Source organism: Liolophura sinensis, chromosome 1 (assembly GCF_032854445.1).
Source record: "Liolophura sinensis isolate JHLJ2023 chromosome 1, CUHK_Ljap_v2, whole genome shotgun sequence".
In the NCBI taxonomy this organism is placed as follows: domain Eukaryota; kingdom Metazoa; phylum Mollusca; class Polyplacophora; order Chitonida; family Chitonidae; genus Liolophura; species Liolophura sinensis.
Genome location: NC_088295.1, coordinates 44930839 through 45208450, shown reverse-complemented (window position 1 = coordinate 45208450; position 277612 = coordinate 44930839). Strand labels below are relative to the sequence as shown.

Below are 277612 nucleotides of genomic sequence, written 5' to 3'. Positions count from 1 at the left end.
AGTTTTTCTTGAACCATTTATGTGAAATCAGTGTTTCTTATACCTCTGTATGTGGACACAGTGTTTCTTAAACCTCTGTATGTGTGGAATTTGTTTCTTGCCTCTCCCTGTCTGTGGAATCAGTGTTCGATGAACCTCTGTATGTGGAAAAAAAAATGCAAGGTTGCTATATGCTGCTACCTGTTTTATTGTTACCCTGGAAGAAAGCATTTAAAATGTACACATCTGTTATTATATATTAAGCACCGAATCAATGAAATGTAATATATCTAATACTTAGGGTAAACATTTGAAACCACTGTACTATTACATCACAAAATATGTACTATTACATCGCAAGCGAAGGGATGTTAATCAAATATCCTTATATTTTCAATGTCTCTATTACGCTTACAAGAACTCCTGAAAGGGATAAAACAAGCCCTTTGGGGGTTTCTGTTTCCGCCAGCGATCAGCATATCAACTAACTTATCTGTGGCAGTATTATTTTTTGTTTATCTATACATCTGATGCAAAAATGACGTCTCTTACTGCATATCTGGTGAAATAAAAAAAATGAAAAAATAAACAACGTAGTTGTGCTAATACATATATCACTGTACTAATCACAGCGTTTACAAGATATTGCTTTAAGGCCAGCTCTTCCTCTGGGCCTAGAACGCTGCCGTGAACACAAAAACTAAAACCGCAGTACAATACATTCCTGCCGTCAAACGTCCATCATTCGTTTGCACTTCCGACAGGCACTTCGTGTCATTTAGGTTCAGCTATTTATGTGAAGAGAAGGGAGTGACGTGTTTTTACAATAATAACTCAAAAAGAATTTCATTTCTTTCATTGTAATAGGCAACCAGTAAATAAGTACATGGTGCACTGTTTGTTTGTGTATATTATTCCGCCACGGACTATTTGCAGAGTATGAGGAACTTCATGTAAATATTTTCTCTGTAGGACGCTATTACCTCATAATTATTCGTATTATTAAACTAAACAGTTCCTTTTTTACGGAGAACCTGAGCAAAATTGTTGAGGCTGATATTTTGTGAAAAGTAATTATTTGGCCTTTTCTAAAATAATAGCAAAATTTCGATTGGATTTGCACTGATCCGTTTTTTGTTGTTGTTTTTTTTTTTCAAAATGTCTCCTGTATAGTCTCTAAAATGAATAACTATATATACAAATTGTACATCAACTAACAAATACAAGTGTAACTAAACTTACATTGGGGACAACTTTTGGTTTCTTAGTAATCCCATAATACTGTCAGACAGCCGGGGTTCACTGTACAAGAAATTGATTAACACAACTTCTGATTGACACAACATTACATTCTGTTTTCAACATAAAAATGGTCAAAACGCCTCTTTTAACCCCATCGCACCGTGCGATTAACTAACCATAATATACTGTAAATGGTTATTGGTGTATTCCAAAACCCTCGAATATTACACAATATAACACGGAATAAGCAAATAAAAAGATTATTTACAAATAATATGCCAATAAATGACGCTGCCACACGTGGACGTGATCTTACGTGGATTGGGGAGCGCTCACACTCCCACTGGCTGTCACCTTGTCTGTACCATAAGAACATTGGATGTTAAACACTGGATCCGTATCTTGAATAATGCCAGCTATTTCTTGAAGGACGATTTGAAGGTAATAGTCCTCCTTGTTGGCATCCTGAAAACATAATTCATGCAGCATGTCATTGTAAAGATGACTGCGAACCCGACTGCAAACTCACTTGTGTATGGCAATTTCATATTGTGACATTTTAACCATACGTACGTCTTGACTTAGGCGATAAACAGCTATAAGATAAACAAATACATAATATTTTCCCCCAGTTGTATGGATTTACAGATCTTTTCTCTCAATACACCTCCAAAAGTCATTATTTTGTACACTCAATTCATTCGAAAATCATAAATGCCTTAATTATAGCACTGTGTTATTAATTTATTTATTTATTTGATTTGTGATTTACGCCGTCCTCAAGAATATTTCACTTATACGACGGTTGGCCAGCAGTATGATGGGAGGAAAGACGGCAGAGCCGGGGGAAAACCCACGATCATCCGCAGGTTGCTGACAGACTTTCCACGTACTGCTGGAGAGGGAGCCCGTGAGCTGGACTTGAACTCACAGCGACCGCATTAGTGAGAGGCTTCTGGTTCATCACGCTACACTTGCGCGCTAATCAACTGAACCACGGAGGTCCCACTTATAGCACTGTTTCCCCACATGAGTAACGCTGATTAGGTCTGCCTGAGGGGCACCCATTGATATTACATATTGCATGGTATCTGAGATTAGAGATGGTTCATTTTAAACATTGCCAAACAGCCATAAAGAAATTGTTCCGTCAGTGGGGAACCCATCCCGCCAGCAATAATTCAGGTCCGAGTTATGTAGTTCATCGTCACTATGCCTTTGCAGTGAAGTTTTGTGGGCAAACCAGTAACGTGATAGGCTTACAAGTACATTGCCAGGGAACAATAGTCAGTTGAGCTTGGGCGCGAGTCGTTATTGCAGGAGAAAGCTACGCCTTTAAGCAAGTGTACCAGGTAAGAGAAAACAAGGAAGTAATACATTTTCAGTGCTGGAAAAGTCGTGTCAGGTTTAGTTGTATCTTGTAAAACATGCAAAATCAAATATGTTGCACTCGAGGCGTTTCCCTCTGACTGAAGTGTCTAAACGTTTTATTCAGTTACCGATAATTTTAATTTAAATTTTGGAAATCGTATTGATTTGATTTATGCCATAAATATAACATGCCCCCTTTGTAGCAAATTAAATATAAGATGGCTTGGGACTAGCTTGGTAACATTAACTAGTCGACAACGCTCGTGAGGCCGCTTGTACATGTAGTCGTGTTGATGACCTCTTCCAGTATCCTATACATACATATGCTATACATCCTTGAGCATATAATTAAAGACGTACATCACCTAGAGTAAAACCAGAGACGCGACAACATTGTGATAGCTAGCAAATGGTCATACCTAACCGGTGAAATACCCCATCCTGTAAGCTTACCTCCCTCAGGGTACCATTCTGACTGTTCATGTAATGCATATATAGTAGCAATTTACACGCCCCCTAGCACCATGGCTTAAGCAGAATTAGTGGGGGAAATGCAGGGATGTTAAACGCAATTTATTAGACGTCACTGGTCTAGATTACTCAAAATGCTGTGTTGACATCACATTTAACATACAATCACATTAAAAGAATGCAAAGGGACCAGACCCCGGGGATGCTTCGTCCACCAGCAGAATCCTGGTTTATACAGAATTTCAATGAATAAGTCAAATAAATAAATAGCATATCAAAAGCGAACATTACACTTAGACTTACCTTGAGTACGTCACATTTTGATTTAGCGTCAGTCAGGGTGTAAACTCCGTTCACTGACTCTTCCTTCGTCACTGCGCATGTCTTGAGGTTGTTAGGAGAGAACATCTTGACGACGTTAGGCGCACTGCCTCCCTTGTAAGTCACAGTAATGGGATCTGCAGGCTTCGTCCCACAATCCACTTCGACTGAAATTTGAGAAGAAATGGTTGATAAAATTTCGAATACCGGTGCTATAATGAGGAATTTTCCGTCGTCAGATACCTTCGGATCATCAGAGCATCAGGATACTGTGACTGGATAGGGAGCCATGTGTTACGTGTGGTCGTTCACCATCAGGACGCTCTGACTAGACGGGGAGTTATGTCTGAGGCCTTGTTGCTCCAGTATCAGGATACTGTGGCTAGGCGGGGAATCATGTATGAGTTCTTGTCGGTCCACCCTCAGGACGATGTGACTGGGTGGGAAATCATGTGTGGTGTCTTGTCGGCCCAGCATTAGGATACTGTGACTGGGTGGGAAATCATGTCTGGTGTTTGGTCGGCCCAGCATCAGGATGCTGTGACTGGGTGGGAAATCATGTTTGATGTCTGGTTGGCCCAGCATCAGGATGCTGTGACTGGGTGGAAATCGTTGTTTGATGTCTGGCTGGCCCAGTACCAGGATACTGTGACTGGGTGAAATCATGTCTGGTGTCTGGTCGGCCCAGAATCAGGATGCTTTGGCTGGGTGGGGAGTTATGCCTGGTGTATTAAAGCGACACAGACATTGGAACCAGCTTGATACAAGGAGACACAATGAACTCAACATAAATAAAGTTAAATAATAAGCGCAAACACATAAACACTGGACCCAACACGGATAAATCATACTCGTCCATGTTTCTTATATAATCGGCAGTTGTCTGAAAACGTGTGAAATTCCTAGTTGTTTACGCTATCTCTAAGATTTTCAACAATCTGTATCTGTTTCCAAGAAAGATAACTCTGTAAGCTGCTTAACTTAGACTTACTGTAAGAGATTGCAACCTTGTGTCTTTATCTTGTACCAAAGGAGATAAACCTATACTTAACTTAGAATTGCTGTTATGCATTGTAAATCTCGTAGCAGTAGTAGTAGTAGTGTGTCCTTTGTCTGTGATCAGTACCAAGGGAGATAAATCAGTTCTTAACTTTGACTTACGGTAGGATATTGTAAACCTCGATATGAGTCCTGTGAAGGCAAAAAACACACTTGTTCTCTCTACTATAAATTTGGCAAACTACCTGTGCTTTATTGTGTGATGCATTGGGAAAAACTGTTGGCGCAATGGAAGAAATTAAAATTTTAAACGACTAAAGAGTAGATGTTACTACATCCTGAATACTATAGTCGGGACCTCCGTGGCTCAGTTGATTAGCGCGCTAGCGCAGCGTAATGACCCAGGAGTCTCTCACCAATGCGGTCGCTGTGAGCTCATGTCCAGCTCATGCTGGCTTCCTCTCCGGCCATACGTGGGAAGGTCTGTCAGCAAACTGCGGATGGCCGTGGGTCTCCCCCGGGCTTGTCCGGTTTCCACTCACCATAATGCTGGCCGCCATCGTATAAGTGAAATATTCTTGAGTAAGGCGTAAAATACCAATCAAATAAATAAATAAGTGAATACTATAGATTATCCTCAAGCTTCTAAACCTCACTGGCGTCAATCAGAACTCGACCGGATGACACGACGGAAAATGGTTTGTATTTCTGTTCATTAATTTGAATACCCTTAGATAAGGACTGGGCTGGAGACCGTTATTCGCTTGTCACGCCAAGCGTAATTTTACCGGATATTCACATAAAATCGCATAAATATAAAACCAGGATGACAATGTTGTGATCATCGTTAGTACACATCAAGTCACATATATGATATGAAGTTTTTCCACTGATCAAATACCAATGAATTTCACCTAACCCTGAGGCATTAAACGTTAACTTAGAATATAGTTTCTTCAAACCTAGAAGGACACCCATATTTTGTGCACCTCTTTCAGTACCGTTTGCCTTAAACTGTTGGTGCCTTAAAGCCTTCAATAAAAAGATCATTTTTTTCTGTTAAAATGGTTTAATATTCACGACACTGTTCAAAGATTCAAAACCACTTACTGTCGTCCTTGGTCGCAGCAATTGCCCCAAACGCAATCTGAAAATCAACGGAAAAAAGAGTTAGACAGGAAAACGCGACCATTATGGTCCTCCACTAATCCCACAGAGTTACCGTTAACCAGTATATGAGTCTGGAATACCTAAACAGAAAACTACTTTGACATTTAGTGGTCTAACCCATAAATGAAGCAATAATGACAAAACAAGTGTATCGTTACTGTGATGACCATGATATTGATTATGATGACTAGAAACATATTTTAAAATTGGCAGTCTTTAAAATTGAGGTTCAGCAGAAAGGGATGAGGTCATGTATGCAACTTTCCGTTGACCTGGCGTTGTAGACAAGCATAGCGTGAACACGACGTGACTCTCTGATTACAGAAGCGAGTCTTGCCCACTAGACACACGAGGCGTGGGTTCAACCCATGCCTTGATTGGACAGATTCCCCAACTCTCTTGGTGACAATAAGCAGTCGATAAGACTCGTGTAGCGATTTACTCGGTCTAACTTTCGTTGAAGGTTACTAATATTCCAACTATTTTGGCAAAGATAGGTGATTTACCGCGGACCCTCCGGTGTGCGCAAACGCATAAAACAAGACACCACTTTAAAAGGGAAAAAATTTTGGTTTGGCGTTAAACATCAATGAAATAAGTCAAATGAATAAAAAAGCATGACAGAAGACGGTGTGTATTCTACAGCTTTCGACCGTTTTGTGTACAAAAGTGTCCCCATTTCACAGGGCCATACTCAAATCGCTTTATCTCAATTACCGATTCAGCTGTATTTGTTGATGGTCTTTCTCGCCTAAAGTCACTTTTAGTATCAATTCATTTGTGATAGGACATGTTTGAATTCCTTCAGAATATTCTACTCTACAAAGACACCAAACATAACGCTCCACAAGTAGCGACTCTTTACAGTTCTTTTGAAAGCATTGGATCACATTCAGCCTTAAATCACACGTAACGAGTGGAAGATAATTCGCTCATGAACGGTCTAGTGAAGCAATTTATCTATTTAATGTTTTTGGACTGGTGTTTTAAGCGCCGTACCGGTACTCAAAAATATTTCTCCATAACGACGGCGGCCAGCATTATGTTTGGAGGAAACCGAGCAGAGCCCTGGGGAAACCGATGATCATGTATGGGTTGCTGGCAGACTTTTCCACGTACTGCCGGAGAGGAAAGTAGCATACAGTCTGGACTAGAACTTACAGCCACCCGATTGGTGAAATTCTCCCAAGCCATTATTCTGCACTAGCACGCCAACCACTCGTTCACGGAACCCGAGGTACTGGTCAGCCTTTCTTATATGATTACTTTCCACAATAACCTAACTGACAGCAAAGGGCTCAAAAGAATATGGTTTATGTGTTTGTTTGTTTGTTACGATCTTAAAGTGATATTAAATTATTGTCGAGTACCGTACAGCGTTAAACCACAGTCGAAAAAAATGAATGGACTAGAAGGCACTCCGAGTAGCGTGTTTGTTTAAAAATTTAAGAGAACTCTTCAGTAATTGTGCCAAATTATAATAAACTTAATTTCAGGCCTAGATTCAAATCTAGATTAGCACTTTTTCAGTCAAATAAGCTATGAATTGTAGTCGTTGAACAAAGACGACATTTTCTTCAGACGCTCAAAATTCACAAGCAATCCGAAAAGCGGCCATTTTGTCCTATAGAACGTTTTGAACAAATTTTGCCCTTCAGAAGAAATAAACATTTTCACCTGAAACCCAAACTGAGTTCAAGAGTGTCAAGAAAAGAAACATGTCATACTGACATATATGAATTAATCAATTTCACGCCACTATGATTTCCATAGAATTTTTGATAATGACAACTCATGTGTTGATATGTAAGTTCCACCATTCTTACATGTGTACATGAAAAGACGAATTCCTGAAAAAGTAGATTATCACTTACGGTAGCTGGGCGGGCCAAAAGCAGACAAAGTAGCACTACCTTCATGTTTGATGCTATGGACAAGTGGGACAACAGATCTGAACAGCTGGCTAAAAGGAAAGTAAAAAAGGCATCATACTGACAGAAAATTTGCATGTCATATATCCTTCAAAGATAATAGGTAGATTTTAAAAAAAACGGACTTATCACTACATGTATTTTATATCAACGATGTTCAAGTGACATGAAACACATCAGAATACCTTTCTGAATTTCTCAAAAATATGGACTTACCTTTAGAGCATTTACCCGCAAAAGATGTGAGCCATTGGCAGTGTTTTCGAAACATATTCAAAACTTGAAAAGGTTGATATAAGACTTACCTTCTATATACAGGCAGGTGTTCAAAAGTGGATTAAGAGTTAATCCCGATTAAATGTTTAATCTCTAGTAAACTAATAGTCTAATAAATGATTTATTGTCTGTGACAATCAGGATTCAGTTTCACGAAAGTTTTTAATACCATACTATTATCTAGTGTTTGACTTTTTTTTCGAGAAACACTCCATGTTGGACCGACTTAAGCAATAGATTAAACTTAGGATGTATTGTGAAACCGGGCCATGCACTACATGTATAAGTCGCACTGTCTGTTGGTTGGTCGATCTGTCGGTCTATCGGGGTTTTTTTTCTAAATTTTTGACAGGCTATCTTTTAAAATTATTTTAACTTTTCTAACCAACTAATTCGAAAGGAGATGCCTGAATGCTGGATGTCGCAGCGATTACGAATTTGCGCTTGATATAAATATTCCAATGAGGCTTAACAAGACTATTGAGCCTGAAACAACTTTTTCATACTGGCATATAACTGATGTCGATAACATATGGTTAAGAAGGACTTACCTTATAACGGACCTGCTTCGCTGGAGGACTTCGGGACTGGTGCACGGGCTTAAGAGCTTTAAACAGATTTTTATAGAATACGTCACTGTTTCACAACAATTAAAAGTAATCATGGGTTTGTGTCTATGGTAAACTGCAGAATTTACACAGAGGGCGATGACATCCACCCATGCAGTTACTGTATGAACTGTATTTGAACAGTCATGTAATAGACTATTAAGTACCCAGGCCTTCTGCTGATCCCATTGACCCGTCTACTGCAAAACTGCATTCGTGTTTAATTAACAGTATATATATTTACATGCAGGGATTCGCTAAATGTTGATTTCAAAGTCTTCAGAACATCTTTTTTTAATTCTCGTTTTTTTCACATGAGTTAACAAGAAAAGCGTTTATATGGGAAGAGTTGTCCATGCTTTGGAAACACTAGATGAAACGTTTCTGTTATGCATGAATATGAGCTCACAAGAATATATATGCTTTTTTAACTTCTAGCAACGCATGGAATAGCGTTGTCAGAAAATACCCATTATTCTTAACTGATAACAAACATTTCACCTGTGAAACATCTGCGATCAGGTGCATCATCCGAGCATACAGCAGAAACCTCATTTTGACTCATTATGAATTATTAGAACACTTAAAATATCAGCCTTATTTTGATTTATTTATTTATGTCATTGGTGTTTTACATCGTACTCAAGAATGTTTAGCTTATACCACACAGGCCAGCATGGTGGGAGGAAACCAGGCAGAGGAGACCCACGACAATCCTTAGGTTGCTGTCAGACCTTTCCACGTACTGCCCGAGACAGTCTTATTTTGAAAAGTGTTCACAAAGGCAGTTTCAAATGAGGATTGATGTTAAACTTTGCTATATGTGCATACTTGGATAGAACAAGATGATAAACACAAATTTTCTCCTCGCTGGCAATCTGAAGACTAATATTGACCATTGATTCATTTTCTTTAATCCTGTCTGCTTACTGATGATGAAAAAATTATTCCAATATACTGCTCAACCAAATTTTAAAATTTGCCAGAAAGGTAGACAATTGTTACTGAAATGAGTCAGTAAAGTAAGCAATCTGCCAAGTGAATGTTCAGTTACAAACATGTTTAGTTCATTAAAGATTGAATCATGTTAACATTTGTTTGTAGGCATTGTTTGTAGGCAGGTTTGTAGACAATATTTAAATATATTCAAGATATCGTCCATTTAAAAAGAAAGATTTTATGTTTTTAACATAAAAATAAGCATCGTCATGAGGGATTATGGGTATACTTGACTAGACTCATGGCGACAATAACGGGTTATATGGGTATCTGACTAACCTAATGGCGGAGAGAACTGTTTATGGGTACCTGATTAACCTCATAAGTGAGACGACGAGGTATGGGCAACTGACTAACCTGTTGGCGGAGATGGCGGGTTATGGATATACTTGACAAATCTCATGACGGATATGACGGGTTATGGGTTATGACCGAGACGACGGGTTATACGGGTATACATGACACGGATGGCGGGTTATATAGGTATACCTGACTATCCTCACGATGGAGATGACGGGTTATGGGTACATGACTAACCTCATGACGGAGATGACAGGTTATCGGTGCCTGACTAACCTCATGACGGAGACGACAAGGTGTGTTACCTCACGATGAAGCTCGAACAGTGTCAACATATGTCAGTGGCTTGAGGTCTTTTGTAAGCAACAACAGCCCAATGCTTATGATGAATGAACAAATAAATTTCTATGCATATGCATAACAGAAAGAGAGTATAATTTCTTCTCTATTTTCTTTTTGATGCAGTTTGTGAACATAGAGCTATAACTCTTACAACCGAAAACCGAAACGAAAAAACAACAACGGATGAGTTTTCGTGGTTTGTAAGCTTCAAAAATACTTTCTTGTGTTGAAAGAAGCTGACTTGTTCATGTTAACTAAAAAAAACAAAACACAGACGACTTAAATCTATTACCAAATATTGTCTTTGTGAAACGGCCTGGATAAAGATGCTAGTCGAGTAACCTAGTCACGGTTAACAGCTTCAGTTAACCGTTATTTTATTATATTTATTAGCCTGGGTTGAGATTGTGATCTAACAAGCTAATCCTAATCAAATAACTTTAGAGCATGCGGTGTAGAGAGTTTAACTTTTATGTCCTTAGCGCATCTCAACTTTAGCTCACAAACGATCTGTTCTGGTGCATACGAGTCACCGGTGTCAGAAAACACCTGTGAATGGGCGACAACTCACAGGCAAAAGTCCCTCCCGTGACTCAAACTATTTAAGTTTAATCGTATGTTCATTATATATGCACTCGACTGATGATCTTAAAATCGTCTTTATTTCAACAAAAAAAGCATCCTTTACACCTATGTGACAATTGTCATTTTCTTTACTGTTGGAAAGACTATATTATTCTGTTTACTGTCATTCTTTCAATGTATTGAAAATGACAGCACACATGTACCATATTTCCTCTTGTTGTTTTAACATGGTCTAATCTGTTCAAAAAAAAATCGTCAGTCTGTGAAGCTGAAAATCGAAAGGACAGCATTTGTTGAAAAGAAATTATTTTTAATACTTCAATGTCACGCTGTACTTGATGTGTCTACATATGTCAATGTGTTTAAATATATCTATTCACTAACTTGTGGACACAAATTCGACAATTTCAGTAATCTTCTTTTTTAGCACATTCTGTATGATACCTTCTGTCCAGGCCGTTATGTAAACAAATGCGTGATCTGATAACAACAAAAGTATAGAGTCCTTTTTGTTCATTTTGTTTTGTTTGGGTTTTTCCTATAAAATTACAGGGGAGTGCCAATCGTTGAGAACATTTAAAAAAGATAAGAACGTTTCCTAACAATTCATGCATGCACGTCCGGTTAAACATTGACTTTGTGTGTTGCTGTCATTGGTGTCTCCGTTTATACTGCAGAAATGAGCAAAACTTCAAAGGGAATACCCTGACAGTGGCAGTATTCAGGCAGATTGCATCGCAAAATATGCATTTCTTGAGAAAGATTTTGTATTTGCATTGCTTTCAGCTAACAAATTTGCTCATGTGAGATCGCGCCTATTTGAGGATTGTGAGTGAAATCTGTGCCCTTGTGAACGCAGGGAAACGCCCGGTTTTCTCCTTTTCAGTTACCATTATATACGTGTGCGATGAAGGGAAAGAATTATCGGTGCGTCAATGGAGATAGAGTCAAGAAAATTTGAAAAGATCTATAGTTATTTAAATAATGCTGTCTTGATCCGTATTTATATGTTCCTGACATTTGGGCGATGATGTTGCCGGTATCGCCCAGGTGTTTGGATATTTACATCAGGTAATATTTAATCTCAATATTGCAAATAATCATGGTGGATACATCATGTTTACTGCTTACACAACCCTACAGTGACCTTTGAACTGCTTTCACGGGGATACGTGAGTTCACATTGAATCGCAAGCACCACTCCCTTAAAATCCATAGAGATCATAATCTTTATCTCAGTAAAGAAAAGGATCATTGTTTTCTTGTTGATCAGTGTTATTATTTGCAGTATCTTTGGTTAGAATTTTTTCTTCGCCATTCATGTTTGCCCTTCTGTTTGAATTACATAGATATGGACAAATACATCCAAGACACCGCCAATAAAACAAGGTGTCGAGTTCACATGTACTTTGGGGCCTCCATGGCTCAGTTGGTTAGCCCGATAGCGCAGCGTAATGACCCAGGAGCCTCTCAACAATGATGTCGCTGTGAGTTCAAGTCTAACTCATGCTGGCTTCCTCTCTGACCGTAAGTGGGAAGGCCTGCCAGCAACCCTGCAGATGGTTGTGGGTTTTCCCCGGGCTCTGCCGGGTTTCCTCCCACCATAATGCTGGCCGCCGTCGTATAAGTGAAATATTCTTGAGCACGGCGTAAAACACCAATCAAATAAATAAATAAATAAATCACATGTACTTTGCCGAAAGATATTTGTTACTCACTGATATATATTTAGCAGCAGCCTAAATATGGCAGACAAAAATTCAGCCGAAACCACTGAAAAAATTAACTGCAAGTTACGTTCTTGTTCGCTTTTCATTAAAAACAAAGCGAAACTGAATTTAAATGTGCAGTGCGAGCAGTTCAGTGGGAACTCAGTTTGTTTCATGCTGAAGGATAGGAAGGGTGTCTGAATAAAGCCAAACCGTTGGGTATAATACCTCTAGAATTGTGCTAATTCATACAACTGGACAAAATACATGCCTCCAAATTATATTTGATAAATCTATCCTGCTGTAAATATCATTTAACTGTGATTACTACTCAGCAACTAACGTCAAATGAGGATGAATCCTGTGTTCCAACCCTTGGAAAAGAAGCAGCCACAGCACAAAAGATGTCGCTCTTTTACATTGCTAACTGGTTGTTGGTTGCTTCTAATACAATATGTTATGTTGCTCTTATATTTTTACAGTAAACGTTTCTTCCCAAAGTGACAACCTGTGAAGTCCTGTTGTTATGACGACTGAGTTGTCCAGTAAAATGCATGCACTACGAGTAACTCCTTGATGGGATGAAGATCGCACACACAGTCTGTCGCCACATTTGAGCTGAAAGTTTGTTTACACAGTTTAGATATGCGCGTAATAACTAGAAGTGAACGCGTCCGTCTGTGTACATTAGATAATCTGGATCTGCTATAGAAAACCACCTGCAGCTCGACACTAAGCTCAGGGCGCAGAACTCGTCTTTTTTGCATTTGTACAGAGATTGACCTTGAAGGACACCATTCAACATGTTGTCAATTGAATGAAAATGGTATTGCTCTTCATCAAACACGATAGTGCATATTGGCTATAAGACATTCGCTTATTTATGCATTAGTACAGGAGCAGCCCATCCGGAATAAGTTATTTTGTTAAACGCGGTATCATTGGCCAAGGCCTGCCGTCCTCAATGATACCAGCTCTTCAGACGACTGGGTAATGCTCGTTGACCGCATTCTAACTTGGGTGTCGACTAATTTTCTTACCCTGATACTGTTCGCATGCAGCTATAGTTTTTTTATGCCTGACCGAGGGATATATTCGGGCGGAGTACATATAACCACTTTAGACTTCGAATCCTGTCTTATCATTCGCGGCCTGGGGCGAGCTATTTAGTGTCATTTCCTAAATCCCATATTCGTTGTCTGTCCTGATCGTGTGAACCTTGATTACTGAATTGTATTCTTTTTCCAAATAAAAACTAACAAAAGTTTAGCTATACGTTTTTCACATGATTCCGGTCATATACTGTTAAGACGCTGTCTGATTATATTGTATTGTATTGCATTGTATTGTATTGCATTGTATTGTATTATTATTTTTATTTGATTTGATTGGGGTTTTCGCCGTACTCAAGAATATTTCACCTATACGACGGCCGCCAGCAATATGATAAGGGGAAACCGTGCTATCTTATTACTGCGGTCAGGGTCAAAAAGTATCATCGAATGCTTTGCATTAGTCAAAATTATGTAAAGTGTAGTGACCTCGCGGAGGGCTCTGTTTCAACAAAACCGCGTGGGTTCTAACATATGTTAGAGCTTAAAAATATACATTACGGGGCTGGAACCCACATTATTAAAAGTTTACATTTTACATTTATAAAGTGAAACGTATCCTGAAGGGGCTGACGACAACAATGACTTAAAAGTGATAACATTTTCTTCAGATTTTGTAAAGTGTTAAATTTCTGACACTTAAGATGTAATATTACAAACGTCGTATAAGCGAAAACACCTACTGAGTATCGCGTTTAACCCTCCAGTCCAACTGCATTATACATATCATTCTATTCTTCAGAGCGCCCTGTCGTTCTGCTGTCGTTCCGCTAGCGTTTTTATGTAGTCTCACTGTTGGACAGCCTCCATGCAAGTTTGAAAGGCTTATGCAGTCTATATACATATGTGTAAATCTCACTGTAATAATATAAGTGAAATATTCTTGAGTATGGCGTAAAATACCAATCAAATAAATAACTAAGTATAACAAGAGACACAATTGGGCACTGACTTAGCCAAGACGTTACATGTCTCTTTTTCTACAATTTATAACGCTGGTAGCATCATAACTTCTCCAAGCTTTTAGAATGAAATTTTATGCTATAAACAGTAAAGGTAGGAGTGTGGTATTTACCGAGGAGCAATAATTTGAGACATTCTTGGTAAATACAGAAAAATGGATTTGATTGTAATAATTTCTGGTATAGCCTCATTTAATTGATGTTAAACGCAATACTCTATGTTTTCTCACAGTCACTTTCACAGAGAGTGATAACTGCATTCACCTCCTGAAATAACAATAGTTTTGACGTATAGCCTCTTCTGAATTGTACTTTTGGCTAGACTTACTGGTAGAAATGGTAGAACACGATCACAGGTTGCGAATACTTATTCTCTAGATTATTTACAACTCGTGTAAAATATTTTTCACGATGCCTTAACTTTTATACTCAATCGCTTAACACGAATGCTTGGGTTTTGTCAGGTCAAAGACCTTGTCAAGTAACTGGCAAATTCCCAGACGTATAGTCACAAACAATCCTATGGCAAATGAATTCGAACATGCATGAAACGTTCATTCTAACAGAAAGCTATCGCCATAGATGGGAAAACGCGATTTATTTACTCTCGCAATCGACAAGCGATATTGAGTCATCCAGCGTTTTTAATCACTCAACGATATTCAAGAAAAGAAGGAGGCAAAAACAGATTTATTTCATTGAGAGTATCCATATGTATTCTTTAATATCTCGATTACATTTGTTAGAGTAAAAACTTACAATTTGTTTGTACTGTTTTCAGAAACATATGAAAACCGACTTTTTATCAACATCTTAGGGACATGAAACTAGAGAATTTTCTATTTCCGTCGTTCGGCCAAAGTTTGGCTTTTTTCCATTTCTACTTCTCTTACATAAGAATAGTCTCTGGAAATCATCATGAGCAAATAATTCACACAACATAAGTTCGGTTTTGGCTTATTTTACTTTTTCATCGTGTACAAACGTAGCTAAATCGTTGGAGATGTCTAATCTGGGATTCTGATTGTCCCACTGACGTTCACTTGACCTCCAGAATGAGGAACGTAGGTCGTGAGATCGCCAGTGCACGTGTACGAACATCTGAACGTAAACCGTGGGTCCGTGGCCATGTAGATTAAATCAAATTCCTGCAGAATGATTTTTATTTCATAAATCGATTGGGTCAGATCCTGCAGAAAAAAAAAAGAAAGAAAAACAGGTGCTTTATTAGATTTCCAGTCCTCATGGTCTTTAAACGATAACTGTTATTGAACTGTAAAATATCTGTTGACATGCTGGCTCCCTCTCTGTTCCTATGTGGGAAGGTCTGCCGGCAACATGTGGATGGTCGTGGGTTTCTCTCGGGCACTTCCCAGTTTCTTCCTACCATAATGCTGGCCACCGTCGTATGAGTGAAATATTCTGGGGGACGACAGAAAACACTAATCAAATAAATAAATAAATCAAGTAAGTAATATAGCTATTAAAGGAAAAGACAATCTCATTAAGCAGACTGCTAAAAGTTATGTGAAAGAGTTTTTGTTACTTATAATAATTGAATCTTGCACTCTAAAGTCAGTTTTATGAACCATTCTGTTGGAAATAGAAAAGACTTCTTATGACGTCAGATGGTTATATGGTTCTGAAAGCACACAACGGAATTCCAACATATCAATACATCTCGTTCAAAATTCTAAAAAAAAAATAATTCATGAAAGTATCATTGCTTATAGTTGTCCATCTGTTGGACGATAACTTCATTTCTTAGCTTTCTTACACTTTAACGTACTGTTACTAAATAACATATGGATGTTCATGACTCGCTTCGGTTATTGGAGCGTACATATATTAGCAAAATTGCACAACGTAAAAACAAGTTTGCCTTAGTACACAGGTACTGCTCTACCACTGAATAAACCCTCAACGTAGACTGGTAGGAGATTTTCTGTTTCATACTTTCCTGGTGATAGAAAACTTCTGATCCGCAAACATTCATATTGTAGATGCCATATAAGTAGGTCATTAGAGTTGTTCTTAAGCACACGCCCTTGGTAAAGTTTGCATATTGTATATATAGAGTAAGGGTTTTCTCTCCGTTGACAGGTGCGGATCGTCTTACATAAGGCGGGGAAAATAGGTGGCGAGAGAGAAGTGTTCAGGGAGGGAGTCGATCAAGAAATTATTTCCGTTGGTTGGCTCTGATGTCAGATCACCATTTTCTTTATATTCACATTCTGTGGAAGTTTTTGTCAAACAGTATCCAGGTAAAGATTTACTTGTGGGTAATGAGAGTTGTATTCCAACAACTCTTATAAAGTTCTGTTTAGACTGGAAAAGATTTCTGATGGCGTCAGAGCCTATATGCATGCTTCATATAGACTGCCACAGAACTCAAATATTTATAAAATAATGTAATAATAAAATATTTCTTAAAAAAGAAAAACAAGACTAATGAAACTCATTTTTCTGTCTCATCGACGTTATTTTTTTCAGCTTTCTATCACTTTATTAAAGTATCGTTACAAAACACCTATATAAGATGGCATAACGAAGGATTACACGCCAGAAGGCGAACCAAGTGAAGAAGGCACGTTGAATTCTTTTATTGTGAATATGTATTCATGTGACACACGCATGGAACTGAGAGGAGTAAAACCAAACTGTTAGGTATTGTGAGCTCTCACATTCAACACACTCTCTCACACACAGCTGATCCCGAAACCATGTTGACTGAACACCATGACATTGTTCCATTCAGTTGTGTACCTGACAAAATGGTGGTCAACCCATGCCGATATATTTATATTTTGTACCTACATGAATCAGAAGCTGTGGATGATTGTGGGTTTCCTTCAGGTTCTGTCCGGTTTCCTCCCACCATACTGCTGGCTGCCGTCGTATAAGTCAAATATTCTTGAGTATGAAGTAAAACACCAATCAAATAAATAAATAAATACATGGATCAGCTATATGCAGATAAGTCACTATTCCAGGTGAAAGTTTGACAACTTTTTTGTTAGCCATACCTAAAGAGTAGAATCAGCGCGCTTATGTGGCCGATAAATAACGGTACTAGTATATGCCCACTGAAAATTCCCTCACGGCACTCCTTGGGATTTTCTCTTATAAACATATCTAGCGTCATGATCTCAACATAGTATATAGTCCTTCAAACGTTTACCTGCATGGCCCAGAGTTGGGATTAAACTTTGGAATCTTGTTCTGTCAAAGCACTATACTTACTGGTTGAGCTATGTTACAGTTTGTGCGGAGATCAGAAATGGTTAACACGCCATTGCTACAGGACTGCGCTACACATGTGGGTAAGTTTCTGAGACCAGACATCTTGACAACGCGATTGTTAGCAGGGTCCTTGTTTATGTAAACTACCCGAATGGGACCACCCATAGTCGTTCCACAGTCCACAACAACTGAAACAAATAAAGTTGAAATATTCGGTGAGGCATTAAGAGATACCTCCGCATTGCGTTCCATGTCATGCAGTTTATTTGGTTAGCTTTTTAGACAGGAATGTGGAGGAAACCGATTGAAACTGGAAGAAATGTAAAACTGATGAGCATGATATGCAACAAAGAGCCAGCTGTATAGATGGATGTGATTGATTGGGGTTTAAACTTAACTTACCAATATTTTGGCCATCCATGATCGATATAGATTCGAACATACGACCTTTAGTTCCATAGCCCTGTCTTACAGATCTCATAGCGTAATTACCGTACATACCGAGATTTAATTTCTACAGAATTAGTAACCTTTGCATGGTTAATTCTTCCAAAATGTTATACGAGCGCTTTGGTGAAACTACAGAAGCAACTTTTCATTTTTTTTTTCAACTTTGATTTTTTCATTTCCTTTTTTCTTTTTATTTTAAGGACGACTGACACGCACTTATCAGATCAAATCACGGCATACTTACAGTCGCTTTCAGAGGCTGTGATCACTGCATGCGCCTCCTAAACACACACAGTAAACAATAGAAGAATAAAAACCGCAAGCTGGGCGATCTTTTTGGTCACGTAGAAGCATGGCTTTTATATTATTTATTTTTTTATTTGATTGGTGTTTTACGCCGTACTCAAGAATATTTCACTTATACGACGGTGGCCAGCTTAATGGTGGGTGGAAACCGGGCACAGCCCGGGGGAAACCCACGACCATCCGCAGGTTGCTGACGGACCTTCCCACGTACGTGGCTTTAATAAGGTTTGGATTTTGGAAAAACTTTAACATTACCATTGCCATTACAACAATCAGCATAAGGTATATGTAATCAAACTATCATGAACATGGCGCATGGTTTAATGTTGTCAATAACACATATCTGAACACCGTCATAAACCGTAATACGTTTTCAAAAGGGTGCGAAAGAAGACACAAGGCAAAAGGTGACCTTGTGATTTTAGAAACTGTAGGTATGCATTGTGTCCCCATAAGAGGATAGCTTAGATTGTTAAACGCCAACTCTCTGCGATTGTCTCACACTTGACCATGAGGACGGGTGTTCGAATCCAGCTCTCGGTTTTTGGTAGCGGCTTTAAGTCAGGAGTTTTAACAGGTACCATTTGTGAGTATTCATGTGACTGAGTAGAGCGTCGTGTCCTGTATCCTCGTCATGATGTTATGCCATTCAGTATAATAAAAAGTATTCGTTTATTGGGAAGCGTGTTGATCCAATGTATCGGCGACATTGTGGTAACGGCAATTGCTAAGCCTACCATACATTAACAGCAATAAACATAATTAGCAAAGAGAAACTGATCCCAGAAAAGCCTGTATGTTGTCACAATATACGATGATGAACAACAAAATTGTCCATAACATGGAAAAGAAATTGGAATTGTATAAAAATTAAATAAATAAATACAATTAAATACATTAAATATTTCATAAAAAAAACAATAAAACTATCACTCACCCGGCGCAGGAGGGACACGATCAGACAGTAGATTACTGCGATCTTCATCATGCTTGACCTGTAAACTGAATTATATGAGGTGTTTTAAACAAAAACCACCAATAAACTACCTAATAGAGATTAGAGTCAAGTAGTTGTACCACATTAGTTGTAGGATACTTTCTATTTAAAGGTAAAATGTTATTATATTTTCAAAAAATCAGTTCAATAAATTGACTAAGTTTATTTTTTCATAAATCGTCCTTTGATAACTGTGGATTTAATGCCATGCACGCATAACGCTCTTGATATATTCCACTATATATAATCATTTGATCGGGCCTATAGAATTATGAATGTATGATTGGGGTTATACGTCATACTTAACAATTTTTCAATCACATGACGACAAGGAGTTATTAGGTATGTGTACATCTAGAGTGTCTTCCCGTGATAGAGTGAGTCAATGCCCCCAATGAAGTGTTGCCGTCAATGAAGTATCATGCCGGAGACACCAGACATGACACTCCACTCAGTTACATAATACCGAAACCGGGCCAACCAGCCCTGTTCCTTGCTCTACCCTCTCCCCATTTTAAAAGTCTTTGGTAGACCCGACCTGGGTTTGATCCCAGCTAGGTCTCCCGCCTTTGAGGCGGACGCTCTATCATTAGGCCACCGAAGCGGCCCCTTTGACACCCTGTTTTCATTTTATAACACCTTAATTTGTCACTCAAACAAGTGCGGTCAGTTCTACAGGTTCTGGAGACTGATGTGTTGGGGTTAAACCTTTAGCAAAGTTGCTGGCTAACTTTCCCGTGTGCGACAGGTATGCACATCATACTAGTGGCCTTTATTAAGCGTTAACGTTAGATTACGCCAACGTTAGATTACGCCAACGACCACATGAACCTCTTCCACCTCTCTTTCAAGGCCTCAGAGGCAGTGAGAGCGAGGAAAATCTACAAATTCCCTGCCAGAGGCCGGTGTTGAACCTGCACCCCGTGTGTCCTAACGATTGAAAGGCAAACACCTATTTTAACCAGTAGAGCAGCATATTTCAAAATAAGATTCATAAAAGGAAAACAGACAAAATATAATTAACTTACAGATGTCTCTTCAGGCTGACTATTCTCTCAGCATGACAATCTCACAACAGTGAGGCGTTGTCTCCTCTACCCCTTACAGTGAATCATGGCATGAGTTTTTCTCTCGCTGTAAAGCCTATCCTTTCATATGCTGGCAGACAGTGTCCAGTTTCAACCAGGGAGTTTTATAAAGCTTGTAATCCTCACGTTTTCATTCTTTTCGACTGAAATACTTTACGGTCACGCCACACAAAAAGTATAACCCATGCATGCACGTGAACCCCTAGATCTGAGATCTGTTTCATTCTCCTTAGCTTATCTTTCATACATACAGATCTGTGCTCATTTAATAACCCGTAAATCAGCCTTTTCCAATGTGCTGTCTTCAATATATAAAAGCTCTACGCTACAAAAACACGTTTCTTTTAATCTTAAAGTAATTCTAACTTCATACCACCTTGTTATTCCTGAAAAATAAAGATCAAACTTCGCTAACATCCGTTTCCAGTTCAAGTCAGCTTCTCTGGTCATCACCCGAAAAAAGATGAACTCGTGGAACGTTTGGAACGTTTGCATTGACACCAAAGAAGTGTACAACATGTTTATGGAGAGGGGGAGGGGGTCCTTTAATTTGTGTTTTAATAACTAATAGAATAAACTATAATCAACGTAGTGTAAAAAGGCGATGATTTTATTGTCTTGCATAATGATTTAATTTTTTACTGATTGATTAATCTGACTGGAGTTTTAAGCCACACTCAAGAATATTTCACTTATACTATAGCGGCCAGTATTATGGTCGGAGGAAACCGGGCAGAGCTTGGGGGAAACTCACGACCCGCACAATGAGGTAATATCAATTCAGAATTAATTAATTAATTCACGGAACTAGTGAATCCCATCTAACGACGTCAATTTCTCTAGCCAATCAGATTACTTTATTCTACTCGCCATGTATTGCTATTGTTTCATCCTACAAAACAAAACAATAGGCAGATTTTAGTGCATTAAAAACTGTTTTTATCAAGAAGATCGTATGTATGCAGGTATACGTATACTGTTTATATAATTACCTATTTATTCCATTGGTGTTGTGGCCGTAGTTTGTTTAACATGATAATATTTGGCACAGCTAGTGAAATATTGTCTCATGTGATTTATGCGTATTTACTTTCACTATTTTAATACAAGACCTTACTCATGTAGATGGTATTAATTACTTAATCACGTCGGCTAAAATGAAAACCGACGAGTATTCCATCTCAGTAAAAAATGTATATGTGTTATCATTCCAACATTTGGAAAGCGTGGAAAAATATACAATACTTTTATCTCAGTGGGGAAACCAGACACCCTTGTAATTACCTGTTACATTTTTCTGATGGTAAAACCAGCGGGAGCCAAATTTAATTTATTTCTACAAATTAGTCCAACATGGTGCCATTCACCGGTTTTCAACCCACATTTTCTTCTTTCCGGATGTACACTGTACAATGCATGGTGTATTATTCCAATAGACAATGCTTGATATAAGAAGTAAGATTTTAATCCTTTTGCAGTCAATAAAATATCAAAAGAGACATGCTAGACTAAGCAAAAGGACGGGGCTGGACAAGTAATCTTTCAAATTGTATTATAGTTTGTGCCTTTTTCGGGTATAGAAAGCCAGTTGTTCTGTGGAGAAGGGCATATATAGGTAATTGACTAGCTTATATACCGTGTGGTTATCAGCATGGCATAGAAATCTCTTCAAACATGGACTTAGAATTTTGGTACTGGCTCTTGCAGGAATGCCACTGGATAAATAAGAGAAAAACATAGTTATTTCGGACAGAATGTCATCTGAAAACAACAAAGGCTCAAAATGGGAGATCAGTTCTCATCAGCAAGTTAAATCTCTATGTACAAGCAAAGAAAGTTAAACTGCGTATTTCCATTTGTAGTCGGTCATACACGGTGCAGGCTACAGTTTTGCCTGCAAGTGAGTGATGGGAAAAAATCACAGACTGAACGTATCACGTTCCCAAAGTTACAAAAATTGGACTTCTGTCATTCTTATCATCATTCAAAATGTAACTTTGATGCAATAACTCTATGCAACAGCTCAGATTTGGCCTCTCGCTATGTGTTATGGTCTTCAAAAGACATTGTACTCCATATTCCGTAAAATATGCTGAAAATCAATGACTTATGACAAAAGATTAAACCTTTTTCGACTATGACACTTTATAAAAAAAAAAAATATAAAGGACATAGGGCGACCCACTAAAAATAGCACAGCCTCTGCAACAACAACGGAAATGTTTTTGTCGGCCATGTACATGCAGTTCCAACGATAAGCCTCAAAAGCCGCATTTCTGTCATCTCCACATATATGAGTTTGAAGACTAGCACTATACTGTCATACCTCACACATACCGATTCACACATACGATTTCGCTTTCTCGCTGTAAAGCCTAACCTTTCATATGCTGGAAGACAGTGTCCAGTTTCTATTAACTATTAACTATTGCGAACAAATGTGGTCCACCTGTGTGGTCAAACCTCAGTAATTCCCATCGCATTAGTGAACAATTCTTGAGTATTCTTAAGTAACAATAAAATAAGTAAATATGTAAATCAGTTTTATAAAATTTTAGACTTTATTCTAACCTATTTCTAACCTAACAAAACTGGAGGGGAGTGGTTAGTGGGGGCACCTGCTTCATTTCCCAGATGTGGTTCATGCATAGACTATAAGGTCGTTTTTCAATAAATGTATTCCCGATACTTTGTTTTTGTGTTCCTTTTGTGTGTGTGTGTCAGTTGCCTCCAACTTTCCTCCGTTTCCAACGTATAATTAATACAACAACCACTTTGTGTAAGATTGTGCTGATGTGTAAGATTAAAACATTTATTACTATTTGATGCATACGCTGGTATTTCAGCGCGGGTCGTGGTCGAGATTTTTACATAAAAAGACTATACAGCATAAAGAGTAGCATCGGCGACGACAATGTGATATTTGGCAAAGGGTCAATCACGTAACCTGTAAAACACGGCCTCTTGTCATTTCGGTCAATCCAGGTTTTATTTTTAAATGTTCATGTAAATGCTTAAATAGTGGCTAATAAAACGGCCAAAAGCACCACTGATTAAGCAAAATTAGGTAAAAATATGCAACGATGTTACTTAATTGGAGTATATTAGACGTCACACATCCAGAATTAACTAAGACGCTTGTCGTTCATTCTCTCGGATACACCAGGTGTCGACGTTGTCGACGACGCTTCGGTGAGTGGCTGACATGTGATTCTTTTCTTCAACCAATGCAATATGCGGGCGTATCTGTATATCCTTTTATGAGTAACCTGTGGTTAGGTGCGACCGCAGAAAATGGCAAGGGGGAAGTTCCGAGTTAAAGTGGCATAAGCTAGTTGATGACCTCGCATTAAGCTAGATTTTAATTTTGTAAACTTGTTTGGAAAGCCCATGGCACTCGTTATGTATTTGTTTCATCCATTCGGAGGTAATTTTAAAATCATGGCCCTAATTAAAAACAATATACAACTTCGGCAAACTCTTAGGCTGAAATCATCGACTTCATTTACGATTTCACGACATTTCTGCAACCCTTAAAGGCTGATATCATGTTTTATTGCATTCCGTTACCCGGAGAATATGTGTCACTGTTGTGACATGCCGGTAACCTATATGCTGCATGCTGTTATAGGTGGGGTCCAACTTCTCGTAGTTCCACGCCTCAAAAACTAATCTCGCGCTACGTCATTGTCGCTGTCGTGTAACAAGAGAGTTATTTGGAATTCAGTGTTATTCTGGCTAAAACTTTCAAGGCAACTCAGTAAAGGCATGGCCTAACGTTTATTGCACAGACTGCGAAGACCGGTACATCACGCTCGCATAGCATCTATGTAGACGTGCCCAGATAGGGTTAACCCAAACTTACTTGGTTAGTGTTTTACTTTTGTAATGGAGGCTTGGTTTAAACCGGAAACCTTAATATGGGGGAAAACTCGTTCAAAATAAGCAGTGATGCTTGTTAAGTAATCAAATCTAGGCGTGGAAAGTTTCTTATCGTATAGCAGGCGATAACCAATATGGATGGTCCACGTCAGTAATCGCTAAGTCAAATCACAAACCACCAGGGAACGAAGAAAGTATGTAAGGTATGGAATTAGGACGGAATCATGCAAAAGAGAAGCAGTCAACAGCTTTCAGCGATGTTGGAAAGGCATCATTTCCTGACATAAAAAGGTGCAAATAATGGGAAACAAATGTGAAGTGGCTTTGAGAACGCGACATCATTGGAGATCGACAAGTCAGTTCAGCAGGTTAAACCACTCTGCTCAGCGTACAAACATAAAGTAAAAACGTTCTCGTGGAAACTATAGACAGAGAGAAAGCAATACAAAATGGCCGAAGCCGCCAAATAACAGAAAGTATCTGACTTAACAATCATACTGGGTCCTTCCATAACTGGAATCTGACACTGAATCCCAAGTAAGACTTTCCATATAGCAAAACGCTGTGCTTGCTTTTGGGGCTTTGGAGATCTTCGTTGAGGAACACTTTTCTTCTAATAATGTGCATATCTGTACGTTACACGTCAAAAAGCTCCAGTTTCCTCCACCCATAATTATGACTGTTATCGTAATGAAAAATTCCCGAGTTTGACGTTAACCAATAATTATATTTTCAAATAAATGAATAAAAACGAAAATAGATCATTGCACAACTTTATTGATTCAGGGAATTCAGTAATACCATTAATTTTGTTACCCATGAAAATTATATATACTGTCTTTGTGCTCTTCTCAAACACAAAATCCTGAGACTTTTTCATCTATACCGTATATTATATAATTTGCCTTTTTTGTCTGCATTAGTCCAGAAACATCTTCAATATATTGTTATGATTATGTGTGAACAACAGTCAAGCTGGTGAGATTCCAAACAGCAATCCCTTTATATTCACGTCGTGAGTATTCCATAAACATTCACAAGGCCAATGGAACTAGGGAAATGAGTCGTGAGCAACCGAAGTCTCCTTAACCTGTAACTTTGATTGTTCCATCAAGACTCACGAGGCCTGAGGAACCAGGGACATGTGTCGTGAGAGTGCCGGTACAAGCGTACGAACATCGGAACACAAAACGAGGGTCAGTGACAAGGTAGAGCCCGTCATATTCCTGGAGAATAATTTCTATTTCGTATATGGGATGTGTTGGATCCTGCGCATGAGAGAAGAAAAAACAATCATTAGACGATGAACACAGGCGAATAAGAGTAAAAAAGATCTAGTGTCAGCAGATGAACAGAAGGGAACAAGTGTACCTGTAGAAGACGAACAGAAGGGGAAAAGGTTGCCAGTAGAAGATGGACAGAAGGGAACAAGTGTACCTGTAGAAGAAGAAGAGAAGGGAACAAGTATACCAGTAGAAGATGAACAACAGGGAACAAGTATACCAGTAGAAGATGGACAGAAGGGAACAAGTGTGTCAGTAGAAGATGGACAGAAGGGAACAAGTGTGTCAGTAGAAGATGAACAACAGGGAACAAGTGTACCGGAAGAAGATGAACAGAAGGGAATAAGTGGGCCAGGCGAAGACAGTTGAGTACAAATGTATCGGTAGAAGCTGAACAAAAGGGAATAAGTATGTCAGTAGTGAACAGAAGGGAACAAGTGCACCAGTAGAAGATGAACAAAAGGGAACAAGTGTGTCAGTAGTGAACAGAAAGGAACAGGTTTGCGAATAGAAGACAGATGAGAACAAGTGTGTCAGTAGAAGATGAACGGAAGGGAACAAGTGTACCAGAAGAAGATGAACAGAAGGGAACAAGTGTGTCAGTAGTGAATAGAAAGGAACAGGTTTGTGATGAAAGCAAGTGAAAGCAAGTGTGTGAGTAGAAAATGAATAGAAATGGAACGAGTGTATCAGTAGATAAACAGATGGGAACAAGTGTATCAGTAGAAGATAAGCAGAAGGGAACAAGTGTGTCAGCAGAAGATAAACAGAAGGGAGCAAGTGTGTCAGAAAAGATGAACAGAAAAGAACAAGTGTACCAGTAGAAGACGAACAGAAAAGAACAAGTGTGAGTAAGAGAGAAAGAGATGAGAACATGTGTGTCAGAAGAAAACCAAAACATCAGGTGTCAGGAATGTCTGTCAGTTCAAAAGGATGAGATCAAGTCAAAGATTCATTAAAAGATGAAAAGAAGAAGAGGCGAAAATGCATCAGTAGCAGAGTAGTAGTAGAGGAGAACAAGGGCATCCACAGAAAAGTAAAGGGCAAATACATCAGTATTAGAAAAGAACGACACCAACAGAACAAGGGAAGGCCAAGAACATCAGCATTAGAAGAGAACAAGGGCATCGAAAGAAAAGTAAAGGGCAAATACATCAATATTAGAAAAGAACGACACCAACAGAACAAGGGAAGGCCAAGAACATCAGCATTAGAAGAAAACAAGGGCATCGACAGAAAAGTAAAGGGCAAATACATCAGTATTAGAAAAGAACGACACCAACAGAACAAGGGAAGGCCAAGAACATCAGCATTAGAAGAGAACAAGGGCATCGACAGAAAAGTAAAGGGCAAATACATCAATATTAGAAAAGAACGACACCAACAGAACAAGGGAAGACCAAGAACATCAGCATTAGAAGAGAACAAGGGCATCGACAGAAAAGTAAAGGGCAAATACATCAGTATTAGAAAAGAACGACAAAAACAGAACAAGGGAAGGCCAAGAGCATCAGCATTAGAAGAGAACAAGGGCATCAGCAGAAAAGTAAAGGGCAAATACATCAATATTAGAAAAGAACGACACCAACAGAACAAGGGAAGGCCAAGAACATCAGCATTAGAAGAGAACAAGGGCATCGACAGAAAAGTAAAGGGCAAATACATCACTATTAGAAAAGAACGATACCAACAGAACAAGGGAAGGCCAAGAGCATCAGCATTAGAAGAGAACAAGGGCATCGAAAGAAGACGGGAAGGACAAATACATCGGTATTAGAAAAGAACGATACCAACAGAACAAGGGAAGGCCAAGAACATCAGCATTAGAAGAGAACAAGGGCATCCACAGAAAAGTAAAGGGCAAATACATCAGTATTAGAAAAGAACGACACCAACAGAACAAGGGAAGGCCAAGAGCATCACCATTAGAAGAGAACAAGGGCATCGAAAGAAGACGGGAAGGACAAATACATCAGTAGTAGAAAAGAACGACACCAACAGAACAAGGGAAGGCCAAGAACATCAGCATTAGAAGAGAACAAGGGCATCGACAGAAAAGTAAAGGGCAAATACATCAGTAGTAGAAAAGAACGACACCAACAGAACAAGGGAAGGCCAAGAACATCAGCATTAGAAGAGAACAAGGGCATCGACAGAAAAGTAAAGGGCAAATACATCAGTAGTAGAAAAGAACGACACCAACAGAACAAGGGAAGGCCAAGAACATCAGCATTAGAAGAGAACAAGGGCATCGAAAGAAGACGGGGAGGACAAATACATCAGTAGCAGAAGATAACAAGGACACCGACAGAACAAAAACAGGGCAAGTACATCAGCATTAGAAGAGAACAAGAACATCGACAGAACAAGGAAAGGACAGGTACATCAGTAGAAAAAGGAAGGGCAAGTACGTCGGTAGTAGAAGAGAACAAGGACACCGTCAGAACAAGGAAAGGACAGGTACATCAGTAGAAAAAGGAAGGGCAAGTACATCTGTAGTAGAAGAGAACAAGGACACCGTCAGAACATGGGGAGGGCGAGAACATCAGTAGTGGAAGGGAAGGGCAAGTACATTGGTAGAAGAAGAGAACAAGGACACCGTCAGAACAAGGGAAGGGCAAGTACATCAGTACAAGAAGGGAAGGGCAAGTATATCGGTAGAAGAAGGGGAGGGCATCGGTAGTAGAAGAGAACCACAACATCCATAGAACAAGGGAAGGGCAAGAACATCGGTAGAAGAAGAGAACAAGGGCATCGCTCTTCCCTTGTTCTGTCAAGTACATCAGTTGTAGAAGGTAACAATGACACCCACAGAAAAAGGGAAGGGCAAGTACGTCAGTAGTAGAAGAGAACAAGAACATCAACAAAAGTAGGGAAAGGCAATTACATCAGTAGTAGAAGAGAACAAGAGCATCTACAGAACAATGGAAGGGTAAGTACATCAGTAGTAGAAGAGAACCAGGGCATTGAAAGAATAATTGAAAGGCAAGTGCATCAGTAGTAGAAGAGAACCAGGGCATTGACAGAACAATGGAAGGTAAGTATATCAGTAGTAGAAGAGAACCAGGGCATTGACAGACTAATTGAAAGGCAGGTGCATCAGTAGTAGAAGAGAACCAGGGCATTGACAGAACAATGGAAGGTAAGTATATCAGTAGTAGAAGAGAACCAGGGCATTGACAGACTAATTGAAAGGCAAGTGCATCAGTAGTAGAAGAGAACCAGGGCATTGACAGAACAATGGAAGGCAAGTACATCAGTAGTAGAAGAGAACCAGGGCATAGAAAGAATAATTGAAAGGCAAGTGCATCAATAGTAGAAGAGAACCAGGCCATTGACAGAACAATGGAAGGTAAGTATATCAGTAGTAGAAGAGAACCAGGGCATTGACAGAATAATTGAAAGGCAAGTGCATCAGTAGTAGAAGAGAACCAGGGCATTGAAAGAATAATTGAAAGGCAAGTGCATCAGTAGTAGAAGAGAACCAGGGCATTGACAGAATAATTGAAAGTCAAGTGCATCAGTAGTAGAAGAGAACCAGGGCATTGAAAGAATAATTGAAAGGCAAGTACATGAGTAGTAGAAAAGAACAAAGACATCAACAGAAGAAGAGGGCAAGTCCATCAGTAGCAGAAAAGAACAACGACATCCACAGAAGAAGAGGACAAGTGCATCAGTAGTAGAAAAGAACAACGAAATCAACAGAAGAAGAAGACATGTGCAACAGTAGTAGCAGATTAACAGTAGCAGAAGTCTGTTAGCAGTAGAAGAGAAGAGGGACATCAACAAAAGATCGGAAGGGCAAGTGCATCAACAGAATAAAGTACATCATCAGTAAAAGAAAAAGAAGATTAGCGCAAGAGGACAACACGTGCGCACAAGCAAAAGAGGTGGAAGCGGACGAAGAATAAGTGCACTGATCAGTAGAAGAAGAAGTAAAGGATAAGGGTATCAGTAGACGAAGAAAACAAGGGATTATTTAAAAAAAAAACCAGCGCATCTGTAGAGAAAGATTGCGCAAGTATACAAAGAAGAAGAGAAATGCAGGGAATCGGTTAAAGGTCAAGAGCATCATCAGAAGAAGAGGAGGACAAGTGCATTAGTTCTTTTCTGCATCTTAGTGTTAGTGGCAGCAGGTAATACTAACTCCCTAATGACAATAAACGGACACATGACCTTCTACATTCCCTTAAATTATTCGTCGATAGGAAAAGCGTCCAAATTATTGGTTACACGAGTCCTTCTTATTCCCAGCGTAACCCCCATCCTCGCATGGAACCATGGACTTACGAGTTGGGCAATAGTACAGTTGGTACGGACGTCAAGTATTGTGAATATCCCATTACTACAAGACTGTGCAACACACGTGGCTAAATTGTTGAGACCAGACATCTTGACAACATGGTTGTTGGCAGGGTCCTTGTTTATGTAAACTATGCGAATGGGTCCACCCATAGTCGTTCCGCAGTCCACAACAACTGAAAGAAATAAAGTTGAAATATAGGTTGAAACACTGATTATGGCACATCTGCGGTTGAGTTTATTTCTGAAGCAAAAGCAAGAACTAAAAAGGAAGACAGAGAGAAAGAAAGAAAAATAAGTAGAGGTATTTGTAGATTTTCCGCGCTCTCATTCTTTTAGGGCGGCTTTTTGTGATAATAAGCGAAAGGCGACGCTAGTGTGGCGGAATGCGGCAATCATATAAGTGAAAACATGTTTGAGCAACAATCAAATAAATCAAATCAGCTGCTATTTGTACCATAAAGCCAGGGGGTGGGATTAGAACAAGGCATGGTCTTGGTTACTTCGTATGGAGAGTGAATTCATATACCCACATATATTTATTTGATCAGCGCTTAACACCATACTGGAGGACACCGCAGTAACCTGGGTAAAACCATCGACCTGCGCTAGGTGTTTGGCGCGACCGGCAAGTAGTGTAAATATAGGTATTCCTTTACAAACACACAAACGTGCCCCCAATCCAATCATACTAGTTTAGTAAGGACAACAGATGACATACTTACAGTCACTCTCAGAGGCACTGATGAGTGCAAACGCCTCCTGAAACAGTACAGTATAGACATATTTCACCGAAGTGTTCGATCGTTTCAGTAGTGAAATGATGGCCTTCTGGAGAACTGTGGTATCTTAAAAAGACGAATGTTAGCACTAGTGGTTGCTTTAGGTACAATCATGTCTATTATTAGTACCTCGATTGCCGGTACTCCAACATATGACACTACGTGATTTGGAAGTATTCAAAGCACTTTTTAGTCATTTTTGATTCACGCAAATGGTTGACATAAATATTGAGTGGGTTAGTGAGTGCTTGGGGTTTAACGTTGTACTTAACAATTGACGACGAAGGAATCCTCAGAGTGCATGTAATGTACCTCCTTGATGCAGAACGGATTTCCACCGCTCTTTCATCTAGTGCTGCTTCACTGAGACGCCTTACCGAAGGCAAGTAAGGCGCCACGCCCCACTATACTGATAAGGGTCAATCAGTCGTTGCACTATCCCTTTCATGCTGAGGGCCAAGCCAGGAAGTTACAATTTCTTCTTTTAAAGTCTTAGGTGTGACTCGACCCATGTTTGACCCAGGATGTACCGCTCCCGAAGCGGACGCTACCAACTGTGCTATTAGGGCCGGTGAAATACATATTTAAACATGGAATTATGTATCGGCCTTTTGTTTGAGTTGAAATAGTTTTTTTCTGTGTGAAGGTTATAAGTGGACGCACAAAGATGAATGCATGACTGCTATGTCAAAAAGTCGATGAAAAGCATTAAGCCATTCGGCAATTACTGCAATTTCGCTGTGGATCACTCACCTGGCGTACGAGGGCCGCTATCAGACAGGTAACTAGTGCAGACTTCATCCTTTTGGTATACACCGTCACCTATAAACGATAAAGTGCTGTGTATGCTGATGAACACAGACTAACCATACCTATAGGTTACCTGTACCTAGTACAGATCATTGAAACACGTGTACTTCTTTTGCTCGTATTTCTTTATTTAAAGTGTACAAAATATACCTTATGTTTGTATGAATACCTGTAAAATTTACATTTCCTGAAAGAACATTCACAGCATGCTTGGATGGTCATTTACAGTGGTTTTCTAGCGATATTTGCTCATACCTTGTTCACCAGCCATTATTTATCAGCAGAATGTAAATAGCGAAAAACTTACGTTGTCGGAGGCAGAATCTTCTTCAAGGATGGCAAACTCTCTCTGAATGAATAAGGCGCTGTAAATTCCCCAGAGCTTTTTATATCCATTTTATCTTGCTATGGATCAGTGCTGCTTTTGGCTAAATTTGATCTCAGCTTACTACAATGTGTCCTTTGGTATCATGTATTTAACTGTCAAAAATTCAATTATACTGCATTGTAAACCCCTGGGCTCATTTTCTTCGGTTCATTTATTACATCGTCAACTGCTTCCTGAAATTATCAAAAGGTATACCACTCGAGCATAACATTTGGATATCTCGTGCAATCACGTGACGATTCTTTTTTCCTTGGTCCACTCAGGTCTCTTGTCCCTTGCTGTACATTAAATTCTATAATGTATTCATTTTTTCATTTGATTTTGAGGTCACGTCTAGCAAAACTTCTTCACTGTATTTTTTAAGTATGCGACGGTTATCCGCTTTCTTTGCGTTGAAAGCCAGATAAACCTTTGATAAACCACCACACCCAAGTACTTGACAACCTCAAACCCTACCCCAAGGCCGCCATAAGCCAACTATTATGTCCCGAGCTGTTCAACTTTCGCAGTAATCGAATTTAAACTCAGAATTCAGGTGAAAGTTGTTGAGGACAAGCGCAGTGCCCGTTGACAGTAATTCATATCAGTCACATGCCTCTATTTTACACAGTATTCATGCCACAGCTACATGTAAGGAAAGTGCATGTATGCGCTTAAAAGCAGATTTGGGACATCATCATTGCCTAATTTTATTACCGAATATACGCAATATTCTCGACATCGCACTTTCTTTGGGTCATCATCAATACACCGGCCATATGTGAATTAAGACTATTGGGTGAACAATTATGGAGAAAATAATACCTGTGCGCGCGAGCCCACCCACCCACCCACCCACACACACACACACACACACACACACACACACACACACACACACACATACATGTACACATACAGTCCTTCTCTTGGATGTTTCTCTTGCTTAGTATTGCTTATTGAACTGAGCACACACTTCATCCGCATGTATGTTGAGACAGATTTGCTGGATGTTTGGGCTGCACGAACTCTATGCCTCGAAACAGACATTTATATACCAGCCGTCAACCAAAATGGACGTTCCGGGCTAATAATCGCAAGGCCAATACTGACAATACTGACACATGAATGCCTATACAGCCCCTTATCCCGAGACTCAGAATTTATACAGCCATTACACAGATCACCAGAGAACCCGAACGTATCCATATGAAAGCCTTCGCCAGCTGAACAATGGGAGCTTATTTACACAACGTTACTGGTCGTGGAAAATTTCCTTTTTCAGAAATGAAGGATGAACTTTTAGCTGTGACAAGCACCTCTTAACGTCACTCTGTCTACCGGTCGGTTACTCAGTCAGTCAGTCAAACATTTCGTATCATATCTTTTAACATGGGCCATTTACTTTAAGAAAAGCGTCAGGGAAAGGCGAAATGGAATTTCTGCAGCCTGTTGTCGTACCGGTAAAAAGTCCCTAAATCATTAAGCCTGAAATTCGGGAAGCCTGGACAAGACTGGTTAACAAAATCTGGTGGGAGCATGATGCGTGTTTTACTGAAGGTGCCAACAAATCGCAAATGACGCGGACTTTTTACGCCGTTCCGCCTATTACTAATAATATAATAAAAGACTTACAGCATAAGACGTAAACCCAGAACAGGGGCGACACTTGGTAAATGCTCACAATTAAACGGTGAAATACGGTCTGTTGTCTAAATTACCTAAATTAGGGTTTTAGTCTGTCATTAGAAGGTCATTCTGTAAGACATCAGAAGGGATATGCCACGCTCTAATTGTTTACTGACCACGGATAGATCAGTATGTGGCCAAGCCTCTCGTGCAGTGCCAATTGAGGAAAGTACCCAAAGGGCTCTGAACGTTCATTTGTTTGCCTGGGGTTTAAAATGCTTTCGGTCACACGAGGGAAAGTTTTGCTGAAAAGGCAGGTGGTTTACTCCGGGCACTAAGGTTTTCCTTCACCCATAAACTGACCGCCGTTGTATAAGGGAAGAATTGTTAAGTATGGCTTTAAACAATAATTGACAAACAAGTATAATATATTTCGATCATTTAACGATAGTGTCTCCTTGATACCACACGTGACACACTATTCCCTGCCTCAGCATCACTGGCATCGGAAGATTGTTTCCATCACCCCTTAACTCACATAAGGGAGATAGTAAAGTTTTCGATTTTAGCATTGGTACTCGGGATCGAACCTCTAGTCTCCATCTTCCCAGGCAAACGACTTTCGTAGACCAGTTAGTTGCAAAATTCCGGACACTTAATTAAGCAAAAATACCTTTTATAATGTTCTAGACAATGTTGTGACCATATCCAAAGGAAATGACATAGAGTATCTTCATTTTGAGCCCTGGACCAACCACTGGGCATTTATTCACGGTACACTCACGTTCTACAATTCCCGTGGTCTTGGCGTACGAGGTGTGGCGTTATATTTATTTTAACTGTATGTGTAGGGCTGACTGCTCTTTACATAGGTTGAACTACATGGGTTCTAGATTTACCCCCCTTGTTTCTGTGGCTCACTCCACTTTGAGGTAAGCAGGAAAACGATAATTACTATAGCAATGATAAGTAAGACAGCGAAGACAGCGAAGACAGCCACGGTGACGATGAAATCGAGATTCTTTACACTCTTCACACAATCCGAATCCGGCTGATTCGTCTTACCTGTGAAAACAGACATATTACAACTGAACAGGTATTAAAAAAACGTTTGCCATAAATTATTCAAAGCAATAACAATATAACGTACCAATGCTTTATTTAGAATGGTCTTACACGAGACTGTTGCAGACCAATTAACATTTTACCTTGACCTTCAATTTTACCTGCAAAAATGGGTCAAATGTGGGGAAGTTCGCTCGAGACTTCGCAAAGGTCGGTGCTCTACTCCGGTCTCTCCGGTTTCCTCCATCATAAATCTGGTGATCTGTCAGAGAAGGAAATATTACACCAGACATATAAAAGGTTCGGATCACCGTTTCAACGAAGATTGGTTAATTGACCGATTGATAGATCTGTTCATCGTGCTGAAGAATTTCCTCTGGAAAGGTCACGGCAGGGTCATCTAGGAAGCTGAAAGCTGAACAGGCTAGTTTACAGTGACAGTCTTGCCCTGTCACACTTTCACAGTCAGCGGTTCTTTCGCTTCGCTGCAAGCGATCTCTTGACTGTCTTAACTAGCCCATCCAGTAAAATCTCTTAAAGCATACCTTCAGTCGAATGTTTCTAGATCGATGATGTGTGATCATGTGATCAAGTCAACCTTGCTCACTTTAAGTACATACTGATTGGCCATAAACAAGTTCCTTTGCTCTAGTACCTTGGCAAAACGTTACACAATTATTGAACTGAACTTGAAATACCTACAAACATCAACAATCTCCTACAATATTGCTGCCGAGACCTACATCAAAGCTTTACTATCATATGCCTCCATTCAAAGATTCTTCCATATTGCCAAACATACCTGCCATTAATTACGACTTATAGTCGCAGTGTTGAAAATCTATGGCGGTATGCTTTATAAGTATGTATCTATATAGCTGGGGTTGTATGAACATAGCACAACTTTAATATTACCGCTGTGTTTATATGATCTGTTGCAATAAAGGCGTAACTTAGATACTTTTAACTTCATAGCATTATAATTTTATAACACAAACACAGACTGTTAATGTTTTTAACCTAAGGTGTTGTGAATTACACGTTTTGAATTTGACGCATCGGTTAGCCCTATTACACAAGTATATCTTTCCGACTGCATTGAAAACTACTGACTATTTTTACTTCCAGAAAAATACTTTCCGTTACAATTATATTGTGATTTTAAGAGAGTGTGGTGCCAATTTTATCAGTGAAACTCTACAGATGTTTAACATTTAAATGCGTGATAAACATCTCTTTGCAACAAATAATAAACGTGCTTAATTAATGTGTTTAATTGTAAAAGACTTAATCATGTTTTTTGAACAACTGATAACAAAAGCGCTTTATAATGTTGATTAAATACACTGAAAACTTTAAATCACTCCTTAAGAAATAAACTCATCCAATTTACTACATAAATGACTGTAATTATAAATATTGCATTTATTTCTAAAATAATGTATTTATAAGAAAAAAACCCATGTATTTAAACAATAAACACACCTTAATCATTTTAAACGTTAGCAGTTATTACAGCGTGGTTGTTGGAAATTGTACTTAAGATTTGTTTCACCAGTTTATGGTCGAATTATGATTTGGATACTTCGCTTATTCTCATGGTATACTCAACACACACGCAATGAGCCTAGCTTTAATTTGGTTGGATAAGTCGGATGAAGTTTTAAAATTCAGTTGCATAATGAGATAATATTTTCTTGTGTACGGCGTGAAACACCAATCAAATAAATAATTAAAATAAATAAACAATGAGGTAATGGATACGAAGTCAACAACAGTTCACCCTTTAAATTAAAAACCATAGCACTGCAAGCCCTAACAAGCTAGCATGGCTATTAATGGAGGCCGACTCGATTTGTCCTCTTCCAAGTCTTCTGAAACCAAACTACAGGAGTCGGTAGATTTGCCGAAAGATTTCTTAGAATTCCAGACGCTGCAAATCGAGTCAGCCTCTGTTCCGGGAGGAAGACGCACCCACAAACCTACCGTTAAAACCTGACGTAAGCACATCGTTGGGTAAGATTTCGATTTTGGTCGCCATAGTGATGGTTTTGTTCTCTGAAGGCCTGTCCCCAGCAGCTCGCCTCTTTCTCCCGCTTGCTGGCGGTGGACAGTTTGGCTGTAAAGTGTGGAATAAAAACCAGGGATAGGCTAAGATCCAGCTAAGGCGCAGTTTAAACAAAATGTTTCTCTGTAAAGTGTGGAATAAAAAACCGGTGATAGGCTAAGATCCAGCTAAGACGCAGTTTACCAAAAATGTTTCTCTGTAAAGTGTGGAATAAAAACCAGTGATAGGCTAAGATCCAGCTAAGGCGCGGTTTAAACAAATGTTTCTCTGTAAAGTGTGGAATAAAAAACGGTGGTAGGTTTAAACAAAATGTTTCTCTGTAAAGTGTGGAATAAAAACCAGTGATAGGCTAAGATCCAGCTAAGGCGCAGTTTAAACAAAATGTTTCTCTGTAAAGTGTGGAATAAAAACCAGTGATAGGCTAAGATCCAGCTAAGGCGCGGTTTAAACAAAATGTTTCTCTGTAAAGTGTGGAATAAAAACCAGCGATAGGTTAAGATCCAGCTAAGGCGCAGTTTAAACAAAATGTTTCTCTGTAAAGTGTGGAATAAAAACCGGTGATAGGCTAAGATCCAGCTAAGACGCGGTTTAAACAAAATGTTTCTCTGTACAGTGTGGAATAAAAACCGGTGATAGGCTAAGATCCAGCTAAGACGCGGTTTAAACAAAATGTTTCTCTGTAAAGAGTGGAATAAAAACCGGTGATAGGATAAGATCCAGCTAAGACGCGGTTTAAACAAAATGTTTCTCTGTACAGTGTGGAATAAAAACCAGTGATAGGCTAAGATCCAGCTAAGACGCGGTTTAAACAAAATGTTTCTCTGCACAGTGTGGAATAAAAACCGGTGATAGGCTAAGATCCAGCTAAGACGCGGTTTAAACAAAATGTTTCTCTGCACAGTGTGGAATAAAAACCGGTGATAGGCTAAGATCCAGCTAAGACGCAGTTTAAACAAAATGTTTCTCTGTAAAGTGTGGAATAAAAACCAGTGATAGGCTAAGATCCAGCTAAGACGCGGTTTAAGCAAAATGTTTCTTTGTAAAGTGTGGAATAAAAACCGGTGATAGGCTAAGATCCAACTAAGACGCGGTTTAAACAAAATGTTTCTCTGTAAAGTGTGGAATAAAAACCAGCGATAGGCTAAGATGCAGCTAAGGCACAGTTTTCACATGTAGACGCCAGAAAATATTTATAATTGCATACATGCGTGCTGTTTGAACCTCGTTGGTTTTATCAAAAATGTTATGTATTTAAGTGCTCATCTCAAGGTTTGTCGTAATTTATTTTTCGTAATACTCAAATAGTGTAACATGCATTTCAAAAGCGTGCCACGTATTTAAGGTGTCTTGCGATATAACGGCTCACTGTGTATAGTGTTCTCCGTCATTGTGTTCCTCAAGTTTTTAGATTTACGATCGTTTTGAAAGTTCTTGTCTTACAATTGTTGAGCGCACGCGTCTTTTTGTCTCTTTACATGTGTAGAAATGAACATTTTAAACGGTCGAGGCCCGGATGTTCATCCGTGAAAAGATTACCATCACCGACGAGCACTTTATGTCAAAAGATTGCACCGTGCATGTGATATAGCTCCTACCTATCAATTCCGGTTTGGGTCATTTATAAAAGGATCTAAACATTAATTGGTTGAACATGATCATGCAACCGTAACCTTTCTGTCAAGATTCTAGCTATGTTACAGCTTTTCAAAATTTGTACTTGTGACAAAAAATTTCAAACAACTGAATTTCTGTTCATTAAACAGACTGCTCGATTACAATTTCAGAAATTTAAATGAGATGAAAGCATTACGTGGAAAGATTGTAGAACCTTTGACCTCGAAGGCCATTCTTGAAATTTAATTTTCCTTTTTGATTTACGAAAACTGATCAACTTTACAATATAATTAAAGACGTACAGTATAGAGTAAAACGAGAGCAGTGACGACAGTGTGATAGCTGAAAATACGACTTCTTGTCATCTCAACTTGGAGTTTTATTCTAACTGTTCATGCAAATGCTTTAATATGATCATTAATTTAAACTTTTTGATTCTAATTAAGATATCAAATTAAGACATGTTAGAATATTTCTGTACGTTGAGCCCATCACCAATGCTCACCCCATTGCAGTTTCTGGAACAAATTCTTATAACACACTCAAATATGAGGTTTCTGGCTTTCGATTCCTCCAAAGCGAACAGTTTAATGGGGAAAATCGCCTGTTTACCCCCAGAGACAAACCCCGGAAGTCGAAACAACCTCGCTTTGTCTGGAACCACGCAGCTGTAGGGAAAAAGCAGTATTTGGTAATTCGCGTGTTTACATGTTTACAGCTGTTTCATATATACAAGTTTTTCTAATTATTGCATATGCGTTTATTAATTTATTACAAAAAGGTGAATGTTATTCTTTCCACTATGTACTATTTGTTGTCATTGTGTGTGTTTTATGATAAATTATTGACTCACCGTGATCCTATTTACATGTACGGATCTTGACATGGAGAATAAAACTTAAGTCGAACCTTATAGAGCATTCAACCACATTACAGCCTGCATCGAGTCCTTTTTGTTTCGACAAAACTTTCATCAAATGCGGTTATTTTATATGCGGTCTATGTGGTCCCAAACTGTATACTCAGCAGTTTTGTTTTCTAATAAGTCAAACTTTCTGTATAGTTTTTTTGGCAAGAGCTCTAGAGCACTATACGGCTGAAGATTCATTCTTAACAAAGTATTTACTGAAATGCCAATTATTTACTTGTCCCTTAGAAAATGTATTTATTTTTATTTATTTGATTGGTGATTTAAGCCGTTCTCAATAATATTTCACTAGTACGACGGATGCCAGCATTATGACGGGAGGAAACCGGGCAGAGCTCGGGGGAACTCTTGACCATCCGCAGGTTGGACTGGAAAATGATAGCTTCATTACATTACAATGATCTGTTTGTACTGACATAATTTTCATAGCCTCAAAATGTGGTAAGCAAAAGTATGTTTAAGTGGAGGGGCATTTGGCGTGCTTTCCCCCCAAGTCTCCTACCCGATCCCTTTCGCCCCTTTCGTTCGCATATGCCAGGAACTGTGTAACAGAGCTATGGGTTTTACAAAGCTTAGGTGCGCCCTCTATTGATTCAATTAACACGCAGATGTCTTTTGGTGTAACAGTGCTAAATGAGTGAGTGAGTGAGTGCTTGGGATTTAACGTCGTACTTAACAATTTTTCAGTCATATGACGACGAAGGAATCCTTATAGTGCATGTAATGTGCCTACTTGTTGCAAGACGGATTTCCAACGCTCTTTTATCTGGCCACAGACCCCCATTAGTTTTCCACAAGCGACAATGTTAACGATTAGCGCTGTAGCTCAGTCCCAAACATTCCGTGGCCAATAAGCTTTGGTGCATACCTGGCCCAGCCTGTGAGAAAGAAGCCATAAAAATCTTGACATAGGTTGACTGTCAAAATTTGGACCTTTCCATGCCAGCAGCTGGAAGGGGTGCCTAGCAACGCCAAAGGGACGTCACTCGCAGCCTCATCACCGCCTGTCTCCTTGTGTCCTCTCACCCAGAATTTCAAACTTTCAGCATTAAAACTTATACCTGCCCAAAGCTTAGACAATTTCCATCATTTTGATACCAAGCATGCACCTGTACACCAAAAACGGCAGGATTGCAGCAAAAAAGACTTTACACCCTAACATACATAGAACTACAATCGTCCCTACCGAAAAACGGAAGTTGTAATGAGGGTCTGTGTCCATCTAGTGCTGCTTCACTGAGACGCCTTACCGAAATCAAGTAAGCCGCCCCGCCCGAGCCATTATACCGATACAGGTCAACCAATCGTTGCATTATCCCCTTCATGCTGAAAACAGTGCTAAATAAACCATGTATTCAATGAACTTCATTTTAGTAATAGCAATGCACTTACTAGTTTTCGATGAATGACAAGCTGGCTGATCCGCTCCTCACAATACAAGACCGAACCTGCACACCTTGTTCATCTGCAAATACAAATGTCACATCTTGCGTTACCAGCGATATATGTTCACCGAATGACTCCTTGTCGTCATAACACTGAAAAACTGTTAGGTAAGACATAAAACCCCAAGCATACATACGATTTCGGGGATGCAGCAAAGCAGTATCTTTTTTCCATTATATATAAAAGATAAAATATATCATTTTGCAATGTTTGCTGCATACTTTACAGAACCAACCTATGTATCGTACAGTTACATTTATTTATTTATTTATTTGATGCGTGTTACGCCATACTCAAGAATATTTCATTTATATGACGGCGACCGGCATTATGGTGGTAGGAAACCGGGCAGAGCCCGGGGAAAACCCATGACTATCCGCAGGTTGCCGTCAGACCTTCCCACTTAAGCCAGAATGAGCTGGACTTGAACTCACAACGACCGCATTGGTGAGAGGCTCCTGGGTCATTACGCTGCGCTAGCGCGCTAACCGACTGAGTCACAGAGGCCCCCTCGTACAGTTACATATGCTGGGTGAGAGAGGCACGCAGTTCAAAAGGTAATTTATAAGGTCATGCATAGGTTCACTCCGGGCATACTTGTTTCGTCCAGCCTTGTATAACTGACTACCGTCGTAAAGGTTCAATTTTTATTCGTACTACTATATATATATATATATATATATATATATATATATATATATATATATATATATATATATATATATATATATGGCAAATTTAAGATAAGGCTGCTTGAGAGTACGTTGACCAAATAAAATGAAAAGAACATGAAATTCGATCCCTAACTGATCACGGTAAAGATATTTTGTAAACTTCCAATTCGTTACGCCCATGTACTGTATGTAAAAAAATCTGCCTGGAAAATAAAAATGAGGTGTAGACGAAAACTCGTCCACCAATCTGAATTTAATAAATAATAAATAAATAAACGTAAACAGACATATGAAAGGAAAATAAAATAGCCATGTTACCTTCATCTGTGTCATTCATACTGACTTGCAGTAAGACCTCCTGACCGAACTTTGCTCCTGTTATGGTAGATTTAGTAGTAGAATTCAAGATTTTCAAATAATACGCCTTATCCGGTTTCCCAGATGAACTCAAATAGACAATGGCAGGGACGCCACTGGTAGAAAGAAAAAGATAATATGATTATATAAAACACTTTGTGTGGTCACTGTGAGTTCAAGTCCAGCTCGTTCTGGCTTCCTCTCCGGCCATACGTGGAAAAGTCTGTCAGCAACCTGTGGATGGTCGTGGGTTTACCCCACCATAATGCTGGCCGCCGTCGTACAATTGAAATATTCTTGAATACGGCGTAAACACCAACCAAATAAATAAATAAAACCCTTTGCAATATTGAAACAATGTCACCTCGTTCAAGACCAACACTGATTTGATTTTGGTTCTCATTAACTTATTCTGTAATGTTATGTATACATTTGGTTTCTAGTCTGTAACTGATTTGTGTATATATGTTGGTTTCATTGTAGAGGAGAATCTCCGTTGCCATTAGCCTTCGTAGTACAAACAGTTATTTAAAATTAAATTAGACATTGCTATAAATTACTCAACACCATGGCTCATATTTATACTCCTTATGGCTCAGCGAAGAGAGCTATATAGGCCTAGAGCATTACTACGAGCATCTCTGACCATGGCAAAATCACAATTTCGGACCACAACCTCTCTGTTATGAACTTACAATGTGCCTGCATTGGATATTTGGGTCGACAGAGTTAGGTTTTCTAAAGGGTATGAACACCGGAACAAAAATGTTGGGTCGTCATTCTGATAAACTCCGTCAAATTCTTGAAGCGTCAACTGAAGCCAGAATTCCCTTACATTTGTGTCCTTGAACAAATACAATAACACATATAGTTAATATCATTTAAATACGCATTTGCTGGTACCATTTATTTTCTGTAGCCAGCTAGATCTACCTGTCTCAAGAATAAAAGGTTGATCAATTTTTTCCCTTGTCCGTTGGGACAGTGGCCCTAACATTTTACATCGCCTTATTGTTTAACCAAATATAGCTAGTCCTGGTGAAGAGCTAGTTAACAAATACATCACATATTCAGAATCGAAGGGCACATAACAGAATGGAAACCTTTCCCGACTGAGGTAATTCGGTCCAAAGATTTGGTAATTTACATATAGTATTGAATGAATAAATGAATATGACTTAAAGCTACATATAATATTGATGTATATGCATCAGCCAGAGAACAATGGTTATTGCGGCTTGGGACAACGAGATTGAGTTCGAAAATGTAGCCAATTCGTTGTCCCAGTGGTTAATATGGCGCCAGAACAATAGACCTTTCCTTTCTATAGTGAGATCACAGGTTCAAACTCAGCCTCCGCGACTTTACATTTCATCGCAGAAAAAAAAAAATTATTTTTTTCTGTAATATAGCCAATAGTCTTACCGGTTGGGTGAGGGTGCACTTGGTGCCAACTGACTTGAGGGTAATAATACCATAAATATTTGGCACGGCCTTACATGTGTCTCTGTTGAAAGGGCTGGACATTTTAACCACATTGTTATTGATGGGGTCACTGTTTGTATAAGTCACTGTGACGTGACCAGTCCGATCTGTCCCACAATCTACATCAACTGCAAAGCATAAAAAAGAAACGACTTTTCATTGGTTTAATGTTATTGTATGTTAAATGTGATTACAAAACGGCATTTTGAGTAATTCAAGACCAGTGACCTCTAATAAATTGCAATAAACATCAATGCATTTTTTACCTAATTCTACTTAAGCCATTGTACTAGTGATCGTGCTGATGTTACTATTTATGCATCTACATGAACAGTCGGAATATAACTCCGACTGAGGTATATCGACAAGCGACGGGAGGGGCGTATTTCGCGTCACCATTTGTCAGCTTTCACACTTTCGTCGCTGCTCTGGATTTTACTCTCTATGCCGTATGTCTTTAATTATATTCACTAAGAACTCGAAAATGTAAGTAGAACAGAATCCTATGCAATTCTCTTTAGTTTCCAATCCCGAATTGCAATTATAATAAAAAACGTCTAATTAAACAAAATTTAAGATATAATCTTCGTATTACCAACATGAGTACACGTGTGAAGGGTAGGGAAAGTCCAGATGGCACTATCAACATACAGTGTAAGGAAAAAGATCAAAGGTCAGAGCATCCGAATATCATTCAGTACTTCGGATCGATTGACCCACAGTGTCCACAAGATCGTTGCTCCGTTCTCGGAGATCGGATAAGAACGGCATGTATATGCTTTTGCTGAGGAATGCCGTTCTGGTGAGTTCAAACGTTCCGATTTTTGAGCTCTCCCTGTATAAAAAAGGTCAGCAGCTTATTATACTTACAGTCACTCTGGTGGGCCAATATTGCGGCATGTACTCTCTGAAACACAAATTGTTCCTTGGTTTACTTATTTCATCAACTGCTACCGAATCTCACCTTTTCCAGATTATGTAAAAAGATAAAGGAAAATGGCTATTGCGTTCTAACCCTTTAGTCATCGGGAGAAACATGATGGATATATATACTTGTGTTTTAACGTCGTATTTAACAATTTTTCAGTTTTTTTTAATTTTTTTATTTTTTGACGTCATTCGGTGGGTGTTGTTCTTGTCACAAGACGACTGCTTCCCGTCACTGAAGCATCATGCCGAAGACACCAGAGATGACACCCTACCCAGTAAAAATATTACTACCAGTCCTGTTTCCTTGTTCTATCTATCCTCTCAGTGATGAGCGCCAAGCGATGCACCAACAAGTATATATTTTTAAAGTCTTTGTCATGACCCTACCAGGGTTTGGGGAAACATGATGATAAAATCATCTTGTAACATGAATAATTGGGAATATAAGTCTATATCCTGATGCCAATGTGGTAACTATAATCTACCGTATAAATATTAGGTACGGTGCAAAAAACATCGGCCAGCATTATGGTGGGAGGAAACCGGAGAGAGCCCAGTCCATGACAATCCGCAGGATTGTGTATACTTATGTTATGCTCTAAACGTAATAAATGAAAAAGATACAGCTGCATGCATGTAGCAAGTGAAATACATCTCGTTAATATACAATGTTACATATGTTTCTTTTAACATTAAATTATCGCATTCTGTCTCTCTAAGGCAAAGATTTGTTTATTACTAGTATCTTTTTATTTTACAGAAAATAACATCACAATGATTCTATGTGGATAATAACTTCTGATTTATTTTTACAGACGATGTTAGAATGTACATCGAAACGCCGGTGAAAAATAAATCGTTATCCATGTACAAACTTTTGTAATGTTACTCTGTCAGCTGCTATGTCTCTTAAAGAAGAAAACAACACTTACCGAGAGGATAAGGCTCACTAGGAGGTGGGATAACAGGGCAGTTCTCATGGCGAATTTTTACCTGGGGTAAATGGCAATCGGTACCTGTTAAGAATATGCCCTCTGTAAGCAATATCCTATATTTTCTCATGACGTACAATTATATATACATCGACGCCTGTTCATATCTGTCTGTTCAATCTGATGTTCAGTAATATGTATGGACTGATTATTGCATATGACGATCAAACAAGCACAAATTCTCAGTAGCTGTAACATCTCGCATATACAGTCGAAGCCGTCTCAGGCTTTCGCGAAGCGAATGTTAAACGATCAGAAGTCCAAACTATGACAGACCTGTCGACCGATATACCCAGCGATAGTTATAAATACAGCTAAAAAACGCAAATAATTATAAAAAAATCCAAAAAGGCATAGTGAAACACTTCAGAATTTACTGGAGCTTAAAACGGATTAAATCCAATACCCTGGGGAAAAAAGAAAGATGGTGTCCACTTAATGTTGTTTACTATAATAATATTCACTACAGTCTTCAAACAGTTAACACAGACTTCATGCAAACATTTTTCGTATTCTGAAAACGGTAGAAGTCTCTATAACTTACTTACCTCTTGTGTGTTTCTCCTTTAAGGTGTAAGGCAGTGTGTCAGAACAGATGGATGCGAAGTGCCCTTTTATAACAATACCGATACACATGCAATTCAGCATGCATGTTTCCCCCTACACCTTGTTTTTGTTTTCCTCGAAACCGCCCCGACCTTTTAGGCTTATTGAGGGGACACGTCAGCCATTACTGGTACTACAGTCAGTTCTTTGTTATAGATAATGCAAAATACCGATGTTGTCAGGTTTCAACCTTTGCTGGCTAATACTTTGTTATCGTGCTGAAAACGTACAATCAAAGATTGGCAGGAAGGTAAGTGATGTTTCTTTTCCCGACAATTCTGGTTCGTAAGAGAAAATGGATATATTATGTACTTCAGTCTGACATCACTAGCTATATATAGCAACAACACTATCGCTGTAACTGGCTAGGTTGTACTTTCCACGATGACCAGATTCTAACATGTTGTTGTTTTCAAAGCAAAACATGATGTTACGCGGATTTGAATGCGAGCTATATGTTCCGTCAAATGAAAGCCACTCGTTTCAGTTAAAAAAAAAAAACAGTCACGTCAGTTTTAATTCCCATAGAAGTCTTGGGAGAGGGGGTTGGGTTTTTTTATATTTTTATTATTATAATTATTATTATTATTACTATTTATTTTCTGTTTTATGTTATTTAGTTTCTTCTGGAACATACAGCTAAGTTAAGCTGCAAACGCTGTTTGCTTTTTTCTTCCACGTGTTATTCACCAAATATTAACTCTTCAGAAACAAAACATTACAGGCCTATATTATATCATTATTTATCTATGTCTAATGAATAACTACGTCTCTGTTTCTCGTCTTGTACGCATGAAAGGTCCTCGTATAGATTAATTTAGGGACGTAGGAAAAAGGAACTACTTTCTCGACGTAAAAATGCTCTCCTTAAACAAATCAATTTATGTCTGTAGGAACTCTGTATGTCATTTCAGCTGGTTATCAAGCTTTGATCTCTTGAGCAATTGTTTGTTAATCTGTTATTTATACACGGTCAGAATTTACAATAAAAAAAAATGTTGCAAAAGCGTAAAAATGTTTTCTAGTTGGCATATATTTATATACAATATTGTATACATACACAACAAAAACATGACAAAAACTGTAGAGAAGCCTATACAGCGTACAAATCAGGGGACCCTTTGTTATCCCAGTCCTGATAGATAATACTCACCAAATGTAAAAGTATACTGAGCATGCGTAGTATTAAGAACCAAATTATTTATTGTTTATTTATTTGATTGGTGTTTTAAGCCGCACTCAAGAATATTTCACTTATACGACCGCGGCCAGTATTATGGTGGGAGGAAACCGGGCAGAGCCCAGCGCAAACCCACGACCATTGGCAAGTTGCTGACAGAGGAAGCCAGCATGAACTAGACTTGAACACAGCGACCGCATTGACGAGAGGCTCCTGGATCATTACGCTGCAGCTAGCGCGCTAACCAAATGAGCCACGGGTGCCCCAAGAACCAAATTAAGACTGAGACTATTAGTGGAACGGAATACTCGTCAAATTTCCACTCATATGTTTTTATCAACATGCATATTCATCATTACTTCACTAATTTATTTGATTCTTACATAATGTCATACTCAAGAATTTTTCATTTATTGCGATTAAATGAAATGTTTAAAAATTAAAAACGATTTTACTGACTATTGTGGTCAGTTTTATGAGTGGAGTTTTCGAGATCTCGGCATAAACCCGCGACTATTGAGAATCGTTTCTGACTGGGTTGTACGAGAGATAGGCAAGTCCAGATTGTGCCTTGTGTAAGCTGAATTTTAGGTACTGGTGTGGTACATTTATTCAAACGTGACCAAGGCTGCAAGATTTAACCCAAGGAACCCTTTCCCCACTATCAGCCAATCAGTGTCGATTTTGTATCTGTTTAAGACAAGTGGTCCTTAACGGCCACACGAGCGTTTTTATCACCGATGCCTTATAAGCAGTGAGAGTAGTGGGACTTACAACTTATCTGTCCAAGGCTGGGTTTGAACCCGTACCTTGTGTGATTGAAAATGCAAGCGCCTCTAACCACTAGACAACTGCTACTCATGGGTACTTCACTACAGTACAACTATATGATAATGTAAGTGAAGATGATATATATTCTTCATGAGGGACGGCCAGATATTACATTAGTAGAAAAAGTTATTAAAGTAATATCTTACCTTGTAAAAACGAATATTGTTATCGTGAGGGCAAAAGGTATTATCTTCAAAGAAAGAAACTGTAAAAGTTTTGAGAGAGCTATAAATTATCCTCAGGGAAAAGAACTGACAAAAAGAATTGTCCAATATTTAAAAGAAGATATCTCTTTATCGGGTTCATGAAACTGGCTCCAAGCTGTGGGTATTTCTTTTTAAAAAATCTGAAATGACACAGAAAAAAAACATCTACCCTTTAGAACTTACTACTATATACAGCTGCATGCGAGTGAAATCGCAGACAAGTGACACTGTAAGTTAAAATGTCACCACGCCCTGGCCATATAAAAGGTCAGCCTCTCCCCCAACCATTCACTCACTGTAAATGACTTCACGTCGTGACGACCGATACAGTACAGAGTTAGGTATTATTTCATGCACGATGCCTCATTTTGAAAACAATATATTTGAAGTTATCTGACAAGGACCTTAAAGAAGCCTCAAGGTATATACCATTAGTGTTGAGACAGGGATGATAAATTGTTGACATTCTCTACGTGTGTATTATATGACTCCCAGCAAGATCACAGAGGATAGCACTTCTCTTTTAGGCCTCACCACTCCCTGGCTTTTAGATTTCTTGACCAACAAAATGGGTTTCTCATCAGTTGCAAAATGTTCTTGCAGAATGCACGTAGCCTAGATGTACATGTGCATGCAGACGTACAACCGTATATGTGTAAGTTGTTACCTCCCGCTTAAGCTGATTTAAGATTTAATCTAATACACCAGACCAAATCTGTAAATGAACTGTGCGAATTGATGTGACTAGCATCAATATTTTGTGGCGGTGAAAATTAAAGCGTAATAATATTATTCGTAACACAATCAACATTTTCATTGTGTATCTTAATTCTTCGTTGACAAAATCCTTCATTTGGTCGGTTATATTTATTACGACTACATATCATAGTATTTCACAGACTATCTGGTTTAGCCTTGCCGTCTGAAAGTTTTATTCTCATGCGTAAAGTCTATACACATTTATATCATTTATACAATCTATTGTCGTTAATGTATTTTCTAGATGGTGTTGAGTTACTGAGTTTAAGATTTTTTAAAAAAATTTCCTTTATAAATGTCATTCTATCCTAGAATAATTTTATCTCGAAGCGGATCTGTAGACGTGCATATTACATAAACTACAATGACAGGTAACTAATAATAAACAGGATCGAGAAAAATTAAATCAGCATTTCTCACGTGGTACTGCGCTAACATTTTGCTAGTCAATACTGATACAGAAGTGCAGTTTAGAGTCTACAGACACAAGGATAGACTGATTACCTTAAACCCATACTATACACAAAGCATCCTTCACAGCGTATAAAGAGTATACCCATAATTGCTGCATAATTAATCACATGTATCATGCCGTTTCAAACCCATATAGAGGTAGGTACACCCCGAACTCAGTACTGTAATGTACATTTTGGACAGTTTGGTTCCAGCACGCCAGTATCTCCTTGAAATATTTTTTTTTTTTTTACCATGCGAACATATATATACACGATGCTGCCTCACTCAAATCACACACCGAAACGCACCAAACAGTTTAACCAACAACCCCTCTTATGTGGAAAGTCCAGTTAGGGGAAGTACCATTCCATGATCGGGATTGAATCCCAAACTCGTCTTCTCGTTCTGTGATGGTTGCTCCAGGATTATTTTCATTCTTATGCACATGGCTCGATTCTACAAAACTATTTAAGTTGATTGTGTAACCACCGTGGTAAAACGTGTTAAATGCTATCACTGTTATTTGTGAACGTCTTTAGTCGTTTATATCGACTATTTTCTTCTCTTTCTTTCTTCTATCTTAACTTTTACCAGCTTTTACTTTCTATTTGCTTTAATAGGCTAGATGTTTAACGTTTCACCGGTGGATGAAACCAGAATGCCCAGTGTAAACCACCGACCTTTGGCACGTTATTGACAACCTTCCACACAGGTGATGTACACATACCAAACTAGTAGCAGAGTGATATTCAACGAACGTTAAGACTGCCATCAACAGTGCGCGGATTCTCTAATTTGTGTTTAACGTTGTATTCCATAAAATGTTTATGGATGGTGGTAGCTTGCATTTTTGTCAGAGTAGTTATAATCAACATCGCCTACACGTTTATGAGATCAGTGACGAAATCTCCACGAAAAGCACAGAAACCAGACATGTGGCATCAAGTTTGGAACTTTCAAGATGACTATCTTCATAAATACTTCTGTGTAAGGAGCCACCGATGTGGCCTTTAATTCAAAACAAATTCCTTCTCTTCCGTAAGGGTCTTCTCACGTAAATGGGTCAACCCACAGAGGGATTATTAAAAGGTGAGCAGACTTTGACACCTTTACCTGGTTATGCTATCAAAAGTAAGCATAAAATCAGTACCGGGTTTGCGAGACACGCTTAACCACCTTACATGAAGGTTTGATCCCAAAATAGTGGATACAAACATTAGCCTGTATTTCCACCTGCGACAAACAGCTTAACAAGTCGATCTGTTGGCCTCTCGGTCCAATTTCTCACAGCCTGTCTTAGCATCGATTTTCGACTAAACGAACACACCACTATTTGATTTAATACAGAACCTATTAAATCTAAGCTACTACAACTGTAGTACCTACTTAATCTTTAGAACATGATAAATTTTAGTACCTACTACCTTCTAAATCTTCAGTACCTACTAAATCTACAGCACCTATTAGAAATCTGTAGTACCTACTAAATCTGTAATACCTACTAGAAATCTATAGTACCTGTAACATTCAGCTTTAGTTAACCTTGGCCACTGCAGGCAGGACTGTCACCGTTTCATTTGTATTTGAGTGGTTTGTGTTAGTGAAACTGAAGCGTACATACAGTACTGTAATGTAGTCAGCAGTATTTTAAGTTTGTGTATCCCACGTCATGGAGAAATACCTTTCCTTATGTTCAGGAGCTGTCAGTTTCTTCATCAAAGCCATTCATGCGAGAAACTATTTATTGTATTGGTGTTTTACACTGTACTCTATAATAATTCACTTACACAACGGTCTAAGATTTTTTTTTTTCAAGAATATTTCAATCATACAACGACAGATGTGATCTGTATTGAGAAAACATCACACTTCACAAGGGAGCGTAAATCTCACTTTAACCACACGAAAAGAAATTTTAGTATTGTGAATGATGAAATCATTGCAGATGTATGCTTTGTCAATCACTCAAATTATGCCCGATTCTAAGAGTTCTATCAACCTAAAAAGTGTTTTGAGGCTTGTTCAGGAGGTAAGATGAAGCCCTACTGGAAAAAAATAAGCAAAACTAATGTTTTAATTATCTTTAGTTATCTCTAAAAATTCACTTTTTGGGCAAATAAATAAGTTAAATGCCAAATTTAGAAGCAGATTCTCATAATCACAAGATGCTCAGTACATGTAATTGAAAATTAAGCTACAAATAATATTCAAACATTACTTGTGCCAAAACGCACGTATACTAAAGGGACTATACCAGAGATATCTGGCGACAAAAAATCGATCAGCCAAATCCAAGTGAATTTTCTGTATTTCTGTAACATTAGCTCAAATTACTGCATTTCTGTTAACATCAGATTCGTACTTACAATATTTATGGTGTTACAATGATTCTGAAGTTTGAAAAACTTTAGTTTCAATTTTGAATATTAACGAGACTGATATTTTGTGAATGGTAATTATTTGGGCTAATCGAAAATAATTGCCACAGAACTAAGAAAAAACTCATAGAAAGTCAGCTTTATATTTGCAATGACAGCATTTTTGTTTATTCATACACCTTGTTTACAGTAGAATATATACTGTGTGGGTCTCAACTGGCTGTACCAGCCACTCATTTAGGTTAGGGTGAGGGAAAAAAAAAACGAAAAAAGAAATTAAAGATTAAGTTTCCCAATGAGGTCGAATCCAGACCTCAAAAAGCACAATATAAATATGGGTGTAAAGCCACAAACAAGAATATCCTCTTTTGTCTCTGTTACCATTTGTTTAATCATTTTAATTAGCTTTTGAGCCCACCCGGCTAATTGCCTTACATAATACTACCAAAAGAAAGATCCCATCTACAAGAGTACTTAGATGAGAGGCTGGCATGTGGGGAGAGTGGACTGATAGGGTAGGCCGTGGCAATGTCACATGTTCTGTGGCTGGTTCCAACTGTTCCACACCTGTAAAATACAAATGTGATCACTGTTTAAAGGTACTAACGAAAAATCTTACAGCACTTAATATCTGCATTCAAAATTATACTATATCACCAAAACATTTAGAACTTCTTAACACAGTCACACAGCACTATAAACTCGCATCCACACTCCACACTTTCATATAAAAATGAAATCACGCAAAATTCTGACAACAAAACACGCTTGAATACATCTCTTCAGGAAAAAAATAGAAAACTTATTACATCTGTGATTTATTTATTTAATTCATTGGTGTTTAACGCGGGATGTAACATTCAAGGACTCATGCGGGAATTCATTCTAATAGCTACCGAGCTACCAACGAAATTACAGAAATACAAGGGAGGTAACTTTACACCAACTTCAAGGCCTTACCAGTTTGTCAGCCGCTTCTGAAGCTGGAACCTTCATTTGAGGGTTTGGGTTCCACATGGCGGGCAGGTTGTCCCCACTCAGGTTCTGCGAGCTGTACATGGGAGGGGGAGGGAACTGATGACTCAGGTTATTTGTTAACATTGTATGGGACATCATCAGACCTGGGTTCTGCTACAACAGAAAATGCAAGGTTTATTTGACTGGTGGCTTATTCTGTACTCTAGATTTTGTGCATAGGCTATTAAAGTTAGTTTCTCACAAATCTCCATTCACATGTCTGCGTTACATTCTAAATGGAATACATGCAATTTAGGGAGGGGGGGGGAGGGAGGGATTTCTTTTTAAAACCTCTTTATTACACAACCCACTTCAGGAGATTCCCTTTTTCAAAAAATTAATGATTACCTGTAGGGCTTGTTCCATGGGCCGCTCCATACCACCACCACCACCACCCTCCATAAAACCACCCCTAACAGCAGGGTGGTGGTTCAGAGATCTGTCCTCGGGAGGGGGGCGACTGCTCTGACCCACAGACATCACCCCAGAGGTCATCCCTGAGGAGGTGAGCACTGTGGAGGAGATCATTGCCACTGATGTGCTCACAACTGAGCTAGACAACCACTCATTCTCCATATCTGAAAAACCCACCATTCATTGCATTTACATATTTGGCTGATGTTAAGTTAAAATTTGACTTCACATAAATACCAACGATTAGGTGTATGGTATTGCTTGTAGAGGCCATAAACCTAATTGTCAATCTCCACAGACTTGACAAAGATCTAAACAGAAAGCTCCAGTTATGGTACAGCCTCATTATAATATGTTTTAAATATCAACAACTGAGCTATTGGGCTGGGCTATCAATGTGCAGTTTTTGAATACAAATATATCAACTTGGTCACAGGCCAATGTGTAAATGAAGTACCAGAAACTGGTCATACTCTAAGATGGTTTGAATTTCATCACCCCACTTGGAAAAATTACACTTCACCTTATTTCGGAATACTGTGAAATTCACTCAACAATTCAATAAAACATCACTTTTTCATAATATGAGCATTCCCCCCCCCCCCCACCCACAATAATTCACATGTTTATAATAGGAGAATTTTTCTCAGAATCACAGGTCAAAATCTAAAGGGTCAAAACAAGATTACTTACAACAAGGGAACATCTGGAAATTATTCCAAGATGTACATTTATACAAAGACTAACCTGAAGGAAAGCCACCCCAAATGCCCGGGTAATCAGACATGTTACTGGCTATTCCCGGGCCAGGCACCTTTCTCTGGGCTCGTTCTGTCCCTATTGGTCTCTGCATCCTCCGTTCATGATCTAGCACAGCCTTCAGTTGGTCAGTGTTGGGTGAGGGAGGCATTAGAGGGCTACGGTTCCCTGGGTTGTCACCGTCACCTGACAAAACAAAGGAGAAACCATTTTGAAAAATTAATTACAAAGAATTTTACCATACTGCATAAATTTGAAATACAAACTAAACAAAGCTTCTAAAGATGAAAATAAATCTTAGAATTTTTTTTTAGAAATTATCTGGAATAGCTTGTGTTGCCTGATTATGTTGACCAATCATGGCCTTTATATGAAGAACAAGACCTCAGAATCTCAAGATACACCCATGGGGAGACATATTCAATAGACTTCTGGTATATGAGATCCCAATTTCAAAGTGGTTCTGTGGATATAGTATTAATGCAGCAAAATTTACAGGTAGGTAGGCAGGCAGACAGACAGACACTTAATGCCAAACCATAACACTACGTTTCATTAATGGTGGGTGTATAGAAATCTCAGCATTTCCACCTTACCATTGAAAGACCTAATGTCAAGTTATTAATTTTCAAATACAGTTACATGCACATTATCTTATCAAGTCAAAACTTACCCCTTGGCATGCCTGCTAGTGGCATGGCAGACGGAGGTGTGGGTGGTGGGTGAAGTGGAGAGTAGGAACGGGGCATCATCTGTCCTCCTGACAGTGGGCCTGGCCCTGTGGCGCCCCCGGGGCTGGTGAGGCGCTGTAGCAGGTTCATGTTGACAGAGGAGCTTCCGTGGGCCATGTCCGGCACAGGACCAGGCATATTGTTAGGGGGAATAAAACTGCTGGGTGGCACCATACCTCCTGCAAACAACGAGTGGTTGAGGAGGCCTGCAGCCTTTAGGTTCTGATGGTGATACAGCTGCTGGATGTTAGACGAGGCCGGACTGTTAGGGAACGGCTGACCAGGGGGGAATCCCGGCATGCCCCTCCCTTCAGGCATTGGGCTACCCGATGGGGGCATGCTTCGCGCGGTGAAGTCTGGGGCATTAGGATTCAGTGAACTCCCTATCTTTGGTAGGGTCATTGGCTGGTTGGGCGTACTGTATTCATCCTTCTGACTAGATATGGAGCCTGCTGACATGCTGGTCTGAGAGTGCTCCCCAGGTGTGGCAGGCCGGCCTCTGGGTGAGGTCCCACTAGGGGTGGAGGTGTTGGAGCGGGGCGACATTCCTGGCGAGGGTACACAGCCACGATAACCCGGAGCTCTGGAGAGGTCCATGTCGTTGGTGAACTGCGTGCTCAGACTGATCCCTCCTTTGTAGCCAGGTGCTCTGTTCAGGTCTAAATCGGAATGAAACTGCTGGGGAGATATACTTCTGCCTGGTTTGAAGCCAGGAGCTTTTGCCTGAAGAGCCAGATCACTGTCTACATCATGAATAGAGGAGGGTGGTAGGCCAGACCCTGGGCCGGGACTAGGGATGTTGGAGGTCACCACGCTGGCAAAATTCATCCGATTCTCCAGCGGCTCATCACCTTTCTTTCCCAGCACCTCGGCCACAGCACTCATGAACAGATTGTGGAATGGGGAATATTGGCCGTGGTTTGAGCTGGCCGGAGGATTGGATGCCACTGACGACAGCAGATTGTTGACAGCCATCATATCTGGTGTATTGGAGTTCATCCCACCCACTTGTTGGTTAGGTTTCTGTATAAGTCCTGAACCAGAGTGAGGTCTTGGATGAGCTTTACCTTGCCCTGAAAGGTGCTTAACCTTGCCCATGTTAACTGCCTTATTCTCTATGCGTTGTTGCGGGCCACCTCCCGTTGAGCTCATCAATGGTTTGCTGGTCAGTGGGGCCATCGTGTATGTCACTGTCACATTGGTCACAGCTGATGTCACAGAGATGCTGTTGTTCTTCTTGTCCACATGAACCACAGGTCTGGAGACCACAGTGAAAGCTCGCTCACTCCCCTGATTTGACTGCGATGAAGCACTAGCCTGTTTTGGGAAGCCCTTTTTGGGCGACACGGGCTGAGTTGGGACACCTCCCCACACTGCACTTCCCGGGCCCATTATACCATGAGAACTGCCTCCCCCAGAGCTGTTATTCAAACTGTTCCCACTCCCCGATGATGCATTTGACCAACTTGATGCCTTTCCAGCAGACGGTGACCTTTGACTGGATATTCCACCAGAGCCTCCATTGCCGTGTACAGCCGGCACGCGAGCATCACTTGGGCTTCCATTGGCCAGTATACTGGGTGTATTGTTATCCAGTTTGAGTTTGCGTTTAGGTAAGATCTCCACAAGCTCCTTGTCAGGGTCGCTCACCAAGGCTGTTATTAGCGCATGGGCTTGTCTGGTCGAGTCAGCAGAACCTCTGAAAACAACAACCACAATTAAAGCTGTTATCCAACAGCGTTGCCATGTCCATGCCACAAGTTTTTTACTACTTCTGGTAACCTAGTGTTTGTAAAGTTCATGATAATGGGAAAAAAACGGGAAAAAAAGAAAAGAATGCACTGGATTTGAACCCCAGACTGCCAGGCATCATTTACAACTGACCAAGTACTGAAGACTAGCATAGAGATTAGGCGGCTTTGATCCTTTGGTGATAGCTGAAGACAAAAGACAGAAAGAACACAATGTTGCAGAGTTGGTGCCCGCTCCCGAAGTAAACTGCAGTCAATGGTTTCATGCAGTCTAGCACCAAGTTCCCGTGTTATTTACATAGGGCAGTTTTGCGGATTTGTAAATGTGACGCCAAGGGGCACCATAGTGTGTTTGTTTAATGATTTTAAGCAATTTTAAAAATGGACCTATTTTTGAGCCAAGTTCATTGGTTAGTTTTCGCCTTATTAAAGTATTTTACAACATGGGTAAGGCGATCCACCTAAAAATTGTAAACGAAAAGATTTTTTTAGCTTATCAATAAAATTCAAAACTGCTGCTAAATCACGTGACAGGTAAAACAGCACAACGAACAAAACAAGAACAACGTCAAAAGTTGCTTCATATGTTCATTAAGACTGCGAAATTTGGGTTCTCTAACTTTGGTTTATGGTTTATTAATATTCAGAGCAAACAGGCCGGGAGCCCACTTACAGGTTTGATAACAGGGATACATACAGAGTAACAGAACCTTTACCAGTTTTTGAGACATGCAATTTTATGAGTTGAATAATAATAATAATACTACTAACGATTTCAAGAGGTGTCTCCAAGGATATTAGCTTGAATCTCTAATTACACATGTACTTATTTAATTTTGATATTCTTTTTCCAGATTTAATTACACTGTTTAATACCACACTCACAAATTTTTCACTTTTGCAATGATACACAAACGCCTGGTGTGATGTGCTTAACAGTTTTGCACTTAACAGTAAATCTACTTCCACACGGCGTTTTTTTCTGTTACTATAACAAAGCCTATGACATCAAGCTGCATGCAATAGTTTCAAATAACTGGTTGTCAATTCTCAAATTATACTGACAAAAACTTAATGTTAAGTCTATGAAGTTTTATTTCTTCTTGTCTTTTTGCACTTTTGAACACAACTTTGTAAATACAAGTAAACAAAACGATAAACTTACTTGATGGTAATCACTCTATCTGTTGTTCCTTTCTGCTTCTCCACTTCAATATGAGCCCCCGATACTTCTCGTATTGCATTGATATTACTGCCACCTCGACCAATCACGCGACTTATAGCATTCACTGGCACATTCACTTTCTTCGATCTGTAATTAAAGACAATTAAGGTCATTGTAGCATCAGTAGAGATGAAACTTGTACACACGTGTGTGCTCTGATATCTGGATCATCATAGATTTAAATCAAAAATATGCCCAGCAAAAGTTGCACTTGCATTACAACTGTAAAAGTTTGATTACTTCAGCATTTTTGAAGGCTGAATCTTAGATAACTGAGAGGGCAATGACCCTATCCTTATAAATATTATTATTCATCGTTTGTAAATACACATTATGGATTGGTATACAGTTACAACAAATAATGATTTTGGACCTCTTCAGTCCAAACGTTTTCAATAAATCCTATATACTGACATGGTATTTAACACTGGTAGCATCATCTTACTTTCTGATAACCTCTTTCCAACCCTCTTCCTTCCTGGGCCCTCTCTTAGGACTGACAATGGATGTTGTCCCCTTGGATGAGGAGATGGTTATGGTGCCGCTGCCAGACCCCGGGCTTTTCTCTTGGGAATTGTTCGCCGCATTCTCACCACCTCTTCTGAAAACAACAATCAGTCTTCTGTCATTTGCTTTCCCACCAGCAGCAACACAAGATGCTTCAAAATTCTGTTATCAGGTATACCAAAATTATACATGTTATGAAACAAGTGCAAATTTACAATGGCTAATTGATGCAGCTTAAAGGCAAAGAGCACACTAGAATGAAGTACATGTCAGATGAAAGACCATTAAATACTGTCTGGGAAAATAGTTTGATTTATTTTTTGAGAATATTTTTTGACCTAGTAAGTGCATTCAAACCTTTGGATTCTACTGTGGCCTTTTTTTTTTTTTTGATTGGTGTTTTACGCCGTCCTCAAGAATATTTCACTTATACGACGGCGGCCAGCATTATGGTGGGCGGAAACCGGGCACAGCCCGGGGGAAACCCACGACCACCCGCAGGTTGCTGCCAGACCTCCCCACATACGGCCGGAGAGGAAGCCAGCATGAGCTGGACTTGAACTCACAGCGACCGCATTGGTGAGAGACTCCTGGGTCATTACGCTGCGCTAGCGCGCTAACCAACTGAGCCACGGAGGCCCCGTGGCCTTTTCTGACCTCACTGAGACAAGTGATGTCACGTCAGCTTTTTGCCACTTGACTCTCACAGTGCTATATTTCATCGTTAGAAATGCATCTACATTTAGAGCTATAAACACATTCAAAAAATGAACCTATTTCAAGCCAAAAATATTGCTGTCACGTCACTGATACTCACTGAGTCCCACAGAAATAGAATAGAAGTCGGTTAGAAAATTTCTAAAAAAATAAATCAAACTATTTTTCTCGACAGTGTTTAATGGTCTTTCATCTAATAAATACCTTATTTTAGTGCTTTCTTTGCTTTCAAAATAAAACACACGAAAAAGCTAGAATTATAGTCATAAAATAGACTTCTCTCCTTAATAATAAATTTGTTGACACATTATATTAGGGTGCTAAAGAGAACCTTTCATTTGTTCACTACAGTTATCTCAGTCAGAATTTAAAAGATTGCTCAAGATCCTGGCTTACCCAGTGTTGGGCTTTCCTTTGCCCATGCTTGTCTTCGTAATTTTGGCCACCTCTTTGTCGCTTATCTTCATGCGGGCAGGCAATGTTCCAAAGTCATCCAAGTCCCCTATACCTGCATCAAATAAAATATGAAATGCTTTTCAATACAAAAGATAAAACAAGTTGGCTCCACTGAACTGTGACAGATCTAAGACTTGAATCTCCAAGGCTGACTTGACCCACTAACTATACTTTAAAATGTGTTACATCGTAAATTTTTGACACGGGAATTTGAAATACTGTTTCTATTATTTTGACATGAAACTGAATTTTCACTTTTAAAGACTTAACTACTTGAAATCTGGCCATACACAAGTACAGTAAATCCCTTCCAAGTACACGACAAGTTAGTGTAAAATCAGGAAAAACTTAAAACAGCAACTACATGATTTCATACCAATTAATCACCACCTTCTGTAGCATAATGATTAGCTGATGACAACTGCCATCAAATCATGACTGAATTACCATATTCCTTAAAATTAACTGTCTACCTTAATGCTGGCTGCAGTTGTCTAAGTGAAATATTCTTGAGTAAGGCATAAAACATCACTCAAGTAAATAAAAAAAATCAAATTAACTGTACTGACCTGTTGATGTAGCCAGTGAATGTGTGACGTCTCCTTGTTTTTTCTTGCTGTCAGAAGCCGTGCCCATGTTGGTACTGCCCACGGAGGAACTCGCCCCACCCCCCTCAGGAATGCTGGTAGGTACTGCCGCTGCTGAGCTAGCAGGGGGTTGGTTCTGGCTGTGGTCCGGGGGGTGATCCTTCTCCTTGCTCTTGGCCTTTTTCTTGGTCACCCTAGGAACTGAGGTGTTAGCAGAGGCCCTGGTAGTTGTTACAGTCGTCGTGGTTGTGGATGCAGTCGTGTACACTTCCACTTTGGACTTCACTTTTGACATGCTGATCTTTGCCTCCGTGGTTGTGCGGTGAGTTGTTCCTAAAACAACATATAAACATTACTAAGGATGATAACAAAAACAAGTGCAAATTCCCTATAGGTGCAACCTCTACATATATGATTTCATATCAGCTAACCCTCAAGGTCTGAAGTTAAGTGAATGTTATGTGTTTAAATATACCAGGCCAACGCCAGAAGATGTGACAAATTTTACCAATACATCAACAGTCAGAAACACCCCACATACAGATCTGCTTTGTTGCAGCTTAAAAAACTGAAATATACACATCTCAAAAGTTCTTTATAGTCACTAAGCTATCATATTCACAAACTCTTTCAGACAAAGCTTTATCATTTGCATAGGGCTGCTAAATTCTATGGCTACTTTTCAGCAAATATGGTTCTTGCTGAGATATTCGCGGATTTCCACTACAACTGTGAGTGTAATTTAAGAAAGCACGATTCATGTATACAGCCATATCCTCATGTCCAACAACCTCATGAATATTTTTTTTTTTCAACAAAATCAGTCAGTAATACTTTACTATAGCTTGAAATAGCTTACCAATAGTGGTGGTGAGAGTGGCTGTGAGAGGGGCTGGAGGGGGGTGAATCACTGCCGCCACCTTAGTCTCCACCACCTCCTCTTCTTGCTCAGGCTCCGTTATTTCCGGCTCAGGGGAGGAGTTTTTACTAAACACACAAAATAATCAAATGTACACACTGTCTGTTTTAATATTCTTTTTTTCTCTCGAATAAAAACTATATGAAAAAAAAAATATTATGCCCTAAGGACAATGGAAGTCAACTTTATAAAACGCATAATTGAAATGCCATACACAGTAATCTCCCTTTAAACTCCACTTTACCCATTGCAAACGTTTTTCTGGCTCCTGATAAGGTTACCTGTTTGAGTCCTTCTCTTTTTCCCGTTCCTGTTTTTCCTTGCGCTTCTTCTTGCGTTTCTCTCTCCTGCGTTCAGCCGCTGCTTTCTTCTTCTCTTCAGTTTTCTTCTCCATGTCTAGTTGCTCCAGCAATATGGTTGCGTTTTTGTTGGCTTCTGCAGCCTGATGATCTTTAGCACTTTGAGTGATGTCCATGCACTGTTGACACTTTTTCTGCAACTCCTGCAAATTTCATATTCAGTGATATCGCTGGATGAAGTTTGATTGCATTTGGTCATTTGGTAACAAGCCAAATATAAAGACCTACATGTACGAAACCTGAGAAAATAGGTCAAAAGGTCAGTCATGTTGGCAATAATGCAATACAGTGTATGATGTTTCACGGAATTTGGCTAAGTAAATGTACTTTTCAAGCTGAAGCTTTACAAGCCATATTTTAACTTAGACTTGAGAAAGTTGGCCAAAGGTCATTTGAGCCAACCAAAGTTTAATGCCTTCTGAAAGAGCCACCATGTGTATGAAGTATCACCTTATATGGCTATATACTTTTGAAGATATAATAGAATTTTACCAAAATATGAAATCTGACAACAATAAAGTAGATCGAAGGAGGAAAAAAATACTCCAAAAGCGTTCATTTTCAATAGGCTTTCTACTAGACCTGAGATGATGTCCACCAAATTTTGACAACATATGAACAGGTTCTTAAGATATTTTGGTAGAGATGAAGTACACATGAACAGACATCAATACAATTCAGTCAAAGTTGACCAATGGCTAATAGAAGTCAAACAGTCAGAAATCTGTCAGATAATGTTACATGTACATGCCCGTAACGGCTTACTTATCAGCCATTACAACATTGACACAAGCCATGTACGCACCAACATTGTACTGCCAGTTATCTCACCTTGTCTGCCACAGTCTGTATGTAGCGTGAGCACTCCTGATCAGACGGGAACTGGTTGACGTGTTTCACCATCCACTTGACCACTTTGACATGACCTTTCCTGAAGGCAGCCATCAGACAGGAGACCTTCCTGTTGTCCTGACTATCAATGTCTGCTCCTGCCTGGACCAGTAGCTGGACCACGTCTAGGTGACCGCCTGGAGAGAAGACAATTAGGTGCTTCATGAACATCTATTTGAAGTCAAACTGGTTTTGCAATTAGATCAAGATTGGTATTAAGACTTACGCCTTGCTAAAGTTTCAATAGACTTTTGAACAGCCAGCATCAACACAGCAACGGCAGATTGATAGTTAGCAACGTTCACATGTAACCGGTGAATTCAGCCTCTTGACAGTTGACCTCAGTTAGGGTTTTATTTTAGCTGATCATGTAAATGCTCAAATAGTAGCAACTTATACATCCCCTAGCACACATTCTTTCAACGTTTGACATGTTTTATGCTCCAGGTTTTGACCAAAATCATCAGCACTTTTGTGCTGGTCAGGTGAAAGTATTGTGAACCTCAAACGTACCAAGTTAATAATAAAGATTGGTGTTCAAAATCTGAAATTTCCTAGTTTGAATTACTTTGAAAAATGAATATGATTTGCTAAAAGTTTTTTTTAATCTATACTTCCAATTAGCTGGATACATGAATATCTTTTATAACATTGCTGAAACAGATTTCATAGCTCTTGCTTTAAAGCCCTACATTGTCCATCACTCCATCCCAATACCTCCAGGCAACAACTATTTGAGGTGTGAGAATCGCTCTGTGCATTTTAGTGCCGGATTATGTGCACCAAAAACAGGTTGTGGAAATATATATTGGATCATCACATCGCATCCTGCAGCGGACTCTCACAAAAGGCGTTAGCGCACTTTCCTATCACGTTTTACAGCTTACTTCTCATGATCACTGTAACTGGACCAGATTGTTTTAATACAAAGGATGATTCGAGGATATAATAGATGGAAAAAACTCTTACCATTACATGCAAGCCAAAGTGGGGAATTCCCTTTCTTGTTCTTCACATCAACTGCAGCACTCCTGCAAAACCATGGGTAAAAAATGTAAGAAGTGTAACTGCACAAATGTGTTAGTTGTTAACAACGGTTACTTTCTGATATGTACATGTAAGAATGTGTGTAACTCTGTTTCTACTCACCAATGAAATATGTTATGGCTGTGGATGACGGGCAGTGGCCAAAGCAAATTTTTGGTCAAAACTTGCAGTCCTGGCCACACAAGAGAGCACATTAGCTGTAGTTTGACATTATACATAATTTTCCTTTCTAAAACTTTATTTGGAACACTGTCTTGGATACATTGTTTTCTACTACTCTGACTGATACAATTCAGATTCCAGCCTTATTTTAGGTCAAATACAGCCTATGCAGTCCTCATATAGAACTGCAGTGCTGTGCTTCACAGATCCACCTTGTAGTAATACTCGACTCACCTTCCCAATAGCAGCTCCACAAATCGGTAATGACCCTTGTCCGCAGCTATAGTAAGGGCTGTATCCCTGGAGGATGGCACTGGAGGGGCATTCACATCTGCTCCCTTATCCAGCAACACCCGCCCCACTTCTACATACCCACCAGAGGCTGCCTCCATCAGAGGTGTAAGACCAGTCTGCAAACACATACAATTGTACACCACAAGAACTACACTATATCCTATGGCCATATCCTGGTATCCAACACAATGTGTTGTTCAAAACTATAAGTATTTACCACTGAAATTTTTTCTTGGATGTTTTTTTTTTTTTTTCAAGTAAACCTGTCAAACTTCTTCATAAATACACTGTGAAACACAACCTTGGAAAGCATGGACTGTGCCAGGAACAATTCATGCAATTAAAAGGACCAATGTAACAATTCTGAGGTTGGATGAACAGCAAACTCGTAACATTAAGTTTTAAATAAAATTTAAAAAGTTAAAGTTAGCCGTTACACCTGATACATGTATTTAAAAAATGGCTGCTGAATAATAAGAATAAATTAATTAATTAAATAAATTAATTAAGAATATAACCCCACATCTTCACGCTTTTCGGTTCCTGTACTAGATCAGTTACTTCAAGATTTAATCAATCTCAGTCATCCAATAAGTGTATTGACACAACTGAGGCTTAACTGTGAGAGGAAACAACTAGAGAATAAAGTTATTGTTACCAGTCTTCTTACCTTAGCTCTATGCTCAATGTTTGCCTTCCTGTCCACAAGTAAACTGACAACTTCATGACGCCCTTGAAAGCAGGCCAGGGTCAGAGCTGTATTTCTATTGGTTTCAATCTAAAAGAACAAATAACAAAAATAACTGCAAGCCTTTGAATATTGTGCATACAATACTTCCCCCAATGATCACCGTGCTAAACAAAATAGTTACCAAGATGAATTAGTTACCACAAACAGAAATACATGCATACATGTCTTTTCAGCAAATATAAAAGCACACACCAGCATCTTATTCTGACCTCAGCATGAATTTCCTACATTATTAGGAGCTCTGTTGAAGGCATTCTTTAACAAAAGTATCAAAGGATTTAACTCTCATGATTCCTACCTGAGCATTTATATCACTGCCCATGTCAAGCAGCAGTTTGACAGCTGCTGTATGTCCATTCATGGCTGCTAACATCAGAGGGGAAATCCCCAGTTTACTCCCAGTCCTGTAACATGCAAATTACATAGAAATAACCATATCCTTTCCTTCTTACTTGTATAAATTCGCAAAAGATAAACTGATGACAAAAAAAAACAAAAAACAACAGAATTTAAACAATTCTAATAAAGAGAATGACTGTGGTTAATGGTAAATATTTGTGAATGAATCAAAATGGATTTAATAACCAAGAAACATTTATTAAGGGTTATTCTTATGACATAATACAATTCTTTTCCCAGATCCATTGTCCAGATTTCAACAGTCAACATATCCCATACCAATATAATTTCTTGCGTTAGCAGTTTTGTATTTATCAGAAGGAAACATCTTTGTGTACAGTTCTTAAATTTACCTGGAATTGATTTCTGCCCCATGTGACAGTAACAGTTTGATAATGTTGACATAGCCACCAGAAGCTGCCAGACTCAAGGGTGTGTAATCAGAAACATTACGATGTTCCTTGTTAGCACCACGTGCTAGAAGTAATTCCACAACCTGTGACAAAAAATAACATTTCATGTTTGCACACATGAAGTTCTCCACACCACTTTAATACCTGTCAAAATTTTCAAAAAGCAAATATGCAGCTGCTAAGTATTGCCCTTTCTTCTGTATTTAACTGCCTATACTAATAGTATTTTTTTCGACACAAAATTATTAAACCATTAAACCAGTTGTAACCCAGATCCTAATGAAAATCCTGCGTGTATAGCCATAACCACATTAAATTCTACTTTGCAAGTACAATATTTCTTGGTCTAGTCACAAAATGCACCATGCTATTTTAATCGGAAAGAGCAGAAATCCTGCAACCTGAAATGACTGTATCTGAACTGAAAAGTTCATGGACGAACTTGGAAGACACCTAACTTTCTCTTCATACGATTCAATCTGATTTGACCAAGGCTGACATCTTGGGCTGATACCATAGAGAAATGGAACAGACTTAGTCAAATTTTCACCTTATGTACAACAAAACTAAGCACTCTAAAGCGGTATAAAATTTGGTTTTGTGGAATCAGTCTGTGCTGAGAGTGACCTACCTCATATCGTCCCCCTGAACATGCCAGAGACAAGGGCGTGTCTTTAGTACGCTCAGACTGTGCCTCTATCTCTGCCCTCTGATCTAACAGGATCTCCACAACCTCTACATGACCAGCAGTGGCTGACAGTATCAGTGGGGTGAAACCTGGGGCAAGGGGAAACAAAATTACAAATCTGACATGACATCAACCTAACTGCATCGTACAAGAGTATTAGTTTACTAATCATGAATGACAAAGAGGACCTTGGTTTTACGAGCATATTTCACTTGTTTTTAAACTGTTTCGTATAACAGCACTGTATTTCTTTCTCTGAGGTAACATATCAGAAGAAATGGGAATTTTTAAGTCCTTATGACCTTACTTGGTCCAAGGCTACAGCCGAACTGATGAGGCCAAAATTAAAATATTGTTTGTTTGATGTTACAACTCATTTGTAACAAAAGACGGTAGGAAATCTAGACTCACTATGGAAAGACAAGGACACTGGTCATCAGTTCAGTAAAGTATAACAAAATCACCAAACATGGCAACACTATTTCACTGGCATCCAAATGGATACTGTTGAAAACACTTCACAGGTATCGGATATGGTATACTCATCAAAGCCCTATAAGGCTGGCTTTGCTCAACAGCTAGAGAGGAAATTTTACATTTTGAAAGAGTGCCCGTCAACTGTAAACAGAGTGACATTTCAAACGATCGTCGAAAAAAAAAACAAGTAATTAAATGAAATAACATGAAAAAAAATTTGGCATCTGTAAAAACACAAAAAAAGAATTCTTGTTGGGGCCTTTTTGAAGGGTCAGTCGAGTAACATCCAACATATAATCTTTTAATTTTGGCCTGATTCTGTTCAGTTACCTCCAATCAGAATGAAATTATACCTGAATAAATAACGTATAAATATAAAAAAATTTCAAGACGAACCATACCCTTTTTATCACGGTGTTCAATATCTGCCTCCCGTGATAACAGCAAGGACACCAGCTCAGCATGACCTCCCGCACATCCCAAGGTCAAGGCTGTATCGTGATTACTTTCAGTCTGGGCATCCAAGTCGAGAGAAGAGTACAGCGGGGCTTGCGGAGAAGCCGGTGAAGGATTGGGGGTCATAGGGGTGGAATGAGGTGGAGTATTCATCTCTCCCACAGCAATATTGCCGTTAACAATCTGTCCGGCCACCTGTGTGGCCGGGGGCCTGGTCACCCCGGGCTGTTTATTGACGGCCTTCTTCTGAAGGTTGTTGTTGGGTAAAGGCGGCGCCTTGCCCTGCTGGGCCTGGTGCTGATGGAGATGAAGCTGTACCTGCTTCTTGGTTATCAGGCTCTCTGTCAGCTCCAATTGTTGCTGTTTAAGATCCAGCTCTTGTTGTTGACTGAGCAGATACTGTTGCATCTGGTGTGGGGTCAGCGGTCCAGGGATGGGCAGGTTCTGCTGCTCCTGTTGCATCTCATGCTGTAGCTGTTTGGACAGGGCTTTTAAAATCAGGGCCTGGTTCTGCTGATGTTGCTGCTGCTGAGCTGGAGTCATGGGCTGTTGCTGTGGAATCACATACTGCTGGATTTGTTGTAAAAGTCCGGTCACAGCTGAAATGCAGAATGTGACACACCATTTTGACACATAAAGGTTTAATGAAGATTCCACAAACAATGAAAGTGAAATATATATTTCTGATATCATAATATAATAATGACAATGAATCCTTTCAAAATGAGAAGTGTTTTTAAAGAAACTATTTTTATCTTAGTATTGACATTTTGCCCTTTCAAAGTAATTTTATTTCTACATTACAAATCAGCTACAGTTACTCTAACGTAACAAAAGATAACTGTGTGGTTTTGGAACTTGGAAATGGTGCTTTCTAGAATTTGCCAGCTTTCCAGTGATACCTGGGACATCTATGACGTATGGAAGGTGGTATTGGTACTTACAATTATGTTTCAGTTGTGGTAAAAAGTGTTACTTTGGCATTTGTCAAGAGTTTGTCAATGTGGTACTTACAAATATTTGCCAGTTGTGAAATAAAGTGGGACATCTGTCAAGTGTGGTACTTGCAACTATGTGTATGTGTCGGTTGTGGAATAAAGTGATAATGGGGAATTTGTCAAGCAGGACAAGTGGTACGGCTACATGTATGCATTAGTTGTGGTATAAACTGGTAGTGCATAATTTGTCAAGCGTGGAAAAGTCGTACAGCTATGCATCAGTTCAGTTATGGTATATAAAGTGGTACTGGGTAATTTGTCAAGCCTGGAGAGCGGTACTTACAACTATTTGCCAGCTGTGGCAAGGACAAAGGTTCCTGGGACTGGCCAACATTGCCTGGTGGCTGAACGGACACAACACTGCCATTCCCAAGCAGCTTGTCTGCCTCAGGTGTGGGTGAACCCGGGCCTTGGTTTGTGTTGAGGACTTTAAATTCGTCCTGTCCCGCAAGATTTTGGTCCAGGTTACTTTGGTTGGTATTGGCGAGTTGCGAATCGAGAGCGCTGGACGGAGGAGTTGGGGGTAATATGGCATCACCGCCGCCTCCACTTAACAGATCCACCAGCTGTTCCTCCAGTTCTCCCGGGTTGATCACCTTGTTCAGGAGGATTTCATTCTCCCTAAGGTCCTCGCAGGTGGGCAGACTGTTCAGCTCGTCGTTCTCTTCCACCTGGCCCACTTCCTCCAGCTGCTTCTGTAGAACCTTGTGCAGAGGTTTGGGGTCGTACTGGTTATAGGGCTGATGCCCCTCCTGCTGCACGGCTAGCATCTGGTACTGATGCAACTCTGCACGGTGCTGGGCGGTGCGGTGTACCTGCTCCTTGGCTTTTTCCTGCAGCTCCCGCTCCACCTTCTGTAGCTCCTCCAGGATCTGCTGTCTCTGCAGGATCTGCTCCTCCGGCGTCCCGTTCGTGTTCAGTAACGGGCCCTGCATCATGTTGCTTATAATAGCATCCAGCTTCTCTGTGGCCTTCAAATTGGCATCAATCTGGGGTAAGATGTCGTCCACCATGTCATTCTCAGGGCCCAGCTTTTCCCCTGTCAGCTTGCCGCCTCCTATATCTGTCCCTTCTGCTAAATTACAGTTTCTGTTTGCTCGCGGGATGTCCTCCAGTGAGCTTGAACGACTAGATGTTGCCCTCTTTCCCAGTGTTTTTTGTAAACTTTTGGTTGATTGTTCCACTGACTTTTCTAAATTTGGGAGCTTATTTTTCACCTGACTGGCTATGACTGCAAAAAAAAAAAAAAAAAATCAATTATTTTCTCATAAATAACACCTTCTTTATTTTTGCATTACAGCATTTGAATTAAATAAGTAGATGGCAAATAATGCAAAACACAAACAGCTGAACCAACACTATGATGTAAATTATCATTTTTTCAATAGTTTTTTTTTTTTTTTTTAACATAAGTTCCATAATGAATCTGACAAGACCTAGCATAGCAATAAGCAAGAAAAATACACAATTGTCCAATCAACAATGACATCTCCAAGTTATCTTTAGTCTATGGGAAAGTCAGATAAGCAAATTCCACCATTTTATATGTATAACAGCATGGCAAAAAGTGCCCCCAAACTGAAGGCCTGTGGCACACCTAACAAGAATACTTCTTGTGGACGTAGTTAAATCTTTGCTGTTGCCTGGTCATTTGGAGGAAGGTCTTTATTTGCTTGATTTATGACCAATAAACATATGATGGAATATGTTATTAAAGTATTCCTTACCAGACTGGAAAGAGGGTTTGGCACTATTTAAGCAATGATCAGGGTCAGGATCACTAGGAGGAACAATGTTGTTGAGTCCGTGCACTGGTACACGTGGCTGCAACAGTCAAACATTAACACATTGATGTATAGTATTCCCAGCCATTATACAAACACAGGGCAACATTGCAGTTATATTAAAGTATTGAATATCCATAATATAATATAGAAATTATTTCTAACAACAAACTTCAACTTTTTGTTATAATGTTACTTTTACAGTATAGTAGAATTACACTAAAATTAAAAAAATGAGTCACATTGTAATAAATCTCCCTTTTACAAGAAAAACGGTCTTTAAACAAACATTTTTATTACACAAAATTTCTGAACATATCAGATGTTCTTTTTCATTATGCAAATATATTTAGGATTTTAATTTCAAAAATTATTACCGAGACTTAGCTCACAATAAAGGTGCTGATGTAAACAGATTTATCCTAGGTAATAATTTAAAGACTGGACATTTGTTCCATGTATTATCATCAGAATGGTATTTAGACTTGGGTTTGATATAATTTTGAACACAAATTTGAATAACAGATCCCTGAAACAAAACGCCATTTTTTTATACCACTTGTACTGGCTTATCGACAGCTGTTAATCTGTTTTGACTGACCTCATTAAAGTGGACATCGGCTGGGGTGACCTGACACAGGTCCGGGGAGGGGGCCATGAACATCCCACTGGGCCACTCCAGTAACAAGTTCACAACCTGAGTGTGACCACCCTTGGCTGCCTCAATGATCATTGTTGAGCCATCCTTTAAGCAAAAACATATGTTACAAGTTATCGGTTAGCATGATGCAAATCTCTTTCTTCATTGTATGCTTCAAAATTACAATTCTAACTGCTCAGTCACAGCAGTGAGACAATCACTTTACAAAACAAATGAGGAAACAGAAGAAATGCTCTAAATGACGTTTATTTTTATGTGACAAATAGCAAGGCTAAATCTTCATGAACAAAAACGTCACAGCATTTCTGAGAGTTTCAAGTAAAAAGGTTTCTCTATGCCTAATTGCATTATACGAGAATATTTTAAATTAAAAAAAAAAACAAAAAAAATATATGACCACAGATTAGTTTTGCATAAAACAAAACAAGAGGAACTTTGAATATTGGTCTTAACATGTTGACAACATTCACAGTTTCTTATTTCATGACAATATTTCAAGGTAATTTCATTATCTGACTAAATCGTGATCAAATTAACAAGCCAATTATATCTCAGGAAGAGGTATACTTTACAATGATTCAGGTTCAAAATGAACACATCTTGTGCGCTCAACGACAAATCCACAGTAGCTATACATTTAGACAGACTAGAAGTGCACCTTGAGCTTATGTGTTGGATCTGCCCCATGTCCTAGTAACAACTCTACCACACTGAGGTGTCCTCCAGCACAAGCCAGGGATAAAACAGTGTGGTCATTGTTAAAGGTCTGCCGATTGACATCCGCACCTACAACAAACAATCAAGCCTTCCTTCACAAGAAACACCTTTAATGCTTTCATTGAAAATGGTGACATTTTGGCCTAATATCAGTTATGATATCTTAATATGTGTAAACTTTATCCGACTTAAAAAGTCAATAGATTATCCACGAGTGATATATATCTATTTATTTATTTATATGACTGGTGTTTTAGGCCGTACTCCAGAATATTTCACTTATACAACAACAGCCATCATTATGGTGGGAGGAAACAGATCACAGCCTGGGGGAAACCCACAATCATCCGCAGGTTGCTGACAGCCCTTTCCACATATGGCCGGGGAGGAAGCCAGCCATTTTTCAACATACTGTAAAGTACTTATTATACGCTGGAAGTTATTTTTTTATTACTTTCGCACCTGCTGTGAGCAGTACTCAAACAGGTGTCACTTGTTTTCAAATCATTAATGAGCACTTTTAAACACCTTTTGAGCGACCTGTCACCCTTCGAGCAGTTCAACGCAAAACATATGAATTCATCATTATCAGCATCAGTCACTCATTCTTTATCAACCAACATGGGAAGTTTTGCATTGTTTTCAGTTTTAATCATCCTCTGAAGCAAGTCAGAAACCGCCAAAATTGCCTTAGCTGCCATACCTTTGGTAATGAGAAATTGCACTGTAGAATAGTGACCAGATCTGGCAGCTTTCATTAACGGTGTTCTTCCCCCATCCGACTCGTGCTCCTAAAAACAAAACAGTTCAACTTGTGCGAAAGAAAGAAAACACTAAGACATACATCATGGGCTTACAGTTACAAGCTGTATCCAATTTTTTACCTCATTTTGAACTACATGTGGATCCTAGTTCTTCCCACATGTTACATATCTAAATGCAAAGAGGGAACCACTGCACCTTACCTCACTAGATATCTTCAACATGAAGAAACATTTATAAACTGCAGCTAAGTCTATCTATGCAATTGATGTGTAATTATGTACTTGTGTCAATAATCACTTTGTGGAATTGGCCCTGAAAACTTGCCAGGATATAATTTTGCTGATGCTTGTTCTTATTAAGATTGATGACTGACCAGTTCTGCTCCTGACCCGAGCAAGACCTCCGCCACGTCAGTGTGTCCATTCTCAGAGGCATAGGTAAGGGCTGTATCACGGGTGGCTGTCTGAGCATGAACATTGGCCCCTGGCAACAAATAGGTGCATCTTTACACATAGCATATTGTTAACGGTTTGACCTGTATTAACTTGCATAGGGTTTACACCCACAGAGACAAAAACAAGGCAGAGTTTAAGTGAAATTTGAGAATATTACAACATTTTGTTTTCTAATTGGAACAGGGTATGTCCAAACACGGCAGACCACCATCCAGGGATCAAACAGTTACCCAAGTTCCGGGTTTGCTTGTATATCATGCTTAATTATAATATTTGAAAAAAAAATTAGTCTCTTGATTGTTGTTTGTTTAGGTAATGGCAGTCGAGTTTTGTGGGTGGAGGAAAAAAAAAGCGTAAACCACCAATATTTAGCAAGTTACTGGTAAGCAATCTAACAAGTCAGGTATAGATATGTACATCATATTATTGAAAGAAAGCGAAAGCAAACAACCATGTAAGTGTCGTCGATGACCACTTATTGCTACCTTGGTCAATTACCAGTCCATGGCCAGGTTTGAACCCACACCTGGCGCATCCTAATGATTTAAAGGTGAACACTTTAACCGCTCCACCACAGTGGACACCCCAAATGCCTTTGACCAACAACATGTGTAGACTGCTTCACAAGACAGCTCACCTGCTTTAAGAAGGTACTTGACCAGATCTAAATGGCCCTCCTGGGCAGCCTCCATCAGAGGTGTGCTACAGCCCAGTTCAATATCAGCACCCGCCTTGATCAGGAAGTCGCCCACTTCAGGAATCCCCCACAACAGGCCAGCGTTAGGGCCGTCTCTGTGGTCTCCTCAGTCTGAGCATTGATCTCAGCACCTACACAGATAAAACACAGGTTAATGTTAGCACCTACACTGGTAAAACAGAAGTCAACGTTAGCACCTACATGGGTAAAACAAATATTATTTTCAGCACAAGCATAGGTTTACAGTCAACAGCTACGAATACTTAAGCAAGATAGTCATGACACATATCCTAATGCACTGATTTACATGTTTACTGGATTAGTGTTCTCGACGTACTGAAGAATATTTCACTTGTCGCTGGTCACTAACCATTAAAGATGGAGTCAACAAACCTATCTCCCCTCCAGTCACCACTAATAAATATCTTGATCTCAAAGCTGTACCTCTCCCAGCAAGATCTGGAGCTGGGACTGCTTGCACAAAACAATCTTAAACAAAGTTAATTGTAAGCACCATGGCAACATATGTTTTTAACTTCTGTAACCATGGCAGTTACTATCAACTTTGCACAAGAGGCCATTAAATGTCACAAGTCAAAAACCTCTGCCAAATAAAACACCGAGATTCCCAAGGCTTTGAAAATTACCGTGTGCCAACAACAAAGCGACCATCTCCTCATGTCCCTCACGGGCTGCCTCCATTAGGGGAGTGTATCCCTCGTCGTTCACCTCCTCCAGATTGGCACCCCGCTGTATCAACAGGTTGGCCAGGTCTACATGACCTCCACACGCAGCCAGTGTCAAGGGTGACTCAAAACTGTCAGCAGGCATGTTCACCTGTAAACAGGGCATAATGATGAACAGGCGGTTCAGGTCAGGCTCCTGTCTGCTTCCTGAATGTCACCGTACACAATGTATCCATACAGAGTATTGGCATTCAACCGTAAACATTCACTCATTCATCCCTTATAGAATACATATATAATAGTCTAGTGAGTACTTGGGTATTTATATATTTATTAGATTTGTGTTTTATACCATATACTCAAGAATATTTCATTTATATGACAGTGGCAAGCATTATGGTAGGAAGAACACAACCATCAGCAGGTTGTTGGACGACATAAGTACTAAAGGAGAGATTTCATTACAGTTTAATGGGCCTTAACAATAATAATGACAAAATGTTTTAACAGCAGAGTTCATGCCTTCAGGGTTTAACAAATAGTATCACTCTGTCAGTGTAGGCTACAGTATATCCTATCAAACTGTGGGCCCAAGTTAATATATTCAGGAATTACACTAATTTAACATTTTGTTTCACCAATGAGTACACATAATTAAGTGGACTGGTTTAGTTTTTTCTGAGTTAGCCCACCTGAGCACCACTATCGAGTAACAGCCTGGCCACATCTACATGGCCGTCCATGGAGGCCTCCATCAGAGCTGTGTGCATCTCGTCTGTCTTATGTTCCTGGTCGGCACCAGCCTCCAACAAAAACTTCACCATGTCCAAGTGACCTGTCATTACAAACATCACACAAGTAAACAGTGAGACAACTGGTAACCTCTATTTTCCTCAAGGTAAAATAATTCTACCTTTCTCATTTGTGGGCAAGCAAGTGCATGCCCAGATAGCACTTGACAGCACACCAGTCTAATAACGCCACCCAGAGGAGATACACTGAGAACTGAATACCCTTAGAAAATGTGCAAAAGACACAATATAGACAGAAGAAGATGTTGACAAAGAAGAGTAGGCATGTTTTCAAAGATAATTTTTGAAAGGATACATTTTCACACATCTATTAACCTTGGCTACAAAAATATGAAGAAGGTAGTCATATACAATGTACCAATCATATAATGTTAAGGAGTCAGAATGAAAACACAATAGAACATACCTTTGTAGCAGGCTAGCGTGAGAGCACTTTCTTTAAACTCGTTTGAGTGGGTGTTAATGCCGGCCCCAGCATTGAGCAGAATCCTAGCCACACCTACATGGCCAGCACTTGCGGCTTCCATCAGAGGGGTATGGCCATTCTCGTTATGTTCCTCTACGTTGGCCCCGGACTCTATCAACACAATCACCACGTTCTCATACCCACCGGCAGCCGCATAGTGAAGGGGAGTGTTACCTGGATGGCAGAAACAAGTTCAATGTCTGACACAAACATTTCACAGCTAGCAATCATTTACTGAAACTTCAATCTTATCTATTCACTTATTTCACTGAATCAAATCACATAAAAACATTATGTGTAAACATATAAACACCGTGCAATACAGAAGAAGCACAATACCATGACTGTGGTATTTTCCCCAAAATAGTTATTTATTTATATGATTGGTGTTTTACCCCGTACTCAAGAATAACGTAATTCCTTTTCGAAAATGAAAGAGCAACTTCCAGTGCAATTTACAAACATTTATAATTAGGTTTTGGAGATTAGTTGGATTGGCCAATTTCAGGGCTTCACAAAAAGTATATCTTCTTAATTTACACAGAATAAAGCCTTAAGAATATGCTCAAACAAACACCTTGCAAACGTGAGAAAAGATTGAAAAATTACAGTACTTCATTTGTAGGACAGCCCTCAGCATTATGGTACCAAAATATTTATAAAAGTGTAAGACCATTCTCTTGCAAAGTCTTCAGGGAATCATCAGTCAAATAAGCTTTTCATACAAACTTTACCAACAGCTTTTCTGTAGTTTATGAAGCTGCTAGGAGAATCTAGCCCAAACAACTTACCCGCTGATGACTGGGCATTGACGTCAGCTTCGTGGTTCATCAGTAACCGTACGATTTCCACGTAGCCCCCACTGGCAGCCTCCATCAGCGGAGTGCAGTCCCCTTTGATTCCGCGATCTTCCACGTTCGCTTTCATAGCCAAGAGAACCTGTGAATATATGTACGTTACAATCTATCATTGTTTTTGACACACCTCATCTTCCTATCAGCAAGGTTGATACAGCTTTGTAGGCTTCAAACACACCCTTGCTTTACTGTGCATATGAAAATGTTGAATAATCTTCTCTTTCGATAGCCAATGGCATTTTCAGCCTGCATACTTCCACCAGGGCAATTTCTTGTATTTCTTGTGTATTTCTTTGTTTTGAAGCGAATGCATACATGTACATTCAGACCCAATTCATTCCAGAACACCAGCAATAAGCAGTGCTTAGTATGGTTTTATCGTAACAAACAGGCACTGGCAGCAGAAAGTCAGAGAGCTGTCAAGCAATACTGGCCTACAATGACCCAGATAACCTTGAACAAGTTGATGTGTAGGGAGTTATTCTTTGTGCTGGAACATTTCTAAATCTACTGTGAATTAAATGTATTCCATATACAATGCACAGTTTTCACTACAACATCTTTCCAATGCAATATTGTTTTGAACTCCTATCAGTGTCAATAACTAAGGTGCCTGTTGAAGTTTGTACAGTGGAACCTGATGGGACTGTGAATCATGCATATTTATGAAGGAAAATTCAGCGCTGTGGAGGGTTAACATGGCTCAGTAAATAAAAGCAGATGATGCTGGACACTGCATGCTTGATTAAATGAAGATGGCAAAGCCTACGATACATCTTCAGTGATCGACATACTAATATTCTATTGGGAGTTGAAAAGGAAGGATAACAGAGCACTACATATAAATTTTCTTCAATTTTTCCTATCAATGTCTCACTCACAAAGTATTGGAGTATACTGATGATTATCAGTACATATTAATAGCCTAGCTCTATTCTTTATTGATTCACATGTCTACAATCATATTTTCAAGAAATATCAACTTGAACTGGAAATCATTTCATTTTTCAACAGTATATGTAAATGACATCAGGTAGCTTTCCCCTCTGTGTGGTTGTGAAGTGGGGTAACTGTTAAGTGAGCAATGCAGTTTTGAGTTACGGAAACAGCCCCAAACATGTAGAAAACATTTTACCTCATCACACATGTACTAAAACTTCCCTAGGAGGAATCAACACCAATTGAGTTGCCTCAGTAATTAACTAATCTCTTCTGAAACACATAAAACTGATAGGGTCTATTGCAATCACACCTCTTCATGAAATAATATCACACTTTCCAACCATCATGCTGTATGAGCGAGACTGAGCTTAAGGTCATGACCTTTATCAGTCTCTGATAATTGTAAATGCAGGCAGATGTATGGTCAAGTTCAGGGATTATCTTATGAGTGACCACATAGATCCTGCGGCTGAGACAACCAGATCGAGATGGCAGTAGACTTTGAAAATGTCCTTATTTGTGAATATGTGTGATTTCCATGGATCGTTTTCGGTAAGCGTAAGAACAGGTTAGATAATTTGCTGACCACAATTGATGCCAATCAAGTTTTAATATTCTTGTGAACAGCAGTAAATGTTCTTTTCTGTAAATCTGACAGTTTTGGAGTTGTTTCTTTCCATGAAACTTGCAACTGCATCGCGCAACTGAGCGATACCAGACTACACAATAATCCTCTGTGCTGTTTTACCTGAGCTAATTCGTAATATCCAGCTGAACATGCTAATGAGAGTAGACTTTCGCCATCCTCTGTGGTCTCGTTGACACTTCCTCCCTCATCCAGCATCCTCCGGACAGTACCCACATCCCCATCAATGCAGGCCTCGGCCAGGGAGCGACAGCTGGAAACACAATGCACGGTCAAGTAAATGAGTACTCATAGCTATTAAATGCATACATACTTACCAAAGAAAAACAAAAACTTATTTTTACAGTGTATGTCAAATTTACTGGTCAAAGGCAAATGAGTTCTTCTTAAAGACAAACATGGTTGTAGAATGTCACCTACTATTCCAAAAATAACATTTTCTCTGCTGCTTGTTGGAAATACGGTCTTTGTACACAGAACCACTTTTTCAAACACCCCCACATTTATCTGAGAGGTGTATGACACAGCACACCCACGTCTCAGTTCAGGTCATTTCTCTTATTTTATACACACAGCACTTCACACTTTGGTAACAGCTCAACAGGTCTGACTTTATTATGCAAATCGTGGTTCAGGTTACGCACACTGAATTCGATTCATATAAACAAAAAAGGTGTTGGTGGCCATCCATAATTACCGGTTAACATATCATTGTCAGCCATTAAACTGCTGACCCTAAGGATACTGTCACCGTCCGTTAATTATCCACTTGGATTCACCAACTGCCGGTCGCCACTACATTTTAACCAGAAGACCGGAGTACAACTCCTTCCAAACACGTACCTATCAGCATTGGCAGCCAGTTGACCTTGTTCAGCTCTCATACGTGTCAAAGCCGCAGCAGCTTCATCAAGAGCACAACTGACCGACGATGTCAATTTCCGCAAAACCTCAGGATCTGTTAATGCCTTGCCGTCAGCAGTGGAAAGCTTCCCTATACCTGTTAAACGATACAAATATTTTGTTCTGGTCATGCATCCAGGATTTGAGCATCAGAGACTAATGACTGACATTGGCAAACTGAGAAACATCAACTAAATATAAACTATAGCTCTATAATCTGTGATCAAGAATAATGTCACTTAATCAGCCCACAGGTTGTGCTAACCAGACTGCAATGACATGTAAATACATGTAATGCCCAGAGCAGAAGTAGTTATCCACCAAGATAACCTATCCTCAAAACAAAAATATATCGTTAGCTCCAGCATGTGATCAAGTCTGAAAACTCACCATCATCTAAAACAGCTTGTTGTTCTCACGTTAAATCTTCAGTTACAATGATGTTGAGTTTGTTGGGACAGGTGCAACACTCAGCATCATTCCATCAATTTCACAACCTTAACCCCTCACACCGACCAGACTATCCTTCCCTATTTGATATCAAATTTAGTATGATTTACAGCTGCAAATTTACAATATTTTATCATCACAATTATCAAAATTCAAATTATCAGTTGTATTTATTTGATTTGTGATTAACACCATACTCAAGAATATTTCACTTATACTACAGCAGCCAGCATTATGGTGGGAGGAAACCGGACAGCGCCTGGGGGAAACCCATGACCATCCGCAGGTAATTATCAGTTGTAAGATCCTCAGGTTCACACATTAGGATATATATCACACATAAGGATATGGTCACTGAAAGATGCTCTAGTCTTAATCTAACAACAGCTTTTATTCACAGCTTTCCAAATCTCCCAAGTAGACAATGTACAGGTAGTTGAAAATGGCTTGTCTATGGTAAATCCATTAGCATATCCATCATGTCCAGTGTAGTGGCTCCGTAGTTACATATCATGTGTTTGTTTACTGTGATGGAAAGTACAAGACACCATACATAGTTTGTGGCATGTGAGCGAGGGGACACGTCAAAGTGACATGATGACTAGAACTCATTTACTCTGGCTCTCATGATGAACTCTCAATAAGCGCGAAAACATGACCAGGATTTATTTGCTGAGAGAAAAAATAATTACATCACATGGATCAGCATTTAGTTATTTATTTGATTGGTGTTTTACTCCGTTCTCAAAAATATTTCACTTATGCGATGGTGACCAGGATTGTGGCGGGTGGCAAAATGTGGTTCAGCATTTTTCAGGCGCTGTAACCCTTGGCCATCACACACAATTCAGCAAATTTGTACAATATGAGCATGAAAAGGTCAAATCAAGAAGCTTATCAATTAGTCTATCATGGTAAAGTTACATAATGCCAAATAATGTATGGCAGAATCTGTTGTGTCAGAAAGCCAGATGGTCACCATAGTAACCTGTTTATAAATCCACAGAGATATTATCACAGATGGTCAAAACTTCCCCTGAAGGCCATCATGTTATTGCATTCCCAGAGTCAAATTTTTAAAATCTCTGCGGATGTGGAAGTGAAAACAGAGAGAGAGAGGGTCAACCTGTGACATTAATTTATAACCTCAAATATACACTGCTCCCTCATTGTAACAACCTTCATTACAACACCTGCTTTAATACAAACACGTTCATAAATTTTTCACACAACTGTTGTTCCACACACCTGTGTGAAAGCCTCATGAATTGGTTCATTTTTTGCGCTCAAAAGCTTGTATATCACATAATTAATTCATTACATGAAAAGCATGATTCTCAGGTTATTTCGTTTACTGTTAGCATCCAGCAGTACACTATTTATGTTTCTATGTTATGTTCTATGTCCATACAACACTCTTCACTTCAGGTTTAGCGTCTCAGTGTCTTTGAAACACCCTATTCTGACAAAACTAACATGGGAGAGACAAGGAAAAAAATAGGAGAAACTTGAAAATGAGACTCTCTCATTTCAAATCTGGCAAAATCTATGCTTCACTTTCATAACACGGGAGTCAGATTTGTACCCCAACAACAGCATTGTAATGAGAGAGAGGTGGACATATAATGATTAGTGCACCATGAATGAAATCTTATACCAGAAGCAACTTTTCTCAGTCCATCATCAAGGCTTCACAAAATGTAGGATTTCATTAATAGCAAACACCAAATAATGCCCTAGAAACAACTGACTTAAATAATCTTCAAAAAAATCCTTTCAACCTTTAGAACATATTCACGAGTTACAGCAAAAGCATGTTTATAAAGAGGCTAAAAGTCTATTAAGAAAAATTAGTAATCTGTCCGAGTTTTAAAATGACAGACAGGATGCCTTACAAGTAACCTGTAACACCAGAGGAAAAGTACAGCATACTGGCCCATCAAGTTGCAGAAAATAATGGACTGGAACCAGGTTTGAACTTTCGACTTCATAACACAAGTCTGCAGTGGATGTAATGCAAGGTTTTATTTACTACAGAGGCAACTTAAGCGCTTCAGTATGCGAGTCAGAACTATCTGAATACGAAATGACTGATCAGTTACTAACCAGCAGCTTCTAGCAATGCCTCCAGCCTTGCATGTGTCTCAGGGTCCACAGTCCTCAAATCCGCCCCCTCCATGCTCTCAGCTGGAAGAAGGAATTTGGAGGCCTGGATCATTTGTTCCCCATCCTCTATCTCCTCAGGGTCAAGGATAAATGATTCCACCTGAAAGGTTAAAATACATTTAAATAAAATAATTCAGTTTAAAACATCATGATTTACATTCATATTTAAGTGCATGCAGCTTATTAAAGGACTATAAACAAAGAAGAAATATAAGTTCATATAGGATATGAGAACAGAAACAGATATCAAAACACTAGCTGCCTTTAACTTCTGCAGTAACATCAATATTGTAATAAGGTATTCCCCAACAATGCTGATTGGTTAAAATGAACCTGGAGCTGATGCCACAGCTTTGTATATTCATAAACTAAACTTTTTCATACATATTTTTGGCCACAAATAAACATCTATATCTTGATCACTAACTTACACATGAATTGATAGTTATCCATAATTTACGATGCAAAACTAAAAATACACACTGAGGCAAAATGTTCGCTCATGAATGAGCGCTCAAAGAAGGCCACTTAGTCAACCAATGTCTGTAGAGATTTCCACTGATCTTCAAACTAGACTGCAAAGGTTCAATGTGAACGCATGTTATTCTTGCTTTTGTTACCTTTTTGCATGCACAAAACTACATGCACTTTCATACAGTGGCAATCAACTACATTTGACTGAAACCATCTCATGATCCATTTCAAGGAGATTTGCAACATTAATGAAGAATGACAATTTTTGACCGACCATAAAAATCTGTAAGTCAGGATCGTTGGGGTGATACCTTTAAGACTACAAAGTCAAAGTTTTTTTTGACATTCTGAAGCCAAAATGAAGCAAATGGCGATAAAATGGATCTACCAAAACACACATGCTTTCAAATTATACTACATGATTCATCATAAACATTAAAACCAAAACCAACAAAACTAATTCAAAACCCACAACGACCAATCCATGAACAATACTTTTATATCAACACTCAAACAAATGTCTACGAAGCTCATGTTTTAACTTCAGAAACAAGTTCTTATCGTGTTATTATACATTCTAATTTACTTTCATTGACTGAGTCAGGAGTAGTAGGTAAAGTCATATTTTGCAACAATTTTTCCTATTCAAGTTAACAGTTCTTCTAAAGTCATGAAAATCAATGGATAAAGGTGGTCACCATAGTATCACAGAAGCAGGTCAATTGATACGGGTGAAAGTTACCAAAGCATACATAGCAGTATGCCATATTCATGTACACATTGTTCATTGGTTTAGCTTGGCCAATCAGTACCACTGAGTCCATAAAATCAATAGGCAAAATTACCACTGCAAATCCAATGATAGGTATGAAGTCAAATCAACACAATCACCCAACATACAGTTATTTTGCTTTCACATACCTGAATCATTCTTAAATGCTAAAAGTTAGCATTTGAAAAGTAATGTATCAATTATTACCAACAAGTAGTCAATAGAAGATTTAGGCCTATTGTTACTGTTTTTTTAAATCTATGTTTGTAAACTGACCTTTGATAATGAAAATGTCTACTTGCATTTGAAGGTGTGAGCACTGAGATCAAGGAGTCAGTGGACAAACTTAAGGCATGTACAGTTGAGCGACAATCAAGACAAGAATGGAGGTACTACCGGATATAGAATTAAATGAAACTGGGCTGTCAATGTTGGATGGGTACACTGACACCTTTTTAAATATCATCGGATGATACCGAAAACAAACAACACAACGGGTCTCACTCTAAATTTCCCGTCAAACGTCGGTGGTCACATGGTTCGCAGGCATGCTGACTAAGGTGTGAAAAGCAGAGAGAGCATGCGTAACATTTCAGGGTGCCATGTAAAATTCTGATCATTAGGGTACATATGGCCATAGCATACCTCAGACACATCTTCGTCATCACTTCCCGACATTTCTGGCATGAAGTTCGAGACTGGGGAGTCTTGGGACTTCTCATCAAGAGTGGACGTCTGAGCTCGATTTCCTTCACAAACATGCAAGGTTTTCAAGTCCGTATTGTTCCCTCCGTCGTTAGTTTTTCCAACATTCTGCATTATTAACATTTAACGTGGAATAAATACGTACGGTCCGTACTTCTAAACATATGGTTACCTATTTATTCTCTCCCATACACGATTTTCAGATCAAATCAGTTGCCACCTTGACCGCCATCACAAAAGTACCATATTTCTGTTCCCCGGATGACGTAAAGTGCGCAAGGCCATCATCATTTGGCGATGTGTAAATTTAGGAATAGTTGTACTATCGGAAAACATTTTCAACTGTAACAACACTCATTTTCCCGCAAAAGTCTATCCCTCCAGGACAAGACAATCAAACCATATTGAGTTTTAAGTGCAAATCGTAGCCTTTGAATGTATTTAAATGCTATATTGTTGATACGTTTTGCCTTCGTTTCGATGTGTTTTCCGGATATAGATCCAGATTCAGTGTTTGAAACACCCAGCAATTTTTGCAGTGACCTGCTGAATTGCCCATTGATACAGTAGTGTGAAAGAAAACAAAGAGATATCTGGTCACAAATCAAATAAATTAATCGAATTCGAAAGAAAATAATGCATTGTCATTGTCGTTAAACTAAAGTTACTTGTTATACTTAATTTATTCTAAGATCAAACCAACAGTCTACACTTCATTTTAACTTAATAACTTTCTACATGGAACGTTCGTTGAGACCTGGAATGCACGCAGGCATGTTAACTTGCTCGCCCACAAAATCTTAAATAAATAAGTGCAAAATGAATAATTTGTGTAGATGCCTGGATATCTTTAAAGTTCAATCTGTTTTAATTGTGAAATAATTTCAGACTGTAACAGACAATGCATGATTGACAACTTGTAGCCTATATTAAAGTGTTGGCGAGCTGTATTGACATATTTTTAAAACCTATTTTAATCTCTTTATTTATAGTTAATACTACACGTATGTGTACCTTCTGCTGTCAAAAAGAGAAGAAAAAAAGAACATGAATGAACAGGATGCACTTATTAACCCTATTGTAATAACCCAGTACAACTCGTCTCAACTCTATAGGCTGCGTCTAACACATGTGCTATACTGTAGGTGAACGGCCCATAAAATCACGGCAATGTGACCTCATGCGAGCAAAATCATGAAGTTCAGCAAAATTATCATCTGGTTTAAGCCGCTCGTAGCGTTGAAACAAGAATCACATTAGCCTGATAACCTTAAAAAACAAAAAAACAGAGAAAAATGAAAGTTTAGAATGTTCATAGACCTAACGTAACAACTCGATAATAAGCTGTTAAATATACCGGTATAGACGGCGAGGCTGAGTGCAGTGTTACAGGTATATATATATATATATATATATATATATATATATATATATATATATATATATATATATATATATATATTGCCACGCAATTCATTTATATATATTTTACATATTTATATATTTATCCAAATAATGCCATAAAGGAAAAGGCATTGAATAAATGAATAAATAAATGAAAGAGCATGTCTTGTACAAATATTGTGCATTGGTGATAAACTCTACAGCTCTCTGCATTTGGATTATCACATCATTTATTTTGTACCTGTTCGGCAGTCAAAATAAATAGGCCTACGATACACAGCGCAAGCTGTGGCATTAGTGGGAAAGCAGATACACACGTGGCCATACTGATCCATACGTGGGCAAAAGAATCAATGCAAAGGTGAAAGAAACCAGTGTGTACACACTTTGATGAACGCTACACTTTTCTTACCAGGGTAATTCGTATTCCCATGTGGTCTAGTGGTTAGGATTCCTGGCTTTCACCCAGGCGGCCCGGGTTCGATTCCCGGCATGGGAACACTTTTTTTGCCTCGGTACGTCTCAATTCCAGTGAAACCCAATGCAGCGGGACATATGTAGAATCACAACAGCTTAAATTTGATGTCAACTGAGGACAATGGATAATTATCGGTGAATTTCTATGGCTGAATTAAGTTAATCTTACCCTTTAAACCTTCTTTTCTTCAGTGAGTAAAGTTTCGCTGGTACGTGTCTATCCCCATATTGTGTTTATGTAAACTATATATACTGGTTCTGAAAACAGTAGGCCTATTGAAACTGATCAAGCCTGGACGCTTAATTGGCGGTGAGATCAATGATCATGGGCTGGAATTTGTATTCAGTTATTTATACTCATAATTAGATAATTTACATACTGCTGAGCAAAAAGAAATATAAATTCGATCATAATTTTCCGTGTTAGGCATATGCTTCGTGCTTAATGGCATGATTATAGTTCCCTAAATTACGACCAGACCTTTTTCTGGGAATTTGAATTCTACTTATTTGTCATTTGTGTTTTAATGTGATTATTTCAATTTGAATGCTCCTGCGCAAGTACATGGAAAGGTGATCCCTAACTGATGTCTGACCGATAGAATTTCACATGTAAGTTTATATATAGAGTCTTTTGCACGTTTCTGCATTTAAACAACCCGAATTCATCGCCAGACTGTGCATTGTTGGTGCTTACTAAGTCCACAGTCGAACCACAGTGGTTTGAACGTTCGGCCTATGGTTGAAGAAAAAGTTTACTGATGAGTTTATAGCAGTAAGTGAACACTGGCCATAGATATAGTAGTTGTTCATCCATTTTTGCTTAATTTATCGTTTAATTTTTAAACCGTTAAAGCAAGGTTACTCAAGAACATCAGGAACTTTACCAGCCTCACGGCCGGTTTTATCTGGTCTACGTGGTCAAAGGGAGGCAACTACGACATACTTGTATATTCCGTTTGCAAATCGTCCGTTACGTCCCTTCGTCCAGGGAAAAATACTGTCAACAATGTGGTTCCGGAGATTATCGAAGTGCTCCGATGCTGGAAGGTCGAGGTTGTTTACGAAGTGACGAAAGGGCTGGTGTGGAGGTAAATAGTGACACGCAAAGAACTGTTACCATCTGAGTGTCATAGGCCTTTGGCTGGTGAATTTTGGTCGACGAGTTCTGCCATCATGTCGGCGGCTGGATCTCCCATAAAATCGGGAAAAAGTCGATCAATTCCAACGCGGAGAATCCTTATCAATGACCCGAGCCAACTTCCACATGACTACAGCAGTACTCCAGGTGGCACCATATTTTCTACAACTCCAGGAGGTAGGACGGGTTTAAAAACATATGCAAACCGAAGTTTAAATATGTGTAGAGCGTTTGAGATGTTGCATTGTTGTGTGTGTTTATGTGTGACATGAATCCCTGGCATGTTTGCTGTAATACAACAGTTGGGATCCTTTTCGTCGCTGATGCTAGCAACAACATGGCGTCACGAGGTTTGGCGATGATGTTGTTTTGGTCACAACGTGCTCTATACTAGTGAAGTTTGTATGTCGAAAAATCAAGCTGGCTGGGAACAGATTGTTGTCGGAAGTTCATTTGCTTATCAGAATACTTGTTGATAAAGGCGTTGATATATAAAATGATACGCATGTGCTTTCTTCCATTTTTAATTTGTTTTTTTTTTGCAGCCCATTGAATCATGATCTACGATACAGTAGATGTATTATGGTAATTATCACCACATTAATGTAGGGCCTATGGCACATGGCCATGTGCATTTAAACAGAAACACAGGTGTTATAGTGTGACTTAATAAATGGATAAGTTGAGTATTAATTTCAAATTATAACCTACATGTAATTAATGTTTTTACATGTCATCTCATGAGAAACATACTGTGTAGTAATATAATGGGCATATGCTTTAGCAAATCCTTTCATATAAAATTGACCAGGAAGTTAAGTTACCTACCTATTAGAGATATATGACTAATAGGACTGTGTATGTAGGTATATGATTAGTAGGACTGTGTATGCAGGTATATGACTAGTAGGACTGTGTATGCATTTTTTAAATATCTGGCAATGCTCTTTCAGAAGTTCCATGTATTTTTCTTAATTGACAATTAAGCACCATGATTGTTGAATGAACAGATATAATCAGTGTGAGTGTTCAGGTTTCCTTGACTGAAGAATAAAATGATGAATGTCCATTTATTCAGGAAGTAAAAGAATAAATGGTAGAAGACCATTGCTGTTGTGAGTTCAAATCCAGCATCTGCTCAGCTGGTGAAGTAATATATGGCTTTTTTGTGGAAAAGTTTTTCACATTCTTGGTCAGGCACTAGGATTTTTCACAGGAAAACTGCTCAGATTTACTGCTATTTTCTGTGGTAAAGCTATTCCACCCTGACCCATACCCTAAATTTTACCAAATTGTACATACCATAAAGTAAAACATCCTGTGTAAAGTATGGAAAATAATACTATACATAGTTGAGTTCAGTGAACAGCCATAAGATCCATGTAAGTGTATATCACATTTTTCTTATAAACGCTCAGTTACATGCAGATGACAATCTAGGAATTCTTTTGATCATCTTAATGTCAACAATTTCATTTTTATTTGTATTTTTTCTGTACTTTTTTATTCATAGGTAAGAACTTACATTTTTATTGCTCATAACTTACATACCCAATCCTAGTTGAAGCTCACCTGTCTTCCACCGATATGATGTGCATATGATTATAGTTGTATGTCACATGTAATAAAGCCTGTCATTAACTTACCAGTGGTCGGTGGTTTACTTTAGGAACTCCAATTTCCTTCACCCATAAGACTGACCACTATCGCGTACGTGAAAAATTAAACAAAAACCAAATAAGTAAATAAATGGCACCTAGCTTACGTAGAGAAAACCAGGGTATCCGAAGTAAACCACCAACTTCTGGCATGTTACTGGTGAACTGTCTGAGGTGCTTTGTATGCTGTTGGTGGAAGACAAGTGGAATCCTGCACACTTCTATGGGATAAATACATTTAATTTTTTTTTTCCTTCTTTGTTGTTATAAGAATTCTACATACTTTCATGTTACATTGTGTCAGAATTTTAAAGGAGATTTAAGCAGGCTTTTATGAGGACATATTTTAATGAAATAACGATGATTCCACCTTAAGTATTTTTTAATCAGTCTTATTTCTTTCCCTAAACAGATTCCTACTTTTTTATCAGTGGATATGCTTTCTGAAATTAAGGAAGAAAAATTCTCGGGTCAATTGTTCAGTCATAAAAGGAAAAAATATGAAAATTTAATAAGTATTTTCACATGCAAAATTGACCATCCCATTTTAGGGACATAACCAGAGTGGGTTACTAAAAATGCCTGCATGAACATACACCTATATTGTTTTTCTTTAGCCTGACCTATGCTGCTGGACTTGTTTTGAGGTTAGTGTGTTCATGCTGGAGGTATTTGTTTAGAGCTGACTGTCAACTCCCACATGTCCTCTCACCCACCCACAACTCTCTGTGTCCCACTTCTCTTAGCTTTGTTGTGGCCGAGTTACATTAAATTATTGTCTTTTTGTTTTTGCGATTAGTGTGTAGATTTTTTAGACCCCAGCTCGATCATGCAGTCAAAAATAATGCAGATTGGCAGGAGTAGGGAATTGGCATTATTTGCTTGTTTCTAGATTGTAAATTTTTGGACTGTGTTTTTTTTTTTTAATTTATTTTTGTTTTGTTTAGTTTGTTTATTAGGCTGGCAATGAGTATGATTTCCTACACAGTGTGCTGACCTGATTTCTCTCTCAGTGTGTTGACATTCTTCCCCTCTCAGTGTGCTATTATGGTTTCCCTCTCAGTGTGTTAACATATCTTTCCCTCTCAGTGTGCTAATCTAGACCAACCAAAGACCTGATCGGCTGCACTAATTAAGAGAATTATATAAAGGAACTGCTCTGCACCTTTATATATGTAGGTTATTAACCGTATTAGCCTAATTATCATGGTACAATTTATGTATTCAACCTTTAAAGGTCACAAAGCTCTCCTATAATGGGCTCTATCTGCACACTTGACCTTTGTGACCTCTGACATGTAAAATATGTCATGTCAGTGAACTGTTAAAGACCAGTGGCTGAAGTCAGATGCTATTTGTTCGCTTTACACCAGTCTCATGTTTTCAGGTGTGGTAAACAGTCAGCTATCAGTTTTGCCCTAGTTGTACAGATATATTGACCCAGTTTTGGCTAATAGGGTATGTGCGTACCTAAAGTAACAGCTGATGGCATTAGTGTTAAATGACTTTGTTTACAAACTTTGTGTGGCTTAATAGCTTAGGTCAAACTGTGGTGAATGTAGAACAGATTGTGTTACTTTTGTTAAAGTACATGTAATAGGTGAACTAGTTTGTAGTGAAAGTGATGTAAGGAGACCAAGTGTTGTTCTGAAGTGAACAAATAAACAACATTGCTTTGGTGTAAAATATATAGTGTTTGTATGCAAAGTGAACTGAAAGTATATATATATATATATATATATATATAAGGGGGGGAGAGAGAGAGTAAAGGGGTATTTTGGTGAGTAATTAAACATAATTTATAGCAATGTGACTAAAAAAACGTGTAAGGTGTAGAAAGATTCCTTCCGGAGAGGGTGCAGTACAAGTTTCAGTAGTAGATGAACTGTAGAATTTCAATCCAGGGTTACTAGTACATGTATATATTTTTGTGGCACATACTCGTGGCTACAGTAGTTATGAAGAAACTATGGCCAATTCAGCAAAGCCGTTTCAAGTTTGAAAGTTTACAGAAGCTACAGTTTATAATATTAACACATGTACTATGTTGTTGTATATTATATTAAGACAAATCTGTCCGTGCCACAATTTGCTACTGTTGTGACACGCCCGTGCGGATGTGACACCCATTATGCCGTTGACACACCAAATATGGTTTTATTTAATTGCATCAACTGTAATTGATTCGCATTAAATCTAAATAGATTTTCCACTGACACACCGCCTTCCAGTGCTCATTAGTGCAGACTGATCTGGACACCCTGGGTTCAGTTCAGTACACTTCTGAAAATGCACTCAGATGGGAATTCCTGCTTAATGACGTCACAATGTAGCTCACAGAATATGTGTCTTGCATACATTTGTAGTGATAATTGAATTGAATTGAATTCAGTGGAATGGAATCATATTCCCAGTGACACATCGCATAAAAGAGCCAGGCAGTATAATCTTGAATTTCTCAAACCGTGTAAGGATGTTTATTGAAATTTATTTTGTTATTTATTTGATAGGTGTTCTTCGCGTACTCAAGAATATTTCACTTATACAACGGCGGACAGCATTGTGGCAGGAGGAAACCGGGGAAACCCACTGGATTGAAATTAGTCCACATCAAAGTGACTTGGCAACTGAGTCTTGTGTGTCATAAAAATACTCATTATGAGTTGATACACATGGATTCACATGGATATATATTCTGTTAGCTGTTATCATGTGTGATCAGTATTTCAAACAAACATGTATACAGCATCTTTGGGGGCATACTCTAATTTTATAAGGTTAAAGTTTTACTTATTTGCTCTGTATTTTCTATATTGGTTTTAAGTTCATTGAAAGCCTAGTATGTACAGTACCTTATTCTTCTAATTTTTGGACCACCTCGTCTGATCTCTTTAGCCAAAATACATGTAATTGTAGCAGGAATATTTAGTTTCTTTTTTCTCACATAGGGCGACCATCTGATGAACAACATATTCATATCTTTACTGTTCCAAAAAGCTGGGATAGACAAGTAATATTCTGCTTTCAGCACTAATATCTGTCCCAATAATTAGAAGAATTAGGATATAGGAATTAATGAGATAAATAAACAGCTGTAATCAGCGTATAATTCTTTCATGATTTGCAATTTTTTTGTATTGGATATGTTCTGCATTACACACGTGTGTATATTAGATTATAATTACATGTCTGTTAATTAAGTTGGTTTGAAAATTGATTGCTTCATTCATATTCGTGAATTTCATTAATGCCTGAACATAACATACCTTTGTGGCTTGGTTTGTCAAACCCAGTCACTCAGGTATGATAGCGTGACACTGTGTTATTTACATGTGAATGTATATTTGTGTCAGCCAGTTTTAACATGTAACAGTGTCTGCTTGGATGAACATGTTATACCCTAAATGACCTAAAATTTCGTCCTCAAAAGGTCATTTTTAGGCGGCAAATAAATGTAACAGAATGTTATTTTTGGTGCTGAAACTTCCAATTTTTCAGTAGAATACCATCCCATATTCCAAGCAAACAACAAAACACCTTTCTAAAATCAATAGGTCTCTCAGAATCAGGAAAAAATGGATAAAATTTATGGTATATTTAATATCAGCACAATATATCGACCTGCCGGCGTTTCCAGCAGATGGAAAATAAATTATGTAAGAAATTGTGATGATCTATGCCATTCAGATGCATCGTGGAGAAAGAAAAGAAAACATTTATTAATGTGAAGTTTTTTATCTGCAAAGGCTGTAAGCCTGCAGATTTATTTTGAATTGTTTTGTCTTTTGTAAACCAGACACAGCCAATTTTCTTTAAAGTGGTTTCAGCTAACCTAAATTAAAGCGGAAAAGTATGAAATTTTGTGGTCATTACTTATCCTCTTTTAAAACAAGTGTTTTTTTTTTCAGTCTTGGAAGAAGGTATAATGCTGTGTGTGTAAACAAATTTATGTTTGTTTACTTCAAGATATTAATCTTTATAACATTAACAAACAGGACATACTTTTTCTGCCCTTGTAAGCAATTTGAACAGGATGTATGTGTACCGGTAATAGGTGTGAATTGGTGTGTTGTTAAAACGTGTGTGTACTGTGTTAACCTGAAAGAGATTGTAGACACGTGTAAGCCGTTCATGCTCGCTCAAAAGCCTACTTACCTGTATTCGTCTCCATTTTAAATATTCAATCAGGGACAGGTGGATAAACATCAAATTATACAATTACCTATCCATGTTTTCATGTTTTTAAAGTTTTCTAGTTAAAAGGGCAGTATGGAAATCCACAAAATTAGCATTAGTAAAGATGTACATTCTTTAGCACTGTAGTATGAAATGTCATGAAAATCATTTCTCCAGGTGTCCTTTTCAAGTATTCAAGTATTTTCCAGTGGTCATTGACTGTGAAACCATTTTTAACTTTGTTTTTGGCGATTGTTGACTTACAGTACTACTTGTTGGCTTTAGAATCACTAGAACTGACTCTGAGGGAATTGTAATTTCATGTACAAGTATACTTAGAATGATTTTCACAATGGAAATATTTATGATGGAGCTTTCCTACTATCAGAAACATTGTCCCCAGGCACAAAGAGTGAGTGAAGGCTTGGGGTTTAACGTCGTACTTAACAATTTTTCAGTCATGACAACGAAGGAATCCTTAGAATGCATGTAATGTATCTCCTTGTCGGATTTCCACTGCTCTTTTATCTAGTGCTGCTTCACTGAGATGCCTTACCAAAGGTAAGTAAGCTGCCCGCTCAAGCCATTGTACTGATACGGGTTAACCAGTCATTGCACCATCCCCTACATGCTTGTCGCCAAGCGAGGAAGCTGCAACTTCCTCTTTTAAAGTCTTAGGAGTGACTCAACCCAGGATTGACCCTGGATTTACCACTCCCGAACTGTGCTAGCGGGGCCGGTAACAGGAACAAAGATGATCTATGGTAGGACCATTCTCTTGCTCTGTGCAGCTGTAAGTTACATCATCCCCATGCAAAGCTGATCTATGGTAGAACCTTTTTCCTGCGCTGTACTGCTGTCAGTTACATTATCTGTCCCCAGGCAAAAGGTCGATCTATGGTAGAGCCTTCCTCCTGCGTTGTACTACTATCAGTTACATTATCTGTCCTCGGGCACAAGGCTGTTGTATGGTCCTGGGCTATACTGTTAAAACTGATCTATGGTAGAGCCTTTTTCCTGCGTTGTATGACTAACAGTTACATTATCTGTCCATATGCCCAATGCTGATCTATGAAAGAGCCGGTCTCCTGTGCAGTACTATTATCAGCTATATTGTCTGTCCACATGGACATAGCTGATCTATGAAAGAGCCTTTCTCCAGTGCTGAACTACTATCAGTTACATTAGAACCTTTCTCTGTGCTGTTCTACTATTAGTTACATTATCTGTCCTCATGCACAATGCTGATCGATGGTAGAGCCTTTATCCTGCGTACTGCTATCAGTTACATGTACATCATCTGTCCATGTGCACAAAGCTGATCCATGAAAGTGCCATTCTCCAGTGCTGAACTTCTATCAGTTATATTATCTGTCATCAGGCACAAAACTGATCTATGGTAGAGCCCTCTTCCTGTGTCATACAACTATCAGTTAAAGTAACTGTCCACATACACAAAGCTGATCTGTGATAGAGCCTTTCTCATCCACTGTTCCACTATGCGGTACGTTAGAAGCTTTCTCCTGTGCTGCTCTACTATCAGCTACATTAAATGTGTCCTCAGGCACAAGGCTGTGCTATGGTAGAGCCTTCCACCTGTGCAGTACTACTATCAGTTACATTATCTGTCCTCGGGCACAAGGCTGATCTATGACAGAGCCTTCCTTCTGTGCTGTACTACTTTCAGTTACATTATCTGGCCACAGACCCCCATTAGTTTTCCATAAGCGACAATGTTAATGTTTAGCGCTGTAGCTCAGTTCCAAACATTCCGAGGCCAATAAGCTTTGGTGCATACCTGGCCCAGCCTGTGAGAAAGAAGCTGTAAAAATCTTGACATAGGTTGACCGTCAAAATCTGGACCTATCCATGCCGGCAGCTGACAGGGGTGCCTAGCAACGCCAAGGGGACGTCACTCGCAGCCTCATCACCACCTGTCTCCTTGTGTCCTCTCGCCCAGAATTTCAAACTTTCACCATTAAAACTCATACCTGCCCAAAGCTTAGACAATTTCCATCATTTTGATACCAAGCATGCACCTGTACACCAAAAACGGCAGGCTGGCAGCAAAAAAAGACTTTACACCCTAAAATACACAGAACTACAATCGTCCCTACTGAAAAACGGAAGTTGTAATGGGGGTCTGTGTCCTATCACACCAGCCAACTTTTTTCAAAATCAATAATTTTTGCACCACATAATGCTTACTACCTCTAAACCTCACACATAAAGTTACAGCTTGATACATGCAAAAACTTTTGAGTAGGAGGAATTTAACTTGGGGTACCCCTATCTTGGAAATGTGTCTGTTTGTCCGTCCTCAAGCACGAAGTTCAAAGCTCTGTAGTGCACATACCGTTCAAAATATCTCAACCAGGTCAAATGTTTTGGAAAGCTGGTATGTATATCTGCAAGAAAAATGAAAAAATTCCAATGACAAAGTATTTTACATTTACCATTGACAAACATATAGAAAATTATGGATTTTCAAGTAGATTTTCTTGTTTACAGCAGTGTTAAGAAAATACTTAAAAGCCAAAAGTGTCAAAATATATATCAAAAGACAGGTAATTTATCTGACAATTCACTTACAAAATATAGGACATACCTTTTAGCAACTTTGTGCAAAATTTGACTTAAAGTGATACAGGTGGGTAGCAAAGCGGAGTTTCAGAATTCCAGAAAAGTACATTTTGATCACCATCAAAGTAAACATATGCATCCAAATTGATATAGAAATGCTCATAGGCACAATTTCCATGGATAGGGCTAAAGAAAAGACTGTTGTAACTTCCTCGCTTGGCATTCAGCATGAAGGGGGATAGTGCAACGACTGGTTGACCCGTATCAGTATAATGGCTCGGGCGGGGCTGCTTACTTGCCTTCGGTAAGTCGTCTCAGTGAAGCAGCACTAAATAAAAGAGCGGTGGAAATCCGTCCTGCAACAAGAAGCCACATTACACGTACATGCACCCTAATGATTCCTTCGTCGTCATATGACTGAAAAATTGTTGAGTACGACGTTAAACCCCAAGCACTCACTCACTCACTCTACAAGAGATAAGTAGAGGGGAGAAATATGAATTTGCCACTTACAAAAATAAAGCCACACAGTACATGCACATTGGTCATTCAGACAGTCAGCAAGGCAACCCTCCCAAGACATGTTGAAGGGACCCAAGAAGAGAAGAAAAGCTATACTTTTTAACCTGTAACAACACAGAAATCCTCAAATAATCAGTGAGAAATTACATCCGTAATCAGGTTCTACACTGGGTGTTCCTGGGTGGGCATGAGGAATGGACATTCAAACTGTCCGTACATATATGAGAAACCTGTGACGTTTCCCCGGTTGGGGGGGGGGGGTTCTGGAGGGGTATGTGTCATGGTCTAGTACCGGACCAATGACGGGGATTCTAGGTCGGCCAAGGGAGTGGAATACTGCATCCGAATGGTTAGGCCTTTGAGGAAGCTGAACGGCTAGCAGACCCCACTCACCTAGGTAGATCCCAGTTCAGTATATGCATAAACCAGGCAAAGTTCACTGACGCCATGTTTGGGAGACAAGATCTAAAGAGGGAAACCAAGACGAAAGCTCAGTAGGTATTAAACTAGGATGTGAAAGCCATATGTAGCTGTCTAATTTCTAACTTGTGTGTGAGGACATTGGAAACATAAAAAAAATCCCAGTTGCCCAGGGAGGTGGATGCCACACTGGGCCAGATACTAAAACAAAAACTCCTTGAGATGTCGCAGGAACAGCGTACTATGTTCTGGTGGAGAAACAGACACCTGGTGGGGCAGAGACTCATTTTCACAAGGGCAATATTCCAACAGATCACACTTACATGTATGCTAGAAACTTGAAATTGATCATTTTTGTTCCAACGCCACACATACTGTGTGAGTGCACATGTAACTTGTCAGAGGAATGAATATACACATGCAATGAAAACTACATGCCTACAGTGGTTTATTTTTAAGTTTAAAGAGGAAAATTTACCTTGTCCACTTCAAGTCTATGCCCAAAACAGCAGACAGTGTTGCAGCAGAGATGCCTGTTTTTAATGTTTTGTGACCTGCAGGATGATTTGAAGCACATTTACCTAGTGTGTGGTGGCACACATGGGAGGAACCTGACTTGGTTTGTAAATTAAATGCACACTGGCCCTCTCTACTACTCTAGCCAAGTAAATTAATCTGCTGATGTGTTTTTATCCACCTGTGTGAGGCTGGGCCCTTATATGTGATGCAAGGCCTTATTGACCATCCTTAATCACACCACCCTATCTATCAGCCACATACTCCAATTTCACTCGCAGCACTCAAATTTTGCATTATTTATCAAATGTCAGCCCCAAAAGAGACATTTTAAAAACCAGGAACAATGAAACGTTGTCTGTGTTTGTTCCAGTCTGTTTATACTCCTGTACTACCCTTGACCACAGAGCGTTTTAGCCGATTTTTAGACAAAATGGATATGTGGGGAAAATATAGAATTAAAAAGCTTTAAAACTGCTCAATCAAGTTCCATGTCAATGCAAACCACATCGCAGATGTACCCACCAAATATTATCAGGCTGCTGCGAGATCTGAGCACACAGTGACGTATTACATGTTTTGGCACAAGTGGACAGATCAGGCCACAGACCCCCATTAGTTTTCCATAAGCGACAATGTAAACGTTCAGCGCTGTAGCTCCGTCCCAAACATTCCGAGGCCAATAAGCTTTGGTGCATACCTGGCCCAGCCTGTGAGAAAGAAGCTGTAAAAATCTTGACATAGGTTGACCGTCAAAATCTGGACCTATCCATGCCGGCAGCTGGCAGGGGTGCCTAGCAACGCCAAGGGGACGTCACTCACGGCCTCATCACCACCTGTCTCCTTGTGTCCTCTCGCCCAGAATTTCAAACTTTCACCATTAAAACTCATACCTGCCCAAAGCTTAGACAATTTCCATCATTTTGATACCAAGCATGCACCTGTACACCAAAAACGGCAGGCTGGCAGCAAAAAAAGACTTTACACCCTAAAATACACAGAACTACAATCGTCCCTACTGAAAAACGGAAGTTGTAATGGGGGTCTGTGTCCTATCTATCCTCAGGCACAAGGCTGATCTATGATAGAGCCTTCCACCTGTGCAATACTACTATCAGTTACATTATCTGTCCTCAGGCACAAGGCTGATCTATGACAGAGCCTTCCTTCTGTGCAGTGCTACTTTCAGTTACATTATCTATCCTCAGGCACAAGGCTGATCTATAATAGAGCCTCCTCCTGTGCAGTGCTGCTATCAGTTACATTATCTGTCCTCAGGCACAATGCTGATCTATGACAGAGCCTTCGACCTGTGCTGTACTACTTTCAGTTACATTATCTATCCTCAGCCACAAGGCTGATCTATGATAGAGCCGCCTCCTGTGCAGTGCTACTATCAGTTACATTATCTGTCCTCAGGCACAAGGCTAGAGCCTTCCACTTGTGCAGTACTACTATCAGTCACATTATCTGTCCTCAGGCACAAGGCTGATCTATGATAGAGCCTTCCACTTGTGCAGTACTACTATCAGCTACATTATCTGTCCTCAGACACAAGGCTGATCTATGATAGAGCCTTCCACTTGTGCAGTACTACTATCAACTACATTATCTGTCCTCAGGCACAAGGCTGATCTATGATAGAGCCTTCCTCCTGCGGTGTAGAAACTCACCACTGACCAGAAGCCCGCCGGCCAACATGGCTGTGATTCCCGGAGTGACCAGCCCTGGTGAAATGAGCACACCCAAGGAGAACGGGAGTGAGCAGCCCAAAGGCGGAGATAACAAGACACCAGGTAACTGCCATGTTGTGAACAGAGATGAGAGCTTGCGAGATTCATTTGGAGTTCAGGATTTTGGTTTGTCTCTTATGAATGTCCTGGCAAATTATGTACGCTTTTCTAAATTTTGCATATTATTTGGCCATTTCCTGACATTTAGCAGTCTCTGCTTTCACCTCTTGATCGTCTAGTTACCATTTGTCTCTTCAAGGTCATAATATACATGCCAAGATCATTTCTGATCACATATAAATCTTCCTTGTAAACCTAGATATTATTTTGTCAGGTGCATGTGGAACTACATGGAGATTTACCTTTTTTTTTTTTGCAACTGAGTTGTTTTTGATGATCATAAATTAAGAAGATCACATGACAAGGCAGTGAAATTTTGTAATTCTTCAGCCTATGCACATATTTGCATGGTGGTTATGCAAGCATATTCTGAAGGCTTTACTCTGTGTTGAATAATAAAATTATACTTTTTTTGAAACTGGCCAAACCAACCAATGTAGTTTTTACTCCAAAATCAAATTAAGAGTGTACATGAACTGCACTGAAATTTCCTCTTTCTTATGCGAACAGTTTGATGAAGATTAATGGCACTATGGGAAAGCTTTCAGTCTTATGCAATCTATTATTCATTCCTGCTTTTTGCCAGAACAACTTCCGGCCAGAAGTCCTCATGTATTACTAGAGAACAGTTGCCAAGCGGGCTTGGACCTGAGTCACCATGGCAACAGAAAAGGTACTCTATTGCTTCATAAATTCACTCGGATAAAAAAAAAAATAAAATACTTTTTTTATTTTGTAGCAGCAGCAGCAGCAGCAGCGGCGGCTAAAGCACCAGTTGCAGGGGATGACCCCCAGTTTGAAATGGATATTTGAACCACTACCCATGGTGCCTTTCACGTAGTTTCCGTGTCCCATTTGATGAAGGGAATCTGAACTGACAGTGCAGTCGCTACAGGAGTTGACACGTCAGTTACAGTCAAGTCATATCAACCTGCATGTAATTGATGAGTCCAGGATTTTTTTCACTGAATGTGACAATAGCAATTCCAGGAAACTTGACAATTGTTGCCAAGGAAACGGCATTGATGAACATGTGTGCAAGTCAGGACCTTCTTTCCTGCCTACATGATTAACAAACAAAAAAAACAACAAAAACCTTGAAGTCAAAATAAAAAAGTAAATAAATTAAAAACCAGGACAGAAAAGACTGATGAAATTCACATGTACCACTTTTTATTTGACAGTGACATTTTTGGGTGTTGGCTTAATATGTGTTTTGTCAAGTGACGGATCAAACCAACTTTGCAGCAATTTTGTTCATGACGGTGAATAGCGACATAAATAACTGTTTGATACGAAAAGCTCTATAATTCCGAGAACTGAAGTGGTGGGAAGATTTTGAATATCAGGAAACATACCTGGCTGCAGAAAAGAAACTTTTTAACATGCAAATTCATACAGACATTGGAGAAATTTGTTCTGTGATGAAATCATGGAAAGCTATTGTGAACATTGCAATGTTTGGAAACCTAGAAGTTGTGAGGTGGTTATGGAGGATAGCTATCATGATGACAACCATTTAATGATCTTCTTCAACTCTAAATGACATTTGCTGTTTGCCAATCAACCCAGCCTTTAGCTGCTATATGGATGTTTTATGGGGGATTTTTTTTCCTGCCAATTTGGACTTATGTGTTACCCAGTTTGGCGTTGTTTTAAATGCATTGTACAATTACGTCTTCAACCACAACCACCACAGGTATTATCTGCTATGATGGTACCAAAAGTAGTTCCATTTAATAATACTGACGACGAACTGTTACCGAAAATTTAAGCCCGTTCACAGGTTGGAACTTACCCCTGCTAGAGACCAGGGGCCTGATAAAATGTGGTAGTTTCCCGCCAGGCTCTTCTCAGTTTCCTCCTCCTGTAAGTGAAATATTCTTATTTTGGCATAAAACACTAAATCTACTGAATACTCTTTTATTTGTGTACGACAGTTCTGACATCATTTCCACAAAGCCGGTTTTGACCTACAACTCAAAATTTAAAAATGCGATTTTTTAAGAAACTTATATTTTGTTTTTTGACTATGAGTGAAAATAATGAACACATAGCAACAGTTAAATCTAGACAGATTGAACACAGTGTGAACTGGACCATAAATTTATTTATTATGTTTTGCTGAAGTTACTGTATGCAACAGGCTGAAAGCTGCCTCAGTGGTTTGCTGCAATTTTAATGTTTCATTTAAATGTCTTTTCTTTTATTTTCTTTTGAATATTACTCTTGCCCTCCATGATATTGAAATATCAGTAGGATAAAAATAATGATACATGCACATGACCAGATTGGTTGATACTTTTTCTAGATGCGGTCAAGAACGCTTGAAATCTGTGGTTTTTTTGGGTAAAATTTAATGGAAATCTGAGGCATAGAATTGGCTGCAACAAGAGATAGAAGTGTATGACAGGATGTGTAAAATACAAATGTTTGATACTGTGTCTTTATGTACATTGTGCCTTTGTCATATCTCCACAAAATACCACTGGGCTTAGAATCAACTGCCATCATGAAAGTGAAATATTCTTAAAGATGGCTTTAAAAATCACTTAGTCAACTTAAAGGCCTTATTGGCTTATTTACACCAAATTTCAAAGTGTTTACACGTACCAAAATGTTATCAGAAGCCCCCACTTGACTATTTTGGTTATTTTAACTGTTAAAGTTACTTCAAGGAAGCGTCTTTTTGTCTATGTACCAGTAATTGCTGAATGAGCAGACAGTGTTAGACTTTTTTTGTTTTTGTTTTGTTTTTTATTATCTCAATGAACTTAACTCTTTATTTGAAAGGTTATGTTTATCTGATGGAGTACATGTAATTGAAGAAAAAAGAACAGTCAGAGTGTTTTTTGAGCCAAATAAAAAGCCATGTTTCTTTCGTAGTTCTGATATAGAGCCTATCAAAACAGATGGATTATGCCTGCAAAATATCTTTGGGATGTTACTGAACATTTCTTACGTCCCTAGCAGGCTGTAACTTTCCCCAAGTCTGGCTCTGGCAATACTCACATTGTCATGAACAGTCCAGATACTCACGTCTAATCCATACTGATGGGCTAATTATTATGTGTTTTTGAATGACAGACTATTACTTAACTTTCCAGTGGAAAAAAAAAAACAATAATCAAAATCTCACTCAGATGTAACAGAGGTTTTGTAATGTGGTAGATTTGAGCAAATAATGTCTTTCAGTAGAAAAATTTTTATGCATTGTGAGGATGCAAGAAAATTGTTCTAAAATTAGCCATAATAAGTTTATTTTGATGTCTCTCTGTAAATCTGTGGGTTATTTCCCCTGCAGTCATGTGAATATATTTGAGAAATATTTCTGATTTTTACTTCGAGCTTTTTTTGTATTTTAATGAATTTCTTTTTAGGGAGATGGATTTTTTCAGTTGTCATTGACTGTAAACCTTTGAGAAGAAGTTTTGGAATTCGGGCTTGGTGTGCTTTGAAATCAAAATTTTAAGTAAAATGTATATTTCTTGAAAGTGCTGTAATTTTTAGGGTTTTATTTTTATTGTTAGTAGTGCTATTGGTATTTGGGTACCTATGTGTCAACATGAAGGTTGATCTGGAAAATGTGCTAACAGATTTTTAAGAAATGCAAGAAAAAAATTTACTGAAAAAAATTGATTTACAAATGTAATTTTTATTTTGTAAGTAAGAAATGTTATTTGTGAATGAATTATTTGTGGGTACCAAAAAATCTTGTTAGAGCTGGATTTCTTTAATAGTCGAAAATTCTCATGTTATAATGCTCATGATACATGTAATTGTAGAGGCTATGATTCTGACATTGTCCAAAACATTATTGATTGCTTCCCTTTGTATCGGCCATAATTCCTGCTTAAAATGACTGGAAGAAAAATTTTGGAAAAAAACTTTTAGAAAACTTTTTTTATTATACTCATGTACACATTAAACATGTCATTTGAACATCATGGAAGGCAAGATTTTAAACAGAATTTCAGGTCAGGTTGTGTATTTTCAACGTTCCAAATATGTCACGTAAATGGCATATGTCCCAGAGTATTCCATGGCATGCCAAATTTTTCAAATGTGCTAAATAAAGACTGATACATGTACATAGAAAATGTACCAACCAACAAACACTGATCAAATTATGCAGTGTACAATTTGAGTTATCATTTTGTATACCAGTAATTGAGTTATGACTGTGTACAACTTGGTTACCAATGTACAATGGAGTAATTTTTATGTGTAACTGACATACCCGAGTGAGTTGTCTCTATGTACAATAAGAGTTGTGTATAGTGAAGTCATCCCTGTTTATAACTGAGTTATCCCAGTGTACCACAAAGTTGTATTGTAATCCCTGTGTACAGCTGAGGTGTACTAGCGAGATCCCATTTTGTGGGGCAGTGTCTTCCCTGTGTACAACGGAGGTGTACCAGTAAGTTTCCATTGTGTATGACACTGTCATCCCTGTGTACAGCTGGGGTGTACTAGTGAGTTTCCATTGTGTTTCCATCCCTGTGTACAACTGAGTTATCACTGTGATTGATCAATTATAACAGATATGATTGTGTAACTGAAATTATGGTCAGATCCCGGTCAAAAGCAGACTCTGGTGTTGCTTGAAGAAAAAAAAAAAGACACGTCCAGCAGAGACAATAAATAACAAGACTTGCTCACTCTCCTTGGAGATACATCTTCTGTTTTATTCAGCCCTGTGTATTGTTTTTCCTTACAAGCGACACCTTGGTTACTGCAGAATGGCAGGCCTACATACTGATATTTAGTATTGGACTAAGTTGTCTCCATACATATGTATTTTTAAGGTCAACACCCTCATTCTTCTATGGCTGCAGGTGTAAGGCAGATACTTGGCAAACGGAGATGGTTTCAGAGATAAAAGTTGTCAGAATTTATGCAGAATTCAGGAACATTTCCTTTGAAAATGTTTTCTAAATTTTTTGTGTAATTTGGTCATTTCAGGATTTTTAACTCTGGACACCCTGGTTTTCTCTGCCCATAAACTTAATAACCATCATTATAGAAGGAAACGTTCAGCACCAATCAGATTAATCAACACCGAGCTCAAGATGGTTGGACATCTGTGAAAGTAGCTGGTAATGAACACGTAATGAATGGGCTGGACATTGTAACTGCATTGTAAAACGGGCCTCAGGCCCTGGCGTCACAAAATCTTAGACTTAAGTCAAAATTTTAGTCATTAAACTTGCTGTTGTGCTCCCCATCATATTAATAACTTGCCCAGAATTTATATTGTCCAGACAACATCTTGACTTTGGTACCTAAGAAATAACAATGTTTTAGTAATCTGAACTTTTGACTTAAGTCTAGCATCACTTCGTGATCCTGGGGCCAGGGATCATAAAGGCAAAAGTGGTTTGGTTCACGGCTTACATGTATAATTCCAATAGTGTGATGTCAGGCTGGTGAAGTGTTCCAATTATGCTGAGAATGAGCATCGGATCTTAAGGGCGATATGTTGGCAAGACAACCCCGCTGAAAATAAACCCCGGAAAGTGCCTAAGCATCATAAATTATAAGCAAGTTTTCCCAGCTTTCTGTGATTTGCTCATACAACTGCATTTGAAAACTGTATGTCTTATGCTTGCCATGCATATAGAATATATATATGTCTGCATTAGAAAAAGTAGTCATGAGAATGGGTAAAAAGCTGCATAATGAACCCAACGTAGAGGGTATCTTATTAGGTGACTTAAATACGAGTACTTCGGGCCTGACGACTATCACACATGCACACAGTTTAGTCTGAAACCACAATGATCTGGGTATGTGCCATAATTGCAACTACACAAAAAATGTGAGATCCACATCCCAGAAAAGCCAACAAGTATCATTCGAGATTCTACACAGTTTTATTCTGTTTAACAAATTCAGGCATGCCATGTAAAGTTAAATGCCGTTATTTATCAATTTCTTTCATTAGGTTAACAGTGGCAAGACACAGGTAGTACAAACATAAATACAAAACAATGTCTCTTTGCATCCACAAATTCATATAAAATGGAACACATCATCCATTGCATTTTCAAACATTGCTATCTGGACTGTTTATTACTTAATAACTGCTGTGCTTTATTGGAAAAATGCATGAACTAAGTAATAAAACAGGACAAGCAAAAATATTTGGCCAATGCACATGCATGTACGTTTGAACCTTGATACAGGGAATCCCAGATTCATGGAAGGAGTTATTTCCCCTGCTCACCTTGTCGCCACTACAGTATTTGGAAGAACAAACAAACTTTCTCAACATCGCTTTCACTGGTTCCCTGCCCCTGATGACAAGGTGCTAATCGCTTCAAGGGGCAGGCACAGTATAAATTCACTGCACCACCGCATCTGGTGTGGTGACATCATCATCACTAGGTCATTGCTTCCCACGCGTAACCATCAGTGTTTTATTTGTGCATATCTTTGTAACGTCACAGTGGCGTTGTACACTGTCACGTCTAATTCTAGCATTAACGCATTGTGACAAATCTTTCAAACACCATACTTTGTTGATAGGCTTCCCCCACTGCAAACGTGCTACTATATATAAGTGACCAATCATAGGGCAGATAGCCATGTAATGTACCTGACGTCACATTCAAGGTAGGCAGAATACACCATGGAACCAGACTAACCATTGCTATGACATCCAAAATGGACTCGTTTCTACAATGGAACTACAGCTGATAATTAGAAGCATTTTACAAAACAGCATGCCACATGCCACAGCATGATTGTGACCACAAAAAATGGTGAATTCCTGTTAAATGAAGAACTGACCACTCCAAAATGCAATAATGCTCTTAACGTCAAATCTGTACCACTCTCCTCATTGAAAACAATAAGTACATGTAAACCCTTTCTGTGTATAACAGTTTTTTTTGTAATGGTTGCACCAGAGCAGAAGTCAACACCCTACAAAATGTTGTCATATGAGCAGAAAAATATATTCTTCCTACTATACTACCATACTGTAAATGTGTAAAACAACACAGATCTGTCCTAGGCAGAAGCTACATTAATGTAACATCAATTAACATTCAAAAAATTTCCTTTCACTGTAGTTAAATAATAAAAAAAAAACATCAATGGGACATTTTGTCAACAAAATCGAAACAAGCTTACGACAAGCTTGTTGGTGTAACTTAACTGTCAGCTATCACAAGTGTATGTTCACTACAGCATCAGCATTCTATCAATTCAATCAATGGCATTTAAAGAATCTATACCGTTTATGGTCTTGACAGTACATATGTATACTTGTTTTTTAACAATGTAAACCTGTACAAGTGATGATATACATGTATGTGTCACAATGACTCTGTATTTGTCAAGTCCTTCATCCACAGAAAAGCTCACACAAAACTGTGTCCAGATTGCCAATGAAGACTCCTCATAAATTTCTGTCTTTTGGTTTTTTGAACTTCATTCCTACGTAATCAAATATGTCCTCCTCACTGGATACAGGTAAAGGTTCACCAGGAATACCTGTACAACAACAAAGTCCAAGAGAGATTCAGTTCAGAGATTCATACTGTATTCACATTTACAATTAGAGAGAAGATTTAATATTTCAACATTTATTATGCACTCATTCAGAGTATATACAATATCTTCACGGCACATTTATGTATACACATTAAAGATTGCATAATTACCCTTCATCAATGGCCATCATGGATGTAATTTCCATGGCAACCAGTACTGTAGGTATTACGTTGCCATGGTAGTTATGTGTACGTAGTGCTATGTGTAGTTTTTTAAATTGGGCCCAGGTTTATGAGTGGAAGAACAATGTTAAGGCCACAAGGAAACCAGCCCACTTTGGCAAGGACATCTACTTAATAAACTACTTAAATGAACCGCTACAGCGAAAGTTTAATTTCAGAATTTCAGTCCTATGGCAAAGTCTAAAGGCCAAATAAGTTTGAAACCATTCCGATTTAGCATGCAAGCATGATTGCAGGACTTGGATGATTCTTGTATTAACAAGTTGGGTCAATGATGAAAAGCACTAAATGTAATATGTTTTCACTAAAGAATATTTCACCATTTTCAGCTAAGGTGCCTTGTGTATCAGACCAGCCTGACATCTTCCTAATGAGAAAACTGTTGTTGATGTTGTTGTGTTATTCCCACCATTTTCAGTTAAGCAAATTAGAAAACTTGTCTTGCTGTTCAAAATCAAAATATTCAAGGAAGAAAGGTTCCATTCAAACATTTACAGACCAATAGGATACCAGTACTAGCTTCACTCACCCGTGCTGCCCATGGGTCTAATACTGTACTCATTGAGGGTGAATCCCTGCTCTAGGGCAATGCCTCTCATGTGCTTGTTAAACTGGTCACTGCCCGTGAAGTACAGCAGGGCACAGTAATACTGGTCGTGAGGGATCAGTCTGAGAGACACAAGACAATAACATAGAACGTTTATAACAAGGCACAGCAATACTGGTTGCGGTGAATCAGTCAGAGAAAGACAAGTCAATAACACAGAACGTCACCACAATACTAGTAGTGGCGAATCAGTCTGAAAAACATAGGTCAATACACCGTATTTATAACAAGGCACAGTGATAATGTGCTGGGGAACACTCGTCATGGGGAATTTGTCTGAGAAAGACAGGTCAATGCACAGCATTTATAACAAGGCACAGTAATACTGTGCTGGGGAACACTTGGCGTGGGGAACCTGCCTGAGAAAGACAGGTCAATGCACAGCATTTATAACAAGACCCAGTAATACTGTGCTGGGGAACACTCATCATGGGGAATTTGTCTGAGAAAGACAGGTTAATGCACAGTATTTATAACAAGACCCAGTAATACTGTGCTGGGGAACACTCATCATGGGGAATTTGTCTGAGAAAGACAGGTTAATGCACAGTATTTATAACAAGGCACTGTGATACTGTGCTGGGGAACACTCGTCATGGGGAATTTGTCTGAGAAAGACAGGTCAATGCACAGCATTTATAACAAGGCACTGTGATACTGTGCTGGGGAACACTTGGCGTGCGGAACCTGACTGAGAAAGACAGGTCAATACACAGTATTTATAACAAGGCACAGTAATACTGTGCTGGGGAACATTCGTCATGGGGAATCTGTCTGAGGAAGGTAGGTCAATGCACAGCATTTATAACAAGACACAGTAATACTGTGCTGGGGAACACCCGGCATGGGAAACCCGTCTGAGGAAGGTAGGTCAATGCACAGCATTTATAACAAGACACAGTAATACTGTGCTGGGGAACATTCGTCATGGGGAATTTGTCTGAGAAAGACAGGTCAATGCACAGCATTTATAACAAGGCACTGTGATACTGTGCTGGGGAACACTTGGCGTGCGGAACCTGTCTGAGAAAGACAGGTCAATACACAGTATTTATAACAAGGCACAGTAATACTGTGCTGGGGAACATTCGTCATGGGGAATCTGTCTGAGGAAGGTAGGTCAATGCACAGCATTTATAACAAGACACAGTAATACTGTGCTGGGGAACACCCGGCATGGGAAACCCGTCTGAGGAAGGTAGGTCAATGCACAGCATTTATAACAAGACACAGTAATACTGTGCTGGGGAACATTCGTCATGGGGAATCTGTCTGAGAAAGACAGGTCAATGCACAGTATTTATAACAAGGCACAGTAATACTGTGCTGGGGAACACTCGGCGTGGGAAACCCGTCTGAGGAAGGTAGGTCAATGCACAGCATTTATAACAAGACACAGTAATACTGTGCTGGGGAACACCCGGCATGGGAAACCCGTCTGAGGAAGGTAGGTCAATGCACAGCATTTATAACAAGGCACTATGATACTGTGCTGGGGAACACTCATCATGGGGAATTTGTCTGAGAAAGACAGGTAAATGCACAGCATTTATAACAAGGCACAGTAAAACTGTGCTGGGGAACACTCGGCATGGGGAATCTGTCTGAGAAAGACAGGTCAATACACAGTATTTATAACAAGGCACAGTAATACTGTGCTGGGGAACACTCGGCATGGGGAATCTGTCTGAGAAAGACAGGTCAATGCACAGTATTTATAACAAGGCACAGTAATACTGTGCTGGGGAACACTCGGCATGGGGAATCTGTCTGAGAAAGACAGGTCAATACACAGTATTTATAACAAGACACAGTAATACTGTGCTGGGGAACACTCGGCATGGGGAATCTGTCTGAGAAAGACAGGTCAATGCATAACATTTATAACAAGGCACAGTAATACTGTGCTGGGGAACACTCGGCATGGGAAACCCGTCTGAGGAAGGTAGGTCAATGCACAGCATTTATAACAAGACACAGTAATACTGTGCTGGGGAACACCCGGCGTGGGAAACCCGTCTGAGGAAGGTAGGTCAATGCACAGCATTTATAACAAGACACAGTAATATTGTGCTGGGGAACACCCGGCGTGGGAAACCCGTCTGAGGAAGGTAGGTCAATGCACAGCATTTATAACAAGACACAGTAATACTGTGCTGGGGAACACTTGGCGTGGGGAACCTGCCTGAGAAAGACAGGTTAATGCACAGTATTTATAACAAGGCACTGTGATACTGTGCTGGGGAACACTCATCATGGGGAATTTGTCTGAGAAAGACAGGTAAATGCACAGCATTTATAACCAGGCACAGTAATACTGTGCTGGGGAACACTTGGTGTGGGGAACCTGCCTGAGAAAGACAGGTTAATGCACAGTATTTATAACAAGGCACTGTGATACTGTGCTGGGGAACACTCATCATGGGGAATTTGTCTGAGAAAGACAGGTAAATGCATAGCATTTATAACAAGGCACAGTAATACTGCACTGGGGAACACTCATCATGGGGAATTTGTCTGAGAAAGACAGGTAAATGCACAGCATTTATAACAAGGCACAGTAATACTGTGCTGGGGAACACTCAGCATGAGGAATCTGTCTGAGAAAGACAGGTAAATACACAGCATTTATAACAAGGCACAGTAATACTGTGCTGGGGAACACTCGCCATGGGGAATCTGTCTGAGAAAGACAGGTCAATGCACAGCATTTACAACAAGGCACAATGATACTATGGTGGGGAATTTGTATGAGGAAGGTAGGTCAATACACAGTATTTATAACAAGGCACAGTAATACTGTGCTGGGGAACACTTGGTGTGGGGAACCTGCCTGAGAAAGACAGGTTAATGCACAGTATTTATAACAAGGCACTGTGATACTGTGCTGGGGAACACTCATCATGGGGAATTTGTCTGAGAAAGACAGGTAAATGCATAGCATTTATAACAAGGCACAGTAATACTGTGCTGGGGAACACTCGCCGTGGGGAATCTGTCTGAGAAAGACAGGTCAATGCACAGCATTTACAACAAGGCACAGTGATACTATGGTGGGGAATTTGTATGAGGAAGGTAGGTCAATACACAGTGAATCACTCGCCGTGGGGAATCTGTCTGAGAAAGACAGGTCAATGCACAGCATTTACAACAAGGCACAGTGATACTATGGTGGGGAATTTGTATGAGGAAGGTAGGTCAATACACAGTATTTATAACAAGGCACAGTAATACTGTGCTGGGGAACACTTGGTGTGGGGAACCTGCCTGAGAAAGACAGGTCAATACACAGCATTTATAACAAGGCACAGTAATACTGTGCTGGGGAACACTCGGCATGGGGAATCTGTCTGAGAAAGACAGGTCAATGCATAGCATTTATAACAAGGCACTGTGATACTGTTCTGGGGAACACTTGGAGTGGGGAACCTGACTGAGAAAGACAGGTAAATATACATCATTTATAACAAGGCACAGTAATACTGTGCTGGGGAACACTCGGCGTGGGCAATTTGTCTGAGAAAGACAGGTCAATGCACAGTATTTACAACAAGGCACAGTGATACTATGGTGGGGAATTTGTATGAGGAAGGTAGGTCAATACACAGTATTTATAACAAGGCACAGTGATACTGTGCTGGGGAACAATCGGCATGGGGAACCTGTCTGAGAAAGACAGGTCAATGCACAGTATTTATAACAAGGCACAGTAATACTGTGCTGGGGAACACTCAGCTTGGGGAATCTGTCTGAGAAAGACAGGTCAATGCACAGCATTTATAACAAGGTACTGTGATACTGTGCTGGAGAACACTCGCTGTGGGGAACCTGTCTGAGAAAGACAGGTAAATGCACAGTATTTATAACAAGGCACAGTAATACTGTGCTAGGGAACACTCGTCTTGGGAAATCTGTCTGAGAAAGACAGGTTAATGCACAGTATTTATAACAAGGCACAGTGATACTGTGCTGGGGAACAATCGGCATGGGGAACCTGTCTGAGAAAGACAGGTCAATGCACAGTATTTATAACAAGGCACAGTAATACTGTTCTGGGGAACATTCGTCATGGGGAACCTGTCTGAGAAAGACAGGTCAATGCACAGTATTTATAACAAGGCACAGTAATACTGTTCTGGGGAACATTCGTCATGGGGAATCTGTCTGAGAAAGACAGGTTAATGCACAGTATTTATAACAAGGCACAGTGATACTGTGCTGGGGAACAATCGGCATGGGGAACCTGTCTGAGAAAGACAGGTTAATGCACAGTATTTATAACAAGGCACAGTAATACTGTGCTGGGGAACATTCATCATGGGGAACCTGTCTGAGAAAGACAGGTTAATGCACAGTATTTATAACAAGGCACTGTGATACTGTGCTGGGGAACATTCGTCATGGGGAATCTGTCTGAGAGAGACAGGTTAATGCACAGTATTTATAACAAGGTACTGTGATACTGTGCTGGAGAACACTCGCTGTGGGGAACCTGTCTGAGAAAGACAGGTCAATGCACAGTATTTATAACAAGGCACAGTAATACTGTGCTGGGGAACATTCGTCATGGGGAATCTGTCTGAGAAAGACAGGTTAATGCACAGTATTTATAACAAGGCACAGTGATACTGTGCTGGGGAACATTCGTCATGGGGAACCTGTCTGAGAAAGACAGGTCAATGCACAGTATTTATAACAAGGCACAGTAATACTGTGCTGGGGAACATTCGTCATGGGGAATCTGTCTGAGAAAGACAGGTTAATGTACAGTATTTATAACAAGGTACTGTGATACTGTGCTGGAGAACACTCGCTGTGGGGAACCTGTCTGAGAAAGACAGGTCAATGCACAGTATTTATAACAAGGCACAGTAATACTGTGCTGGGGAACATTCATCATGGGGAATCTGTCTGAGAAAGACAGGTTAATGCACAGTATTTATAACAAGGCACAGTGATACTGTGCTGGGGAACATTCGTCATGGGGAACCTGTCTGAGAAAGACAGGTCAATGCACAGTATTTATAACAAGGCACAGTAATACTGTGCTGGGGAATATTCGTCATGGGGAATTTGTATGAGGAAGGTAGGTCAATACACAGTATTTATAACAAGGCACAGTGATACTGTGCTGGGGAACATTCGTCATGGGGAATTTGTATGAGGAAGGTAGGTCAATACACAGTATTTATAACAAGGCACAGTGATACTGTGCTGGGGAACACTCGTCATGGGGAATTTGTATGAGGAAGGTAAGTCAATACACAGTATTTATAACAAGGCACAGTGATACTGTGCTGGGGAACATTCGTCATGGGGAATTTGTATGAGGAAGGTAGGTCAATACACAGTATTTATAACAAGGCACAGTGATACTGTGCTGGGGAACATTCGTCATGGGGAATTTGTATGAGGAAGGTAGGTCAATACACAGTATTTATAACAAGGCACAGTGATACTGTGCTGGGGAACATTCGTCATGGGGAATTTGTATGAGGAAGGTAGGTCAATACACAGTATTTATAACAAGGCACAGTGATCCTGTGCTGGGGAACATTCGTCATGGGGAATCTGTCTGAGGAAAGTAGGACAAATACTACACAGTATTTGCAAGCATTATTAAGTGGCCTCTGTTTAATTTGCATATCTTAAAGTTTAACACATTTATTTATTTGTTTCGTATTTCAGACTATACTCAAGAATATTTCACTGATACAAACAGAAACTGGGGGAAATTCATGACCATCTGCAATTCACTGGCAGAATTTTGTTATATTTTTAGTTACATAAGGTGCTTCTTTTATCCTTTATATAAATTATGTTATTTGTTTATCTATTGAATTCAAGTTAAACACTATACTGAAAAACACTCCACTTATACGATGGCAGCCATTTTTATCAGTGGGTGGGTTTATTACTGGTTAGGGTGGACGAAAACTTATCATAACTTTAACATGTTGGACTAATAAGTTGTGCAGATAACAGAAGGGGAGACAACTCTTGCACAATTGACAAAGCTTACACTGATTTGACAGACAATAATACATATCAATGCAACTGTATTACCTGATGTCGATTCTTCTGTAGCTTGGTTCATCATCACCATCACCTTTGGGAAGTCTACATACACCCTGTTTGGAAAAAACATAAAGATACGTAACGGTCCCAAACAGAGTCTTGAAAAGATGTGAAATGCACACAAAGAGCAATAATGTTTTACAAAATTAGGATTAAAAAGCAACCAAAGAATATTTCAATATTCACAAAGATGTGAAAAGACCATTTCCATGGTCACTCGTGAGTTAAAACAGTTGAGATGATGGAAAAAGATCTACATAATCGTGTGCTTTAAAAATCAGACACTTCATGAAACTAAAAAACATGCTCCCACCTGCATCTTTTTTATCGATAACACACTGTATGGGAAGAAGACTGACCAATTATTTGCATATCTTTCATTGGTAATAAAACATGAAATACATTTTAAGCAAACAATACGAGTGGTAATATGATAGTCTCACATTACATACACAACGTACATATCCCCACTGTATATACCTTGTGGACAGGTGAAATTCATACGCAAAATATTATCATTTGTCTTTATCTTTCTACAACATCTCAAACTCATCACCTGAAGCCTCTTAGTTTATGTAGTTTAAGTTTAAACATTTTACTGGAATAAGTGTTACTTACCATAAATTTGGTGTCACCTAGAGAAAGTTGATCGGTTACAAACTTAATGCCTTCCAGTTCCTTCACAACATTGTGTAACAAAACTGGCTAAAACAGAAACACATGAACAATATGAAATATGCCAAATGAAAAGATGTGAAATGCACACAAAGAGCAATCAAAGAAAGTGATAATGAAGAGCTTGAATGGATGAATGTTTGTTTTTTAGCAATTCAATGTTGAGATATCTTAGTAGATTGTCATGCTGGCTTCCTCTCCGGCCGTACGTGAGAACTTCTGCCAGCAACCTGCGGATGGTCATGGTTTCCCATGGGCTCTGCCCAGTTTCCACCACAATGCTGGCCGCTGTCGCATAAGTGAAATATTCATGAGTACGGTGTAAAACACCAACCAAATAAATAAATAAATCTTAGTGGAGTGATACAACAGTATCACATGTGCATCTCTCTGTTAATAGCTTTGACATATTAAAATTATTCTACTGTCTTATTCTACTTCACACAATGTATATAATACACATAGACAATGACATCTTTTTTTATCAGTATATTTGTACTAAAATGTTTCCAAATCACTTTACTAACAATTTTGCTTTTTTTATTATCAGCATCCAACTCATTCAGTGAATGTTTTGTTTCAGTCAACCTTTGATAATATGTTCTGCAGTAAAATTCAAGTTTTCTTTAGCATGGTCATTTTTCAACCAGTCAAATATTTGTCTCACCATTTTTTTCTTCTCTGATGTAAAGCTGGGATGAGTTAACAAGATGTCAATATCACCGCTGGATTCAGCACCTGGGAGTAATTAAACACACCTTTTCAATTAATTCAATAATTTTTAATTTAATTTAAATATGCATGAAATAAAACATATCCTAGTAATTTAGTACTTTGTTGGGCTAAACAGGAATGAAATATCACTGTGAAGCTGAGCACTTACAACAAAAGATATGACATCAAGCAGATGAAGCTGCCATTTTTCATATTTCAACAAAGCAGTCACAATATAAAAGGCACTCCGAGAGTGCAAATCTCTGCACAGTAATGTTCTCATTATTGACTAGAATTTATTTTCATAGACTTCCTTCAAAAATGGTTTCATGGGAATTAATTTTCACTTATTTAATCAAAGCAATGCGGAAAAAAATCTTTTTTGTGTTTAATTTTCCTAGTTATAATAGGGCCGAAATGACTCAAGCACGTCAAACAGGTATTATCGTTTGTGGCTCTAATCCTCTTTTGTTTCCTGCAGTTCGCTAATCATCGTAGTCTGGATCAGAGATTAACACAATGGGGGATGGATTATCACCATGTAAGATTACTTTCGCACCTACCCTGAGCAGTATTTAAACAGGTGTCACTTGTTTTCACACCTTTGATGATTAATTTTCATCAACATGACTAGTTTTGGATTGTTTTTGGTTTTAACCATCCCCTATAGTCGGTCAGAAACCATTACCACTGCCGTACCTGTCAAACGGCCATTGGGTTGTTGTTCACAGTTTACAGTTTTTTAGAAGCTCACTCGTTGGTCCACAGGAGAAACAGAGCCAATGGGATAACATGACATCAAAGTGACATCCACTGGAAGCCAGTACATGTTTGTATTTACTTTTCTTTCACTTTACACGCTTTATCAGCATACTAACACATATCAACACATGCCAGCACATGTTTGTATTCACTTTCCTGTCACTTTACACCGTTTAACGGCATACGAACATATACCAACACGTTTGTATTTACTTTTCTTTCACTTTACATGCTTTATCGGCACACCAAAGATTGATAAAACTCAAGAGAAATGAACTCCCGCTTTCTTTTATACCCACCAAGCCCTATCACCAGAGTTGGCATACATATATTCTAAGTATCCCTCCCTGCTGTTAAAATTTAGCTTCCTGCCGGGCTTTCTTATCCCAGCACCTTCCAGCCCAGCGAAGATATCATTTCTTTTAATACTTCAACCTGTAATGTAATGTATTTAATACTGGAATTTTTTACGCAAAATACACAAAAATTAGTTCCATGTGAAAATTAAGTACTTCATAGCATTCCCACACTACAGACACTAGTACAATACTCTGCTCCATTCTATATCTCAATGAATATCGTCTTAAAAATTCCTAGACAAAAACTGAATGGACTGATCCTTAGCCCAAGGCCAACCTGTCCACAAAATTTCATCAAAATCCTTGCATAACTTTTTTACCTTAAAGTTCCTGACAGACAGACAAACGGGCATACAGACAGAGCAAATGGGCATACATACAGACAGACAAACGGGCATACAGACAGCCAAATAAACACCCACCAATCGATTGGCCATGATACTGATACAAATGAACTCATTCTCTCACCTCTCCTGAAGCTGCCACACACACGACCTTCATATTCATCATCTAGCTTCTTTATCGCATCTGTGACTATTTTCTGAAAATCAAACGAGTATACATTTATCATGTTCAAAAGTAATGACACTAGTCAATGTTTTCAAATGCAAACTACCATAGTACAGCAATACATGTCCGTATAGCTCTGAATTCATACATTCTTTAATTCTGTGATGCAAATGCTCCAGCTAAGCAATAGTTAAGAAGTTACAAGTTACGGCTTAATGATTAAGATACGTGTCTTCCAGCATCTTGCATGCCTGGACACACAGAGTGTTGGTTCAATCCTAGCCTGATTCCCCTAGCTCATCAGGTTATGCTTTTATTACTAACCATAACACAAATAATTCTGTAAAAAATATCAATCGAACAATGATTTACCTGAAGTTGTTCCATCTCTGCTCTTGGAATTCGTTTTTCAAAATCTTCAAAATGTCTGAAAATAAAAAATAAAAAACAGTGAAGGTAAATCAATACAGGCCAAAGACACGTACATGTACGTACTGTGATTTTTGTGACAAACGATTACCTTCTTTTCCTTTTCCAACCAATGACTTAGAAATGGTTTTCCTGAACAAAGACAAAACCATATTCTAAAGAGGGCCAACTAAACTTCAGCAGTGTTTTCCGCCTCTGCTTCCTCTACTGTCTTGTTAATTAAAGGTCTGATGAGCAAAGCTCATAACTAGAAGGATGATGGTTGCATGATTTCTTAAATGCATTATTTATTTGATTATTTGATTTTATTTGATTATTTATTTTATTTGATGCATTACATTTTAACTTTCCACATGTGACACAAAGATATTCACCTCCACATCAAGCTGTAAATCTGTACTTTTACCCGTGGTTTTATTGGGGAATTTTTTTTTGAAAGGTACATTTCATAATGACTTTTTTACGATCTTAGAAAGTTAAGTGTCCTTGAAATTACTACACTTACTTTAAACCAATTTGTTGGTGATGGTTGAGTTTATCCATGTGCTTCCTCAAATCTGAAACGACACAATCAGATAAAAATACGCAGGACACAGTCGGTTACGACAGGAGTTTATTATTTCTCTGATGTTTCATAAGTGGAGAAAATCAAAACACTATCCCCAAGTTAAGGACCAAGAATTCTCCTTGACAAAAAAGTTACAGCAAAGCCATCCACTGCTGGATTTGAACCCACAGCTTCACAGGTGAGAGACCAGTGATCTTAAGTATCTGAACTTAGCACCACTCAGCCAGATGGCACCACAAACATATAACATATAAGTACAAGGTACTTTCATGATTACACAAAAAGCCCTTTAGCTATTATCCACATTTTGATATCAATTAAGGCAATATACATGCGTATCTTGTCTCATTTAAAAAAAAACAAAAAAAAAACACTAATTATGTGAACCTCTTTTTGAAAAATCATTTTTTCAGGTTCTAATTGAATAAAATCACTGATAAAACATTAATTTGTGTTGGGTTTGTTTGACAAAGTTGTTTTAGGTGCATGCCATTGCCATGGCAACATAATGTTGACAACACTTGTTACCCTTGTTGTTACATGTACTTGTTCATACATATCCACAGGCCACGGCTTTGCAAAACATGTACCATCTAGTAGATAAAGAAGAAGAAACCTAACCTTCAATGGACATGATTCCTTCTTGGACAAATTTAGCAGCAGCAGCCGGTCTGAGAAAAAAAAAATGAATATATATATTTAGAACTTTGTCATGAATACAAAATGGCCACTATTATACATGTGCATACAGGGTTCATCCAACTAGTATTGGTCATCATGGTGAGATTGATTTGACTGATATTTGAGGACGTTCTCAAGAATCTTTTACTTATACCATGACAGTCAGTATAGGGCAGTATGGGCGGAGGAAACTGAAGCACCCGGGGTAACCCGCCAGCGTATGGCAAGTAACTGATGAACCATTACGTCACGTACAGATTGGCATGCGATCTTGACGAAAGACAGGTGGCCTTTAAGAAACCCAAGATAGCGCAATTCTCCATTCCAAGTGTTGTCAGCTTATTGTTGCCAAAGGACCAGGGGCTGATTTCACAAAGCCAATTCTGACTGAAGTCAAAATGCTTAATATTTGGTACTAGAGGTTGAAATTTTGGCAGGTATATCTTAAGATAAATTTCAGGAGGTGCTCAAAATTTTAATCTTTATAACCCAAAAATAAACTACAAAATCATATCTTGAATTGTGACTTAAGTCAGCAATGCTGTTTCTTATTTATGTCAAAATGGACCCCCCCCCCACACACCCCCTTCACAATGCTCAGTGTTCAGTCCTGAAAAATGAAATTGACACATTTATCTTATGATCACATTTATGAGATGGTCAAAATCTTAATTTGTAAAACCTCAAAATAAGTTCTAAAATCGTATTTCAAATTTTGACCAGTCAGAAATGGCTTTGTGGAATCAACTCCCTGTCAGACGCTGGGATTGAAGCCACACCTTGTGTACAAATTACTCAATGAGCTACATCCTCATACACAAAAATTCAATGAAAATAACAGAATTTTCAAACACAAATGACATTAAGTGAGAGAATTTGACTTTGCTTGTTTGCTTTAACAAAATATGTTTGTGTCAGAAAAAGGAAAACATACCCAACGCCTGTGACTTTAGTCAGCTCACCAATAGCCATACTCTTGTCATCTTTATGAATCTGCAAAAGAATGGTTACATTTATCAACACTTACAATAAACAAATACACATACCAAATTCATTTTTTAATTTAACAAATGTCATCTCCTGTAATCAACTTAACAGATTATTTTTGGTATATCTGACTTGAGAATTTTTCACTTATGACAGTTTCATGGGTGGAGGGAACCACAGACTGCCCAGAGGTCAGATAAAACCATCAACATTTAGCAAAGTCTAGAATTTCTCCACTTGACATAAAGATATGCACACAATATTCTTGGTATATAAGTAGTCTTCCATGTATGGCCACACAACCATGGACAACAATTTTCTGTCACCAAGGCCCCAAAAGCAGTGAGAGTGGAGAAATCTACAAATTTTCTTTACTTTTAAAGGGTAGGTTTGAACCCACACCTCGGGTGTCCTAGCGACTGAAAGGCAAGCGCCCCTAACCACATAGACAACAGCCTGTTCCCATGTACTAATATGGCTTACCATCTATCAGGCCAGATGAACTTCCAGATGGCAGGACACAGCCAAAATCATGTGAGTTAAAAATGAATGTGCAATCTCTTTCCTTAAGGGCTTTAATACACCGTAAGTGCCCAGCTCTCTACCACTGTCAGTAAGATCAGAGGAACGTAACACAAAGGTTGTCTCCCTTAGTTTATCATATGTAGTAATATATGGCATGAATTTAATTAAATTTACATGAACAGATTTAATACTTATAATCATAAACATAATAACCTTTTCAAGTTTCTCCAGCTTTCCAGTTCTGATGAACTCATCAATTTTCTTTCCAATTTTGTCACCAATGCCATCCTGTTTAAAAACAAAACGAAAATGACATGTACATGTATATATAATCTTAACTATATTCAGAATATACCAATATCTGGTAACTAAACAATAAAATTTGATAAAATTAAATTGAAAAAAACTCTCATAATGCCTCAAGCCTTTAGCTAATTAACGAAAGAGTAACTTTCAGAGGAAATTTAAGAGGAAACACCCTTTTAATTTGAATTTGGAGACAACACTAAAATTTGGCTGGGTTGGTCAACTTAATGAATTCACCTAAATCATTTTATCACAGATTAATGGTCTCAGAATATGCTTGAATAAACATTTAAGTCATACAAACATGCAAAGAGGTTGAAGAATTACAGCACATGTATACTACATGGCTTTATTACCATCTTCTCTCTCATTAATTCTTGACATGTACTTGTAATTCAATAGTGTGCCAGTGATTCAGACCATGGCTAACATTTATTTATTTATTTGATTGGTGTTTTACGCCATATTCAAGAATATTTCACTCATACAACGGCAGCCAGCATTATGGTAAGAGAAAACCAGGCAAAGCCCAGAGGAAATCCACGACAATCTGCAGGATGCTGGAAGACCTTCCCACATGCCCATGGCTATCAAGTGTGTCAGTGAATCTAGCCATGGCCAACAATTGTGTCAGTGATTCAGACCATGGTTAACAAGTGTTCCAGTTTTTCAGACCATGGTTAACAAGTGTTCCAGTTTTTCAGGCCATGGTTAACAAGTGTTCCAGTTTTTCAGACCATGGTTAACCAGTGTTCCAGTTTTTCAGGCCATGGTTAACAAGTGTTCCAGTTTTTCAGTCTATGGTTAACACGTGTTCCAGTCTTTCAGACCATGGTTAACACGTGTTCCAGTTTTTCAGGCCATGGTTAACAAGTGTTCCAGTTTTTCAGACCATAGTTAACAAGTGTTCCAGTTTTTCAGACCATGGTTAACCAGTGTTCCAGTTTTTCAGGCCATGGTTAACAAGTGTTCCAGTTTTTCAGTCTATGGTTAACACGTGTTCCAGTTATTCAGGCCATAGTTAACAAGTGTTCCAGTTATTCAGGCCATAATTAACACATGTTCCAGTTATTCATGTCATAGCACGTTCCAGTTAATCAGGTCATAGTTAACACATGTTCCAGATATTCAGGCCACAGTTAACACATGTTCCAGTTATTCAGGCCATAATTAACACATGTTCCAGCTATTCAGACCTAGTTAACAACTCTCCCAGTGCTTCGTGCCTAGCCTACCTCACTACCTTTACACCCTAAAGCTTCCAACCATGCAGCCATAATGAAAGGGTTCATTGAACTTCACTCTTTGGTTTTTCAGGACTGTCCCCCAACCTTCATGCATATGACAACTAGTGCATAGTGTGAGGTAAAAGGTTTTTGGGGGAAAATGACAATGCTTTAGTACTGTAATTCTTCAACCTGTTTGCCTGTTTCCATGGTTTTTATTCAAGCATACTCTGAACTCTTTGTCCTGTGTAGACTGATATAATTATACTTTTGTGAAGCCCTGAAAATGGCCAATCTAACTTTTGTAGTTTTTGTGCATAAATTGCACTAAAAATTGTTCTTTCATATGCAAAAAGACTGAGGAATTAGGGTAATACTGTACGTAGGCCCACAATATACCTTTTGCCCCAGTCCTATCTTCCAACCCTACGGTGTATATATGTCAGTGCTTTAACACTGTTTTTGTAATAATCATACATGTCTCTCCCTGGCCATGCCCTTAACCCTCAAGAAAAAAATGAAAAGTAACATAATGATTTTAAGCAATATCTGGTAGAAATAAATTAGTAATATCAACTCTAATTTCAACTCGAAAGCAAATAATTATCTGAATAATCTGCATTTCAAATCATTTTGCTTTTCATACTTTAAGCTGTTTTCCACACTCTGTCTGATCCATAACAGATATTTATATACAACATAGTGTTGTATACAATGTAAACATCATTGTCAACTACATTTACTTCCTAACCTGTTTGATAATATCCATATGTGTTGTTTGCAATACACACCTTTCAGTACACCACTGGAGACATTACATGCATTTTAGACCATATAAACTGCAGGTCAAGACAGAGATACAAGACAACTATGGGACTTGCCACTTTATCTTGAGTGGCAATATTAACCTTGGGATATGGATGTTTAATTAACTAACCATCTCCTGCATTATCACATATTATAACTGTCTCCTGCAAATTAAATCATTTTTCAATCAAAGCAGAACAGGCACTAACACATTGATATAGAGACTCCAAACAACTTATATAGAGACTTTGTTCTGAGCTTCAACTGTCCTTGGATTACACAAAACAAACATTTTTTACCATCAGAAATAGATTCCTTACAAGTTAATGAATTCACACCGACCTTGAAATAAGATTAAGGTCGATGAAAAACAATATGGTGCCTCCACAAGACTATCTGCATATGCGGTACAAGTTTGATGAAAATTTCTTACAACGTTGAAGATATATGTTTAAAAGCCTCAGGCAAATATAGCTTCAATAATTCCAATGACCTTGAAAGAAAAATATGACAATATTGCCGTGACTAAATAAGGCTCTTCCCAATGCCTTTGTGTAGAAGTAGTATAAGTTTGGTAAAACTGGCAACAAGCTTTCAAGACTTCAACTGGACAGGCAGATGTACAGTGTGGACAGATGGATGGAAGGACGGACGAATACCGACCACTATAATGACCCTATGTCAATTTTGGCAGAAAGATGAAAAAGTGAAAAGTTTTTTGCAGTGTAGTATATGGGTTAACAACAAAGCTCTTTACCCTTCTTAACATCAACTGACAAAGATTTTAAATATAAACTGTTCACATAAATATGTTATAAATGTGTTAAGTCAGTGAAAAAACATGCTTTCAGTGTGTTCACTGAACCATACTGATGCTGGCAAAGTGGCTTTGTAATTATAAACAATCCAGTAGGGTGGAAAAACTGTCATACAAGGCAACGCCTCATAAATGAAATACACGGATCCATTCAATGACCTCTCGCATCTATAAAAGGACAAAACTCAAAGGTCACCTTACACATCTTAGCTTAGGTTGAGATGACCTCAGCAAACAAGTAAACCACACCCACTACATGATTCTGTCTAAGAAGCAAACACACACACACAAAAAAATTAATACAAAGTTTTTATATCTAATAAGAGCTCAAAAGAAAATAAACCGGCACATGTTCTGTTTATTTATGGTAATGTATTTCAGTCATCATTTACTCACAAAAAAAAATCAATAACCAATTTTGGCATCCAGAGTGCAAAAAAGGACTTTACTGTTAAGTACAGTTCCACTTGAGTGACCTTTACTTGTGTACTACTGCATTAGTCCATATCCAAAATAACACACACAAAAAAGTAAAATAAAACTGCGAGCCTTTCAAATACGACTGGCCTTTTGAATCAGGCATTACAACCCACATAAATAAAATGCTGGAAAAAAGTTCAGTACAACTCCACCTTTGGACTTAAGCTTGGGAGAATTAGAAATACATGTGCATGAATGGCTGGTGTTCCATATTATTTATTTATTTATTTGATTGGTGTTTTACGCCGTACTCAAGAATATTTCACTTATACGACGGCGGCCAGCATTATGGTGGGTGGAAACCGGGCACAGCCCATGGGAAACCCACGACCATCTGCAGGTTGCTGCCAGACCTTCCCACTGTGTTCCATATTACATATAAGTTCCATTCTGCTACAATAGCCCATCCAATCTCATTTCTAATTTTTTTTTCTATTTTCTCAATTTCTCCTATGTTAATTTCTTCAGAATAGGGCATTTTGAAGACAAAGAGACATTCCTCTGGGTTAACTTATGCCTTCGTTCTTTTATATCACAAGAACATAAACTTAGTTACCGATAGCTTGCCAAATGAGGCATGACAGTTGTCATAAACTGTCATGCTGTTAAAAGCTTACACAAGGATGCAAAATGATTTATTTATTTATTTGTTTGATTGGTGCTCAAGAATATTTCACTTATCCGACCGCGGCCAGCATTATGGTGGGTGGGAACCGGGAACAGCCCGCGGGAAACCCCCGACCATCCGCAGGTTGCTGTCAGACCTTCCCACGTACGGCCGGAGAGGAAGCCAGCATGAGCTGGATTTGAACTCACAGCGACCGCATTGGTGAGAGATACAAAATTAATGACACTTTATACATGAACTAGACAGACAACTCCAAGGTGTAAATTTACTGCTAAAGATGTTAACATAAGTAGCTGCTTCAATAAACATTGTCCATGAAACAAATCTGAGTAAACAGTAACTATTTCTTCTCATAATTTGTTAAGGGCATGTGGTGGGGCACACCTGTAAGGGTTTCAAACAAGAACCCTTGGTAGCATAGCAGTCCATACTATATCCCAGGTAGCATGTGCTTCTACTGCTAGACCAAGCTGTACATTCTAGCCTGCACACATTCATTCTCTCCAGAGACCAGTCATGTCAGTCCTCATGATAAAGTGAACACAGCAAGGGGTCCCTCTAAAGCATTGAAAACTAGACTTAAGCTGTGATACATGTAGCTATCCCAATTCACCATGCACATATTGCCCATTTTGGCAACGTAACAATCTTTGGGTTTGAACCAACAACCCTCGGAAGACAGTGCTCGTGCCCTAATGATAAAGACATTGAACCAACCAAGAAAATCCTCCCCCCCCCCCACCACCACCCCAACAGCAATCAAGGTTAGACTTATGCTATAGACTTATGCTATGATAGTATCACCCAGTCACAACTCCTCCTCAATATAATGCCAATTTTGATAGACCATGTTTCGGTTTGAACACACAACCCTTAGGACTGTAGCCTGCAATTTCACCTCATAACCAAAGGAAAATTGTCTGTTCATTCTACTCTGTTCAGATATGCAACAGATTTACAGAGTAATTCTTGAATGTCAAGAATGCATAAATACTAATAAGAGACGTACCAGTTTCTTGGCCTCCTCTCCACTCTTGATCCTTGTGGGATGTTTAGCCAGCAGTCCTGCAGCTTTCCGGTACACATTGTACTTATGCATTTGCCTGTTCACATTTTTTTCATAGTTTGCTAATTCTGAAACAAAAACAAAATATATATATGTAAAACTTCTGAGAGTACAATTACCAAGAAATATAATTGCTAAGATAATCAACCTGAAGCGCACCATATTTCTTCTGTGTTTCAAGAAGTAACCCACACGTCCTGGTGATTACTTATGGCTATCTACTTATACACTTGGTATCTTCCGAGTTCTCCGACGATTTTAACTCCAGCCAAGTCATGAGTTTCAGCAGTTCTTCCAATAACCACATTTGCAAACTTCACCTTTGTAAATTTCTTATTATGCTTTATTGTACATTGTACTTAGCCCATTATGAGAAAAGATGACACCTGTACCTATATGTATCTAACCCAAGAACTTTGCCTATAACTGCCATACTACCACACTGACAGCTTAGAATGTTCTTGTCAGTGTGGCATACCATTAAAATTTTAGAGAAGAGTTTGGTTCTTACCAAGGTGTTTCAACAGTTGACATAAATATGGGCCGGCCTAAAGGCTGGGAATAATGGACTGGAATATTGTAAAGACTGGACTAGAGAGGGTCAGCTGAATATATGCGGCCTTAACATGAAAAAATATTAAGTGGATCCATAAATAAGCCCGATTCTATGAGAACACAGAAGTTGTCAGGACTAGGGTTATATTTACGTCTAAATTTCCACGTGCATTCTGACGTCATTTTTTTCCCCCGCAGTCACATGCTTTTACTGATTTTTCATTGGTTAAAACTGAATGGCGAAATGTTCAATTTGCATACTTAAAACAAACAGCATAAATACAACGTGTATAATTCTAGTTTCTGTCACGTGTCTCTGTCATCTATATGACAGATATAGACTTCGCAATATAGACTTTTTTTGAAAGGATTTACATAACTTGCTGTAAAATGCTCTGGATTTGAACTCCCACCTGACAGCATATCAGGTCCGTCGCCAACTGCTTATACCACTACACCACTCGATGTACTAGAACCTGGTTTTTAGACGTCTTTAAGACAGATGAAAATGGTGTGCGTGCGTCACATGCTTTTGTCATGTGGACTAATCTGAAAAGGGTCTTTTCCATATTTGGCCATCCTTGTGTAATGAATAATTGTGAACAAATATGAAAAATCTGACCAATTACTGCCTAGGAGGTTTTAGGTGGGCTCTTGCACGATTATATCTGTATCAGTTCATCATTAATGAGACTTCACAGATGTTCAATGTGAGAAGCAGATTTTTCAGTGAATTAACGTCACAACTTCCATAGCTTACAAGATACACATGTCCGCATTTCATATACACATGTCGTTGTTGCACAGAGATTTTGATCAACACAAAGACAAATGAACCCACCCATGAGGAAATCACAAAAATCTGCATTAGGATTTTCACTTGTCGGCGCCTTGCGTTTACTCATGATTAACTCTCACAGCTGGTGCATCTATCGCCTAAAGTTGAAGTTAATTTCTGATGAAATCTTTCTTCCTCTGCTCCAGTGCCGGTGCTCGCGTGTTGCGCCTATGTTGTTGTTGTCTACAACCGATGCTTTGAGGTTAAGGGTCACGTTTTGGGGTCAAGGTCATTGGTTGAAGGTTTGTCACAGTAAAACTCTTGATTCCTTAAGAAATTTTCCTCGTACTTGTATTGCATGACAAAAGTAGTGTGCACACAACCTATCCAAGTGTGTGGATGTTACACATCCTGTACACAAGACCACGATAGCGGGCTGCAGACAGAGTTAGGCTTGACCCGGAAGTTGAGGTCAGCACGTGACGTGTGTTGAGAAGAGTAGTGAGGTATAAAAGTGGGAGGTGACATCGTGGCATTTCAACTCTGTCGATCGTACCGACCGAGTGTTGATAACGACGAGGCCAAACCACCGTGCTAACTAGAAAACATCCCACAGTCGCCGGAATTTGTTTTGTTGCAGCCATGTGCGGTAAGTAAAAATAAACGACAGTAAAATTGGCAAACCAGTGAATTCACCAACGTGTCAGGCCAACAGGCTGAGCAACTGGGATCCAAGTCCTAAAGTAAACTGTTTAGGCAGTGCCGACTAAGTAACGAGATGTCTGGTCGTGTGTAACTTGATGGCCAGGCGACCATGCTGAGACTTGTGCCCAGAGTATCTAAGTGTTTTATAGAACACAGGTGAAATGAATGCGAAGAAAAGTCAGAATACCATGGTCGTTCTTAGAAATATCGTGAACTATAAATTAAATGTCAGACGCTATTTTTGTGTACAAATCTACTGGAATCTTGATGAAATGAAGCGTAATTTTTACCATAAAGTGTGCATAAATACCAGCAGATATCTTTGAATATACGAATTTTTTTAGAACATAAAGGTAAAAGTTGGCAAGGAAAGGGCAAGAAAATAAGATTTGATGAATAGATGATGATAATCAAATAATTTAGGTATTAATTGCCATACAAAATATTCAGTTAAGTCTCTAGATCTAATGTTGACAGTGGTGTTAAGGGATGGTATATAAATAAATGCAAAAAAATAAATCCAGTATTATATATTTTTGTGTGACAGACATATTTACAGCATCTATATATGAGTGATGTAAAGTTATGATAGAAAGGCTGACATTGTGTGATCTTCATCTTAAATTCATTTTGACTGTTAGTAGTGATTTAAAGCTATTTTTTTTTTGTTCAGCGAAAGACGTTTTAAGTGTTTACAACATCTATATTGGCCTACTCTAGTCTGAAGTATCAATATGGCCTGCGGATGTCACAGGTGAAGTCAGTGAATTTAAAACTGCATGGGTCGCCTGGGGAGCTGGTTGACAAGGGTCCAAGACAAACCTTTCAGGGATGTTTACTCTATGTCTAGGTCAGACAGCGCAAGCCATGTTCTGTCTGGGAAGGAGTCAGCATTGAAATACATATTACATGTATAACCTCTTTGAATCTGCAAGTGCACCTTCAAGTAACCAAGTTTAGTGATAATACACTGTTATTCTTCAGCCTTATTAAAGTCAGCAGTATAACATTTGAATGCTATGTACGCATTTGTAGTTTTGTGATTTGATTTAGTGATGGGATGAAACTATAATCCTTGTTTGCAGAACATCACAGTTTCACAGTTTTATATATATATATATACATATATATATATATATATATATATATATATATATATATATGTATATATATGTACCATGCCAATCTCACATTAAACAAACTAATGATTAGTTATATTGATTATAAGCCAACTATTAAGTGCTGTTCCTGACATGCCTGGTGATAAGGTACATAGAGCCGTCTATGGGATTAACACCTTGGGATTCAAGTCAATATGATGCTCTGGGTAGAGGATACTTCAGTGGTTTAAGCAGATCTTGTACTTCATTAGTTCACTTTCATTGTTGGAAATTTATGTGACAGTAGAACAAGGGAATAGGTGGACATAAGTTGCAATTTTTCCACTTGGCCAGATAAGACCCTAGTCTGTTTTCTTTAGCAGATGATGCAAGTTCAGTCAATTTTTATTGTTTTTTAAGGTGATATATATGAATGATTAGGATGAGTGTTTACATTAATTATCTGGCTTAAGAACCATCGTTAAAATACAAAGTCTAAGGAGCATATCTTGTGGTGTCTCCCAGGTTCTACATGCACATAGAAACCTGATCTAGCTCTGTACATGTGTTTAACATGATATTCTGCCAGGTTCTTCCCAGTTTCCTTCCACCATTATGCTGGGCACTGCTGTATAGGCGGAGTATACCTCAGCACAGCATAAAACACCAATTAAATAAATAAATTAGAGCGAAACTCAGTTTAATCCACCATTTACATGAAGTATGTCACATTTCTAATGGTTAAAAAACAAATTTAAAAAATCCATGATTATGCATTATCCATGTAATGAGAATTACTTTATATATACAGACCCATGCCCTCCACATTACTATTAAAAGCTGAGCCTCGTTACCCAGCCATCAATCCAAGGGGGGGGGGGGGGGTCAGTGCTGCTTCACTGAACAAGCATGCCCTGTTTAAGTATGTTGAATGAATGAATAAATAAATAAATATATAAATACCAACAAACAAATATTTTAGCAAATTTAACACAACTATGAACGTATTTAGTATAGTGACCTATTTCTCTTACAGTTCATGTATCTATAGGGGAAATTTTTGTATCCTACAGTATCGTAAAAGTTAAACCACTGCTTGTGGAATTAAATGTATTACATGTACATTGTGTGAATATATGTCTGTTCTAAAGTTAATATATACATGTACAGTAGTGGAGCTTTGGAAGGATCATTTTGGTTTTCAAGTAGAAGTCTTAAATTGAGAAATAAAGTATATTTAAAACTTAATCCAAAAAGATTGAATTAGATGCACTCTGTACTTTATATCATGCACACCTAGAATGAATAAACTTTCTTTAAAAAGAGTAACCTACAGTTACTAATTTGCTACCGGTGTGTGTATAGTATCAGAAGTCCATTATATACATGTATATTTTAAAGTTAAAGTTTTAAAGTACATATGACAATATCATTGAGTTTCAGCAGAGTTTGTTAATCAAATATGGTAATGTCATTTGGTATGCAGGATGTTTACTAAGAAAATTAATATAATTGTTATGGAACACGATACTTTTATAGGCTTGTCCAATTGATGATGTCAGATATCTTTAAAAGCAGTGGGAGTATTGGAAATAGAAAATGTTCAACTCAAATATTTGCACCTGATAGAAATTTTACAAATGTTTTCCTGCGTCAGATCATTCCGGTAGTCCGGTAAAGGGTTTGGGTTAAAGTGGAGGAGTTTGATAGTGTGTGAATTAAGGAGTAGTTTCAGATCAGCCTGTTATAATGTACCCACTCAGTCTATTTGAACTCACCCACGGTTTAGCCTTCAGGCAAAATCTAAATTAAGTTATGTAATTGCCCTAAAAATCCTCCCCTGATAAAATCATTTTTAGTGGAAAATGAAGGTCAGAAATTTTGTTTAGTGCGCTGAAGATTGTGTTTTTTCAGTTGAATATCCCCCTTTCAAGTGAGCCTTAAAGCATCTTTCTAAAGCCAATGGAACTGTCAAAATGAGACAAAATGAATAAATTTGATGGGCAATATTTTAGGTTAAATACAATATATATTTACATATATATATATAGGCTTGCCTTTCACTCTGTGGTCCAGTTGTACGTCTGCACTGAGGAAAACTAAAAAGACACATTTTTGTACCTGCTGCCACCACACCACTTAATGTTCTAAAATTATAAATTTCTTCATTGTTTCAATGTATTGTACTACAGAAAAGATACCATGTCAAACCAAATTGCTGTTTGTGATACATGTAAGTGACTAAGTACATCCTCAGTCAGTGGATTTAAGAGTTATACACATGTACTGTAGGATTCTTCCTTGTTTCTGATGAAGAAAAAGTTGAATAAGTTTGAATTCAAGATATTAAATTAGCCTGGGGAAAGCTCAGGGCTACATCAATGTATACTGGAGAATGAAATAAATGTTATTTAATGCAGAACATAGAAAATAACAATTAAGGAGTGAACTATTACAGATATGCACATTGGAGTATACTGTACTTGCCCTAAAAGTTTGCACCAGGAAATGCATTTTTATGGTATTTAGCAAAGAGCAAATCTTGAAACTCACATTTTCCCTATAGGATATGATACTATTTTCCAACCCAACCTTAAAATATCTGTCTAAGATGAGAAAACTGGGTGATTTAAGTTCAAAATTTTAGATCTAAACTCATGTTTATATACATAGAGAAAACTGAAACAACATTTATAAATGCTAAATGTTTCTAAATTGTATCAATGCACTTGTAGAGATGATCTTTGCATCAAGTTAATGCATCAGTAAGCTTAGTATTTCAGTACTGGTACACAAAAGCATATGCACGTCAAGTAAATAGACAATTAAGTTACTTTTCAATATATAATGTACATATTGACAAATGGAACTTTTTAAAAGGTAAGATATATTCAACTTCTCACAGTTTCTCTTTCTCCAGTATGGCCTGTTGACACTGATGCCAAAATGATAACTACATGACGTCACCTTGTATGTAATACAAATAGCACACAACACACCAGGAGCAAATATAAATGGAAAAAATACAGGTTTTGGATTGTCTGATTTAACATTGTCTTTAGAAAAAAATTTTGGCTAAATACATCCTTCTTTTTGTTTTGTGGTGGTGGGGACAAGGAGTCTTATAATAAAATAATTTTGTATATTTATGTCACTAGTAGTTCAAAAGGATTGATATACCTGTATATCTGGGAAGTTTTGGCTAGGCACTGGTAATTAATGAGTACATTTTCAGAGTAATGGTATGTGTCCTAAAAATGTGTCTTATTTGAAATAGCACACAAAACACCAGGAAGACAGAATTGTTTTTCTATTTCTCTTCAGTGACAGTTATGTGGTCTTGGTGTCATTGAGGCATGTAGTCACCAGGGTGAATCAAATGGCGCTAGAGAATAAAACCAGTGGCTGTCTGGTTTAGTGTGAATGGGCCTAATTATGGTGCTTATTAATTCGTGTATCAACATGGTAATCATGTGTTGCTATTTATTTGATTAGTTGTTCAGCTATCTGTTACTATTTGTTTGATAGAACTTTTGAAGGGTAATATATATTTAATTAGTTTTTAAGCAGTAACCAGTGTAGGCGTGTTAATTTCTCTTGTACAATAATGGCAACTACTCATTTGGCCCGGGAGCCTCTCACCAATGCAGTCTCTGCGAGTTCAAGTCCAGCTTACGCTGGCTTCCTCTCTGGCCATACGTGGGAAAGTCTGCCAGCAACCTGCGGTGGCTGTGGGTTTTTCCCGGGCTCTGCCCGGTTTCTTCCCACCATAATGCTGGCCGCCGTCGTAGAAGTGAAATATTCTTGAGTACAGTGTAAAACACCAATCAAATAAATAAATAAATAAATAATGGCAACCAAGTTTATTTATCAAGTAAATTGGGTATACCCTGCATGAAGAAAATGACTGAACCAGTCATGTGCCTCAATAAAAAAATTTCTGTTTTAATGATATGTTATTTCATAAAATGATGCTTCACAATTGATCCATTTCTAGCATACAGCATTATAATGTAGCTACATAAGTACATAATTAGTACACATGAACCTGAAGAATGCAATGTAATATATTCTTTTTTTTTTTTTTATCTTCATCTTCATCCATTTCATTAATGTTTCTGTGTTTTGGTTTTGCAGGTATATTTGTCTACCTGAATTATTTGGTACCGGCCACACGGCAGGAAATTCTGGAAATCCTGCTCAATGGTCTGAAAAGACTAGAGTACAGAGGATATGATTCTGCCGGTAAGTCTGAAACTTCGGAAGTGTTCTTTGTTCTCTGTGTGCAATTCTGTGGACTGTTAGGAATGATACATTGACTCTATAAAATATTTGTGTACTCAACATAAATTTCTTAAAATTCAGCATGTGCAATTGACAGTTTGTGAAATTCAAAAGAGTAGAAGATTAGTTGCTTTTTAAGAGGTGAACATTATATGGCATGAGAAGTGGACTTCTCGTGCATGTATATTGTTGGTTGAAGAATTCTGGTTATACACACCTTATGCACATGCATGTATGTATGTATGCAGCTACTTTGAATCATAAAGCATGTCTCACATGACAAGGAAGGAAATAATAAATGGAAAATATGAGTTTGGCTTGTCTTATTTACATGTAGCTCTGTCTTTAGAAAAAGCTCTCTCACATACCTTTGCTTTAATACCCTAATTCTCCTCATTTTTGGCACCGATATTATATTTCTCTCCCAGAGCTAAAAAGAGCAGACCACGTATCCCCAAAATTGAAGAAATAGGGTACTTAAGAGAAAAGTTCATTAAACTTACACTCTCAGTTTGAGAAGGAAGAAAATAATAAATGGAAAATACAGGTTTTGGATTGTCTGATTTAACTCTGTCTTTAGAAAAAAAATTTGGCTAAATACATACTACTCTTTGTTTTGTGGTGGTGGGGACAAGGAGTCTTATAATAAAATAATTTTGTATATTTATGTCACTAGTAGTTTAAAAGGATTGATATACCTCTATATTTGGGAAGTTTTGGCTGGGCACTGGTAATTAATGAGTACATTTTCAGATTAATGGTATGTGTCCTAAAAATGTTTCTTATTTGAGAAATATCGGTGGTGTTTGCCAGTAAGTGACAAATATTGTAAATCATCTCTCATTGTCAATGTAAGATGTTTGTCTAGTACGAATGCTAAGTGATAAGATTTTATTTATGATGCATTCACTAGCTGTCCCATATACAAGTTTACAAGTTGCTATGGAGCCAGAGGGCCATTTAAGGATGAGATTTTACAGGAAGTTGAGTGACTTTTGAAACATTTGTCTGTACAGTCTAAGAAATACCACACAGAGTTTTCAGTAGTTTATTTTTACTTTATCCTGCCTGTGGATGGTCGTGGGTTTCCCTCGGGCTCTGCCCGGTTTCCACCCACCATAATACTGGCTGCCGTCGTATAAGTGAAATATTCTTGAGTACGGCGTAAAACACCAATCAAATAAATAAATAAATACATTATCCTGCTGTGGGATTTAGCATTTCTATTGATTTCATACAAATTGTCTGATTCCTTGTGACCTTAATCCTGATTGTAGTACTTCCTAAATGCATAAATACAGGTGAAATACAGGTACGTTCAGTACATGTTAATAGGTGTAAATGTAGCTGGTCTAGATCAATGTTATTGCTTTATTGTTCATTGGTTATTGTTTATATTGCTGCATGTAAGTTGATTATGTTGTGAAATCATTCTATGACTGCCATAAAAGTTTATGAAGCAAGGTGCCGTCGGACTATTAGGCAGTCTGACATTGTGTCTGACAATGTATCTTTTGGTACACATGTACTTTGTCCTTGCTCCAGTTCAATAGAATTTGAGGTCGTGCATTCAAACTCAGCATGTATAAAAATTGCAACAACTTTTTTAGAAAATATATTCAACACTAACTCATCGATATGCCATGGGTTTCTACAGAGTGGGCCAAAGTCTTCTTTACCCATACACTTGGCCGATTTTGTTAAAGTGAAGTGTTCATAAATTATATTTTTATGAAACACAAAATGTAGTTATGGTAGGCGGGCATTGGACAAGAGCCAAGTCACTGTGTTTCTAGGTACATGCTTAATCCAGTATCATATTTACGTTACAAGATCTCGTTACACTGTATTTCAATGCATACTCAGCTGTTGCTGAGTAGAGCAGACATTGTACACCAACAGCTGTGTAGAAGAAACCTTGTGTGCCACAGCTGTTTAGAATGGATGTTGTGATGCCCAACTGTGTATAATGGCCATTGTGCCTCACAGCTGTTTAGAATGGACGTTGTGATGCCCAACTGTGTATAATGGCCGTTGTGCTCCACACATGTGAAGAAGGGATATTGTGATGCCCAACTGTGTATAATGGCCATTATGCCTCACACCTTTGAAGAAGGGATATTGTGATGCCCAACTGTGTATAATGGCCATTGTGCCTCACAGCTGTTTAGAATGGATATTGTGATGCCCAACTGTGTATAATGGCCATTGTGCTTCACACCTTTGAAGAAGGGATATTGTGATGCCCAACTGTGAATAATGGCCATTGTGCCTCACAGCTGTTTAGAATGGATATTGTGATGCCCAACTGTGTATAATGTCCACTGTGCTTCACAGCTGTGAAGAAGGGATATTGTGAAGCCCAACCATGTATGGCCATTATGCCCCACAGCTGTGAAGAAGGGATGTTGTGATGCCCAACTGTGTATAATGGTCATTGTGCCTCACACCTGTGAAGAAGGGATATTGTGATGCCCAACTGTGTATAGTGGCCATTGTGCCTCACACCTGTGAAGAAGGGATACTGTGATGCCCAACTATGTATAATGGCCATTATGCCTCACAGCTGTGAAGAAGGGATATTGTGATGCCCAACTGTGTATAATGGCCATTATGCCTCACAGCTGTGATTAAGCCCCACAGGTATATAAAACACCATGTAAGACATTGCTCACCAACAGCTGAGTAAAAGTAGACATAATGTACACCAAACAGCTGAGTAGAGCAGGCATGCCCTACAGCTGTGTACAATGTACATTGTACGCCACAGCTATGTGAAATGGACATTGTGCCTCTGAGCTGTGTAGAACAGACATTGTGTCCCACAGCTATGTAGAGCAGACGTTGCACATCAAAGCTGTGTAGAGCAGACATTGCACATCAAAGCTGTGTAGAGCAGACATTGTGCCCCACAGCTGTGTAGAGCAGACATTGCACCCCACAGCTGTGTAGAGCAGACATTGTGCACCAAAGCTGTGTAGAGCATTGTGCCCCACAGCTGTGTAGAGCAGACATTGTGCCCCGACAGCCGTGTAGAGCAGACATTGTGCCCCACAGCTGTGTAGAGCAGACATTGCGCCCCACAGCTGTGTAGAGCAGACATTGCGCACCAAAGCTGTGTAGAGCAGACATTGTGCCCCACAGCTGTGTAGAGCAGACATTGCGCCCCAAAGCTGTGTAGAGCAGACATTGCGCACCAAAGCTGTGTAGAGCAGACATTGAGCATCAAAGCTGTGTAGAGCAGGGATTGTGCCCCACAGCTGTGTAGAGCAGACATTGCGCCCCAAAGCTGTGTAGAGCAGACATTGTGCACCAAAGCTGTGAAGAACATTGTGATGCACAAAAGTGTAACACTTCCTACGCGTACTACATGGCAGCTGTGCAAAACATACATTGTGCACATGTAGCCGTGTTGTTAAAATCAGACCAGAAGTCCAGAGGTAACATGTTTTTGTTCTCGGCCACACAGCTGTAATATTACCCATGGTTTGGTGAACGTAGACATCAAAAGCTTTACCATGCTTCGTTGAAGTGTTTCCATCCATGCCATATGTTTTCTTTGATGTGAACACGACAAGACATCAGGAATATCATTTGCATATGTACGTACTATTCTTGGACGTGTAGATGTTATATAATCTTGGCATTATAGTCCTGCTTTTCCTTTGATGGTATTTATGTGATGCGAGGTAACAACAGTACCTGGAAATAGAAAACACATTTCTTTTCATTGAAAATATGAGCCATGTATAATTTCTACATGCACATCTACAGATGCAGACACAATGTTACTTTTCTACTGCTGATCTCAAATTCACAACGTACGTGGGAAGGTCTGCCAGCAACCTGCGGATGGTCGTGGGTTTCCGCCGGGCTCTGCCCGGTTTCCACCCACCATAATGCTGGCCGCCGTCGTATAAGTGAAATATTCTTGAGTACGGCGTAAAACACCAATCAAAAAAAAAAAAAAAAATCAAATTCACAACAGTATGCTTCGAAAATTATATTAGCAGCTATGTGTAGCTGTGATGTTTTCAGAAAGAGGGCAGTATTGAAATTGCCTGTCTTGCAGCATAACCTTGCAGTGAACTGTAATTCTTCAGGCTTTTTGCATGTTTACGGGCTGTTTATTCAATCATATTCTTAAGGTATTATTCTGTGTTGATTGATGAAATTATACTTTTTGTGTAACCTGAAACTGGCCAATCCAACCGATGTAGTTTTGTTTTGTGTGCATAAATTGCACTAAAAGTTGCAATTTCATATGTGAAACGGTTGAGGAATTAGAGTATGTATTGTGAATATATTAAAAGGTGTTTGTGTGAGATCAGATTATTCCAGTTTGCAGTGTTGATCAGTCACAGCACTCATAACAGATAACTGATGTGACAGCCGGTATTGATTTATTTATTTATTTGATTTGTGTGTTACGCCATACTCAAGAATATTTCCCTTATACAACAGCAGCCAGCATTAGGGTTAGAGGGGAGGGGACCCACGACCGTCAACAGGTGGCTGGAAGCTGGTATTGAAGAGCGTCCTGGTACTGTCATAAAGGATTAATCAGCCATTACCATGGTGATCGTTATGCAAATGAGCAGGTTATGGCATGTACATGCAAGTTCTCAGAATTACCAGATTAGGTGGACAGTTTCATTTGCCTTATTCCTTTTCTTTTGTGCTTGTTCTGATCGAAGTTCTCAGGTCTGCTATCGATACAACATATTGTTGTTAGCCATTTGGAAGAGAGCCAACAATTTCCCATGATTATTTATATGGCTTTCATATAGAAAATAATTACCTGGAAAGTGGAGAGCACTAGTCTGGTTTTGTGTGCTACATGGTCTTGTACTTCAGCGTAAAAGTTGTCTGGACGGGGATGTTTTAATGCAAGTAATAGTAGTGTTAATGATGGCTCTTCAGGCATTGCTATAGACGACTGTGGAGACATTGGGGATGGCCCAAGACCAATGAAACTCATCAAGAAAAAGGGCAAGGTTCAGGCTTTGAGAGAAGAAATAGAAGGTACGTTCTTTATTTTTTATTAAAAAATGGAGTGGGATCTTGTTTGAGTTGCATTGCAATACAGTGGTTTTAGATGCATAGTTGAGCAAAATTTGCGCCAAGACTGGTTTCCTTTGAGTTTATTTTTTTTAAGTTTTGACCACTATATAAATATTCCATATCACCATGTGAATGAAGTTCATGTAGTCTTTAACATGTCCATGAAAAATCCTTAAATGTTAAAGCAATGAAATGTAAATGTGTGTTTGTGTGTGTTCTCAAGCTACAGTGTTTCATGTGCACTTTGAAGCGGTGTGACAAATCCAATAGAAGGGGTAATAATTTGGTGATACCAATGATTAGGTGTCTCAGTTAATTTCGTGGAATTCATTCTACAGCCAAAAAATACTGTCTGTAGTACAATTTAGATTCCAAAAAAGAAGATCTGCCTGTCACCTCGAATGTTGGCAATGAGAGCTAATTTGATAAAGTGTACTATTGTTGGCCCTCAAGTGAAGTTAAAAAAGCAGCATGCTTCACTTATTTAGCTGAAGGTATACATTTGCTGAATTTGCTTCTTATCATTCTTCTGAACCTGAAAAGTTTTACCTGCAATTTGAATTATAAAATTCCTCTATTTTATAGCTCAGAAGGAGATGAAATTGGACCAGCAATTCCATTTCCACGTTGGTATTGCTCACACTCGCTGGGCCACCCACGGGGAGCCCAGTCCACGTAACAGCCATCCACAGAGATCAGATCCTCTGTCAGGTATGTCACCTCCTCCCTGCTACCCATATGTATTATTGTTTGTTTGTTTGTTTGTTTTTATCCTACAATTCACATGTAAGATCCTGTTTGTCATACTGTGCAGTGACCTGGCATCCCAAAACGTTAATCTCCGTTTCAGATACAGCTCTCTAGCATGGCTTTTTTTGTTACCGGCTCTTTTTTTCTTGTAACCTCAACTCATACATAGACTTACAGTAAATGACCTAAAGATTTGCCCATGACTAAGTTGTGCACTTTGCCTGATTCTCAGAGTTTTGAGGTTTGTTTGCAATGCAGGATGGTACCATACTGGAGAAGTGTAAGTTTAAGCACCAAAAGTAATATTTAACTTAACTTATATTTAATATTAACTTTTTTGGCCGATATTGTAGGCCATTTACAGTAACTGCCCTTGTAATGTAAAAGACTCTTGGGTGGGATATGATGTTTAAAAATTATGTGAATAAATCACTGTCGTTTTGCTACTTATTACTGTGCCTCTGTAGGAGAAAAGTGAACTATAGTCCTACACTTTCACTGAAGGCCACTTGTGTTCCACCCTTATGGTGTGCACATCTGTTCATCACGTGGGGAAAACCTCATTAGTGACATGCCAAAATCCAGTGGTTTTTTCCTCCAGGCACTCTGGTTACCCCCATCCATAAAACTTACCCCCATATTATAAGTGAAAAATTCTTGAGTATGTGAGCAACAGTCAAATGAACAAATATAATCGTATAATCCTACTGCTTATAGTATGTATACGTGGTAGTCATGAGTTCATGCTAGTTTCAACTAGATCGTTCCTAAGATTAGAGAGAGGGTACATCTTGGGGCCTCAACACTAGATAGGCTAACTACTTGTAGCTAGGCTGCAATATGCTGTAACTGAGCGGGATATCATGTCTGATTATTTCATGGGTTACATTGAGGTAGCACTGAAAATATGTCTACATTGAGACTGGCCTTCTGCATAGCAAGTGTGGCAAGGGGAGGCTGTCGTGCTGAAGTCATGACGACAGCAACATTAAGTCGCAAAGAACCAAACCAAAAATAGGGCTGCACCAATAAAAATTAACGTGTGTCTGCTTCATGTATTTAGAGGTCATTTTTAAAAAACATTATCTCCCAAAACAGAAACAGTCACTTATAGCATCATATGCATGGATGTAAATAAGATCAGACCGCTCCTGTTCCAGTTTTTGTTCTGGGCCCGTAAAAAAAATGCAGACACTTTTTTTTCTCTTTTGCATGGACAAGTCTATTTTTACACTTCCTCACCCTGTGACATTCGTACAATCATTTTGTGGGTGAACTTTTTGAATGTTACATTTCTGTGGGTGTATTGCCTGATTAAGGCTGTCTGGGTCATCTAGTGGTATGTTTTTCACTGTCTTGGTCCTTAAATAGTTCGTCATATCCGCAAATACATAATATCTCTTTACCTTATCTTGGGTTAATGAACATACATTAATACCTTTTTGTTTGAAGATCCACATGTATTTTAAGCTGCATGTGGCCATGTGTCATGTACCTGTTCAAAGTCTAATTTAAATTCCAAAATTCACTCCTGATGGCTAAGATTAAGTTTGTTTTGTGCAGTGAGTAAACTTGATATTTAAACCATCTGTACATTATTGGATTTTCTGCCTGTTTGCATATGGCCTAAAACAAATAATTTCCGACTTAATCAGCTTTGAAATTTGTGTGCCGATGCTAAAATGCAAACAGTAGGTTAAATTGATGTAGAATTGGTTTGTAGCCTGCCCTGTTGTAGCTCAGAAAGGTTAGTTGATATCATGGGTTGAGTAATAAAAAATCTTCCAGCACTTTCAAACTCATCTATCCACATAGCAAAAATAAAACTATAAATTTTATGATTTTTAAGATATCTGATACATTCACTGTTGGTGTGATTTGCAAGAGCATTATTTTTATTAAATTTTATGATATTTGAGAAATATCGTACATTCAGTTTTGGTATGATTGCCAAGAGCATTTGGCAGGCAAGTCTTTAATATGATTAGGTAGGTCAGTTTTCACTTTGGCCTTGCTGCAGCCTTTTTCACTTCTTTTCCTTTTGTTTTTTTCATTTAAGGAAATACTAATGTAATACTAATGATTTTCTTCATAACTAGAAATTTATTCACTTAATTGCCTGATTCTGAGAGCTCTGTTGATCTTTGAAAGGTATTTTAAAGTTTGTTTGGAAAGTTGGCAGATATTCTACTGGAAAAATGTAAGTTCCAGCTCAGAAAGTGTTTTTTTTTTTTTACCTTCATTAGACTTTTTTGGGGCCAAATTTTAGGACAGATACAGTTCTTAATGGTTTTAGTTTATGGGTATGATAGTAAGGTTACAAGATGTCAGGTTGTGCTGCAGGCAGTGTCATATGAAACTAATTCACATACAGAATAAATTACAGTTTTATATAGCTTAAAGATAGCTTATATATAGCTTAAAGAAAAAAAAAGCTTAAAATTACTTCTGACTCCTGCCTTCAGTGCTTGTCTGGCTATCTTGTTCTTTTCAGAGCTTCATTTGTAGGCTCCTGAAATGGGGAACTAGTTTTAAGCACATTGCGTACCTGTAGTGTTGAGAAAAAAGTGAAAAAAGACAGCATAACATATAATTCATATCAGAGACATATATTTTAATAAACAGTATAATGAGTTTGAGAGTATCCCAGGCCTATAGACTGGCATATTTATGAATACAGTACTATATATTCTTTTTGCTGGATATCATGAAGAAACTTAAAGAAAGTGAAATTTCATCACCTTGTAATGAAAAGCATTGCTCTGAAAAATATAATGTTGTGTAGTGCACACTAGGAATTTTTATCAAGCAGTGTAACCCAGACTTGGTAAAAAAAAAAAAAGATAAAAAAAACCCTCTTGAGCGACACATTGACTGCGTCTTTTGATATGTTTCTTGTGATATGTACTGGTTCATATTGTAACTCTTTAACATTTCAAATGTTTGCAATATGTTGTTTCAAGTATCCTTTAGGGACATTATTCTGTGAAGATGAAGGAAACTTTTTGTGAAGCTCTGAAATTGATCAACCCAAACGGTCTATTTTTCTCTCTAAAATCAGTTTTAAAAGGTGCCTTATATCTTATTGAAAGCTGCTGTTTCCAAAGTTGTGATGTGAGAAAACTAGGGATATGAGGCTTTAACTATGTGAACTAATTTTATCCAGTAAATCCTATCTGTGTTGTGTTCATCATGTATGGAGACTAAGATGCTATGCCCAAGGTGTTGACAGATGTTTTAAGAAAAAAGTGTACATTTATTTTTGTAGAATTTGTGGTTATTCACAATGGGATCATTACAAACTACAAGGATATCAAATCTTTTCTGGTAAGTCAGATTGACATTTCTGTTGAATTATAATAAATGTACCCATTCGTTTAGGATTCCCCCCATGATAATGCTGGCCGAAGTCACATAAGTGAAATATAAGTAAAACACCAGTCGAATACATGAAATAGATATTCATTCTTATGTCTTGCAAATTATGTATTCCTTTTGGTATCTATTTACATTATTGTAGCTTAAATTAAAGTGCATATATATCTTCTGTCATCATGTCTTTTTTTCATCACCATGAGTCTCATCTTTGATATGGCTGAAACATTACCAGTGTGGCATTCAGCCTGAAGTATTCATTCCTTTATCATCTTGAGAGATCGACTGGTTTTGAGAGATCATGTAACATAACTCTTTGAATTGCAAGAAAGGATAAATGTTTAGAATATCAAAGGTTATCAACCAACTTTTGTCTTCAGATGAACAAAGGAATGGAGTTTGAGTCAGAAACAGACACTGAAGTTATTGCCAAACTGGTGAAGCACTTGTATGACACCCACAAAGAACAAGGGATTTCATTCCGAGAAACGGTGGAAATGACAGTCCAGCAACTGGTAGGTCTTTGTGTTGGTTGTAATCTGTCTTTGATGTAGCAGTACCTGCAGCAAAAAAAGGAAAAGCTACATTTATGGAGGGGCATACATTTATAGATATGTAGGTAAATTTGTACAACAGGTAATATGGGTAACCACCCTAAAATATGGTTGGTGACTAAGCTGTACATTTGGCTTTGATTTCAAGAGTTCTACATTGGTATACATATACATTGTGTACAAATGTAAACAACCTTAAATATCACCAGGGGCCTTCCATGGCTCAGTTGGTTAGTGCGCTAGCGCAGCGTAATGACCCATAAGTGGGAAGATCTGTCAGCAACCTGCGGATGGCCGTGAGTTTCCCCCAGGCTCTTGCCCAGTTTTCTACCAACCATGAAATATTCTTGAGTATGGCATAAAACACCAATCAAATAAATAAATAAATAAATATCACCAGTGACTAAGTTGCATATTGGCATTGATTTCTAGAATTCTTTTGATCTAATATAGTTTGAGGTTTGTCGGGAAGGTAGGATGATATTCTACTGGAATAATGTTTCAGCCCCATAAAAAATATTTGATGACATTTATTTGTCTCTATAAAATGCGTTTGTCTTTGGTGCGAAATTTTATGTTATTTGCCTTATGTCTTTGACACGTCACTGAACATGTGGTGAAAATTGATTTTATTTCAAACGTCAGAAAACTGTTCACTGTATATCTAGCTAAGACTTTATTTTGACAGTAGTCAGCTGAAATTGATCAGCTGGGTATTGAACATGATGACTGATCAATATTTTGTGGATTTTCCTGAATGATGAAATGTATGCACTGGTATGTTGTGGGGGCTGTGAAAGCTGTCACACTGAACCTGGCCATTTTAAATCTGTAACATCTTGTGTCAGACCAAATCACCTATATTTACTGAGCCTATCTTACTATGCCACCCATACCCATTGATTTGATGCCCAGCTATTAGCCCTTTCCCGTGGCAAATTTTCCATGGTGGTGAAAGGGCGGTGGTGGGGTGTGTGAAACTTGTTCCCCCACCTTGGCACATTATGGATCAAACGCGAGTTATGGGCTGTTTCAGATATTTCAACAAAATTCTTGCTGCGTTTTTCAAGTTTTTAATTTTTTTTTCATATTTCCTTTATTAAAGCAGTTTTTAAGTAATTAAACAAAATCCTAGAAAGTGACTGATCGGTTGATTAGAATGTTTCCAACAGTGTAAAATATTTTTAAAACATCAGATTGTAAAGTGGCCTGTTAGCACCCAGTGGGTACCATTGACAATGTATCCATAGTTTGGCTTGAGATAGTTGGTCAAGGCCTATGCAGCTAATACATTGAAAGGTCTGCATGTATATGCATTCTAAATGGAAATCCAGGATTCCTTGTGTGTTACTCGGCAAAAGCTTAATGATGCAGGTGACTGGTCAGAAAATAATGTTTCAAATGCATTTAAATTCAAATGCATACAAATTCTTAAAATTTCAACCAAACTTCTTTCATCTTACTGTACTTCATGTTGGTATTTCATTTTTCTTTTCATAAAATGCTTTTTAAACATACGAAATGAGTTTTTCTTAAAATGGAATGATGTGCGTCCTTTGTTTTGGACACATCATCAGTTCATTCATGGCAGTCCTGAACAATTGACATGTAAGGTTCGCTACCTCTGCTGTTGACATTTGAGGCTTAAATTGTCTGGAACTCATGAGGTCAGGTAGTTTATGTGACATGACCTCCCGAGCATTTCTGCAGGGACTAATTACCAATGGTGCTGTCCTCAGCTTGATTTAACCTGACCTGGGAGACCACACATTGTCAGGTCAATGCAAATTCCTGGTGGGCCGCAGGTAAAACTCAAACCCGAAATGTGTTTGACAAAGGATTTACAACATTTCGACGTGGAGTTTTTTCAGTCCGCTGCCAAAAGAGAAACTCTAACCCGACTCCAGTAGCAGGCTGGAATAAAATATCGCCACTCTAATGCCAGATTCCTGTCCTCCTGGGTCTAGGGCTTGTCGCCATGGCATCGCAATGTAGGACGAACGGGATGTAAGGGAGATCGTGTAGGACTGTGTTTGTTGACAGCGGTGAGCGTGATACAGCCTCCAGACTTTGACTTGAGATTCTTGCTGTTTGTCCTCTAATGTTTACAGCCGTCATGTTTTCTTCCTTTGTTTTTTTTTTTTTTTTCACAGGAAGGAGCATTTGCCCTGGCCTTCAAAAGTGTCCATTTCCCGGGCGAGTGTGTGGTGGCCAGGTATGTGCATGCTGTAGCCAACCTCCGCGCTCGGCTTTTGCCTCACTGCATTTGCGGCTTCTGCAGGCTTTGGCAAGAAAACCCAGAATACAGCCAGTGAAAACAAACCTTACAAAACCTACATAAATGTGTAACATGCTTTCACTGCAGTCTCATCGCATGCAAACATGCTGGCACATCACCTCAGAAGAAAACCCAACATTCAAGTGGTGACATGAAAATTAATGCCTTCTTACGATTGTGTTCTACATTGACATTTTGAACATTTTAGTTTCACATACTTTTATGTTGAAGAAAAATGTTGAAGAAAGTTTAATGACCTACATTCCTTGAAAGCTGGGTAAGCTGTGGACTTATGAGCTTTTAGGGAAGGCTAACCTACAGAGCATGAAGGACAAGTTGTATACATGTATTTTGTAGAAGCCCTTGTGAATTGTTGAACCAGAATCCGTAGCTTACAGTGTTAGCACTGTTAGCACCAAAACTTGTTGAATAATTGTCATACACATTAGAGAATTTCCTCTCTGAAGAGTATTAAAAATGTGGAACTGTATAAAAGGCATGGAGCCATTGATCTAGACAGAGCAAAATTCAAACTCAAAGCTTTAGGGTGTCAGTAACAACTACCACAACTTAGTTCTTAAGCTTTTAAGCCTGATGGTGTCTTCTGTCTGTTATATTCATCCAAGACATAACATTTTAAAGTCAAGGACTGATGTCAACTGTGACAAGAAAACTTAACCTCCAGTACTAAATTAGAAGTCAATGAAAATTCTGCCTTGACTTAGGCTATATACCCAGTACAAGTTTATAAAATTTGAAAGTCTTTTGTTCTAAAGTGACAAAGAAATTTATTAGATTGCATGATAAGAATAAAGATTGCACCAGTATAAAAACATTTAATATTTTTGATAATTGCAACACTCAGTGCACTTATAGAGAACTGATTAATGATGCTAACATTAACTTTTCATTTTACAATAACAGACATGATTATGTTCTCTGTTTCTCAGGAGAGGAAGTCCATTGTTGATAGGTGTTAAGAGTAACTCCAAGCTTTCCACAGATCATATACCTGTTCTCTACAGTAAAGGTAAGCCTACACCTGCTACAGCAGAAATCTCACATTAACTGTGTTCACAAATGTCAATGTGCATGTTTGTGTGAAATAGGCACAACTTGATTTTTAGAAAAGTGCACCAAAATGTATAGGTACTATGCACATGATGGTCTTGCATGTTGCGTTAATTGCTGTTGAAACTGTCCGGTGATAGAGTTAGTGTCCATAAATATTTTTGTTCAATGAGACTATTAATTGAATATTTCACCAATTTTATGATTAATTCAATTTATATTTAACCTGAAATTTAACACTGTTTGAGACATGAATATATTTAAGTTTAACTTTCTATTTGTCATTTGGTTAGTAATCTTTGTAGTTTTCACAGTTATTAAGTATTGCCAATTATATGGTTGTACATGTGTCCTTTTGTGTTGTATGTGTATCTTGCAGTAAATATTTGTTTAATATTTGTCCAGTTTGGTTTGACATTTTGGTCACTATTATATGTTGATTTGCATGATTTCTACTCTTCTTGGTGCATCGTGACAAATTTAATGCTGTTTCTTTTTGAATCAATGGGTCATATTCTCCTAAGTTGTGTGTCCTGTATGTTTATGTACATTTATTTATTTATTTGATTGCTATTTTAAGCTGTACTCAAGAATATTTCACTTATACGACGGCAGCCAGCATTATGGTGGGAGGTTGCTGCCAGACTATGCACATGTAAGATTTGTGTGATCGAGTTTTGTTTATTGATCACAAAGTTACAGAAACTGGCTCTATGTGACATTCTTATTACCAAAATAGGCATGCGGTTGTCATGGGTACATCCACATCCCTTACTTACTGACTGTAACTGTTGTAAGTCTCTAAGTAACTAAGCAAACAGGAGAAATAGCTGGAAGCATTCCTGTAGAGCAGTATCATTTGTCATTTATTCAACACTGACTTAGATTCAAAACATGCACTCACATTTGACACATTTTCAGATGTGTTTAATAACAAAACTGTTGTGCAGAAGAGTGTAGATGTAATATCTCTTAATCACCATTTATTCTCATGGTACTTTTTTCATTAGCAGATTTGCTTTTTTGTGAAGCCCGAAGATTGGCCATCCCAACCAATGTAGTTTTGTCTTCAAAATCAAATTAAAATGGTGCAGAAATCTGACTGAAAGTTGGTCTGTCGTATTGCGAAAATATTGAGCAGTTAGGGTATGTGTGTATCAAAATAGAATGTAAAATAAGTTAGGTGATCATAACATGTACAAATGCAATCTAACTTTTAGTGGCTTACAGCTCTTAAAATTGCTGAGTAGCACAGAGCAAACTAGGAAGCACTTGAGAGCGATAAAAACTGATAAAAAAACGTCTGACTTCAAAGGGTTTTCTCTTCTCTTTTAGTGTCAAATCTTATAATAAATTGTCTGGTTTATCTTTCACCTGAACTGAAGCCTCTTGAGTAACTTAAATCTGTACCAGTTAGAGATTGTTATGCATGTCATTGCAATGTCATGCCATTTATTATCCTTAGTGTATGACTTATGTCAATAGACAAACGTGAACAGCACGTCAAGTTAGTGAATTGCGATCAATATCAGGTGTGCTTGATGTCATGAGAGTCAATGGAAATCCGGTAGGTCAGCGGATAATGCAGAAGAGCATGTGAAATAACATAAGAAATTGTAGAAGGCCTGCATCTGTAAATGTTGAAGGGTGCGTTGTATCCATTTGAACCCCTTGTTGTCAACAATTAAAAAGCCGATAACAAATGATTATGTTTTGAAGCCAAGTCAGCAACATTTCAGTCATGTTGTGGTGAAAAAAAGCTGAGAGTTTTAGAGGAAAATAAATCTTACCTTCTTTGTCTCACTTTATTCATACCACTTAGTTTGTAGCACTTTCCTATAATGTGGTCAGAGCTTATTGAGCTTGCTGTGTTCATGAACAGTAGGGGAAATGTTTGTCCACTTCATTTACTGAATCTAACTACCAGAATTTTTAAGGAATTTGAAGGAGTTGACAAGAGAATCCTTCTTGTTCTTGTTTTTGTTTGTGAAACAAGTTTGCGAAGACCAACATTTGTCTGAGAGAAAAAGCTGTAATTACATTGCTTAGTGTATGAAGAAATTCACTATACAAAACAAAATGGTGACCAATGGGCTGGGAACTCCCTAATTTTAGGAAATTCTCCAAAATGTGCATAAAGTAAAAGGCATAGTAATTAATATATTGTAAATGTCCCCAGAAGAATGAAAAATAAAAGTTTCCATGATTTCTGTAGTGTGACATGCTTAAAAACTAGACATTTGCAATCATTGGTTAATAGCTGTACGTTTCCGGAATTCTATTAGCTGGTCATGTTTGAGCAAAAACAGGTTTATTAAACCTGTAAATTATTCATCATTGTTGTATGTATATAAGAGGACACATGACAAACTGAGATGTTAACATGTCTGACACAAGTCAGTTTTGATATATGACTGCTTTTTATAATTACATATTCTGTTATCTGCGACATTACATGTAGAAGTCCATATATTTAGCCAGTGCTGGATTTACACCCAATAGTACTGTACTTTGTTTGGTAAAAGTCACAACTAGCAATACATATAGGTCAACAGGGAATACAAGTAGATGACTTTTCAAATTCAAATTCCTCACACCATGTCAGAACTGCACTACATTAGGCTCATAGTAACATTGTCAGCAGAGTTATGCCCCTTTGAGTCATGACCACTGCTTTAAAACCTGTATATTTCATATGGGAGATTATCAGGTCATGGTAGCTATGTAGCAGAAATGGCAGAATTTGTGACTTGTTTGAATAATAACATATACATATTTGTTTAGATATAAAGAAAAACAGTGAAGTCAAATCATATATTGACATTATAATAAGCAGCTGCTTTCTTTGAGTGCAGGATTCCCCATTGTAACATGATCAGTATAAAAGGGGAACATAGTGTATGTGTAGTGTGAGAATGTAATGATGTTATTTTGGTGGATGGTGGACAACGACTTCAGGTTTACTTTAATATCAATGCAGCAATTCCACTTTGCCTTAATGAATTTCAAATGTGTAGTATTTTGGAGGGAATTTTCAAAACAATGTAATACTTTTTGAAGCTCGATATTTCATGCCTATGATATTAGTTTCAGACATTTGCCAGTACCTCAGTAATCTATCATAGATCTTTAAACCAATATAAAGTCATGAGTTTGAATAGAACCCACAAACTTAATCCAGGTTTGTTTTGTTGGGTTTCCTCCACCCATAAAGCTAAACTTGCCGCCTTGATTATGCTGACACATGGCATGGTTACAAAACATAATATAAATGCATTACTGGTATATACGTTTTTCTGTGACATTTCTAGCATACACATATGGAAGCCTATGGGAGTGACTGTTGAAAAAAAAGCTGGTAAAAAAAAAATTATTCTAGATTTCTACTTATGTTTTACTTTTCTTGATGTGATACGTAGATGAATAGTCTTGTATGGTCACAAGACACAACACCATCTTTCTAACACATTAAACATAGAGTTGTCATGTCAGTGAGTAGGTCTTTACTAAAACAAACAGAATTTAGAAAGACTATATTGAGGCCAACAATATAAAATTTCTGTGACCGGGAATCAACATTTGAATGCACATGACTTGCATGCAATGAGGTAACTGTATGACAGACTCTCAAGATTTCATGAGAAGAAAGTAAAAAATGTTGACATAAGATAAAGTTCAGATCTCTAGGAAAGAACGAATCTGAGAAAAAAGTTGACTGAAATTTTAACTTTTTACCTGTTAATCATTTTTTTCCACTGTGACGCCAATAGGCTTCCATATACATGCAGTAATGAACATTTTGATGTTCTTTAAGTCTTATTTTTGTTTTATTCTACTGTTATTATTTGTCTGGTGGTTGTTGTTCTTGTTTAACTTGTGTTTTTATTGTTTTGTGTTTGTGCTTGCCATTTGTACCTCTAGACACCAAAGAGTTCACCACAGAAGGTATTACTTCCCCTGGCAAAATATGCATGTTTGGAGCTCTGTCAGCTGCCTTAGTGTAATTTCAAGCTTTCATATATCTGGAGCATTCAATAAACGTAACACTCTTCCACACGTATCCACAAAACTACAGTGAAGTAATAGACTGGTATTTAATCGAGAAGAAGAAAATAACAAGTCATTTTGATATTAACCTTCCACATGTAGATTCCTCCACTGGTGATTGGGAACATATAGTGTATTGCTGTTATGTATCTTATTTTGATATACTTGTGTAATATCATAGATATACAGATGCTGAAAAAAATAATTGAAATTGAGTTTGATAAAATAAAGATTCATTGATATTTTCCTTGTAAATGTAGAGGTATCCACAAGTGATTAGGGATGTGGGTGATATTGTTGTTAGTGCAACAAGTGAGTGAATCATTCTTGAGTGTGAGGTTAAGCAACAAATAGATAATTTATTGCAGCGGATGAAAAATGAAGGACATTCAGTAGTAATAAATTCTATGACAGTGTGAAGTTAAAATCAGTAGCAAGCACTGATATTCCAGGTTGCAAGAACTTCAGATAATAATTAATCTGAACAAGTAGAAACATTCTGGAAAAAGGGGAAGAAATACTTTTGCCAAAAGAGTTAAACACTTGGAATCTTTGCAAAGACGCTTACCCCTGAAATTCTACAAGACTACAGGTGTTCCTTTTTTTGAAACTCATTCTGAGCGGTGTTGTTTCAAAGGAAGGATTACAGTACCCATGAATAATTGCCCTATTGTTTTTTTTTATTATTAAAACATTGTTTTTAAATCATATTTTATTAAATTTCTTAAGCCTTTTGTGACAGCAATATGTTATGAATAAACTACTTCAAACCACATTACAGAAAAGGACGTAGTTGAAGAACAAAGTATATGTTTATGTATAAATATATATATAATGGTGAGATTGCAAACCTGAAGAACCATACTGTGTCATTTTTGACAGTTTTTCATTTCTTAAATTACATGTACAGTACACTTCTGTACCTCTGTCTGCATAGAAGTAATTTCTATTTATTTAGAAGTAAATTATTTATGAGAATTTTATTCCCCTCTAACAGTGGAGAAATCTAATGGACAAAAGCTCCTGCTCAAGTGACCCTGAGACATGCCCCTCTGAAATAATTCATGTGCGAGAGTTATTGTTTGCTCCATGTTTTATCCTTCCTCTGAGGAAGTTTTCATGTTTCTTGAAAGAACCTTCATACTCAGCAAGCTTCTGCCTCATAAGGAATTGAGACCAATCATTTGAGTTACTTTGGGTCCATGGTCCACTTGGGAGATGCGTTATAAAGAAAATAGAAAATTGGTGTAGTGGTGCACAATGTACCGGTAGTAGAAAATGTTTGTACTAAGCTTGAATGCCCAAAGATGTATGGGGTCTTGTGCTTTGTAGGAGAGGAATGGGAATTGCTGGAACAGGAGTTAAGAGAAATTTGTATTAAATAAGTTGGACATAACTACTTTCAGAAATGGTAGAAACATTGCATGCTGTAAATGACCTGAGATTTGGCCAAAATTTTTTTAGAGGTAAATAAATATCTTAAAATGTTGCTTTTTGTACTGAAACTTACATTTTCTGAGTAATGTATATATATATATATATATATATATATATATATATATATATATATATATATATATATATATATATAGAATCTCTACCCAACAAACCTCAAAAGACGTTTCTAAGATCAGTAGAATTCTTAGAATCTGGCCAAATATGTGACTGTCATGAATGCAACTTTGGTTCATTTACAGTACTTTTATACTTTAACTGGCGGATTCTCAGTGTGTTGAAATCACTTGTAATAAAAAGAACATGTAAATGTGTATATTTAACCACTAGCTAACCAGGTCTGCACACAACTTACCATACCACTTCAGTGATGCACAATGACAATAAGATATTGTAGTATTAAATGTAAAATGGTTTTACACGATTATCAGCCATGATTGTAAGGGGATATTAACTATTTACTAATTAACCAAAATTATTTCTGTCTAGTTATTGTATTTAAAATAACCGTCTTATTTATAACGCCAAAAAATTACAAATTTGAAAGTTTTCAAAGCATACATTGTACATGTACTATGTACCAAGCATATTTGTGTATTTCAGTAATGGATGCCTATTGCCTTGCTTCAAAGTTCCATGACTTTTTATAAAGACCATGGGAGTATTGATATGATGAAAGCTTTAGTTTCATCTATATGGCTTGCTTATTCCAAATCTTGTAGCATGGCCATATTATTGATATTTATACAGTATGAAACATCTCATTCTTGTTGTTTGATCATGTGAATTATATATATATATATATATATATATATATTGTTAATTTTTGTTTAAAGTTTTAAATCTTTTCAAAAACTCAGTTAACAACTATGTCTAAGGCTACAGGATTGTGGTTTTGCATGGCTTCTAGCATGACAGAATATCATTACACCTCCAAGTAAAGGCATGATGCATATTGAAGAATATAAATACAGATCTGAACTACATGTTGTATAAATTTAAATATAGATTTTGATTTGTATGTTGTACATCATTTCTGATTTCCGTGGTAGCAACTTTCATTTTGTATCTTATATTCCTTCCTGCTTTAAATCTTTCAGTTCATTTTTGTACATGTACTAAGGTGTTCCATATTTTGACAACTGCTTCTAAGTGTGCATCTCTTAAATTTTTAAAATGTATATTATGCAAAATCATCTGATATCTGTTTTCCCATTGGTCAGAACACCGAGGCTATATGGGTGCTCAACAGAGGTTGGACAGTACAGCAGAATTCCATCCAGTTGGAACAGACAAGAAAGTTGAATACTTTTTTGCCTCTGATGCCAGGTTGGTCAATAAGACTTGAATCTTCCTTGCTTCCTTCTTGTTTTAAAGAAAAGTATATTCTGTACACATTCCAGATTAAGTCGGGAACATGTCATGGCTACAAGAAAGGTCATATGAAATTTGTTTCTCTCCTACCTGTTTATTTACTTAATACTTGTATATTGTTTAACCAATAACTAACGGGTATAATAAATTGGGAAGATATTTTGTAGTTTACTACCATATCAATGTACTAGTGTGGACCTTGTCACATGATAGTGTGGACCACCTTGCCAAGTTATGGTTTGAACCACCATATCATGTGATCATGATAATATGGACCTCCTTGTGATGTAATAGTGTGGCCCTATCCACATGATAGTGTGGACCACTTTGGCAAGTTAAGGTTTGAACCACCATATCATTTGATCATGATGATATGGACTACCTTGTGATGTAGTAGTGTGGACCTTTCCACATGATAGTGTGGACTACCTTGCCAAGTTACGGTTTGAACCACCTTATCATGTGATCATGATGATATGGACAACCTTGTGATGTAATAGTGTGGCCCTTTCCATATGATAGTGTGGACCACCTTGCCAAGTTACGGTTTGAACCACCTTATCATGTGATCATGATAATATGGACCACCTTGTGATGTAATAGTGTGGCCCTTTCCACATGATAGTGTGGACCACTTTGGCAAGTTATGGTTTGAACCACCATGTCATGTGATCATGATGATATGGACCACCTTGTGATGTGATGGTTTGGACCTTTTCACATGATAGTGTGGACTACCTTGCCAAGTTATGGTTTGAACCACCTTATCATGTGATCATGATAATATGGACCACCTTGTGATGTAATAGTGTGGCCCTTTCCACATGATAGTGTGGACCACTTTGGCAAGTTATGGTTTGAACCACCATGTCATGTGATCATGATGATATGGACCACCTTGTGATGTGATGGTTTGGACCTTTCCACATGATAGTGTGGACCACCTTGACAAGTTACGGTTTGAACCACCTTATCATGTGATCATGATAATATGGACCACCTTGTGATGTAATAGTTTGGCCCTTTCCACATGATAGTGTGGACCACTTTGGCAAGTTATGGTTTGAACCACCATATCATGTGATCATGATAATATGGACCACCTTGTGATGTAATAATGTGGACCTTTTCACATGATGCTGTGGACCACTTTGCCAAGTTACGGTTTGAACCACCATGTCATGTGATCATGATGATATGGACCACCTTGCGATGTAATAGTGTGGACCTTTTCATATGATAGTGTGAACCACCTTGCTAAATGACCATTAAGGTAGACAACCCTTCTTCTATCTTCTATCATGTAACTAATGGTTATTGTGTGGAAATGGTGAATATAAAGTTGAAAATCCTTTTTGTACCTACAATTATGTATTATAATGCACGTTAAAAGTAGTATTCTTTATTTTATTGCAATAGTGCAATTATTGAACACACGAACCAAGTGATTTTCCTGGAAGATGATGACATTGCCTGCGTCAAAGATGGCTGCCTTAATATCACCCGTGTCAAGAGGAGCCTGGATGACTCTACAGTCCGCGAAGTCATCACCCTTAAGATGGAAATACAGCAAATCATGAAAGGTTAGTTTGTTTGTATTGCATTGATCAGTGTTTTATTCCCTATGGAGAGAATACTATTTTTCAGGTTTTTTCTTCTGTTTTGTTGTCGTTGCAAGACGACATCAGCATTCTGAAAGATGTGCGATCTATTGAGAATTTGCACTTGTTTTTTATTCTGTTGGTTCAGTCAGTCAGTCATACGTTTGACATCCTCTCTTTTAGCATAGACCAGGTGGCCTAATCTTGACGTCCCGTCTTTTCTCTTCTTAGGAAACTTCAAATCCTTCATGCAGAAAGAGATCTTTGAACAACCCGAATCTGTGGTAAACACAATGAGAGGCCGTGTGAACTTTGAGACAAACCAGGTTATCCTGGGCGGAATTAAAGACTACATGACAGAAATACGCCGTTGTCGGAGGCTGCTCTTCATCGCCTGCGGAACCAGTTACCACAGTGCCATAGCAGTAAGTAGAAAAATGTGTTAACATATAGTGGTATGCTGGTTGGTAGAAAAACACGTTAACACAGTACCATAGCTAGAAGAGGTTAGTGAAACCTGTTACTACAGTGCCACAGTGGAGGTTACCTTGATGGAGTTTAGTGATACATGTTGTTACGTACCATGACTTGTTAAACGCTTGTGGTACTCACAAATACAGCAGTTAAAGATGTATTGCTCAAATTAGTAACTCCCACATGTGAGGGTGTGAGTTCAAATCTAGCCTTATTTCAAGGGATGTTTGTTTTATTTTCAGACTGCATAGACATGGGTAAAGTGTTCGTGAATATGATATACGTATAAAATGTGAATGAGAAGAACTAATCTGCTGATGTACATACATATATCATTGAGTAAGTCAGTCAACCCAAATTATAGCCTCTTGTGTATGTTTTGAGAGTACCAAAACACCAATCCAAAAAATAAATAAAACATGCTGTTCTGCAGACCCGTCAGTTGCTAGAGGAGCTGACAGAGTTACCTGTGATGGTTGAATTGGCCAGTGACTTCCTGGACAGAAGCACACCTGTCTTCAGAGATGACGTCTGTTTCTTCATCAGTCAATCAGGTAAACTCAGATAAACTTTGATCAGAAGTGTAGTCTTTGATTTTGCTTTTAGGAACTGTTCTGACAGTTACTCCTGTTCAGTGTGGAATTTGCTTACAATTTATTCATAAAAACTTCCATTATTTTTTGGCAATTCTCGTTATAAAAATTGAATGACAGAAAATATAACAAATTTATTGTATAACCCACAAATCATTGATACAGTAAAACTTCATTCAAGTCTAATAGATTTGATGGTATTTTATCTACACATCTACATGTATAGTGAGTCATAATTTTGAATATCTGAATAATGTAATTATTCTGTGATCATAAAACTTCCAGCCCAGCGTACACATGTGTATAAATCAGTACTTACAATTTTGATGACGTTATTCAAATATCATAAAGGTGCACATTTAATTCATAATTGCGATATGAAATATCAACGGTTTTGCCGCAATATCACTGAAATGCTGCCATCAAGTCAGTAAACCCCAATCATGAATGTAAATATCAGTCTCTACATATTGTCTAGTATGTTACCACAGGTGAAACGGCTGACACCCTGTTAGCTTTACGTTACTGTAAACAGAGGGGTGCCCTCATCGTTGGCATTACCAACACTGTGGGCAGTAGTATATGTAGAGAGTCGCACTGTGGGGTCCACATCAATGCTGGACCAGAGATCGGAGTGGCCAGTACCAAGGTAGGTACTATCCTTGTCTAACCAAGACTGCTTACAACACCTGCTTCCCCACACTTCATTTGTTATATGCACAGACATAAGTTTAATATATCTGTCTATACCATAGTATTTGGACAGGCCCTAATCTAAATGTGGAATGGCATGTCCCATTTTCTTGATACAGAGAGCACATTAGAAAGCTCTAATTTTGGGCCAGTTTTTACCTAAAAAGGGCACTATTGGGTGAAGTTTAGGAATGGCAGGAAGGGTGTATAGGTTGATAGTGAGATCATAGATAATTTATTTACTGAGGTTGCTACAGAGAGTTGTTGAAACACTGTAAGATTTACTTCATCGGCAAGATGAGAATAAAATCTGTTGCACCAGGTCTTGTTTTGTAAAGAAGAAAGGGCTCAAGAATATTCTTGACAATACTGTAGTAACACACTTGAGACCTTCAATGGTTGACCAGTTGAGAGCAGTATTCATTTAAAAGGTTGCCAGTAGTAGTGGCTTAGTGTTTAACATAACTTTGCCTTTCGAGTGCTGGGTCGTGTGAGACATGTATCAGAACCATTAGTGGGCATGTAATTTTTAAGATTCTCCAGGTTCCTAGGTTGCTTTTTGTAGCAGTAAAGCTGTTGATGATGTTTCATGCAGCTTCACATGAAGTTTGCTGGAGATCACTTGCCTTCCACTAATACAACGTTAATCACATGTGGAAAAGGATGCCACTATTCTTTCCAAAGTTCGCTAATTCACTCCAAGTAGTCCGGGTTTTTTTTCCCCTCATAATATTCTGGAATAATGCAAAATTCTTTATGTCTGTATTAAAATGTCAATCAAACAAATACATGGCTGCAGTACTGAAGCATGTCTCATCTTTTGTGATTGAATGTGTATTTCTCCCTTTAATAGGCATACACAAGTCAGTTTATCTCGTTGGTGATGTTTGGGCTGATGATGTGTGAGGACCGGCTCTCCATGCAAGACAGAAAGAATGAGATCATCCAGGGGCTGAAAAAACTACCAGGTTAGTGTGTGTGACTTGTTATGGTTACAGTTTGTGTGGCAGCCATTTTATAATACCACTTACCATGACACATGTCCTACAGCATATTACTTTCAAGTAGTCCTTATCCAAGGAAATAAAATTAGTTAATGTTTTTAATAGAGTCAAGTAAAATATCAAGCCTAATAATGACCTTAGAACTTTATTAGGGGCCCACATTGTATCTCCATGAAGTACATACCCTAATTCCTCCATCTTTTTTCATATGAAAGAGCAACTTTTAGAGCATTTCATGCACCTTTTTGATTTAATTTTGGAGAAAAACTACATTGGTTGAGTTGGCCAATTTCAGGGCTTCACAAAATATGAAATTTTATCAGTCTGCGTAGACTAAATTAAATCCCTCAGAGTATGCTTAAATAAACACTATGCAGGCCTGCAAAAAGGTTGAAGAATTACAGTATATTTGTTGTGAAATGAGGAAATAAAAACTATGGGTGTATGTAGATTGGATGTACCATAGGTGTTAAATAAGCTTCATTTCCTACTTACCAAATATTTTGGCATATCGACTTCATTCTCTTTAACATGGCTGTTTGTTGATCCACCATAGTTGATGTAGCATTGTTGTTGTTGTTCTTGTTTAACAGAAGAGATCAAGGAAGTCCTCAAGATGGACGATCAGATTAAGTCTCTGGCCCAGGAGTTGTATCAGCAGAAGAGTTTACTGGTCATGGGACGGGGATTTAATTTTGCCACCTGTCTAGAGGGTGCATTGGTAAATGAGATTAACAGTAAAATTCTTGGGACAGCTGGGAGGGAAAGTTGTACTGAGCATGAACTGAAAGTGGAATTAAAAATCATTTACTCAATAATGCTGAAGGCATTAATTTGTTGTATATTGTATTTATTGTTATTCAGCAAAATATACTATATGACATTTTGAATAAGATACCATGCTTTATGTGGACCCTTTCTGACTTTCGCCTTTTTAGGCATTCTTGCCTTTGCAAACACTAGACATTTGTCCAATCGCTGCATGGGACACTTGTGATGTAGATTCATATCCGGGTTCATGGTTTTCCCCCCAGACACGTGATACCCAGCGTCTGGAGAAGGCCAGTGTTTTGGCCTTGATTTTCCCAATCCATAAACTTGACCACTGTGATATAAGTGAATGCAGTGTTTTGCTGTGTTCACTTCTGTGTAATTGTATTGTAAGTAAGTATTGTAATTTCTGTTAGTGATGTTGGAGGCATTCAGTGTTGGAAACACTCCTGTTACAGAAAAAGAGAACACATTTGTTAAATGAAGTGGCTATAATGCAAAACTGCAATGAAATTAATAAAGTATGTGTACTGATGCTTTGCAATTTCTCTTTGGTCATGTCCGTAACAGAAAATTAAGGAGCTGACGTACATGCACTCTGAGGGCATTATGGCTGGGGAGTTGAAGCATGGGCCCCTGGCACTGGTGGACAAGGCTATGCCAGTCATGATGATTGTCACACGAGACCATGTACATTCTGTAAGTATGAGCTGACTTAGTTATGTCCACATTCCAATGTAATTTTCTCCTGTTAGTGGGTGGGTGTGTCAGTTGGTTTGTCTATTTGTGTAGCATAATCGTGAGAAAGATATCTCAAAACCTATTTGTAAGACAGTTTGAATTTGGTGCATAAACTATGAGCTGATTTATTTGTTTTCCGTCTTCATCAAATTTTACAAATCTTAGGCAGGCCTATACTTCCCAGTATATTTAAATCCTCTTTATTTCCCCCCAAAACTACAGAAGGGTGATTGGGGATGGGTTGTGGTGGGGAATGTTAGGATTAGCATCTAGTTGAACAGTCTTTAACCAGACTTCTTTTGTTGCTTTCAAAAAAAACTATTATTCTCCATAAATATAACCAACCATCACAAGATGAGTTCGCTTTTTTGGGCAAGTGTAATTTTGTATTTCACAGTGTTATTGGTCTGCAAAGCATTGGCAAAGGGATTCAGAAGGTTGTATATACCCAATCTCCAACTCTTTGTTTGTCTCTTTGTTCACAAACAGTTTCACCTATTTTCACATAAGGTGGGGGAAGAAAGAAAATTACACAATTTTCTAACCTTTATGTAACATGCTTTCCATTGAGTTTCCATGGTTTTTAATGTATTTGTCATTTTCCATTTTTCAGAAATGCATGAATGCTCTCCAGCAAGTCAAGGCCAGACATGTAAGTTGATGTTCTTGACAGTTTAAAATATCATGAAATAGAGTGTAACATAAAATAAACCTTTTCATAATTAGTATCAGTGTCAAAACATAATGTAAAACAAAAGTAGTTATCATAGTAGAGATGAAAAACCAATTTGGTTTCTTTGGATTTTTGACTTTTATATCATTTTGTACCGTTTTTCTATTCCTTCCATACATTAGTAAAGCAACATTCAGCATTATAACTAAAGGGGCATGTACACCAGGCCGCTACGTAGCCTGGTGGTTAGCGTGCAAGTGTGGCACAATGATCAGAGAGCCTGTCACCAATTTGTTAACTGTGAGTTCAAGTCCAAGTCATGCCAGGTTCTTCTCTGGTCACACATGAGGTCTCCCAGCAACCTGTAGATGGTTGTGGTTTCCCCCGGGCTCTGCCCAGTTTCCTCCCACCGTATAATGCTGGTTGCAGTCATATAAGTGAAATATTCATGAGTATGAAATAAAATTAAATTAAATTGATAAATAAATATAACGAATAGTTAGCAAACAGAAAGCAAGGATTATCTCATGTGCTGAAGTACAAGCTTTGGTCATGATTAATTCTATGGAAAGTGAGAAAATTTTGAAATTCATCCTAACAAGATTCATGTGCATGTCATGTGATTGTCTGTTTGGCGTGAATAGCATTACGTGATTAATTATTCATTCACATGTATACAATCATATTTTGGAGAAATATCTACATAAACTGAAATAATCCCTACCAGGGCTCATTTTTCGTTAAATTTTGACACAATCTCCGTGGATTCACGTACTTCGCCTCACAGGAATCTTCGGAAATCTGAATTTAGATTCCCTTATATTCAAATTGTTGTGTAACCTCTGTTCTCAAGGCAAATAAGTGATAAAATGTAGGTTGTATAAGAGATAAATATTGAATTACACAGAGAGTACAGATCTTACTGATGATTTTTTTTTTCTCTTCATAATTTTGATTCCTGGATTCCTGTTGAAAAATTAGTCTTGGCTGTTTTATTTTTTTTTTTAATAGTGTAGAATTTGTCTGTAAAGATGCCATAATGCAAGCATGATCATTTTATTTTTCTTACTTGTCATTCTAGGGTGATCCAATTCTTATTTGCAATCATGGTGATGCGGAAACTCTGGCGCAAGGGTCTAAATGCATCGAAGTTCCGCACACGATAGACTGCCTACAAGGCGTCCTGACCATTATACCCATGCAGCTGTTATCACTGCATATCGCCGAGCTGCGGAATTGTGATGTAAGCATGTCTAAGCAGCCATTGGTGCATCAAGAAGGGCTGGTCTCATAACCCCACCCAGTTACCCTTGTACCATTGGTCCTGCTTAGGGAGAGGGCTACACCTTGCAGAGTCATCTCCCCTGTATAACTCGCTTAATTTGATTGTTGTCTGATTTGTAAGTGTTGACAGCCTCATTATAAAAGCATGCAAATGTCTGGATAACACAAGGTGTTGTGACTGAGTCTATTGGCCCAAATTTCTCTCACACTAAATCAAAAGTGGTTTCATTAGTTCAAAATGCAAATTTAAGTCTGTGTTCGTATAAATAGAAGAATATTGACATTGACTTTTTATGTGAGTAGTATTTTTTTTCCTCATGAAATTTTTTTGTCCACAAAAATATCTCACCAACAAGATCAGCCGATATTCCTATTCCAGACCAAAGTATGCTTCAGGTTTTTAATGAGGCTGTTATCACTGTCTGCTGAATGCATAGCAGAGAGAGAGAGAGGGACGTGTACGTTTTACTTTTTCCTTTTCTTTTTTTTTTTTTTTTTTTTTTTGCAGTGGGTCTACGTCATCGCTGGGCTGCTTTTTCGTCTCTTTCACTCACCTCTAAACTCACTGCACTCGTCCACATTTATACTGTACTCTTTTTATATAGGGACGCCCCATTGTCATATGTAACAAAGGCGACGAGGAAACGAGAAAGCATGCTTATAAGTCCGTGGAGATCACCCATACTGTCGACTGTCTGCAGGGCGTCCTTTGTGTCGTTCCCATGCAGCTACTTTCTTTCCATATTGCTGTTCTCCGGGAGTTGGATGTAAGCTGATGTTCAGCAAAGTTGCTTGAGTTTGAAGCATGAAACCCTTTCAAAAGCACAGAGTGAAGTTTGTCACAGAAGAAATCTAACATTCCCCACACACCCTCCTCACCTTCCTTTAATACACGCACAGGCACTTCTTGCTTTTTATCTTGTTTTGTCCAGTTTTCTGGAACTTGCAAAAGGGCATTGCTTAGACTCCCCAATTTCCTCCACCCATAAAACTGATCAACATGGAGGAGTATTGCATTAAACAATCAATCAATTCTATAGATACCTCATTAAATGACAGTAAAATACTTTCTTGACATCTACCATGTCTCATTTGCATTTGCTACAGAGGCACGAATTCACTACAACATCTTGCCTTGTAAGATTTCATGTCGTCTTGCATGCAGGCCTCTTGTTTAGTGAATGACCCATGTTATGAGAAGATTGAAGGAAGGACCATCTTGTAGAACTGCTGAAGAAACATCAGCAGAGAATGTAGCTTTGGGGGACAAAACAAGATAATCAAAAGAAAACCCATCAACAGTAACAAAGTATTGAAGGGATGCCCTAACAACTCTGGCCTGATGTTTTCAAGTTGAATTTGTAATTGCATTGCACTGTGCTTATGGCCCATTGAAATATTACCATTGGTTGCAAAAGACATGAATAGAAACTCCACTCATTTGACATTTACCCCCAAGCACTTAAAGTTTTAATCCCTCTGAAATTCATATTATATAGGCCATTTGAAGACTTACTGATGAAGCTCTTACAGCCTTGAAAGATTAGCTCTATGCTCAGTTCACTAACACTCGCTGCCTTTGTGTGACTAATATGGTGATGGGGGGAAAAGAGGTTTTTGAGGTTGCAATTGAGTGTATAGATGAATTCAGGTGATTTGGAATGTTTAGATTTAAAAAAAAAAAAGAAATTGTTGTCCACCGATGAGCTTTGTTCTTTGTCAGCTGTTTGGGAAAGCATATACTAGTATATGACAGCAGTTCAGAAAATGTTAACTAGGCAAAAATTTTAATTTCTATACATTGTGTAACTCTTAATTTGAACTATGATTTCCACCTGGATTGGTCTATGTTGAACCCAGCTCTGTTTGAGTGGTTTGTGATTAAAGGAAAGTATGATGTTTAAACGCTTTTTGTTTTAAAAGAAAATTGCTTTTAAAATTTGCAGTCTGTGTATGTACATATATATATATATGCTTCAGTGTATATGTGATTGATTTGCTGCCATTAAGCTTCTGCTTTCTGGCCTTGGTAAGAAGATTCTGAGTCAAGGAATGCTTGTTTTGATTGTGTGTCAATTTTGAGTAAGAGTAAATTTTTCATAATCGAAAGAAGTTTTCTAGATTAAACACAAAGCATCCGATTGAAATTCGATCCATGTTTTAGATATGCAGAAATTCCTAATTTCAAACTTTATAAAAATCATTTTTAGAATAATCACAATTATTTAAGTGTTTCTCTTCCCATGAATTTGCATCTGTGTATTTTATTAAATGTACAAAATCTAGTGGCTTATTATTTTATTGATTCATCCAAAGTAAATCTGGTAGAGTTTAGAACTTTTCTTTTATTATCATGAAAATGTGAAAAGCTGAGTGCATTGGAATATGTAATGAATGCTTGTATGTGTATATTGTGGCTGCATATCAATACATACACCGTTCCATTTATGGTCCACAAATAAGGTGCATTTATATTTAGCATTAATAATAAACTTATGAGCTGAATAAAAGCATATGACATCCTTATCAAGAGCATATTTATACAGTAATGTAACTCCTATACCAAGAGGTGGTCTCAAATACCCAATGCACAAATAGTATTCTGAAATATCTAAGACTGGATAAAAGAATATCTGAAAACCATACTTGCAAATAACTTTCCATAGTCTTGCATCATGTATTTGATTTCTCCACCATTATTAAAGTAGGCAGCTCACAAATGCTCTTACAGGTGTTTCTTTACCAGCTCCTTCCCTATCATATTTTTGTATTAAGTAGGAACGTCCTATCTTTGCCTCCTTGGGCTGATTCTACAAAGCCATTCATGAGTTACGTCAAAATTTATGGGCTCTTTACGAAGATTAGTTTTTGTCACTGGGAATTGAAATTTGGACACATTTGTCTTAAAATAACATTGATGAAGTGGATAATATGTTAATTTTTAACGTCCAAAAATAAGCTTTAAGAGTGTATTTCAAAATATGATTTACATCGGAAATGGCTTGGTGGAATCGCCCCCTGGTATATCTGCGCTGCCGTGCCCCTATAGCTTTCCTTGTGGCCTCCAGGCTGTAGGACAAGCTCTAAGCTGCCGCAGACACCTATATTCAGCCCTGGCTTGAGCAACGCTGTGTTTGTTTCTCTTCTCCATAGGTCGATTGTCCGCGGAATTTGGCCAAGTCTGTCACTGTGGAGTAAATTAATCCAGACCTATATGTAAGCAGTTTATCCGCAATTTAAGCCACAAGTACATGTATATAAATAAGAAGTGTGTTTATGATTTAAGCCAGATAATAAATATATATATATATATATGTATGATCAGTTTAGCCGTTGTTAAGCCAAACGTCAGTGTAACAAGATAAAGATGTAAATGTATACGTGATTGGTTTATCTTTGGATTAAACTAGACATAATGTTGACCACTGTACCCAGATATGTTCTCCATGTGTTTGCCATTGTTGTTTTACGAATGAAGACTTTTTGTAAAAAAATTGTCAGTGTTACAAATGTAATTATCATCTGAGACTAATATGACTGACTTATTATTATGATTATTATTAGTCCCAGTTATCATGCGATGTACAGTGATGTAAGAATGGCTCCTAATTGTGATATGGTTGTGTCTAATAACTGTCTAAGATGATTCAGATTATTGGGGCAAAATTTTCATGTCCTGAACATCTAAGCAAAAATAAGAAATTTTAGATACTATCATTCTGCACTTATGAAGTGCAGAATGATGTCATAATTCTTTCATAAATGTAACTTAAAATGTTTAGAATACCTTGAAAACATTTATAGTTTATTCACACTTTTTCCAGTGGAAAGTGACCTTGATCGTAGTTTTATGTAGAGATATTTGCAACTTTCATTTTTCAGGTGGATCAACCACGCCATCTGCTGAAAACCTACACATTGATGCATATGGACAGCTGAGAACAGACCAACAGACAAACGAACATACATGTACACACCATACGGCGGCCGACCAACTGAAGCTACCACCTGTTATATCAGTTGTTGAATAATTTTCGTTTACATTCTTTACATGTTTATATTGATTTATCACCTGAATCGGCCTCAGTCTTTTTTTGTTCATATTTAACGATTGCATTAGTGTAAATTTTCCTGTTTATTGTTATTTTATAGTTTTTATTAGTTACGGTGCGTACAAATGCTATACATTCATTGGTACTGACAAAGTTTAGAAAAAGATCTGACTTCATCCTTTCTGTGTTTTCATTTCCTTTTTTTGCTTTGGTGGGATTTTGGTGTTGTATGGGGTGATTATAGAGGTATATAGATCTTTCAAAAAGAAATGAATGGAAGAGTTGTGTAGAATGATATTCCAGATAAACCGAGATATGTGATATCCATGTATTACACCATGTGCAGACATTTTTAATCCAGGCCTTTATGTAATGTGTCACCAAAATAATGTGGACAGTTTATGACAGTACATATACACCGAACAAACCACCTTTAACAGTTCATGAAAATTTTGATTCGCTGTTGTAATAAGAAAGTTAAAACTGATAGAGAATTTATTGTTTTGAGTAGATGTCAAATAACAGGAGTTTTGTTTTATATTTTGACAACTCCTCTGGACAGAGGAGTTACATGTACATGCAGCCCACATAAAAAATAAATATGAAGTCCTTTGCAGTGGTTTTATGCTTCATGTTTGAAACCTGTTTCTCACTAATTCTGAGGGATTTGTTTTTTATGGTTGGATCAGTAGCAGCTTTCCCACAGTAATTTGACAAAAATCTCACTGCTCCTTTACTGATACTAAAGTCTTCTTATCTTTAGTAGACAAGTCATGTGAATAAAATGATGAATAAATATAACTAGCTTAATATAAATGAATAATGTTAGAAAATGATATTCATTTTTGAGAGTTTAGGGCATTTTTTTTTTTTGCTTACCTTTGGGCAAGCTATATTGAGGATATTATTTTAGGCATCTATATGATCATTATTTTCTTTTTTGTATATTTAAATGAAGTATATGTCATTACATAATCATAGAATTAACCACAGAGTTAAGGATATTATTGAAATGCTACAAAGCTTGCCCAGTTGCCTTTGCCAGTTTTCAAACTTTTAAAACCAAAAACATCATTGTTTGGGGATGGTCTAAAGTACAGGATGACTTTAAGTATGCTATTCAATAAATTTACTTTATTATTTACTTATTTACTAAAGGGAGAATTAACAGGATTTCCATAGATTAATATATTTCAAACGGAGATACGAGATTTGTTTCAGAAGAGCTGGATCTGTTGACTTATGGCCTGCAGTTCACGCGAAAGAGTCTTTTGGATGTAAGTAATAAATGATATGTTTCCAGTTATATTTTTCCAATTCAGCTCTCAGCTAAACAATATACATGATATACAAACTGCGTTGGTTAGTATCTGCAGCTTATGCAAAATAGATAGATGATATAACAGAAGCGTTGACTGAATATACAGAAACATTTCACCCTCCTTTCAGTGTTGTTGGTTGAGGCCGCAAATGATATATGGTCTCTGCATAGCCAGATTTATCCAAGCAAGCGCTCTGACGTGGTAATAATGCATGAACTAACATGTGCCATTAACAAATGGTTAGTACCTTGTAGTAGTATTCTTCTGATGATGAAGTGAAGTGTTTTTGAACAAGGAGGGAAAACGTTAAGGAGTTTTGTGTGTATATGAGAATTAGTTACATATATGAAATTATATAAACATGTTTTGTTTTAGCTTTATGCATGGAAAACTACAAAAAAGGGGGATAATTATTTTTTGCTTCAGTTTTTAACATGTCCACAAAGTGAATCATATCAACTAGCAAAACCATACCTACGCCCTTATAAAAGCATTACTTTTTTGTTTTATCACACCTCTGGTCAGAGATGTTTATATATATATATATATATGTATACAGTCATATATGTGTGTATTGTTTTTTCTTTGATTTTTCTATTTTGACCAATTCATCTCAGTCATGTCCATAAAACAAATGAAACGTATGTCATGTTAAATCATAAACTGTAACAATATATATGTTGGTGTACAAATCATTATCTTTCATATATTGTTACATTGAAATATTCATGCTTTATCTGGCGTTTATTTATTAACCCCTTCATTTTGGGGCAACATTTTTAATAAAGTGGGGAATGGAATATGTTGTTGTTCAGATTTCCTATACAACTATTTGTCTGCTACTGATGTCTTTTAGAAGACAAAAGAAAGTTAAAAAGGTATCTGGAGGGTTGTAAGGAATGCTGGAATCATACCCTAATGGAAGAATGATACCAAAAATCTCATAATGTTGATATTTTTGGGCCTCGAAAAACGCTCTTTTCTCGAGCGAAATTGTCGGTCATTTGTAATAGTTCCCATCTGATGTCCTGTCATGCTAGACATTTCTGCATTTCTTGGCTTTGACAGTAGCGGAATTTGTATATTTACATTTTCTCGCTTTTCGCTGGTCCCTTTTAACAATAAAGGGTCGATGACGTTGGTATAACCGTTTATGCTGTCAAACTCCTATACAGTCTAACACACTGTGCTACCATCGCTGAAGTAACCAGTCACATAACAATGACATGGGACCAACCAGTCCTGTTTCCTTGCTCTAACCTCTACGTTCTGGGCGCCAAGACAAGTACCATTTGTAAAATCTTTAGGTTTGATCAACAGTCTCCCGACTTCGAGGCGGACGCTCTAACCATGATTAGACTACCGAAGCGTTCTCAATTATTATGACAAATAATATTATGACATTCATTACAAGTATGTCCAAATATTTATTCACGACAAATATGTCCAAAACATACAAAACTATGAAAAACCAAATTTAAAGGTTCAATACACCTTGGCAAAGGTTTTCTGATAAAATTTATTTCCAGCGTGGTATTTTTTTTATTACAAGAATGTCTTTGGGCGTTTTGCAATGAAGGCTGCAATCTGTGGAACGGTGCGGATTCTGTCCAAATGAGCCTGAAGTTTAGGAAACTTGTCCAACAAATCACCGAAATCTGGCGTGATTCTGTCGATGTACAAGTCAAGGTACGAGGCCACCATTACGTCTGCCCATGTTAGCTGAAATAGAAAATCATTTTTCATTTTATCTGTCGTTAATTACACATGCATACATAGATTGAAATGAGCTGCCAGGTGTTTTTAACATTCTTCCTGACCCTGTTGCGCCTATAGAATGGATTTCTGCACGCCGTAGTGGTATACCTGCCCTTGTCAAACTCAGTTAACATTACAAGGAAAGTGAGCGATGGAATAGGAACAAATCACTTAAACCATTTTGGGGCCATTTCTCTTCTCGTAAATGACATTTTTAAATTCTCAAATTCTGTTCCCATGGTCTCCAATACAAAGCCAGCTTATCAGCTGAGCCTCACCTTTTCCTTACAGGATGCCTCACTGAACTCCATGTTAGGATTCTTAAATCATTCAGTGACTACATAATTTTAACTATATAAATAACTCTGAAGCAGGCTCGAACCTCTTCAATACTCACACTATCACCGACCAAATATTCTGATCTGCTGGATTCCAAGCATCTCTCTAAATTAGCCAAGATACGAGGACCGTCCACCTCAATGAAATTTTTCGTACGCTGTGCCTGTATAAAGAATATCCAAAGGAATATTTGTCTACTGTATGCTGCTGGAAGTATGTAAACCCACACACATAGAAGAAATGAGAAGGAAAGGTTACAGCCACAAAGAAAGCAAGCTTTGGAAATATTTTGCTGTTATCTGTATGTTAATACTTAATGACTCTAACATTATTTTCCATGTCAATTGTCACCTTCATTCAAAATTAATTCAGTTGGAAATCTAAGATTTCTAAGAGAAAATGCCCAGTTGAATTGTAATCAATCGCCGAGCTAGATTTGATTGTAGAGTTTTTCTTTTTCAATGAAACCAGGTAAGAAGAGGTATGCTGATAAATGCGTATTTATTTTACCTTGACCTCCTCATTTGGAGCCAGACGGATAGCTCTGGTTGGAGGCAAAATATCATAGATGACGTCAACGTATTGGTCAGCTAAAGCTTTCTCCCAGTCTGTTTTTCCTGCAAGGTCTATATATAAATAGCATACGTAACAGAAAGTCGTTACCGAAAGAAAACGAAGTAAGTACACGAAGAGTGAGTGAGTGAGTGCTTGGGTTTTAACGTTATACTTAGCAATTTTTCCGTCATATGACGACGAAGGAGTCCGTACCGCGCATGTACGTATAAGGTGCCTCCTTGTTGCAGGACAGATTTCCACCGCTCTTTTTTTATCTAGTGCTGGCACGACTTACCGAAGGTTACTAAGATACCCCGCCCAAGCCATCATACTGATTCGCTCAACCAGTCATTGCACTTTATGCTGAACGCCAAGCGAGGAAGTTACTTCCTCTTTTAAGGTCTTAGGTGTGGCCCGACCCAGGATTGACCTTGGATCTAGAGGGACGTTCTACCAACTGAGCTATCGGGGTCGGTCAGTATACGAAGACACTTCGACAAACGGATATAGTGCATCACAAACAAATGTCAGTCTGGGCATGTACGGAATCTTTAGATCTGTAATACACACAAAAAAACACTTGTATAACAAACTTGAGTTCTTTCCAGCAAAAGTCATGTCATATTTGAACAACTCTGTCTTTTGTTGAATTGACAAAAGGACTCGTGCGGAAAGAATTGAACACAAGATGTGTTGGATGTTATACACAGTACTTGTTGCAAATACGCTAGTTTTTGTTGTTTTGCAAAAATTACCTCATTTTGGTTCAACACAAATTTGTGTTTTATTATTTTGTAACAAAAATGTGTCCTTCACATTTGTTTAACTCGTGTTTATGTTGGGGGCAACACATTTCTGTTGTTGAAAGCAAACAACACAAGTTGTGTTAGTTTTCAACACAGGTGTTTTGCGTGTGTGTGCTCTCCACATACAAATTCTCAAACGTATCTAACTTCGTGAAGATGATTATCGAGAAATTCTTGCAAAACATCCTTGTAAAGACGGTTTCAGAAGCTAATCTTGTATAATAACATACGAAGTTTATTGCTTAAATACAGTTTATATAGACCTTTGCCCCCTTCACGAGTAAAATACATATGACAGATACTCACCAAACTTATTGGCCAAATATCGAGCAATAGCCTGACTTTCTGAAAGTCGCTGGCCTTCCACCTCCAAAACAGGGACGTAGCCGAATGGCATTTCTAGACAAGATAAAACATTATTAATCTGTCTGCGTAAACTTTCAGAACGAGTGCCAATCATATCATGGACCCTCCTCGCTTTTTAATCAAAAGGTTCCCAATTGCCTTCCTATGTAACATGCATGTTTTTTTTCCACCTGTATGTATATTCATACTTACGTACTTAAAGTTTTGATAGCGGGAGACTCCGGGATCAAAGCCGGGCCTGGTCATACCAAACGTCCAAAACGTGCGAGAAGAAGCATGTAACTAAGCAAGTGATGTATACAAGTTTATACGGAAAGAATACAACTATGTACTTGATTATATGGAAACAGTGATTATCCAGAATAACAATCAGACGTACGAGGCCTGCTTACATACCCGACAAATGTAGTACTGCAAAAGTCACATACACGCCTGCTACCAAGCCATTTTACATACCAGACACATGTAGTACTGTAAAAGTCACATACACACCTGCCTGTTTATATACCAGACACATGTAGCACTGTAAAAGACACATACACACCTGCTACGAACCCTGTTTATGTACCAGACACATGTAGCACTGTAAAAGCCACATACACACCTGCTGCGAAGCCTGTTTACATACCAGACACATGTAGCACTGTAAAAGTCACATACACATCTGCTACGAAGCCTGTTTACATACCAGACACAGTACTGTAAATATACATCTATATATATATGGATTATGTTGAAACAGGGATAATCCATAATAACAAACAAAAGTACACCAGAAACATTACTTTCAAAGCCACACACACATGTACTTGATGCAAACAGAAACGAAGTCTACGGTAATTAATAACTTTGCATAGTTTAAAAAACCCTTTTCAGTTTTTTACAGATGACATCGCTACATCCGAAATTGCTCTCAGGTATTTCTTTTTTTTCAAAAAGTTCATATGTAATTTTTCTTCCATCATATCCCCAAAATATCTCAAATGTTCAATCATTTAATATTACGTACGTCTGTTTTTTAACCAATTTTTTGGTTGTCCATTCCTTGTCATCAAAGCGTATATCCTCAAACATTATATATTATTAACAACTAGTATATATATAGGCATTTCTATACACAAAGGAAAACAATGTTATTAACAACTACTGTATATATAGGCATTTCTAAACACAAAGGGAAATAATCTTTTTATAACTATAAAATGCATGCATGCATGCTTATGTTATATGATTATAATATATGCAGTCATATATCCTTACCTTGCTTTTTCGTTGGCCAGTCATTTCTGTCAATGCGTATATCCTCGAATTCCACGCCAGCCAGGGACATCAGCCATCGGATCCCCTCAGCACGTGCACGGGCGTTGAAATAATACAGTTTATACACGGGCATAGTTGTTATCTGCCGGTTAAGAATCAATACTGATTTTATACGAATATAAAAATATCATAAATGTGTGTCTCTGTTAATTTGACTACTCCTTCAAAGTAGCACAAGAGTTCAGCTTTTCTAGGTCGTCCCAGTACAGTCTTTCGATTATTTAGTACATGGAACAGAAACGATATCAGAAGAAGTGGATGGTGCTGGAACAGGGATGATGTCAAGGTGACTGTTGAAATAGAGATTGTCTTAGAGGAAGTGAATAGTACTTGAATAGGGGTGATGTCAGGGAGACTGGGTGCTGTTGAAATAGAGGTTGTGTTAGAGGAAGTGAATAGTACTTGAATAGGTGTGATGTCAGGGAGACTGGGTGCTGTTGGAATATAGGTTGTATTAGAGGAAATGAATGATACTGTGAGATAGGGGTGATGTCAGGGGAATTGGGTGCTGTTGGAATACAGGTTGTATTAGAGGAAGTGGGTGGTACTGGAATATACGGATGAGGTCAAATCAAAGGTACTATTGAAATATGGGTTGTATTGGAAGAAGTGTGTGATACGGGAAGAGGGTGATCTTGAAATATAGATTATGTTCGGAAAATGCAACCCTCTCAGTAAGCTATATAAGTCGCTCTGTCTGTGAATTAGGCGCATCAGATTCATTTAGCGATTACGAATTGAAACAGATTGCAATGGAATTTAACCGAATGGCTTTCCTTAAAGAGCCTGCGGTATAGACTTACAATATTAATGGGTACAGGCATTTTATAGCACTGTAACTGAAATAACACGGCGTATCAATGAAACATAGTGATTAAGACAGGTTGAAAACTGTCACTATAGAATGCTCGTTCATAGTGCGATATACGCGTATTATGGAATTATGCGTGGTCAAATATCACACTAGAGGTGTGTGGATATTTCTTATAGGTTATTGTACGGTTGATCAAAAATCCAACCGAAATTGATTTGAAATCGTAACCCTATTAATTAGTGATAACAAAATGATGTTGAATGTGCATAACATTATGCCCGTCCTTAACCTTAAACGCTACGAGTCCTGAAACCTTGTTAGTACCTGTCCGCATGGGCAGTATTGTGTTAGGCATGAATATAAGACAGAGCCTGCGCCCCCGCGCTGGTCGCAAAATTCTGTTTTCCCAAATGACACTATATTGAGGTGTAATATTTATATATTCTCGATGGTGTCTGCGCCATAACGATTGTTAGCCTTTATGTGCACTTCAGCCAATCACCTTGCTGTGTACATGGAGTACTAGAGACAGAAGTTCTATGACAGACATCTTTATACTTACGAGCTCGCACAGAGTTGTACCACAGATTGAAACTATACAGCTACGGTGTGTGACTGCAGATGAACATCGGAAGCAATGAGGCTGTATGGGAGGTTTATTCCTAATGCACGGGGTCAGTGAAACTGGACAAACACAACAGGGCTAAAGATAGAATTCTAAATACTGCTAAATAAACATTACAATACGCTTTTGTTAGACGACAACGAAATTGTTGTTGTCACTGGCAGGACGTAGATGTAAAAGATATCTTTGTAAACGTGGCTAGGTAAGTATTCCATGCCACTTAGGAAGTCTTTGCGTAACTAAATCGAATTGATCAGATGGACCAGGGTTAAATAAAACTAAACAAACCGTCAATATGACTGCAGTAGCCACTAAATTTAAACCGTATTGCTGACATGGTCCCGGTAGAAAAAAAGATTTGGTGGGTCTCCGTGGCCGAGGGGGTTAGCACATCAGCGGGGCGTAATGGCCCAGGAGCCTCCCACCAATGCGGTCGCTGTGAGTTCAAGTCTACCCCAGGCTGGCTTCCTCTCCAGTCGTACGTGGGAAGGGCTTCCAGCAAGCTGCGGAAGGTCGTGGGTTTCCTCCGGGCTCTGTCCGGTTTCCTCCCACTATAATGCTGGCCGCCCTCGGATAAATGAAATATTCTTGAGTATACACGGCGTAAAACATCAATCAAATGCATAAATAAATTAAAGAAGGCTTTGTAACAGCAGCTAATTAATAAATCTTCATTATGATTTCTGTATATGTGTTGTATACAACGAAAATCGCAATAGAGAAATCCGCCGTATACATGGTTTAAGATAGATTTGTAAACAGTGCATGGCGTTTGATTTCCAACGACTTCCGACACAGTGGATAAGATATATGACTAATGTTAGGCATATTTGAAAACATTGATTTCGGGAGTCCCAATACGCTTTCCGTACTGTAGTCATTTATATCTAGCAATTTCAGGTAGGATACACGGATTCGATATTCCCAAAATGCTCCACTACTCTCGTGCGTAAGAACATAGGTAATCGAAAAGGCCGACAAAATCGTTAAAGTTGTTTTAGATGAAGTTCGTTAAGGATGATTCTATGACACCAATATGGTATGCACATCGAACTTTTCCTCTAAGCAAAGATACATGCGACATACGAGGTAACATCCCTGGTATAGACCGATGGATTAACAGATAGACAATCTGAGATAGACAATTCTTGTCTTCTCCAACCACAAAAGTGTCAGCCGTCGTTCAAATCACGCATTCTTGAGTACAGCAGTAAACTCCAAACAGTTAAATAAATAAATGAATAAGTTTCGAAAAGGTGGTTGAGTCTAAGCACTATACGGTTTCCAAAATCCATTAAACATTTAAGTACAAAATTCTTCCGTAGGCTGTTAAACGTCAGTCAAGCAATCAATCAATCTATTCTAAAGCAAATGGAAAATCGCCGAATCTGAATTTATAACCGCACTTGTTTTTAAAGTTATTTTTATTTTTTCCTCGTGGTTAAATTGTGTACATTGATGAGCATTTGGATTATAATACTGTTTTAGGACGTTTAGCAATGAAAGCAGCAATCTGTGGAATAGCGCGAACTTTGTCCAAATGGGCCCGGATCTTAGGGAATTTCTCCAACAATTCACCGAACTCTGGGCTGATCCTGTCGATGAAGCTGTCAAGGTACGAGGCCACAACTACGTCCGCCCACGTTAACTGCAACAGAAACTCAGTCTAAATCCTTGGAATATCGTTTTGAACTGTGTTGCTATTTCGATGAATAGTAAATTAATAATTGGCAATTATATACCATAGGACGGAAACGCGTATCAGGTGACCTGGACAGAAAACAAATGAAGAATGAAAATGTCAATTTGTTGTTCAAATATTTCTTAACAACACGACATTCACTGAAACATTACTTAGGCCCAAAGTGGCTTTCTATGCACATGGCATTAAAAACTAATTGGAGAAAGTAAAGAACAACACCAGATACACTATATGCACGTCAGACATACAACCATATGTAAAGAAAAAAATATATATTACTCTCTATGGTTGTACAAGATGTGGATGGTGTCATTGTTAAATCTGTAGTTAAAGCTCCAGTGAATTAATTGTCAGAACTTGACTTTTTCTCTCACAATATGTGTTTTTAGTTTGACCTTTTTACACATACTGTACCCATGTGTTAAGAAAAAAGGGGTCATATAACGCTGTATTGAGGTACAAGCAATTCCAGTCTCACATATGATCATCATATGTAATTTCTTCTATCTACATCTTTATATGCATAAATGGCACATGTTTATAAAAAAAACAATCCAAATACCTTATGTGATTACAGTGAAGGTTTTTTGTTGTTTTTTTTTTTGTCAATGTTGTCTCAGTCAAAGTTTTATTGAGCGGCGGGGAATAAAATGGATTCTGTATACGCAATGTTCCCTAAGAGGAGGCAAAAAGAACAGTTTTGCTGTGCAGTTCTTACGCTGTCGCCGACCAGATATCCAGATTTGTTGGATTCCAAACATCTCTCAAAATGGCCCAAAATACGAGGACCGTCGACCTCAATAAGGATTCTCTTGATTTCTGCCTGTGAATTAAAAAATCGAGAATATTCTCAAAACAAAGCAAAACAGAACATGCGCGGGGCGTCGCTTGTTGGCAAAGATGTGACCAAAACCACCAGGCATAGCAGAGATGAGGTTTCAGTGAAGACCATGTTCGGACATGGAATTTGATTCTCCCGCTCACATTGTTTGTGCATGAGCCTCAGTGATAAAAAAAACGACCGTTTGCACAGCCTTATGTTCTTAACCATTTGCCTTCCACCAGTATGGCGAACAAGTCATGTCCATCCATAATGCTATATTGTTAGGTTAGGCCTACTTTTCCAGGAAAAAATCTATTTAAATCAAGGAAATCACACTTAATTCAACTAAATCAACCTTTGTTAACACTGTCTGATGTGATTATACACCAGCTGTAGTTTGATCAAACTTAAAGTGTTTGATGGAAACAAGCTATAGAACGCTGTCATATATGATTATGCTTTATTATAATCTTGTGTTTTTATATCGTCAATATACCTATTTCAGGGGTACAATTAAAAACACTTTCATTAGGTCTTACAGGTGATGTTTATACCATCAATTCATTATCTTGTCGTTCACAACATCTGACACTGTCCAGTTAAACTTTCACATACCTTGGCCTCATCGTTGGGAGCCCGACTGATGGCTCTTGCGGCACTCAAAATGTCATAGACAACATCAACGTACTGATCGGCCAAAGCTTTCTCCCAATCAGTCTTTCCAGCGAATCCTGAAAATACGAATACGTATTTTTCAAAGTAAACACGTCTGTTTACAGATTTTACGCCCTGTCTAACGTTAACTTTCTTCAACAACAGAGTTATGTATGACGACAAAAAACAAACATAACTGAAATGCAATGTTCAAAGATGTTGCCGTCTTGAGATCTGATGTGCGGATATCTGGAACATTTATTTGTTTTGTTCTATGGGTGGACAAAATCGGAGTGCTCGGTTTAAACCTTCGAAACCATTAATTCGGTTAGTTACTGAAAAACTTTCCTTTATGCGTGTGACGTCGGTACGACTATTAAGAACGGGGAAATGACACCTGGAATACAAAATGCTCCATGTGTATACTCACCAAACGTGTTAGCCAGGTATCGAGAAATGGCCTGACTTTCCGACAGTTTTTGACCGTCCACCTCCAAAACAGGAACATATCCCAATGGCATTTCTGTACAAGAAGGCAAACAATACTTATTAACAACTCGTATAAATATGGGCATTTCTGTACACAGAGAAAAACAATACATATTATTAACAACTAATATATTTATAGGCATTTCTATACACAAAGGAAAACAATCTCTGTACAACTGTAAAATGCGTGCATGGTTATGTTATATGATTATAATATATGCAGTCATATATCCTTACCTTGCTTTTTCGTTGGCCAGTCATTTCTGTCTATGCGTATATCCTCGAATTCCACGCCAGCTAGGGAGAGAAGCCATCGGATCCCCTCAGCACGTGCGCGGGCGTTGAAATAATACAGTTTGTACACGGGCATAGTCGTAATCTGTCGACCAAGAAAGTTGTACGGCCATATATGTCGACTGCTGTTTTGGGATATCATTGGGATATCAGTGAATATACTATGTCATTAATTTTATAGTTGTATTACGGAGGCCTCAATCAGATAAAATCTGTGCAAAATGCCATTGTGGGCTATTAGTGATATTCTATAAGAAATGTAATAGTTGACTGTAACAACCATAAATTCTTTATTAAGCCTGTGGAGTATACTGCCTGTATTGGTGGCGCTGGGTTGGGACGTTTTCCATTAGGATGGTATAACATTTGCTGGAACAGAGTGAGAATACGTGGAAAGGCTGGTAAATAATGGTGCTGAGGTGATACCGAGGGAAAGTATACTGCAAATTATGTTAAAAAGTGGTACACAAATAAAACACTTGTGTTGTATGAACACAGACTTGTTTTCATTCCAACAAAAGTCTTGTGCCATACTTGAACAACTCTATCTTGTGTTGAATTAACACAAGGATTTGTATTTACCCCATTAACACCAGATGTGTTGGACGTTATACACAATACAAAATATAATGCAAAATTTTAGCTTTCATTACCAAAAACTAAGCATTGTGCGGAGGTTTTCAATTTTGACTGAAGTCAAAACTGGCTTCGTGGAATCCGCCCCGGACAGAGCAGAGCCCATTTGTTGGAAAGTGTATTAACTTATACTGGCATGACGTCATATTTTACATTTAAAATTTTAGCCAATTTAACTCAGTAGCCAATTGCTGTTCTCCAAAGTCAAAGTAGGACAGCAGCAGTTTTAGTTCATATTTAATATAATGGTACACACTTTTTCAGCCAGTTTTGAACCACCTGAACAACCAGGTTGATTCTTGTATCTACACTCATCTTATACTGAAAGAAAAAGAGAAAGTGCAACGAAATTCTTGGCGGTAGGCCCATATATAATCGGGATTCCCAAATACAATGACCACATAAAGCCATACAGTTATACTGCCTTCCCTAGCGTGTAAAGCCGGATTAACTATATATGCATTTCTGAAGGCGTTGTATTGCCAGATCATGTGCCCTATATACAAGGAAGGCTATTTGCCAAAGTTTACAATCCACCCAAACGTTTGATTTGCTGTAAAGATGATTGGAAGCATCGCGTGGTTGTATGACATAGTACCACCCGAACTTCCGATGACATATATTTTACGAGCGGACCGCGAAATTGTCATACTCACTGGATAAGGGATGAGGAGAAACAATACGTTTGTGTATAACCATTTATGGTTTATACGCATACGGCGCGCGTTTACAAACGGTTTATAAACCGGCGCGCACGGCATGGTGTCAGTAGCAGCCATCTCAAGCGTACCGGTGTAAAGCCGGGGTTAGACTGCAGATACAAGTGTGGTGTTACGAGAAACGGTGCCGTATACTGACGCCGAAATACTACTTCTGTCCCCAGGCTTTTATCATACTTTGCAAATGGAATGCTAGAGCAGTGGAACAACCTGTAGGATATATAGACCTACATATATATACTTACAAGCTTACAGAGGTGAAACGGAAGGTGGATATGTACAGCTATAGAACATGTGCAAATGTGAGCAATCTGACTGCAGACTGCGGGTGAAGAGCTTTTTGATTAGGTTAGGCGCTGTGCGGGACCAAACTAGGTCAGTTCACAATATCATGTGATGTGGTGTAAAAATCTAGGACAACACATATGTAGCTCGAAGCATAAGCTAAATATGAAGAGCGTTTTACTGCAACTCTAACTGACTCTTTGTGAAGTAATGGTATTCAGGTCATGACGTTTCCAAAAGAATCATATGTAGCAGGACTGGAATTTCACCATATACGAACAATCCTATCTGATTTTTCTAGGTATGGTCTAAATTTTGTATTTGTTTATTTTCTTGTTCGATCGGTCATTCAGCTTTTTTTTTTTTTTTTTTTTTTTTTTTGATTGGTGTTTTACGCCGTACTCAAGAATATTTCACTTATACGACGGCGGCCAGCATTATGGTGGGTGGAAACCGGGCACAGCCCGGCGGAAACCCACGACCATCCGCAGGTTGCTGTCAGACCTTCCCACGTACGGCCGGAGAGGAAGCCAGCATGAGCTGGTCTTGAACTCACAGCGACCGCATTGGTGAGAGGCTTCTGGGTCACTACGCTGCGCTAGCGCATTCAGCTTTTAAACGTGACTATGATGATTATGATTTGCGCTGAGTGGCAGGCCAAAAAGGTGTGCCGAGATTGGAGATTTAGTCTGGGATTTGAACTGTATGCATTTAAACTGAGTGCCAGGCCAAAAAGGTGTACCGAGATTGGAGATTTAGTCTGGGATTTTAACTGTACACATTTATACTGATTTGAACTGTATACATTTATACTGAGTGCCAGGCCAAAAAGGTGTACCGAAATTGGAGATTTAATCTGGAATTTGAACTGAACACATATATACTGAGTGCCAGGCCAAAAAGGTGTACTGAGATTGGAGATTTAGTCTGGGATTTGAACTGTATACGTTTAGACTGAGTGCCAGGCCAAAAAGGTGTACCGGTATTGGAGATTTAGTCTGGAATTTGAACTGAACACATTTATACTGAGTGCCAGTCCAAAAAGGTGTACCGAGATTGGAGATTTAGTCTGGGATTTGAACTGTATACATTTATACTGAGCGCCAGGCCAAAAGGTGTACCGAGATTGGAGATATAGTCTGGGATTTGAACTGAACACATTTATACTGAGTGCCAGGCCAAAAAGGTGTACCGGGATTGGAGATATAGTCTGGGATTTGAACTGTATACATTTATACTGAGTGCCAGGCCAAAAGGTATACCGGGATTGGATATTTCGTCTGGGATTTGAACGGTAGGCCTATACATTTATACTGAGTGCCAGGCCAAAAGGTGTACCGGGATTGGAGATTTCGTCTGGGATTCGAATTGTATACGTTTAGACTGAGTACCAGGCCAAAACGTGTATCAGGATAGACGATTTAGTATGGGATTTGAACTGCTCTATAACCACAAACTTTCCATATTAGTATAATACTGTAATTGAAAATGCAAACACATTTTGTGCGGAGGTGGTCGGTGGCGTCTAAGAAAGTGCGTGGCGTCTAGTTCTTATACAAGATCTGTCTGGCGGTGCTTTGAGCAATGAAAATCTAAACATAACGAGGTCTATACACGTACATGTACGCATGTCGCGCTAAAACACCATTTGTTACATCCAGGCCTATTTTCCCTTCGCACCAGCGCCCATTTTGAAATCAAATGCTGACTTGATCGATCCTTATAATATCCAATTTAATGAGATATGAGTAGCCGGGTGCGTATATTGGTCACTAATGGTGGACGGAGACCCGATTGTAGAATGAACTCGTTAAAGATTCGCAAGACGATTATGGTCGACGATGATAGCGCTTGAACGCTTTTTTTGAAAATCTCTGCTGTGGACATATCGTCACAGGTTGTATATTGCCAGATGTGATTGCTTTTTGAGTAGTTATTTATCCTTCAAAGAGGTCGACCGACTGGTCCACACATTTAGAAGTGTTTTCAGACACTAATCACGACATATGTCGCCAAAAAAAGTCGTCGTGACGTTTGTATTTCATAATAATAGTGCTGTGACCATATATCCTGCAAGCCAAACCGTAATTAAGTTAACATCGCTTTATTTTAAACAATACTGATCAAAGCTTTATTCCTTTCTGTTACAGACACGTGACAACAAAATAAACATTTTTATGAATTTTATGGATTACATTGGTGTTTTGGGACGTTTGGCGATGAAAGCTGCGATCGGTGGAATGGCACGAACTTTGTCCAAATGAGCCCGAAGTTTAGGGAAGTTGTCCAACAATTCGCCGAACTCAGGACTGATCCTATCGATGTTACTGTCCAGATACGAGGCCACCATTACGTCTGCCCATGTCAGCTGGAACAGAAAAGCCATTCATGCCTTCTTGTTGACTGATGTTTCAAATGCCAACTTTGATTAGGTTTAGCTTGCAAAGGCATGTATAAAACATTACCCCAATGAACGATGAACGATAATCGACGAAGTATGTTACTCGGTTTATCATTATTGTTTTTTTCAATGGAATACGTTTTTTTACAGATTATATTGGAGAAACCGAATACATTACACCAGCCAAATAAAAAATGAAAGTTACGTGTTAATTTGTCCACACATCACTCTTAGGAATGTTTCACCTATTTTTCATTGGGGTTATTCGTGGAGGAAATAGCCATGAAGTACCATGCAAAGTCAAGTTTTGTCAAAGCAAGCACATGATGGTTTCGAACAGGCGACGGAAAGGTAAAATTGGTACCGGTAAATCACACCCACGGTTTAACTGGGGTAGATTCAGAATGGACACTGTCCAGTGTGTAAAAGGTACAGCCATTGCACAAAGATGGATACATATATATATGTATACATCAGGTTATATCGTTTGCATATATGCAAATATGCTAGAGGTATAGGACACAGTGTTTCGGGTATGCTTGGCATGTATGCTCACGTCTACCCTCATCAGGAATCAAGGCTAAAGTGGGAATATTGTGTGCAATATGTTAGCAGACTTTCACGCAGGTTTTATACTTCTGTGGCATCAAGTTGTGGACGATTAGCAGCATTGGTCACTAAACTCTTAGCAGTCTTTACGAGTAAATCATCTGCATACCGTACTAAGAAAACTTATTATTTATTATTTCGACCATGGCTGTACAAGTTACACTCATTTTGCCTGAGTTCTCGTATACGTCTATTTATTTTACAAATATACTTTAGTGGGAAGATGTGAATTCTAGCACCAAATGTAATATTTTATGACCGCTATTTGTTTCCAAATATTCTTTTTTCAGCAGAATTTTTATGGCAATCTCAATATATACCCGCTTAGGCTGAGAAAACTTGACGTTAGTAATACATTTAAAGCACAGACTTTCTAAATTATCCGAGGATACATTGGTGTTCTTTTTAAACACCTTTCCCTCACTTTAAAGAAAAATGCAAATATTATTATTTTTTTTTTGATTGGTGTTTTACGCCGTACTCAAGAATATTTCACTTATACGACGGCGGCCAGCATTATGGTGGGTGGAAACCGGGCACAGCCCGGGGGAAACCCACGACCATCCGCAGGTTGCTGCCAGACCTTCCCACTTACGGCCAGAGAGAAAGCCAGCATGAGCTGGACTTGAACTCACAGCGACCGCATTGGTGAGAGGCTCCTGGGTCATTACGCTGCGCTAGCGCGCTAACCGACTGAGCCAGTTTAGTCGGAGGCCCCTGCAAATATTACATACATAAATACATGATAAGACGCCATATAGAAATCAGACACACTGTGATCAGTGTGACTTACGCTATCTCCGACCAAGTATCCAGACTTGTTAGATTCCAAACATTTCTCCAAACGACCCAAGATACGGGGACCATCTACCTCCTTGAGAAGTTTCGTCAACTCTTTCTGCGGATTGATGAAATCAAGGGTGTGTCAATTACATAATAGGTAAATCACGAGGAAAACATGAATGTGGAAACTTGACTCTGACTTTCATTTACAATGAGTGGGGAGATCACATCGAAAACACTAAATCTAGGATTGTAGATAATAAATGACACGGTTCAAGAAGATTCAAAATACCTTGGCCTCTTCGTTAGGAGCCCAGGTAATTGCTCTGGCAGCCGCAACAATGTCATAGATAACGTCAACGTACTGATCTGCCAAAGCCTTCTCCCAATCTGTCTTTCCGGCAAATCCTAAAAAGAATTAATTAGTTTATGTATTTGCTACTTCTTCTTTTCGCGCGACAATAGACAATAGTGGGGTTAACATTTTGAGAAAACCGATTGGTCGCACAGGACACTGAACAGTCTATGGAGACCGGACAGGCCCTAAAGGAAACTGGACAGATCCTAGTGGTAAAGGACAGGCCCTAATGGAATACGCACAGAACCTAAATGAAAATAAGCGCTCAGATCCTTGAAGAAAATAGACACATCCAAGAGGAAAACGGATAGGTCCCATACGAATACGGATTGGTCCTAGAGGAAAACGGACGGGTTGTAGAGGAAGCCGTCTAGAATCTGTAAAGGAAACTACCACACTTTGTCCTCTAGGTAGCCGACAAATTTCCTGACCTGAAGCCTCAACCGAACAAGATGAATATAAACCATTCGAGATAGCGACCTCCTCCGTCAAGGGCAAATCGTCCTCAGTTCTGACAGTATGCTTCATGAAAAGAATGAAGCCTTTCTAATGCAAAGAAAACATCAAGAAAGGAAAAGCCCTACTACCATGCATTTCCCAAAATACTGTCCTTCATTTAACTTATCTAGTATTATCTTATTAATACATGTAATACAGTTTATTTATTTCAGTGTCCTTTAATGCCATATCTTTTTCACTTGTGCGATGCCGGTCGGTTTTATGGGTGTGGGAAGCCATCGTGCGAGGGGAAAACCACCAACCTGGATAGGTACTGAGGAGCTTTCCAGCCTGTGACCTCCATATATACACACCTTATACTGGTGGAACAAAGGTGTTCTTCAACGAATGGTTGACTGCGCAAACGGCCACACAAGCGTCGTCAAACGCTTGTACCCCCATCACACCAAACGAGTTCTCCGCTATGAGTTCAAGTCCAGCTCATGCTGGCTTCCTCTCCGGTCGTACGTGGGAAGTTTTTTCAGCAACCTGCGGATGGTCGTGGGTTTTCACCGGGCTTTCCCAGATTTCCTCCCACCATAGTGCTGGCCTCCGTCGTATAAGTGAAAAATTCTTGAGTACGGCGTAAAACGCCAAACAAATAAATAAATAAATACTTCGATCCTACTAGGAGTGTGTTACGACGTGGCGCAGTCGGCATCAATTGCAGTACGTGTGCACACCCACGAGGTCCGTTTGGACCTCGTTCATCCCGTTCGCAGACAGATACTTCAAACTCGTCCGGGCTTGATGACTTGTAGTGCATGGCATTTTACACATATTTCGACAAAGTCACACGCTCTGCGCCCGTTTTATGATTTTTTTCAAGACGCAGAGGACTTTATGAGAATTACTTGGTGTATCTTTACAAAGGCCTTACAAGCAGCAAGAGCGTTGGAATCTATTAATATAGTGTCTCCAAGCATGCATCTGAGTAGATGACATGACCACTGGATAAGATAACGTACAGCATGGGTTATACAGTTAGGTGTCCACTTACCAAACTTATTGGCAAGATATCGACCAATGGCTTTGCTTTCTGACAGTTTGTGGCCGTCCACCTCCAAAACGGGAACGTATCCCAAAGGCATTTCTAGGAGAAAAGGAACAGCACTGAGAGTTTAAACAACATGATTAGTGATGGTATTTAATCATACTTTTGAATCATTGTCCATTTTGGTTATAATAAAAAAATCTCCATAGCATATATAAGCGTAATAGAAATATCATTATCCCTTCAAGCCATGCATCTCATACATGATGCACTCTTGCTAAAAATTAGATACTTTTCACATGGATTGTGCCTCCACAAAATACAAACAAATCCACTTCAATTTTCAAAAAGTGATTACCGTGCTAGTGCTAGAGAAGCCTTTAGCCAATGCCTTCATGGTGAGTAGGCTAAATACTGGCTTCCTCTCCGCTCTCTGTACGTTCGAAGGTCTTTCATCAACTTGCGGGAGGTCGTGGGTTTCCCATGGAATCTGCCCGACTTACCACAACCATAATACTGATCGCCGTTGTTTAAGTGAAGTTTCCAGAGTATGGCGTAAAACACCAGTCAAACAAAGGAATCAGTTTCCAAAAGGTTAATAAGGTGATCTCATGACAACATGAACACGCCGAGCCTCTTCGAATTTATGGGAATTACATGTCCGTACCCGGTTTTTTGGCAGGCCATTCTTTCTCTTCAAATCGTATATCCTCGAATTCAGCGCCAGCTAGGGACATCAGCCATCGGATTCCCTCAGCACGTGCACGGACGTTGAAATAATACAGTTTGTACACGGGCATAGTTGTTGTCATCTGTTGCCTACAACGAGACTATAATGCGACTGTGAACACTTCTCAGAGCTATAACGATTGGAACTCTCGACAATATGTGCTGGTTGACCCACTCAGGAGTAAAACACAATAAGCTCAATGTTATTTTAATATACGGTACGCAGAAAGTGACAAATATAAAAAAAAAAAACATTTGTTCCTAATGGACGTTAGACGAAACTGATGGAACAGAAGTGAGAAAGTAGATGATATAGATACTTGAATGAATATTGATATTATCACTGGTAGAAAGTGGTGCTGAAAAAAGGTGAAATGGGTGGATCGAATTAGCAAAACAGATGATGTCAGTTAAGAGACATGGCTGACTTTTGGATAGGAATGTTGTCGAGAAAAGTCCCCCAAAATACAACTATAACTGAGAAGTGGATGGAATAAGGACTTGTTTATTGATCAGTTTATTTTGTGATTAACTCCGGAATATTTCATTTACACAACAACAGTTAGTTTCATTGAAATAGCCGTAGTTTAAGTCAGTGGTTATGGGCTAGATGAGATGTCCAGTCAAGTTTGTTCTTTTTTAAAAGAACAAATATGATGTCAAGATAAGAGGTTGGTAGGGGAACAGGCGTGGTGTCAAGAGAAGTGGTTGGCACAGGCATAGACGTCGTGTCAAGAGAAGTGGTTTGTAGAGGAATAGACGTGATATCAAGATAAATAGTTGGTAGAGGAACAGACGTGGTGTCAAGAGAAGTGGTTGGCAGAGGCATATACGTGATGTCAAGATGAATAGTTGGTAGAGGCATATACGTGGTGTTAAGATAAGTGGTTGGTAGATGCATGTACGTGATGTCAAGAGCACTGGTTAGTAAAGAAATAGACGTGTTGTGAAGATAAGTAGTTGGTAGAGGAAAAGACGTGGTGTCAAAACAAGTGGGCGGTAAAGGAATAGACGTGGTGTCAAGAGAAGTGGTTGGGAGAGGAAAAGACGTGGTGTCAAGAGAAGTGGTTGACAGAGGCATATAGGTGGTGTCAAGAGAACTGGTTAGTAAAGAAATAGACAAGGTGTGAAGAGAAGTAATTGGTAGAGGAATAGACGTGGTGTCAAGAGAAGTGGGCGGTAAAGGAATAGACGTGGTGTCAAGAGAAGTGGGCGGTCAAGGAATAGACATGTTGTCAAGAAAAGTGGTTGGCAGAGGAATAGACGTGGTGTCAAGAGAAGTGGTGTGGGAGAGGAATAGGCCTAATATTAACAAGAATTTGTGGCAATGGAATAGAGTGTTAGCAGACAGGTAGCATAGGTGTGGAATTAGTGTCAAGAGAAGTGCACGGTAGAGGAATAGAGGTTTTAGAGAAGGTACACGAGGAGACTTGGTGTAAAGAGAAGGCGTGGTGTCATAAGAAGTACAAAGTACAGCAATAGACTTATTGAACGAATTGGGTGGTATAACAATAGGCTTATTGTAAGAAGTGGGTGTTACAGCAATAAACTTATTGTAAGAAGTGGGTGGTATAGCAATAGTTATCGTAAGAAGTGTATAGTACAGCCATAGACTTATTGTGAGGAACATTGGATGGTGTAGCAATAAACTTGATGCCGGGTGAAGTAGGTTATGCGGCAATAGACGTGATGTCAATAGAAGAGGGTGATAAAGTGAGAGATGTAGTGTCAGAGAGAAGTGGGCGGCACATGAATAAACCTAGTTTCAAGAAAAGTGTGTGGTACGTTTTGAGGTAGAGATGGTATCAGAAAAAGTGTGTGGTAAGGGAACAGGCGCATTGTCAGGAAAATGCCCAGTGTCAGGAAAATGGCCAGTGTATTGAAGTGTTGTCAAGAGACGTGGGTGATACAGGAACAGACGTAGAGTCAGAAGAATTGAATGTTACAGGAGTAGACGTAGAGTCAGAAGAAGTGAGTGGTACAAGAGTAGACGTAGTCACAAGAAGTGGGTGGTGCAGGAGTAGTACAGTCAGAAGAGTTGGATGATACCGTGGCCGTAGATCGAGTCAGAAGAAGTGGGTGGGCGTAATCAGGAGAAGGGGAAAATTCAGTAGAGGTAGTGCCTGAAGATGGAGATGGTACAGGAATAGACGCAGAGTCAGAAAAGGTGGCTGGTAGAGGTAATGTCAGAAGAGGTGGGTGGTACAGGTGAAGACATGAAGTCAGAAGAGGTAGGTGGTACATGAGTTGGTGTAATTTGAGGAGATGAGTGGTACAGGAGTAAACGGAATGTCAGAAGAAGTGGGTGGTACAGGAGTTATGCAATGTACAGGAGTAGACGCAAGGTCAAAGGAGGTGGGTGTGCAGGAGTAGACCGGCGTAGAGTCAGGAGAAGGGGGGTAGTACAGAAGCACAGAGCTAGAAGACGTGGGTGGCACGGGAGTCGACGTAATGTCAGGATATGATAGGACGGGTGATACTCGAGGTATAGATGTTGTCAGGCGAAGGGAGTGTGACATGGATAGGAGTGCATTAAGATACATAGATGGAATGTGACCAGAAATATCTTCATGCGAATGACCGATTCGTCATGGAATACCAGCTACGTTATGTCAGCTGGAGGAACTAACGGGAGTATAACTCACAACCTTATTCTGCGGGAGAGGTTTTGCTGCGGAGGCCTTGGTTCAAAGTGATGTATAATTACGAGTGCAGTGAAACATACACTTAACAGCTATACTTACGTAGCGCCCTGCTGTAACAAGACAAAGGCTAAAATTGTAAGGTCAGGACACACATGTACGCGACTGGGGATGTATATATATTCGTAGGTATATGTATGTCAGCTTCAAGGAGAGAGATAGGCCCTCATGAATAAACACAGTGTATGCAAGGGGAAAAACGAAACTAGCTGGGTTAGTGTGTCATTTAGTTTTCAGGTGATCCAGAGTAAAATATACACAGAGCGTGGTTCTGCATGTAAATGGAATAGGCCTGTAAGACAAACCGACACGTATATGTACAGCACCGCTATCTGCAATAATGATATGATGGTCTGCATTCATCATACTTAACCAGTGGTCATTGACTGTATATGCATCCTCTTGGTTAGTATCGCCACGAACTAACAGTTAAGCGCACCTGAGATACATATTTTTGATTATGTAGTACAACATTTGGATAATGATTAAATTTACACTGAAAAAAAATTAATCTGTTAATTCTAATAGAAAGTCTGTTGTCTTGAGTGATGCAAGAATGTATTCTGCTATTGGGGCAGATTACTATGTTAAATGTAACACACGTATTTTATTAATTCAACTAAAAGATTTTATTACACTAACAGGATATTATATTGAATATGACAGAATATTATGTTATAATAACAGGATACATTCTAGCAAAACTCAGACAACAGACTGTCTTAAAATTAACAGATTAATTTTTTGAGTGTAAGCTTATATAGAGCATTTCTTGGGTCAAAACTGCTGACTGGTTCTCCTCACATAAATCCCTCATAATTTCTTACTTATATATTTTCTTGGAGTTTTGTTGGTTTGTGTTGAACGTTATTGATTTGTTAATATCCGAAGCCTAGATATGACGTACTTGACCTGTTGGGCCCAAGCTTAGCTAGCGGAAGATAACTCAAGATATTTAAAAGTGTAAGTGACCGAAAGTCCAGATGTCTTCCTTCAAAAGTGGATCACAATATGAAAATCCCGGTCCCAATGGTGTACTTCAAGTGTAATAAATTATGAAGTCCAATCGGCTTCCTTCAAAAGTGTGTGTTAATTTGAACCAAAAGTCGTATTGGTTTCCTTCAAAAGTTGATTAAAATTTTAAGCTAAAATCAAATCGGTTTCCTTCAAAAGTGTGTTCAAAGTTGACCTTAAAGCATGAAGTTATGGTTGTTGCATTACGATGAGAATGCAAAGTACTAAGATTTATACATGTATTTGATTGGAGTTTAATGACGTCTTCTAAAATATTTTGCATATTGGTTGTACAGGAAGTTGGATAAAACCAAAGGAAAACTACCCGGTAGCTGACAAAGCACCAAGTTTAAGCCAAGAGAGCGAAGCTTTAACTAAAGGAGTCAAATAGCAATTCCAATAGTTTAAGTTGAACACCTCTGTGTTATTGGATTTGCGGTAAAGTAGGGTAATGTGAACGGACACTCAGCACCAGATTCAAGCTGGCACCACATTCCTTATTCACCCTGGCAATATAGAAGTTAGCAAACCATTCGTTTTTCGTTATTCGATTTATTTATTTATTTGACTGCTTTTTGACGCCGTACTCAAGAATATTTCACTTATACGAGGGCGGCCAGCATTATGGTGGGAGGAAACCGGACAATGCCGGATGAAACCCACGACCATCCGCAGCTCGGTGGAAGCGCTTACGTTATTTGAATAACGACTGTCGTACTAGCAAGACATTCATTATTCGAATACTGAATAAAGTATTGGCGTATAGAATTTAGCACAAAACTCGTTTTTTGTTATTCGAATGACGAATATCATGCTAGCGCGATATTCAATATTTATATCTTAAATGACGTACTCATCGTATAGAGAATTTAGCATCGGCTTGGCTAATACCGGCCACATCCATTCCTATCTTCATGCAGTAGCATGCTGTCTACAGTATGGGGCTATCACGTTATATTCGAAGGTGAAATTAGAAGCTTACTCGAAATGTGTGACTCAACGTTTTTCGGTTAGTAAATAACGTACAAACTCGAGTGTAAGAAGTTTTACACAAATATGGTGCTAGCGTGTTTATCGTTATTCGACTCATTAGTAGCATGCTGGCTCGAATATGGTGCTAGTACGTGTTTCGTTATTCGTATCTCAAATAAAATATTTGCGTGCATAGAATGCAAGCGTATTTTTTGTTAATGGGGCCTGAAACAGAACATTTTCCCGGATATGGTGCTTACGAGTATTTCGTTATTCAGGGCTTCAATAACATGTTGGTTCGAATATAGTGCTAGGGCGTTTTTCATTATTCGTGTCTTCAATATCGTACTGGCTCGAATATGGTGCTCACACGTTACCGGTAGACCTACTGGTTCTTCGAATAACGAAAAACAAATATGGTGCTAATTTCTATATTGCCAGCAGGTTTATTCGAGACTGGAATAACGTGCTGCCACATTTGTGCTAGCACTTTTCTGAAAAACCGAATAATGAGAAACGTCGTGACACGAAATTCGAGTCAACGTCTTATTTCACATCTGAATAACGTGCTAACAGTACATTCGAGATAGCGTCTTAGTGGTGGTAAAAAGTCAGATGGTGAACACGTTGCTGAATTCTATACGTCCAGCAGGTCATTTGGAGACCTGAATGTCGAATCTGGTGCTAGCACGATATTCGTTATTCAAATAATGAAAAACGAATAACTTTTATTATTGACAGCATGTTATTCTAGATTCGAAGGAGGAAATTTGGGCTCGCATGTTATTCGTTTGTCGAATCACGAAAAACGAACTTGGTCCTAACGCCGTATGCACATGTGTGTAGGCATGGGTTTTACGTCGCACAGGTACATAATTTTCGATTATATGACGATGAAGTCATTGGGCGTGTTTGCATATACTGCCGCCAGTGAGCTGCCGCCCCTGATGTGTCATGTCAAAGAAAAGCTTGCTCGCAATAGTCATCGCCAAGACATCAACAAAGAATGCACAACCCAAACACTAGTGGAATCTGGAGTAATGCATACTATGGGAGAAACCTTGTAGAACCTGGATTGATGCATTGGGTCGGGAAATCTTCGTAGAACCTTGAGTTATGCATTGGGCAGAGGTAAACCTCGTAGAACCTGGAGTAATGCACAGGGTAGAAGAAAGCTTGAAGAATCTGGATTAATGCACAGGATGGAAGAAAACTGGACAGAACCTGGAGTAATGTATAGGATGAAGTAACTTACTAAAACATGAAACCTTGCAGAATCTGTACTAATGCATAGGGTGGCAGAAATCTATCAGTAATACACTGGGTGGAGGAAACCTTGTAGAATCTGGAGTCATGCATAGGCTGGATCAACCTAGTAGAATTTGGAGTAATGCATAGGCTGGACCAACCTAGTAGAATCTGGAGTAATGCACAAGGTAGAGACCTAGTAGAACCTGGAGTCAAGCACAAGGTGGAGGAAAGTTAGTGGAGACTGGAATAAGACATAATGTGTAAAAAACCTCACAGAACATGCGTAGCGCCATATGGTGGAAGAAACCAGTAAAACCTGGTGCAATGCATAATATGGAGGAAACCCAGTAGGACCCTGGAGTAATGCACAAAGTGGAAGAAACCTTGCAGAACCTGGAATACTGCACGGCATGGAGGAAATCCAGTAGAGCCTGAAGTAATGCATAATGTGCAAGACACCTCGTAGATTATGGAGTAACGCACAGGGTGGAAGAAACCTCCTTGAACCTGGAGTAATGCACATGTCATCAGGTACCTGGCAAACCTCCTGACCTACAGCTCAGCCAGCTGAAACTGGATTGAATTGGTCCAAACTGAGACAGTCTAAACTACCCTAATTCTTCTAATTTTAAGACAGATATCAGTAGTACTGAAAGCAAAGAATTACATTTATCTCCCAGTTTTGGGGGAAAAATAAAGATATGAATATGATGTTTATTAAATAGAATTAACCATGTGAAAAAAAAAGGAAAATAAAGTTTCCTGCTACAATTACATGTATATTGGATGAAACAAGCAGACCAGGTGTCCCAAAAATTACAAGACTTAGGATATTCAGCTAAACCACTCAAATTCACAGATAAATTTGAATGTAGGTAGTTTATTGGGAGATGAACGCCATACTCAAGGATATTTCATTCATTTGATCCATCAGGATTATGGGTGGAGAAGATCAGGCAGAGGATTAAGTCATAAGGTTAATTTCAAATAATATTCACACACGCAGGTGGCAAGTATTTACCAAAACTTTTTGTATAATTAGCAGATTTGGAGCAGAAGAAACCACAGTGTCTGGAATTATCCCCACATGTTACCAGGTAACTGACGAACTTCTCCAAAAGCCATAGCAGTACACAGCAGAAAGCTGGATTCAAGACTGCAAACTCATTGTTCGTGGTTGATTAACTTTGGTCTGGACAATGTTTTGGCAACCGAGCAAGACTCCTCAACTGTATGTGAAGACATGAGATTCAACCTGTGCAGGAGTGATTTATTTCTTTATTTGACTGGTGTTTTACGCCGTACTCAAGAATATTTCACTTATACGATGGCGGGGGAGCCCGAGGGAAAACCCAAGACCATCCGCAGGGCTATGCAGGAGTGAAGATTCAAATATACTGTAACTTAAAAAACAAGAAATTCATCTTTATAAATGTAGTATGTATGGGTCTTTTTTTTAATCATTTATTACAAAGACTTTCAGAAGGACACTACTTCCTTTGGGTTTCCGACTAAATTTCTTGCCCTTTTTAGGATTTCTTTTCCCCCCATCATTTGAAAATGTTATGTCTGCTTTCTTTTATGATGCGGAACATTTCACTTTTGTCCATGGGTTTAATGACAGTTCCAAGTCTGGTCACAACTTTTGGCTTAGTCATCTTCTTGAACGCTGTCTCCGGGTTCCATGTTTTGCCAACAGGAGCTCGAATACTTCTCTCAAACTGCTGAACATTGGTATATGGGAATGGCAGGTGGCTTACCTAGAACGACAAATAAAGACTATATATGACACAACACCACCTACGTTTAGGAGATTACAATCATAACTAGTATATTTGTTGCGGATTTCAGCAAATCCATGATTTAAGCAAACACAAATCTCTCATTCTGCAAGTCCCGATACATCCAGCTTTGGGTATAAATTAGGGTTTTACTTTCAATGGAAATCTGGGAATCAGATTCTCATCATGAATCCTGTAAACCAAAACCAAAGGAATCTGTTTAAATTCTTGACAAAAAAAAAAGTCACATACAAATTTATAATTTCTTAAAAATATAATATATATCGTTTCAAATCATAACAGTTATGAACATTGAATCTGCAATATCTGTTGACTTTTACATGCATTAAAACTTTCACTTGGAGCAAATTCTTTCCAAATTTAAGATTTGGACAAAATTTTGGCCAGGTAAAGCAAATCTACAGGAATCCATTTAGATTTCTGGTAAAAATATGATGAAAATTGAAGCCCTGTAATTAAAAATGGGGACTATACCAGATTTTTTGAATGCAGAATATTATTAGTTACATGGTTACTCATTTTTTTTTTTTTTTGATTGGTGTTTTTACGCCGTACTCAAGGAATATTTCACTTATACGACGGCAGCCAGCATTATGGTGGGCGGAAAACCGGCACAGCCCGTGGGAAACCCATGACCATCCTCAGGTTGCCGACAGACCTTCCCACATACGGCCGGAGAGGAAGCCAGCATGAGCTGGACTTGAACTCACAGCGACCGCATTGGTGAGAGACTCCTGGGTCATTACGCTGCGCTAGCGCGCTAACCAACTGAGTCACGGAGGCCCCCGGTTACTCAGTGATAGGATACGCTAATATATGGTGTCAGTAATCCTCTTAAGGTTACTGACACTATAACATTTCCGTATCATATCACTGAGTAACCATGTAATGAATTTATCCTGCAAAGACCCATCAATTCAGTGCAGAACTTAAGAGCGACGTACAGGTGAATCGCTTCAGCGATGTGACCATTGTGTTAGCAGCCCCAACAAAGGGAGATAACCTACTCAGCAGACACGTTTGACGTCGTCTGCAGGATTCAAGAATATATCTAGATCCCACGATACCTTTGTTGTCCCATGAAAATCAGAGTATTTTGTTTGATGCGGGATAATACAAAATACCACACTCTGAATTTGGTCTTCCACATTCCGTAGTAGTGGATCATGTATGTATAAATACTTCTGCTCAGCACACACACTGGGTAATTTACCTGATGTTTAGCTATGGCCTCATCTTTCTGTTCGCTGATGATGACATTTCCCAGTTTCCGATCTTTCCTCGGAGGGCCTTGTGGCGCTTTGATGAGGAATCTGAAAACAAACCACACAGGTGTATGTGTTCAATAATATAAACATTAAATACCGTCTCCTGAGGATGGTCGTAGGTTCCCTCGGGTTCTACCTGGTTTTCTCCCAACATAATAATATTACAAACCGCCGTCCTTTATTATAAAAGTAAAATATTTTTGTGTACTGCATAAAACACCAATAAAATAAATCAATGCTGCCTCATTATTGAATATAATTAATATGAGCTGTTTTTTTATACTCAATTCATGTGAAATCTATTTATTTAAATGACTGCTGCCAGGAATAAACTCTTACACAATAATGTTTTGCTTTTGGAAGGCAATCAATCTCCAGTGAACTTCCATCAAATTCATGCAAAACAGCAGAACACAAATCAAACATCACAATAATTTACTGTACATGGCATATGTGGTAAGTTATGGGCTAAACATGAAACCTTGACAAAATGTCTGAGAGTGTATCAAACAGCTACATGTCTCTGTGGCCAAGGTGGGGATAGCGTGCCAGCACTGCGCGAAAACCCAGGAGCCCCTCAACAATGCGGTTGCTGGGAGTTCAAGTCCAGCTCATGCTGGCTTCCTCTCCAGCTGTATATGAGAAGGTCTGCCAGCTACCTGCGAATGGTTATGAGTTTCCCCAGGGTTCTTCCTGGTTTCCTTCCACCATAATGCTTGCCGCTGTTGTATAAGTGAAATATTTTTGAGTATGGCGTAAAACACCAATCAAATGAACAAATAAAAAAATAAATAAATATCTCACAGACAGGTTACTGTTACCAATACCCCAGGAAGTTAATACCCCACTCTTCTCAACAATGTGAAGAAATTTATAACCACATGGAAAACTAACCTTTTCCTTCTCTTCTTATTAACCTGAACACCTGTGCCGCCCCACTGTCCCCAGCCAGGTAAGGTCAGGTCAATGTCCTTTGCTTTCTGGCGTTGCCCTGACCTCTCCTTTCTCACGGGCAAACTCCTCTATCACATCATCATCAGCAAATGCCTCAGCGATCGTCATCCTCTGTTCGTCTTCAGCAATATCCTCGTCATCATTAACCACAATGTCAGGAAGAGAAGCAAACTGGACTTTGGTTTCGAGAGTAAATAATTTCTTGGGGTCTACATAAATCTCCGCTGTATGTTTTTTGGCTTTCGGTCTTTCTTCTTTTTGCACTGGTGTTGTTTTTTTGACAGGGTGTGTCTCTTCATCATCATCTTCATCAGCAACATCAAAGTCCTCAAACTTTGATTTCTTCTGTAACGATTCCTGTATAACAGTTTCCTCTTCTTCATTTCCATCCTTACCTGGTTGACTTTCAAGCAAAGGCTTCTCTCTCTTCTTTAGCTTCTTTTTCTTAGCCCGTTTCACAGACTTTTCTGCATTTTTGTCTAACTGTTCGAACAGTTCATCAATGTCTAACTTGCTGTCTATGGAGTTATTTCCCTTTTTCAAAACAGTCTCTTTCATGCCAGAGGAAGCATTATCAGATTTCCCGTCTGTATCATCTTTCTGTGAAACATTCTGGTTTTTCTTTCTTGATGAATTACTCTTCTGTTTTCTTTCAAGGTTATGTTCCTCTTCTTTCAAAGATTCAGCACGGCTTTCACCATCTTCTTCAGCCTTCTCAACATCACTTTTAGGTGTTTCCATCAGCCTACCATGGGAATCTTCATGAAGATCTTTAACTGTCTTGTCCTCGACTAAATCTTCTACAGAATCATCCCAAGTCTTGATTCTTATTTTCTTTCCTGTATTGACTGACATCCATGGGTTACTCCCCTTTGTATCTTCCACCAGGTGGAGTTCATCTGCACTCTTCATGCTAGCTACACTCTCATCACTATCACTCTCCACAGCAGTTTTCTGAGTCAGTTCTCTGCTTTTTTGGTACATGTCTTGAACCGCCTGTCGTGCCTGTTGAAAATGTAAGACATACTGTCAATGGTGTTACCAACAGATGGTACAGTACTAACATGTGATGTCATGTTTTATCTTCATTTGTGTTTTTAAGTAAGTTCCAAATAATCTGAAATCAGAAAATTAGGTGTAAGTTTGAAATATATCTTAATCCAGAGAAAACATACAGTAAAACAGAACAAAAAACCCCTCCAGAATTAAATTAAATGCAAGTTTTCATTTGATTTTTTCACAATTTAATACACTTCAGGTCACATCTTAATAAGCTTTCACCATCATTCACCTGGTCCTGATATTTGGAGTACATTTTCTGTCTTTGTAGGAACTTGCTGCCCCCTCTGTGCTTCAGGTTCATTCGTTCCTGAAAAAAAAGGAAAAATACTAAGACATACTAAATCACATCCAGTCTTGTACACTTCAATTCTCGTTTGTTTGGTCAGATACCCCGAATTCTCAGATACCTACGATACACAAAAAGCTGCAACCTGTAAACTTTAACTGTAACTTTTGGGAGGAGGGGGTGGGTGGGGGGGGGGGGGGGGAACTGAAGTTTTACCCCATAAATTAAGGAAGCACTCACAGTTTGATACAAAAATTAAAAACGAGCAAACTCAGAGAATTATTATCCCAAGCTAAATATGCAAACTTATGAATGGAAAAAGCTGGTTTCTGATAGCCATAACATAAATCTGCACACAAAAATTCACTAAAATGTGACAATCTTTGGAGCAGTTATTTCCCAGAAATCAAAGTCTGGGTGGCAAAAAGGTGGGATAAAAAAAATCAAAAAACAACAACATAAACTTAAGGCAGAATTTTGGGATTTTTGCTATTTACGTATTTGTCCCCAAAACTTATCATCAATCTGAATCCAAGTCTATATTTATCACCTACAAATTATTTCATCTGACTATAACAAAATACAACAAAATTAATAAAAAATAAAACAAATTTTGCACATGATTGCAGAAAACAAACAGCCAGCTCTCACTATAAGTACATAATACTTATGCTGCCATACCTCAATTCTGTCTTTCTCCAGCTGTTTCATTTTCTCCACATAAGCCATTGGGTCATTTTTCTGCAGTTCCTCTATTGCCTTCAACTCTTCTTTCTGTTTTGACTTCCTCAAGTGTTTATGGTAGCTGTCAGCAAGATATAATGTTTACAACATAATTGCTTGGCGCAGAACCAGGGTCAGAATTTATCAAGCAACTTAAGATTAAATTCATAAATCGCAAGTCCTTAAAAAGTCAGACTCAGAACAGAAAAGCATTCAAATTGTGGTTAGAGAAACATTATTCTGCGGTGAGGAATCAGTGTACAAATTTTAAATGCAAAAATATTATATTTCCAGCTGTGTTTGACTTAAGTCTTAAGACATTTGATAAATACTGGTCTTCTCTACTCGGCAGACACATCAGACAATGGGTCCTTTACATCACAATAGACCGCCCCTTAATTACCCCCCTTGTCACATCACAGCAGTCAGGACGTAACAGAGATAACCTGTAGTTTTTGATTCTTATCATATCAGAACAGTTTAATTTCTCTGCCAATACAAACCTTTTACTCTTGATCTTTTTCTGCCATCTTGCCTTGGCCTCTTTATATGACAAGAGTGCTCTATATTTCTGAAGTTCAGCTCGCCGCATTTTAGCCTTCCAAATGAGAATTTAAAAATAAAAAAATACTTCTGAATATTCAATTTTAATGATGGTTTGATGTTCATGAAGAATGAAATACAGCACTATGAAGGGGAATCCAAAGCACTATGAAGGGGAAACCAAAGCACTATGAAGGGGGAAACCAAAGCACCTCACGAGGTATCTGTGCATGACATGCATCCTTGACAATGTCAAACAATAGGCATCAATGGTTCAGAGGATGGCATTTCTTGTAAAAAGTCGGCTGGTTAGTAAATGCCTGGACTATGTGAAATGTGTTTTTCTGTTATATTCACCCATTTGCCAAAATTATCTGTTACGATTTATCAAATAGCGCCATATTTAATGTCAGACATGTCCTCGAGAATGGAGAATTTTGATCAAGCCATTAACAACATTCTGCCTATCTTGTCAGAAAACCTGTGAATAAGGAGTTGTACTTGACCCTACCTCTTCCAGACTCATGGCATCCAGGGCTCTCTGTTCGGCAGCTGTCAAGACCTGAGTGTTCTCCAGGACACTGTCACTGCCGTGTAACAGAGCGGCTACCTCCTTCTCCAGTGGTGTCCTTGCCTGAAAACCACAAGAGAACAGACTGGAAATTGAAGAAATAACGATTTTTTTTTTTTTTAAATCTTGTCTTTGTTGTTGAATTAAAATCAGTAAATGTGGAGGAGTTGATATTTTTGAAGTGCCAAAGGCGATTATGTTCACCGGTCTAAAATCAATTTAGTTTTCCTAATTTCTTACTAGTTTTTGCATTAATTTCTCTGCATGTGCAGTCATGTTGTCTTGTTTTTTTGCATCCCATTATTGTCATCTGTGTTTAAAGCATTTGACTACCCAAGGCTGAGTTTGGTGAAGCAAGTGTTTGGACACCCTCTTTCAAATTTCCGGATTTCTGATTTTAAATCTAAACAAAGCTGTTTCAGAAAGTCAAATAACATCTTCGTTAACACAAATTACAGCTAACACACTACTGCTACCGTAGATGTACTCCAATACATCAAAATATTTCATGTTTCAATTACAATGTATACTATCCATTATGTTGTTACCTGAATACAAACTTATATTTATCTTAACGCAACTTATAAGTGTTGCAGAAATATCATTTTGAATTAAAACATAAACAACATTTTTTTTTCGGTGTAACTAGCAATCATTCAATCAAGACTGAAAATATGTGCACCCAAGTACATGTAAAGGAAGACTGGAAAAAAAATATGTAATACTGAGAGTATGTGTCTTTCTCCAAAAATGTCAGGCACTTTTTCTCAGACTTGTTAAATATGACAGCTGTCCTCACCTGGAACCTCTTCACAAATTCATCAGTTCTTGTCACGACTTTCAAGTCTGGCTGTTGAAGTGGGAACTTCAGCTGTTCTGCCTGCAGCAAAAAAAAACACGGCTGTTTGGTAAATCATACACACTGTACCAGTGAACTTTTACATCATGACTTGTATGCTTCTTTATTTAACAAGTAGTTTTAATTGTTGTAGGAATTAAGTTAGAAAATGTCCTATGTCTTCACTTTTCTGTGATATGCATGGCACTTATGTGATGTAATCAGAACTCATACACATTCAACAGTGGGTCGATGGGGCAGACTGTTTTCCAAACTGTCACTCAACAACATGCATATAACCAATCATTGTGCACAATATTGCACATGTCAACCAAATGTCCCACACACTGGTTACATGTACATCTGTTCAATCTTTTCATATTCTTTTTACCGCAACTGAAATAAAAGTCTAATCATCCATTTTGTACAAAAATTTGCAGAACGGCTTTCTACAACCATACATGGCAATGCTCAGTAAACACTGTGCATACATTAACTTTCATAATTCGGGACGAATTGGAACTACTGAAAACATTAAAAACAGAAGATCACATCATAAAGATGCTGTTATTTTCTGAAATTTGTAAGTCACCACTGGACGAAAAATACAGAAAATTCAGTTTGACTGAAATGAACTGAAATTTTACAATCATTCTCAGGTATGGTCTAATAGCAAGGGCGTATAGTTGACACACTCTTGTTCATGATCTTGTGTATGATGACTGTCAAGGAGGTTGATGTACATGTATAATTTGTACATATAAATGTGACAAAACTGCACTTTGAAAACGACTACAAACATGCTAGGTACAACCACATTCAGACAAACACGTGACAACACCTTCATCAATATATTTTAATAATGCTACACAAGTTAGCGATAAAATAATAATAATGTATCACATTACCTTCCTGTTCTTGTCCAGCACTGGGACTCACTTAGAAATCTCGTTCTGATAATGCTACACAAGTTAGCAATAAAATAATACAGTCAAACCTGTACCTACGGCCACCTGTAATCAGCGTCCATCTGCCGTAAGTGGCCACTCTCTGCCGCGACCAAACAATTTTCCATGTTAAACGACCTGTAATATGCAGGCACCTGTCCAACGCATCCAGCGGCCAATATATTTTGCCACCAAATTCTATATCAGCCTGTCCTGAGCGGCCGAGACTTTCAACAGTAATGATGATTGCCGCATGGGACATTAAAAAATTTCAAAATGGTGACCACCCGACTTCAATAGTTTTTGTAGTGATTAAAAGTTACAACCTGCCACTTTGTGATGAGAAGTGAAGTTTGGACATTATTGGTCAATAGCAGTGAACTCTATTGTTCTCTAATCAGGCCTAGCTGGTTATTGTCCGGACACCCCTGCACTGTGGCAGTGGATTAGCTCCGTGCTGAGGTCCCTGCTATGAATGCCATAAACAGCGGGCAAACTCCGATATAATCGGATATAATCTGACCTCCTGTGGTTCCTCTCATGAATGGTCTCTTTGACAAATTATCTGGCTTGCTTGGCTATTATCTTTGCAGGCAAATGGTGCTTTGTTTTCATTTCGTGCGGCCAAAATATTGCCTGTACCGAACACATGGAGAAATTGATCTTCCTTCACTTGTACATGTTGTTGTTTTTTCACCGGTAATTGTAAATATGATTGAACATCTCGGCAATCTGCCCTTTACAGTCCAAAACTTTGCTAGAATTGTCATTTATAGCTACATAGGCCAAACTAGCACATGGCTTTTTGGGCTTGACAATGATGGGAAGAAAGTTCTCCTGTCATGCGTGCCCTCACCTGAAACTCTTTCTGTAATCGGCTGTTAAATGCATGAAATCCATATGTCTACCCCACAAAACTTGAAATTATTGAGTTATTATTTTACTACAATTGTTATATTTCTATGAAATTTATGTGGCTGAGCAGATTAGTGCTTTAACAATTATGTATAAGATTAGTATGTAGGCCTACATGTGTAGATTTCCTGAAACTTTGTTTCACAACTCAGTTGTGATTTGGCTTTGTCTTCACAACCTGTCTTATGTGGCCAACTGTTATATGCGGCCACTTTTTACGTGTCCCTTCACTGGCCACATACAACAGGTTTGACTGTAATAATGTATCACATTACCTTCCTGTTCTTGTCCACCACTGGGTCCCACTTAGAAATCTCCTTTGATGTTGTCTCGTATGCTAATCCTCTCTGAATCTGAAATGAAAAAATATTTCTGTTGTAACAAAACACATATACCAGTACATTCTTTTTCTAAGTTGGCTTGTCCTTTTAAGAGGTTTCAGGTAGAAACAATAAATAGTTCCACATACATTTCCATTTCCATGTATAGTATAGAAGACAAAATGAATGCTTTGTTTAGTTACACACATGGAATGATGAAAAAAAGACCTGATTTGGGCCCACAATTAATTCAGAATTTCCATCACAGATACTGTAATGAATACAGTACTAAAAGATTTCTTTTTCTTGGAGTTACAAGACTGACATCATTCAATCTAATTCCAAATGAGAAGAGATTAGTAATGACCTAACAATCTGCTAACAGCCAAATTATTCTGTAATCTTACATTGACTGTGTTTGTTTATGTATCTGACTGGTGTTACGCGCCGTACTCAAGAATATTTCACTCATATGACGACAGCCTAGAATATGGTGGAAGGAAACCATGCAGAGACCGGGTGAATAGCTTCACTATGATGATGGAAGTCATAAGAGAGAGTGAAATCCGCATAGCATCAGTTACACAAAACTCAATGGGTTTCGTAGTAGTGTTAGAGAGAATAAACATCACTTACATGTATGTGTAAATTTATGCATCATACGACATTGTTTATTTATGACATTGTTTACTGTATGTGAAGGCATTACTTTTAAATTTTCCAGGGCTTTGGGGTCAGGAAGTATTGTTCACAAATGTTTCCTTTCTCCTTGTCTTTCACATGTTAATTTTATCAGAAGGGCGTGTCTCAGTGACTACCACAACGTCACTAGACCTAAGGGGCCCTAAACGGCACTCGACTTCCATGGTGACAGAACTGTAGGCATCGCGTCGCCATGGTAGTTATGTGAATGCAGCGCTACATGCGCTTTGTGAAACGTGCCACCAATAAACTGTACAGACATATAATATCCACATCCACAAAACTTACTGTCACTTGCTACCTGTACAGCCCTGACATTATGTGTAACTAATTCATGCCAATAACCAAGTTATTTCAAATCATGCACCATCCAAAAATATGTTGTTACTGAAACAACAAAACATTTAGGTAAACACTGATGAAAAAGGTGGATTATTTTCCACAAAATTTTCAAGAATTTCAACATATGTCTGCCATAAGAAGACATATACAGTCTATTATAGCAGGTCTATTAAATCTCATGTAAAAAAGTCCTTACTCTCTCCTGCTCAAGCCTGGGGAGGGGTGTAGCCACAACCTTTGCCCTTTTCTGGACAGCTCGGAGTTGTTTCTTCAGAGTACCATGACTGGTGGTGTCCCGTAGAGTCCCAACTAGTTCATGAAGTTTCACTTTACCCTGGTCTGTATAAAACAAAATTCAAAAACTAGTTGAGAAAAGACAAGCTAAAAATGACTGATACCTGATATGGATTTCACCATGCAACTTTTTTTTCTAAGGGGTTAATGGAATTTACAGTTTTGTAACAATTGGAAAACGTAAATGTTTCTTTATTTATAAATTTTAATTTATACAATACATAAAGATCTGACCACTGCCTACGCCTACAAAGTGAGCACTACAGCATATACCTTTTGTGGAGGAGAAATTGAACTCTGATATCTGATTGGCCAGCACAGTCCTTTGAGAAGCTGAAGATCTAAAATAAAAGAATTCAGAGATTACAAATTGTTTTTTTAACACTACAGTTTGTACTTCCCTTTAATGCACTTTGTACTATATAGAAAATATTTAAATTGACAGCAACACACAAGCCCATGGAACTTCTTGAATTTGCTTCCTAACATCATACACTACATTTCCCTAAATATATACGATTGTTTTACATCTCTTGCAAATGTAATTCATTACTTCCTAACATCATCAATGTAGTTGAATGATCCTGACGCCATATTTATAATGCTAATTTGCAATACTGCAGCCAACTAAGTCAACGACACCAGTTCATGATATCCTGAGAAACTGCTGACCAGTCTATAATCTGTATCTGGAGTTTAACAAATAACGTAGGCTACCCAAGATCATAATGGCAATTCTAATGTCTTCTTCAGAATTGCATCTGAAACATGATTTTCTTGGACTTTTGCTTTAATCGAAAACGAGAGACATCCAAGTAAACCTCCAGGTAAATTCTCATTACAACTGAGAGTCATTCTGTACTACCAAAGGCACTGACAAAATCTATACTTTTAATACATTTAAAACAAAACATACTTTTTCTTGCCATCCAGGGATGAAATGGCATCCAGAAGTTTGGCATGTTTAAAATCATCATCATCATCTTCCTGTCAATCAAAAACAAAAGGTTAGAAAGGTTACAAATATTTCACCCAATAGGAACATTCCATCAACAATTCCATAACCTGACGTCTAAATGAGCTTCCAAATACAACAGAAACGGCCGACTTGTTAGAGTCAACTTGTACAAGGCATTAAACCAGTTCAAACAATGCAAAATAAATGAGCGGGAAATGGCATATCGTAAGACTCACGATAACACAAATTACATGGTTCATAGTCATACCAACCTGCTCTTCACTGTCATAAGAGTTGTCTACTGTGACATCTAAGCTGTCCTCCATCATTTTGTTGTTCTGAAAAGGCATTTACAGAATGTGTTATTCATATATGTATACTCTCGCCTGATATATAAAACAATTTTAGATGCTCTAAATTCCGTCTTATTGGGTTAGGATTCTTACTTGCGTCAGAACTATACTCGTTCTCAGGTACATCTATAAAGATAAGGGTATACATGTAGGTAAGTATAATAGACAAACAAAGCACTTGGTCTAACTTAATGAAAACGCACTGGTGTAGAAAAGATTCTCCATATCTGATGTCTAAAAGATATAGGTCAGAACATGCAAGTAGCAATATCGTCTAAGAGAAATCGTCCAAGACTGCTGGTTATATTCTCCAAAATATAGTGTCAAATCATCCAACCACAAATCACTGTAAAATTCCACTGTAATAATTTACTGCACTATACGGCCAATTTTACACAAGACAGAGAAAAACTTATTATATTCATATATCAATATGATGTCGGTGTACCATATTTACAAAAGCATTAACATTCACTATGACTTATATTATTACAATGTATATCTGGAGCAATTTCCAGCATAGGTCTATGTTAAGCTTATTTACCCTTGCATTTTTAATGAAGTTTTCTGATGTTTTTCTGTATGCTTTCATTCTCCCATCCCACCCTGTGGTACTTTCCTCATATCACTGTAGGCCTACAGCTCCCAAAATTAAATGACCAAATACAGAATCGCCAAGTTTAAATTGTAAGATGTAGCAATGGGTCCGATGTCCCATCACCTCTTCTCATGACAATGTTACTTGTCATCATACCCGGTGAAAGCAATCGTGACTTCATGACATCACAGAAAGATTAACCATTTTCAACAAATGTGTGGGATATCAGGTTTACCGATTTGCAACAGTGCTGCTTATGATTGGTCTATTGTGTGTTCTTGATTGACAGTTCGGGAAAGTCTATTCGCTTAATATATGGCAAAATGAGTGACCCTGAAACTCAGAGTAAAACATTCATGCCTCTAATTGCTCAGATCTCCAGCTGAGCTGATGTCATCTAAAATGTTTCACTTAAAATTTTGCTTCTTTTAAAGACCCACTTCTATGAGCGTGATATGGGCAGTTGTAAATAGCTGGGTGAAGCCTGTGTATATGGTCTCAGATCTCTTCATCTCAAATCATCACTGTGAAAGGAAGATTCTTCAAAAAGTTGAAATAATGCTATCAAGTGACATGTGACACCCAATACTTTACTTTGGCCATACAAAACTGGGAACTACATCCATTTATTGAAGAATCTACTTTTCACAAAGAGATATACAATCTGAGAAGGAAACATCATACGTCTCAGTAACGGATAGTCTAAGATTGCTGTGAAGTTAGGTTTGACTTGTTTGATTCAAATCTTTAAACAGTTACATTACTGTTGAAAGATGGCTTACCAATGCTGGCTTTCACATATTTACATTTTCAATGACTTAGTAAACTGATGCGTAGGCCTACCGAATAAAACAAAGGGTTTAAGCTGATATTTGGGGGTGAAATTGCCCTCATAAATCTTGGCTACACCAAAACTGGGCGCTACGCAAGTAGTGTGCAGCGGGTTTTGGGCTAAATGTCAGAGCAGTCTTGAAAGACTGCAAAGTGTGTAAAAGAGTGCCATGGTGAAACTGAGGTTGCTGCCTATTGACAGTTGTTGACCCCATCCTCACATGTGCATTGTAAAAGTAAACTTCTTCATTGAAAATAATGTTTTACCACGTAGCTGTATCGGAAACTGAACCCTTGGTAACCTTTTCACGGATTCCAACAACTCTGCTCTGTTCTTTATGTTGTGCTGATGATCCTAAAACCCTCGACCACAATATTTGGATGAAGTACCAACTTGATTTGTCCGAAAGACTAAATTACAAACGCTTTTGAAACATCGGCAGAATGGATCTTACTCGGATAGTCGTACGAAATCACAAACAAATCATACACATGTGCAATGTCAAGCCAACTTACGATTGTCGCAATAGTTAAACATGTCCACGTGAGTTTTCCCGGGATGATGACAAAATGGTCGAGAAGTCCACCCTGTGGTACCTTCCTCGCATCACTGTAGGTATACAGCTCCCAAAATTAAATGACGAAATATAGGATCGCCAAGTTTAAATGTAAGGTGCAACAATTTCAAGAGTTTTATTTCAGGTTCTAACATTTATGGTTACCGGATTTGTCCTTCAGTTGTTCAAACGTGGATTATAAAAATGTTAAGCCAGGCTTAAATGTTAGAACGATTCTGGGCCTAATACAAAACCAGTGGAAGTTTAGTCCAGACTAAAGTTAATAAAGTTAACTGTCAATTAATAAAGTCAGTTATCAGTTAATAGTCACTTTTGTACAATGGATAATGAAACTTGTGCCATTATGGTCGATGAGGGATTTGTTATCAATGGTTAATCAACATACCATGGGCATTGATATTAGTGATCTTTAGATGCAAATTACAGATTAATGCCAATTGTTACCCATTTGATTGTGTAACTTTGTTATCCCTGTTATAGCAGATGATCCGGTGCTGGTTCATACAGAGCATCAGTGGTCTGTTTTGATACTGAATAATTGTTTACTATGGTTTCCTATTAATGCTGTCAAAAATACTTTAACACGAGTGAGTTCAACCCTGGCCTTAGACAAGGAATTCATAGATTCTTCTGCTCACTGGTCATTGAGCGTTGATGGCATAAGTGGTTGACTCTTGTGTTTGTGCTATTCCACCAAAGTAAGGTGCAACTATTGGCTTTTCTCAACCAGACAGACCATGTGACTTCGAAATTCTCGTTGACAGTCTATGCTCCAATATTACAGATCTTGCATAATACTGCATGAAAATAATCCAATCCCTTACCAATGTTGTATGCACACATGTACCTGCACCTGCATGTCGAACATGGGAATGTCAGTACAGAATGGCGGTTCCAGTGAAACTGGTGGGCTGTCCAGTTTTTAATCGCCCATAAAACTGACCACAGTGATATGAATTAATTTTATTTTATAGAATCCTGGTCGTCAACTGAAACCACACAAACTTTCCGTTATAATACCTGTTTTGCACATTTCTCACCAAATGCATGGTTCCCTTTCAATGATGTATATATCTTTAAGCCTGATACTATATCTACATGTAATTTAAAATATGCACATCAACAAAAAAAACAAACACATATATGACCTGTTTTCAGTTTTTATTAGATGAAATGGATCAATGTACAGTGTGAATAATGAAATAATTTACAGAATTGTTTAAATTCCCACACAGAGTTGATATAAATAGTGATAAAATGGGTACTGGAATGGAAAATGTCCGTATTAAACAAAACCATGGCTAATAATATCTGGTAAAAGATGTAATCAAAATTTAGTATAAATTTGATGGGCAAACTGTTTGTATTTTATACAAAAGTGATATGTCTTAACAAGAATATCAATTAACAGATTTGACATATGAATGAATGAAAATATCCCTGTAACAATGTTACATAACTAAAATTCTAAAACTGCTATATGACTAAGAAATACCTAAATGTCTCACTAACTAATAATCTAACTAAAATCCAAATAAATCATGCTAAATAATTCTACATGCTGAATCTACTACAACATTCCACTTCAGACCAATTCATGGTACCGGTAATTCATGACAAGGTCTTTAAATACCATATATATATATATATATATATTAAAAACTTAATACATTCCTCAACATTTCTACTATCCATTTTCATATTTATGACTTTGGAACAAGATAATTTTTCAATTTGTACATTAACAAATGTCTAACAACATGTTCAAAGTCAACATGACAAATATATTATGTAATGATATGACCTGCTCGAACACTGAATACCAGTTTTGAATAAGTTCTCAATTTCTGAGAAATATTTAGTGCCATGTTAAAGTCAGTATACAAATTGTTTGGAAATTCCTCCATATCATGCATTGGTAGTTCCAGAGAAAATGTAATAAGTTAATAGTACTTCTTGTTGGTTTCTAGTAACTTTGATGGCTTTTAAAGCACTAGTATTTAAGCACAATCAAACTATCCCTTTGAGCATAGATTATTAGCAGCACCCTGTGGCTAGAAAATAATATATTACTCCAGGTAGTTTGTGGATATTCAAAAATTTTAAAATTCAAAATTTTCATGCTGCATAAAATACTATTCTCTGAAGACAATTCTATGTACATGTACATAGTCCTTGTATTACAAGGAAAACTTTTACACTTTAGGCATGTCCAAACGCCTTGCTGTTGTTGACACGCATTCTGAAGATTTGGTGGCACTAGCTGATTTGGTTCCTTTGTTCAGTATAGGCCCTTCTGGGCTTTTCAACTGTGATGACAGGTTTCGAACAGCTGCTTTTGGGGTGCTGCCAAATACTGAAGTTGGTGTCGCAAGATGTTTGCTCGATACAACTTTTATTGGCTGAGAGCTGCCAGGTGTGGTCCCAGGGGTGATTATGGCACTGCTGATGGAGTTAATGGGAGTGGTTTTTGATCAGTGACTTAGCTGATGTTCCTCCTATCTTCCCATGCTGCAGTGTACTGAAAGTAGTGATGTTAGCTGGAGAGACAGTGGGAAAAGCAACACTGTAGGTTGGAATTTGCCTTCAGCGTTCGGAGTGTGGGGGTGGTGTGAAGGTGATGGGTACGACAACATTCACTGGATGGCCATTAATCTGACCATTCTGTGTGACCTGCACTCCGTGGAGCAGAGACACGGGGTGAGCGAACTGGGGTGGGAGGGTGGCGATGGGGATAACTGTGGCGTTCTGTGGGATGGTGATGGGGGTGCAAGGTTTGACAGATGGACTGGAGGTGACTGGCAGTTGCATTATTGTGGTTTTAGCAGAATTTGGGAACTGCACGGAGACCCTTGGGCTGACAAGAGGAGCTGTCTGCTGATGTGAGCTGTCTGCTGGAGAGAATGAGGATGGCGTTGACACAAACGATTCTTGTGAAGGGAACGTTGGTTTCTTTGACTGGTCCTCTTCGGGTAAGGGAGATGCTAGATCTAAATCTGCTGCTATATCTTTGGTAATGACATCAGGGGACAGTTTGGGAAGCTTGGCTAAGGGAGGTGATTCTCTGAACTCTGTCTGCAGATGAAGAGCCCTTAGTGGAACTTTCTGACCCTCAGAGATCCGCCTTTTGATTCCTTGGTGGGAAATTCTGGCCACCTCTGCATCACTGGATTCCACTGGAGAATGCGGAGTAGTCTCCCCTGGATCTGAATTTGCCCTGCGGATTGGCTTAACCGCCCTGGCTGTGGTGCGACTTTCTGATGGTGTTTTGTGGTGCAATAAATCATTCTTCTGGGGGCATGGTCCACCAGTGCCTTGAGCATTAATGGGTGTGGTCTCACTGGACTTCTGCAGGGTACACTCTGGAGATCCACACAGCTTCCTCAGCTCCTCTGGGCTGGGGTTTACTATGGTGGTGGTGGATGTAGCAGTGCTGAGCGCAGGGGATGACTGAGTGGAAGCATCAGTTTTGGAATCCCCCGACACAGGGACTGGCACCTTGAGGGAGCGCAGGACAGCATCAATCTGGTTCCTAGTCAGGTGTAATACAGTAGTGGAGGATTTCATCATTGTGCTGACTGGCAAGGACTGGGAACTTTCTGTGACTGTCTTCTCTTCCCCGCTCTCTTGTTTACTAGCCATACCCTCAGCAGCTGATACGTTAGGTATGATATGAACCTGTTGTTTCCCCTGCATGAAGATCACATGGTTTTGTCCCTTGAGCATGCCATGGGGGATGTTTTTGATTGCTGGGGACTGTGACTTTGGTGCAAGATTGGTATCTACATCTTCTGTGAAATAAAACAAAATGTTCTTGTGTTAATTTGCTGGTTGGTGCTGTAATGAAGTTTTCATTTATAAGAGTGCTCAGACAACAGAGGAAACCATCACTCTTCACTAGGTACCTAACACACTTAAAGCTGCAGCCCAAGCATCGACTGAACATGCTATCTCAAGAACTTTAAGAACTTCATGAAACAAGACAGGACATCAAAAAATCCCACATGGATTTCAAAGTTATCCATGAAATCACATCTCATTCAAGAAATTTATCCTGCATCAGACAAAATACTCTACTTTTCATTGGACAACAATGGTCACATGGGGTACAAACATATTCTCCAATCCTGCAGACGATGTCCAATGTGTCTGTTGAGTAGGTTATCTCCCTTTGTTGACTTGTCCATGCAATGATTACATGGCTGAAGTGATTCACCTATACATTGGTTTTCTACACTGAGTTGATGGGTCTTTGCAGGATAAATTTGTTACATGGTTATCCAGTGATAGGATACGCAAATATATGGAGTCAACAATCCTCATATTGAGTGAGGCGTCACATGAGGATTATTGACACCATATAAATATCCTATCACTGGGTAACCTTGCAACTAATAATATACTACCTGACAATTTTTATTGTAAAATATTTAATGAACTGCACATTTCTTTGTCTATTCTCAACACTCACCGAAATTCAATTCTTTCACTGGACTAGATGGCTGAGAATTGGAGAATAATTTAATCCTTTCCTTCTCAGCAACTTGACAAATCTGATCGAAAGAGTGGTGTCTGGAAAATGGCTTTTTGCCTTCCTTCTTCAGAATAGCTATTTTATTTTTCCCATCTGGAATAACTGGAAAAAAAAAAGAGGAAAAATTAATATAATTTAATTATTAATGTTTGGAATACTTTAGTATGAACATGACCTTTGTTACAAATGAAATATTATTTCATCAATTACATCAATAAAAAGGTTACTGATTAGAAAGGAATGCGATATCTAGCAGTACTGGGTCATATGATACCCAAAATCGTTCCAATTACCATGTTATGTTAATCACAGATTTGATAGAAGATCTTGAAAGTATCATTGTTTAAGATGGGGCACATTCTCATGGCTAAAATGGGTGGAACAATAAAGTGAAATGTATTCACATGTGTTCGTAATTCCATGCAATTTTTCATCAACTTATCAACTGTTTCAATTGTAGCACAGGAAAGTGATAAGAGTGATAAGGTTATAAATGGACGCAAAATCACATGAAGTTATGCAATTTCCTGCCAATCACACAAAATTTCAGCTGAATTTTCCACAGTGTAGTACAGCTAAGTGATCACATCAGTATGACAGATTATAGTTTTAAGGATATATGAAAACTTTAAAATGATTAAGGGAAATGAATACTGTTATGCCAAAAAAACAAATGAAAAAGAAAAAAATCACAAAAAGGCACATTTAATCTCTTAATAGCCCCTCTGTTTTATGCATATTTTCCGATAACAGTTGGAAATATTGTCATCCATGAATTAAATGGGATTGCATGACCAGCTAGCCTCCATTCAAACTCTAATGTTTCATGTATCCTTTAAGTGAGCCTTTCAGCCTTATGGGTGATTATTTACCCTCAAGCATGGGGAGGCCATAGTACATAAAGGATTGGATAAAACAATATGAAATGACACACTGTAAAAAGTTTACTATTAAAGCTTACCTCTCAGAAGGGTGCTGTCTGATTCACGAGTCGAGTAATCTGTTGGGCGCAGAGGTCTGTAGGAGTTCATTATGTTTAGGACTGTAACAAAAGGAGCAACATGAATAAATCACAGAATTGCTGGATAGTGATTTTATTTATTTGGTTGGTGTTCTATGCCGTACTCAAGAATATTTCATTTATACGATAGAAGCCAGCATTATGGCGGGAGGAAACTGGGCAGAGCCTGGGTGAAACCCACGATCATCCACAGGCTGCTGCCAGGCCTTCCCACGTATGGTCGAAGAGGAAGCCAGCATGAGCTGGACGAACTCACAGCGACCGCATTGGTGAGAGGCTCCTGGGTTTTTACGCTGTGCTAGCGCGCTAACCAACCGAGCAGTAGATAGTGACATCAAAGTGACAAATAGAATAATTTATACCAGTACATAAGTTTTTTTACTGTTTATTCATGCCATTGATTATATATGGCTGATGGACAAATTATTTATTTTCTTCCGTTCATTGTTAAATTTTTCTTTTAAGGGCAGAATGAATTGCTTTTCAATATCGGAGGAGGGTATAGAAATAAAACTGAAAAATTTAATTTGTGGAAGAAAATAAAATTGGCGTAGCCTTACAGTTCACAAGATCTCATAAAAGAACATTTACTTTTGGTCAAGTAAGTTAAAAAGAAAATGTGAATGTATTTTAAATAAATTTTTTAATATAACCCTTATCTTGGATAAACTACTACGTGTAATTCTGCAATGAAGGCCTGTTCTACTAGTGATAGCTGTTTATATTGTTTTCAGTCGGAGGAAAGTTATCAGAAATCACGTTTACAGCTGTAGCTTATTGTGAAGTGCAGTCAACATAGGGGTATTTACCTGCTGGATTCTCACCTTTGCTCTGAACACAGTGCAGCATAGAGTGTCGAGAATTGGGCCTATGTCGACCGTCAGTGGAACATACTGAAAGAAGAGACAAAGAACTGAAGTTGATTTAGTTTATTTATTTGGTTGGAGTTATGCCGAACTCAAGAATATTTCACTTAAATGACAGCCAACATAATGATGGGAGGAAACTGGGCAAAGCCTGGGAGAAATCCACAATCAGATCTTCCCAGGTACATCTGGAGAGGAAGCCAGCACATGCTGAACTTGAACTCACAGCGATCGCATTGGTGACAGGGTCATTGCATTTTGCTAGAACTGAAGGAACTATCAGCTCTATTTTTTTGTTGTTTTTTTTTTTTTAATCACTCCTATAATTTTGACGAAATTTCGGGGGTGAGATTTTGTACTGAAAACATGTTTGAAATGTTTGATTTTACCCCTATCCCTACATTCAAATGCTCATTTTCATCCAATGCTTGGTTAAAATTTCAAAATTTAGGTCAAAGATTCATGAGGAATGACTAATTTTATCTTTATTATGTCTTACCATCCATTTCTGTCAAATTGTCCACATCAGGTCCTATGTACTTAAAAGCTGGCTTCCGTCCCCGAATCTCAGTGACATGTACTTTGCGGATGAGGTCTAAGCTGGTGAGAATGTTCGCTATGTCATAGAGTCGACGAATTTTGGCTGCAAATTTAAAAGATGCAACATAAGATTTTGCACCAGATGGTCAAATTATGTTGGTGCCAATTCAAAGAGGATAAACAGGATCTACAGGCAAATATTTGAAGTCTTTACTGCATGGAAACCAATGACCAATCAGAATCAAGGAATTTGTTTGGTATGCAAACCTTATGTAAGGGTATTTAAACTTGATTCAAGCTTATACAAACTGAACCTGTGCAGAAAATCACATAATGTTTGGAGAAATTCTGGCATGGAAACCAAATCATGTCAGACAGACAGACCTATACATGCTTTCGCAGAAGCATGGAATAAAAACAGCAAACTTACTTTTAAACTTGGCGTTCTCTGTTCTGTCAATGTTTGGGTCACCTATTAGAAGTTTGGCAGACAAATCCAAATTCACAGTTCTGGGCTGCACAGTGAAGGAAACAAAAAAAATGGCATTCACAGAGACCATCATTGATTGATTTCATTCAACTAACAGGTTAAGTCATACAGGACCAACAACTACCAGTTTTATCTTTCTAAGTGAATAAGAACAGTTGATTTTATTAATGGTAAAGACCTACATTGTACATTGAATAATCTGAAAAAAAAAAACCCACATTTTTCTTACCTTGGATACTAAAAACAACATGAGGAACCGCTGACTCATGATTCCTAGTGACTTGTCTTTCCTTACATAACCTGAAAGTAATTACAATAGTAGTACAGTAACTAATATTATTTATTTATTTGATTGGTGTTTTACGCTGTACTCTAGAATATTTCACTTATACGACGGCAGCCAGCAAACTGGGCAGAGCCCAGGGGGAAACCCACGGTCATTTGTAGCTTGCGGGAAGACCCAGTAATTAATAGGAAACTTATAGTAAAATTAATTCACGTTTTCTTAAATGTTATATTATCATTAGAATTAGTATAATGAGGAACTTAGTAAAATCAGCTCACATTTTCTGATATATTATCGATGACATTAGTATCGTGAAAAACAAATGAGTATTACACAAATACAGATAATGTAAATAAGGGGCAGAATAGATTCAATTTCTGTATCACATGTTTTATCCCTTGATCATGCCATATACATGGAAGCACAGAGTGAGGTATGCCTATTCCAAGTTGAAAATATATTAGTGATTAGCTACATGTATAAGTTTTGAACACAGGCAGACTTCACACTTTTTTGGCAATCTGGAGAAATGTTTCCTACATGCACTTGTATTCTCCTCCATGATGCCAGACAGTTATATCTTCTCTTCTTTTCTTCACTTACTTTTAAAAGAGAGCATATCTTCTGTCTCAGATTTAGAACATGGTCGCTTCATCTCTTTATTCACTTCATACACTCTCAACTGCTCCATTTGCTCAACAAAGCCCTCAGCATCTCCTAACACCTGACATGATAATAGCATTGTACATAAAATAATGACTGATGTTTATATAACAAGGATTTTTTATCAAGGTTACTTGTGCCAAAAATGATCATGCCATGAAATTCAAAAAAGTCATTTAAGGTTTTACATAATGTAATATTTTTTTCATAGATTTTAAGATTCAGTTATGAAGGGAGGCTGAGCAAAACATATTCTGAAAGTTAAGACGTTTGTTTATATGCTAGCTTTTATCAATAATTAACACGACTGATGCTTACCTTGAGCTTTGAAAGTGTATTATGTAAATTAGTTTTCCCATGCCAAGTGTATTTGTTTTTGGCCAACCTACTGACCATTTCAACACTTTCTAAAACATTGACAATGTCATAAATTCTTCTGCGTTCCACACCTGCAAGTAGACAAGAGCAAATTTATCGTTATGTTGCCAATGCTTGTACAGTGGAGAAAGGGGAGATAACTGTACCCAGTAAAAATTATCTTAAAGCAAACTTACACCTAGATAGAACAGAGTGAATCATGTAGTAATAATAGAGTGAACATTTGGTTCACATCATACGTTATTTGCTAATTTTACTGCAGCCAACTGTTGAAATAAAGAAGGATGATCAAGATGCTCTCTTTTTGGTAGTTGCACAACATTTTATAATCAGCCAAGAAGCACTAACACTAGCCTCAAACTGCTGAGCATTAAACATAAATGCTTCCAAAACCAACTTTAAAAGTACATTGTACAGCCTTATGATGCAAATAATTTCCAAAATACTTGCTTTTAATTTATCCAAGAGTCATTACTGACCGATTTTGCAAAGATAAGAGTATCTCAATAAATGCAGAACATGAAAACACTAGTATACTAAAATACATGGTAATGGTCTAACAGCTGGTCAATGTCCAATCACATGAGTCTTTTATACATACATTTACCAACAGTTGTTAGGACTTTTGACTTGTCTCTTAAACTTACTTTTTGACTCAAACACAACAAATACAATGTCATTTTTGACTCCCACTTTTGAAAGTCCATGATAAGGTGAAAACTTAGTTGTGGTTGATCCACACCTTAAAAGACCAATACTGGATTCAGTGAAAAAGTACAAGTTATATTCGGTATAAGGAAGTTGTCAGGACAAACTACTTGAATGGCCAACAAATTTTTGCCATAGGATTATTAGTAATCACATACTTGTAAAATAAAATGAAATAAACAACAGCACAGGCTGTGTTGATAAAACTAGCTTACGCAAATCTTTGGCCACTTCGTCTAAGCAGATATCAATATTTTCACCGGGGGCAGGGTATTCTGGGAACCTTGACAAAAATCTGAAACATAAAAAATCCATATAATAAGAATTAATTTTAAGATATTTTTATATTGGACACTAAAAACTTGTCAAAATCTCATCAGCTTACATGGATGTGTTTAAGAAACATAGTTTTTTTAATAGGACTTTCAAAAACCTAATATCCTATGTCTTTCATCACTTTCCAGGACCATTCAGTCGAAGTACAAATCTTGATGTGGAGATAAATTCGTGCTGTTTGATAACTTATTGGTTTCTTTCGATCATTTGGCAACATGATACATTACAAAGTTCTGTACTTTCAAGGACATATCCCAAAATAAACTGTTTTTCAAGGGCTTTCAAAGTCTTGAAAAAAATTCAACTAAATATAAACATCAACAGCATAAACAAGTTTCAGGGATTTCAAGAAGTGGGAACTCTATATTAGTGTGATAATGTTGAGAAATTCATGTAATTTAGCACCTTTGACACAAAAGTCCTAAGGATTTCTCTTTCCGTGATCCAGTTCCCTTTTCACTTTCCTGGGATGACATAAGATCATCTTGGTCATCGGCTTGTTCTGGTTTTTCTTCTGCTCTTTCTTCTAACTCATCTTCCACTGTTTTAAAGAGTTCTTTTCGTTTTGTCTGTTTATCCCTGTTTCTAATCTCTGGACTTACAGCACTGATCAACATTTTAAGATTAGCCGTGGGAGTTAGAGGGGCCGATGGTTCGGGTGAGCCTGGCACATTGTTGTTGTCCACATCCTCTGCAGCATCTTTTTTATGCTTGTCCAAATTTAATCTCAGTGTAGGTTTTGGAGAGGCCGGCTCTTCACACATATTTTTAAATGGGGCATTTTCTTTTCCATGGTTCTCTGACTGATTATGGATATCAACAGATAAACTGGAGCCCTTCATGTTCTCTGCGCAAAAAAACAAGGTGTTGGTACTGTCGGAGAATGGAAGGCGCCCTACAACTGCAGATTCTGTAAGGTACTCGTCTTTCTCTTGCCCCACACAATCTTGTTCTAGCCCTGCTGCGAGCACTTTACTTGTTACACAGCCCAGCACTTTCATTTCTATAAAGGAAAAAAAAAAACAAAAACCCATATGATTAACATCAACACTGACAACTAACTTCCACAAAAAGTAAAAAAAAAAAGTATAAACCTTCATCTATGAAAACTACATAGAAATGTTATCAGTTACCTACTAAACTTAATGAACTTATTCAGGTCATTAAATGCACCAAGTGTTATTATATGGTGGTGTTGTTATTTTAACTCTACTTTTAACTAAGAGAGGGGGTGTCAAATCAAAATAGTAGCTAATAAAAAATAAATTAAAACTGATCATCTTCTAGCCATGTAAAGTACCTTTAGTGACTGCCATATTAAAAGCATGCCAACAAAAGCCTGTTCAGTTGAATCAACACCTGGCACTGCAACAGATGTTGTCATCACAAACAAACAGTGCAATGCTTACTGAACTGTGGTAGTTATGCTCACCATGTGAAGATGGACTAAAAAAACGTAGGCCTGTACCCTCTTATAATAAAACTTAAGTAACTTTGATTAGATTAGAGAAAAACAATTTCAAAATCAATGCAACTTTTTAAAAGCTATTTTACAACAAATAAATACATAAATAAGTTCGTTTGTTTATACATTTTTTTAGCATATATCTGTACACAGTTTTTTTATATCCATAAAACGATATTTTCTCAATTTAAAGACTAACCTAAGAAATTGCAAATTATAGTGTGTGGATACTTATGCCCGGAGCTTCAAACGAAATAGTTACGAAGTAGGCTTGAAAGAGCACTATATTAACGATACAATGTATGACTCAGAGTCGAAGAAAATTTAACACCAATCAATTTACTATACTTACCTTGTCTTAAATGACCTATTTATAATTCCTAATGAATTTATGCACTAATCTTCAGCGTTTTGGTGGGAGTTTGTATTGATCGACGTTGACAACGAAGAACAGCACGTTCAAAATTGGCGCGTGATTTCGTTGTATGGTGGGGACACTTGACTGAACAGCGCCTGGGGCATGTCACATTAGGAATTTCTAAAATTTTGAAATGTTTTTACTGAAAAGACTGAGTTTATTTAACAATCCTTTGAATCCAAAATGGAGCCTACTTTGGGAAGCATATCTATTTCCCATGTAGGCCTAAGTCTTATTCCTGGGCCTGCTCGATCTACATCAAATGCACAATCCCTCCCCTTCAGTCCAAAATTAAGGAATTTTGTAGGGTGGGGTGGTGGCAGTTTTGTACGCTGTTTGTTGCATATGGCATTTGGTACAAAATATGTATTTCTACATCAAACACATTTCACTCTTTGTAAAGAATGGAGAATAATACAATGAAAAGGCCAACGACACTTAACAATATCAGATGTTATTTGGATAAAATACCGGGAAAACACAAATAACAGTTAGACATGCATCACTAGGCTCGTTACAAGCGTTACCAGCTCGTAATATTGTACTAAGCGTCATTCAGCTAACATGGTGTAACTATGTCACAAATAATCATTCTGAAAATCATTTCATGACAGATGAATATTTATTTACAGACTTCCAAAACCAACCTTGCTTTCTTCCAACCTCTCTTGCGTCGGGTAGATCTGTCTCCGTCTTACATAGCAGCACACCCTTCAATTGATGCCAACATCAGAAACATCCAAGTTGAGCCACAATTTAATGTCATTTACAATAAAGCAGATAGTGACGCTTCTGACTGCCTCATAAAATTATCAATTTCATGGCTAGAACCCAAGCACCATAAAATATTTCCCACCTCTGCGTTCCTTACTAGAATACTGGCAATGCCGAAAATGGCGCGAGATATACAGGGTTCGTTTACCCGCGGCCTGCCCACTACGCTTGACCAATCAACGTTGAGGAAGCCGGAATGATTGACAGCAGAGCGATATAACGAGCCAATGAACAACTGGAAATGGAGGGGTCAAAGTGCGTACTACGGAACATGTCTGAGCACCACTACGCCGACGAGAGTCTTGAGTTTGCTAGCGGTGGGAAACAAGTCTGGACGAAAAACCGAATGCACATGATAATTCCAAACATTAAGGCCCTGAGCATGTCAAATGCGGGAAATGGGCCTCGACACGCGCACTTTCAAGCAGATCGCTCATAACTCGTAAACATACAACCAAAAATCCCGCCATTTCACGGCAAAGGCTTAAAGCAAAACACACAAAGTGATGACGTAGTTAGACCCGGGTTTATTTGTTGATACTCATCCCGATTCAGCACGGCAGTGATACTGATGGTGATGAATGACAGCACCAAGTTTACGTACGTTTCAAGTGTACCGTGACTCAATAGACTCTAATGAGCTCATCTGTTAACTACAACTATACAGAACACGTTTGTTGAGATGAAATGCAGACGGTGAAAACTGTAAGTAAGAAGGTAGAGCTGCTCATTGGCTGTGCCACAGGATACATCGACTGGCTTTTAGTTCACGTGTCTTGACTCCATGTGGCCTAAGGCTAAGGTAGTGACGGTGTACTGTCTGACGGAATATTCGGATTTACGCAGAAAATAGGCTTACTTACCAACTGTTGAGAAATTTCCATTAAATGTAAGTAAACAGCAATGTGTATTGGTAAACTGTGTAAAGACATGAAATGTCCATTGCTTATGTATTAATTTTTGGCGTAAATTAGAACCCTTCGATCACGATCTGAGATTGAGATATCCATCATCCAGACCTTATATCATGCATTGCGTGTCTGCTGTAGGATAAACCTTGGACTGACGTATAAACTATATATTACAGATTGACATCTAGAAGCATCCATGCTCATCTTCTGTGGATTTACCGTATTGTACTGTATAAACTGAAATGGTTTGATTTTATTAATTTTCTACTTCGTTTGTTAAATTGTTGAAAAAAAACATGATACTCAGTAATTTTTGTTTTATACAGTGGCGGTTTGTTCTAATCTACATGCTGCTAAAAAGCAAGTTTTCGTCTTATATTAGTTCATGTATAAATGTATTTAAGTTGTAGAATTGTTGTCATTCTTGTACTCTTTACAGCTACAGGCACTGATGTAATTGAAAAAAGATTTTTTCATTAAAATAATTAAATGAATTTCAGAACAGTGCATTTTGGATAATTCTTTTACTCTATGATATGTGAGTCATTTAAATAAAAATCTGTTCTATGAATTATGGTAATATATGTGTACTGGTAAGTGTTTATATGTCTTATTTCAGAATGCGCCGGAAAAAACAATGCTATGGCGGCGGTTAGGAAACCTTCAAAACGAGTGAAACCTCAGGTAGAATGTCATACTGTGGAGGAAACAGTTGTGGTGAGTATCACCCTATATTTAGACATTTAAACTTCACTTGACCCTTCTGTTATTTTTTTTTTTTTCCTCCTCTTACAGCATTCCTACAGTTCTTCAAGGTGTGGAGGAAAGTAGAATTTTGTGGGTATCTGAGAAATGTGCTGTAGTCGTATGGAGTACCAGTGGAAAGTTACAGTGACTTTCCTGCCCATCTGTTCCTACCAACAAGGCCCTTATATTTTAAATTCAAGGTGGCCATTTTAATTAAAAAATGATAAATTTATTAAAATGTATCTGTGAAAGATTGCTAGGTTATTTTCTCTGGTTCTGACATGTTCTTGCATGACTGAGCCTCATATTTTTCTTCGTCTCCCATTGATGTCACTCAATTTTACGTTTTCATGTTATGATTTCATATATTACGTTTTGGAGCTCATTAACTGTAGACGTATTTTCTTTACATTGCTTATGTATAAAATCAATACTAATACTGTGATACCCTACATCACGTGCTTGTTAGACCGGTATATGTATTGTGATCAGATGTACATCATGCCGTGTATATATATCTACCTGTACTTATATGTCGATCAATCACTGGGTTGTTTATGTCTGAGGTGACTCAGTGCACTGCCATTTACCCACGTGTCCAATGAAACACAGGTTTACAGCAGGGCAGAGACTTGCTTGTGTCACAGCTGAAGTATGTAGTACTTGGCTGAGCTCTGTTTTATTGATCTCATGTCGTGAGGGACTTTACATTGTAATTCATGTCAAGATTATCATACAACGCACTGACATTTATGTTGAACCTATTGATGCGCATGACCTTACTTACACATTATTTCATATTTATTGGGTTACAAGCAAGCAATGAAATAAATATGCTAGGAATCAAATATAACCTGTGCCATTTTGCATAAATCAAAAAATTGCTATACCTTCGGCTTTTAGAGTAGTTTCTATATATAGGGCATACATGCATGTAATAATGTATATATAGTTTCAGAGGTTATGTGTGAATGATGCTGAATGAAAATGAACTCTTGTTGATTTTAGAAATTCTTGAAGTGTTTTTAAAACATATAACCCATTTGTTTTTACATAAGAAGAAGCATGTACATGTTAATACTACCGGTACCCTAAATCAAGTTTCAGTGTTTTCATCTTTATTAAGGATAATAACCTTTATGTAACTAGCCCTAATCTTAAGGGTATGCATGGAAACATTAAATGTGTGTGAAATTTTATGTAGGCATACATGATTGCCAGAAAGTCTGCATGATTTTGATAATCAATTTATCATTCTGGCATTACATACTTTTTAAAATACTGACATCATCAATTATTTAAGCTGCCTTGGCAGATTTGAGATATTTCATCAGGATTACCCTGTTATTTAATGATCAGGCCTGATAGACTGTATCGGTGGCAATGTAAAACTAAAAGACTATGCGGAATGCAAATTCAAACCCATACAGGATGAATGGAAAGTTTGCCAGTTGTCGAGTCATTTGTTGGGTCACATTTGTGTGTGTAAAATTGTTGATATCATTTTGTATCCTACCCTTCTTTAGCCACTCTAGTCTTTTTCCCCCTACCCCTAGTTAATATCCTGCCCTCTAATCCACCCTAGCTTCCTGCCTGTTGTTGACATAAGCAGATGTCCCCAAGTTCCCCAGGGTGAAATCCCTGCTACACCGAATCTTTTACAGCTGTCCGGAACTGTAAAACAATAGAATGATACCTGAAAGTGACATAATTTCTGCAGACTATTTAATTCAGTCCACACATTAACTCTGCCTTTTGTTCACAATGACCTTAATTTTCCCCTTGATCTTTTGTTTTAATAGCCACTGTGCATTTCACACATTGATTCAGCATGTGGTAAAACCTATACATATTTTATGTGGTCACATGATTACACATGCAGGTGCACATTTTCCCTTTGAACTTGAAATACACACAATACTCTGGATATCTTAAGATACCTTTGAAACTTAAGTGTAAGCTGTTCTGCCTTGAATCCATCCTCATCCATAGCTTCAGTAAAATTGAATGAGGTACATTGTAATAAACTGTATTATCCCGAAAATCCACCCCAAAAAGTACAGAATATGAAACAGATCGCTTTTGGCGCTGAAACTTACTTTTTGCCATTGAGATATTCATAAAATATGCAAAAAGTACATGTGACTGGCTGACAGAATGGAGTCCAAAACTGTATTCTTATGTTGATTGGTCCAGGTTAAATCTGTTAAATGTGTCCGTTATAACACACATAGTGTATCTGGTAAAATCACCAAAAAAACCATAAATGAAAGATATGCTACATTTGTAGGTCTTCCAGGAACAAAAACCAAAATTGTATTCATATTATTCATAATGTTGTTTCTTTGTCCATGTAGTGTTACATCTAGATATATACTAGTATGTCAATTCTATTCTCTGGGCAACATGTGAACACTGATGTAGCTGATAGGATTAAGAAGGAATAAGCAACAAGCTGACAAAGTAATCCTTTCATGCTGGTACACTAAGGTACCTCCCCCTATTGGTAGGGATCACTAAATCCCCACTAGTGATCATTGTTTTTGGATGTTAGTATGTCTGTGCTGGGGAGATTAGGACCCCAGGGTGCAGAGGTGAAGGAGGGGAGGGGGAGTGATTACCAGTGGGGCAGGATGCTCTCTTATCTGTTTAAGACAGTTAGAGTTAGTCACTCTGTTGGGCATGTAATGAGTTAAATGCCCACTCCTCTGCCTGCCCCCCCCCCCCCCCAATCTTCATACTAAACACTGTACCTGCATTTCTGCTGAAATCAGTAAAAAAAAAAAAATTTTAATTTTGAAAATCTTCTTAGATCTATCAAGCTGAGTAGAAACTATGTGGTGCGCTACAATTGCCATGTGAGTGAAATACATTTTCTGTGTGGTAGAAGACATTTTTTAAGGACATTCATGTACAGTCTTAATAGCTAACACATTTGCTAGTTACCGTGCAATAATGGTCATGGTGTAAAGATTCACTGGCAAACAGCCAAATGCTACTGCATAATCATTCATTTGTTCAAACTGCGTTGACACCAAATAAAATGCCTGTGTTATACAAGCCTAAATGAACGTAAATTTCATCCATGACTAAGTTGCTCACTTTTCCGGATTCTAGTTCTGTTGATTTTAGAAAGGTGTTTGGAAGTCTGCTTGGAAGATGGGATGATATTCTACTGGAAAATCATTTGTTTCAGCACCAAAAAATAATATTTTGTAACGTCTATTTGTCTCTAAAAATGCACTTTTGTTTTATGAAATTTTAGGTTATTTAGGGTATTTATGGTAATTGGTACTTGTAGAATTCCTCAGATTATTTTTTCCACAGATTAATAAGATGAATTAGAATTACACAAATTTGTATATGTATTCTGGAGAATTACATGCTCCTATAATTGTAAGTTGCTTATCTAAAAGTACATAATGAAAGTAGGAACATCCTGAAATCAAGACATGAAATCCTTTGGGAGGCATGAACTTTATTATGAGATTACATTTCTTCTATCAAGGATTATGTGAAATATTTTTTTAATGTTGCCTGCTGCTGGCACTGTTGTTCATAATTTGCTAGCACTGTTGTTCATAATTTGCTAGCACTGTTGTTCATAATTAGCTAGCAGCAGTAATTTGATTTGCCTGTTGCAAAGTACCTGGTGTGTGATCAGTATGGTCTAGATCTGAGGTAATTTTGAAACAGTGATCCTCAAAAAAAAAAAAACTTTGTTTGTTCATGTTATACTGGTTACTATAATAAACAGAAGTTAGAAATGAGTAAAATTAAAACAAAGCAAATTCTGGTATTAAAAAAAGACACATTTTTATTGAAATCATCACACATTTACCTCACCCGTTTGCAGCTGGATCTGTGCAAGTTGCATTGCCATAATGGTAAATAAAATGCATAAATCTGATGATACATACTGTCATGAAGAAATTATTTATTACCATAATTGTCAATCATAAATGTAGATTCCCATAAATATTCAGTTCCCAGTGTAAATTGTCACTATTACGTGTTACTTATCAGTTATAAAGTTTCCGACTTTTAGCAAAATTACATGTTTAGGTTTCTACATGGAATTATTTATTCCATCCAACCTATACACGTACATGCATATATGCATTAATTGTTCATGTATTGTACACCATTAATAGCGGTATATTTGCATTAACTTGATCTAATATACTTCTCTAGTTGTTACACATGTAATGGACTGATGTATTATACATGTATGCAGGTAAATATTTGTGCTACATGATCTCTCAAAGTCGCATGCCTTTTCAGGGTGTACACGTGAAAGCAAGATGAATGAGAATTGCTGGGGTACCACTGTGGTCGGCATGCTCATATTAGTCTTGCACTGCTTTCCTGCCTTGTACTCTAGCAAATTAGTGACTCACTTGCTCACTAAATGCGATCTTAGTGGGCTCTTTGGCTTCCTTTGACTTTAAAATCAAGTCCCTTTTGGGGTATAGGGGAGGGGAGTGGGAACAAAGTTCGATTAGGAACATTTTAGAGGCTGAGGAAATTCTATAAAAGAAGACAGGCAGGTATTTTTTACATCCTCAGTTGCCTTGTTTAGATTACCTTCATGAATAAGGGTATAAACATCTTAAAAATCGAATATTGATACAAGTATATACGTTTAAAGGTATTTTCATTATGGCTTTAATAGTGTCATTGGATTTAAAGCACAAAGTAGAGTGCAGATATAACGTTTTGAATTTTACACCTCTGATTAGAAAAAGACATTTTTGTGAGAGCTTCTGCATAAGAACATTGTTTAATTACCTTTCTGGTTACAGTGTGAATATTTCCAATTTACTTTTTGTATTTTTTTTTTGTGAATGTCATGTATGGCAGTTTTGAACATTTATTTGGGGGCCATTTGGTTGTCATTGTGTAAGCTTGTCTTGATCCTGTATTTAAATGAACATGTAGCTGATTTTTAGAAGAAACATGTTATGGGGGCAGTGGCCAATACTGAGCTAGGATGACAGTACTAGGGAGGGCAATAGAACAAGCAGTACAAGTCCAGCAGCAATGTCTTCATTAGGGAGGAGTACTGGCATTGGATTACCAACTAGCCCTGACACAGAACTGATCAATTCCAATATCTGGGGACAGTGGGGCTGTCCTTGAACAAACCTCCCCCCCCCCACCCAACTCCCAAGCACCCACCCCTACCCCACCTCATCCCAAAGGTCCCTAAAGACCTAGACTGGACCAGTTTGGAGACAGGAGCATGGGAGATCTGAAAGCAAATCCAATCAGTTACCCTTTAAACCCTCATTCAGAGTGAATGTGTCTCTTGCACTTGCAGCCTTTGATGTGGAAGTTTTTCCAAAGGACAAAAGAATTGATTAATGAATTATATTATACTGAATGAGGAAAATATTTGCTTGTCTTATGAAAGGTTATGAATGAATCATGCTCATATTTGTCAAGTCTGATTAAAGGTTTTGTGGCTGCTGTGGTGTAATCTTAGGTTACATGTTACTCTTTTTTTCATCTGTCCTCAAGATAATGGCTGGCCTAAATTTGATAATCCATACTCAAACATAAATATTGCAGTGGTTTACAGCCCGACCTCGAAGCCTTCCAACATTCCTCTGGGAACCTATAATGTTAGAGCCATTGTGCAAGATCTAAGGCAAAATAGCTAAAACATGTCCTGAAGCATCACCAGCAACTGAAACAAATGCCAGTGATTATCAGGTCACCTTAGTTTGATATTCATGTACCATTGTACTGGTGTGCTCTAGTATGACTGATAATATGTGAATATTGCATATATTGGGGGTTGACTCCAGGCACTTTAATTTTCCCACCCATAGATCTTGCTGCCACCATACAACTGAAAACCCAGTTGGTTAGTGGGTTAGCGCAGCACAGCGTAATGACCTAGAAGCCTCTCACCAATGTGAGTTCAAGTTCAGCTCATGCTGGCTTCCTCTCTGACCGTATGTGGGAAGGTCTGTTAGCAACCTTCGGATGGTTGTGGGTTTCCTCCCACCAGGTTTCCTCCCACCATAATGCTGACTGCTGTCGTTTAAGTGAAATATTCTTGAGTACGGGGTAAAACACCAATCAAATATATAAATAAATAAATAAATATAACTGAAGAATTTCTCAGTATGCTGATAAACAACACTGTAAATGACACAAATACACATGTGACATTTTATCATGGTATTAGAGAGCACAACCCAAAACTGAACAGACCTCCTTGATCCATCCTCTGAGAAGAACTAAACATTAAATATATATAATGTTTGTATATCAGCTTGCTACTGAATACATGTATATTAATGTTTTAGTTTTCATAGGGTAGTCTTAAAAATATTTTTAATTACAAATACCAGCAAATAAATCTTGACTTGTACAAGCTGTTTGACACTGTACTGTGTAGTTAGTTGTGGGAGAAAAAGTGAGCTGAAAGTTTATTAGCATCCTTTCCAGAAACGCTTGAACAATATTCCTTGGTGGTAGACCTTATTTGACACATATGTGCTGCTGTGCAGAGCATTGTCCTGCCAAGAGAAAAAGCTCAAAGGGGTAGGCAGGGACAGCTTGGTGTGTTACCCTCGTGGCATTGATAGTTTGTGTCTGTTAGTAACAGTAGGACTGTGATAGTCTGAAGTGACAGGGTGTTGAGTTAAGGTGTTAAGATCAGGCACCTTCTGTGCATAAACCATCTGTCATTGAACTGCAGGAGGTAAACAAGCTGACCTTTGGTAAGTAAAGACATGTAAACAGTGCCCTGGTAAGGTTGGGTGATAGACATGCCCCAGGGGGTTAACTGGTCTGTAGACACCCAGTCTTAACACCCTACTGTTACTGATAATCTACTTAAACACTCAACAAAGGTGTCACTTAATACCTGGCATGCCTAGTAAGTACAATTAGAAGAAGCTATAAATGTTGTGAAAATGAACTATTGGTTCATAAAAACACACAAAGTTTTAAAAGTTCTCACTTAATATTCTATTCTCTGTTTTTAATATTGCACTTTCTCTGTTTTGAATGTTATACTTCCTCTTCAAGGTGTTGTCATTATTTTAGGTACTTTATTAGGTTCATGCCGGTATATATTTGAATAATATTATTTTTATCTTGGAATACAAGTGGAAAAGTTTCAGGTTTTTATAATTTTGGGACTTTTTGGAAGCTAGTTTAAAGGGTACGTTTTAAAAATGACTTGTATATATAAAACATATTTTGCATTGCAGTCCAAGAAATCAAGGTGTGTATATGACCTGATGTTTTTCTGAGAGAATAAGTAGTTAGTGATCTTTTTTTCATGTTTAAATTTTACTTAATAGATAAGGTAGGAAATCCTGTGCTCATGGTGGTCGTTGGATCAATACTGCTGCAGTTGAACAGGTACACGTACATGTATCCATTAATTAATGATATACATAGGTTGTACGTTCATATGACAGTCAGTCAGTCAGTCAGTCAGTCAGTCAGTCAGTCAGTCAGTCAGTCAGTCAGTCAGTCTGTCTGCCTGTCTGTCTATCAACTCATTACCATAAAGCTAAGAAGAAATCAACCTACAGTCATCAGAATTGGGATGTTAGGGTATTATTGGAAGTGGAAGATGAAATGTTATGTCTCACTGGGTCAGATAGTGTTAAGTGAAGGCAGGCAGCAACTAACAGGCCTGTGACCAATCATATTGCTTGTACATATCTAGCTCTGTATATTTTTCACTCAAGTGGAAAAAGTAAAAGTGACAGCAGTCTTAAAGGGAAAAAAAATCTATAACACTGCACTATTCACCAGTCAAGCAATCAAAATAAAATGTTTTCGTCACATGCTGCTTGGTAAAGTTAGGCCTCTTTCCAACATAGGCTGGGATCAAAATGTGTTTTATGGCTTTTCTATCCCTGCAAATGTACCCATTGTCTTGGATTTATAAGCATTTATACGCATATTTTGTCAGCAGACATCACCACATTTGCATTTGTAACGTCCTTCATGAACATACAAGCCCCTTTTCAATGCATTGCTCATGGCAAGCACTGTTGTGAACTGTATTCATTTATGCATGTATTGAAACTGGGGACTAAGCCTTGTGTTTAACAGTTACACTTAACATACTCTATGTGGATCAGAAGAGTCAGTTTAGATGCATCATCAGCTGTTTAACGAAGTGTTAATGAATCTTCATGGTGAGGCAATCAATGAGAACACATGTATGTTTGTTGGACATAACCCGACCAACCCTTCCATTCGAAAGATACAAGTCCTAAATTTTTTGTGAGAAATTTGTATATTTCTCTCTTAATTTCTTCAAAGTCCCTAGCTATTTCATATGCCATAAAACAAAAAATCTCTGACTGGCCAAGCTTATTTCTTTTGAGAGGGTTGAGTTTTCGCCTAATAAAGCTTCATTGGATGCATCACATACATCTGTTTATGTAACACAGTTGTAGCCTAGTTTTGGAATAGGAATTGAAAATGGAACTCTAGCCTAGAGCACCCTCCTGATGAGTTTGTATGGGATGCCCTTTTTTGAGAGCACGTTTACAACTTCGCAGTTCCAGTTTTTTGTGTGAACAAAAATGTATATATGTAAAAAAGAACCTGAAACCAATATATTGCTGTAATCTGAAGTACATGTTCCCTGCTGGTAATCTGTTAACTACACATGTGTGGTGCAGACAGATATGTCAGGTTGCCGAATTTTATTTCTGTATATTTGTTCCGAAATTTATTTATATATTTATTTCTTTTATTATTTTTAAAAAGATATTCTGAAGAGCTAAACAGATTTAGATTAAGTATGCACTGTACAGTTTTCTTCCACCGATATCCATATTTTCTGGTACTTTGTCTCAGTGTGTTTACTTATTTATGGAACATGCTATTTTAGTTTTGCCCTCTGTTTAAGAATGTATAGGGTCAGTAATGAGATGAGAGAGTTGACTACAAACTTAGCAGGCAGTTTATTACCTTGGGACAGAGCAGAGATAGGTATGAAATGAGCTGAGATAAGGAAACCCCTTGCTAAGGTTATGCTAGTTAAACCATTCTTAACGATATGTATTTGTCTGACATAACAGTATACAGTATGTAGGTGGGTTACCAGAGACAAGGCTAGAACCGCAACATGTACGTCCCAAATGTAAACAGTCTACAGTCTTTTCACGCTTTCTGAATTATTGATATGAGTTCCATAATGCTGATATATACTGCTGAGCTGCAAGGCTCAGATGTAATGTATATATAAGTAAGAGTTATGGCATATATACACATACACATACTTGTACATAGATGTTTTTCTACTTACAAATGCTATCAAGGGTATAACCTTTGTTGTTACACCTTGTAATGCTTAGATTTGTCTACATTTTATCCTGTACAAAATCTGTATTATGACATTGAATAGTGTCATATTAATGACACTATTCAATGTCATAATACTTATCGAGTTGAAGGCATCTAATTTTGATGTGTTGGGTGGGGGGGATATGAGCAGGTATTTTCACAGATTTACCTGATTATGGCAATATGTAATTTAATTTTAATTTTGAGTAGTTGTTCAAAATAGTCCAAGGGTACCCTGTGTTCCCAGCTCTGGTTTCTTTGGATTCTTAAGCCTTCACACATTGGCTGAAAAACATTTCGGTTTTCAAATAGCGCCCATGCTAACATGAACATCAACATGTACCTTGTGTATATTGGGCAATGTATTGTTGATACTTTCAGTTCTGACTGCTAATATATCTTTACCTAATCGACTGACTCTGCTCATCACAGTTATCTTTGGTTTTAAATTATGTTTTTGGTGAAACACTGATTTACATGTTGTTAATTTGTCTCCTTTTGTTTTCAGTCATTTCTTATAAATTGGTTCATTTAAGTGCAAGCAAAAGCTAAAAGTTCTCAGAGGCACAGCTCTCACTAGTTTGCCACAAATTTGAGATCTGTCGTAAGTGGGAGAGTGCGTCAGTAATTTGGTCGAGGTCTTTGGTTTACTTTGGGCACTCTTGTTTCCTCATCTCAAAAAACTGGTCGCTGTCATATCAGTGAAAAATTCTGGAGTACGGCATTAATCAACAATCAGGAAAAAAAAAATACAAAAGGCATTCCAAGAACACATCTTTGTGGGCAAAACTTTGGCAGGTTTTATTCACTGTTGGTGAAACATCTTGAGAACTTGTGGCCTTGCTTCTGCCCATCATCTAAAATGGTGTTGATTTTTTGGTTCATTTGCTTTTTTGAATGATTAGTGTTTGATGTTTGTTTCCTTTTGCACGTGTGTAAAAATGTCTCTCACACTTTTGTTTGCTTTGTTATTTTTTGTAACTCTTTTTTTCTGTTTGGTTTGTTTCAGTTTTAATTGTTTTGTAGGAAGCTGCATGTTGTGGAAACATGAATCTTGGGTCTTGGACTGAAAATGGTTGGAAGAATTTTTAAGAACTAATTTAATATTAATTTTCACATTCCATGACTGATAATCGCAAGAGGCCAGTGTCAAAGTGGTTTTTGGGGCCTCCGTGGCTGAGTCGGTTAGGGCATTAGCGCAGCGTAATGACCAAGGAGCCTCTCACCAATGCGGTCGCTGTGAGTTGAAGTCCAGCTCATTCTGGCTTCCTCTCTGGCTGTGAGTGGGAAGGTCAGCCAGCAACCTGCGGATGGTCGTGGGTTTCTCCCCGGGCTCTGCCCAGTTTCCACCCATGATAATGCTGACCGCCGTTGTATAAGTGAAATATTCTTGAGTACGGCGTAAAACACCAATCAAATAAATAAATCAAAGTGGTTTTTAAATTAAATTAAATTTGCATGCATTGTAAAATGATATCTTTATAGGCAACACATGGAAGACTTCAGTATAAGCACAAACAAGTAGAAGAGACTTCAAAGTAAATATATTTACACAAACCAAACAATGCAAGAAATGGGAAAATGTTTTCTGTTTGCCTGTACGTACTCAGTTGTATATTTATATGTATATTCCGTGACAGCTACATGTAATCTATTTGAGTTCTGCTGCTGGTTAGATTGTCTGACTTCCAATTTAAACAGCCCATAAATGCAGTTCCCATTCAGGTCATACCATAGAGGAGAACATATATATGGGACATGTACATGTGGCTTCTTTGTTTGGTGGAAAGGTTTGGTGGAAACGCCAAATCTTGATGGTGATGGGCACTTATATTGATGCAGACACACCAGTGAGGACCAATCAGGATCAAGCAGCGAATAATGTCACACGATTGGCTGGGCAAGGCTGGCGACACCGGTGTTTCCATGGAATCATAAGTGCCTCATGTGTCATTAAGCTGCCTGTCACTGCTTTATCACTTCAGTAAAACTGCACCACCGACAATAAGGCCATGGAACCATCCTGGGACTGTTGTGATGCCTGAGTTCACCAACAAAATAACCTTTTAAAAAAAAGTCTTCGTCGTGAATCAAATGGACAGTTTTTTTTTGTGACTATACAAGTCCGCAATATTGGGATGTCACTAAAGTTCTAATGGAAACATTGTCAGAACGCTGCGGATGAGTGATATAATGTGTCCTTGAAGCAGTACAATCAGATTGAATGACATCTTGCACGTGGCTATTATGGTGCAAGGACATGTGATGAACAGTGTGAAACTTGAGGCAAGTAAAGACTTGAATTCTACTCATTTCTCTTCTTTGCTTTGAGATGGTTTATATCCCAGGTATTTATATTTTTTTTACATTTAAAAAGATAACAAAGTACCCAAATAAAAGATTTTATTTTAATCTTGTCTTTTGTCAGTTATTCTTCCCCTTACGAAGTTCCAGATGGCCAATTTGACATCAGCAATTCATTGGAAACTCAGGAGCTTAGGTGAAGCTAATGCAGTACCTGTTTGCACCATAACTGTGTTTTGACAGGTGTTTTTGACAAGTTGTGACAAGTTGTGACAAGTCACTGATTTCCAAGTAGGTTTTTTTTTTCTTCTGAAATTTTGTTTTAGCTATTTTCTAAATGAACAGATGATGATGTTGCATAGGGTGATAGATGCATATCATTCGGAAAGGTTAATTTGGCTAAATTCATACTTGGTCCTCTGTATACAGTTACATGTATATTTGCCTTAAAGAAAATCACCCAAAAAAAATCGCAAAATTTAAGTCTTTGCTGTGTGTTAATGGAACTCTCAGGTGAGTTGCCAAAGACATACAAACTCTTTTAAAACCCATTGCCAAGGTTGTGCCCAAACTTCAATATATTTCATGTTCTTGTACATTGCATTCAAGTGTTTTATGAGTGATTTTTATTAGCTGTTAGCAAGGATTAATAAAAAAAATTAAATAAAAAAAAGTCATGGATAGCCTGGCCAGTCTGCCAATTCCCTGACTGCATTTGAGCAAGGGTTTAAAATAACTTTGGGTACAGAAAGTGCTGTGTTGTCAGACTGGTTTGCCTCTGGGTAGTCTGATATCACATGGATATTCTTATCGACTGACACGACATTGATCTGACTGAAATGGGGCAGGTTTCCGCTCTTCCTGCAAAAAGCACGAGAAATTCAATAAAATCTGTTTTTGCCTGGCTCTGACTTTTTAATAATTTAATTCCCCCATTGGTTTATTGCATTGTTAGTCTTGACATGTAATGATTTTCAGAGATGGATATTTTTATATTAGGTGGAAAATTTGCTAGTTTTATGCATACGGATGACCTTTAAATGAAAGGTCTTGTGCATAAGACCTTGCCGGCTGATGGTATGGCCTTTGATACGGTTATTATGGCATCAATAGCCTGGTATTAACCTCAGCTTAACCATTATTATTGATTTATATCTGGTACCAGTAGTTATCTAACATTATCAATTGCTTTACCATGACAGTTTGAATAATTTTTATAGGGCCAGAATTCGAGACTACGAATGGGGAAACATACATTAATTCACAGTCTCAAATACATGTATGAGCTCACCAAGCACTTTTCAGGGGTTTAGTTTCAATGCATTTGCATTAGATGTAAATTCAATGCACAAATACATAGCTGCAGTACTTTCTGTATGTTAGAGAACACTGAAGTAATTGCTAGAAACCCGTAACTCTGTTGTTGTTGACCGGGAATGCACAGTGTGTCCTCAACCATTATATGGATTTTTACAATCCTAGCCCATCCTGTTATGTGAACATGATGAATTCTGCCACAGAAAAGAATGTACCGGCTAAAACATACCAACATATTTATTCGTGGCAAATCAAACCCTGTGACCCTTTCATCCTTTATTCATTCATTTATTTATTTAATTATTTTGTTGTTTATGGCCATCTTTCCGAATTTTCAGTTATACAATGGCAGGTAGTTTTGTTTTTGAAGACACTAGGGTGACGGGTAAATCACATTGACTCATCATATCACCATGGCCCCGATGACCCTGGAGCGTCTAGAAATTAGCTGACCAAGGTCAGGATGGAACCCATGCCATGTGTGTCCTGGAGATTAAAAGGAATGCTTACAGGCACAACCAACTCCCAACGATGTTATAAGTACAGAGCTACTTTTAAAGTTCTGCAGTAAAACCAAGTTCTGTGTGAGGAAAAAGGATCTGAAAAACAGAGCTTATGGTTTGCTGCAGTTAACAGTGAAGCTTTCTTCATGCTGTTTGCTCACATCTTTCTTAATCAAGTACAGAACAATTCATCTTGACATCTTTGTACATGGAGCATTAAAAAAAGGTTGCAGCACTGAAACATGAAGTGTATGGCTTAAACCTTGGATAAACAGATCGCTGAATTTATTAACGTTGCAAGCCTTAAGTGGACAGTCACAAAATGTTTGCCGCCAGTGGATGGGATGGAAGTACTTTTACACAGCTTCCAGGCCATGTGTTGACTTTCTTGAAAATGAACCTGCACTAGACAACACTGGCGCATTCTCAGTGGATAAATTGCGACTGAAGTCAAGGAGATGAAAGGGTTGACAAGTGTTTGTGAAGGCACTCATTGGCCTAGCAGCCTAGACTGTCTCAACACTATAACCTTGACCACTGTTGATGATAAGTCGCATGTTCAAACCCAGCTCCTTCTGGCGTGGCTTATATTCATAACTGTAATTCTCTTCATAACAGACGTTAATACACCAATCATGACCCATTACGTACATTCCCGGTGAAGACCAGTTTCCAAAACAATGTTCAACACAAACTGTCAAAGAACTAAGACAGTATATCAGGTACGAAATTATTACTGAAATGCAATTACCAGTATTTTGTGGTACTGGAAAGACCCAAGGAATGTTCTCAGTTTTACATCAAAGATATGTGTCAGGTACCTTTTTGGCTGCAATATAGAATTGGTTTTCCCCTGGTTCTGCTCTTTTCTTGATGTCCATAAAATTGACTGCTGTCAATTGTAAGAGAAAAATTATTCCTGTACAGTCAGGGTGTAAGAGACACATAAAATAATGAACTGTTTTGGGGTAAATTCTAGTAGAGGTTAAGCCTTTATGGGAAGTCTTTTTGTTGTTGTTTAACTTTGGGAATTATTTTACTGTTCTGTGTGAGTACAACTGTAAATCAGGGACATCTCACACTTTTCATGGTTTCTTTTAGGGAAGAGCATATTTTATGGCTAAATGTTATATAAAGTCATCATAAACAGAGTGATAAAACATGTTGGACGATGCCACAAAAGCAATTTTTGTTTTATTTCTTACACATGGAAGACGAAATTAAAGACATTATCACATAGCAGACAAATATGGAATTGTGGAATCGTTACAGGCTGTTCACAGACCATGCACTAGACTAGCTTCCTAACAAGTCAAATGGCCTACATTCATTATTCAAATGTAACACTCACTTGTCTTTCTTGACTGTGTGTAGGAGGGTAGTTGTTGGAATGTAACTCTAACATCAAGCAGCACAAAGTGTTGAGTTACGAGGATAAAGTGCTTCTTGTGTGTCGGATTGACGGTAAGCCAGAGAAATGATCCATGACACCTGTACAAATTCACAAAATAAATACATTTTTGACACCACACCCACTGTGGCCACCATGGTGTTCTACTACATGTGGTCATGCATACAAGTGCAGAAAAAAAAGTGGTCGTTCAAGGGAGATAATCCTTATGGCAATCATTATAGTAACACTAGGTAAGTCTAGTAGCCCATTTGGAGGGTTTCCTCCCCCAGACGTTAATCGTTTGTTCTCTAGTGTCGTTTGTAATCTAGTGTTGAAAATGTATTACTTTTGTGAATTTGTGCGATTGTCATGGATCACTTTTGGTTCGGCGAGGCTCAGAAGAGGTTAGTCGATTATGGGGACCACTCGACTGACACTGATTTACGCTTACCATTGATCTCACACATTTAAAGCAGCTTCTCCTTGTAACTCTCCCAACACTTCGTGTTGCTCGATGTGAGAGTTACATTCTGCAACTACTGGGAAGGTTACCAAGACAAAAGCGCAAGTTACTCGGAGCTTGGCAATGTGCATACATGTAGGTTTCCACAAGTCCACAAGATTTCACTCTTCAAGCTTAATAATGTGTGAGTATATACATTTTGACAGTATCAGTTAAGGCATGTGCTCAATGCCTCAGTCTATGTATATGTATTGAGTGCACGTGGACTGCAAGCTGTTCAGAAATAGCCCACAGATTTAGCCAATGAAAATCCCCTCTTTGTAAGCAAATATGAAGTGTCTCAGCCAATCATTGTTAATTTCTTATACACTTGCCCTTTAAGGCTAGGTCATCAGAAGTAGTTGAAAATGATCCTCAGAAAATTTCAGGACAGGATGAATATTAAGTGTATATAAATTACATGTAACTCAAGCATGTGATCATAAATGATTATTTCAGGGCTTCAGTAAATGCTAATTCAGCTGTGTGTGACTGCTTCGCCAGCTTGTGGGATTGAGATGGTACATAGACTTCCAGGTGGTGTATTGTGGTTACATCAAATCTAGCGTATTATGTGACTGGATGTGGCATTCATTATTCTGAGTACGTCTGTGGAATAGACGGTGGATGCATGCCATCATAGAATGTAATTGAACGGACCCATTGCATACAAACCCTGACATTCTGAAGGCTACATGTACAGGCAGATATTTTTTGACTTCACATTTACATTTCATATGGAGATTACATTTTTTAAAATCTATTAAGGCAGCTTTTTTCGTGAAATTCATAATCTTGAGTATCATGCACAGATTTTATTGTGAGCGCCCTAGTGAAATTGCCACCTTGAAATCCAGCTCTTGTTGGTTTAGGTAACTACATGTAACTCTGAAAGGTCTGGCAACAACTTGCGGATAGTCGTGGGTTTCCCCCGGGCGCTGCCCGGTTTCCTCCCACCATGATGCTGGAGTACGGCGTAAAACACCAATCAAATCAAATGTAACTCTGGTGGTACAGAACACCATTGGCTGCATAATGCCATCCAATCAGATGTATAGACATGTGCATACCTGTCTGCTCACACTTAATGCATTATCATGGATGCTTATGTAAGATCAGTATATGACCTATAGGCTACTTGCACTGCAGCTGATAGCGGACCAAATCAATATTACATGCAGTTTTCTGCAATGTGCAGTTGCTTGCAGTGTGAAAGGGAAGTCCTCCTGATGGTATTAAGGCTTGGTTAGTCATACATTTTTTTTACCTGCCATTAACCATCACTTTTTCTGTCAGTATTACATCTAGCATGTACAAATTACCCAGAGGGAGAACTTGTCTCGGTTTTAAGAACGTGCAGCCACAGCAACTATCACCATCCCTTGCTGGTATCTCTTCCCGCCCACCCATTCTTTAAAAGGGTGAAATGCTCTGAAAATCCAAGCCAATGATGACATTAAATAGCTGGGAGAGACAATTATTTCCCAGAAGTGTGTGGTGTGTGTTATAATGGGCAGATACTCGATACTTGTCCGAGTGAAAAATAGGATTATGGTAGGAGATCAAAGTTGTTAATGGCTTACTCAGAACCAAAAAGGCCTCTGAGGAATCCTGAGGGTCTCAAGCACAAATTAAGAAGGAAATTTTCATATTGCCTGTTAGTAATATTTTCCTACAATGACTGTATTCATTGGAAATTGAAGAGTTATGTATAAAGCTATCAAAATATATTCATTTAATTTTCATATAGGGTATATATATATATATATATATATATATGTATGTAATTTTATTTATTTATTTGATTGGTGTTTTATGCCGTACTCAAGAATATTTCACTTATACGAAAGTGGTCAGCATTATGTTGCAAGGCAAAACCCACAACCATCAGGAGGCTGCTGGAAGACCTTCCCACTTACGGCCGGAGAGGAAGCCATTATGAGCTGGACTTGAACTCACGGCGACCGCATTGGTGAGAGTCTCTTGGGTCATCGAGCCTTGTTGGTGTACTAACCCCCTTGGCCACGGAGTGCCCTATTTGTAACTGAATGTATGTATGCTTTGGACTTTATATTGTACTTAACAGTTTTGATGAAAATACTGTATATATATATCTGCAAAAGTATATACTGTGCTGGAAACAAAATATTTCACCATGAAGCTACAGAGAACTGTTAAAAGCTGTTGATAAGCCTACTGGTCTGATCAACATTGTCGGTATATCTTTAACATATGTTTCAGTGGAATTTGTTTCAGAGAATTTAGCATAGTATTTGTCATTTGGGTATTTATTTAATTCACCTGTTTGTTTTAAAGATTTTATTCATTTTTACTTTTTGTAGGTTTTTTTTTTTTTTAGATTGTTTAATACTGCATTGTGATTTATTAATTTTAAAAAGTTATAGGTGGTTGCTGTATTTATACTTTGCAAAATAGTTATATCATATAAAGTTGATAGTGGAAAGAATGCATTGTTTACATGTATGCAGCAATGGCGTCAGAAGCAGTAGGGACTGTACCACTTTTCATAAAAAAAAATGCGTAAAAAAAGAAAGAAAAAAAAAATCAAAAGTAAAGTCAAACCAATTTAATGGCAACCAACAAAATGAAGGCCCATGCACATCACATGTCCACTGTAGACTGTAAAGCAAATAAAACTACAATGGATCCACGTCAGAATAAAAACCCTTAAAACAATTTCAGGGCGTCTCCAGCCATCTAGTATCCTAAAGCTTCCCCAGGGCAAGGTGGCCCCTGGACCCTCACCTTTTGTACTGTGATAGTCAACTGATGGCCATGCCACTTTCAAATTGCTTCCGACGCATCCAATACAGTATTTTTTACAATAGTTCATTTACATGTATTAATCTTTGGTAAATTTTAACTCGTGTCCCCTTTTTTTTTATATGTGCCATTATATTTCTTGATTTTAAAAAAGCCTCTGTGCTTTTAAATATCCAGGAGCATTATATAAAAATCAAGATTTTTATCAACTCTAGTATTATACTGCCATGATATTTCAGCAACTGAAAGGCACTGAAGCAAAAAACCATTCTGATCGGAGTTAGAAAGAAATACATCAACATCTTTTCATTTTTTTTAAACTACTGTGAGTTACAGGCCTCAGAGTCAGATTAGGCTTTCGACTTGCACATGCTAACAAGTCCACAAGATGAGGGCTACAATCGGGGGAAAAAATTGGTTGCAACTTGTTGTTTATTGTTTGAGCCTCAGCTGTTCGATAGACCAAGTCTCTTCCCTGAGAAAGGCTTCAACGACTGTCGGTAAAGTCTATTGTCGAAGAAATAATTGTCACCTGATGAGTCAGATGTTCCCTAGAACGTCTTGTGTCTGTGTGAACAATTAGGTTACCCTGACATCACCGAACCATCCCCACGTACCCCCCCTCTCCTCCACACACCCATTTCACATCCCACCTCTAAATGAGTCTTTCTGGTAGGAAAGACATTGACTGTTGTATAAAATACTGGGAAGTGGAGAGTAGACAAATAGAAGAAAAACTACTAGGCGCAAAGTCTTAAAGTTCAAGTATGTGCAAAGTGCTGTAATTACTTGCCGATTTAATTGAAATTATGTTCCTGCAGATTTATTTGTATAAAAAGTTTTGTTTCCAGACTACATGTAGAAGATGACTGTTTGTCAAGGACCATTTTGTAAACACACCATTACATCATACTTGAGTTATAAACAGAACAAGAAAAAAATAGAGGAAGAAAAGAAGAAAAACATGTTGAAAAAGTCAAGACATTCTTCAGATTGATGTCCGTGTAAAGCTAAGGCTATCCTGTGTGAACTGGTTGCAGTAATGTCTCACATGATTGTCACTTTGCAAAAACAGATACCGGGAATTGCTTCCTTTAGTCTTGAAAGCTTACTTAATTATTAAAGGTGTTGTTTTTCAACAAGCATAAATTTTCTTTTTCAATTAAGCTCTGAATCATCCAACACTCCAGTTGCTTTCAATTTGTTGTCCAGTGTGGTATAAGTGCCAAGGTTGAATTTGCAACCGTGCAGAAGGGGTTCATATGGAGTACTTTTCATAATACTGTAGACCCTAAAACTTAATACATTGTGGTATTTAGTATACATGTAAGGTAAAGTATATATATAATTATAAATTCACTAAGTATTTTATTACCCATATGTCCATTGTGGCATTGCATGGCTCTCAGCACTCAGACTGTGAAGTAAGGAAACGGTACTGGTTGACCAGGTGTCAGTACATGTATAATGTGACTGTCGGTGTCGTGTCTGAGTCTTCGACATGATACCTCAGTGGCGGCAGCATTTTGGCGACATGGACTCGCCCTGCCACAAGAAGACACAGTTTATGTCCACAAACCTAAGGACTTCTCATCCCTGAAAACTTAGGTACGATGTAAAACCCCAAGCATGCATACATACATATATTAGCCAAATTGTCACTTGGGTTGGCCATGTTGTAATTCGTATTGACCGAGGACATAGAGGGCAGCTTGACAGAGATCAAAAATGAAGATGTCCTTCAAACCAAGTGTGTAGTATAATGAACTGATTTTACAGCCATAAAACATAAAGTATAAAATTAGTGATCTTAAGGCAACACATGGATAATAACAACCCACAATCAATTGATAAAAATGTTATTAATAAAGTGTTTTGTCTTTGTTTTGGTTATGATGTGCTAAAGTAACTTATTAATGGTATGAATAGGTAAACATAAATACAGTTTTCTTGAACATTTGGGTGCTGACACCACAAGGCACATGCATGCAGGCCAAATATATCTCTACTCCCTTTTTCTTATGAGTGGCAGACATATGCAGAAAAAATGAAGATGTTAGGCATAGCTGCTACATATAGGTACAGGGGCCCAGATGAATTGGTGGATTTTGAACAGTTTTTTTCTTTTTGGTTGTTGCAAATTGCTGGCTGTTAAAAAAGAACGCTTTGCCAAGCTGCAGAGTGTCCAAATCCAGCTGTTTGCTGGTTTGCACTTGCAGCTATGTTCTTGTATATTAGCTTCTGTAAGTCTTCAACATTTTCGCATGCTTGCAGGATGTTTATTCCAGCATATTCTGAGGCCATTATTCTGTACAGACTGATAAAAGTATACTTTTTGTGAAACCTTGAAACTGGCTAACGAAATTGAAATTAAAAAGGACATAAATCGCACATTGATCTTTCATATGTGAAAAGGTTGAGGAATTTGGGTACTTCTCAGTTTGGTAGTTCTGTAAATGTGGCGTGCCTTGTGGCCTATTTCGTTGTGTTCTTTCCACCCATAAAACTGATATCATTTAATGGAAATAAACTTCAGTATTGTGTAAAAACAGTGGGATTCTCCAGCCATCTACAAAGGGAAACAAATCTTGCAGCTTGTAAAACACCCATTGCCCAAAATACCTACGCTTTAATAAAAGAGCCAGCTTTGATTATTCATGATGACTTGTTCTGTTATAAAAATTATTGATATTGTTATTCTTAAGAGGAAAAACTACTGGTTTATGAACGGCAAAGTTTGCATCCCAGTGTGGGGGGATGGAGAATCCCATGACATTAATTAGATGAATAGGTCGAAATATCAAAGAAACCATCTGTGTTTTAGACTGGCTGAACTACTATTCTGACAGTGTATTCATGGTGCTGGTTTAAATGATTAGTTTAAATCCGGTCTATGGATTGGTGATTGAAGTCTGGCAGACTGGTTGGTGATAACAGCTCAGGTTAAAGTTTCTGGCTTGAGGGTTGAATTTCAGGTGGATTCTTCTATGCCATGTATGCTACGTTACTGTTTGGAAGGCAAAGGTTTGGCATATCTAGCCCAAACCTCATGTGTGTTCAGCAGCAGGATTTTCATTTCAATTTGCATGAAGCACGTGTACTTTGTTGCACAGGTCAAAGAAATATTTGACCTGCCAGAGCACAGCTTGTCCGATCTCTCTTGAGACCAGATATAGCAGAGCTCTATATCAATAAATCAGTCATTCAGGATTTGTTATTAATTTTATTTATATTTGTGTATACATTTAGATTTGTGCAGAAATCTAATTATGATATTATATGACTTAACACATGCTGTGATTTCCTTAAAGGTTCGAAGTATTTTGTGTGAACGATTATTTTGAAGATCCTGGTATGTGGTTCAAAAGCTTATGTAACATTTGAACGGAATTTTGAAGTCGAGGTTGATGTCATGTGATAATGAATGACATAAAATCTAAGAAGGGGCTCATTGACTAACAAAGGATCAGCCTAGTCTTTACAAGTGCTCATTTAAAATTTAGAACTAGATGCCTAGATTACTATCGTTGAAGCTAGGGATGACTAGGTGTCAGGAGCAGTGTATGAATGTTTTCATGTTGTTTTTTTTTGTCTTTTTTTTTGTTTTCTTGTTGTTGTTTTTTTTTTTTTTTTTTTTTGTGGCTTTCATGAATTGTGGAGGTGGTAGATAAGATTCTCCAAATGAGTTTCTATCTAAACATCCAATTAGATGCACAGAAGAAAAATGTAATTTCAAAAATCATGAAATACATGTACACAAGGTGAATAATCACTGTGTGCATTATTTTTGGCAGTTGAAAGATTAAATTATTATGAGTAGTATTTTGAAAAGTTGGTTTACTTGCATCTTCGATGTCATCAAATGAGAAAACTGGTAAGACAGAACCCTCAGCTTCATGCAGATCAAGGGCCATAACTCCTGAAGGACTGGAGCTCCATGGAGGTTGGTACAGCAAGACATGCTTCTCTATGGCACATTCTGGGATGGAGGGTTAAATTTGGGTCTGGCCGTCTGTTAAAAAAGGAGAAATAAAATAGACGTATGTATTTCTAGTAAGAAAATATGTTCAATCCTTCAAGTCATTATAGTGAAACAATATATTTTTGCCAAAGTGTTACTGGTACTGGTAAATGACATCTTAACTCAAATGCAGGGTTTGTGGCTCTACCATTCAGACATACTGCATCAGATCATATTTCTTACAGTAGTGAGAAAATAAGTAAGGTTCAGTGGTTGAGATAGGATAGTATGGGGATAGTTATAAAATCTTTCTGTCATCCTGTTAAATGTTAAAGCGGTGGTTTCATCTCATCCAACTGGACAGTGACCAATAAAGTTGCAGGCTTGAGGCTTTCAGTTTGGTGGTATGTCAGGTATTGTGCCTGGTGGTTTACCATGGCCATTGTGCAGTGCTTTGCTGTGGCCATCCTGCGGTGGTTTACTGTAGTCACCCTGCAGTGGATTACTATGGCCACCCTCGGTGGATTACTGTGGCCACCCTGCGGTGGATTACTGTGGCCATTCTGCGGTGGTTTACTGTGGCCACCCTGCGGTGATGTCCTGTGGCCAGTCTACAGTGGTTTACTGTGACCACCCTGCGGTGGTTTACTGTGGCCATTCTACCTTGGTTTATTGTGGCCATTCTACTGTGGTTTATTGTGGCCATTCTACAGTGGTTTACTGTGGCCACCCTTAGTTGGTGTCCTGTGGCCATTCTGCAGTGGATTACTGTGGTCATTCTGCAGTGGTTTACTGTGGCCCCCTGCAATGGTTTACCGTGGCCATTCTGCAGTGGTTTACTGTGGCCACCCTGCAGTGGTTTACTTTGGTCATTCTGCAGTGGTTTACTGTGGCCATTCTGCGGTGGTTGACTGTGGCTATTTTGCGGTGGTTTACTGTGGCCATTCTACAGTGGTTTACTGTGACCAGCCTGCGGTGGTGTCCTGTGGCCATTCTACAGTGGTTTACTGTGGCCACCCTGCGGTGGTGTCCTGTGGCCATTCTACAGTGGTTTACTGTGGCCATTCTGCAGTGGTTTACTGTGGCCACCCTGCGGTGGATTACTGAGGCCACACTGCGGTGGATTACTATGGCCATTCTAAAGTGGTTTACTGTGACCACCTTGCAGTGGTTTACTCTGGCCACCCTGCAGCGGTTTACTGTGGTCATTCTGCAGTTGTTTACTGTGGCCACCTTACTTTTCTCAAACCATATATATAGGTATTGTTAACATGAAAATTGACATGGCATTCAAATAAAACATGGAAAAAACGGTGTGACAGGATTTTCTTTGTTTCATCTCAGTATACAGCACATGCAACTGTTGTTACAGGTTTTTAAATTAGTTTTTGTAATCTTCACTGATCAGTCTAGTGCACTATAGTTGATAGCTGGTGCTTTTAGGAGATCAGACTTGATTCCCAGAAAAGATTGTAAGAAAAGTAGGTGAAATTAAAAAGTGTGCCTTCTTACTTTCTCCTGAGAACTGTTTTATGAATAGTCATATCCGTGAGCTACACATGCAAGATTTAGCAGAATGAAATCTTCAATCATCAGGATGCAGTTGCCACATTACGTTTGAGGGGTTTTAGCTCATCACCAGAGATGAACAATGACCTTTCTGCCAGATGTTTTTTTTTTACCCCAGCAAAGCTGCAAGTTCTTTTTCCTTTATTTTGATTCATTAGTTTATTTTGGCTGTCTCACAATAAAGGAACAGGTGGAAGTGACCAGTGTTAATAGATAGAAGTTCTGCTGGTGGAAACTTCAAAAGACAATCAACGGGGGGTAAGACAGGTTAACATCTCCATATTGCACAGTGTGCTGTAATTCGTTGAAAAGAACAATGTTCATCTCTAGAGGAAGGGATTTGTTGATGTTGGAGAATTTTCCAGCCTCAGATAAACATTTTGCTATATTTTATGGTGTGCCGTTTACTATCTGGAGCATTAAGCACAAAAAGAATTTAAGCATTTTGAAATAGTGTTTTGTACACGCTCCTGGGTCTTTATAATGGTGTGTAAATGTTACTGAAGACGAAATTTTGCTGGTGTATTTTAATCTTGAATATTGTGTTATATGTAATTTAAAAAAAAAAATGAAGTTGGACACTGCATTGAAATAAATGTTTTTTTTCATTTGACCATAAATAATCTAACCTCAGCTATGGATCAGATTCTTTTCCTTTTGATGTATAAATATCTGTAGGCCTACATGTAAGAACTGTTAAACTCCGTTATTAATTTTTTGTTCCATGGTTTGCAGAAGTACATTTTGAGAAGTACAGTATACCACTGCATTATATGACCGTTCTCTACTCTATCCAGTGTCACTGGCCACTGGAGCTTGAAATCAACAATGCAATACTTAGGAATTGTCGGAAATAATTTGTTGTCTGCAAATCGCAATCGTAACTCTGAATTCTAACACACCTGTTCACACACAGACAGACAGACAATTGACGTGCCTTTATATGCATTCTGGCACCTTGCAAATAATTTCAGCTGTGATTGCCTAGCCAAATCAAGCATGGATATGTTACTGTGATAACTGTTGTTTATCAAAACAGAAACGGCTTACATGTAGTTGTCAATGGATCCAGTAATAACATGTATAACGAATACATTTATTTAAGTAAAGCATTCTCATTAGATGGCTTGCCTACCCTGTTTACATTACAATCACTTGCTTCCACACTTGGACTGGTTGGGGTATGCTTGTGTTTTTAGGGGTGAAAAGTGCAAAGGAATTAATGAAAAATTTTACAAATTGATAACAATCTGGTGAAATTTGGATGTGTTAGAATAAAAATAAAGGTTTGATTTTTAGATTGTATGTAAGACTTATTTTTCTTTCTTTGTTTTTCTTTGTTTTGGTCATATTTAAAGCACTGGCACTAACTGCATTGAGGAAATGTTTCTTGTGTGGTTATCTTATTGGCACTCCAGCTAGATCTGCCACTATGTCCACACGTGGTACTACAGAAAAGCTGAGGAATTAGCTTAAATAAAATCCATTAATGCATTTGGCTTTTGTATAATGTATATGTTAAGGACTTTTCACTTAGTTCGTAGGACTTGAGGCAAGTTCTTTGTGCCTGTTCTACATTACAAGCTGTCAGGTGTAAAAAATATGCATGACAGGGAATACAGAGATGCCAAAAAAACAAAAAAAAAACAAAAAAAAGAAGGAAAGAATGAAGAGTGCAGCCAGTTTATGTTGATTTAAGCCATAGGCGTTGATTACGCCTAGTGTGTAGAACAGTGGGGGTAAACAGTTTTTAACAGTGCGATGTGTGAGGTACTGACAGGATAGAAGCAAATGTACACTTTGAATGATAAGATCATATCAAGGGAGAGAATCCCTGTCAGCAGATGGTCCATGAGAGTTATTGTGCAGTGTGCAATGTTTACAGTTCTATGTCCTGACAGATATGGGTTCAGGAAGAATATGTTAGGAGAAGTTTGCGCAGACCCTGTGAAATGCAAAATGAGCTCAGTGGAAACTTTCTAGAAAATTTGGAAGAGAGCACCTATATTGTATAATAATTCTTGCCAGATTTTTTGGAAGATTGAAATATACAAATATGTAACATATTTTCATTCATTTTAATGCATATATGTATGGAAAAAAATTTAAGGTTTTAGGTGTGAAGCCACAGTCATCAGTTGGCCAGAATGTGGTAATAAATGTTTTTGTAAGTACTGGCGACATACATAAATAAATGAGTAATAATAATAAATAAATAATAAATAATACGAAGGTTTAATAAAACAGTACTATTGACAAAATTTTGGCTTTTCATTTTTGAAGTTGTTCTAATTGGAATTTTGTAAGTGGAGTGGAAATGATGTTTGTGTGATGTATAACAAATTTTACGCACGGTTAAATGATATGATCTCTGCCCCAGTCAGGATATGCATGTGATAAAGAGTGAGTAGGGTTGCTTGGGGTTTAACGTCGTACTTAGCAATTTTTCAGTGATATGACAACGAAGGAGCCCTTAGAGCGCATGTAATGTGCCTCCTTGTTACAGGATGAATTTCCACTGCTCTTTTATCTAGTGCTGCTTCACTGAGACCAATTACTGAAGGCAAGTAAGCTGCCTCGCCCGAGCTATTATACTGATACGGGTCAACCAGTCATTGCCCTTTCCCCTTCTTGCTGAACGCCAAGCAAAGAAGTTAAAATTTCCTCTTTTAAAGTCTAGGTGTGACTAGACCAAGGATTGACCTTGGATCTAGCTGCCTTCCCAAGCGAACGCTCTACCAACTGTGCTATCGGAGCGGGTCTGTGTGATAAAGATGATGCATGTACATCTATATACATGGTACACATAGGTTGTCCATCGCAATCTTGAATTAATGAGAACAGTCTGTTTAGCAGGAAGAGGCAGCCTGAGAATGTGTAGGATTTTGAACTTGTTGCTTTTCATTGAAACTCTCATGAATTTTTTATGGCAAATTATTTTGTATGAGTAATGTGCCGAAGTCTTGGAGCACTCCAGGGCGTAACAGGTTTTTGAGCATGTGCATGGGACTGACATGTGCAACAGAGGCAAAGTGTGAAGCATAGTGCTGGGATGGAGGAGAGGGGGAAATGGAGGGGAGGGGGGGAGGGGGAGGAAATTAGGACCTGTCTGTTCAGAGTAGCGCGGTCAGAAGATCCCTTAATTGTCACATCTCCCATAAATGTATAGCGTTACCAAGACAACACCCATTCAAACTTGCATGATTCAAAGCAAAACATCTGTTGGAAGGTTCCTATCGGGCTAGACAGCCTGCTTGGCCTTTTGAAGTCTGTTCCTCTAATACAATCCATGTAGCTTCACTTTTCACACCCGTAGGAAAGTTCAGGCTCAAGAAAACTTAAGATTTCTTCCAGCTCTGTTTACATACAATTCATATTTACTCATGTTTTTTTATTGCTGACAAGCTGCAGGGTGTCATATTGCAGGGGGGGATGATGATCATAATGGGTAATTTTATCAGCCTACCTTTGGCGCTGTTGTAGACCTTGGCAGTAGTCATCATTCCAGAGCTGCGTATTGTTCTATCTGCTAAAGGCAAGCACTAACTCAAGTGTTGGCAAGTGTTGTGTCTTCCGTGAACTGTGGTATCTACTTATCTATCTCCGCTTTCCCTGAGGGATATGCTATGACTGATCTAAAGACACTACATGTACTTCTCCTGAAATCTATGACATGTGAATGTGTGTATCTTTAGCAGGAGTTTTTTTTTTAATTTTTTTTGCCCCAAACAGAGAAGTGAAAAGCTGCCAAAGTGTCATGGCATTTGAAAATCTTCCATCAACATTGGGCAGGGAGAACTTAACGCAGTGAATTTGGATTGGTATTTTGGCTTTTAACATATTCACTGCAACGTGTTAGTGGAACATGTTTGAAACAAGGAGTAACGTGTGCGTTATAGCTGTGGTTTGTTTCCTGGTCTTGGATTATTTACCATCTGTAAAGAATTTGGAATATCATCAATGTTTTTTGTCCAGCCAAAAGGAAACAAAGGAAAATTACTCTTGGAATTCTTGGAAAATACTCCATTTGAGGTAAAACCTTCTCACTTTGTCATTCAAGAAAGAATTTGGATCTTTAATTCCTGGCCATCTTGAAATGTGACAGGGATTGTGTGTTGACAGCTGATGCTAAAAGATTGTCAGGTTTAATCAGTTAATGAAAGATATAATGATCGGAAAAAGATTTTTCTAATGACCTTTTTTTCCTCGTTGGTCTTCACCTGTGGACATCAGGCTCATGCTATCTGAGCTTTTTTCTTCCCCCCGGATGTGTGCATATGTGATGGCTTGTGAAAGCCTTTGTGTTTTTTTTAAAGATTGATGGTTGGTATGCATTTTGCAGATGGGCAGGGTGAGAGTTAAACGTCTTTCCTCCTAGAATTCCCCATTATCACTGGAATCTGATGGATTTGTCCTTCCGCGCTTGATGACGCATGCCACGAGGGACAAAGTTGGGGGGGTTGACCTGAGGTATTATGGGAAGAAATTCCTCGCTACCCGTTCATCTAAGCTCACGTGCGCGCACAGGGCGCATGAAGAATGAGCCGTCATTTCCATTCCCCAGTCATCTGAAATTGCATCCCCAGTGCCAAGTCTTTGTTCCACAGGCAATAAACCTGTTACTCCAAGCCTAATGCTGCATGCGTGTATGAATATTTGGCCATGCCCAATTGGCCTTTGTGTTGAAATGTTGGATCATTTGTTTTTCCATCAGAGGGCATCCAAGACAGCACCTTTTAGGAAGAATTAAGTATTCATTTTTGGGCATAGTTTTCACACTTTGATGATTTCACAGTGAAATCACAGTTTTGCAGATTGAACTTTTTATTTTTTTCTTTATGGTATTTGATGAAAGAAAGCTCTCAAAACAGAAGCCAGTTAATATTAGTGACTTTTTGGTTCAATGAATGAAATGATTGATTTTGGCTTGTTTTACAAATTTGATCAAAGTACATGTAAGTGAAGACTGAATCAAGATTACTTTGTGGGTAGAGTGAATGATAGAAGATTGACACATTGACTGAGATTTTCATTAACTCAGAATTGTGATTTGTCTGAGCTGTCATGTTCCACAGAGCAGCACTTTTAGCTCGCCTCCAAGTGCGCCTCAAAAATGCCAGTCGGAAAAATAAAGAAGAAAAGGAGGTAAGTAATTAAAGTTATATGTAGATGTAGTGGCGTGTTAGCATCAATGTATTGGTGGATTTTTGGGTTGCTGTTATGAAGTAAGGTGAAGTGATATGAAAGAGAGGGAAGGTGTGGCAATGATGGTGTCGTTTGTGATGTCAGTGTTCATTTTTTTTATGTGCAGCTCAGTTTGATTATTATATGGACTTGTATTAGTTCTTCAGGATTCTGTGGGATAATTGTTAGAGTGTCAGCGCGGCGCAATTACCCAAAAGGCTCTCACCAATATGGTCCCCTGGAGTTCAATTCCTGTTTATGTTGGCTTCTTCTCAGACAGTGTATGTTTGCAGGTGATCGTGGGTTTCTCCCAGATCTGCCCAGTTTCCTCCCATCATAATGTTGGCCACCAGTGTATAAGTGAAATATTCTTGAGTATGGCAAAAAAACATCAGTCAAAGAAATAAATAAATTTAATGCCCATGGTGATTTAGAATGCACATTTCTTTTTCTTAAAACATTTTGGTTTATTGCTGCATTATCATACACACTCACATTTTACATTTTTGAGATAAAGTTGCACCTGGATGCCTTTCATGTTGAGATATTGGGATGTTAAGAACTCATGATTTACTGGCATATGGGCTGAAGACATGTGCTGCAGTTTGCTGTCCAGTGAAGAGTACTCAATAGAATGATTTTAGTGGAATACACAGTAGGGAGAGAAGCACTCAGTATGATTGCTACATGTACATATGTGTCACAGTTGCCAGATGTAAGAATGATTTTAATAAGAGTTGAAATACTTGCATTCTTGTACTTGTGTCCGTGGCTGTGTATAGCCAATGAAATCATTGTTCAGATTTCCATTATGGAAGTGACATTTGTAGATAGGATTTATGATTGGTTATCCTAGAAAACGTGAAGGATTGATGATTTAAATATTAATAAGAAACTTCCAGTCCAACCTTATGACATTTGTTGGTGCAAAATGTTCTTGGTGGTAAAAAATGTCATTGTCCCATTTAGATTTGATATGTTGCCTGAAATGTTGCAAAGTCTGATCAGTGAGGTTTCAGGCTGGAAACCAGATCTTGCTGGTTTTGCGGAGGGTTTAAATATGGAGGTTTGTCCTGTGCCTAACAAAGGGTCATGCTCCTGTGACCAGCTATGTGCTGGTCATCCTTACAATTTAGATTTGATATGTTGCCTGAAATGTTGCAGAGTCTGATCATTGAGGTTTCAGGCTGGAAACCAGATCTTGCTGGTTTTGCGGAGAGTTTAAATATGGAGGTTTGTCCTGTGCCTAACAAAGGGTCATGCTCCTGTGACCAGCTATATGCTGGTCATCCTTAGAATTCATGTACATTAACATGCAGAGTTAAGTAGATAAAGTGTGCAGAGTTAAGTGGATTAACTTTCCACGTGTACATTTAACTAATCAGTCAGTATTTGTTATTAAAGAACAAGTTTATACCTGAAACCAGCAACTGTTACTAATAGTTTGGTAAACAAACTCTTGTATGTATAAATATGGTTCTTTCACAAAGAGAAGGGGAGTTTAGGGAGTTGACCTGTAAGGACCTCAGAGTCTGGCCACTCCCATGTTGTTATGTGTGATATATGCCTGCATGGTGTTACTGAGAATGCCTTGGAGAGTTTTCTTATCTACGTTAGACATGGAATGAAGATAAATGACAGTGACCATCCCGGTCGCAATTTTACTTAAGACCCCAACCCCGGTCTTACTTCACTCCAGGCACTCTGGCTTTCTCAACCCAAATCCTGACCACCATCCTTCATCTGTAGGTGCAAGCGGAAAATTCTTAAACACCAATCAAATTAATGTGCCTGGTTTTGGAATCACATGCAACAATGCACAAGCAAACAAAGAGAAATTCTGATAACATTTTGTTTTGAGGCACATGAACTGTACACTTGAAGTACACGCTGGTAGATCTTGGGGTCAAACCAAAGGTCGTACCAAAGACTTTACAAATGGTGCATGATGCTTAGCATTAAGACTGGTTGGCCTGGTGTCAGTATAATGTGACTGGGTGGGGTGTTATGTCAGGTGTCTTTAGCATGATACTTCAGTGGCAGCAGCACTTTGGCAGCATGAACTCACCGTGCCACCGTGAGAAGACAATATGTAAATGTACACATACCTAATGACTCTCGTCGTTATATGAAAAATTCAGTATGATGTTAATCCTGAAGGACATGTGTCTGTTCTTAATGTACACGTAAAAGGAGTGTTTGTATGCTATTAAGGGCAATGTGGCTATAAGTTAAATATGCAGTGAATGGTACATTTACTGGGATTTACATTTAGTGTATCAAAATATGATAATTAGGTTCTTTTTGGTATTTGCTCACTTCATGCATGTAGATAGAATGTAGATGGTAAATGTGATAGATGGCCCGAACATGTTTAGAGCACATCTTGATGCAATCCACCTACAGAAACCATTCTATGTTACAGAGTCATATGTAAGACATAAGGCAGCGTTCAATCCCTCTACATCATATGTCTCATCATACTCTATACAGATCTGCCATAGAGATCATTTGCAAGCTGTATTTATGTAGATAAATTTTTTGTCATCTGTTTTGTTTACATAACAGGAAGGCTATAAGTTGCAGGGTACATTAAGTCTCTGGTAACATTGTTGTTTACCTATTTATCCGTATACCAATATATCCGGTAATGTGGATTTTACTCTGTTTGTTAAACCTTTTTTGTAGTATTTAACATGCATATATGACTTTGTATAGATAAATTTGAATATTTGCAGGGGAGAAACTTTGTAAGAATAGTACAGCTTAGTGTTTTTCTTTTGTCTGACAATATCTTTTGCCAAGTTCTTGCCAGTTTGTAGAAAATAATCTTTGCCTCCAAATCATGGCATTTGGTGAACTTGTATTAGGATTTGGAGTGAAATTCATTGAGATAGTAGCCTTGAAAGATTTTTAATTTTTCGTTTTGACAAATTCTCCTTTTGTCTAAAGTAAAGCACCATTGACCACCATGTTTAATCATGTAGTTAATCCTCTCTGGTATTATCTGCCCATTGTCTTGACAGGATCTCTCTGTGGTATTGTCATTACCCTAGTGGCCTCTTCCCCCATTACCCACATTCCTTTCTAATCAATATTATAGCTGTCCTTCTGTCCTCTTGGCAACAGGCTGTCCTTTGTCCCCAAGCAGAGGCCCACAACCAGTGGCTGTCTTGAAAATAATATTCTGTCAAGGGCTTCAATTGACAACAGATGTTCTGCTTGGAATTTCATGTCTCTTTAAAAATGGCTGTTACAGTAAACATTGAATTTTGTAACATTTATTACTCTCTGGGCAAGCGGCTTAATAGTTTAGTTGCATGGCAGGAGACCTGATTGTAGTACCCGGTTCTCTGACTTGTTGTAGGTGTCTTGGTGCTTTTACATTCAGCAACACAATGGAAACAATCCAGAGCGCAGGCTTGTTGATGCTGACTATAACTGACTATATATAACTGACTACTCAATGGCTTGTGGGATTTCAGGGAGCACACTGAATGTCTGGATCGCAGTGCTTCACTATGCAACGCCACAAATGTGGCGACGATGCGTCTGAAATATAACAAAGGTTGCTGCTTCCATTTTGTTGTGGTGTATAGTGCTCAAATGTCAAACTCATCTAAACAGCTTCTTAAGAAGATGCCGCTGATTAGAAACTCAAGATTCTAACAAACAGGCATTAGGAAGCCTTGTTAAATTCTTGGAGTTGGACTATTTTGGCATTTCTTTGTGCTGTAGATTTACAAGTTTATAGCCATTTCTATTTTGAAACCTGTAATCTGTAAGTGTATGTACATGTATTGGCTGTTACAGAAAGTAGACATCATGCAGCTTTCATAGTTCTAGCATTCAAGGAAGGTATCTAGCTGTCATAGCTTAATATCTGACATCATTGAATCTATAAACACTAACAACAAACATGCATCTTTTTCATTGAGATAAAAGTTACTTTTGTAAACATCAAACACCCCTTTGTTGACTTCCAGACGGCATTATCGTGCAGTGTTGACTATGCCTTTGTCTCGTCTGTTTATTGTATCTATGTCTGGCAGCCATTACTAGTTCTGATTAGATCCCGTTTGATACTTTCTCCACAGTTTCCCAGTTGAATGGTTCCAGGCATAAATTGCCAGTCTTGTGACGAGGGAACTATTTTGGGACCTGTTTATGATCAAGGTACACCCTGCACTGGGTATTTATTACAAGAACATTCCTGCTCAAAGAAGCCTCAGATTTTATTGTAATATTAAACACAGATTGAAGGCTATTCGTGTTCAGTTCCAAAGGTGAAATCATGTATGGCTCTCTGGTCTTTTGGGAGGGATACATAATAGTGGCATGTATCAAGTTTTCAGTACAAACAAATTCTTCAAGATTCATTAAAATACACAATTGAACGCAAATTGCAGTGTTTATTGTCCAAAAATTAATTTAATCCACAGAAATAAGTAGGCTGGTTATCTTCATACAGTAGCTGTGTAATCAAGAAAGGGAAAAAATAATGAAGAAGGAAAAATAGTGAAGAAGGAAAAATAATGAAGGAGGAAAAATAATGAAGAAGGAAAAATAGTGAAGAAGGAAAAAATAATGAAGAAGGAAAAATAGTGAAGAAGGAAAAAATAATAAAGAAGGAAAAATAGTGAAGAAGAAAAAATAATGGAGAAGGAAAAAGGAGATGTACAGGCAGATATGAAAGAATTTCAGACCTGTTTACACAGATATTAAACTGCAAATAAGTCTGAGGCTCATCTTGGTATTGTACAATGTTAGATCCAGGATCTTAATTTCCTTATTTTGTGAAAACAATTAACTGAAAACTAATAAGCTTGCTAGAGTTCTCACTGAAAATTAGTTAATTGCTCCATGGAACAGAAACATTGCAAAGGAATGTCTGTTCTTTGCACATTTAATGCGGTTTAAATTAATTTATTCGTTTATTTTTTTCAGTGGTGTTTTATCATTATGGTGGGAGGAAACTGTGTAGAGCATGGGGAAATGATCATCCACACATACGGTTTAGATGATTTAGTAGAATGGCATTTACAATTGAGTATCAATTGTCATTTAATTTCTTGAGTAATCTTGATAGGCTCACTGCACCCAATTTCATCCGCTTCGGGACCGGTAGATTCAGGATCAATCCTTGATCGAGTCACACCTAAGACTTTAAAAGAGGAAGCTGTAACTTCCTCGCTTGGCGTTCAGCATGAAGGGGATAGTGCAACGACTGGTTGATCCGTATCAGTATAATGGCTCGGGCGGGGCGGCTTACTTGCCTTCGGTAAGTCGTCTCAGTGAAGCAGCACTAAATGAAAGAGCGGTGGAAATCCGTCCTGCTACAAGGAGGCACATTACAGGTACATGCACCCTAAAGATTCCTTCGTCGTCATATGACTGAAAAATTGTTGAGTACGACGTTAAACCCCAAGCACTCACTCACTCGCATACACAAGTACATGTATTCACCTATTGTGTTCATTTGACTTGAAAGTTTCATTTATTTCCATTTGTGTAGTTGGCTTTGCATGGCCTAAAGTTTTGATTGCTTGTGGAAGGAATGGTATAAATGATGTGTAATACAATTAATAGTTGGACCATTTCATTGGACCAGCTGTTGAAGCATGGTTCTTCATTAATGGGAGTCACGATGGGACTCCCTGCCATGAATTATGGGCCGTTTGTATGCACGTTCAAGCCTGTTTGTGGCTTACATCTTAGAAAATGGCTTTTGAAACAATATTATATAGCGAATGTTAAAACTTGCTTGTATGGGAACAGCTGAACTATTTATAAACAGAAATCTTTACTTTAGAGAGCAGTGATGTTGTCTCTTTCCCAGATCAATTTTCAGTGCAATTTATTCACATTTTTAATTTGATTTTGGAGACAAAACTATGTTGGTTTGATTGGCCATTTTCAGGGCTTTACCATAAGTATAATTTTTTGTTTACGTGCAGTGAACCCAGAATAATGCCTTCAGAATATGCTTGAATAATCACCTTGCAAACATGTGAAAAGGTTGAAGAATTATATAAAGATCTGTCAGCAACGTGCGGATGGTTGCAGGTGTCCCGCGGGCTCTACCTTGTTTCCATCCACCATAATGCTGACCGCCATTGTATAAGTGAAATATTCTTGAGTACGGCGGAAAACAGCAATCAAATAAATAAATAAATTACATAAAATGTTTTATGTATAAATGTAGGTTTTCAAGCCACTGCACATACAAGTCCTACAATTACAGATTTTACTATTTATCATATTGACTGCACAAAATATTTCAATTAATAATGAAAAAGGTATCAAAACCAAAAAAACATGCAGCTCTGTATTCTTTTCATGTAATCATACAAAAGTTAGCCTACAGAATCTAAGAGAATTGTGTGTTTGCTTTGTCCCAAATCAAAAAAGATATAATGGTGTATATGTTGCGAAGATGAGCTTTCATGTTTCCACATAGTCCAGAGAAAATTAAAATTCCTTGCCCCAAGTCTTTGTGTACAAACCGGAAGCAAAAAATAGAAGGCAATAAAACAATTTAGGAATACCTCAGACAAAAACGGTTCCCTGGTGATGGGTGTATCTCTAGAAGATATGACTTATATGTGGAATTACTTGAAGATCGTAGATATTTCATACCTGGGTCATTTTTTTTTTTTTTTTTTGGACAGGATATGTTTCTTGTGTACTTCCAGTTTTCATTATGCCCCAATCATTCTGTCATGTCTGATTTACTAGTCCCACATGTGGTCATTAAGGGCATGTGTGTATACCTTGGAGAACTGCCAGTTAGGCTGGGGTTTGACTTCACAAAGTCTCCCAAACTTCTGTCCAGGCCTAAATGGCAAACCTTTCCAGCCTGAAGTTATTTGGGCTCAAGCTGTGTAGTCTGTCACGCATTAGGCTACTGCCAGTGCAATGATAATTTGTAGGGAAGCTGGTAATGTAGTATTTGCATTACCCAAGAACAATGCTCAGTCTGGCTTGGACATGACATTGCATTGGAAAAGGTACTCATTGGACATTAATTCATTCACCTTTGGCAAAGTGAATTAGCAGAATGAAATGGTGACAGGATGCATGTTCCTATAAAAATCTTCATGCTGAGCTGTTGAAATTTATCAGCGCATATTTGTGTTTGTCAAAAATTTTCCAAATATAAAGAATAAATTCTTGTTATATTTCATTATACATGTATGTATGTATGTATGTATGTATGTATGTAAATAAGTGTTCATGTTACATACTGCTGTGACAGAGGTCAAAATGTTGGATATTTTGAGCTCTGCAGAGTGATGACCTCAACAAATATTGAGATCTTCCAATATGATTTAAATGAGTCATATGATATGAATCCAATATTGGAAAACAATAACAGGGCCATATCTAGAAAAAACATTAAAGGCCCTGATCCCAAAGTTTAATGATGACATTGTGACTGTTCATAAAGAAATTTTAAAAATGCATCTCAAAATGATGCTTTCAAAGAACTTTGATTTCAAAGTCTGTGAGTGAAAGAAATTTATATGAAAACTGCACTTTTTATTGGTAAACCATCATGTTTTTGTTTAATTTACTTGTTAGTTTTAATACAGGTTGTTTAGTTTGGGGCGACCAACTGCCATTTATGTTACTGAAATTATTAATATTTGCATGATAAAATGTCATCTTTTTGGTGACCTGCACTCAATTTGGAGTCATCATGTTTATTTTGAATCAAGTTTTGACCTCTGTGTGACGTACATGTAACAGTGTGGATCTGTGAGAATTACTCTGTACATATATGAGGATTCAGTCATTGAGTTTGTAGTTTATGATGCATTCTCGTGTAACAGTGAATGCGTATAAACTACATGTACATGTATGCGTTACAATTCAGTCATTGAGGATATGTTTGTATTCTTTTGTAACAGTGAATCTGTATAAACTACATGTACATGTATGCGTTACAATTCAGTCATGGAGATATGTTTGTATTCTCATGTAACAGTGAATCCGTATAAACTACATGTACATGTATGTGTTACAATTCAGTCATTGAGGATATGTTTGTATTCTCATGTAACAGTGAATCCGTATAAACTACATGTACATGTATGCATTACAATTCAGTCATTGAGGATATGTTTGTATTCTCATGTAACAGTGAATCCGTATATACTACATGTACATGTATGTGTTACAATTCAGTCATTGAGGATATGTTTGTATTCTCGTGTAACAGTGAATCCGTATAAACTACATGTACATGTATGCATTACAATTCAGTCATGTTTGTATTCTCATGTAACAGTGAATTCGTATATACTACATGTACATGTATGCGTTACAATTCAGTCATGGAGGATATGTTTGTATTCTCGTGTAACAGTGAATCCGTATAAACTACATGTACATGTATGCATTACAATTCAGTCATGGAGGATATGTTTGTATTCTCATGTAACAGTGAATCCGTATATACTACATGTACATGTATGCATTACAATTCAGTCATTGAGGATATGTTTGTATTCTCGTGTAACAGTGAATCCGTATAAACTACATGTACATGTATGCATTACAATTCAGTCATTGAGGATATGTTTGTATTCTCGTGTAACAGTGAATCCGTATAAACTACATGTACATGTATGTGTTACAATTCAGTCATGGAGGATATGTTTGTATTCTCATGTAACAGTGAATCTGTCGAAACAGAAGGGGCTGGATTCAATTGAATATACATGTAGGTAGTAGTGCGCACAGTGTGGTACTAATCAGAAATTTACAGTAACCCTGATAAAGGCTGCTGTGTTTGTTATGAGGAGGCCTGTGGCAGGAAGTGATGGGTCTCTCTGACAGCTGGTGGTGAAGTGCACTGGTTGGTGGAAGAAACTGAGCTTCCAGAAGCTGTCAAATTCACATCTACAGCATAGCTATTCTCACGTTTAGATACGGCTTTGATAGTCTTCTGTAAGTACATAGGATTTGAAGCCCTGAAGTGGTCCTTGTGGGACATCTGTAATATTGCCAGTGAAGGGATTACTAATTGGTGTCATAGAATATGCCATGATAGGTTACATGTAATTTTTTAAAGCCAAATCTTACTAATTAAAGGGAGTATGACTTAACGAATCTAAAACTATTAATTCTAAACTTACTTCATAAATGTAGTCTTAAAACTTGTACCTTGTCTACATAAGAAGAATAATTGCTATTTTAATTTAAAAAAAACTGTTTTAACCAATGGCTCAAAGGTCTGACACAAGATTTATTGAACCTGTTCAATGCAACATGAACGTTTTCACCAGTAAAAGGAGACGTACACCATATATGTAGATGTAACTTTAACTTTCATTTTAATGAGAGTAGTAAAGTTTTAGCATTGGGGTTACACCATAATAATTCATTTGGTAATAAATACATGTAATTCTGCCGGTGTCCTGTCCATAGACCATCTTCAGGGCAAGGTTAAAGAATCATATTTGCTTGTTATGTATTCCAATCAGCGTATATGCATTTGCAGGGCCATGCATACAAGTATCAAGAAAAGAAAAATTGAAGGTTATAATACCAAATTTTAAGAGTCATGCCATCTATAACAAAAAAAAAAATGGTTTATTTTTTTGTTATAATTGTAAATAAAACGATTTTATCTAGCAGGTTTTAATGAAAGAAATTTTTATGAAACTAAGTTTTTTTCTTTGTGAAGTGTGGTATGTTTTTTTTTTTCTTTTTTTTTTTCTGAAAGTTCAACAATTTGGAGGCTGAACTTCTTTAGGAGATATTACCCTGAAATGTCACCTACACCAGGTGTATTTTGTAACTTATACCAGTACACTGTTTAAATGCGACAGTTGTACTGCTATATTTATTGGCCATCATATGCATATCTCAAGTGCAGTTAGTAATTGTAACAGGCATATACTATATAGTACATTAACAAATCTACAGGCTTCATCACATGCAAACATTTATCATTAGTGCAAAGCTTTCATACATGTATGTATGTGATATCGTGTTCTCTCCTTCACACCAGTATGTCAGACATTGTATTTGTTGTTGCGAATCACCTGCCTCGTTGTCATGTGACAGATCTGCCTGTTACACTACTCAGACACTTTGGAGATTTTCCGTGACATTTTATATATTTTCCGTTGTGTATGACATAGATTTTCCCCACCAGCTCAGCCTGATACTGCTTTTTGATGCACAAACGTGTGTTTTTATTACGGCAATCGGCTGTCAACCAGGGGCTGATAACCACTCTATCATTCTGCTGTGAAAGAAATTCTGCGTGCAGTGCTTTCAAGCTTTATGACTTCTGCATTGTGATGAGAATTCAGGGGACGCAACTGGGTATGGAAAAACTAGTTGTTATCCCTTTATTCTACATGGAGATGTAACACAAGTCATGTACAATATACATGTACATATTCCCTCGGATATAAGAAGCTGGAGACAGGCATGTTTATGTTCAAAACTGTTCAGACTGCTCACATTTAGACATATTCAGGCTGCATTTCATCAAAACCTTAATTTTGACAATTCTACTTTACATTAATTGTATGAAACTATTTCTGGTGAGTTGTAATTCACAACATTATATGTTATTGTCAAAAGGCTATACTGTATGCTTTTGTCCCCATCTGTGTAAATGATTGTAGTTCTGTTCTCTTTTTTTGGTCTCCATTTTGTCTTATTAATACGGCACACACATATTCTTGGAATTAAGAATATTATTTTCATCAAAAGACTTGCAACATATGTCCAATAGTCAACATTTGTGAAATTCTTAAGGGGGCTTGTTATCCCAGAAAACAGTTTCAGATTTTCTTGGGACAGGATTGAAGGAAACTATTATGATCAATTTTACCATTTCTTTGTAACAAATGTGTAAAATCATATAGAAGTAATTGTGACTCAATATAGGTAGGATGCTCACTTGATTTTGTATAGCATATGGATGTGGGAGACAAAGCCTCTGGATTGATAATGTAGCATGAACAGATCTGTCTGACCTTTAAGTTAAGGTCACTTGGTGAATCGAATATTGTGTAATCATTATTTTGGGGAATGTAAGTCATGTAAATCTCTCTCTATCTCTCACAGACTCATCACTGGCACCTGATGAATAACATCACGGTTTCAGGTCGCCCTGAACTGATTGAAAAATAATGGAGAGATTGCCAGGAGAGGCAATGGCGGCAGTGGAGAAACTGGCTGTGTCAAAATATCTGCCTGTCTAGCACTAACCAACCATTCAGCTGGGTAGTCAATCAATCTGACATATGTCATCGTATTCCAACTTAATTTCAATACACCTCGATCACAAGGGACCTGTTTACCTTTGTCTGAGTCTGTGTTGCCAGACAGCTTCATTAATACTTCTTGATGCCTTCAGAAAAAAAGAAAAACTAGCAGTGACTTTAGCATTCCAAAGATGTTATTTTTAGTAGACATTCATTTGTCTTGCCAAGGGGTTGAAAGATATGCTCATCTTTAAGTTCCCAGCACACATGATGTTTGGGTTCAAATTTGGCCTTAGACATGGAATTTGCAGATTTCAGCAAATTTCGTGGAGCCTTGGTGACATTATGTTTAAGTCCATTTGTCTTCCACCATTATGATGTACATATTATTATGATTTGCATATTATTAATTGTTCATCAAAGTTTGTCTGTAATTTGCATAAAAGCAGTAGTCAATACCAAAGAATTTTTCATGTATGCAATGTTGGTGAGTTTTATGGGTGAAGGAAACCAGCGTGCCTGAGGTATTAAAAACCACCAACCTTCGTTGAGTTGCTGACGAGCTTATGTGATATACTAATATGCACACAATATTTTTGAAATAATTAGTGGTCAAAGAAGTGTTGACGACTTCTAATGTTACCCATGAACTGTTAGAGCGGGTGATTCCTTAAATTCACTCATATTTTTGTGGTGGTGAGAATCCAGAAACAACAACAACAGCTTGGCAGACGGCTTGCATCTGTATCTCAGCCATTGACGAGGATCACTTTTTTCAGATTTTTTTCCCACTCTCAGATCATATGATTTGAAACCAATTAACCAATGGGCAGAAAAACAAAAAAACAAGAAACCACCAGGTGAATAATTTTCATTATTGTGAGATGTATGATCATTAATAGTTTGAATCTTAGCTCCATAATTACTGCACAAATGTTCAGGTGTATTTCTCTGCAGGCGTTGGCTCCTAAACATGCTTTTCTCATCCTACATGTGCATGTAAGTGAAAAGCTCTGAGTTATGTGTTATGAAATTGGCCTTAAAGGTTAAATTCATTCGTTTCCGTCTGCATGCAGATATTTCCTATAGAATCCCACTAAAAAATTTAAACTTGACTTCCTGATGCTGAAGATAAGCAAAATGTTGGCAAAGGATGCACATACATTTTATATATCTGAAAATTAAAGCACAGTATTTGCTATATCTGCAAAGTGAAAGTTGTATCTGAATATGGCCCCAGTGTGGCTTGATGGAATAGAATAAGTTGTAAATAGAATCTGTATATACATACCCATGCCCTTGTATCAGTTTCCATGGTGATTTTTTTTCTCTTTGTAGGCTAATTCATGGAAAGATTTATAGCTATTTACTGAGGATGTAAAATATGTGTGTGTGCGTGAAAACCTATTAATTGAGAAATCCCGTGTGTTGTGGGTTGACATCCAATTAAAATGGCTTCTAATCGTGTCTTGTGTCCGAGTGTAGAGGAACTGAACAGGCGCATGTCTGAGAACCATTAGGGCTTTTATCTTTTTCCATCTGTTACCCTGGCCTTTGTAACTCTAATTGGAAAAATGAAACAATTTTCTCTTTTTCGTCTTGACGGAATTGGGCCTCGGCAGAGCTGTGATTTGGTTGCGATACCGTTACATGTTGGCGTGACCATGTTTTCCTGCTTGGCAGTCCCTGTCTCAGCCACAGGTTGCTCTTCTTTTAGACAGCTTGACTCTGTCCACTTTTGTAACTATGTGGACACGGATGGAGTGGACCACACACAGGTTATTTTGGTTTCCGCACCAGACATTTAAATATCTCTTGCCATTGGCTATGCAGCTTTAATTGAGCTTTCTGTTGAAAGGTTATTTTGTGGGTTGACCGGATATCAGTATGGGATAATTCCTGTGTATTGAATCCTGTATGGTTTGTTTTGTCTCCGTTAGGTGTAATTGACTTCCTTAGTGTTTATGTGGCAAAAATGGAGTTAGATAGTGAAGACCCAATATGTATATGAAGTAGACACTCAAAAATCTTACAAAGTCTTAGCCTACGTGGGAAGGTCTGCCAGCAACCTGCGGATGGTCGTGGGTTTTCCCCCGGGCCCTGCCTGGTTTCCTCCCACCATAATGCTGGCCGCCGTCGTATAAGTGAAATATTCTTGAGTACGGCGTAAAACACCAATCAAATAAATAAATAAATACAAAGACTTGAATGACTGGTCACATCCTTTATAAAGCTGATTGTCTTCATATCTTCATAAGTGAAAAACGCCAATCAAAAAGTAATATAAATGTATCTTTTGATTTGTCCAGATCAGGTCATTCATACAGATGAACTCGCTAATTGATGATGGATATATACATCTATCACAAATGATGTATGGATTCAAATTTTGCCACATTAATTGGGGCTAAATTACTGATTTCACACTAAGGTTATACGTTACATTCTGATATACATCGTACATATTAGAACTGAGATACATGATCAACTGAGTGCAGTTTGGTTGTGCTGTCTATTCCATAGCTTCCAGTCCGTTGCCTTCATTTAACCGGTCTTTTGTCAACAAAGTTAGGGAGTTGAGCTACATATATTGCAATGTTATTAATTTAGTTTTATTGGTGCTTAAATTTTTCTTAAATACTCACAAATTTTTCAGTTATATGAAAGCTATGGGCATTGTCGTTTAGTGGGAACCGGAGAGCTTGGAGTAAACTTTTCACCTTTCTGACAAACCTGCTGACATAGTGACTCTCAGACCAAGGAGAGCTGGATACAAACAAGAGACCTTATTGGTCAAGGCCTGACCATCGCGCGAAAAAGCACTTTAACTGTCTGAGCCGTACGATGTACAAGCATATATGTATACTACAATTAGTGTAGATTTAATCGAGTCTCATCTGAAAGGTGCCTGAGCAGTGGAATGCATAATAACAGGTTTAACACTGGTCACAGACAATGGCCTGTAGAGTAAGCTGTGGAAATGCTAAAAGTCAAGGTCACTTGATCAAGCTTAATTGGAGATCATATGTCAGCTTATGATCATATCAGGCTGGAGGCATAAAGCATTGTTTGTTGAGGAATGGTGTGACTAAAACTGTTCAATGCTGACAAATAACCTGGACAAGACAATCTCATCAGGTTTAGATCTTATCAGTTATTCTAGTGTTTTATGGCTGGTAATTTAAGAGGATAGAGTGTCGGGACTTAGGGTTTAACCTGATTAGGGGGCAAATTGCGGAACCTGGGTGTGAGGGGAAGGGTTAATCCCTTGGACCATTCACTGTCAGGAAGCCAAGGGGTTTCTCTGCCATAAAGCATTGTAAGTCTGGCGTCAACGTAATCCGTGACAAGACTGTAGTAGTGAAGCTATGGTCTGTCTTGACACTGGTATGGTACCTTTACCATAGCCGGAGGTCGTATTAAGAGACTTAATGGTAAACCTAGCAAATTGTGGATAGAAGTCAGGAATGGTTTCTGTGCTATGGTAGAGAATAAATGTTGATGGCATTAAAAGTCAGTTTAGTGACCAAGTAAAGTACCCTCTACTGGGTGTCCTGAAGCCAGTTTTGTGTTCAGGTATTGTTGGGAATGAAATAATATTCGATCAGGATCAAGTTGAGTGAATTGAAGAACAGGTTACAGGACAAGATTTCTTGACCTTCTTTCACACAAATATTGCCTGTGGCAAATCAGTTCCTACCTAAAATAGCAGCTTTGTTGTGTGAATATGGAATGGTAGTGTACTTGTATGGTATCACGATTTGCTTGAAAGTGATTGTCCTGGACTTTTCTCGACAGACACTTGACACCGCGTAGAAGAAGCTTTGAAACCGTGTGTACATTTGTCTAGATAATCAGCTTTAGGAAGGCAACATACAACATGGTATATCTAAACTGGCTTGATAAACCCTGTACTGATAGTGGTATGAATTCAGCTCTTGCTGTTTGAAGTTAGGAGGTGCGTCAGATAAACAGTGTACGACAGCGGCTAAAACAGTACACTAGTAGCACGCAGGGCAAGCAAAATATTCTCAAGTATGGTCTTAAACAGCGGTGAAATAGAGTAACCCATATACCGTCTTTGTCCGGTGTCAAATCTTTAGAGGCCCAATACGTCAAGAAATGGTTGGGCGATATCACTGTTGTTTGACTGGATTGGGGTAATTTTATGGTGATTTTGAAACAGTGTCTTTGTAATTTAGCATTATAAATATAAGGGCATTGGGATTTTCTTCTACGGTGAGAGCCTCTTAATCTAACTGAAATGCATTAATGTATTTTAACGTACTATATTAAAGCAGGGTGTAGGATGACTTGTTATTATAAGCAAGTGGTTACGACTCTACGCAGTCGACCTATGCATAGCGCTCATGTTGTAAAGTTTGAGAATTAAAACATTATGATTGTGAGCTACTGGTGGCGTCTGATCTGGTAAGATTCAGTTTTGGTACATGTAGGTCGACCACGACTGGCAGCAACTGTGAGCCGATACTTCATGATGGTGGAGCACTCCTACACGATGCGTGGATGTAATTGATATGATGTCTAATATACCTTTTCTTTTGAATTTTAGGTTTTTTGGAAAATTTTCTCATCCTTTTATTCCAGCTTTACATCTTATTCAGTGAAATTTAAGATACACAAATTTAATAATTTGTTCTAATGATAGCCCTCTCCCGAGTACCACTCAGTGTGTACATCATATTTATTTTCCCCCAATCAGCCCGAAGGTCGCCAGTTTCATCGTGTAACTCATCACATGATGCATCACTGGACGCAAGAACGCGTAGATCAGTGGAACTGGGTACTTTCAGTCGAGGAAAAGTAGAACATATTCAACTCCGAGCAACTGCTGAGTCAGAAGTTGTCGGTGATCGCTAGCGCGTAGATTGACTAAAACCAACGTCCGATCATATGCTCCTAGTTTGCTTCCACTCGCCAAAAACCCTGTTGCTCCCAGTCGCAAGGGACACTAAATCAATCAAACAAACCAAAAGTCAGTTGTCTCTTTAGTCAGCAGTCATAATTACAGAGTGGACTGCCTGTTAAATACCCAGGTTTTTGGCCCTTGATGATTACTCATAAATATCCAGGCATAGTTAAAGTGCCACATATCACGTGCAACTAGTTTTGTTTATTTTTATTTTTCTCCTTTCTAGAACAAGTGGACACGCTTTGTTCAACCCCTGAACCAAGTGTTTTTTTTCTTTTTCATCATGCAGGCAGAATCATCATGAAACATATGTGCTGTCTACTTTTTAGTATCTCAGAAGTACATATTCTAAAAGGGGAAGGAAAACTTTAAAAAATGACACTATAGGCTGAAAAGAGTACATTTTTTTCTATGTGGTGGTGCCTACTGCATAATTTTGCGACTTTTCCTCACCATACATGTAAAACTGAGTCCATCGCATCCTCCATCTTTAACACCCTGTAATTTATGCTGGGGATGTGTTGCCTCTCAGCCAATGAGAGTTGTTAAAACTGCCTGCTTGTTCGTGTAAACTCAGAACCTATGTCCAACATTACAGTTTCTCGATCGTCAAGCGGAAAATGAACTGTACTGTTCTCCTCCCGACACGGAAAACTTCAGGACTAGTTCATAGGCAAAATAGAGTCGCCCACAGCGAATTTTGGCGCTGACTTCATTTATAATTTATCAACTTGAGGTACATGTTAGAATTTTTTATGGCATGCACCTGCAAGGAAATGCATTCTCTTTTCAATGGTATTTGTTTGATATTTACATTTTCTTCTCTTTTAATCTTGTGGCCTGAACAACTGCTGTAAGTTTGTTATGTAAGAATGCATTCAGAAGCATATAAAGGCCGTAAAATTATACTTTTAGTGCCAACATTTAAGTTTCTCTTAGAAGAAATGAATCAAACTTCACAAACTGGCCTTATAATGTGGATGAATTAATCAAGTAAACTGAGTAAGTTGAAAAATGTCAAACTTAAGGTGGAATACGGTGAGTTTGGATAGCAGCCTCATCTGACATGCATGTACACATCTTACCTATCTCCTTATTTCACTCCTATCCGGCCGTACGTGAGAAGGTCTGACAGCAGCCTGCGGATGGTCGTGGGTTTTCACCGGGCTCTGCTCAGTTTCCTCCCACCATAATGCTGGTTGCCGTCGTATAAGTGAAATATTCTTGAGTACGGCGTAAAACACCAATCAATCAATCAATTCACACAGGAATGTTAAGCCCTCTATTGATTGTTAAGGTGGCAGCATTCAAATTAGAAGTCACGCTGAGTGCTTTTTATGACAGAGTTACGTTTCTTAGGTATTAATGATGCTGCACAGTTGCTAAGAAATGTACCAGCAAATCTATGAATAATTAACATGGAGGAGTGATAAATGATGTGCAGGCAACTGACTACACGTACTGTAAATTGTTGAGAACCTTCACTACATGTGGCATCGACATCTGAAAAAAAAGTTGAAACTTGCTGGGCCTTCAGGCTTTTTAACAAAAACTATAATACCCAGAGAGGTATCAGCTTGAAATGTAATTTGGACTATTAGCAAAATGTTGAGGAAACCCCAAATTATATTATTTTATAACAAATCACTTGACGATATCATAAATCAATTTTAACTTTGATCACATGCATTTTCATTTTCTGTGCGCTGAAAATGTTTGAAATTTACTTAACATAGCTCTTCTCTCGCCACGCTTGGAGACATTTTTAAGGAATAAAAGTTAATGTGTTCTTCAATTTCAAATTTTTGCACTTCCTGGCTGGAAATTTATGTCATTGGGAAGTAATGTGAGTAAGAAAAATCTGGATAGAATGAATCTTCCTTATTGAAAAGCCCTCAGCTTTATCACGTGGAATTGCAATATATTTTGTAAAATATGGCTATAAATTTGAAAGAGCAGGGATACATTTGTAATAGAACAGCACATTTTAAGGTGTCATTGACATATTCAGTGCAGCATTCAAGTTACAAGAAATTTTTCACTAGGAAACTCTTTTGAAATGATCAATTTACTGGAGGGCAAGAGCAAGAAAAACACCGTTCTTGAGTGTTTACTCCGCGTTCCAATGACACCAGTGGTACATCCCATAGGCTTCCTGTCGGCATTACTTAAGAAAAGGAAACCTGCTATTTGCACAACCTCGGCATTTCGTCTTCAAAACCAGCGCTGCTTCTGCGACAGTTAGTTGGCTTGTTGCCATGGTAGCTGTGAGTTTACAATTCCCACAGATGCAGCCAGTGCTTGCCATTCTGCCACAAGCATCTGTCTTCACTTTTCAACGTTGAATCAAGTGATTAAACTCTCAAGTATAATTTAATGGTGATAAATAGAAGAAAACAACTTGCAGATCAAAATGCGCCAAACTTATATATGTAATAATTCATGCTAACACATAGTCCTTCTCAGTAATATAGCTGTGCAATTTATTCTTTTTTGATACAATAAACATTAAGATCTATTCATTTTCACTCAAGTAGGCAGTCATTTATTTTTGAAATTCAAATGTGCCTTACTTTGACAGCAATATCCATTAATGGACATTTTAAATCAACATTATTTCAAATGAGATAAACCCTGGATGTGTGCTCAACATCTAACTGGGCTTTCTTATGTAACAAATTGTTTCCATGATCTGCATCAAGTAACACAAATTCTTTTGTTAATCAGTACATTTGTTTACGAAGACATCTTGGTATTTTTTATTCGTATCTTTTGCAAAACTGTTTCTCTTTTAACTGATGTTCATTGGACTATTCAATCTGCAACCAGTGTTCCAAATATGAAGTCCAGCTTAATATGTCACGAGTGAAATTGTGCAGCAAATCGGTAACATTGAATAACTAATCAGTTGACCAATCAATTTTAAAAAATTACTGTGTATTTATTCAGGTACATATATGGGTGGCCCAATTGGAAATCAAGATAATTCCCCAACCCTCTTGACATCTTTTCATTTTCATAGCTTAGAAACGATGATGCCTTTACTTTTTTGGTGCGCTTATGATATTTGTGGAAATAATACATACATTTTCCTCCAAGGTATCGAATGTCAGTATGAAGAGATTAGATTGTGGGCCAAAGTGTCAAAGAATTATATTTACAGTTTTAACCATTAGCAAAGCTGTTACTACCTTCTGCTAGAATGTAATCATGTTGACCAATCATACCGTGTAAATTTAATGATTATAAGTCTGCCCTTAAGGCCAAACTGTCCACCCCCACAGTTGTTTGCGATAGCTTAATGAAACGTCTGTTACGGTGTCTTTTGGAAACCGAACGCACTATAGTCCTAGTCTCGTGTACAGCTGGGTACATATCTCTGTTGTCACAACCCACCCCCTGGTCTCTCTGAGTCCACGACGTGTCCAGATAATGAAGTCGTGTGTACATGATGGTCTGAGCTTATGATGGATTATACCCTTAGATGCTGACCGGTGATGATTAATGAAGACTGTCTCACTGGTATACATTAAGGTTCCACAAGACGTTAATATGGATCCATGCATGGAGAATCTTCAGGATTCTGTTGAGTTAGATTTTGATTTGGCCAGTGGTAACTAGTTGATACAGGAGTGATATGTGTACAGTATGCGGTTAGATACTGATAAATTTGAGAGCTGATGGATTACCTATAGCTAGTACCATTTTTTTTTTCAGATGGTGCAGCTTGAGCAGATGTTTTTAATAAGGCCATCATGTCAGATCTTTTAACTTGTCATTGAAGTACAATGTAACCTTGGAATTTCATGATAATCTGGAGTGGTTTGCATGGTTAATGATAATAGGAATAATAATACTAATAATACTTAATAATAATAATAATGATGATGATGATGATGATGATGATGATAATAATTATATAATTATATTAGTGTTTGAGAAAGATCACTTAGTTACAAAACCAATCTTAATCGTGTTCCTCATGCATACACACATTCACACAAAACCCTATTTGCAAAGCATATACAGTATGTATAGAATATAGATGAACCTGTTATAAGATAAATAGATTATGATTATGGTGACCAGTTGTATTGTCAAAATTTTATAGTTTACTTCAAATTTCTAAGTCAGTTTTGTTCATTCTCTAAATGCATCAGGTTTTCATGTACGGTGGTACTATTGTCAAAAGTTCTGATTGGTGTGTGGTGCAGGTCATATGCAAATTATCATACTAATCTGGATGGCTTTGATACGGAATTTATCTGCGTTATTTCTATTAGCTCGGTAGTATTTATCTGAATTATCTCAAGTTATCCACCCTACAAATCTTCTAAAAACTTGTACATCACTGAACTTAATAAATGCTAACAAGACCATGAGCATGAATGCTTTTCAGCTTGGGAATAAAGAAGCTTGGGAATAAAGATATTATGATCATGGGTTTTCCCCAGGTTTTACTCAGTTTCCTCTCATGACAATGCTTCTGGCTGTGTTATTAGTAATATAAGAAATATTCTGGAGTATGGCATAAATACACCTTCTTGGAATCTTGCTTGCGGTAAAACATCGCAACAAATACTTGTACAGATACAGTATCACAGGACATGTGCTCCAGCTGGGGAACTTGCTCCATCACAGACTGATTGTGTTGTTCATCATGTATCACAACCTCTGTGTTAGTTGGTATATCTAACATTACAGTGGGGGCCTCTGTGGCCAAAGGGGTTAGCATGCCAGCAGGGAGCAATGACTCAGCAGCCACTGACCAATGCGGTTACTGTGGGTTCAAGTCCAGCTCATGCTGGCTTCCTCTCCAGCCATACATGGGAAGGTCTGCCAGCAACGCTGACGTATAAGTGAAATACTTGAGTATGGACTAAGAAGAACAATCAAATAAATAAGTAACATTACAGTGAGTTCTGAATCTGTAAAAACATCTACACATATATTAATTTAGTTGCATCAGACATACAGGAACATGTTTCTCTACTTCTCAAAGTACAGAATTATATAAAATGTAATATATATAAATTATATATTTTTATAAACCAAACATACAGGCTTGCAAGCATTTGTGGCAAATGACATTCATTTCTGCCACTTGCTACACACTCCTAACTGAAAACACACCTTGTCAGGCAATCTTCTTGCACACTCCTAACTGGCAGGAAAACACACCTTGTCAGGCAATCTTCTTGCACACTCCTAACTGGCAGAAAAACACACTTTGTCAGGCAATCCTCTTACACACTCACAACTGGGAGGAAAGCACACTTTGTCAGGCATTCCTCTTGCACACTCCTAACTGGGAGGAAAACACACCTTGTCAGGCAATCCTCTGGCGCACTCAGAACTGGTAGGAAAGCACACTTTGTCAGGCAATCCTCTTGTACCCTCCTAAGTGGTAGGAAAACACACCTTGTCAGGCAGTCCTCTTGTACAATCATGGGGCGCATGAAAACAAACCTTGCTAAGCAATCCAAACATGAAGAGAAATCCATTTTCTTAACTTTGTATGTGTACATTGGTTTGGTAAGCTTGTGTCCAACAAATTGAATGTTGAATTTATTCCTTTGGTGTCTGAAAATCTATACTACATTGTTATATTATAGCTAGTAACTCTGATCGAGAAATTGACTAAAGAAAAATATTGCTTTACCGATGGTTTCGCCTCAGACTTCAGCCTTCTGTTTGCAACAGTTTATCACTGTTAGCCTTAAGTTTCCTCTGTACTCACGCAATGTTTTGGTAATTGTTTGGTTTGAACAAAGAAACAGCCATTTCCATGCCAACATGAATAAGGTTACAGCTTCGCTCAGAATATGTTGTTGATATTAATAGATGTCGCTTGCCGCAGGACAGAACGTCTGACTGCAATTGTAGGTCATATAGGTAGACCTTTAATGTAAGTATAGGTTTCGAATACTGGCTGATTCTTGTTGCAGCTGATTGGCCACTGGCCAGTGAGGTTGCAGACTCGAAATCCAGCTCACACCAGTTTGACTTCTGTGATGTTAGGTCTAGAGGTCTAGAAGTCCTTGGCAAAAGACAGTGGTTTACACCTAGATGCTCAAGTTTCCTCCTTCCATAAACCTGACTGTATAAACCTACTGGTGAAAAAATTTTCCAGGAGGATGTAAAAACCAATTGTATATATGAATAAGTAAATTTTAATAAATCAATAAATAGAAAGTACCCCAGAAACAGTTACAAGTGTGAGAAAGTTTGATGCGTCTAGATGTTAGTTCTTTAAAAGTGATATCAAGTGAGGTCCTAAGTTTTGTGTTTTTTTTGTGCGTGTGTGTATAATATATAGTTTACAGCACTTTATGTTTACATGTAGGTGAGCTATGAACAGTCTATGTTGGAGCCACATTTACCATGCAAACTTTACTGCTTCGTTGACCTAATGGTTAGTCAAGAAACCAGGAATCAAACCAAGCTTTGGTCATACCAAAGACTTCAAAAACAGTACTTGTTGCTGCTTCCCATGGCGCTCAACATTGAGAGTTTAGGGCAAGGAAACATGACTGGTTGGTTCGGTGTCAGTATAATGTGACTTGGTAGAGTACCATGTCTTGTGTTGTGGGCATGGTACTTCATACTGTTGAAGTACGAAATAAACCCCTCACAGCTATACATGTACTAGCATATATGCTGTAATTTTTCAACCTTTTTGCATGGTACCATGCAAACTCATACCATATATATATACTTACTGCTATTGGGAACAACCCTATTCATTTTGGGGACCTTGGCGGGTGTTTTATCAAAGTGTTTTTGAGGTCATTTAAGGTACATTTAGTGACACATTGTCAGCAAGATATCTCTTGAAGTCTGTTATTAATTTGTATCACCTGTTTTTCTCAGGTGATACAAAGTTCCTGGGCCTTTGCCTCAATAATCTTGTAAATGTGCTTTTGCAAATATGCGTATGGCCGAGAGGTATTTAGCGCATTGCGCTGTCCTTTTTTCTTTGTTTTCTTTTAACCTTGAGTTTTGCAACATCATGGCGTGTCATTATCATTGTCTTTATCTTTCTAAAACACCTTACATAAGCACTTTCCAGTATAGTATGAATATGATTATACACTTAATACGACTTAATCAGCTTGAAGTCAAAGACAGCAGCCCTGAAAGACTACCATTCAAAGTACCAACTACAATTTAAACCAGCCTTAAATATTTGTTTAGACTTTTTCCATTCCAGTAAAAGTTTAGTCAAACTTCGTCTTGTCAGAGCTTCAGCACATCTCCATTATCGACAGATGTATGACGTCACGTTTACTCTAGCTCTCTATCGGCAAAGGTATTTCCCCTACTACAATAGTCTAAACAATAGCCTATGGCAGGTTAAAGTTGTGGACTTGGGCGATGAAGGACTAAGTGATAAATAGTTTTCTGGGAAATTGGACATACTGAAAGGATATTTTTTCTACTGCTTGAACTGGTCATACAGGAAACCTAATGTATCATTTATACAGTTTATGAGTAGCCTGCAGATGCATGGCCGTTATGTACCTGATTCGTGTCGTAGACTCCACAGGGGCTGTGCTGGTACCAGTAATTCTAACACAGTGAAATGTTTACAAAATTACAATAGAATTATTGTGCAACTGGATTCATGCTCAGTTCTGACACAAACGGAAATATATCCAAGCACCACTCTGGCTGATCTAGGCATTCTACTGTCATTGGATATTATGCTTCAGTTTTGTTGTGGTGGCCTCTAAGATGAGAGCAGTGCTGGAGTAGTTGTGGACATCAGAGAAAGCATCTCTGCTTAAACACTGCGTTTCAATAATTTTGGTGTATTTTATAAAGGAAAACAGAAAAAACATCCCTTGTATGCGAGAAAGACAAAGGGCAAATTTTAAATTCTTCAGTTCTAATAAATTCAGAGAAAAAAAATTATATCATAAGATTTAATTAATTTTAAGCATTGTCCGATGAGATGCCGTCTCCTCATTCCCATAAACCTTCGGCATCCCTAATGAATTTTTCCCTGACTCTGATATTTGTTATTTAGCAACCGCATGCTGACTAAACGCTAATATGAACGACAAAAAATATATTTGTATAATTTGAACAGCGTGTCTAAGTAGGCCTAAGGTCCACTGGGGATATGAATGTGGTTTGGGCCAAGACATTTTATGCTGCTGTCTTACACAATTTGTGATACCGTCATTGAATATTGCATGGCTTGTAAATCAACTGATTTTATGTCTGTGGTATTCTGTAAATGATACAGACCTGTCCCACAACACTGCGTGAAATGGCCCTTCGGCTATACGTAAATAAATCGTTGGTAATGAACTGAAAATGATGTTTTTTGCAGTAGTTCTGTGTTATCATATGTCACTTCATGGAGAGAATGGATAAAGGCTACATCACAGCTTAGGCTGCGCAGTCTGATAGCAACGTGTTTGATTGGATAAAATTCTCAAGATGGCTGCCTCAGTTCACACCAGCCGTTTGAGCAGTATTGTCATTTTGTTCTACATGTTATTGGGTGAAATCTCATTAAAATAATAAAGTATGATACTCTCTAGAAAGCTTAACTATCCTGCTTTTGATTGAAATATGTTTTAGCCAAGTGCTGCCTTGCCCTTTAATATCCAAATACTAAATATGTGTCTGTAATTGTACTGGACTGAACTTGCAATACACATGTCGTGAATGGTATAAATGAATTTAGGTGATAATCTGAATTGTTGACTTAATAATGCTATGGATTAAAAATGACTTCATTAGAGCATGGGGAATTCATTATTAATTTGTGATAAATATATTTGTCAATGTTCATAGGGGTGTCTTACATTTGGGACATTTTGTGTGTAAATTCATTATCCATTATGATCGAATCTTCTCCGCAGTGTAGATTGTAGGCTGTGTAATGTTTTCCTGTCTAATTGTGCATCATTGTGTAGTATTTCTCTTTGCTGGGTGCTTACAATTTTATTTTCACGGCCTAGTCTATGGGCTAAAACACATCTTCATGCAAAGTAGAATGGAAAAAAAAGCAGTGTTTATTCTCGAAAGGTTTGTTGACTAGACCTGAACCATTATGTAACTAGTTTCTGATAAATTAATAGTTGGCATGCACACAGACTCCCGTGCAATAGATGTTGATTTTCCGCGTTTTTATCCTTTTTTTGAATCCATTTATTTCGGAAACATTGACCATGGTACCTTCAGAGTATTGATTCAGCGACCTTTTTGGAGGTTTTTGCAGACCTTTTTGATCTCAAACCTTGGATATTTCGAAATATTGCAATACCACGAAAGTTTTTGCTAAAGTAATTTTTTCTTAGAGCAATCCTTCATTGTCAATAATCAACTGATAAAAAGCAGTTTGTAAATAATTTAGCATGTATTTAAATCAGTCAGCCATAGGATGTCTAAAAAAAAAAGTAAATAGGGGCTGTTCAGATAAGATGGTGGCCTTCCACCTTGGTGATGGAGTAAGAAGTTCAGGAGAAAACGTAAGTTCTGGTTGAAGCAGTGATCCCATCCTAATCAATGGTTCAGAGGGCTGGCAAAATGTTGTCCATGGTCTTGCCACTAAATCAATACTATAGACACGCAAAGGGACTGGACACATACTGCTTACTGCGCCAACAGGCTACACCCTGTCTGCGCCAGAAGAAAGGAAATAAAATGTAGCTAAAGACTGGTAATTATCTAAATGAGTGTTACGATGGTATAAATCCAGCCGCGTCAACACGTCAAATAACGGGAGAACCTATTTGCAGAGCTGTTGAAAACATAAGTTGTCTCGTCAGTCCTCAGCAAAAAGGTTTCTTGAGAAAAGCTTGCCAAGAAACAATCTGTCACAGTGAAAAAACTGATGTTCGCTCCATTGCGTCTCCATAGCCACTCTGAGCAGGCCAGTAGAGTGTCAAGTGGTGCACCAACTCTGCACAAAGTGGTTTTACTGCAGTATTATAGCAGTAGCTCGGGGTCCTGGTCAAAGACCCCTCCTGCCAGTGAGACACATTTGGGGTGTTAGAAATGGTTCAGCTGGGACTTAGATGCTAATGGTTGGGTATATACTGTTACTCACAGAGTGGGTTGCCAGTAATTGTCGACTGTAGTCAGTAAAGAAGGTTGGCGTGTCAGTGTATTTACCTCGCCACTACCTGGTGGATGTTCGCTCACCCCATTGATGTGCGCGCCATTGCTTGCTGCGTCTAATGGCCTGTAGCCAAAGGTCATAAAGCACGATTATTTTGAGCTGTAGCGGACTTCCTGTGACAAACAAGGTCAAATTCTGCATTATCCCTGCAAATTTACGCCTTAAGTAAAAAAATTGCATTGTGTTAAATGTTCAAAAAACGCACCTGCTTAAAAGTCAGAACATGTTGCCGTTTTTTTTTTTTTTTTTTCATTTTGCATTCTATGTTTTGTGGCTTTGCACCAACATACAGCTAAGAAGTTGTTGCTTACATGTACATTTTACTAACACCTTTTTAGTAATGCATGAAGCAGTGCTTCCAGGGATTCGTGACTTTCATTTAGTTTCTGGTGTTCAGTGAACCTCAAATGATAAAAGAGAAACCGTACATAGTGCTTCCGTGAAGTAGGAAGACTTACTTATGCATGCAGGCTTTGATAATACAGTCGGCTACAACATGTAACAATTCCCAATTTTCTTTGAAGTGTATTGCTGAAAGTTGTTGATTGTATTAGCATTTCCTACAAGGTGTGAGGAGGTATTAGGATGAGGCTATTCGTTCCATCCCTGACCTGCATGCTACTGAGATGTAAGGACAGACAACCACTCTCTAGTATCGTGATCATGCCAGGAGCATTTCAGGGCCGGGCAGCGTTTTGCGTATGCATGCACACATCCAACAAGCTCCCAGCCAACGCAGCCGTGGTCGCACGTTTGTACATAATCATTGTCAACACCATCAAACCGCAGTGTCCATCTTTCTCTTGTGTGGGAAATATTGAGCTAATTTAGTCAGAAGAGTGGCCGGAATTTTGTGCCAGAGATTTGCTGTTGGCAAATGGTTTGGACCCAACCCAATGAAAGAAGACATACACAATATTATGGTGAAATAAGTTAATTATAGACATTTGTTCTCCATAATTGGGGATGTTTATAAAGGAGTCTGCTGGAAGTTTTGTCAGGATGCCCGGTGTTCCATTAACACCTCAACATGATGAACTGTGTGTACCCATACGTGGTGTGTATTGTTCAGTTTGATCTCGAAGCATTTTATTTATTTATTTATTGGACTGGTGTTTTACATGTGCTCAAGAATATTTCGCTTACACAACGGTGGCTAGCATTATTATGGGAGGAAACCGTGCAGGGCCTGGGGGGGAAACCCACGGCCATCTGACAGACCGGAAGCATTTGAAGCAATTGTCCAATTGTACAGCAATGTTGGACATCTATATACTGTATGTGCTATAAAATTTTGTCCAATACTGTAACTTACTCATTTGACCTGATCCTCTCAGAGCTGTGTTGATCTTTTTGAGGCTTGTTTTGATGTTCTTATGTTGCACCAATAACAGGAGCAGCTTTCCAGTGCTTATACTAGCAGTAGCTAGGGGGAATTTCCCTTTTGGCAAAACCAATTTTATTTTTTGTTTTATGGGCAAGCCGATACTAACAAGTTTGAAAATGGAAAAATAAAAATCCACCTTGATATTTTGTGTGGTTTTTAGGTTTTTTTTTTTTTGAACTTTCTGTTTTCCAGGGCATTCTGATTACATAAGTACATCTTCCAACAGGAAAAATTACTGGGATAGTCAATATTTTCCACTAATTAGATGATTTTCATTTTTATAACATACTCCAACATAAAAAAAAAAAGATTTAATCTTCCTGTTAAACAACAATTTTCGTTATGAGTTCAAGTCCCGCTCATGCTGGCATCCTCTCCGGTTGTATGTGGGAAGGTCTGTCAGCAACTTGCAGATGGTTGTGGGTTTCCCCCTGGCTCTGCCCAGTTTCCTCCCACCATAATCCTGGCTGCCATCGTATAAGTGAAATATTCTTGAGTACAGCGTAAAACATCAATCCAATAAATAAATGAATAAAATTAAAGAACAATTTAGAATGTTGTAGCCTTAGCTCATTTGATAGAGTGCTCGAATGTGGAGATCCAAGTTCAGATCCTTATGTGATCCGCAGACTAAATTCTTGAACCATAACAGTGTTTTATTTGATCTTATCTCGTAGCAGACTTTTGAAGCTATCTCATTATATGTAGATGCCTAATAGCCTGGCTCTAGCCTTTAATTGGCCATGGAACAAGCATGTTGCGTAACACTTTAAAAAGTTGTAAACATCAGAGTTACATGTAAAATGATAATTTTTGTTACGTATAAAAATCATTATAATGCTTGTGAGCCAAACATAGCTTGGCTCACACAGCTACTCCCCCCAGTCACCCAAATCCAACACTTCAGTCTACAATCTGTGACCTGTTGTTTGAAATGTTAGCAGTCCTTTTGTGATTTCAAATAAAAAGAAATTTTCTTTCCCAGATTCATTATAGAAAGGCAAGTGTGTAATATGAGAGTGTTGCAAAGTCTCTCTCTCTCTCTCTATATATATATATATATCCATTATTTAGAGAGCAAATTATAAAATCAAACAAAACAATCACAGTCTGAGTTTCCTTCTTCCACTGTGAATTACATTAGTCTAGGAGAAGACACATGCATATTTAATTTCACATGTTCAGTCACATACAGGTAAATTTTCCTTCATGTGTAAAAATTTACATGTATGTGCCTGATAGGCATTGTTTTTTATATATTATCAGGGTAGTCTACTAGAGTGAAAGTAGGGAAATTTATTCATTTTCTCTTTACTTGTGTTAATTGTTTGTTGGTGTCTTAGCTGTAATACGTAGGGGCCTCCGTGGCTCGGTTGGTTAGCGAGCTAGTGCAGCATAATGACCCAGTAGTCTCTCACCAATGCGGTCGCTGTGAGTTCAAGTCCAACTCATGCAGGCTTCCTCTCCGGTCGTATGTGGAAAGGTCTATCACCAACCTGCGGATGGTCGGGGGATTCCCTCGGGCTCAGCCCGGTTTCCTCCCACCATAATGCTGGCCGCCGTCGTATAAGTGAAATATTCTTAAGTACGGCGTAAAACACCAATCAAATAAATAACTAAATAGCTGTAATACGGCATAAGGAAATGTGTTACCTTCATTTCCTCGACCTGTGAACCTTACCACCATTGTAGAAGAGTAGAATGCATACAGCTGATGCTGTTCCAAAGACGTACATTTATAATAAACTAATTAGTGTGTTTGCTAGATGTATTTGCATGGTCTTTATTGCCTAATACATCTGTACATACATCATGTCAAAAGGGGGTACATTTACTGTTAAAAAGAAGGCACTTTATCATACGGTGATAAAAACATGTTGAAAGTTCAATGTTAAATTGAGTATAGCAATGTTTCGATCAAAAAACGGGTAAAATATAAAAACATCCAAGTCTTAGATCTCTTGATCCAGTCTTTTATACACCAGATGCCCCCTTGATGCAAAATTCATTCTATACCGAGGAAGTAGCGCACTGAACAGACATGTCAACCCTTGCTGATATGTGTAGCCATTCTAACATGTCATCAATTGATGTGAATTGTGTACAGTGCTGAGAAAAAGAAATGTTTCTAATAGATGTTTGCACAATCAGCATTGCTCAAAAACATTTACTTCTGTACACAAATATGAAAAGGATACATGTACTATAAAACAGAAGGCACTCAATCATGTTGTAGAAAAAACATGTTTAAAGTTCACAAGTTGAATTCAGCAAATATTAGGGAGAAAAAATGGAATAAAAAAAAACACATGCAAATGTTAGACCCTTGATCCACGCTTTACATATCATGGTAACCTTTCGCTTGCAAAGTATAGAGAGGCCGTTGTGCATGTGCCGTGAATGCAAAAGTCAGCCGTTGATGGTAACTTGTTGACTATATAGGCCTTTGTAGCTCACACTAGTTGATCAGCAGCTATCCATTGATGTGAAGTCCTGCTGTAATTACTCTCATGTGACGGACTGCGACTCAAGGGAGAAGATAACATATGGAGACGGCTGCTTTATCGCAATCATCTTCCAGTGACGCCTTTCAATCCCATTGCAGCCACCAATATCCTTTCTATTATTGTCTATGTTAACTCGCTCGGCGTTTGACTCGGGGCTTGATCAATGATTGTTTGAAATATTTACCCTCAATATTTTGCCAGAACCCTTGGTACTTGTGTTTGAACGGGATTAGAGATATCCTGCTCAGATAAAGTACAAGATGTGTATAAATGCTTTGATCACTTTTGTGTACTGATGACAATCTGGAAACATGAGATGACTGGGAATGAATATTTCTGTGTCACTCGATTTATGTACATGATCTTTCAGTACATACTAGTAAGAAAAATATTGGTAGCATCATTATTTACTGAAGATTTTGAGTGAGTGCAGTGGTAAACAGTGTACATAAATGAAATAAATAAATAAAATCTTCTGATGTGAGGTGTATGCTATAAGTTTATTACAGTAACAAGCTCACAGGCTTAGGAGTACTTTTAGCTCTGACTCGTAAGCATTTATTTGTTTGGCTTTGTTGATCATATTGCAGATGTGCTATGGGAGTTATCAAAAAAAAAAAAAACACCCAAAAAAATAGAACACTACCTCTTGGTTTAAACATGTTCTCGCCATGATATGGCTGAAATATTGCTGATGTGGCATTAAGCCATAATCATTCATTCATTGCTTCAAAAAACACAACAAAAACTCTTTAAACAGTGCTTTTACATCCGCCTGATTATTTTTTTCTTTTTCTTAATGTTGTGTTTTTCAGACCATATTTAGCATGTTACTGTTGGTGGCAAAAGCAGAATCCCTTAAACTAGGGGGAAATTGTTTTTCTTCTGATACTCTGAGATGGATAAACGGCCTCCATGAAAGAGCTTTCTGTCGCCATCTCAGTGGGACGGAAGTCTCGCATGTTGACAGTAACGCTATGCCAATATGAGGAGCATGCAATACTTTTATACCTCCACAGATTTTAAGACAAGCTGCCTGTGGATAACTCGCATTGTGGGCTTGAAGATTGTGCTAGGACAGTGCAGAAATTAGCTGAGTGCATTGGTATCTGAAAGATTTAATCCTGCCGTGAAGCTAAATCCAGCTTCAGGCGACAACCTTCTCCGTCCATTGTCATATAGAGACTGCCAAGCATCTGGAGAGTCGTAAATGTAAATGACGTCCCCTGGAGCTCCCTGTTGATAGCCTGTTTT

At 38.2% G+C, this 277612-nt stretch overlaps 13 protein-coding genes, 1 long non-coding RNA gene and 1 other non-coding gene across 19 annotated transcripts in view; 3 read left to right on the top strand and 12 right to left on the bottom strand.

Moving 5' to 3' along the window:
- The window catches only part of LOC135461625 (uncharacterized), a 13680-nt gene extending 5970 nt beyond the window's left edge, over positions 1-7710 (bottom strand). Inside the window, exons 1-5 of the mRNA XM_064738801.1 lie at positions 7701-7710; positions 7428-7516; positions 5494-5530; positions 3367-3551; positions 1538-1686 (exon numbers count right to left, since the gene is read on the bottom strand). Coding sequence (XP_064594871.1) covers positions 1538-1686; positions 3367-3551; positions 5494-5530; positions 7428-7472 — 416 coding nt within the window. The 5' untranslated portion in view covers positions 7473-7516; positions 7701-7710. The remainder of the gene's footprint in view (positions 1-1537; positions 1687-3366; positions 3552-5493; positions 5531-7427; positions 7517-7700) is intronic.
- Positions 7711-15072: 7362 nt separating this feature from the next.
- LOC135461907 (uncharacterized) lies at positions 15073-20439 on the bottom strand. Its single transcript, XM_064739190.1, has 5 exons — positions 20402-20439; positions 19314-19371; positions 18315-18351; positions 17621-17808; positions 15073-15567 (listed from the first exon to the last, which is right to left on the bottom strand). The coding sequence occupies exons 2-5, from the start codon at positions 19362-19364 to the stop codon at positions 15385-15387; spliced, it is 459 nt and encodes a 152-aa protein (XP_064595260.1). The 5' UTR covers positions 19365-19371; positions 20402-20439; the 3' UTR covers positions 15073-15384.
- Positions 20440-25234: 4795 nt separating this feature from the next.
- On the bottom strand, positions 25235-31526 carry LOC135466313 (uncharacterized). Its single transcript, XM_064743738.1, has 4 exons — positions 31464-31526; positions 30654-30690; positions 29917-30104; positions 25235-25611 (listed from the first exon to the last, which is right to left on the bottom strand). The coding sequence occupies exons 1-4, from the start codon at positions 31509-31511 to the stop codon at positions 25429-25431; spliced, it is 456 nt and encodes a 151-aa protein (XP_064599808.1). The 5' UTR covers positions 31512-31526; the 3' UTR covers positions 25235-25428.
- Positions 31527-34342: 2816 nt separating this feature from the next.
- Positions 34343-41660, bottom strand: LOC135462457 (uncharacterized). Its single transcript, XM_064740044.1, has 6 exons — positions 41630-41660; positions 40584-40656; positions 38769-38931; positions 36568-36700; positions 34743-34843; positions 34343-34581 (listed from the first exon to the last, which is right to left on the bottom strand). Exons 1-6 carry the CDS (start codon positions 41646-41648, stop codon positions 34549-34551), a joined length of 522 nt encoding a protein of 173 aa, XP_064596114.1. The 5' UTR covers positions 41649-41660; the 3' UTR covers positions 34343-34548.
- Positions 41661-41664: 4 nt separating this feature from the next.
- LOC135463463 (uncharacterized) lies at positions 41665-43242 on the bottom strand. Its single transcript, XR_010443582.1, has 3 exons — positions 43094-43242; positions 42364-42512; positions 41665-41784 (listed from the first exon to the last, which is right to left on the bottom strand). It is a non-coding gene; the product is annotated as an uncharacterized LOC135463463 (long non-coding RNA).
- Positions 43243-51641: 8399 nt separating this feature from the next.
- LOC135470676 (ankyrin repeat domain-containing protein 17-like) lies at positions 51642-82785 on the bottom strand. Its single transcript, XM_064750075.1, is given in 35 exon segments — positions 51642-52058; positions 52452-52622; positions 52857-53086; positions 53670-53867; positions 54355-56111; positions 57329-57475; positions 57834-57989; positions 59009-59120; positions 59638-59988; positions 60515-60642; positions 60856-61076; positions 61765-61961; positions 62794-62855; positions 63268-63443; positions 63998-64105; positions 64377-64482; positions 64831-64973; positions 65522-65667; positions 66457-67110; positions 67793-68740; positions 69237-69333; positions 69895-70038; positions 70613-70740; positions 71375-71462; positions 71810-71919; positions 72529-72648; positions 72651-72719; positions 73236-73425; positions 73967-74109; positions 74493-74726; positions 75344-75491; positions 77100-77250; positions 77841-77997; positions 80457-80616; positions 82408-82785. Coding segments are annotated over 35 exon segments (8169 nt in total). The 5' UTR covers positions 82591-82785; the 3' UTR covers positions 51642-52022.
- Positions 82786-84298: 1513 nt separating this feature from the next.
- On the top strand, positions 84299-84370 carry Trnae-uuc (transfer RNA glutamic acid (anticodon UUC)). Its single transcript has one exon. It is a non-coding gene; the product is annotated as a tRNA-Glu (tRNA).
- A 1023-nt stretch (positions 84371-85393) lies between these two features.
- Positions 85394-101889, top strand: LOC135461868 (eukaryotic translation initiation factor 4E-binding protein 2-like). Of its 2 annotated transcripts, none has more exons than XM_064739137.1 (3): positions 85394-85666; positions 96987-97160; positions 97960-101889. In XM_064739137.1, exons 1-3 carry the CDS (start codon positions 85525-85527, stop codon positions 98028-98030), a joined length of 387 nt encoding a protein of 128 aa, XP_064595207.1. In that variant the 5' UTR covers positions 85394-85524; the 3' UTR covers positions 98031-101889. The 2 variants fall into 2 exon arrangements, with proteins under 2 accessions (XP_064595207.1, XP_064595208.1); XM_064739138.1 differs by having other exon boundaries at positions 85395-85666; positions 97966-101889.
- Positions 101890-102895: 1006 nt separating this feature from the next.
- On the bottom strand, positions 102896-124870 carry LOC135473088 (DNA polymerase beta-like). Its single transcript, XM_064752902.1, has 13 exons — positions 124584-124870; positions 123131-123255; positions 118071-118145; positions 117280-117338; positions 116286-116335; positions 115602-115653; positions 115040-115094; positions 114626-114698; positions 112990-113060; positions 112266-112352; positions 111636-111700; positions 105492-105631; positions 102896-104720 (listed from the first exon to the last, which is right to left on the bottom strand). The coding sequence occupies exons 1-13, from the start codon at positions 124645-124647 to the stop codon at positions 104626-104628; spliced, it is 1011 nt and encodes a 336-aa protein (XP_064608972.1). The 5' UTR covers positions 124648-124870; the 3' UTR covers positions 102896-104625.
- Positions 124871-125027: 157 nt separating this feature from the next.
- On the top strand, positions 125028-162433 carry LOC135466419 (glutamine--fructose-6-phosphate aminotransferase [isomerizing] 1-like). 4 transcript variants are annotated; one of them, XM_064743884.1, is made up of 21 exons: positions 125028-125169; positions 130463-130570; positions 135533-135634; positions 136259-136384; positions 139692-139750; positions 140179-140313; positions 142506-142567; positions 143581-143660; positions 147623-147646; positions 150427-150532; positions 151997-152160; positions 152410-152603; positions 153086-153206; positions 153737-153894; positions 154792-154906; positions 155536-155663; positions 156284-156412; positions 157068-157106; positions 158209-158370; positions 161565-161627; positions 162294-162433. In XM_064743884.1, exons 1-20 carry the CDS (start codon positions 125163-125165, stop codon positions 161607-161609), a joined length of 2064 nt encoding a protein of 687 aa, XP_064599954.1. In that variant the 5' UTR covers positions 125028-125162; the 3' UTR covers positions 161610-161627; positions 162294-162433. The 4 variants fall into 4 exon arrangements, with proteins under 4 accessions (XP_064599954.1, XP_064599945.1, XP_064599963.1 ...); XM_064743875.1 differs by lacking the exon at positions 161565-161627 and having other exon boundaries at positions 162294-162422; XM_064743893.1 differs by lacking the exons at positions 147623-147646; positions 161565-161627 and having other exon boundaries at positions 162294-162422.
- A 2894-nt stretch (positions 162434-165327) lies between these two features.
- LOC135461345 (hematopoietic prostaglandin D synthase-like) lies at positions 165328-169002 on the bottom strand. The gene is made up of 5 exons (XM_064738390.1): positions 168870-169002; positions 167550-167642; positions 166393-166508; positions 165941-166045; positions 165328-165507 (listed from the first exon to the last, which is right to left on the bottom strand). The coding sequence occupies exons 1-5, from the start codon at positions 169000-169002 to the stop codon at positions 165331-165333; spliced, it is 624 nt and encodes a 207-aa protein (XP_064594460.1). The 3' UTR covers positions 165328-165330.
- Positions 169003-171757: 2755 nt separating this feature from the next.
- Positions 171758-175998, bottom strand: LOC135482150 (glutathione S-transferase-like). Its single transcript, XM_064762003.1, has 6 exons — positions 175931-175998; positions 174274-174415; positions 173978-174070; positions 173509-173624; positions 172789-172893; positions 171758-172016 (listed from the first exon to the last, which is right to left on the bottom strand). The coding sequence occupies exons 2-6, from the start codon at positions 174404-174406 to the stop codon at positions 171840-171842; spliced, it is 624 nt and encodes a 207-aa protein (XP_064618073.1). The 5' UTR covers positions 174407-174415; positions 175931-175998; the 3' UTR covers positions 171758-171839.
- Positions 175999-177452: 1454 nt separating this feature from the next.
- Positions 177453-182415, bottom strand: LOC135482151 (glutathione S-transferase-like). The gene is made up of 5 exons (XM_064762004.1): positions 182281-182415; positions 181620-181712; positions 180056-180171; positions 179774-179878; positions 177453-178338 (listed from the first exon to the last, which is right to left on the bottom strand). The coding sequence occupies exons 1-5, from the start codon at positions 182411-182413 to the stop codon at positions 178162-178164; spliced, it is 624 nt and encodes a 207-aa protein (XP_064618074.1). The 5' UTR covers positions 182414-182415; the 3' UTR covers positions 177453-178161.
- Positions 182416-189831: 7416 nt separating this feature from the next.
- LOC135461336 (U3 small nucleolar RNA-associated protein 14 homolog A-like) lies at positions 189832-203067 on the bottom strand. Its single transcript, XM_064738379.1, is given in 15 exon segments — positions 189832-190041; positions 191297-191396; positions 192246-192355; positions 192357-193310; positions 193597-193674; positions 194335-194458; positions 194880-194974; positions 195431-195553; positions 196290-196370; positions 198466-198543; positions 199751-199893; positions 200122-200189; positions 200765-200835; positions 201079-201144; positions 202856-203067. Coding segments are annotated over 14 exon segments (2292 nt in total). The 5' UTR covers positions 201136-201144; positions 202856-203067.
- A 1774-nt stretch (positions 203068-204841) lies between these two features.
- Positions 204842-215739, bottom strand: LOC135480748 (transcription factor E2F8-like). Its single transcript, XM_064760672.1, has 12 exons — positions 215519-215739; positions 213394-213991; positions 212868-212947; positions 211885-212015; positions 211507-211627; positions 210847-210917; positions 210558-210642; positions 210087-210230; positions 209531-209614; positions 208662-208742; positions 207638-207802; positions 204842-206957 (listed from the first exon to the last, which is right to left on the bottom strand). Exons 2-12 carry the CDS (start codon positions 213987-213989, stop codon positions 205753-205755), a joined length of 2763 nt encoding a protein of 920 aa, XP_064616742.1. The 5' UTR covers positions 213990-213991; positions 215519-215739; the 3' UTR covers positions 204842-205752.
- Between the last annotated feature and the right edge of the window lie 61873 nt (positions 215740-277612).

Excerpts from the sequence above, each read along its gene's own strand:
- LOC135466419 (XM_064743875.1), top strand. Across the intron at positions 140,314-142,505 it reads AAATGACAGTCCAGCAACTG|GAAGGAGCATTTGCCCTGGC; the intron begins GTAGGTCTTTGT and ends TTTTTTTCACAG. Across the intron at positions 153,895-154,791 it reads TCGGAGTGGCCAGTACCAAG|GCATACACAAGTCAGTTTAT; the intron begins GTAGGTACTATC and ends TCCCTTTAATAG.
- LOC135482151 (XM_064762004.1), bottom strand. The coding sequence starts at position 182,413 with ATGCCCGTGTACAAACTGTATTATTTCAACGTCCGTGCACGTGCTGAG. Across the intron at positions 181,713-182,280 it reads ATGGCCTGCCAAAAAACCGG|AAATGCCTTTGGGATACGTT; the intron begins GTACGGACATGT and ends CTTTTCTCCTAG. Across the intron at positions 179,879-180,055 it reads CTCCTAACGAAGAGGCCAAG|AAAGAGTTGACGAAACTTCT; the intron begins GTATTTTGAATC and ends ATCAATCCGCAG.
- LOC135482150 (XM_064762003.1), bottom strand. The coding sequence starts at position 174,406 with ATGCCCGTGTACAAACTGTATTATTTCAACGCCCGCGCACGTGCTGAG. Across the intron at positions 173,625-173,977 it reads ATACCTGGCTAACACGTTTG|GATTCGCTGGAAAGACTGAT; the intron begins GTGAGTATACAC and ends TCGTATTTTCAG. Across the intron at positions 172,894-173,508 it reads CTCCCAACGATGAGGCCAAG|GCAGAAATCAAGAGAATCCT; the intron begins GTATGTGAAAGT and ends TTTAATTCACAG.
- LOC135466313 (XM_064743738.1), bottom strand. The coding sequence starts at position 31,511 with ATGAAGTCTGCACTAGTTACCTGTCTGATAGCGGCCCTCGTACGCCAG. Across the intron at positions 30,105-30,653 it reads CAGTGCCTCTGAGAGTGACT|TTGTTGTGGACTGCGGAACG; the intron begins GTAAGTATGTCA and ends TATTTCTTTCAG. Across the intron at positions 25,612-29,916 it reads ACTGTACTATTGCCCAACTC|GATCCAACACATCCCATATA; the intron begins GTAAGTCCATGG and ends TCTCATGCGCAG.
- LOC135461868 (XM_064739137.1), top strand. The coding sequence starts at position 85,525 with ATGTCGGCGGCTGGATCTCCCATAAAATCGGGAAAAAGTCGATCAATT. Across the intron at positions 85,667-96,986 it reads ATTTTCTACAACTCCAGGAG|GCACAAGGCTGATCTATGAT; the intron begins GTAGGACGGGTT and ends ATCTGTCCTCAG. Across the intron at positions 97,161-97,959 it reads CGGAGATAACAAGACACCAG|CAGCAGCAGCAGCAGCGGCG; the intron begins GTAACTGCCATG and ends ATTTTGTAGCAG.
- LOC135462457 (XM_064740044.1), bottom strand. Across the intron at positions 36,701-38,768 it reads GTTCCAGAAACTGCAATGGG|CCAAACTGTCCACCGCCAGC; the intron begins GTGAGCATTGGT and ends CACACTTTACAG. Across the intron at positions 34,844-36,567 it reads GCTTACGTCAGGTTTTAACG|ATCACCAGATTTATGATGGA; the intron begins GTAGGTTTGTGG and ends CTTCTCTGACAG.
- LOC135473088 (XM_064752902.1), bottom strand. The coding sequence starts at position 124,647 with ATGAGTAAACGCAAGGCGCCGACAAGTGAAAATCCTAATGCAGATTTT. Across the intron at positions 117,339-118,070 it reads AGCTGGAGAAACTTGAAAAG|ATTCATAAAGATGACAAGAG; the intron begins GTTATTATGTTT and ends ATTCTTTTGCAG. Across the intron at positions 113,061-114,625 it reads GTGTGGCAGCTTCAGGAGAG|GTGCTGAATCCAGCGGTGAT; the intron begins GTGAGAGAATGA and ends AATTACTCCCAG.
- LOC135461907 (XM_064739190.1), bottom strand. The coding sequence starts at position 19,364 with ATGATGAAGATCGCAGTAATCTACTGTCTGATCGTGTCCCTCCTGCGC. Across the intron at positions 18,352-19,313 it reads TCGTGTCCCTCCTGCGCCGG|GAGGCGCATGCAGTGATCAC; the intron begins GTGAGTGATAGT and ends GTGTGTGTTTAG. Across the intron at positions 17,809-18,314 it reads CACAGCCTCTGAAAGCGACT|TTGTTGTGGACTGTGGAACG; the intron begins GTAAGTATGCCG and ends TATTTGTTTCAG.
- LOC135480748 (XM_064760672.1), bottom strand. The coding sequence starts at position 213,989 with ATGAAAGTGCTGGGCTGTGTAACAAGTAAAGTGCTCGCAGCAGGGCTA. Across the intron at positions 212,948-213,393 it reads TTAGGACTTTTGTGTCAAAG|ATTTTTGTCAAGGTTCCCAG; the intron begins GTGCTAAATTAC and ends TTTATGTTTCAG. Across the intron at positions 208,743-209,530 it reads CAAAGGTGAGAATCCAGCAG|TCCTAAACATAATGAACTCC; the intron begins GTAAATACCCCT and ends CTTTTGTTACAG.
- LOC135461345 (XM_064738390.1), bottom strand. The coding sequence starts at position 169,002 with ATGCCCGTGTATAAACTGTATTATTTCAACGCCCGTGCACGTGCTGAG. Across the intron at positions 167,643-168,869 it reads CTGGCCAACGAAAAAGCAAG|AAATGCCATTCGGCTACGTC; the intron begins GTAAGGATATAT and ends TATCTTGTCTAG. Across the intron at positions 166,509-167,549 it reads ATATTTGGCCAATAAGTTTG|ACCTTGCAGGAAAAACAGAC; the intron begins GTGAGTATCTGT and ends ATTTATATATAG.